Genomic DNA, 255,233 nt, shown 5'->3' on the forward strand with positions numbered 1-255,233 from the left:
TATTTTAAATTGGAGTATAGCTGATTAATAATATCGTGATAGTTTCAGGTAGACAGCCACGGGACTCAGCCATACATACACGTGTCCATTCTTCCCCAAACTCCCCTCCCATCCAGGCTGTCACATTGAGACAGAGTTCCCGTACTATACGGTAGGTCCTTGTTGGTTATCCATTTTAATTATACCAGTGTATACATGTCCATCCCAAACTCCGTAACTATCCTTCCCTGCGCTTTCCCTCCCGGTAAACGTTAAGTTCAAGTTCATTCTCTAAGTCCGTGAGTCTGTTTCTGTTTCATAGATTCATTTGTTTCATTTCTTTTGATTCCACATATAAGGGATATCATATGATATTGCTTTCTCTGTCTGACTGACTTCACTCGGTATGACATCTCTAGGTCCATCCGCGTTGCTGCGGACGGCGTTACTCATTCTTCATTGGCTGAGGGATACTTCGCTGTGTGTATGCACCACATCCTCTTTACCCACTCCCCTGCTGATGGACAGTTAGGGTGTGTTCCCGTCTCGGCTACTGTAAACAGTGAGCAGGCGGTCTTTCAGATGCTACCATTCGGGGATGGGTGTTTGCAGACGAGTTTGAGGAAACGGGGCTAATGCCCTGCCTTCACACTCACACACACCGGTCTCGTAACAGATTCTGTTGTTTCTGTTTCAGCAAAGGAAACAGGGATTTCAAAACTGTTATTAATCGAGTCGCCCCAAAGCTATGATGCTGGGGTCCCCTCTTATCATCCCCACAATGTTAGAAAGGTCCCACAATGTTAGAAAACCTGGAAATGTAGTATCTAATAAACATGAAAAAGATGCTAGTTCCCTGAGGCACGTGTTCAAAGCACTTAAGTAAAGTTGTGAAAAGAAATCAGACTTAAACTCTCTACTACTTGGTCATAGAAATGAACCTTTGGGGTGGAGGAGAGAGAAGGAATAAGAATTAGGCTAAGAGAGAACTAAGGTCATCTACCATTTTGTAGATTGTGGCATTAAAAGCCCTGGCCAGTCTCGTTTATGTTAGGAATAGGAAAAACAAAAAACGAATGTACCTGAAGGCCTGGTTTGGGGGTGACTTCCCCTGGACATGGGCAGGGTGCTGGGCCTGCTCCTCCCGGGGCTCCTTGTGGACGAGGGGCCCACGGCCTGCACTCTTTGTCCCCTGAGCCCTGATCAGATACTCAAACAACTGTGGGAAATCTACAGGTGTCACTGAGTGAAAATCACTCAGTCGTGTCCAACTCTCTGTGACCCCATGGGATTCTCTAGGTCAGAATACTGAAGTGGGTTGCCATTCCCTTCTCCAGGGGATCTTCCCAACCCAGGGATTGAACTGGGGTCTCCTGCCTTGCAGGTGGATTCTTTACCAACTGAGCTATGGGTGTCACTGAATCAAAGCTTATTAAGGAAGAAAAAGTAGGATGAGACCCTGTGGCCATTGGTGGCACCTGGACCTGCATTTTGTCACCTGGAAAACAGGGCTTCCTCCCTGTCCCAGCCCTGGCCACCCGGTGCAGTGGGGTGGAGCAGCAGGCCGGGGCTGCCTGAGTGCCCATGGAGAAGAACCCCCACCTTGAAGGCTGTCTGAGCTCCGAGAAGACACCCCTAGAAAACGGCTGGGTCCCCGGGGGCCTTGCTCAGCCTGGCTGGAGCGCCCCCCCACTCACGTCGCAGGGCTGAGTACCTGGAGGAGACAGCGACTCTGCCCCAAGGACAAGCGTGAAGGTCAGGCTCTCCTGGCGCTCTGAGGACTCCTCCCAGGTATCTTACGGGGGAAAGCCAGGCCTGCTGCCTGAAACACGGGAGCTTTCATCAATGTTGCTGACCCACGAGTTAACAGTTCCCACGGCCTCTCAACAGGTGGCAGGAACACACCCAACCAGGCTGCTCTCCACCTCAGAACCCTTGGCACCTGAGCCTGGCAAAATGCAGACTGGAAACGCTTTTCTGTGAAACACTGCCTTTGTTTGAGCTGCTGGTAGTTAGGGGTAGACACCCGAACTAAGACAGCACAGTGTCCATGACAGCACTGGCGTTCTGAGCTGGGCTCTGACGTGAGCTGTGCTGTGCTTAATCGCTCAGTCGTGTCTTGACTCTTTGCAACCCCGTGGACTGTAGCCCGCCAGGCTCCTGTGTTCATGGGATTCTCCAGGCAAGGATACGGGAGTGGGTGGCCATTTCCGCATCCAGGAGATCTTTCCAACTCAGGGATGGAACTCGCGTCTCTGATGTCTCCTGCATTGGCTGGCGGGTTCTCTACTACTGGGCTTCCCTCATAGCTCAGTTGGTAAAGAATCTGCCTGCAATGCAAGAGATCCCGGTTCAATTCCTGGGTCAGGAAAATGCCCCGGAGAAGGAATAGGCTACCCACTCCAGTATTCTGGCCTAGAGAATTTCATAGACTGTATAGTCCACGGGGTCGCAAAGAGTCAGACACAACTGAGCGACTTTCACTTTCTTGCCACTAGCACCACCTGGGAAGCCCAAATGTGTGTGTATATGTATGTGTGTGTGTGTGTGTGTATATATGTGTGTGTGTATATATATATGTATGGACTCACCACAGGTACAGCTGAGTTGTAAGAGCATTAGGAGACTAAATAAACCTGGGAGTTGGCACAGAAATGAGTGTGAGCATCTGGGTTCACTTTCCCAACCCCACAGTCAGGCTGAGGCCATGAACATGGGTTTCTCTGCAGTTTTATCGTGTTTCTATAGGAAATACCGATGGTGGCATTTGTGTTTAAAGCACTGGCCACCACTCCATTTTTCCTTCTGAAGTTCATTTGCTGCAAGGTGGTGGAACTCTGCAGGTGCTCTCCTGGGGGTCCCTGGGCTCCAGCCCAGTCCAGGAGCCTCCTGTGGGGTTCACCAGGGAGGGATGGGGCTCAGCGTCCTGTGCCCTCACCCAGCCGGGCACTGCCCTGCCCCCCGGGGAAGCCCTGAATGTCCAGGTCCCACTTCCAGCGCTGCTTTTCCCCGAGTTCCCAAGTGCACAGAGCACCCCCTTCTCGTGAAGCACGGCGAGCTCTGCCCGGGCTGATGGTTGTTTGTTCAAATGGCTGCCCTGCCACCTTGGGGGTAGCCCGGGCTTCTTAGGAATCCGAGTTACACAGAAACTGGTGTCGCCCCAGGAGCACGACCGCTGCCCTGCCTGGCTCTGAAGTTCCTGTCTCAGTTGGACAGATGCGAGCAGCCTGCCTGCAGAGCAGGGACCCGTGTGCTCCCCCACCCCCTGGGCACCCCCACCTCTAGTCCCACGAACACTTCCTGCCTCCTGGGAGCAGCTCAGACTGAGAAAATAGTAATAACTCACATCTACTGAATGCTTAGCACGCAGCCGACACTGTGCCAGAAGCTTCTATACCCATTACCTCATCCAGTCTTCCCTGTCCCCTCGGGAGGGAGGAAGCACAAGACACCCTAAAGGCAAGTACAGAAACGCGCAGGGACTGTCCGCAGGGCCCAGGAGAGCAGCCTGGGACCGTGGGCCCCAGAATCTGCACTCTCAGGCAGCACGGACCGCCTGTACCGTGATGAGTAAAATCAAAGTGCCCCCAGCACTTACAACACGCTCTCCCCAGCAGGCACCCCTTCCGGTCGGCGGGGATCTGCCTCCCTGACCACTGGCCAGGGTTGTGCCCAGAGTCCCATCCCTTCTCCCAGGGAGGCTCCTCAAACACCCAGGGCCAGCGGCGCAGCTTCACTAAATAACACATTCGACAGTGCATCTGAATGCAATCTGAGTTCCTCAAATTCCACTTACACACAATCTTAGGTTTACACTATACAAGGTGCCACTGATTTAAAAAAACAGTAGGGGGACCCTTAATGAGGTGACTGGCTTCTACTCTACAGTTACCTGAAATTGACATTTAAATAAAAGTGAGCCCAATTCTTCGGTCAGGTGATAGGCTATAGCCTGTTAATAAACATGTTCATTTTGCCAGATCGATGATAATGGGAACGTGGCACAATGTATCACAGAAAAAGCCTCTCACTGTAGCCATGGTTACAGCCAACGCTTCACGATCTGGATTTTCTGAAACTCACCCCCTAAACCAACCCCCAGTAACCATGATTCCTGATTTTCTTTACAGACACTGCTATTTTAGTTCTGAACCCAAGTTGTAGGTACTTTCTCTGGTTTTTTTTTTTTCTTTCACTCCAACATTTATGCATTAACCACCAAAAATATAGTCGTGATGATTTACAGAAAATGAATTCCCTCATTTTTAAGTGAAAGTTTGACTTAGCACAACCCTGTATGTTGGGAACCTCGGAATATTATATTTTTAATGTCTTACCCCATCTCTCAGAAAAATTAAACACATCTTTTAGTGAGCCTATTCTAGAAACTATTGGGGGAAATCACCCATCGATTGCCAGCTTGTGTGGAAAAACGGGGTGATTTTTCTAGGGCTGGTGAAATCTAATTGCTAACTGTTTACACAAATAACACACAGAGCTAACGAAACAGAAGCAGAAGCTGGCGTTTTTCCAATGACTAGCCTGAGCAGCCTCTTATCCAACAGCATTAAGAAGAAAGTAAACTTTAAAATGATTTGAGAGAAAGGTCTATTTCCATGACAGATGGCAGTGAGGGTTCTTCAGTGCCAATTTAATCACTTTCCTCAGTTTTCGAATGCTTCAGCTGTGAATCCAAGTGTCTGTGCAGTAGTGCTGCCTGCCTCTTGGGCACAGGGGGCTGGTGACATGCAGTGGTCTTGCTGACCCGGCCAGGGCCCTGCCAGGGCAATTCTCCTCGACCTAGGAAATCACGTTGTTCAACACATCGTCTTCTGACATTGAAAGCATACTATGATCACCATTTTTGTCAGAGAGTCTCCTCCACTGGAGCCGAACCTCTCTCTTTCTGGTCCAATAACCTTAACAGACCCTGGTGGAATTAGTGGACAGAGCAGTCTCCCAATTTTTAAGCAGGGACTGCTGATAATGTAGTGCCATTCTCTCATCTCCCAAGTAAATTAAGGGGCTGAACTCTGAGCGTGGGATCCCCCCACACACACTCCATTGGTGCCTGAGGACCAGGGCGTATCCCTACCCCAGTCCAGCTCCACCTCAACTGGAATCTTCTCCAGGGAGTATTTTGAAACCATCCCATCTCATGAAGCCAGTCTGTCTGAACCGGACATGCACCTTTCAAAGGACACACTTCACATTAGACTTGAAAGTTGTTATCCAATGAGAAACTCGTCTACAATCAGTCATGAGCATTCCTGTCTCTGGGGCTTCTGTTGCAGACAGAAAACTCCCTGAATACCACTGTGCTTTTGCCTTTTGGAAGTCAGCCACGTACGTCTCCCAGACACTTTGGTAAAGGAGTTCGGTAAAGGGCTGATGGGAGAGGTGGTGTCATAGGCAGCCTATTAGGACGAAGTTGAAACTGTGATCGCATGAACCAACGCAGGACGTTAAAGGGTGCCGACCTCATGGAAAGATGAAGCCTGCCACGAGTGTCCAATGCGCGGGTACACTTGATGCGCCAAGCTTGGGGAGGCAGGGTGTCCTCAGTAGAGAATGAAGCAAGCGGTTGACAGAGCTGTGTCTTCTCCAAGGATAAACCCTGAGAACGTCCTGGAGACATCTGTGTGCAGTGATGCTACTGAGACCGTCGGGCAAAGAGTTCACTTGGCATTTTTAAAAATAAGTGATGTATTTAATACGGCTTTGGAGACATGAAAATATCAACACGAAGTTGAGGATGACTGGCCATGAGCAACTTGAAGGCTGGTGGCTTTCTGGGGATGGACCCTACTCCACCCCCAGTCACCACCCTAAGCCTCTACCTCCCCCAACACTAAGAACCCCTTTCCAGTGTTCCTGGGGCTGCCGGGCCTCCCCGAGCTCCCCCTGCAGGCAGGGGAGGGTGCTGAACACAGGCTTCTCACCTATCTTGAGTCTCCAGGGGAAGCAAACACACCCAGCAGAGGTCAGGTTCACAACCTGCCCCATGGAGAGCAGCAGGGTTTACATAAAAGCTCCCCTGGTGGCTCAGAAGGTAAAGAATCCACCTGCAATGCAGGAGACCTGGGTTGGATCCCTGGGCCCAGAAGATCCCCTGGAGAAGGGAATGGCTACCCACTCCAGTATTCTTGCCTGGGAAATCCCACGGGCAGAGGAGCCTGGCAGGCTACAGTCCCTGGGGTCACAAAGAGCAGGACACGACTGAGCAACTGACACTTTCACTTTCGACTCAAGAGGCCTGTCACACTCCAAAGAAAAGGAATAGACAAAAATATTAATCACGTTTTCCTTTTAATAAGGCTTTTTACTCAAAAGTGTAGCTTTGAAAATCTCTAGCTTGTTGTGACAACCAGAGAAGCTGGGAGCGGCCTCGCCTGAACTCGGCCGTGGTGCTCTCCTCACCGGGGTGGAGGGGGAGCGCACCGCTTCACAATCAGAGCCAACGCAGAAGTTTAGGAGCAGGATATGCATATCCTACTTTGATTCCAGGAGAAAGGACACGTTCTTAACACAGTAAAACAAAACACAAAGTAAACAAATCTTAAGAAATCACTAGGGGTGTGTGTGTGTGTGTGTCCGCATGTTTATATCATTAGGATTATCATCAACATTTTAAACTATTAAAAATAAGGTTGCCACCTTTCCTTTTCTTTCGGTACTGGGGCATTTTTTTTTTTTTTTTAGAAAAAAAAAAAAAAGAAAGGATTTCATCTTTTTTGCCCAGACTCCCAGGTTTCCTAACCTCGAGCCCGTTTTCCGCTGGGCACCCCCGGAGCGCCCTCGTCAGGCAGGAGGCGGGGTGGGCCTGCCCCCTGGCTGTGGAGAGGCGAGGCCCACAGCAGCACCGCGGACGGGGAGCTGCATTCTTTCCCAGGCAGAAAAGGTGTCTGCCCGCAGAGGGCCTGCAGAACCTTCCGAGGCGCCTCTTCCCTCTGTGTTCTGCTTGGTCAACTGGTTGGTTTGGCCTAGAAGCAAGATGGCAATCATAATCAGAAAGGGAAGCTAGATTTTTTAAATAACTTAAAAAAATCATTTTTATATAAAGCAGCAAAAACATATTTTTCTCTCAGCAGAAAGAAAACCGTGAACAGGGAAACAGCGATGTAAACGGGCCCGTTCATAAACCTCGGCCGAAGCCGGGGCTACTGTGCAACGTCCTCGGCGCTGTCGGAAGAAGGTTCTTTGGTGTCTCCAGTCGCTCTTTTACTTTCCTCTTGAGTTAAAGTTTCCTTCTCTGACCTGGTCCCGTTGGGGATAGCGCTTTCACCGTTGACGAGCCCGTGCTCGGCGGCCTGGGCCCTGCGGACGGCCTCGCTGAGGGTCAAGGTCTCCTGCGCGCCCGCCTCCCCCTCCAGGCTCCTCAGCACCAGCGGCAGCCTCGAGTCCGCCACGCCCTCCAGCAGCCCGGCGCCGCCCTCCTCGTACTTGGGCAGCGGCGCCTGCTCCTCCATCTGCCGCCGGTAGAACTCCCGGTTCGCGGCCGCGCTCTTGACCGCTCTCTCCAGGATCTCCTTCTCACCTAAGCGCAGCTTGATGGCCATGGTGGCACGGGCGGAAAGGTCGTGGTTTTTCAAGAAGGACTTATCTTCCTGGAAAAGAAACAGCAAACTCAACCATCTCAAGTCTCTAAACTGGTAAACTATAGCAACAGAAGGCAGATCAGTGATTGCCGGGGACGAGGGCACAAGGGAAATTGGGGGTGGGGAGGGGAGAAGGTTCCAGAACTTGATTGTGGGGGTGGCTGCATGACTGTATACTTACACCCAAGCGTACACTTTAGAAGTATGAGTTTTACTCTATGTAAATTATATCTAAATAAATGATGGTCAAACCAAAAAGAGGAGCCTAAATCACACAGTGCTTGGACGCTGGATGAATGATGGGTATTTGAAGTCAAGGGACCCAGGAGGAAACTTTGAAAGCACAAATAAAAACTTACATTTACTTGTATCATATGAAATACAAATTATAAAAAAGCATTAACTAATTTAAAGATTTATCTTCTAATCAATAACGCCTCTTGACTCTCTTGGTAAGGGTAAATGTGTTAAATAGAAAAATATTAGTTAGTTAAATTTGGTTGTTGCTGTTTAGTCGCTGTCGTGTCCAGCTCTTCTGCAACCCCGCGGGCTGTAGCCCACCAGGCTCCTCTGCCCATGGGATTTCCCAGGCAAGAATCCTGGAGTGGGTTGCCATTTCCTTCTCCAAATAAGTTGAATGAAAAATGTCAAATACTCAATGATTTTGCTAAAGAATTACAGTAATTTACATTTAAGAATCTCTCATGAGAAAAGATGCTCAACATCACTCATTATCAGAGAAATGCAAATCAAAACCACAGTGAGGTACCATCTGACGCTGGTCAGAATGGCCGCTATCAAAAAATCTACAAACAATGAATGCTGGAGAGGATGCAGAGAAACGGGAACCCTCTTACACTGTTGGTGAGAATGCAAGCTAGTACAGCTACTATGGAGAACAGTGTGGAGATTCCTTAAAAAACTGGAAATAGAACTGCCATACAATCCAGCAATCCCACTGCTGGGCATACACACTGAGGAAACCAGAACTGAAAAAGACACGTGTACCCCAGTGTCCATCGCAGCACTGTTGACAATAGCCAGGACATGAAAGCAACCTAGATGCCCACTGGCAGACCAACGGATAAGAAAGCTATGGTACTTATACACAATGGAGTATTACTCAGCCATTAAGAAGAAAGCATTTGAATCAGCTCTAATGAGGTGAATGAAACTGAAGCCTATTATATGAGTGAAGTAAGTCAGAAAGAAAAACACCAATACAGTATATTAACGCTGCTGCTACTGCTAAGTCACTTCAGTCGTGTTCGACTCTGTGCAACCCCACAGATGGCAGCCCACCAGGCTCCCCTGTCCCTGGGATTCTCCAGGCAAGAACACTGGAGTGGGTTGCCATTTCCTTCTCCAATTAATGAAAGTGAAAAGTGAAAGGGAAGTTGCTCAGTCATGTCTGACTCTTAGCGACCCCATGGACTACAGCCTACCAGGCTCCTCCATCCATGGGATTTTCCAGGCAAGAGTACTGGAGTGGGGTGCCATTGCCTTCTCCATATTAACACATATATATGGAATTTAGAAAGATGGTAACAATGACTCTATATACAAGACAGCAAAAGAGACACAGATGTAAAGAACAGACTTTTAGACTCTGGGAGAAGGTGAGGGTGGGATGATTTGAGAGAATAGCATGTATATTATCATACGTGAAATAGACTGCCAGTCCAGGTTCAATGCATGAGACAGGGTGCTCAGGGCTGGTGCACTGGGATGACCCTGAGGGATGGGATGGGGAGGGAGGTGGAGGGATATTCAGGATGGGGGACACATGTACACCCATGGCTGATTCATGTCAATGTGTGGCAAAAACCACTACAATATTGTAAAGTAATTAAAATAAATAAATTAATTTTTAAATAAATAAAAAAGAATCTCTCATGAAACATCTTTTAAAACATGACAAAGCACAAATCCTTGCTTGATCAACCAAATCACCTCGATGGTTGTCTTGTATGTTTTTAGAAGAAGCGAGGCTCGGTCTTCAAGAAACGCCCACAGCCTGACCTCGTTGTCCCAGCTGACAGGGTACTCAGAGTTCCCCAAGGTGAAGATTCTGTCAATGGCACTGTCTCCCAGCAAGTGTTCTTTCAGCTCCTCTACAGGAAACACAAATAGTCGTCTGTTAGGGGAAACAGCACCACTTTCATACTAACCAGCGGCCACCTCACCAAACAGCCTCCCCACAGCATCCCCGTCCGCGGTGAAGTGCTCCCTTCTCGCCGGTCAGTCAGAGCAGGGTCAGAGCCTGACCTGTCTCAGGGAAGGAAAAAGCGGGAGGTCTTCTTGATCGGCATCTAGATCAAGCCTTGCTTGGCCAGCACTCCGCGTCTCATTGTTTTTAAGAGGGGTCCTGAGAGCCTTTAGATGGTTTCAGAAGATGCTTCTTAAAGACCATCTGGAGAGACACACCCCTTCCTCTGAGAACACCCTTCCTGCAAACCGTGAGCCCAGTCACACCAGTTGGGTAGAAGAGACATCCAGGTGAGCAATGCAATCAGGAAAGACAACAGCACAAGAGCCCAGTGACCCTTCTAGATTGAAATCTGAATTTACCACTTCCAGTAGCTGACCTGACAAAGCTATCTGTCTCATCTTGTAACAAGTAAACCACAAAGTGAAACAAGAAAATGGACTAGAAAAATCTTAGTTAATGAAAAAAGTGTGCCTATACCCCTCACTTGTCAGGCATTTAAATAGGAATTACAAATAAACACAAGTGCACATCTCAATTACCTTCAAATACATGTAAGAAGAGGAAAGAATTCAGCAACTGCTCTGAGCACTTTATCTCCTGGCACATTATCTTCAAAAGACCAAAACGTGCCGATCCTATTCACGCTCAAGAAGCATACCCGTGCTTCTTATGTAATTATGAGACAGTGTCTCTTTCAGAGCAAAATGCCCCACAGCTGTCACTATTTACAATTCAAATGGAAGAACTTCTGCTGCCAGCAAACCAAACTTTTATTAGTATTAGTGAGAATGATTCAAAGAACGCATCAATTGTCTTGACATGACAAACTGTCTATGACTACAGAGAAACTAAAGAGAATCAACGAACCTAAAATGATTCAAAAGCAGGGTTTCTTTTTTTTGATAAAATAGAAGTTAATCTAATATTCAAAAACAGAAATTTATTAAGTTGCATTTGTTAGCAAAAGATCATGAAAAAATTGAGGATTTTAACATTTTGAGCCTATAGTTTTATTCTTTGTATAAAGAAGATAAACTTCTTGGGTGGAAGAAGTATCTTTTTGGAAGTCCCCAATACTAAGGTTCCTATCTTTTTTTCTTCCTCAAGCTACCCGAGTTTCACCCTTTAATGAATGTTGGGAAGCCAAGAAGCTGAAGCAGAGCTTTCTTTCTGCTGCTTTTCAGTGAAATCAGTCTGACTTCATACACCTGGAGAGATGAAACCTAGGAAAGGCCATCCACCTGCCTGCGACACTTGGGAAATGAACACAGCCTCCGGGAGCAGGCTTCTTTCCCCTCTTCCCTGACTCACAGACCCTTCCTGGATTCCTTGCACTCACAGGGCTCCTCACCAGCCCCCTTTTCCCCCCACCCCAGCCACCATGAGAGCATGGTTTGGTGGCCCCCAGCCTGGCTCCGTGTCAAAGACCCTGCAGTGCTAGGATCTCTTCCATGGACTGCAATTCCTGCAAACCAGCAGGAGCCACAAGGGGGCCCGCGGCACAGACTCTGAGTTGGCTGAGCTGGTCCCAAGTCAGGGTCACTGCCTGTAAGCTCAGTGGCACATTCCTCTCCTCATGGCACAGGAGTTTCTATGTCAGTCAAGTGGGAAGCCCTGCCTCCCTCCCACAAGGCGGCTGAGAATGAACAGCCTGTGCCACAGTCCTCTACAAATGCAGACTCTGACACGGTTAGATAATCCAAGATTATCTGTAAGTTCTCTCCCAATGCAGTAGAGAATTATTACAAGAGCCCCGCACAGAGTGGGGCTCCCAGATTCCAGGGGTCGTCATCGTCATCACTGCTCTTAGTTATAAGCTTCTTCAGGCCATGAACTGGGACATGTGACACTCAACTCTGTAACCCTACCTTATATGCAAGAAAAGCCCACAGTTAACCGTAAACTCGTGTCCACTAAACTGGAGTGATGGCTCACCACCACACACAGAAGCATAAGCTCTCACTCAAGTGACAGGGAGTCCAGAGCAGTGTGGCTGTGAACGAGGGATGTGTCTCTGGGCTCTGCAGTTGGGGTCCAAGTGGCCTCTCTGTGCTTCGGGACTCAGATTCTCCCACCTCCATCCTGATGACCAGCCAGATCCCGGCAGCACTTCTCTGGCTGCGGACATGAAGACAGGGAGCTGGGCGGCAGAGCCCAGCAGGCTCCCTCCAGGGGCTGGCATTTCTGCTCCGGCCCAGCTGCCCTCGCTCCAACGCTCGGACAGCCTCACATTTGTCTGTTCAATCAGGGGGCACTCGCTCGCTTGCTCACTCTTTCCCACCCAATCTGTTGTGCACAGGATCCAAGGTGCTTTACAACAAGAGCAAACTCACACACAATTAACAATGGAATCTCAGGACCAGGGGATTTGGAGGAGTGTATTTTCCGATGAAGAATGAAACATGACTGCAACAGGTCACATCTCAGTACTAGAAACCCCGAATGGCTTACTTACAGAAACATACAATCGATGCTCAATACTATATATATATGAAACTCTTTTTGTGCCTGAAGTAAGAGGCTGTTGACAAGAATATTTTGCAATTTAAACAGGTTCTGTTTGCAGTGTTATGTACTCCAACTGGATGCCTGGCATTAAAAGGCCTGCTGGCAATTTTGGATCCAAACCACAGAGCTGGTTAACAGATGAAGGCCTCTGGCCCACACAGGCCCCAGCCAACCCCACAATTTCAGTGCCCCCTCACTCGTCCAGATGAATTAGAGACATCAGACCCCTTGAGTACACTGAGGCTCTGTTGTCCCAGGTAAATAAACACATCAAAAACTTCCGTCTACAAATGTAGAATCTGATACAGTTAGATAGTCCAAGATGTTATACGTTTTTTTCCTAATGCAGTAGAGAATTATTTGTTTATTACAAGTGAATATTGACAACACATCGAGGATTTAATAAAAAAAACTTGCAGGATGAAACATCATTTTCTTCTTTTTCCAATATTACCGTCTTACCTCCTCCCCCAAAGTGCTTTAATTTTAAGCAGTTTTATCTTTAATCTGAATCCCTCTGCCTCACACTTCATGAATTAAAAAAAAAAAAAGAAAAACATTTTTTTTTCCCTGAGATGATTTACCTTCGGTCATGCAGAAAACTCGGAGAAAAGCCAGCAGCTGGGCAGAGATGGGCGGCTCGGTGAAATGCAGGGCAAAGACGCTGGAGCTGACAAGAGAAGAGGCTGCATCAGTCCCAGGAGCCCACTCCTGCCCACCCGCGCTGCAGGGAGATCTCTAAGCCTGCCCTCGGGGTGGTGACCCTCAGGGAGCGCCAGGCCAGCCAGAGGCCCCCCTGCTTCTCCCCCGAACTCTAAATACACAGCGTTCAGTCCTGGCAAGATGCAGTAGGGCTGGGGTGGCCCAGGAGGACAGCGGGGACCGCCACTGCCAGCGGTCGCCGGTCTAAGAGCCTTCACCTCAGGGGCACACGACACACTACAGAACCGAGCACACCCACGCTTCCTAACAAGAGGCTAACGATAATTTACGCTGAGGTCACATTTTAGTCATTAATCAAATATTGACATGTTCAATAAAAAAAAAGGTCTAGATAATCCATTTTCATTAAGAATGGTTCCTCCATTCCCTGGAGAACCAATAAATCATAATTCTTGTCTTTTTCATTTTGCACCTCAAATGCAAGAAAATCTTAAAAAATTTAACCAGAAATTCTTGAAATCACTGAGGATTGTGACTTCATTACAGAAACTAATGGTGGCAAAGAATTAAATGAAACAAATTGATCCAGGTCATTAACCTTTTCAAGGTGAAAGGCATTAATGACATGGAGGCACTGATTTAACTGAAGGAGGATTTCAGGCCACATACCCTGGAACTGACTGTGGATGCTTTCAACGACACGACTATGTTGATCTGAAAACGCTGGTAAATCACCATACATCTAACGGTTTAAATTCGCAGTATAATAGGGATAAAGGGATTAAGACAAACTACAGCGGAGGAGTTGCATTAGCTCGCCAATTAAACACTCTGCAACTGGAAGTATTTCAAGGACCACAGGAGAGAGCTGACAGGCTGTGTCTACGTACGTTGGGATGCCAGCGCGAGCCAGGACCTCGGCCTTCATGGCGTAGAGCCGGTCACTTTTACTCACTCCAAGCTTTATTTTCACTCTGTCGTGTGAATTATTGTCAAAGAAAAAACCACTGTGGATCACAAACTCTGCATTTGACCGAGTGCCATAAAAAATGTAAATCTGAGATGCAGTAAAGAAAAAATAAAGGGATATAAAAGAAACTTAACATCCATTCTCAGTACAAAGCAGGGCAAAGGGTCAGTTCTCATACATTTACCGGGACTTTACACTAAGAGGACGGACAGCCCTGAAGGAACCACACCCTGTTCTGAAGGCCCGGTGCAGCCAGGTTGGGCCTGCCGGGTGAGGAGCGCGCCCCCCCAGGCCTCCCAGCACACAGAAGAGCCAGACCCTGTCCCGGCCTCTCTCATAACCCCGCCCTGCCCAGGCACAGCGATACTGTCCCTTTACAACTGCACGTTACAGTTCACCATGTTCTCCCCTCCTCTGACCACCAGAGTGTCTGGCGGAAACCCGTTTTTAGAGGCTGCGGCAATTCTGCACGCAGCAGAGGGGTGATGAACTTTCCTCCGACACTTGGTTAGACTGACACTTTTCACTCTGTCTCCGCAAGAATGTCAGTGGCCTGTGTCAGTTCCTGCTCATGGCTGACAGAGTACAGGTGTTCTTACCTGCATATCTGCAAGCGGACTGAGAGGCTGAGCCCCCCCCCACCCTCACCCCAATTATTACTGAAAACAGATTCAAGAGAAAGTATAAGAAGACAGCTCTTGTGGGTCCCGATTCCCTTATGGTTTTGCCACTTAAATACACAGCCTCCATATAAAGAAGGTTCTAATCCACAGAGAAAGATATGAAAACGACGCAGTTTATATAATGGAAAAAATCTGTTCTACTGTTGTAACACAGGACAGTGTTACACACAGTCGGGCAGCTGTGCACATCTTTCTCCCTGGAGGGCCCAAAGGTCCCATGCAGAGCATGATGTGTTTATCCTGGCTTTGGGTCCTAGAACATACTCCTTAAACAAGCCTTAAATACAAATCTCACACAGTGTGAGCTGAGGGTCTCGGGCGGAACCCACCTGCTCTCCGGCCCGGAAGTCCTGCAGGGCCACACACTCGCAGCGGTCGTCCTCCAGGTTGTAGCCAGTGGTGATCTGAAGACGGGAGGGAGCGGGATAGGATAGCGTGAGTGCTCTGGCTCAGAAGGGCCTTTTTTTTTTTCCAGCCATTAGAGGATAAGAAACACCCAAAGCTACTTAAAAGGGTGCATTCAGCCCTGCTTCATCAAACTGAGCAGAGTTATTTTCATTAATTCTGTTCACACCAGACATCCTCTTGGAAGACCCCAAACCTGCAATGAGGGACATACTCTTCGGAAAATGTACACATTATCCCTTGCTGGTCTCAACCAAATACAATTATTCATTACATAGTTACCGCCTTTGAGCCCATCCACCCCCAACCCCACAACACAGGACAAATGCTCCCCAAGGATGAAGCAGGATCCTAGAATTGTGAAACTGAAGTCACTCAGTCATGTTCAACTCTTTGCAACCCCACGGACTGTAGCCCACCACACTCCTCCGTCCATGGGATTTTCCAGGCAAGGATATGGAGTGGGTTGCCATTTCCTTTTCCAGGGCATCTTGCCGACCCAGGGATCAAATCCGGGTCTCCAGCATTGCAGGCACAGGCTTTACCGTCTGAGCCGCCAGGGAAGCCTGGAACGGACTTGCAAATGGCATCTTTTCCTCCTATCTGGCCACTAAGAACCCAACGCAAGTCTTCTGCTGGATCAAGAATCAGGGGAAAGAAAAATTCTGTTTCCAAATTATATACATGTTTTACTCTAAAACTAGAGAAATTCAAACTTTCAGACAAGCAAAAGAAAAACAGAACAAGTTAGGTGCATCCTATCCACTTGCTTTATGCTGAAAGCTATACTGTGAGTTTCTAAACCCCTCAATCACTGACTACACGGAAATCCTGCATCTCTCATCGCTCCTGTCCTGGGGGCGGGGGTGGGGGAGGCAACATTGTAGGCCCGGCACTTACACCCCCACTTAATTCCCTGGGCCTCAGCTGGTCAGCATGTCACCTTCCAGGTCGCCCTTTGAATTCCATCTGTCCAGTCATCCCCCTGCTTGTTCGTGCCTGGCTTATCATGTGCAAAACCCTCCCAACTGGTCTCAAATTCCTGCACCATCCCTCCTGCATCCCTGGGGATATATACATTGTTGACGTCTTGTTTACAACCTTTCAGTGGTGCTCTTCTTTGCCTTCATAAAAAGATCCAAATTTTAGAGCAAGGCCAGTTTTCAAGGAGCCTTGTGCCTCCTTACAGCCTCTGGACCTGCCACTCTGGCCACTGTCCCCACTCCCTCGTGCTTGCAGCTACCTTCAGCCCCTGTTCAGCCTGAGCCCTGGCCTCTCTGGAGGCCTCCCGTCATCCCACCTTCCCTCCATGCCCCCCAAAACCCCTCCCATCCCACAGCAGGGCATTTATCTGTGTACCTGCCCCTGCCAGCCAGACCTGCAGCCAAACCCTTCTCACCTCTGGGCCTGCAGCTTGGCTCACGGTGCCCAACATCCGACACTGCCCCTGCCCTTCACAACATCTGCCTGACAAAGCAACCTCCAGCGGGGGAAGAATACGGCCCCTCAGGGCAGCCCCCCATATCTTAAATGGTCTGTGCGTGTAAACTCAGTCACTTCAGTCGTGTCCAACTCTCTGTGGCCCCATGACTGTAGCCCGCCAGGTTCCTCTGTCCATGGGATTTCCCAGGCAATAATACTGGAGTGGGCTGCCATTTCCTTCTGCAGGGGATCTTCCCAACCCAGGGATCGTACCTGCATCTGCTGCATTGGCAGGTGGACTCTTTACCCTCTAAGCCACCAGGGAAGCCCTAGAGTGTCTCTAAATGCTCATTAATAAGTCTGATCTCCCCATTCTATCCCAGGGAATCAGAATTCAAGACAGCTTCACGTGCTATTTCCTAATAAAGGTGTCAACAGCTCAAAAGATTACTTCTGAGTCTAGGGAAAGGAAGGCCAGACAACACTACTCTCTAAACCCAGCATCCCCAGAACCAATGGCTGAGTAGACACACACCGAGAAATCTGAACACTTGTGATCTGCAAAGAGCAGTGAGAAACAGGAAAGCGATGGGCACGTCATGAAGCCAGCTGTCCCAGCTCATTCCACTCACAGACCAGCTTAACCCTGGATAAAGGGAGTCATGGCCTGAGTAGGCAGCAGGGCAGTCAGTGCAGAGGCCCCGCGGTGGGCGTGTGGGGGGACAGTCAGTGCAGAGGCCCCACAGTGGGCGTGTGGGGGTTCCAGGGTCACAGGCCAAGCAGGCACTTTTCTGCCACTGCAAACACCTGGGCTTCCACCTTGAGACTGAAGCCTGATGCGCACCTAAATGTTTCAGACTTTTCAACACTCAAGCGAAAGGCCTTGGGGAAGAACCTCCCTAGGTTCTGCCTGAACCTCCCAAAGCCCTCTCATCCTGACTGTCAGAGGCACAACTCAAACCCAAGGGCTGATCGTCCAACATGCTCCACCTGTGGGCACCAGTACAGGGGCCCCGGACAGCTGGGAAGCGGCCTTCTCTGTATAAACGGACCGACCTCAGGGAAGGGCGGGCAGCCCGGCGCCCCCCGGTTCTGACCCAGGCACGCAGAATTCAGATACAGCTCAACACGACGCCTGGAGCCTTGTCTGTGTGCTTCTCCCAGTGGATGGGAGTGGTTCCCTGCGCCAGGCTCCGGCCAGCCCCTTCCTTCCTCACAACCTTCCTCGCTGCTGCCGGCTTGGAATCACTGTCACAGAACCTGACTCTCCCATTCCCTCCCCCGTACCCAGGTGCAGGCACGCTGTCAGAAGCGCACGGCGTTGCCCGGTTACTGATTTCTGTCTCCTCCCTCAGTGGCAATCAGATCAGACAGACAACGGCTGTCAGGACAGACGCACACAGAGAAGAAATCTACTGTCTGAAAAGCTGAGCCTTAATTTAAAATACCTCACTTTAAAAAAGAGATTAACTGTTCAGATGTATGACATGCAACTTCACAGTGTTAAAACAGATTCTGAAATCCTCCCAGACAGAATTTCCCATGAAGTCTTACAATTATGATGGCCAACAGTTCAACAAAGGTGCAGCAGAAAGAATTAAGTATGTGGAGAAAGTAACCACTGGAAGGAAAAGTACTAACATCTCACATGAGCCTTCTCAAGGTCAGCAGTGTTCCTGCCCGGGCTGCGGTGGCTTAAAGATTTGTCGAATAGTGTAGAAAAAGACAGCATGAGCAGTCATCATCAATTCAGTAATTTTATTACGAGATAAACTTTTTTTTTAACTTTTAGGGGGAAAATATGAGTAGTGTACATGAAAGCAACATAAAACCAGTCTGTGTGTGAGCGTGTGAAGAGGCGAAGGCATGGAGAGATTCTCAGGAAGCCAGCGGCCGGCTGCCCAGGAGCCACCGAGTGGAGCAGACCACGGGGCCTGGGACCGCCGGGGACCCTGAGTCTCACCTTGCAGAGGCTTCTGCTCTGTTTCACAGGTTTTGTTTACAATAAATGTGTGCTTCTTACATTTTAGAAAGAAAAGAATAAACCCCAACAATCAATCAAGTCTAGGAACCAACGTCTTAATCCAAAAGAAGAAAAACAAAAATGCTACAGCCAAAGATTAAAAGCTATTTGAAAATTCTTAAAACTTCAACATGATAATCAGTTCAAACAGCTCCGAAAGAGCAAAACTTAAAATTTTATTTATTAATGAAAATAAATGATAAAATATGCTAAGAACACCTCAAAACGGCTAATTAAGCATATCTAAATTAAGGCGAAAGTACAATTTAAAAAGTCTCGTTATTTCTTCTCTACAGTTTAAGAGTGTACTGGTTGCTAGACCTTCCCAGATTAGCACTAGGGTGTTCTATCTTAAGTGTTTGGCAAACGTTACATGTGTTCTGGCCATTTTGTGGAATTACATGTAAAATACTCATTTGCAGCATTTTTCTAATCTATTTATAATACTGCTAATAATAACAAAGAAAGCTGACAGTGAGAAAAGATGAACAAAAAACTAATCAAACCAGTATATGATTATAACATACAAGTTCAAAACATCCTGAAGTTGACTATCTTTCCAACACTGATTTCAGGAAACCTCTCTCGGACGCCATCTCTGCACAGAGCAGCACTCTCTTCTGTGGCTCACGGCTGAAAGCACGCTGAGCCACAGAGGCAGGCTCCTCTGTGCGTCCTGACTAACCATCATCGCGGCATCTCCCTGTCTCCTTAGCGTCCTCTGAGGCCAAGTGCACCTCCCCCACCCCATCGCCAGGGGCACCAGGACAATTAACACCAGGTTAATCGAGGGGGCCAAGGACATGTCCACCCATCAGCTGAAGGAGTGGGCCAGGGGACAGAAAAGAATCAGAGACGCTTAAACAACTGGAAATCAGTCAGCAAGGACAGAAAACCAGCAACACAGAAGCAAACAGCAGGAAGAAGATAGGTTTCTTTTTTTTTTTTTTTTCAATAAATCAGTATTTTGAAAAGAATCAGGAAAAAGAAACTTTGGTTTAGCCTGTGGTCCTTAGATAAGAAAATGTATGTCTAGGCTTAGCACATAAATGCTGTTCATTGTGGCTTCTGAAACTGACATAAGACTCCCGTTTTCAGGATTAAGTAATAAACACAGGGAGAAAACCCCTAGCCTCTACTCAAGGGGGGCAGGGCAGGTGGCAGGTTTGGTTCCGTTTGCTCCTCTGGGAGGGGAGGTCTGGGAGGGGAGGTCGAGGAGAGTGACCTGAGGCAGCCTGCCCTGTTCCAACCACACACGACCCGGGTAGTGGGTGCTCACCAGGCCGCTGGTGTGGTTGCACATGTCCCACAGGGGGATAAGCGCGAGGGTCACCCGGGAGCCGTCCTCCGTGGGAATCTGGTTTTGTCGAGTCATAACGGAAGAGACCGCCCACCTGCAATAATCCGAAGAAAAGAGGCTGATTAGGGCCGGCACATCAGAGAGCCCAGGGCAGTCACAGGTACCTGACTTCTCAAAATCCTTTCCTAAGCTGCAAAGGTGACAAGTGGCCACCTTCGTCGTCATTTACAATTTACTTTTAGAGTTGGGGGGTGGGGTACGGGTATGGAAGGAAAGGAAGCCAAGGGCAATTAAGGAGTCAGTGGTTAAGGGTGGGGGGTGTTTCTGGGGGAGAAAGTGGCCTGGAAGGAGGGCTAGCTGAGACCAAGGCTGGCCAGTCCCCTGCAGGTCGCAAGCTGGGCGGCCAGGGGGACCCCAGGCCTCTTTCACACAAACGCTGACTCTGTTCCTACTTGGAGCCTCAGTGAAAAGCAAGCAGTATAACTCCTTTCTGATCAGAAATCCTCTAAGAATGCTTCAAAATGTGGAATGCTATTTTTTACTATGCTGTGCACTACACTGAATCTGTTTAAAAAAAAAAAAAAAAGCCCCTACTTCAAAGCACTAAAATAGTCTACTTAGAAAGAAAAAAGATCCCCAGGACCTCCCCACACTAATGTTAATCTCAGGCAGCGCTTGGCTACAACAACTAATACCCACCAATACAGGTTAGTGGAAATTTCCACATGGCTATGAAAATGCGGCTACTTACCCCAGCTGTCCGGGATAACTTGGGAAAGACTTCTTTTTTTAAAAGGCTTTAAATGGTCATGCAAACCACTTCTTATCAAAGCTCTTTGCACTTCTGAGACCCCAAATTCACTCAGGAACCACCCTCCAGCACAGGCCTCATCCACATACACCCCCCCCCCCCATCACCCTCCCACACACCAACCTGTAGTCCTCGTAAGTGAAGGAGTCCTTCAAGGGCAGTTTGTGGGCATGAGGATGGGTCTGGGAATGAGGAAGTTTTAGAAAGCAGAAGTGAAAAGAGAAAAAGGGAAGACAGAAATCAGTCAGCAGAATTTCATTATTTAGCTGCCTAACAGATCCTAACAAGAGCCAAATGAAGCAGGAGGCGTCCAGCCGCGCTACTGAGGGCTCATCGTGCTATTATGCGCTCATACATCACTGTCAACTTAATTTGTTGTGCCCAGCAGCCGCCATAAATCTGCCGCTTGTATTCTGATACCAGGGCCCACAGACAAGGCACACAAATAAAATTTAAGGTGGACTGAGTTTACAAAAGGTAGGCACACCCACACGGTGAGTATCTGATCAACACAGAAACCCAGAGCCCAAGTCAGGTCCCACCTGCCTCCACATCCTGTCCCATACTGTGCTGGACAGCCCTTATGAAGAGTCCAAAGCTCTTCTTACCTCAGTAAAAGGAGCAAATAAAGGTACTCGAATAAACTGAAACTTCTCTCATTAATCTCTGACTTCAAATCATTTAGAAGGAAATCAACTTGTTATGTGCAAATGAATCACACACATGGCAGATGCAGCTCAAATACAGAAAATCAAGAAAAAGGACAGTTCTGTAAATTATGAATTAAATGTTACAAACAAATATAATGAAGATAAAATTGAGACTGGCACATTTAAACTTCACTACTTTTTTTTTTCCTCTAGACAAAAGATGATTTGATAAAAATATCCCAAATTTCACACATTGGAGAAAATTTAAAACATCTCAGGTTCTCGCTCCATAATACTCTCCCCACACACACCTTAGACCTTTCGAGCACTTAAAAAACTTTGTCTCGATTAAGAAATTAAAAGCTGTAACGGTATAATTTTAATCTTCGGTTTCCATTACAGGCTGATAGACAGATTGCAGTAAGTGATCAAATGAGCAAATGGTGATTTCTGAGGCACCCGTGCAATCGGCTGCACCGTCTCTGCACCGCTGTTAATGCATGGAGCCCCATGTAGCATGCAGTTTTTACTCAACACACTAGCATCGCAAGTGCACAGCAATTTATCATCGCTCACTGTAATGTACTCGCTGGCACCGGCACGCAGGACAGTGGGGGATGAGGCAAAAGTGGCTCAAACCGTAAATCAATTAGAAAACAAAAGCTGGTGCTCCCCGCGCAATTTTAGGCAAATTATATATTACAAGAGGCTGCCAATTGGGTGCTAGCTCCCAGGTGCCTGCTTCTCCCCTCTAACCCTCAACCCAGTTTTAACCCTTTGGAAGAAAAGTCAACATAAGGAAATACAGTCACACAATATTGTGATGTTGTGACAATAATAAAAATGAAATTAAAGAAGATGCAATTTAACATAAAAATAACCTATTGCCCAGGGGCATTCTCTTGCTGCATTTTCTAACTAGGAAGATGAGGCAATCCTGTCTCTGGTTCAAGCACAGCAAAGATGGGAGGAGAAGCTTCTCATTACCTCTTCTTTGAATAGATGAAATGTAAGGCTGTGCTCCAAGACTCCTAAAGATGCTTTCCATTTAAATATGGAACTTGACCACAACGGTGCTCGTGTTTTTTTCTCATAAAAGTACAAATTCAGCAGACAGGAACTTCCCTACACCCCAAACTGTAATAAGTATCATAGAAAAGCTTCCAAATTTTAAAGAAAGAGAATTCTATTGCTAGAATTTCCTTTCACTTATAATGAAATGAAGTTTCTCATAGACTGACACACTAGAAATGTGGCACAGCCCATCTCTCCTCAAACTCTAGGAGGTGGGAAAGCATTGCTGCTTTTGTTATTTTAAAATATTTTAAGTTCATTTAAACTGTGTAACGCACTACATTCAAAGTTGGTAAATTCCAACGCTAAAACCATAAGTATTAAAAATTTCACCCCTCTCCCTCAAAAAGTTTGACTTATTGGAGAAAGATGAGTTTTCAAAATTAGAACGCTGAATGTCACAATGACTTGAGGAAGAATGCTCCAGACACTCAAACATCTTTAAATAGCTTTGGACTCTACAAAAACTCTTCAAACAAGGGCCACCTCCCTAAGGGCCAAAAAGATGGAAAATTAACTCTCAAAAATGTCTCCCTTCCTACTATTTATATACATTTCTTACCAAAAATACAAGTTCATGTTCACTGTCCTGATGGTCATAAAGTAAAAACTCAAGGAAAAAAAAATGTGCAAATGCTTTCTGCAGATTAATTTTGAAGATTATTTTTGCTGTAGAGTTATGTAATATTTGCAGAATCTCTTAGAAACAGTTGTTCTTATGTGCTTAAAAAATAAGGTGTGCCCACTGTACGTAATTCTGGTTTAAAAAAATATTTATATTCTGCCAAACACATTCACTTAACAGACCGAAGTGGAATTTGAGGCTATAGAAAAAGGCAAGTAACTGCCACTTCAATGGGGCTCTCACTACTGTGACACCAGCGCCACCTACTGGCATCATAGTGAAATACATTAGAGCTGCAGGATTCTTGAATTAACAGTACTTCTCAGGGTGTGAGGCCTTCAGAGCAACTTATCCTAAACCCAAACTGGGTTTATCCAGAGTGGTTACTAGCTCAGCTTCACTCAAGAGAAATTTGGTTTGTTAAAAATAAAAAATCTAACCTGCCCCTTTAGATTATTATATAATAGTTTTACAAGAATCTTAAAACATTCAAATATTGAAATGATTTGCATGGGTGAAAAGCATTTAACTTTAAATATTTTCACACATCTTGAAAAAATAAACAGGAATAAGACATTCCAGATACTGTTTAAACTCTGGACAGATTTTTTTTTAACACATTAAGTCTCAAGGTTCAAAAATACATCTTCCAAAAATTACAATAATAATCTGAAGTTACTTGCAAGTTCCTAAAAATGTTCTTGGATGAAACCTACTACACTTATACTCTATGGGGAGGATACCTGAACATTTCGCACTTTATAGAGCAAAATCCTATAACGGTTTTGCTTATCTCCAGTAGAAGACAGTCCTAACATGTACCTTAAAAATAGAAATCTAAATGAAAGCAGAAAATGTGGCTAATTGATTTAAGTTGAGATAGCTCTTTCCAGGATGTAACTACCTACACACTGGATGGTGAGGGGCTGTCAGGCTTGGACAACAGTGGCCCCATAAACACAGTTTAGAAACCAGCCATAGATTTTCTGCAGACTTTTAAAGTGATTGATACTTTCACTTTCTTATGCATTATAAATATTCGAAGTTGAGATATGAACAGTTGCTGAAGCTCATGGTGAGACCTGAAGCCCTACAGAGCTCACTTTTAAAAGAGGATTCTTATTTGCTTATGTCAAGCCCGGCAGCCCAGGGAAGCCCTCCCCAGTCCCTCTTCTAGCGGAGGAGGCGTTCCAGATGAGACACAATAATACTGTACCTAGTACAAAATAATCACAGTGTTTGGGAAAGATTAATATCTAAAATCGTTTGTTTGGCTTCAATAAAAAGAAGTAATATTGCTAAATATGTAAGTATGACATTTTGAAGAATTTACCATATTGCATGGGTCTGGTAGCTATGCTTAAGGAAATTAAAAACCACTACAGTCAGCATATTTCATCCTTATTAAAGTTCTGTCTTGAACTATCACTCAGATAAAACAAAAATAAACCAAGAAGAAATTTAAATAAAAAACCTATGGATTACAAGAGTTTGAATATGAAAAAAATGAACAATATTCTGGCTTAAAAAAATTGATTTAGCATACAGCTTCTCTTTATAGTCCCTTGATAAAAATGAAATCTCCCTAACAAACACTTAATAAAACCTGTCAATATCTCTAGAAAGAAAAATGACACAAATGCATTAAGTATTAAATACCCTTGGAAAAAGTCACATATTCCATGAATTTTTGATGTACTATCTTGACATTAATGTAAAACCTTGATATTTATAATTGACAGATATTTAATAAAGTATAAAAGAAGATGGCTGCTGTGTAGCATGCAAATTCCTCAGGTTGATCAGAAATGAAAGATAGTCATGTACTTAAAACTAAATAAACAGTTAATATGTGCTGCACGAATCAGCTGCAGTCTTATTTTAAGCTCACACAACAAACCTTCGCAGAGAAGCAAAATAAGCAGAATTCATTATTATGTGAATTCCTAATTCAAAAGCATCTCGTATGTGAAACGGTTCTGAAACAGCTCTGCACATGAAACAAAATACCTTCGAGTTAAAGTTGGTTTTTGTTTTTAACATTTGACAGTAAACATTTCAAAACTAAAGATAAGCACTTTCAGAACTACATGGAGAGGTATTTCCTAAAACAATTCTTTAAAAAAACACACACACACATTTATCTGGAAGAAAGATTCAACATCCTCTAAGGAAATTTTAAAAAAAAATTAAAGGATTAAAACACACAAATGGTCTCTAGGACATAAAACACTTCTCAAACCTAGATCTTTACTTTTCTAAAAAATACTCATCTCTAACCTTAACCAGTTTTTATATGGAAACTGAGTTGAATACATTTAATAATCACCTTCCATGAGGCATTGAAATATATTTAAAAGTAGCACAGTTCAAAAAAAAGACTCCTAAGAACTGTATTTTTAAAAATTTATAGCCTGCTATAATATATTATCAGTTGTTAATTTGAAAAATATATACAGTAGTTCAGCGACTTATTAACAGTTCTATAGTACCAAGAATGACCAAATACTATTTAGAAATTATACCTAGTTTGCTCTGATTAAAAACCATAGCAGCACGCAATTAGAACTTTCCAACTATAATACGTCACAGGTTGTATTTGGCACACATACTAAAAGGCAGGGGACAGGGAGGAGGAGAAGGAAAATTTACACTTAGAACACTGAGGTTCCCCTTCTGGCTCCAAAAGCAGGCTAATTAGAAGCAGCGCGTTAGGCAGCGATTTCTAGTAGGTCCGTCAACCCTCCTGCTCATATTCCATTTTCTAAGTGGATATAACACAGTTTAACAGAATGACAAATTGCAAAATACCTATTGAATCTAGAATTTAGCTTTGATGACCATAAATCAGAATCAAAGCACGCTTGGTTCATATATTTGGCTCTTGAGGGAAAAAAATCAATTTTTAAGACTTTTATTTTGAAACACACATTACATCCAACTCTTAAGGAAATTTTTCATCATAAAGTTCTCTGAACTCACTCAATATGATCAAATAAATACATCAATACACATTAAATTTAAACTGCTTGCTTTTTGCTTATATATATGTATTTAATTTCTATGGCAAATATGTATTACCTTAAAATAAAAAATTTTATTTAATTAAGAAAATGAGATGAGTGGAGAAACATCAACACCGTTCCATAAATTTATAAAATTACTTTACAATGAAAGAATTTTTTTTATTGAAACACTGAAATCTATAACCTACATCCAGTTTAGATTAAACTGAAATCTACAAAACACTGCAAAAAATATGCCTGTTTAAAAACTTTATTGGTTACCATTTGTATTCCCTGAAGAGGGGCAATCGGCCATGAATCAAATTTAGTCATAATCAATCTATACTTTGTCAATCATTTGTTCACTCAACAAATATTCATTGACTCCAAAAAGAGACGAACAGGTTAGGGCTAGAAATTCAACACACATTGTCTTTACTGTCTGCCTTGAGGTGCACAGCACTCTGAGAGGTGCATGCTGTCACCACTCTCAGGGGGGCTTGCCTGGCAGCAGTCAGATAAGCGGCTTTAAAAGAAGGGTGAAGCCAGGGGTTACAGCCCAGACACCCTCCCTCCACCCTCAGGCTTCCCCGCTGTGTCGGCCCAGCCCTGTGCCCTTCTCCCACCGTGTGTCACACACACACATACGTGCACATTTGGTTTATGTTTCTTGGCCCAAGGAGGCGTGGGGGGCAGGGGCCGTGTCTTGTCTGACCACTTGGGGATCCCCAGTGTCTTGCGGGCGCCTCACTGCCTGCCCACCCCAGTGAGAGGCAAACACTCCACCTGCCCTTTGCCCTGGGCAGTCGGGGGAGCTGTCATGGCACTTACAGGATTTCTTCTGCATGAACCCACTGTGGCCTCCATGACAGGCGAGCAGACGAGAGGCAGCACCAGGGTTGCCAGGCAAGTCGGCTGTGACCAGATTACAGCCCTGGGTTATCTGGTCTCTACGTTCCTCTTCAGAGGGCCGTGCCCCATGGGCACCCCTGCCACCCAGAGAAACCACCCACACGCTTCCAGAGAAGCAGGTCTGGGTTTCCTTGCTTCTGTATTCCATCTCTTATGAATGGAATATTTTTCTAGAATAGGGCCAAAGGATCTTCTCTGTTTTTTGTTTCCCCCAAATCTATCTTCAAACACATTTACTCGAGAAAGCTCTACTTTAAGAATCTGTGGAATCTAAAAAAATGGCTCAGATGAACTTACTTGCAGGGCAGGAACAGAGGCACAGATGTAGAGAATGGCCGTGATGATACGGGAGGGGTGCAAAGGGGATCAGGATGAACTGGGAGGCCGGGACGCACATATACACGCTCCCATGTGTGAAGCAGATTGCTAGAGGGAAGCTGCTGTGTAGCACAGGGAGCCCAGCTAGGTGGGAGGGAGGCTCAAAACGGAGGAGATGCATGTATACATATAACTGATTCACTTTGCTCTACAACAGAAACCAACACAACATTATAAAGCAACTATACTCCAATTAAAACAAGAACCCACTGAGGAGCAAAATGGCCCAAGCCCAGCTGCTCCCTGTTCCAGATGGTCAGCAAATGTCCCTCCAGCACACTCCAAAGCACCCCAGCAGAGGAACATCTTTAAACAGCACTGTCCTTCCTGGCCACCTCAAAGGACCTGACCCCGAGCCTGTGAATCTGAAAAGGGGGCCAGACAAGAGACCTCTATCTTCTAAGCTCTTAAATCTTTTGGCTTCTTTGCCTTTGACACTCCTCTCCCCCAAATACCTCAATCTACAGATCAACTTAACGACTCTAAACCATGATCGTACCTCTTTTCTGGTCTGCAAAAAGATAACAACTCCAAAGCAATATTTGCAACTTCTCAACTTATCACCAAAGAAACCAGAAAAAAATAGAATGGTAAAAAGCAGCTATCATTTTAGATGAATATGCCTGCATCAAAAAAGCAGGCTAGAATTATTTATCATCAGCTTCACAGTATTCTACTTTTTATTTCAGCTACTTTAGATTTTAACAATTCAGGATAGAGTCTGTGGACTCTAAGTAAATCAAGCTAGCATGATCGGAGCCACCAGGCATTCATAAGAGGAGAGAATTTTGACCACCACGATGAAGCCCACCTTCTGGACTGACATTCAGAGATGGAAACCGACCTTGTCCCAGAAAAGGTCAGAGTCAGAGGAACTGAAAAGGAAGGAGGGAGGGACTGTTGTCCAGTCGCTAGGTCGTCTCTGGCTCTTTGCAACTCCAGACTGCAGCACGCCAGGCTCCTCTGTCCTCCTCTGTCCACTAGTTCTCAGAATTTGCTCCAATTCATATCCATTTAGTTGGTGATGCTATTAACCACCACAATTTGCTAAGCATTCAGTGCAAGGAACTCTTGTGAACTTGCCATGTATTATATAATTTAATCATCTTGCTTCCTAGGAAATAGGCACTATTATTGGGCCCACTCTATTGCTGCAAAAACTGAGGGACAGAGAAATCAACAGTGTGTCCAAGGTTATTACCCAGTTAATAAATGACAGGGACGGGATAACAGCCAGGCAATAGTTTTCTGGAGTTTACTGAAAGGCATAGAATAATCAGCTGTCACACTTTAATAAATTAAGTTCTGATACAGTAAATACACTTTTTCTTGTTGAAATGCTATAAATCCTTGGTAAATATTGCTCTCATTTAAAATGCAGCACAGAGGGCTTCCCTGGTGGCTTGGTGGTAAAGAATCACCTGCCAAAATTCAGGAGACACAGGTTCGATCCCTGATCCAGGAAGATCCCACCTGCCATGGAGCAAGCCCAGACACCACAAGCACTGAACCTCTGCTCTAGAGCCCGGGAGCCCGAGCTAGTGAAGCCGGTGTGCCTAGAGCCAGCCTGCGCTCCGCAGCGAGAGAAGGCACTGCCATGAGAAGCTTGTGCACCGCAACTGGAGAGCAGCCCCCGCCAGCCACAACTAGAGAAAGCCCACGCAGGGACAAAGACCCAGCACAGCCAGACGAGGAAACGATTAATACAGTTTAAAAAGGTTCAGCACAAGCACAGAGGTGTTTTAAGGACATTACAAAGCTTGCTGCTGCTAAATCGCTTCAGTCGTGTCCGATTCTGTGCGACCCCATAGATGGCAGCCCACCAGGCTCCCCTGTCCATGGGATTCTCCAGGCAAGAACACTGGAGTGGGTTGCCATTTCCTTCTCCAGTGCATGAAAGTGAAAAGTGAAAGTGAAGTCACTCAGTCGTGTCCAACTCTTAGCGACCCCATAGACTGCAGCCTACCAGGCTCCTCCGTCCATGGGATTCCCCAGGCAAGAGTGCTGGAGTGGGGTGCCACTGCCTTCTCCGTTACAAAGCTTAGAGGCAGGCAATATTAGCAAAACTAAGACTGAATCTATTATTTCCAAATTACCAGAAAGGAAACCATATTTAAAGTCATTATCTACAGTCATGAATTCTCAGACCCAGCTTGACTTGGAGATCATCTAGCCCAATTCCCTGGTCATTCTGGACGTGAAGAACCCTGGTTCCAGAAAACACACATGTACCAAATACATGTAGAGATGTATACTCTTTTCCTTCAATACATTTTAAAACATAGGGGTCATATTTGGAATTCACTGTCTGGTATTTTTTTGTTCATTAAAATTATGCCACATCGGTGTCCTGACAACTTCCAATGCCACATTATCTGGAACCCCTATGATTTCATGATAACTCTGAACAGCCTCTAAGACACCCCACAGCTTTAATCAATCATTAAACCAGTATTATCTCCAAGTTCTTACATAGGCACTATCTCTTTGGGCTACTTTCAATTCTCCTAGTTGTCATGGTGTTAGAAATGAACTTTGGTCCCTTAAATTTTCTGTCTTTAAGCCTAAAGGAAGTTGAAGAAGTCACAAGCAGCTAGTGAGAAATGAACCCCAGAGGTGTGCCACGGAATCTGAGAACTCACATATTTCAGACTTGGGATTCTGCTAAAGATGGGCCAACTTCTGATGCAATACATCGGTCCGAAGGATTCAGGAGGGTCCTGCACACCCTGAGGCACGTCGCAGGAGCCCACACATCACATATGCTCTTTGTCACCAGCTGCTGTGAGTTTGCTTTGGTAAGCCCCAGTGATAACGGAATCCAGGGTAAAGGTCCCTGCAGCACACAGCCCACAGCCAGCTGCTGGTCACAAGGGAGGTGGTGAGGGTGCGAGGCTGAGATCACAGCGCCGGGATCAGGGCGTCTCCACCACCCGACAGCACTGGGGTGTGAGAGAGAGAACACGGCCGCTGGTGAGGGTGCTGGCCCTGCTCCATCGCAGGACCCTCCCATCCCTTCCTTTCCGACACTTAACACTGTGCTCAAGAGGGGCCCGTCAGAGAGAAAATCCCCAGTGCTGTCTCTCTGCGTCCCTGTCAGTAGAGCAAAATTACAACCAACAGGAGAAGCACGGAGGCCACAGAACATGAGGTGAGCACACGCCTCTTGTCCCACGGCCCGGCACACAGGACAGCTCCCCACACCTCCAGGAGAGAGGGACAGACAGACAGACCGAGAGAGAAGGGAGGAAGAGGCAGAGGTGAACAACACAATGTCACTGGCAGAGAACTACTGCTGAGAAAAGTGCGGGAACCTTTCTATGTCCCCGGAAAAGGGAACTTGCAAACACAGCGCTCTGAGATTTGACCAAGAAAACAAATATTTTAACATTTTTTGGTAAAAAAATAATACCCCCCATTAAAATTGCAATAAACTGAATTATAGGCTTTAATTTATTAGAGTCACACTAGAATGTTATTACAGTTTAAGTCAAGACAACTCACTTGACTAACCAAATATAATTTAAAATGCCCATGCCTTTGGGAAAACTAGCTGAGAGCTTTCTTTTTGATTAAGCAAAATTATTTTACATTCCACTTCAGTTGATAAAAAAAAAAAAAAAATTCACTCTCGTTTCAAGAGTCCGTAACTCTTTCAAGCACTGTTCTATCAAAAAATAAAAATTAAGAAAGTGGCACTAAGATGCCATTGGTATTTATTAGCTATTTCTCCACCGGCATTAAAATGTCTAAAGGAAAAGAAGTCATAAGAAAAATTCTTCTGTAGAATTAGAGTCTATCTTGAAACAAGACCGGGAATGAAGCTGAGAAGGTTAAGGGCTGGTCAAGCTGTGCAAGGCTGTCTGCACCAGACTCCGCCTGGCCCCCACCTCTGAGAACCAGCCAAGTGAGAGCCCAGCAGGAAAGGCAAGAAAATGCAAATCTACTTCTTTTCCCACCAAAAAAAAAAAATTCTTTGCCTTATATTTCCATAATTAAATGCTTTACTGATCAATAGTTATGAGATGGATTTCATTCTCGTTTTTTATCAGAGAAAATGCTGTCTCACTTTCTGAGAGTAACGCCATTAAACACCATTTTGTTGGAGCAGTCAATATCTGAAAATGGATTTCCAGTGAGAGAATAGTTTAACCAGTGCACAGCTTTTAATCACTACCTATAAAACAGGCAATTATCAAATTGTTCACTTGGAGCCAAAAGCAAGGAATCGAATATATTAGCTTAAGTCACCTTTTGACGTAAGATGACTTCTGATTATAGTCCGAGATGAGAGAATATTTTAGAACTGGGTTTTGAAAACCAGGGCTAAGCCCTAACCCAGAGTCCCGAAAGTTGGGGAGCACCCCTGCCCAGGGGCAGGAATGGCAGTGAGAGAAGCGTGGGGAAGAGAGCCTGACGGGTCTGCAGGAGCTCAGGGAGGCCACGGAGGCAGGGCGGCAGGAGGGCCCAGGCAGGAGGCCAGGTGAACGGGACCCACCAGGGCGCGCTGCCGGCGGCGGGAGCACCCAGACCCAGGAGCCTGAAGATCTCTCAAGCGTGGAATATTCTTGGCAGACGCCGTAAGTGAAGACAGAAGGGACAGGACGTTATCTCAGAGGCACAGGGACGTTGTGTAAACCCAGTGGCTACAGCCGGGAAGGAAGGAAAGATGGGGATGGAGAGACTGCACCCAGAGCAACATCACAAGCCCTGGGCACGGGCCACTGGGCTCGACTTAACTGCTGGCCAGGACTCCTCAGAGAGACCAAGAGAGGCGAAGACACAAAGAAATTAAGAGGGAGACAGCAAGGAACAGGAGGAATGCCTGCCACCAAGTCTGAGCTCTCTCTTAGTAAAGCAGCAACGGGGGAGCCTGGGGGCAGCTCAGGGCTGTGGAGACTCTGAACCACCACCTCGGGGATGAGACGGTCAGCAAGGCGCGACGAGGCATCTCTCTGGCCAGACGGGGGTTGGCCTGTCTCGGAGCTGACGGTCACCTGGACACTCCTGGTGATGCTCTTGGGCCTGGGAGCAGAGGCTGAGAGAGGCTGGCATGGAGGCCCGGGGTCTGCTATAAAGGGCAATACATACGCCTCCTTCCTAACAGATGCGAGACGACAAGGGTTCAGATTTAGTCTCAAGCTACTCAGGCTGGGGAAGGCGGTGCTGAGAGAACTTCTTTCTAAACACTTAATGAATCTGCTGCAGAAAGAAAAAAACCTGTTTTCCCATCTGCACTTGCAGACGCCTATAATAAAGTGACATTTTCCAACATAGGTTTTTCTAGATCATTAGCTTTGTCAATTAAGACTCCATGCTCGGCAAAATGACCATTGTTTTTTTAGTCATCTTCTAATTTCTAAAAAAAAAAAGAAAAAAAGAAAAAAAAAGCTGCAAAACTTGGAAGTAATCTTATATATTCCTGAAAAAAAAATGTGATGTGGTAAAGAGTTTCCCCAATTTTCACAACTAGTGTTTGGTATTACTTTCCAGAGTAGAATGATTTGTCTCCCGTCCAGTGATTCACTTTGCCAACCCTAAGACAGTTTAAGATTCCTCTTATTCAAATCGTTAGATGACCTCCAGTGACCTGTGCTTTTCTAACACAGAAGTCTGCAAAATACCACCCAGCATTTGACTTCATACCATATTAAACTGCTCTTGAGTTGCTCCATTCATTCATTTAGTCACTCTCTTCTTCAGCAAATACTACCGAGTGCCTGCTCTGGAGTGAAGTGCTGTACCAGATGGGGAACAAGTGAACAGGATGTCTTGGCCTTCTACCCTCCTGGAGCTTCCTGTCTGCTGGGTAAGACAAGGTCACAGGCTGAGAGGAGGAAGGCAGAGCAGAGGGGTGATCCAGCCAGGCAGGTGGCAGGGGGTGCAGGGATGGAGGAGGGGCAGGCAGAGGCAGCCCTGGGCTCCCCTGCTGAACCCGTCACATACGAGGAGCTGACCAACACAGACTGACCCCGGTTCACTGTTCCCACGTCCTGTTCCCACTAGGGGTCAAACCCCAAGGGGGACAATCAGTAAGACGGGTTCCCCACACTCAGGGGCAATGACATCATGGCAGGTAGGCCGTCCGGATGGGCAAATCACGATGTGTCATGGCAGACCACATGCCGTGTGCTGGAATCACACAGAAGGGGTTGCAGACATTGTTGGGAACAAGATCAGGCAGTGACTCACGGAGGAGGGGACACATGAATCCGGTCTCTGAGCAGGAAGGTAGGAAGCGTCCTGGGCAGAGCGGATCGGCAGGTCGGTTCACAAGGAGGGGCCGAGGTGTGCTGGGTGGAAAAGCACGCGCAGAGCAGCAGCAGGTGGGGGGGCGAGGGCCCTGCAGGGGAGGGTCAGGGCCCAGGACACTGGCTCTGCAGCAGCCTCCACCATCGCTCAGCGGCCTCACCCACGACAGGAAGACAGTGCCCACACCCCTAGGTTTGCTGGTACTTGAGGAGGCATCAGTAAGTTAGTATCCTTCCAGGGAGAGGGACTTCATTTTAGTAGACGTTGGTAAATTAACAGAAATGATGAAGGTCTTCTTGGAGCTGCTTTTTAATATTTTTTTAATATTTCGGCCACACCACACAGTGCCCCAACCAGGGACTGAACCAGACCGCAGCAGTGACACTGCTGAATTCTAACCAGTGGGCCACCAGGAACTCAAAGAAGGTCTTCTTCAGGGAAAGTAATTTACCAAAGGATGAATCAAAACGGAGCCAAGGAAATAGAGAGTATGGGGAAGGCGCTGGTAGTTTGTGAATCTGATCAAAACCATAGGTCCAAGGTGGGAAGACCTCAGCCACCAGCAGTAAGAACTGTGTCCCCGAGGAGCAAAGACCTGCCACCAATAGGGGGCTGGGACACGGATCCCACCCCAGTCTCCCTCAGAAGAGAGCATGCTGGCTGCAGACCGAGAGACGCCTGGGATGGAGGACCCAGAGAGCCCATGCCTGGATGCCCACACCAACCATGAGGGGACAAATGTGCACTCTTTTAAGCCTTTAAGAAACACACAAACAAAAAAATATGGGCCTGGGAGAGCTTCTCAAGGAAGTTCACACAAGCACATCCATGCCTTTTGAGTCAGGATGGGCTGGGAGCTGCTGTAGTAACAAGCGTCTTCAGTAAATGCTCACACCTTTCTGCCTTTTAGGAAAGAGGAAGTGACCATATTTACCAGGAAAAAGGAAGATGTACCGAAAAGGGAGTAAGTGACAAGGACAGGGGCATCCGGCTGCCGAGAGCACAGGCAGGAGGGCGGTCTGGACGAGGAGCGAAAGGAAGAGAAAGGAGAGGTGAAGCTATGGGGGCTCTGAGGAGAACAGGGAGGGGCCGCAGAAACGAAAGGCGGCCAGAACACCCCAACTCACCTCAGACTGGAGGCCGGAGGCTTCGCTCAGAACGAGGGGCATCTGGTCAGCTTATGACCATAATGAGTGTGGCTTCCGGTCCCTTCTGCCCCATCTGAGCTCAGCGTTCACTCAGTCACCTGAAAACTAATACTCTATTTCAATCCTAAACTTACAGCTTTTGCAGACATCTAAGCTCTTTGAAACATATGCTATGTACTCTGAACAAAGACACTGGCTAGTTAAGATGTGATAAACAGTTGCTTCTACACTGGCAGCCTCAAACAGAATCAAGTCCAATATAGAAACCCATCTGAGTCTCTTTAATTTCCAAAGTTCCTCATGAAAATCAGGCATTCTGAAGGCCTCCATAAGGCCCATCTTATATGCTTATGGATTTATTTTGGTCTCTTCAATTCCATACACCTGTTTTGTTCTGTAAAACAGATGAAAACTGTGACACATAAAGAGGACTGTAAGATACTCTGGACAGGCTCCAACAGCAGGCTCTCTGCTATTCCAGAGTCCTACAGTCCAGGGTGCTGCTCTCCGGGCACAACATCCAGGCCTCAGCCCAGACCCACCTACCCCGAGAGCGGGGTGCAGGAAGCACTGTTTTTAACAAGTTTGCAGGTGACTTACGCTCACTCAAGTTGGATCCAGGAACTGGGTATATTGCCAGCTGCCACCAAGGAGGAGACAGTGAGGATCTCTGCTATCTGATTAAGCCCTCCCCACGCCTCGCATGTACATATGTGCACACAGATGAACGGAGGCAGAATGCAGTCTGGGAGAAGCTACATTTCACACTAAGGTTTCTGGCCCCATCTGTGTCCAGATCTGCCCACTTGAGGCTCCAGGTCATTGAAACTCTGCCAAATAGAACATATAAAACCTTAACCTTCCCCCTAAAGCTGCTGTGTATTCTTTTATTATATGTATGTATGGTTTCCAATTTTAAAAATAATTCCACTTTAAAAAAAAGAAAAAAAAAGTCAAAAAGGCCTCTCTGACACCAAGGCCAAAGACTCAGCTACATTACTTTTTCCTCTAAAGCAATCTTAAGGATCTCTAACATGACTCTTTTGGCCACATGACTTTTTCTCGGGATTCCTAATAATAATCGATCATCAAAATGTACTCAACATACATTTTTATCAGGTGCCAAACATCAGGCTAGGAGCAGTGGAAACAAAATCGAACAAAGTCGTTCTCATCCCTTCCGATGTTGAAAATGACCCCATTAAAGAAACTAGTGAAATTAAACAGGTGAGTCATTAATGAACAATTAAACTCTTGAATCTGCTGAGCAGTGAAGACAGGGGTAAATGCGGTGCAGCCTGGCTCACACGTCTTGTTCTTTCCCGCAGCAGGCCCTCCGTGCCGATCATCCCCCGCCTAGCTTCACAGAGCGGAGGACTACAAGCCCTGCATCGGGGACTCAGCACACCAGCTTTCAGAGGCCCGGTCAGCCCGTGCAGAAAAGGGTCTGACTGAGGCAGACATTGAATTTCATTATTATCCAAATCAACTCCACAGTAATAATAAAATAACGTTCACTGAGTATCTACTATGTGCCAAGCACGTAAAATATCCTAGGCATTTTACAGCTTAACAAACTTAAACCTCGCAGGTTTAAGGTTGGTACCTGTAAGGTTGGTACCACCATCACCCCCAATTTACAGACAAGGAACGACGCCCCAGGTCACCTGGCAAGGAAGGGGAGGTCCTTCCAAATCCACTCACCTAATTTCACGTGCTGCCTCAGTATAAACACAACACAGATCACAAACAAGTGGTGGACCCACAAGCAAATGGGTGTGTGTTAGCTGCTCAGTCATGTCTGACTCTTTTTGACCCCATGGACTGTCCTGGATTTCTCCAGGCAAGAATACTGAAGTGGGTTGCCACGCCCTCCTCCAGGGAATCTTCCCAACCCCGGGATCCAACCAGGGTCTCCTACACTGCCAGCAGATTCCTTACTATCTGAGCCACCAGGGAAGCCCTTGACAAATAGGGGGCCCTCCCATTTCTGTGACGATCTGCACTTCCCAAAGAGCTCTTCAATCCTCAGTCAGTCCTCCAGGACCCACATGGGACAGCGGCCAGTGCCTCCCCTACCAGAGTGGGAAGCTGAGCCACCCCTGGGTCACTTACAGGCAGAGCCATGACTCAGACCCAGGTGTTGATTCCAAACTGGCACCTCTCTGGCGCACACTAGCCACACATACGGAGAAAAGGGGGAACCAGTGTTGCCCTAAAAGAGCAACATTATAGTATTTTTAAGGATTTTAAAGCAAGATCTAAGTATCTAACCCTAAAACCCCTAGATCCCCTTGCCAAGGTCAGTTTCAACAGCAAGCAGTTACCCATCCACAACATATGCTATATAAAGTGATTTCTTTTCCCAATCTGACTGTTCAACGGCCACAAATTCTTATATATAATTAGATTTTAAAGAATATCATGAATGTACTGGACACGAGTGTTAAACACAGGGGAACACTCTCACAACAACCTTTTTGTCCTTGCCGTCCTCCTGAACAGCTGTCCACATGGGTTAAGGGCACCACTTGCAAAGTTAGGTTCTCCTCCTAGCAATCCTAAAATGTCACAGCCTATTTTACTAGGATCTGAATATTTAAGTGGTCAGTTATGTGGAAGACCTGACAAGTAGAAATCCCACTGAACTACAATGGAAAAACTAAACAATTCCCCGTCTGGCAAATTATAATCATGACGCTTATCTGCAGGTCAGTGAAAATCGCTAAGGCATGTCCAGCTCTTTGCAACCCCATGGCCTATACAGTCCACAGAATACTCCAGGCCAGAATACTGGAGTGGGTAGCCTTCTCTTCTCCAGGGGATCTTCCCAACCTAGGGATCAAACTCAGGTCTCCCGCCTTGCAATCAGATTCTTTACAGTTGAGCCACCAGGGAAGCCCCTCAAAGAATCTGGTAACAGTGTAGTAAAAACAGCACACTTGAGAGTCAGTTTATTTTGTGAGTTGCCTCTTTTGTGTGGGTATTTTCATTACAGTTGTAACCTAGAAGTTAAAAAACCACAGAAACAAAAACTCTATCAAGTCCTTAATAATCGAGTTGGAAAAGGAAAAAACCCTTCAGTTTCTCCACGTGCCAGACATGCACTTCGTGCTCTAAACACTGGCCTTTAGACCACCAAACAACGAGACTTCAGTTCTGTACGTGAAAATGTTCCATGTACGGTTCCTGACAATGAGCTGAATTTTGTTTTAAATAAAAGGCTGGGGGCCCAGATGCGGAAGAATCAAGATCTCTCTCAATTTCTTCTCATCCCATACACCTAGGTTACAGAGAGATGGATCACAGACTTAACTGCTAAAGGTAAGGTGGGAAAACTTCCAGAAGCGAATGTACAAGAACACCCTGATGGTCCTGGCCAGGCCAGGCTCTCCCCAGCTCAGCACTCCCGATGCTATGGGCCAGATGAGTCTTTGTTGGGAATGTCCCGTGTGCCAAATGCTTGGCCGCCTCCCAGGCCCTGTTGTGGGAGTCAAAAAGGTCTCTCTCCCCAAGGGAAGGCTGCTCTTGGTGGAGAGCCCCTAGGCTTGGCAAGGAACTCGTTACAAGGACACGAAGAATACCACCTTAAAAATAAGATGAGGCTGATAAATCAGGCTTCATTAAAATTAAGAACTTCTATTCATCCAGTGATATCATTAGGAAGGCGACTAGGCGAGCCACAGACTGGGAAGAGATAGTCAAAACATGTCTTGTAAAAGGCACATATCCAGAAGAAATGGAGAAGGAAATGGCAAGAGTCTTGCCTGGAGAATTCCAGTGGGCTCCAGTGGGCTATAGCCCATGGGGTGGCAAGAGTCAGACACAATGGAGCAACTAAAATCATCAACATACAGAAGAAAACGCCAGATTAGTAACATAAACAACGGGAGGGGGCGGGGCAGGGAATTACTGCTTAACATTTACAGAGTTTCTGTTCATGAGGAGGAAAAGATTTTGACAGAGGTGACGGCTGCACGTTAGGAATGTAATTACTGCCACTGAATTGTATGCTTAAAAATGGTCAAACTGACAAATTTTATGATACATATATTTTGCCATAATTTGAAAGCTTAGTAACATAATATAGTACTCCGCTCACAAAATACACCCTGGATTTTGATGATTCATTATAAAAAATGTAAAATATACCATAAGTCACTTACACTGATTATATTTTTTAAAGATAATCTTTTGGCTATATTGGGTTAAATAAAATATATTACTATAATTTTAAGTGAGTAAGATTGCTAAGGGCACTTCCCTAAAGAAGGTGTCCAACTCATTAATAAGCAGATGAGACCACACTCAGCACCACTGGTCACTGGTGACGGAAGCCGGGACCACGAGGAGACAGACACACGTGCACGGGACTCCCCAAGGCCCCGGGCTGGGAGGGAGCTGAGCAACCAGGACGCTCACACACCGTTCCCGCCACCAGCTGGGTTCAGCTGCTTCAGAAAATGGTCTGTCGGTGTCTACTGAGGCTGGGTGGTCACATACACCGGGCCACACCCGTTAAGTCTTCTTCCAAGAACACCCAGAAGAAAGGAATGTGTATGTCCACAAGGAGACGCATACAGGATCATGTATAGCAGCTTCGTTTACAACAGCCAAACAGCAGGAACAACCGAAATGCCATCCATGAGAGAGCGGAGAAACGCACGCGGTGTATTCACACGCCGGAGAGCGGTGCCGCAGCAACAGAACACTGACCCACTGCCACACCCAGCGACTCGCCAGTGCTCACGGGCGCCGCCCCCGCACAGGAAGGCGGGGTGGTGGGGGGGGGGAGCCCCACTGCACGAGCCTCGCGACAGGAGGCTGGTGAGCAGGCAAGAGGAGCCCTCGGCGACAGACTCCAGCAGGGCCACCTGTGGACAAGGGGCGGGGGGCACAAAGGAGGCTGGGAGCTTCCCGGGATGGAAGAGATGCTCCGTATCTTGATTTCGGTTCAGGTAACAAGCGTAATGACGAATCTGCACCTACTACCTGTGTGCTTGGTGTGTGTAAATTAAATCTCAATTTAAACAGTCAGCAGAACATTTCCCAAACTGTTCATCTTTATCACATGATGCGTGTTACTCACATGAGTAACTAGAGGGCTGTTTCCTTTATTTTTTCTACTATATATTTATTCTATTAATATTGACCACTTTAAATAACTCACATTCAAAAGCCTGTTCATTATATATGAAATAATTCATCAACAGATAAACGCATCATTTTTGCCTTTTTCGATCACTTGCCATGTATAATGTCTGGGGAGACTAAAGATAATCTTACTTTAAAAACAGTTTATAATGTTCAATGTTTGGGAGCGATTACTGACCTTTACTGACTTTACAGTACAGCCATATTTTTATGTGATACACTCTTAAACCACTCAAATCTTCCCTGCCTCTAAGTTTTTGTCTAGAATTTTGGTAACCGACCCTGAACCAACCAGCGGACGCGTCCATGGCCATAACCTGTCACCTGCGTGCCCTGCTGCTGTTCAGCTTCTCCTCACTTGTCTCACTTCCCCCAGGAGACTTAGGAGAGAACAGCGAGGCCCCTGCACCCATCAGGCCGTGACAGGAGCGGCCACTCCACGCTCCTCTGAACCAGGAGGAACCAGGGCTGGCCACGCAGCTCACTTCACACCTCATCTGAGATCCGCTTCTTTAGAACCCCCAAGGGGCAGTGACAGGCAGCTCCTCCTTTAGAAACAGGCATTTGTAACATGCTCTATTACCTAAGAACAGCTTCCCTTCACTCCTCACCTGGCCTTACCCTCCTGTGGGTGGCACAGGGCAGGATCCCCTTCTCAGCAAGAGAGACTGAGGCAGCATGAGGGACAGGTCCCTGCCCACGACAACTGCGAGCTACTGCTGGAAACAGGGCTCTGAGGTCCGCTCACCAGTCCTCCCAGCATGCCCTCTGCCCTCCCAGTGATTCCGGTTCAGTCCCACCCTTCTAGTGTGGCCGATAGCTTCGTGAATCAAGAGAGGCTTAGTCTACACAGGGAGTCTCCTTGGCTATTCATCACCCAGAAATGGGACCGGCATGCCTCCCAGGTCCACAGTCCCAACAGGTGTGTGGGCGGGACAGGCCCAGGAAGGCAGCCTGACGCCACTCGTCACCTCTCCGACCACATCCAAGGCACTCCTCTGTGCGACACCAGGGTGAGTGAGTGCCTTGCTGAGATGAAGCATCTTCTTAAAAATAAAAAGCAGAACAGTCAGTGAAGCCGTCTTGGGACGACTCTTTCTCAGGGCAGGTCTAACTTGGCCCACGGCTATGTTGTCATGTGCTTTTCATTCCCAGAGCAGCCTGTCCAGGAAGCTGGTGCCCCCCACACACTAAAGGAAACACAGAATGGCATCCAAACGTGCCGACCCTGCAGGCGGTCCCCACCTCCTCTCAGCCTCACCCAGGAGCTCTCTCTCTTCCCCGGGAACCGGGCCCCAGGCTCTTGCTGCACACCAGCACTCTGCTCTGAGTGCCCGACGGACACTGGCCAAGCCCTGCCTCTGAGGGGCTTGCACTTCCAGAGGACTCGGGGCACAAATGCACTCCAGAAGCATTTCTACTGCTTGTGGTGAGATGCAAACCAGATGGCTGGGCTGTGAGCACCCGCACGTGTCGATGGAGTGAGTGACCAGCTCCCTAGGTTACAAGGTGAGGTCAGCAAGGCACCAGAGACGGAGAAGGGAGCTCAGATTCAGGCGGGAATCTAAGGCCTCGTGTACCAATCTCCAGGGGCAAGTTTAAGTCCTGAAACAGATGGACCAGCAAAGAGGCCTCTGTTTCCTCATCTGTCAAATGGGAGCAGCAGCCAGAAAGAGCACGGCGGTGCTGAGGGCTCAGCGTGCACCCCGCAAGAGCCGCTGCCTGGCTACCCCGCCCGCCAGCCTGCCTCCCCACCCCTCCCTCCACCCCTGCCCCACACACCAGGCCAGCCCGGCCCCTCCCCTCCTCAGCAAACCTGCAACCCGCCCCCTCTCTGAAGCCTCTCCAGACCCCCAGGCCTGCTGCTGCTGCTGCCCTCACCTCTGGGCAGTGCCCCCCCCAGCCCTGCTCTCCTCTCCGGGGACGGGCTTGACCCTCTGTTAGAGGGAGCGCCCTGAGACCAGAGACCACATCTGCAGCCAAGCACCTGCCAGGGCCCCTCTCACATCAGTGGTGCTGGGCAGTGGGGGAAAGGCCTGGATGCACTGGGACCTCTGCGTGACCGTGTGACGTGTGATGTATGTGTGTGTGGTGTGTGTGTGGTGTGGGTGGGTGGGGGTGGGTGTGTGTGTGTGTTGGCGCGGCAGCGTGCAGACACAGCAGCCGTGTCTAGGCAGTCCCCCCAGCTAGCCTACTGGCCTGCTAATGGGGAGCTGCTGTCCTTCTGGTTTGAGAAACCATGGCTACTAACTCCCATTAGACTGATGAGAAGACCACACAAGAGCCAGGACCTCTAAGCCGATGGTAACAGTTGATGTCAACACCATCAAAAAAAAAAAAAAAAAATGGGCTTGTTAATTTTAAAGGACTTCACACCATTTAAGGGAAAAAATGAGCCTGACACAAAGATTTTAGAACTCATTAGAGACAGCCTTGAAATCACTGATATATTTAAATTGAAAGCTGCCCATCTGACAGCCCTTCGTTCAGACGAGCCACTGTGCACCTGTCACTGCGGTTAAGGCTGAGTGAGCACTTCCATTAAAACCTTCACCTTCGCATGCTTATCATTTCACAATAAAGATTTGCTCCAGGCTTGACTTTTGCATACAAAAGATTTCTGCTTGAAACATATATCCCAAAGTATAAAACAAACCTGTCTGGACTGAAAACTCAGATATAAGGATTACTTTCAGTGTCTTGGGTTTAAATAAGTTAAAATAAGCTAGAAATTTAGGATCAAAAGTTTCCTTTCTAAATCATAAAGATTAGAAATACAGGAAGGGTGGGGAAATCAGTTTAGGAACAAGGGGAACATAATAAACTTAAAACCATTTTATTCCAGAAACTGCAAGGCCATCCTACACTCTCTCTCTCAAACTCTTCTCAGCCAGTTTGTCACCAGATACTGTCAATTAGACCTTTAAATACTTCTCAAATTCCTCAGGCTAACTGGTCTTCTGACCTCCTTGCTGCGAGGTTATCTGTAAGCAAGCAAACAAACCCAGGCAATGTGACCACTCTGCTGCCCGGGGCTCCCTATGACACGAAAGGCACAGTCCCCAGGGCCTGCTCAAGGCCTCTGTGGTCTCCCTCCCTCCCAGCTCCTGGCAACAGGCCTTCTGCCTGTTTATGTCCACTCCTGGAGCCTTCTTTTTTGATATCACTGAAACATGCTCAAATCTGGCTTCTGGTGAATTATGTTAACAGGAGGCTATGTTTTAAAACCACATTTTATCCCCTGATGCCAGCTGTGAGACAGGGTTGGATGGGACTGTGGAAACTGAGGCGCCTGAGCAGGTGTCATAAAACGCAATTGTGGAGGCTACAGCTATTCCATCCCACACTGGCCTGAGCCACAGAGGCTGCAGGTGTTCCAGGGAGGCGCCCAGACCCGCCCTCGGGGAGCTGGTCCCTACGGCACACCCCTGCACGACCTCCCTCAACTCCGCGGCCGCGGCCTCAGCAGGCCACGCTGCCTCCCATCCTCAGAACATGTCCTGCCGCCCCTGACACCACTCCATGGCTGACGGCATTTCCCTCCCTCGGCCAGACCACTCTGCCCTTCAAGCCCCAACTCAGGTACCACCTGACTGCCCCCAGGAGCTCGGACAGCAGTTACGGCCTCAGTTTACCATTTTTGCTCTTCAGCGTTTCCTGCTGGTGTCTTCCTCCTCTCTCTCTTTCAACTCCCACCAGGCAAGGGCCTCAGAGGACTTTTCTATCTCCCCAGAGCACCCAGCACTGACTGGGAGAAGAAGCCAGCATTCAGCAAAACACCACCATTATTAGAAGATATTTTAAATAGGTAGTTATTTGACTTTCAAAAAATTATAATGAATACTATTGTAATTTTTTCCTGATGAGGCTGAATGTAAATAAAAATACAGTATCCATCTATGTTTTCAACGACTAATATTTTTTTCTCTTAAGCTGAAAGAATAAAATTAATTCATGAAACGACAAAATAACTCAAGTCGTAACACGTGACAAAGCTTAAGGACTAAAGAACACAGGTGGGCTTAAAAGTAACAGCTCTCCAAGAATATAATTCAGGCTCAAACTGTCGATAATCGCAGGGCGTTTTGCCACAGCTGTATGAGGTGGAGACACCCGGTAATTTTCAGGAGGAAACAGCCGGGAAGAGGGTCAGGAGGGATCCCCGCGGTCTCAGACGGCCACACAGCAGCACGCAGAGGCGGGGCGGCTCACTGGAGCCACATGAGGAGGGGACCCAGGCCCCGCGCAGTTAGGGAGCCCTGGCTGGAGCGGACGGGACACCGCAGCAGGAGGAGAGCTGGTGGGAAGTGAAGAACGGCCCCCAGCACCCCTGCAGGGAACGCTGACTCGGAGCCACAGAGCCTGGTCGTGGGCACCGGGTGAGAATGAAAGGACAGAAGCCGACAGTGCAGTGAAGTACATTTCACATCACCTCATCTTTTAGAAAATACAGACTATCTTTTTTAACAGAGGAAAATACAGTTGCCCAAGAGCGTATGCATCAGTCATGTGGACAGCGGTGAAAGCAAGCCTGCTAAAAGCAGAGGACCTGATAAATCCCCCCCTCACTGCGTGGCTCGTGTCTTGGAAGACAGACCCAGGCACACACGTCCAGGGCCGCTGCGTGCACAGCGAGGCCTTGCTCTTAGACTCAGGCAGCCCTCATCAATGTTGCTCCTCTGAGGGCCCATCAGGCTTAGCATCCTGACACAGACCTCTGCATAAACTGGAAATGGCTGCCTGCAGCTCTGCGGGGACACAGCTTGGGAAGTGGGAGACGGGCTGGATTTTGGCCACTCACCTCCCATAAGGCCCTGGCCACGTGAGAGTCATGTGGAAAACTTGCGGGTGATCGGTTCCCCCACAGAACAAACTCTGCCCAAGCTGTGCGGGTCCCACAGTGTCATTCTGGGCCTGGAGAGCAAGGACCCTCCAGAGAAGGATACAGACAGCAGACTAATACATCAATCTTACAAAAGCCTGCTGTGAAGGTGGATTTTGTGTGTCAATTTGGCTGAGCCACACGCCCAAATGTTTAGTCAAGCATGATTCTGATGTTCCTGTGAAGCTGCTCTTTGAGGTACTTACCATCTAAGCTGGTGGACTCTGAGTAAAGCAGACTGGCTGCCCTAGTGTGGAGGCCTGGTGGCGGGGTGGGGGGTGCAGCTAGTCAACTGAAGGCCTGAACGGAACAAAAGCCTGACCTCACTCAAGCAAGAGTGAAGTCTGCAGCAGACGGCCTTTGCATTTGAACTGAAACAACAGTTCTTTCCTGGGTCTTCAGCCTGCTGGCCTATCCTGTGAATTTTGGACTTGCCAGCCTCCATAATCATGAAAGCCAATTCCTTAAAATAAACTCCTTCTATATAAACAGCTATGGTTTTTCCAGTAGTCGTGTGTGGATGTGAGAGTTGGACCATAAAGAAGGCTGAGCGCCAAAGATTTGATGCTTTTGGAGAAGACTCTTGAGAGTCCCTTGGACTGCAAGGAGATTAAACCACTCAATCCTAAAGGAAATCAATCGTGAATATCCATTGGAAGGACTGATGCTGAAACTCCAAACTTTGACCACCTGATGCTAAGAACCAACTCATTAGAGAAGACCCTGATGCTGGGAAAGACTGAAGGCAGGAGAAGGGGAGGACAGAGGGCAAGATGGTTGGATGGCATCACCGACTCAGTGGACATGAGTCTGAGTAGGCTCCCGGAGTTGGTAAAAGACAGGGAAGCCTGGCATGCTACGGTCCATGGGGTTACAGAGTCGGATGCGGCTGAGCAACTGAACGATAAACATACACACAGCCTATTGGTTCTGTTTCTCTGAAGAGTCCTACCTAACACACTAACACAGTAGGTAAGGAAGATCTACTTGAGAGAAAGGAAAGCCACACTCGAACTGCAAATGTTGCAGCTGAAACCAGAAGGCTGAGAAGGAAGCAGTCACTCAAAGACCAGGGCGGAGCCCCCGCAGAGAAGCAGATGGCAAAGCCCTTTCGGCTACTGGCCAGAGAGGCTGGGCAACACCGGGGAACTGATCACAGCCAGAGGGGGCAGACAGCAGTGATGGGGAGGAGGGGACCCAAGAATGCACCTGAAGTGGGCGGGAGCGGCCACCTCGGCAGCCCTGCCCTTTGGGCTTTCCCAAGTATAATGGTACCAGTGGCATGTCACAATTCAGGTTATGAAAAGATCTCACTGGTTCTACTCAGACCTAGACACAAGAGGTCAAAAGTGCAGAAACCCCCTGGAAGGGAGGACGGTGTCTGTCATCACTAGAAGGAAAATGAATTCCTAAGAAAGAAAAAATGACAGCAATAAAGCCCCCAGCCATTTTAACAAGTCCAAACTGTTCCAGATTGAAAATAAAAACAAACAAGAAAATAACCGACTTGAACACTGAAAGAACCTGGAAATGTGACCACAAAGTCATTGCTGGTGATCTCTTACAAACCACGGACAATTTTAGAAAGCGGTCTAAACACAAAAAACAAGCAAAGCTCCCTATAAAAAAGAAGAGAAGTAAGCCAGGGAACACAGAAGTCTGCTCCTGATACCTTGCAGGTTCCTGCTGCTGCTGCTGCTAAGTCGCTTCAGTCGTGTCCAACTCTGTGCAACCCCACAGACGGCAGCCCACCAGGCTCCGCCATCCCTGGGATTCTCCAGGCAAGAACACTGGAGTGGGTTGCCATTTCCTTCTCCAATGCATGAAGGTGAAAAGTGAAAGTGAAGTCGCTCAGTCGTGTCCGACCCTCAGCGATCCCATGGACTGCAGCCTACCAGGCTCCTCTGTCCATGGGATTTTCCAGGCAAGAGTACTGGAGTGGGGTGCCACTGCCTTCTCCGTGCAGGTTCCTGAGGAGCCAAGAAATAGACAACCGAGCAACAGGTGGCCCGAGTTCTGGGACTCTTGAGTTGGGCGGGGAGGGCGGTAGCGTGCGGAGAGCAGGGCCTCTGGGGTCTGAGCCGAGCCGAGAACCAGCCTGGCTACCGCCCACCCGAGAGGCCTGGCAGGCCTGTCCTTCAGGAGTAAAGCAGAACTGCGCCTCTCACTGGCTGTGACAGAGGAAACAAACAAAGGCAGTGTCTGACCAGCTCTGCTCAATGCCGTTGCCTGTGGTTTCGGCTACTGGCTGGTGGCTTTACTCAATCAATAAACTGAGCCCCAGTGATGTGTTAAGTGCCTTTCAGCTAAAGATGAAACAGCACATGCCTGCAGTACGCTGACATTGTGGTTGGGCAGACAGACAGATGAATGGAGAAATACACACAACACTGTCAGGTTCTGACACGTGCTGGGAGGAAAAGTCGGCAAAGGTGAGGGCAGAAAGCAGTGGGGGTCTCTCTCTGACGTCACCTTCTCCAACCACCACTGCTCCCTGTTTAAAGCGACAAAAAACAAAAAGTCCTCCTCAACCTCTCAGCTGAATGGACTCTTCCTTCTCTGAACTTCCATGTTTATTTTTTCAATCTATGCCCCTAAAGATCATTTTAAGACCTTTTTTTGATGTGGCCCATTTTTAAAGTCTTTATTGAATTTTGTTACAATATTGCATCCATGTGCTTTCTGTTTGTGTTTTTTGGTGTTTTGGCCACTAGCTGTGTGGGATCTGAGCTCCCTGACCAGAGATCCACCCTGCAGCCCCTGCAGTGGAAGGGGAAGCCTCAACCACCAGACCACTAGGGAGGCCCAAATATCACTCTCTACTGGACTGATTACAGAGGGCCAGCAAGGAAGCTCCTGACTAACTCTGTAAGCCACTGGCTCCAAGCAGGTGCACCTTTCAGAGAGGTGTTTGAAGGCCTCCGCCGGAGGGCAGCGGGGGAAGATGGGGAGAGGAGGAGTCATGGCAGAAGGCGAAATCTTTCACTCTAAAAGTCAGGAAACGGCTCTGAACGATGGTTCTAGGGAGGCAGATTTTGCCTCTGTACTAGGACTGGCCTTCTAAGTGGTCCTCATGCTGCAAAGGGCTACCTTGTAGGCTTGAACCCTGAGTGGCCCAACAAAGATCAGAGGGTGGCCTTGGGGCGGGCAGGGACCAGCAGAGTGTGCCTGTGAGCTGGCTCCTGGGTGCTGGGCCTGCAGGGTGCCTTCTTCTCTGTTCTATATGGCTTGGCCAGCAGATGCCGGTATTTCCTTTCTACAGATACGGGATGCAGACTCCAACCTAACCTGCGCAGATGCACCCAGCAGGTGACACGCTCAGACTGCAAGCGACTGTTCCTTCCTGTACAGGACACTGACTTCTCTGAAAAGTGGCAAGCTGGGTGCAGAAGGCACAGCTCATGTAGAAGCTGCTATTAACAAGACTATTTGAAAATTATTACATCACATGGGCCAATCTTCTGGATAATAATTGTAGCAGTGGAAACATGCTGCTGAAGAGTTTCCGTGATGGTAAAAGATGTGGTCCGCCTGGTCTAACCCACCAGGGCTAGAACGACACACCGAATACTCGCACAGACTGTCTGCCAGCATCAGTCCTAGGCAGAGTCAGTGTGGAGAGCAAAAGCAAGAAGCACGCAACCCCAACGGCACCAACAGCGAAGCCCCACCCACAGCCCAGCTCTCAGATCCAGGGAGGCCAGGCAGCCTGGACTCTGCACGTGTCTAACCCATGGCAGGCACCTCACGGAATAAGGGCAACAGAACACGGGCCCCTCTGACCGCTCTCTGAAGGTCACTATCCTGTTTTCTCAGAGTGATCGTCCTCGCCACCTCACTCCATGCAGGTCTGTAAGTTCACTCAAGCTCACTCTTCCACTGGGTATTAAAGCACAGCGGAGGTGGACAGTCCCAGCTGTGCTCACACATTCAGCTGCTGAGAGGCCCCAGGCTCAACTCGGGTAATAATGACATATTAATAACACAAAAACTGGTGTTACCACGGTTCCTCTGTTGTCTCCTTCCTTCTCCTAACTCCACTCTAAATGTTCCTCTCCCTGAGAGAAGGTGAGGACAATACACAGAGCGGCCATGGGATGCGGGCAGCCTGAGCCTTAATTTCCTGGGTTATGTGCAGTTACAAAAGCGGAGCGGTTCTGCAGGGAAGGAAAGGAATGGGGACATCAACATCAACCAGCACGAGTGGCTGCAGATCTGCTGCTAGCATGGAAGACTGCTCCTATAAGGGTGCTTGTCAGAGGTCTCAAAACTAGAAGCAGGTTCCTGCTTTATCAACACACTCAAGACAAAAAATAAAACTCCAAAATCCTATCCCAGAGGATAGGGAATGTAATCATCAGATACAGATCTCAGGGGGCTTAAGAAGCAGGTTTCAAGAAAGATTTTTTTGGCGCTTTTGTTTTTAAACTCTTATTTTCCAGAAAGTTCTACTGATCAGACTTGTGGGAAAGACCCGGGACCAGTAAAGCGTGGGCCAGAGGAGGAGACAGGAATTGTAAAGAGACCAGATCTGTGGAGGCGAGGGAAGTTGGGAAAAACAGCCTCCAGGGTCAGGCGGATCTGGGTTTCAAACCTGCTCAGCCCATCTCACCTGCAAAAGGGGGTGGTACCCAGCTCTGGGGTAATGAAGCAAACTACCAACGACCTGGGGCTGGGCCTGGGGGTTTCTGCTGAATCTAATTTGATTCTGTCTCAGATTCTTATGGGAATGCAGTAGTTCCCGGAATAAAAGGGAAGAAAGCTCTCCCAGTGCTAGACACACAGCCAGCTTTGCCAAGCATGATTACCCTCGTGATGGCTCTGCTGGACTTCCATTCCTAACTCTGATCAGCAAAGCTGGAAGCTCTTCTCAAGGGGCCCAGGTGACGAGTACGGGGAGGAAGGCTGCGGTTCACGGAAGGATGGCCAGAGGGAAGCGCCAGCAGGCCAGGCAAGGGCTAGAGACAGCCACACAGCAGCCCGGAGACCCCAGAGCCTTACCTGGAAAACTCCTACAGGAGAACCCAGAGTGTGGGGCTGCCCAGCGTCTCCCCTTGTACAGACACCACAAACCAGTACCCTCCCTTCACTGCCAGGACGGAATACATGCCACCAACTGCACACAGGCATGGCTTCTCCCACTCAGAACCAAGAACACAGAGAAAAGGCATTGCACTTCCTGAGGCTACAGAAACAAAAACTGGAAGAAACAACACGATTCCCAGAAGGTGAAGTCTGTATCTCTCTGAATTGTTATAATTTTATACAAAACAAGTAAACAACTAAAAACACATATTAGGATTTTTTTAAATTTCTTTATCTGCAGCCTGAGTTTATAAAAATGGTGAAAATTAGACATGTTTAGGACGAACAATCTACAAAGTGAGAAACCTTAAATGAGGGCATGGTAAGGACAACACTCATTCATTTAATACAGATTAACACTGCTCAAGGCCAGCTATCAGGAGCAAGCAAGGACATGGGCCACAGCATCTCAGCGAGATAGCCAGAGGCTCTGACAAGATCACAGAGGCCCTGGAAACCCTCCAGAGGACACACAAGCCTGGAGTGATTCTCCTAAGTTCCAGTGTTTCCACAATTTTTCTAACATTAAAAGCCAAGCTGGTAAGGATAAGGGGGGAAAAAAGGAGAATGAGAGAGAAGACCACCACTAGCCCCAGCGAGGGGAGAGCTGGCTGCCTGTGACCCTCTCCTACCGCTGCAAACGGTGGGGCTGAGGCAGGAAAGGGCTCCTCCAGGAATGGAAGGAACTCCAGCAGGCGCCTGTGCAGGTCCAAGGGACAGCCCAGCTTTCTGAAAAATGAGAGCCCCAAAGGGAGACGAAATAAGACTGCTCTGCCCTTAAACTCTGAGAAGGCACTGGCACCCCACTCCAGTACTCTTGCTTGGAAAATCCCACGGATGCAGAAGCCTGGTAGGCTGCAGTCCATGGGGTCGCTAAGAGTCGGACATGACTGAGCGACTTCACTTTCACTCTTCACTTTCATGCATTGGAGAAGGAAATGGCAACCCACTCCAGTGTTCTTGCCTGGAGAATTCCAGGGACGGGGGAGCCTGGTGGGCTGCTGTCTATGGGGTTGCACAGAGTCAAACACAACTGAAGCAACTTAGCAGCAGCCCTTAAACTGGACCACTTCTTTGTCCCCAAAGTGAAGACCAGGAAGGGCCACGGAGGCAGACTGTGTCCCACCGGCCCCGGTTTGGGAGGGGTGGGGTCCAGCCGCACCCCACCTGCCACTGCTCATTTGCAAAGGGGACCTGCCGCTCCCTGGCAGGGTGACTGTCAGGACCAAAGCCCTAAGGAGGGGCCCAGGGAGGGTCACCCTAGCAGGTGGCTCTGTCCCCATGAAGCATCTTCAGTAGTGACCTCAGGTCCCTGCAGCGTGCTCGGGAGCCACTCCCACCCCAGGAATGGCCAGGGCCCTGGGGCACCAGGCACAGAGCACCACTCCCAGTTCGGGAAGAGGCCCCGCTGCCTCTGGGTGCAGCTTGAGACTGGAGGGCGTCATGTTCTCCCCTACATCCTGCGCCTCCACCGAGGCCATGACCAGAGAACCTGGGTTCACCTCGATACACCGAGCCCCTGAAGCGCCTACTCTCACCCCTGCCATCGCCCCTGCCTCACCTCTGAGGCGCTCCACACCCCCGCCCTCCGTCAGAAGTCACGACGCTGTCAGGAAGTAGGCTGAGAACCAGAGCCCCGCATAAAGAAGGCACTGGCTTCAAGGAGGAAACCCAAGTAGACCCCAGGGCAGGAGCGGGGTGTCGAGGAGGCGGTGCCCACGGCCAGGTTTTCAACTTTGTATTATGTTTGCAACTTTTTTGTAAGCCAAGAAAATCATTTCAAAATAAAAAGTTCCAGAAAAGTCTTTGTACTCCCAGGGACATTCATCCCTGTTCCCCAGGTGAGGTGCCTCACACTGGAGACCTCAATAAACAGCAGATGAATGACTCAACAACCAGGAGGATATAATGGGTGAAAACAGAAAGAAAGGGGCATGAACCCAAGGGCAGGAGGAGAGGGCAGGCGGGTTTGCCCGGGAGGGAGGACCCGGACACAGGCTTCCAGGTGGAGAGGAGAGGCCGACACAGGGGGAAGCTGGCTACAGAGACCCCCCAAGTGCTACTGACCCGCAGCCTCAGGGACGACCCGGAATAAACCCACGCATAAACCAGGGGGGTGCCTGCCACCACCTCAGCCACCAGGAGAGATCAAGTTCTGTGAAACGTACGCATGTCCTCCCCTGTGGTACTGCTCGGGCACACACATTCACACGTGTGTGCCAAACAGCACTCGACACTCACGCACATCACCCGCAGGAGTCAAGATGTTGGACCTTTCAAGTCTGTGGAGGCCCAGGGGCTTGACTCAAGGCCACTGCTCAGTCCTGAAGGCCTCGGCACAATCAGATTTCTCTATGCAGACGTGAGCCTCACAGACACAGGGGCAAACCCGCCTCCGGTAATGCACATCTGCGCATCCGCGCATCCCACATGGCTCTGCCAGGGCGAGGACAGCGGTGAGGGGAAGGGCTGCGCCCGGGGCTCAGCCACGTTCCCCAGGCTGCAGAGACTGCAGGGCCACTGGCCACGGGCTCTGGGGCAGCCTCTCTTCCACAGGCGGGGAGGCTGGCTGCCTGGGTCCCTCGCCACCATGGGCCTGCGGCAGGGAAGCTGCCTGTCCAGGACGACGACCACCATCACACAGCCTCCCCGTATCCCGCAGCATGAGGCCGGTAAGGAGGAAGCCCACTGCCACAGACACACACTGTGAAACATTAAAATTCACAGCACTCGGCACACAAGTGAGCTTCCCCTCAACACCCCTCCCCTTGCATCTCTCAGATTCAACTAGCGCAAAGAAGGAAACCCAAGGAAGGTGGACAAATCACGCATGTGATGAGATCAACCGGAAACAGTACTGTTATAGATACACCTCTATGCTGTGAAATCCCGAACGTGAACTTACTTAAAACAGCATCCAGTTCCAAGTCAACAGCATGGGAAAAGGTGCACGTTCCAAGGCGCACTCTCAACCTTGGGACAGGCTGGCGGGCCACAGCCAGGGCCTGGCCCACCATGCAGGATCTAGTCATTTCTTTTTCACTGACATGGGCAAGACATATTTGGACTATTATTCATCTATGTTGAGTCAAGATAAGATTTTCTTCCCTTTCTCACGATCATACTGCTTCAAAATTGGGTTTAAACTAAATCCTGCTTTTTATTCCCACTGATTTCTGTCACAAAACTACTCATATATGTCCATGCAAAAGTCCCAACTTGGAGCCGAACTTTGGAATGCCCTGGCCCGTCAGGTTATTTTTACTGGTTAAAGCTCTGCCGTTTCAAAGGCCAAGTTCTGCCTCCACCACTGATCCTCTCTTCTTCCCTGGCCCCTCCTTCACAGACAGACAGAAATCCTGCCACCACGCAGGTTCTCAATCCCCACGAGCCTTTTCCAGCACTTGGCTGAGCCACAATTTCTAACTTTAGCTTCCTGAGTTTGGGTGTGGACATATCTCAGCCATGAAGTTGCAGTATAATGTTTCACCAGCAGGTGTTAGATCTTAACACAGGTATGCAAGAGAAAGTCCCTGAGTTTGAGGCCTTGGTTACATACTATCACCTTTGAGCCCCTAAAAGACACCTTGTACACTGCACATCTCAAGAAAAATACGATGTAGGTATAATGTAAAAACCCTGAAAAACTGTAAAGCCCAAGCCCTACTGCACAGGTGAGGCCCAACAGAGGCCTGGAAAGGCTTTTGAACCAACTCTGGGAAGCAAGCTAAAGACAGAAAGTAACCTGAACCTGCAAACAGCCACACTGAAAAACCCTTGACCAAAGAGAGACGCTGGGAGGCAAGAACACAGGAAATTATCTCCCTAGGTCTGAGGCAATAACAAGCAGGGAGAGAGAGACATAAAAACAAAGAATGCAGAGCAGCAGAGAACTGTAGCAGAGGAATTTGTGCTTGCTAGACATTACGCTAGTGCTAGCTTTCTTTCAGAGCAAACAAGCTGAAAGCTGAAGCGAGAGGGCTACGGACACTTCTCCGGACTCCTCTCCAGGGAGCTCGGATCGCCACCAGACACGCTAACCCGGCGTGCCTGCGTCACACCGCTGGCGCCCCAGGAGGCCGCGGCCGGCACACCCTCCAGCCAGAGGTCAGCTCAGAAGACAAAGAATGGGCTTTAGTTCAGATGCAGAGCTTAGGACAGGTCCTAGAAAATGACTTTAAATTGCAAGTCATAACAGAAAACTGTTTTGGAATTTCAGTCCCCAAATGGTAGGCCAGGGTTTGTCATTACAGCACACAGGCATGTTTCTCCGGGAACAGAGTGCCCGAGACCCTGAAAGGGGTTTACAGGGCAGGTCACTACACTGAAAATGTTAACTGCAGGCTGCTGTAATCCTGCCCTTACCCCTGGGGGATAATTCATCGCTGAAGTAATCTGTGTGCGAATAACCAGGGGCCAAAACCCAATATCCAAGCCTGGAAAAGCATACGGTGAGAACACACGAGTAACAGCAGCACCGAGTTAACAGTCCTGTTCACTCTTAATGATTACTGAAGACTTCTATAAGCACCGAGAACATCCTGAAACTAGACAAACAGCGAGACTCCAAAGATGATTTTTAAAAAGATAACTGTTGCTTACACCTGTTTTTGTCATGAATTTTTATGCAAAAACCCTCTTCGCCACAGCCCAGACCCTCTGGTTGTTTCAGCAATACATCTCATTCTGGGCTGCCTGGAGCTTTCATTGCAATGGACACAGAAATTAAATAACTGATTAAGAAATTTTCTGTGAGACTCAGAAAACAAACTTATGGTTGCCAGAGGGAAGGGACAGTTATGGCATTTGGGACAGACGTGTGCCCACTGCTACATAAATGGATAACCCACAAGGCCCTACTGCACAGCACGGGGTGCTCTGCTCAGTGTTGTGCGGCAGCCCGGGTGGGAGGGGGGTTTGGGGAGAATGGATACATGCACATGTATGGCTGAGTCCCTCTGCCATTCACCTGAAACTACCAAAACACTGCTATTCAGCTGTACCCCAATACAAAATAAAAAGTGTACAGTGTGGGGAAAAAAAGAAATTTGCTATGAAAGTTCATTCTGATGTATTTCAATCTGTGATCATCTCTTCTGCTGCCTATTTTTACTAATTTCAAGTGACTGTCACATTTGCTTTTCCTGAAAAAGAACCACCCTTAGACTGACCACATCGAGGGACTCAGGGTGTTCACTCCACGTAAAGCCGAGCTCCTCCTGCTGGATCCTGGGGGCGCAGCGGCGTGCAGGGTCATGGGAGGACAGTGCTGGTTCCTACAATGCTAATCTACCTTGACAGAAAGTCACCTCACACGATTTTCAAACTGCAGCAAACAAACAACTGCATGAATTTTTAATATTTAAGGGGCTTCCCTGGTAGCTCAGATAGTAAAGAATCTGCCTGCAATGTGGGAGGCCCAAGTTCAATTCCTGGGTCAGGACGATCCCCTGAAGAAGGTAATGACTACCCACTTCAGTGCTCTTGCCTGGACAGAAGAGCCTGGCGGGCTACAGTTCTTGGGGTCACAAAGAGTCAGACACGACTGAGTGACTAACATTTAATATTTTTAACATGAGATTAAAAAAAACCCAACAATAACAACAAAAGCATGAGGTATGGAAGCAATTTCAAGTTGGTAAAGAGTCACTTGGGAGAACTTCCCTGGTAGTCCAGTGGTTAAGAATCTGCCTTGCCAATTCAGGGGCCATGGGTCTGAGCTCTGCTCTGGGAAGATCCCTCACGCCGCAGGGCAATGAAACCCATGCGCCCCAGTGCCCATGCTTCCCAACAAGAGGAGCCACCACAATGAGAAGCCTACAACACCGTAACCAGAGAGAAGCCCTTGCTCACCACAACTAGAGGAAGTCTACACACAGTAACAAACACCCAGCACAGCCATACATTAACTAATTAAATTTTTTTTAAAGTCACTTGGCTCTAGGCCTAATTCCTGTAAGGACGCGCTTTATTATCCACACCCAGTAGGGATTTTAGCAGGAAAGTTAAACACTAACATGAGGTACTATAAGACGAAGGAGGTGCAACTTAAACAATAAAACACAAAACAGGAATGGACGAGTGCTTCCATGACAAGTACTGCCGGATGGAGTGCCTCACACAGGTTAACTCTCTTTGCCCACCCAGCCACTGGGAGACAGATGCTGTATTAGCCCATTTTACAGAAAAGCAATCAGAAGCTCCGAGACTTGCCCAGAATAAAGCTTTGGGGATTGGAGCCCTGGCAGGCCAGCTCCAGAGGCCACCCTCTCCATTACCCGGCAGGGGTGGCATCAACCGCCATCTCCATCGTGTTTCAAACCCATAGGCACCACGGCCCTGGACTCTGCTGAGGGCTTTGCTGAACAACCCAACCTGTGCTGACAACAGTTATACTGCAAAGTGGTCTTCTACTTTCCCAGATTAGGGGGCAAACACAGAGGGGCAGGCTAAAGCAACTAATGCCGAACCACGTTTAATTTAGCTAATGAATATATTTATTAGGATTTCTCTGCTCTTCCCCAGTAGCATACTGTATACCTACCAACCGTGGCGGGGGCGGGGCGGGGGGGGCGGGTTGCTCATCTTCCACTGTCTTATCTTTTTCCCTTTTCCTACTGTTCAGATGTGAGAGTTGGACCACAAAGAAGGCAGACCACCAAAGAGTTGATGCTTCCGAACTGTGGTGCTGGAGAAGACTCTTGAGAATCCACTGGACAGCAAAAAGATCAAACCAGTCAATCCTAAAGGAAATCAACCCTGACTATTCACTGGAAGGACTGAAGCTGAAGCTCCAATACTTTGGCTACCTGATAAAAGCCAACTCACTGGAAAAGACCCTGATGCTGGGAAAGATCAAAGGCAAAAGGAGAAGGGGGTGACAGAGGATGAGACTGTTGGATGGCATCACCGAGTCAATAGACATAAGTTTGAGCCAACTCTGAGAGACAGAGAAGGACAGGAAAGCCTGGTGTGCTGCAGTCCATGGGGTTACAAGGAGTCGGATGCGACTGAGCAACTAAACAACAGAAGTCTGGACTTCAATTCAGGTCTGTCACCACAGAGCTTGAGTTTTTTCTGTGCCACCTCTCTCGCGGCCAGATCATCTCACGGCTTCTTCGACCCTTCCTGAGACCACCCTAGTGAGGGCAGCCCCATCTGGGGCACAAGGTCCTTCCCGTCTGTCGGTCCACTGCCCTCTTGCTGACTGAACTCTCACAGCTCGTGCGGAGCAGTGATGGCAGTCCACCAGACAGAGTTCACTTTCAAAATGCAATTACAAGGGTCTCATCTTGACTCCCTAACAACTCAAACATCTCCAAACCTAGTTATAGACTTGTAAATGTTTAAAAAGAAGTGATGTTTGTTAAGTGACAGCAACAGAAAAGCACTTCAAACATACTCCCCCAGCCACAGCCAGCAGCTAATGCCGGGGGGCTGGGGGGCAGGGCTGGCAGTGGCGCAGGAAGACTTTCCGGCCTACCAGCCACCCACGCCAGTCAGGCCCTTCCAATCACTAGGGATTCTGGAATCACACTGGTGTCTGAGGTGCTGTGCTCACTGCAGAAACACAAAACAGGGTTCTCCACCTCCGCACTACTGACATCTGTATGGGACGATCCCTCGTTCGGGGCTGCCCTGTACATCGCAGGGCTCCCCACCCCCACACTCCACCCCGCCAAACCTAACAACCAAAATCATCACCACACACTCTCTCAAGGACAAATGCCCTTTGACCGCCCAGCTGAGAAGCACTGGTGTAGAACAGAGGAACCTGTTATATGGGCACAAATACCCTTTGCTCTCTCTTCAGTTTGATACTTTTGACAGCCAAGAAAAACACGGTTTTATCTCACCCTAAATATTTTTAAACTTTATAATTCTGTAATGTTTTTTCTTTTTACCTTTTGACCCCCTTCGTCCTTTTCAAAATCATGACCATTATTTTTCAAATACTCAAGACTGACTTAATTATGCAAAAAAGCCAACATTTGTCTGATGATTATAATTTCACATTTGATATATCCTGGTTCATGATTATTAGCTAAATTTTTCAATAAAAAGGAATAATAAATAAAGGAAATCCCATGGACAGAGGAGCCTGGCGGGCTACAGTCCTGGGGGTCGCAAAAGAGTCAGACACAACTTGGCGACTAAACAACAATGACAATAAGGAATAGTGATAAATAGATCCATTAATGCTTTAAGATTGTGGGTTTTCTTTTTAAGGATATTTGGATTCATTATAATTTATACAAACTGTTCTTGTTAGTTATGTGAGAATTTTATTATTCTTAGAAAAACCTCTGAATTAAAGTTTATTTCTAGAATGTTCTCTACTTCCTAAGATATTCACAATAAATACAACTTACTACCTAGACTGCGGTATAATTCAGTCACCTCAGCATCACCTAAAGGGGTTTATTTCAGAGGGTTGTTAAGAGAGTATTTTAGTGACTCAGTCTTTAAAAATCTCATTGCCTAAGCAAAACTGCACTACTTCATTAAGACTGAAATCAACAGACCGGTGAGCGCAATGAGAACCCAGGGATCATTCTGCCAAGCCAGCTGTCAGGAGACCCGGCATAGTTCCAGAATTCCTGACCTGACCGCGGAGGCGCTACCTTCCTTCCCTCTCAGGGCAAGCCGCTGGCACTTGCCATCTAACTGCCCCGACATGAGAAACACATTCATGGAAAGAGCTAGTTTCCAGGTTGCTGCCTAATGATAAGACATGACAGAGGCTTAGACCTGCCAGGGTCAGCTTCACATTTAATCACTAAGACACACGAATAAGAACTAGGAACAAAAGCACAACCCTTTCAGGTCATGAAGAACCACATCAAACTTCAGACTGCAGGATGGTAGGTGCAAAGTAACTGAATAACCAAAATTTTGATTGGGCTCCATCAGTATTTTTTCAAGTCAAGCACACTTGAAGTAAACAATGTATAGATACTGTATGATAATTCTTAACAACTTCCTGAAGTTTAAAGTTTAGAAAAGCAGAGATTTCTACTTGAAGGTAAGAGTCATACAGTTTTTTAATATATCTGAAGTATCTGACCCACTGAAGGATGTAACTTTTGAGTGCAATGTTCCTGTGCAGTAAGCATGCTGAATAGACAAACATTTGTTTCCTGTCGCAATGAAATGAGATCACACTTTCTTGCAGATGAAACACAGCAGAGACAGACCAGCTACAGGAACAACCATATCAAGCGTAATTCAGGTTATCAAATTGCCCAAAGGAAAGAACAGGGAGCAGCTCATCTTTCACTGGCCACTCATGAGGCACAGAAGCCCAGGAGCTGATTTGTGGGCAAATGAGAAACAGGGAGCATCGGGAAGCAGAGCCCCGCCCCTTCTCAGCTCCAAGGGAGCCGGGACGCTGGCCCCTCATCTGAGTGCTGATCAACTTGAACAGAAAGCAGACGCTGGGATGCTGGCTGAACCGCTGCAACACAGTAAGGAGCAGAGAGGCGAAAGCAAATGCTCAACACCGCGCAGAGACTTCTGCGTGACACTTCCACTCAGAACTACTTCCAATTAATACAACACAGCGCACATTTGGAAAAACATAAAGAAATCAACTGTCAGTACTTTACTACTAATGTATATATGAAGAATCCATAAAGGGACTTTCATTTTCTTGGAAGATTTAGAGTTGGAGCATCTTCTTGTATCAGACAGACTTGAGCGACTTCTAACATTCCAAGGTTATCTTCTGTCTCCAGAACGTCATGACTTTCATGAGATGGGAGTAACCGCTGCTTGTTTTCACAGTGGGCACCGAGGCAATCAGATGTATTCCAACCACATTTCCGTGACATGCGGTAAAAACAGAAACATGCCCTCCATGCCTCTTCCCTTAGAAAGCAAAACTCTTCAGGGCAGCACTCAAGCACTCAGTTCCCCTCCTCCCCTGCGCTGCCAGCACCTGCTCACCTGGATGACCTTGTAGAAGTAGGCGTACTGCCGCGCCGTGTTCTTGTACTGGCTAAAGACGTCGTGTATGGCCTGTGTGGACTGCAGGTAGCGAACCTCATCCTCCTCGAAGTAGAGGGGGGTGTCGTACTCGCTGGGGAGGGTCTGAATGTAGGGCTGCCAGAACGAGTTAGGGTCGGCCCGCTCACACAGCAGATGGAAGGCCAGTGTGATGTTTCCCATGGCTTGAAGAATCCGGTCTTGAGAATACAAGGGTCCTGAATTAACCCAGATGTTAACAGGATTAGTGCCGCAAACTGCTTTACAAAGTGTTCATTTCAAAAGATACATTAAAGTTACAGAAGCAACCCGAGAGCCTCATAACATTTAGAGTTTAAGTGCCCCATTCTTTTGCCATTCTTCAACTAAGTCAAATTACGAGCGTGGAAAACACTTCATGGGGACTGTGGGAAATATCTCACTAGTTGAGAAAACAACCAAAGATGGTCCTTAGCCCTACAAAATGAAATTTTATATATTTTTATCATTTTTGCTCTCCTTTCAATGAACAGAAATTATTCTCACCCAACACTGAATTTTTAGCAGATTCAACGGTCATTAGTAATTTTCGTGGAACCCATAAAAATAATTCTTCTGCCTAGGAGGAAAAAATAAGAAGACTAGAATTACCAAAACATGTTACAATTGTCAATCCAACCACATCCATGGTCAGAAATCCAGTCACAAGGAAACACAACTTAAAAGTTGCCAATTGGCATTTCATTTCTAATTATCAAACATACTTCTAAATATAAATATTTGTATTATAGTTTAATGAGTATAGGCATGATCTTGAATCCTGTATCCAAAGAAATGGAGAAGAAAATGGCAACCCACTCTGATATTCTTGCCTGGAGAATCCCATGGACAGAGCAGCCTGGAAGGCTACAATCCATGGGGTCACAAAGGGTCAGACACGACTGAGCAACTAAACACCACCCCCCAAAGAAAAACTAAAGATACTGAGAAAAAAATGAAAACAGCGGCTTTCAGCTTGCCTGTGAAGCAAACAGAACAATGTGGGCTAGAGCACAGGATGCTCATTTACTCTTCTGTTTAACAGACTCATCTGTTTCTGGCTGTGCTGGGTCTTCGTTGCTGTGTGGCTTCTCCCTAGCTGCGGTGCACGGCTTCCCACCGCTGCGGAGCGCAGGCCCTGGGGCGGCAGGCCTCAGGAGCTGCCGCACAGCTGGGCTCAGGAGTGGTGATGTGCAGCCTCTAGAGAGCTGGCTCAGTGGTTGCGGCACGTGGGCTTAGCTGCTTTGCGGCATGTGGGATCTTCCTGGACCAGGGGTTGAACCAGTGTCCCTTACATTGAAAGGAGGATTCTTAACCACCCTGTTTATTCACTCTGCTATACTTACATTAATTCTAAAAACAAAACAAAATCCTACCTCCCACAAAAAGCCTAACCTGCCAGTGTGAATCACTACTGAGTTTTTGAAGCCAGAGTAACCTTCCCCTACATGCTTGCTCTCAAAGCACAGTTAGCACAGTTACCAGTGAGAGCACACGCCCATAAGACATGTTTTGGTTACTGATTTTTTCCAACAGCATTACCTCACTGTCTTGGCAACATGAAGGCTTGGGTTCAGGCAGTCCTGCGTGCATGTCTATACTGCCTAAAGCGGGTTCAGGCAGTCCTGCGTGCGTGTCTATACTGCCTAAAGCGGGTTCAGGCAGTCCTGCGTGCGTGTCTATACTGCCTAAAGCATGGACACTGTCGTGGTGCCCGACAGAGGTGATGGCGCCACACAGGAGCATGCCTATGTCCAAGCTCATCGAGATGTGTTCATCAAAGATGTGCAGTTTTATGTATCAATTATGCTTCAGTAAAGCTTAAAAAATAAAACTCATGCACACCATGAAGACACCAGCACCAAGACATTGCAGGCAGCATCCATACCCCCAGGGCTGCTCTCCTGAGACATCTGTCTGCTCGGACCTCTCACCAGCATCTCCTGTTCCCTTTCACGTGTGTCTGGTCCCTTACTATACATTATAAGCAGCATGAAGGGAAAAAGCCTGGTGTTTAGGGAAGCATGGTATGATGATAAACAAGGGACTATTCACATACTAGCTATTCAACAGGTATCTAATAAAACAGCGTATGGCTTATCAATGTATCATTGAAAAGTAAACTACAACTTGACCAAAAACGTTGTTGGGAGTTTGAGGGGACCCAAATAAATAACATCCATTTCCTCCACCTAAATTCTGAACAGACTGAGAGAGACACAAGAATACAACAGATGGTCACACAAAATGTCACCTACGGAATCCCAGAATTAGACTGACTCCCCCACCTAGTTACAGGCAGGACTGGAGCCCCACAGGCCTCCCCTGTAAACTCCCAGGGTGGGAGGTGGACACACATGGCAACCAGCTCCATGGAGAAAAAGGCCAGTTCCTTTTTCCAGAACCATCAAGACTGCTGTGCCTCCTCTCTAGGAGAGGCAGGAGTGAGCGCCAGAGGGGGGCCTGGAGCTGGTCAGGGAGGCTACTGCTCCCTTAGCTGCTGGGAGGCTGCTGTCAGGGAGGCCGCTGTCAGGGAGGCCACTGGTCCCTTAGCTGGAAGGAAGGATTGAGGCTGGAGAAGAGCACGTGTCCCTTCTTTCCCGTCGCCTCTGCAGCTGCCATCTTAGTAAGTGCTACCTCCAGGCACTAATTATCCATCCAGAAAACAGGTCTCCACCCTCAACACTGCCGATCCTCCACCCCACCCTGCATCCAATCCACCACAAGGTCACTGGTTAACAGTACAGTTCCAGGGATGACTCGGAAGGGGCTGCCTTGAACCCCGAGTCGAGGCTCCTCCGGACCCATGAGACCAGCTAGGAGACTGCAGGGCAGGGAGGGGGCTGTGGACTGTACCGCCGAGGTGCCCACAGGCTGGGAACTCAGCCCAAGGCATCTGTCCCCAGGTCCTGGGCCCTCCACACCACACACCATCCAAACACTGAGCTCCCCGCCCACCCAGACCCACAGCTTACCTACAAACTCACCTTGATATCTCTTGTTGCTCTCAAACCGAAGCCCTCTTCTTTGAAGTTCACCATTTCAAAACCCTCAACAGAGGCTCCATTTTCAGAGGCCCATTTCATTAGATCAGGAAAGTAATCTTCTCTTTTTCCATCAAAAGTAACAGACAGACCTATACTCATCCAGGTGTCAGAAAACAAGAGCTACTTTTAGGACATGCATCAGTCACACTGCCACAGAAAATAAAAAATAGACTATTGGAACTAACTACCTGGAAATAGTAATAAGACTTCAATCTCAAAAAAAAATAGAAACTGATCACCAGACAGTCACAGTGCATACCTTAACTAGTGACAGGAAAGGCAAGTTAAAACACTAACTGCCCCTGCTGGTTACAGAGAAATAGCTGCAGATCCCAGGTAACATGAACACTGGCTGTTAGGTTCTATCAGGTGCTATCAAGGGATGGTATCATGGGAAGCCTTCTGACCATGCAGGTTTCCAGAGCAACCTGCCCTCTCTCATATGCACACTCAAAACTCCCACAGACACCAAGATCAGCAATGCACACATGTGCACGAGGAGACGTGTGGAAGGCGAGCCCTAGACCCCGAATAAGAGCACAACTGAGCTCTGTATTCCGCCCAGCATCTAAAATGAGCAGGACCCATATGTATCACTGTGACTAAAACAAAACCTCACAATGTTTCTTTTTTTTTTGAAGATGCAATAGTATGACACCATTTAAGTAAACTGTTAAAATACCAATTAGTACCATCTATTTGTATGGGGTTAGAAATGAAGCAGAAACACATTCACCGGAAAGACAAACCCCCTGGGCCAGGGGGGTAGGGGGGTGGCGGGAATGGGTGGAAATGTGTGGCTTCAGCTGTTCCTGAGACACCTCCTTTCTTAAAAACAAACGTAAGCACCAATCAAAGCACAGAGGGAGGGGAAGAGATGGGACCAGCAGGTGAGAAGGAAGGAAAGAAGAGCCTGACCCGACAAGACTCGGGCCCGTGTCCAGATGACACAGTGGGTGCTTAGGGGCAATCTCCTGGGCCTTGGAGCACGTTTGAAATATCAAAAAAGGTGAAAAGCCATGCATAGGAAAAATCATCATTTTTTTGAGGAATAAGGAGAGAACAGGAACTTTAACCACATGAGATGCTGGGCTTGGCACCCAGCCCAGGGCCTGTGGCCATGTCCCCAGGACACAATTCACGGTTAACTGGATCCCAGGGCTATGCCAGGAGAGATCTGCTAACTGGAGAAAACTGAGTTTGTGAGGGAAACTCTAAGATAAAATGTACTCTTCCCTTACTGAGAACAAATGAGTGCTCTAACTTCAGTGCCAGCGGTAGTAAACGATCTCTACTCAGGACAGACAAGAACTTTTTGGCAATCAACGTGGTGAGCCAGGATGAGCACAGTGTACAAATTAGCGCAAACAAACACATTCTAGAAGAGCCGGTCCCCACGGAGGGTCTGAGACCATCCCACCTGCAGCCTGCATGTGTGCAGATACTACGGGAGAGCACCAACACTCAGCAGCTACCAGCGCAAGGGGAAAACCAGCCTCCTTCCCACTTCCATGGCAATAAATAAAAAGGGAGCCGAGTTCTTTCATCCTTTTAAATGCAGGCTCCTTACTGTGTTTTCTCCTTCCACTTTCCCTGTGGCCTGCATACAAATCTATTTTTTGTGCTTTACAGCACAAAAACAATAGGTATATTGAAGCAGCTTTTCCAAATTGACACTTGACCCTGTTGCCAGCCTGGCTTAGAATCATTAAGATGCCTACTGAATACACCCTGGAAAAACACAGCTTGAGAAATATAACTAACCCTCTCATTCAATCAAGACAGATTTGAGTTCATCATAAATCTTATTTAACAAGACACTAATCAATCTGGATATATTTGTGTGGTGACCATACAACATCATGTACTGACCTGAAACCCTGAAGGAAACACAGGATACCAAAACAGATTTAAAAACCTATTTCATAAAATAAAGATCAGTGAAAGTTGTACCATTTTAGTCCCCAGACACAGTCCCCCCAGCTGAAGCTTAACGTTTTTATTCCTTCCAAAGCAGTCATAGCACCTCAGAAATGGGAAAAACCCTGACGGTTTTCTGATGCAGATCCCCTCCAACCTAGAAGCCCTTCCACAGACACCCTCCAGACAGGCATGGGGGCCTGAGGTTTCATGTGGAGACCTTCTTTCTCAAAACCGCACTGCCTTGCCTGGGCCAGGTCTCCACAGGATATTATTAGAATAAGATCACTCGAAGACATTTACCTTTTTGCTTTTTTCGTATTTTCTCAACTAGAGACCGGATCTGCACATACTCTTCCCATTCTTTTCCAGGACCAGGGGCAGGGCTACTGCATTCTGTAACACAGAATCCATGGCATGTGAACAGTTTTCTTTCACCTTAACCTGTTAGCCTTCAGAAGAAAGAGAATCTGGGTTTTGTCATCGCTGTTGGTTTATTTTTAGAGGACAAAGATACTATAGCTGTGATGACCAAAGTGAGAAGTACAAACCAGGTATGCTTCTTTAAAGCACGTAAATCCTCTGAAATCGGCTTCCCTGGTGGCTCAGTGATAAAGAATCTGCCTGCCAATGCAGGAGATGGGGGTTTGATCCCTAGGTCGGGAAGATCCCCTAGAGGAGGAAACTGCAACCCATTCCAGTATGCTTGCCTGGAGGATCCCATGGACAGAGGAGCCTGCCGTGTTACAGTCCATGGGGTCGCAAAGAGTCAGACATGACTGAATACTCACACAGAACCTCTGAAACCACTCAGACCGAGTGTTACACGGTGCCCACAGGACACAGATGTGAGCACCTAACCTGCCTTCATCTCATTCTCGCTCCTCTGATCAAACTTCTTCAGAATACGCTCATAAACAGGAAAATGTTAAAAGCTAAGCTAAAATGCGAAATATTTTCCTGAAAACTCTTGTGGATGGTAAGAAGAAGGTACATTAAAAGTCAACATTTATTTCGAGTTAAACCCCACAACAATGACTCCCTGAGAGAACCAGATAAATTGGACATAAGGACAATTAGTCAACAAACGATTCACATCCAAGTGTAAGGCTCTATAATAAGCGCTCTGGGGGAGTTACAAAAAGAGATGGCACAGTGGCTGCTAAGACAGCAGCGAGGATTCTATTCCTGGGCCAGAACAGGCGCTATGGAGGGCCGCACACCAGCCGCCCTGCCTGCCAGGGCCCTTCCCTCTTTAAACAGCTGCATCCGTTTATAGAGAGACCCCGCCCCATGTTCCTGCTAGACCTCCAGGCCCCCTGTTCCCCAAGGAGAAGACTAGATGTGGTAAACAACGAACAGTAACTGGTTACGTGTTGGTGCCTAACTGTCAGGTTAGCCAGTCTTACTCCACCCTTCCATCAGCACTGACTGAGGCCCTGGAATACGGGAGTCTGTCCTTAGGCCATCCACAGTCTATCTGAGGAGACGTGTGGGAAGGAGCAGGTGGGGGAATGTGTCTGTGGGGGCCCAAGCTGATCTGCAGGGGGGACCCCACAGGGGAGGATGGGAGCACTCGGGGAGGGACAGTTACAGCCAGTACCGTACCTGTTAGGTAACGGTTACCTGTTGGTACCGTTTCTCCATTTTTATAGGTGGGGAGACTGCGGGCTGGGGAAGATGGGTAATGTGCCAGGTCCCATGGCTAACCAGCTGGGATCTGAAAACAGTCTGTTCACCTCCTGCTGCCCAGACCAGGAACCCCTCCCCACGAGGACGGATGCACATGCCCCCACCAGCTGGGCAGCCGAGTCAGGACTTACTCTGCAAAAGCTCGCTGGTCAGGTTCAAGGTTTCCTTTGGGGACACGCTTGCTGCAGCACCAGTGCCTGATTTCTGCGTTTTCACTCGGCTCTTCTTACCCATTTTCTGACTATAGAGAGAAAGAAAAGACAAAGAGAAAGGCCCTACATTTCCAAAGAACAAAATCGAGTAACAAAACAGGGCACAGCAGTGGCTCAGCCTGGAGACATTAAGATCTTACCTTACAGGAGCCATATTCCTGAAGTTTCCTTCCAGAAAAAGCAACGTGTAACAAACACTAGTGTTTGGAGGCACTCAAATGGGGGGAGGGAAATGCTGCTTTGTAGTCTCTGGAAGAAAAGTTCACTCCTGTTCACCTATAAAAACTATAGTGGAAGCAAGGTTTACTCTAGAATTTTTTTTAATTACATACACTTTACTGTATATCCTACTATGTTTATTCTGACACTATATTCATGTATCACAAACTCACATGGCCGCAAAAATCTAGTCTCTCCTCACTTTGCTTTAAAAGAATAATTTCCTATGAAGAGTATCTATTTCATAAGCAACCAATCAGACTCTCTGGACAAACGGTGAAGGCACTTTGGAGATCAAGGAAACTTCAGGGAGCTAATCCAATTCCTCAATCTCGTTTCAAGGAAAATCCACAGTGCCTTGCCCAGGGTCTCACAGAAGTGGCTGGCAGACCCGAGCCTCAAAAGAGGCTCAGTGATGCCTCCCCGTCTGGCACTGCAGCCACCCTGCAGGCCTCAGTGGTCTAACAGGTAAATGGCCACGAGCAGGCAAGGCGGTGGGACAGGCAGGTGCCAAGGGCAAGGCGGAGATGCTGTAACATGTGTGAGAAAACAGTTGAGGGCAGTGAGTCAGGAGGCGTGTCCTGAAGAAAGCAAGGGACTGGGACATGTGAAGAAAGAGCAGGCAACTCAAAGTTGGCCAAGAATGAGGGGGGCACCTGGGGGCCCAGTGGGGCGAGCGTGCCTGCCTGGAGAGGAGAGAAGACCCCAGTTGCAGGAGGGGTGCCACTGCTGCCTGAGGACTCTGACCCAAGGGTTCCTCCTAAGTCAGAAGTGCCTGAGAACAACTCAGGAAGATGGGGAGTAGCAGGTGAGCAGCGACTGGAGCCCCCTGCACACTACCAATCAGCGACCGCCATGGTGACGCTCCACGGAACCCTCGCCAGCAAGTTTCCCTTCATCTCAAGGGCGAGCCAGAAAGCCAACTCTGACCTACTTGGTTTTTTACAAAGGGCAACAAGTACTGAAGTGGGGAGAGCTGTGAGGGGAAAAAGCGTTAAAATGCATGCTCTCCCACAGTCTAGCTGTTCACTTACTCCACTATCAGTTCAGTTCAGTTCAGTTCAGTCGCTCAGTCATGTCCGACTGTTTACGATCCCATGAATCGCAGCACACCAGGCCTCCCTGTCCGTCACCAACTCCCGGAGTTCACTCAGACTCACGTTCATGGCGTCAGTGATGCCATCCAGCCATCTCATCCTCTGTCCTCCCCTTCTACTAAAACAACAGGAAACTCCTTCTCTTAAAGGACTGCCTATGTAGCTTCTCTGTCTCTGATGCAACTTTGTAACTTATGTATCGACTAAGCCTTCTAACACAGGGGGAAGAACACACAGTATCTGGAGTCCTGGAACCAAAGGAAACAAGTAACAACCTAAAACTTGTGCAGCAAAGAGAGTGAGTTATTTTGAGATCAAAAGCAGGGGAAAAAATATTAAGCGTGGAGCAGGGTGGCAGGCAGAGAAAGTTTGAGCACCTTTTCCTAAATTCAAGGACTAAAGAGAAGGAAGCTGCCGTGTTCGCTGGCTCTCAGCCTGGACAGAGCGCCTGCCACTCTTCTCTGCAGCAGGCCCTCTCCACACCTACAGAGGGCATCTTTGCAGAGGACCACTGAACTTGACCTGAAAACAACCAAGACTGGCGCTAAGTCTGCAAAGAAGGGCTTCTATCACACTTCCAAATGTAGCGGGAGCAGTTGGAGACGGGCTTGCTGGCCTCTCCCTACAGCCCTGCTGTCATGACCTTCTTCTGTGTGTTAGAAGCCAAGCAACTTGAAAACATCACTCCAAAAGGAGCTCGAAGACCCTGCCCCATTCTTAGCAGGCCTGGGGCACAATAAGGCCAAGCCAGCCAGACCCCCCCCCACCCCCATGGTGGCTGCCTCAGGGCAAGGACTCAAGGGCTACAAAACAGGCTTCTCCACTCTGCCTGCAGCCCTTGTGCCCACCCCGCATGTCTTCCCTCAGGAATCCCCCTCCAACTCCCACCCCCCACCCCCCCAGCATCTAGATACCTGCCCTGAGATGAAGTGAAGTGAAGTGAAGTGGCTCAGTCGTGTCCAACTCTTTGCAACCCCATGGACTGTAGCCTATGAGGCTCCTCCGTCCATGGGATTTTCCAGGCTAGAGTGCTAGAGTGGATTGCCATTTCCTTCTCCAAAGGCTCCTTAATTAAAACAACAGCAGCGACTGTGTGTGCAATCCTTAACCTTTGCCACACACAGCTAAGATGTGTTTGATCTTCCCAGACACTCTCATCAATAGACATTAACCTCTTCTAGACGCCATTCTCAAAAAGATGCAGTCCTCAAAAAGGTGCAGCGAGGACTCTAAAGCCTGGGCTTGGCCACCGCCCCGCGGCTCCTCAGTGAAACGCAGAGGAAAGCACAGCGTTCTGCAGGGAGCAGGAGGGCGGACCTGACCCCGACAGCTCCTGGACAAGGGGCCACCCCTGAGAACCTTAGGCGACCTGCCCCTCTGGAATCCGCCTCCTGCTCAGACCGCAACAGTGTGCTGCGTTCTCCCTGCACACCCCCGCACACACACACCCCCACCGCTTAAGTCAGCCCCACTGAGTAACAGGGCAGAAAGGCAACACTGGTGGAACTTCAAAACACATCAGGAAATGACCACCTGGGAGAGCAGCTGTTCTTAAACTTCACGCAAGTAGGATTACACAACACACAGGCTTCTTTTGCTCAAGGCAAGGTCTTTCCACAGCTCTAAGGTGACACCCACTCTCCCAGGCACAGCCCTCAGGGACCTTCACCCCGTCACCCTACTCTACCTGCCCCGCTTTCTTCTTCCCATCACCCATTACATAGCACAGCGTCAGGATCTGCTCATGTTCTCCCCCCTTTCCAGAAGAAAGCTACCTTAAGGCTACCCCTGCCTCCTCCAGACAACAATTTTTCACATACCCAGGTCAAAATGTCCCCAGTGGCCTTGAGGAAATTCTGGGTCCTCCATGCAGATTTCACTCCCATGGAAATCAGTAAGACTGGGTCAAGTTCAACGTGATCAGCAAACGCTAAATGTTGCACTCTTGCCTGGAAAATCCCATGGACGGAGGAGCCTGGTGGGCTGCAGTCCACGGGGTCACTAAGAGTCAGACAAGACTTGGTAACTTCACTTTCACTTTTCACTTTCATGGATTGGAGAAGGAAATGGCAACCCACTCCAGTGTTCTTGCCTGGAGAACCCCAGGGACAGCGGAGCCTGGTGGGCTGCCATCTATGGGGTTGCACAGAGTCGGACACGACTGAAGCGACTTAGCAGCAGGCTTACCTTGAGATTTGTTGTTGTTGAGTTGCTCAGTCATGTCAGACTTCTTTGCAACCCCATAGACTGTAGTCCCCAAGCTCCTCTGTCCACACAATTTCCCAGGCAAGAATACTGGAGTGGGTTGCCATTTCCTTCTCCAGGGGATCTTCCCGACCCACAGATCAAACCCACAACTCCTACACGGGCAGGTGGATTCTTTCCTACTGAGCCCCCAGGGAAGCTACCGTTGAGATCAGTCTTTCGGAATTCTCTTTGGACTGTTTCCCTCCCACAGGGATACAGGCCCAAAAGACATAAAGTAGCTTGCCCAGGTTGTTGTTCAGTTGCTAAGTCATGTCTGACTATTTGTGACCCCATAGACTGCAGAATGCCAGGCTTCCCTATCCTTCACCATCTTCTGGAGCTTGCTCAAACTCATGTCTATTGAGTCAGTGATACCATCCAACCATCTCGTCCTCTGTCGTCCCCTTCTCCTCCTGCCTTCATTCTTTTCCAACAACAGGGTCTTTTCCAGTGAGTTAGCTCTTCACATCAGGGGGCCAAAGTATTGGAGCTTCAGCATCAGTCCTTCCAATGAATATTCAGGATTGATTTCCTTTAGGATTCACTGGTCCGATCTGCTTGCAGTCCAAGGGACTCTCAAGAGGCTTCTCCAACACCACAGTTCAAAAGCATCAATCTTTCAGCAGTCAGCTTTCTTTATGGTCCAACTCTCACATCCATACATGACTCCTGGAAAAATCAAGCTTTGACTAGACGGACCTTTGTTGGCAAAGTAATGCCTCTGCTTTTTAATATGCTGTCCAGGTTGGTCACAGCTTTTCTTCCAAGGATCAAGTGTCTTTTAAAATTTCATGGCTGCAGTCACCACCTGAAGTGATTTTGGAGCCCAAGAACATAAAGTCTCTCACTGTTGCCATTGTTTTTTCATCTATTTGCCATGAAGTGATGGGACCAGATGCCATGATCTTTGTTTTTTGAATGCTGAGTTTTAAGCCAGCTTTTTCACTCTCCTCTTTCACTTTCATCAAGAAGCTCTTTAGTTCCTCTTTGCTTTCTGCCATAACAGTGGTGTCATCTGCATATCTGAGGTTATTGATATTTCTCTCAGCAACCTTGATTCTGGCTTGTGCTTCATCCAGCCCGGCATTTTGCATGATATACTCTGCATAAAAGTTAAATAAGCAGGTGACAATATACAGCTTAGACGTACTCCTTTCCCAATTTGTAACCAATCCATTGTTCCACGTAAGGTTCTAACTCTTGCTTCTTGACCTGCATACAGATTTCTCAGAAGGCAGGTAAGGTAGTCTGGTATTTCCATCTCTTTAAGATTTTTCCACAGTTTGTTGTGATCACACAGTCAAAGGCTGAAGCAGAAGTAGATGTTTTTCTGGAATTCTCTTGCTTTTTGATGATCCAACAGATGTTGGCAATTTGATCTCTGGTTCTGCTGCCTTTTCTAAATCCAGCTTGAACATCTGGAAGTTCTTGGTTTACATACTGTTGAAGTCTAGCCTGGAGAATTTTGAACATCACTTTGCTAGGGTGTGTGATGAGTGCAACTGTGTGGTAGTGTGAACATTCTTCGGCACTGCCTGTCTTTGGGATTGGAGTGAAAACTGACCTTTTCCAGTCCTGGGAAAATGCTGAGTTTTCCAAATTTGCTGGCATACTGAATGCAGCACTTTTACAGCATCATCTTTTAGGATTTGAAAGAGCTCAGCTGGAATTCCATCACCTCCACTAGCTTTGTTCATAGTGATGCTTCCTAAGGCCCACTTGACTTCGCATTCCAGGATGTCTGGCTCTAGGTGAGTGATCACACCATCATGGTTATCTGGGTCATGAAGATCTCTTTTGTATAGTTCTTTGGTGTATTCTTGCCACCTCTTCTTAATTACTTTCTGCTTCTGTTAGGTCGATACTGTTTCTGTCCTTTATTCTGTCCATCTTTGCGTGAAATGTTACCTTGGTATCTCTAATTTTCTTGGAACAATCTCTAGTCTTTCCCATTCTATTGTTTTCCTCTATTTCTTTGCACTGATGGCTGAGGAAGGCTTTCGTATCTCTCCTTGTTCTTCTTTGGAACTCTGCATTCAGTTGGGTATATCTTTCTTTTTCTCCTTTCCCCTTCACTTCTCTCTTCTCAGCTATTTGTAAGGCTTTCTCAAACAACCATTTTGCCTTTTCGCATTTCTTTTTCTTGGGGATGGTCTTGATGACTGTCTTCTGTACAATGTTACAAACCTCCGTCCATAGTTCTTCAGGCACTGTCTATCAGACCTAATTCCTTGAAACTAATCTGTCACTTCCACTGTGTAATCATATGGGATTTGATTTAGGTCATACCAGAATGGTCTAGTAGTTTTCCATACTTTCTTCAACTTAAGTCTGAATTTGGCAATAAGGCGTTCATGGTCTGTGCCACAGTCAGCTCCCGGTCTTGTTACTGCTGACTGTATAGAGCTTCTCCATCTTTGGCAGCAAGGACTATAAACAGTCTGATTTCAGTATTGCCCATCTGGTGATGTCCGTGTGGAGAGTTGTCTCTTGTGTTGGTGGAAGAGGGTGTCTGCTATGATCAGTGTGTTTTCTTGGCAAAATTGCTGGCCTCTGCCCTGCTACATTTTGTACTCCAAGGCCAAGCTTGTGTTACTCCAGGGATCTCTTGACTTCCTACTTCTGCATCCAGTCCCCCATGAGGAAAAGGACATCTTTTTTTGGTGCTAGTTCTAGAAAGTCTTATAGGTCTTCACAGAACCATTCAACTTCTGCTTCTTCGGCATTAGCGGTTGGAGCAGAGATTTAGATTACTGTGATACTGAATGGTTTGCCTTGGAAACGAATGGAGATCATTCTGTCATTTTTGAGATGGCACCCAAGTACTGCATTTCAGACTCTCTTGTTGATTTTGAGGACTACTCCATCTCTTCTAAGGGATTCTTGCCCACAGTAGTAGATATAATGGTCATCTGAATTAAACTCACCCCTTCCAGTCCATTTTAGTTCACTGATTCCTAAAATGTCAATGTTCACTCTTGCCACCTCATCTTCGACCACTTCCAATTTACCTTGATTCATGGACCTAACAATCCAAGTTCTTATGCAATGCTGTTCTTTACAGCATCGGACCTTACTTTCACCCCCCAGACATATCCACAACTGGCCATTGTTTCCACTTTGGCTCAGCCGCTTCATTCCTTCTGGGGCCTTTTTTTTTTTTTTTTTTTTGTTCTTCTCTAGTAGCATATTGGGCACCTACTGACCTGGGAAGCTCATCTTTCAGTGTCATATCTTTTTGCTCTTTCATACTGTTCATGGGGTTCTCAAGGCAAGAATGCTGAAATGGTTTGCCATTCCCTTCTCCAGTGGACCACATTTTGTCAGAACTCTCTGCCATGACCTGTCTGTCTTAGGTGGCCCTACACGGCATGGCTCATACTTTCATTGAGTTAGACAAGGCTGTGGTCCGTGTGATCCATGTTTGGTTAGTTTTCTGTGACTGTGGTTTTCATTCTGTCTGGTCTCTGCTGTAAGGATAAGAGGCTTATGGAAGCTTCCTGATAAGAGCTCCTGACTATGGGGCAAACTGGATCTTGCTCTGATGAGCAGGATGCTAAGTAAATCTTTAAACCAATTTTCTGCTGATGGGTTAGACAGTAGGAATCTTCCAGGTAGGCACTGTCAACTCACTCTTCATTAAGGAGGGTGTAGGGAGGTGCCTGTCCTTGTCCCTGAGGTACAAGAGCCTAGGTCTAGACCAGCTCTTAACCTGTGCTACCCAGAAGCCAGGGTGTCAGTGACCTTGTCCAGGAAAGTCCTCCAGTCACCTGGCCCACTCTGTCAGGAGCCCCTCACCACTTAGCCCCCCTGCACACTGACTCAGGGGCATTCTCAAGCCTTAAGGGTACCTGAAGAACTCACGCTTCAGGAGGGTGGTGGGTCTCTGTACCAACTCCTATGGCCCAGTTCAGCAGTTCCTCTGAACTCTGCAGCCATCAATGTCTGGAAGATTCATTTGCCTCTGGATTCGATGTGGTTCGGCACCAAACCTTCTAGTATTTGTGTACAGACACCTGACTAGAAGCACCTCAGAGGCAAATGCACATTTCTTTTCACCCTAGAAAGTACCAGGCCTTCCTGCCACTATAACCCCCTTTGGCCCGGCACCACCTGCTGATCTATTAGAGACTTTGGTGAAGATGCTGAAGTCTCAGCTCCAACCCCACCTACCAACAGCTCCCTCCCCACTCTGCACCCAGAGCCCCAGCCCTGAGCCTCTGCAGCCTCACCCGCTGAGGTCGACTTCATTTACGGGCTATCTCATCCACTGGAGTGGGCTTCCATGTTATAGCAAAAAAAACCCCAACCTTCCATTTCGAAATGATTTGTAGGGTCTAGGATGGTGTGACAGACACAGTTGAGGGTCAAATATTTGTTGAATGAAGGAAAATCTAATTTTAACGCACTAGTGTTACTTGTACACTTCCCAGGTGGCGTTAGTCGTAAAGCTCTGCCTGCCAGTGCAGGAGTTCAACCCCTGGGTTGGGAAGATCCCCTGGAAGAGGTGATGGCAAACCACTCCAGTATTCTTGCCTAGAAAACCCCATGGATAGAGGTGCCTGGCGTGTGACAGAATATGAGGGTAGCAAAAAGTCGGACACAACTAAGCGACTGAGCACGCACAATCTTACTTGTGAGTGATTTATTTCCCATCACTATAGTAAGACTATACAGCAACGAACGATTTTGATATATTCCCCCGCCACTGACAGGACAGGAGCCAAAATGAGACATTTACTTAACTACTACCTCTAGAAAACTAGGGTGACTCTTCAATCAAAATACAACTTTATACACATAAAGAGATATAAAATTCACATTTAAAAGATGGCTTCCTTTGGGAATCCAGTTTCTTGTCAGAAAAGTTTTAAGAAATTAAATTTCATAAAAGAATCTCTCTGCTTTCTAGAAAGCAACCAAGCAGAAAGAAGTTCATTTCCAACAGAAATGGAAAAGCTGCAACTCGCGCATGACTTTGCGCTCTGGGGACACTTGTATGGGGGTGTAAGCATCAGCACAGCACTGTCCCGGGCACACTGTCCCCACCACAGCCCGCTGAGGCCGGCAGTGACCACTGTCATGTCAGGGGACTCACACACGACTATGACTTGGCCAAGAGCCCATCGCCATCAAGCAATGGACCCACAGCTTCAACCTGAAGTCCTGTGTTAGGCCCAGCACATGTGCAATGAGACAAGCTCGCCGGCATCCCCATGCCAGGACCACCCCGGTCACGGCAGAAGATGAACAAGTGAGGGACAGTCAGGCCTGCGGCCTCAAGGATGAGGAGGTGGGCATCCAGGATACAGCCTGGATAACTCCTCGAATGTGTGAGAAAAGTTACGAAACAAAGAGGGGCAGGGAATAAAGTGCAGTTGAAGAAGAACGACTGGATGCTAAGATTCAGCTGGAGAAAAGTGTTAGAATCCAGTCTGGGTGGCCGCCTAAATTCAACCCCCTTCTGCCTTTCTTAGCTAACGAAGATGTCCCCAACACCAAGAATTTAAAATAACTACCTACCCTGTTTATTTATGATTCAAAAACTTGTTACACACCATGAATAATTTTCATTGTGAGTTCAGCTAAATTTGGGGCAGGATTCCAAGTTTTAGCAAATGAAAGAGCCAAATAGGTATCCTGAATATTCTTAATGTTCTCAGTGGAAAAAAACTACTGCTTAGTTTAACTCATCAACTTCCTACAAAGATTCAATATTTATCTTCAATATTTATTTCAAATATGCTAATTAGAAAAAATATGTGCTAAATTAGATCTGTGTATACATACATAACGGAAAGGCAATGGCAAACCACTCTTGTACACTTGCCTGGAAAATCCCATGGACGGAGGAGCCTGGTGGGCTGCAGTCCATGGGGTCACCAAGAGTCAGGCACAACCAAGCGACTTCACTTTCACTTTTCACTTTCATGCATTGGAGAAGGAAATGGCAACCCAGTCCAGTGTTCTTGCCTGGAGAATCCCAGGGACGGGGGAGCCTGGTGGGCTGCCATCTCTGGGGTCGCACAGAGTCGGACATGACTGAAGCGACTTAGCAGCAGCAGCATACATACATAAAGTTAAATTCCAAATTCCAGTCAAAAGGTACCATACTAAATAAAAGATCTGTTTCCTTAAAGTTTAGATCAAAATCTGGTATAAACTATGAATTCCTATTGAATTATCTTAGGGGAAACAAATATATGTTTTAAAAAAAAGAACTTAATACTTAAAGACAAAAGAAAATGCTATGTAGAAAAGCAATACTGAATTGACAAGCAAATGGAGTCTACAATAAACAGTTACTATAGTGACAGTCCTTCAAAGGAAGGGCCATCAATAAAAAAAACAGCAAGCTAAGAGTTTTATACATATCTATATTTCTCCACCATCAAGATTTTTAAAAAGCTACAGAATCTTCAAAATCTGGCTTTTTGTAACACCATAAACTATTTTGCAAGTCTATCAACAACCTCTCCACTTAAAAGATAGAACAGACTTAGAAAACAGTAAAATAGATGGCATATCCAATTATTATTTAAATTGCTAATATGCAAGTGGCATCTGTAATCAACAACCACTTCTGATCAACGAAGTGATTCTTTTACATCTCAACCGCACAGGTGGGGAGAAACATGAACACAGAGCATGCAGGGAGCTTGGCTGAGGGGACGGTGGGAGCGGTAAGGGAGGGTGCTGGAGACTTAACCCATTTTTACAAAACCTAGTTCACACTTACTGAACAGACTGAATTCAGCTGTGTGGGCTTTTTTTCTGTCCCCCAAATATTCTACATGGAAAGACTGTAAATGTGCATTACTCTTGAATTGTTTTCCACTAATTACAACTAGAATAAACATTTCTGATTACACTACTTGGTAATTGACCCAGAAAACTTCTGTTCAAGCCCAGCATCTGCTTTTCAACACATCCTGCATCCTTCCTCTCAACTCTGCAGCTGGATCAACTAAGGGAGAGACTGGCCCTCAGGCTTTCTCCTACCTTGGGCTCCCAGCTGTAAAGGCGTTTGAAGGGAGTGCAAAGCCTGCCTGATCTCTGGAGGAAGAAAAGAACCTCACTGAAATCCCTTGCAGGCCATTAGGATCAGAGGATGACATTCTGAATTAAATACACAAATTAAAGGATGGCGGCCTAGGCAAATAAAAGCGCTCCCAAATTGAAAAGTATTTAAGTTCTCTCTGCTACAAAAACTGATTAGGTGTACATAGTCCTTGCATTGGCACCATGTTAACTGAAATGTCAGGAACATCCCTCTTTGCACGGTGGCAGGATCTAGTAACATGGTCAAGTCATACTAACTTATCCCACTTCAAGAGGCTAAGGAGAACCCACCATTCCAACTTCTATCAAAGGAGGCGTGTGTGTCACAACTCACAGCCACCAAGAAGTCAAGGCAGGCAGACAGGCAAGACAGTGGAATTAATTTCAACTCAGTAGCTACACACATAGCAAGATGAAGCTAGACCTATAAGCTGTAAGTAAGTAAAATTTCAATTTTTATACAGAACATGTTGGGCTGTCAGATAGATACACAAACACACAAACTTGAGATCTTTTTTTAAAAGATACAGATATTTCTTGCTTTCTACAATGTTTTTACCATATTTCCACTAATATACATGATAATTTTAGAGATGTTTAAACTATCTTTGATTGACTTTTCAATACATAATAGGTGTACTTTTAAACTGCTGTTGAATTAAGTTATAAACACCATTAAATTAAAATGAGGCTTCTATTTAAAGAAAGTTGCTCCCAAAAAAAAACCCTCTTTATAAAGCAAAGAATCACTCAGTATCATAAATAATCATTTCCTATTGTATCTTTCTTAAAGAAAAATGCTAACGGGTGAAGAAACAGCTAGCTGTAATCTGTCAAGAAGTTACTTACAAACCACCCACACTCCTCCCATAAGGATACTAGATTCTCAAACTGTGGAATGTCAGGTTTGGAAGAGACTTCTGGGTTTATTATCTGTGTTCTCAGCACGAACATCTTTAAAACAATGACATCTAATGTTAGGTAGCAGGTATGGTTGTCAAAGTGCTTTGTGAACCAGAGCCAAATTCAACTCAAGGATATTTTACTAACACGGATGGTCCCCAACTTAAGATCGTTCTGCTTAGACTATTTTGACTTTAATACAGATGGTGCAAAAGCCATAGGCATCCAGGGGAATCCCTGCATTCTGACCTTTCCCAGGCTAGTGACATGCAGTGCAATGCCCACTGGGGTGCTGAGCAGCGAGTCTCAGCCGCCAGCCAGCCAACAGAGCGCGAGGGCAAGCAACCAGCACACTGGCCACCATTCTGAACCTAGACCACCGTTTGGCTTTTCACTTTCAGGATAGCAGTCAACAAATAAGAGACAGTCAGCACATTGGAGAAGGCAATGGCAACCCACTCCAGTATTCTTGACGGAGGAGCCTGGTAGGCTGCAGTCCATGGGGTCGCTAGGAGTCGGACACAACATTGGAGAAGGAAATGGCAACCCACTCCAGTGTTTTTGCCTGGAGAATCCCAGGGACGGCAGAGCCTGGTAGGCTGCCGTCTACGGGGTCGCACAGAATCGGACACGACTGAAGCGACTTAGCAGCAGCAGCAGCAGCAGCAGCAGTCAGCACATTATTATGAAACAGGCTTGTGTTAGACGACTTCGCCCAACTGTAGGCTAATGTCAGTGTTCTGAGCATGTTTAAGGTTGGCCAGGCTAAGAAGTTTGGTATGTTAGGTGCACTAACTGCATTTTCAACAATGATATTTTCAAATGCTATCAGGATATAACCTCATCATAAGTTGAGGAAGATCAGTATAGCCAAAACAGCCTTACTTTTCCACCAGCCAAGTGAACAAGTGAATTCACACTTGGATTCAGAGCATATTTCTTGAGTAATCTGCAAAGGCAAGATAATTTAAAACAGCCTTTAGGATAAGGTGATAACCAACTAAACCCTTGGTTACATAAAATGACCTTCAGCTAGATCCGTGTGCTTTATTAAACAATAAATCCAAATGCAGTTTTACTCCAAATGCAATTATTCATGCTAACTGTCATTTTGTTTGTTTCCAGGCTAACTGTCATTTTGTTTGTTTCCAGGCTGTTGAAAGCGTGTGCGCCCTGGGGCAGGTTCCCACATGACCGCCTTCGTCCTAACTGCACCATTCAGGCATTCTCTGTATCAGGAACTGAGGTAAGCATTTTACACAGTAGATAAAGAAAGATACTATGCCCACTTCACAGATGAGAAAGTTTAGCGACGTTAATCAATTTATGCAATTTAGTCAAGTTTAGCGAGGTTAATCAATTTATGCAATGTGATAGACAGCTGGTAGCAGAGCCTCATCAGCACAGCTTGGTGTCCAACTTCACCGATGCCCAATAGTATTAACATGTGAGAGGCTAAAATTTTACTCTGGCTTGGTAATCAGTACCACTTTACCTCTCAAAATCTTAACTTCAGAATTAGATTTCGTCTTCCATTGCAAGCCAAGTCTTTGGGCTTATCTTGATTATTTAATTAACTTCTAATACTACTTGGAAAGGACTTGAATAAGAAAAAAATTTTTCAAAGCCTCAACTTTGGAATTTGAATTTTATAATCATTTGGAATCGTTTTTCTTCCATTCAAATTTATTTCAGCTGAAAATTGTCAATAGCTGTGTTTGTACTTCCGGTTTTACAATCTGTTTACTTCTAAACCTAGAAGAAACTCCCAAAAGGAAAAGGAGTCTACAGAGCTAATCTCTGGCCTGAGTTACTGAAGGAATTTAACAACAGAAAGAATTGCTAATCTTGCCAATTCTGTTAACTGACTTTTTTCCCCATAAGACTACTAAGTGACTTAGAAAAAAGAAGTCTCAATTCCTTCGTAATTAAAAAAAATTATATTACTATTTTGTTAGAAATTTACTTTGAGAATAAACATCATGTAAATTTCCTGGTGGCTTAGAGGGTAAAGGGTCTGCCTGCAATGCGGGAGACCCAGGTTCATCCCTGAGTCGGGAAGATTCCCTGGAGAAGCAAATGGCAACCCACTCCAGTACTCTTGCCTGGAAAATCCCACGGACAGAGGAGCCTGGAAGGCTGCAGTCCATGGGGTCCCGAAGAGTCGGACATGACTGAGCAACTTCACTTGATGGGTAAATTATATTTGCAGATAAAAATATTTTACAATTTCCAATATTATGAGTTGGAAAGTGAGATGACATAAGGAAATCCAGGATACAGAAGTCAATTTTGCCAAGTAAGGTACACTTGTACAGGCAATAAAAGTGAAGATCAGGAAAATTCAAAAGCAAGGAATCCTTAAACTAATACCTGTAAGCAGTTAAATATGATTCAGAATGAACTGATAGCCAAGATAAAACACTTCTTCAATTGTATAAAGAAAAAAGGAAATAGGCTTTCCTTTTCAGGAAATCAAAATATTATTTCTGATAAATCAATGGGCCCAAATATATTACTTTTTAATTGAGAAAACCAGTTTCTAAAGATAAAAAACCTCCCAGTGACAGATATTCATCAAACTGCATCAAGAAAGATACAGTATCACTAAGTTACATTTCTAAAAACTACTGCAGATTAGTGATTAAAAAAAAAAGAGAGAGACTATGTAGTTCAAACATTTTAAGAGACTTGGAATATCTCAAACTAGATTGACATCTTGCAAAAATAAAAGAGAAACCCTGAGCCAGGGGTTTAGATTTTTACTCATATATTTACTAAAATTCCACAAGCCACAAACTAGGTACCTGGTTCCCACTGAACTCAATGACCACCTACTAGATATTCACTGCGAGGAGCCTCGGCCATACTGCAGACAGCCTCTTCCAGCCACCCCCGTCTTTGTCATCTTTTTCAAGATCATGAGAGCACCAAGTTCTAAGGAAAGGTTGTGACCAGTTATCAGAGCTCTTAGAATAGAACAGTTTTCTAGGGGCTGAACTTTAGAATGGAAAACTTTCAGTACAACCTTCACAGCTCTTTCATTTTCCAATGGCTTCTAAAGCAAAGGTTTAATCATCATTCAAAATGTGGCCTAAATGTTCACCACACAGAAGAGCAGCTTAGTGTTAGTGTCTTCCTGACAATCTTATTGCACTACTATTGACTGATGAACAGAAGTTTTCATGTCTACAGACATGCAGGCATAAATGTTTCATCTTCGAGTCCAACATCATTACTATTCCAGGGATCACTAGAGAAGAGACCAGAAGCAGCAACTATTTAACTCAGACTAGAGTTTCACTGAACACATTAACTTACAATTTTGAAAAAAAAAATATATATATATATGACAAAGAACAGGGTAGCAGAAGGAAAACTGAGGTTGTTGAGGGTGCAATTAAAGTTGTTCTGTAGCTGTTTGAGAACTTGGCTTTGCACATTACTTCCCTGGGCCAGAGGAAAACTCCTCCTCAAAATGCTGGAACCTTTCCAAACTATCAATCACAACAGCCCCAGGGACTAATCTGGTAAAATGAGACTGCAGGCATAGTAGCCCGAGTAGACACACTATATCATGGCTCAAGTAAGTCTTTTCAAATTTTAATGGTGGAGAAAAGCTGCTTTTATTTTGCTATACTCTCAAGTTAAATGCATTCACTTCAAATAGTTCAAAAAAAAAAGCTTCTCCTAAATAATTACTGGTTTCTTCAGTTTGGAAATAGCAGTGGGGTCATTTTGGCGAGGAAAAATGGGCAAGAGGTATCATTTGCACATGATAAAATCCACCCTTTTGCCAGTTTTGACAAACCCATACACCGCAAGCAAGTTATGTTCGGATCCGTCGCTAAAGGGTTAACGCCGCAGAGGATGTTAAAAGCAAAAGTCACCTGTCAACGTACTTTAAAAGCACTTTTGCTTCTGAAACATCACCTCCTGTATTTGGAAATGGAACACAATACACTCCAAGTGATCCTAAACCTGTCAACACACAGCGAGGGTAAGCACTCCGCCCCGCCCCCCCCCACGCGCCTCTGTTTCCCCGCAGCAAGCGGCGCCCGACACACTAATCGGCTCCCTTCTGCACCCGCACCCCCTCACGCCCCCACCCCGGAGTAGAAACAGAGGAGAGAGGGGTTGCAGACTTGCATCACCAGGCTGGAGTCACGAGGAAGAAGAGTTTGATACCCCGGAATGATAAACTCCAAAGCACTGAATTCTTCTTCCTAGTAGGGCACGGAGCGTGGGGAAGATGGCCAAGGGGCGCGTGGGAAGAGAGATGACCTATTTTCAACGACCGTTTTTATAACTGGAAAGTGAGGGAGAGAAGCGGGGCGAGGGAGGGGCTAGTCCCCGGCACCCCCGCGGGCGCCTGAGGTGTGGAGAGAGGAACACGAAAGCCACACAGCCCTGGCCCAGGCGGCGGGGTGACGACGGGAAGGAGGGAGGAGAGAGGAAGGAAGCGGGTGCGCGAGCCGGCGGCACGCAGGGCCGAGCCCACGGGCGCGAGAGGGACGGACCCCGGCCCCACCCGGTGGGCGCCGAGGGACCGGGCATTCCTGCACCTGCTGCCGCCGTCTCGGGGCGGGCGGAGCGGGGACCAGGAGGCGTTGGGCGCCGGGAGGGGATGAACGCGCCCCACCCCCCCCGCCCCAGCCCCGGGCAAGGCCGGAGGGCAGAAGGGCCGTGCGGCGCACGCCGACCTCGCCGGACTCCCGGCGCCCAAGGCCCGACCCGCCGGGCCCCCAGGGAGCACACCGCCTTCCGCACTCTGGGCCCAGAGGGGCCAGCGGGGCGCGGGCCTGACTACGGCCGAGGGCCGCCGGCCCGGGCGTGGGGCGGCCGCGCAGCGCTCCGGGGCTGGCTAGCTGGCGGTGGCGGAGGGCAGCGCGAGTCGGCTCTGAGGGCCGCGCGCTGAGGAGGAGCCGCCGCCGGCACTCACCTGCCCACTTTTGCCCCGTCGCGCGGCGGCGGCGGCGCCACACTCCGCCGGGACCCACAAGCCACCAACCAAGCCCCAGGCAGCGGCGGCGGTGTCGGCGGCGGCCGGACGGGAGGGGGCGGGACGGCTGCCTCAGACAGCCCCGCCGCCGCGGCCCAACCCCGCTCCGCCCGCCCCCGGGCCCCGCCCTCGAGCCGCCGCCGCCGCCGCCGCCCATTGGCCCGCGATTCAGACGCAGGGGGCGCGGCCCCGCCCCATCGCCCCCTGACCGTTCCGCGCCGGTTCCTCCCCAGCCATTGGACGGGCGAACTCCTCGGTCCGGAGCAGCCAGCTCGGCCCGCCAGCTTCCGGGCCATAATTGGCTAGGCAGAGCCCAGGCCCGAGCGTTGATTGGAGGACCGGCACTCCCCGCCCCCGCCCGGGGCCCGCCTCTCGCGCCTCAGTTCCGTTAGCAGGTTCGGTTGCTCCAGAATTCCCTCTCCCCCCACCACCCCCCACCCCCCAGGGGGCGGGACCGACGGGTTAGGCCCTCTAGCGGGCCCCTCCTCCCTCACGCCGCGACCTCCGACTCGAGAGGAGGGACCCGGAGGAGACTGGCGGCTCTTTCCTCGTTTGAGGGCGCTACGTCCTTCTCATTGGCTGACCGGCGTTCCTCCGGTCGCTCATTTTTTCCGTCATAGACGCAGTGCGATGACGTAGCACCCCCGACATTCCACGTCCAAGATGGCCGCAGTCGGCAAGGAGAGACGTCGTTAAGGGGCTTACCTCAGGCGAGGGGTGAGTGAGCGAGGGACTTCGGGCAGCGCCACTTAAGTCCTGCGTACCTGGAGGCCGGGTTAGGGTATGGCCACCAGCCTCCAACCTCTGGTGGAGTCTCTCTTCCTGGATTCCGCTTCCCTCCGCTACGCCCCGGTGCGAATCAGCGTTAGCGGGCGATGGCGGGGCTGCGGCTTCCGAGACGCGCTCGGGGAAGAGGGTCTCAGGCGCAGGAGCGGGTCAGGGAACCTGGCTCGGACTCTAGAGCAGGTAGCAACCCACGAAGTGAAAGGCGGTTATGGTTCCGGGTCTTTCTGGAAAGTGAGGAGAAAGGGCAGGGGGTCTTATGCACTCTCACATACTCAGCGACATAACCGCAGACTCTCCACATCGTTCCAGTCATTTCGCAGTGTGTTGGTCCCAGCCTTGGTAAAGCTTGAGTCTTTGCGTATTGTTCCACAGCTAGGATGCTCTGACTTCGGAGTTTTAAGACCGGTGCAAAGAAGGTGGGACTGGGAATGAGAAAAACGCACTTCCGCGATTATTAGCAGTTACGTTCTTCCGTTCATGTCGCGCTTACAGACCCTCTCCAGGGTTGTTTGGTTTGTTACTGGAGGGATTGTTCTTTAAAAGTTGAGGTGTTAAGTCCAGAGGCGTATCTCAGAGCTCTCAGATTATCCGCACAAAACATGGTGGTTAACGCTCCCGAAGTTTGGCCTGCCAGTTAAAACGGAGCTTTCGCTAAATTTTCTAACATTAGGAACGACTGCTCAGAGCACTTAGTTGAAAGTGGCCTTTTTGTGTTTTTAACGTAAACTTGATGATGCTTGGGTAGCTCTAATTCGCTCGTTAAAGATACCTAGCACAATGCCTTGCAATCTTAGCGCTGATTACGGTTTGTATGAGTGATGTTGCTCGAGTGAGAGCTGCACAAAGCTTTCTATCCTCAGCACCTAAAATACTGCTAGGATACTAATCTCTCCGTATTGCTTAATGAATGCATGAAGTGTAAGTCGTTCAGTCGTGTCCGACTCTTTGCGACCCCCCAGACTATGCAGTCCGTGGAATTCTCCAGGCCAGGATACTGGAGTGGGTAGCCTTTCCCTTCTCCAGGGGATCTTCCCAACCCAAGGATCGAACCCAGGTCTCCAACATCGCAGGTGGATTCTTCACCAGCTGAGCCAGAGGGAAGCCCAAGAATATTGGAGTGGGTAGCCTATCCCTTCTCCAGCGGATCTTCCCGACCCAGGAATCGTACCGGGGTCTCCTGCATTGCAGACAGATTCTTTACCAACTGAGCTATCATGGAATTTAAGCATGGATGATGATGATAGTGGCGATATTCATAGACATTTGAATGGTTAAGAATCTTAGTGTTCTTAGATGCCTGCCTGTTGACTATGAATATAATAGTTATCCAAGATTCTTTTGGTTTGTTTGAAATGACTACCATTGGTGTGTAATTTTAGTGGGTTTTTTTTTTAACTGTTTCACTTCGATTACCTTGTGATGCATTGTTGAAAAATATTAGTTGATTCTTGCATAAAAGCATGTTAAACATTTGTTCCATTTTATGGAACTTACTTTGCACCAACAGGCAATAAAGAAACATTCTAATTGTTAATGAGATTGTTACATCTTAGGCGTCATTTCTAAAATTGAATGTCACAAAGGAAAAATAGTCATGGTTTGGCCTACAAAATAAATTGCTCATTTCAGGAGATTATATTTGAAGGCAATGGGTCTGCTAAGAATACAGAAGAAAAAATGTTTTCTGTTTTCTTTAAAACTAGGTCAAGACAAAACGGGGAAGGATTAAGGTCAAGGGAGTAGAGATTATAAGGAATACTTAATTGGATTAAATGTGATTCATATTTTCAGGGCCAAATAAACAATATACCAAAATACTTACAGATAAGATTGTGACGTCATTGATCATAACACTTGAGGAATCTTAAAAGTGCAGTTAATGATAAAGACTGGAGTCCAGTAAATGTGTCAGTTTTTGCAGAGAACAGTTGAATGGCTCTGGGTGATAGAGCCAGTTGCTGTTCAGTGCCTCAGTCATGTCAGACTCTTCCACACCTTGGACTGCAGCACGCCAGGCTTCCCTGTCCTTCACCGTCTTCTGCAGCCTGCTCCAACTCACGTCCGCTGAGCCGGTGACGCCATCCAGCCAGCTCACCCTCCGTCGTCCCCTTCTCTTCTGACCTTCAATCTTCCCAGCATCGGGGTGTTTTCCAGTGAGTCGGCTCTTCACATGAGATGACCGAAGTGTCAGGGCTTCGGCTTCAGCATCAGTCCTTCCAGTGAATATTGAGGACTGATTTCCAACTGACTGGTTGGATCTCCTTGCAGTCCAAGGGACTGTCAGAAGTCTTCTTTAGCACCACAGTTCAAAAGCTTCAGTTCTTCAACATTCAGCCTTCTTTATAGTCCAACATTCACATCCTTATATGACTACTGGAAAAAGCATAGCTTTGACTGTATGGACCTTTCCCGGCAAAGTAATGTTTCTGTTTTTTAATACACCATCTAGGTTTGTCATAGCTTTTCTTCTAAGGAGTGTCGTTTAATTTCATGGCTAAGGTCACCATCTACACTGATTTTGGAGCCCAAGAAATTAAAAGTCTGTCACTGTTTCCATTGTTTCCCCATCTATTTGTCATGAAGTGATGGGACCAAATGCCACGATCTTTGTTTTTTAAATGCTGAGTTTTAAGCCAGTTTAATGTACTCCTTTCCCAATTTGGAACCAGCTTGTTGTTCCATGTAAGGTTCTAACTGTTGCCTCTTGCCCTGCATACAGATTTCTCAGGAGGCAGGCAAGGTGGTCTGGTATTTCCATCACTTTAAGAATTTTCATGGGGTCTCAAAGCATCGGGCACGACTGAGCGACTGAACTGAACTGAACTGAAGACTTTTCCACATTTTGTTGTGATCCACTCAGTCAAAGGCTTTAGTGAAGTCAGTAAAGCAGAAGTAGATGTTTTTCTGGAACTCTCTTGCTTTTTCTATGGTTCAGCAGATGTTGGCAATTTGATCTCGTTCCTCTGCCTTTTCTAAATCCAGCTTGAACATCTGGAAGTTCTCGGTTCACATACTGTTGAAGTCTAGCTTGAAGGATTTTGAGCATTACTTTACTAGCAGGTGAAATGAGTGCAATTGGGTGGTGGTTTGAACATTCTTCGGCATTGCCTGTCTTTGGGATTGGAATGAAAACTGACCTTTTCCAGTCCTGGGAAACTGCTGAGTTTTCCAAATTTGCTGGCATATTGAATGCAGCACTTTCACAGCATCATCTTTTAGGATTTGAAAGAGCCCGGCTAGAATTCCATCACCTCCACTAGCTTTGTTCATAGTGATCCTTTCTAAGGCCCACTTGATTTCGCATTCCAGGTTGTCTGGCTCTAGGTGAGTGATCACACCATTGTGGTTACCTGGGTCATGAAGATCTCTTTTGTATAGTTCTGTGCATTCTTGCCACCTCTTCTTAATTACGTTCTGCTTCTGTTTGGTCCATACCGTTTCTGTCCTTTATTCTGTCCATCTTTGCATGAAATGTTCCCTTGGTATCTCTGATTTTCTTGGAGAGATCTCTAGTCTTTCCCATTCTATTGCTTTCCACTATGTCTTTGCATTGATCATTTAGGAAGGCTTTCTTAACTCTCCTTGTTCTTTGGAACTCTGCATTCAGATGGGTGTATCTTTCCTTTTCTCCTTTGCCCTAAGTTTCTCTTCTTTTCTCAGCTATTTGTAAGGCCTCCTCAGATGACCATTTTGCCTTTTTGCATTTCTTTTTCTTGGGGATGGTTTTGATCACTGCCTCCTGTACAGTGTTACGAACCTCCATCCATAGTTCTTCAGGCACTGTCTATCACATCTAATCCCTTGAATTTATTTGTTGCTTCCACTGTGTAACCATATGGGATTTGATTTAGGTCATACCAGAATGGTCTGGTGGTTTTCACTACTTTCTTCAATTTCAGTCTGAATTTGGCAATAAGGAGTTCATGAGCTGAGTGACAGTCAGCTCCCGGTCTTGTTACTGCTGACTGTATAGAGCTTCTCCACCTTCAGCTGCAAAGAATATAATCAATCTGATCTCAGTATTGACCATCTGGTGATGTCCATGTGTAGAGTCTTGTTGTTGGAAGACGGTGTTCACTATGACCAGTGCGTTTTCTTGGCAAAACTGTTAGCCTTTGCCCTACTTCATTTTGTACTCCAAGGCCAAACTTGCCTGTTACTCCAGATGTCTCTTGACTTCCTGCTTTTGCATTCTGGTCCCCTGTGATGAAAAGGATATCTTTTTTTGGTGTTAGTTGTAGAAGGTCTTGTAGGTCTTCATTGAACTGTTCAAATTCTGCTTCTTTGGCATTAGTGGTTGGGGCATAAACTTGGATTACTGTGATACTGAGTGGTTTACCTTGGAAACGAACAGAGATCATTCTGTCATTTTTGAGATGGCACCCAAGTACTGCATTTCAGACTCTCTTGTTGACTGTGATGGCTTACTCCATTTCTTCTAAGGGATTCTTGCCCACAGTAGTCCATATATGGTCATCTGAATTAAATTCACCCATTCCGGTCCATTTTAGTTCACTGACTCCTAAAATGTCGACGTTTACTCTTGCCATCTCCTGTTTGACCGCTTCCAATCTACCTTGATTCATGGTCCTGACATTCCAGGCTCCTGCGCACTATTGTTCTTTACAGCATCAGACTTTACTTTCATCACCAGTCACACCCACAGCTGGTGGTTGTTTCCACTTTGGCTCAGCCTCTTCATTCCTTCTGGAGCTATTTCTTTGCTCTTCTCTAGTAGCATATTGGACACGTACTGACCTGAAGAATTCATCTTTTACCTTTTCATACTGTTCATGTGGTTCTCAAGGCAAGAATGCTGAAGTGGTTTGCCATTTCCCTTCTCCAGTGGACCACATTTTGTCAGAACTCTCTGCCATGACCCATCTGTCTTGGGTGGCCCTGCAAGGCATGGTCCTGCATGGGACATGCTCAGTATATCTTGAATCCAGTTTTCTGCTGATGGATGTGGCTGTGTTCCCTCCCTGTAGTTTGGCCTGAGGTCAAACTGTGGTAGCAGTAATTGCTTTAATGGAAACCTCCTTCAAAAGGACTTAGGCCAGCACCCTGCAGTTCCCAGGACTGTTGTATTCAGTGCCCCTGACTGTCAACCCACGCGTCCGCCAGGGAGTCCTGGGCACTCACAGGCAAGTCTGGCTCAGTCCCTTGTGGGGCCACTGCTCCTTTCTCCTGGGTCCTGGTGCACACAAGGTTTTGTTTGTGCCCTCCAAGAGACTGTTTCCCCAGTCCTGTGGATGTTCTGTATTCAAATCCCACTGGCCTTCAAAGTCAAATTCCCTGGGGGTTCTCAGTCCCTTTGCCAGATCCCCAAGTTGGGAAATCTGCTGGGCCCTAGAACTTTCGCAACAGTGCAAGAACTTCTTTGGTATAACTGTTTTCCAGTTTGTGGGTCATCTGCTCAGCAGCTCTGTGGTGGGGCTAATGGCAACCTCCTCCAAGAGGACTTAGGCTACACACTGCTCCTCCCAAGTCTGCTGCAGCCGGAGCCCCTGTCCCACGGCGGCCCCTGCTAATCCACACCTTGCAGGAGACACACACACTCAAAGGCAGGTCTGGCTCAGTCTCTTGTGCAGCCCCTGGGTCCTGGTGCACACAAGGGTTTTGTTTGTGCCCTCTCAGTGTCTCTGCCGAGTATGAGGTTTGATTTCAAACATGATTTTGCCCCTCTACCGTCTTGTTGGGGCTTCTCCTTTGCCCTTGATGTGGAGTATCTTTTTTTGGTGTGACATTCTCTTGTCAGTGGTTGTTCAGCAGCTAGTTGCAAATTTTGGTGTTCTTGCAGGAGAAGCTGAGCACACGTCCTTCTAATCCACCATTGAAGTCATACTCCAGAGCTTATTACTAATCTATATTAGGATCTTTAGGATGAGCAAAAAGAGTTTCTAAGTATTTGGAAAAGCAGGCTCATAGCCTCAAACTGGCGGAGCTTCCATTAAAAGAAAGCTAGTGGCACAAATCATATTTCATTTTGTCACAAGTTTACTAGACTGATGGGGGATAATTTCCTAAGGACACTGACCATAATCCCACTTCATGTAATAGATACCAGAGTAAATGTACACTGAATAAGTTCTGGTCAGATGGATTTATAGCCCTTCAGATTGCCAAATCCCAAATGTTGATCAGTAGGTTGACGTCAAGTCAACCTGAAAAGCGTTCTTTGGAGATAAAGCTACAGGGCTCTGGTCTTGCTTTCACTCTGGTTAGCACTTTTTTTTTTTATTACCCACTTTAAATATATGAGGCATGCTTCTCAAATTAATAAATATACTCAAAATCTGTAGTAATAGTTAGCAAGTTTGTTAGATGACACTTAGATTCAAAGCATTCTTATAGGCTGAAATTATAAACCAAAATTAACAAGATACAGATTTGCCAAGAATTACTGAATTCACAAAAATTTAGTTGTGTGTGTGTTTGAGATGAAGAAGACCTGACTTGGGGGTGGAAAAAAAAGGTTGTATGATGTAATGTTCCATTTACAGAAGCGAACTGTAAAGTTTTCCCCAAATAGGGGAAGGGTGGTGTTTCACTCTAATGACAAATTGTGTTTCTCCCATTTACTGACTGTGGAGTGAGGCAAGTTGCTTCATGTCTCTTTGGCTCCATTTTCTCAGGGATAAATTGTGAGGATAAGAAAACATAGCTTGCGGGCATGCTGCAACTCAGCGGACACACAGTGGGCATGTTGGTGAATATTAGTATATTCACTCATACTAGGCAGATTATATGAAGAATATTGTTTTCCACAGTTGATTGCTAATGTTTAGGGAGGCTCTTGAAATACTAAAAGCCACATTGAGAAAACAGAGCTGTTTCTTTACCCAAAAGAGAAAGGAAAAGAAAAATTGTCTTCACATATTTCAAAGTCAATCAGTAAATAAGGGAAAGGTATTTTCAAGGCTTAGAGGGCTAGGTGGGAGCTACAAAGTTGTTGAAAGGTAGATTTCTTTCATTCATTATTCTGCGCCATCTATGTACCAGATCCCGGGGATGAATTGAACAGATAAAAATCAATATAATGTTAATGCAAAAGTAATGTAAAAACCAGTTATTGATACCTAGCAATACCATAGGCCACTTTGTCAACTATTAAGGTCCCAGTGGAAGTGGCCAATTGAAAGTGAATGACCAAGTGTTACTGTTTAGAGGCAGTCTGTGTACCAGATGAGAAAATTAAGTAGTGACCTTTACTGTTGATTCCAGTTTGTAAGTATCCATAATTCTAAATGTTGAAAATGCATTTAATCTTTTCTCAGTTAAAGTGATACATTTAAAGCACATTCCTGAAGGATGTTGTTAAAATGCCTTGACATGCCGCTTCTTTACGGAGAGATTTTTACTTTGTGGAGCTCATAAATCTCTCCATCATTTTCACAGTAGTCATGAACTGCTAATGAGAAAATTTATAACTCTAGAGTCTTGTGAAAAAAAAAAAATTGAAGAGTAATAGGGAACAGGGTTCTAGAACCGAGGTTAGAACTGTTTCGGGGGGTGACTGATTTAGAGGACTCTATTTACATGACTTATTTTCACTGTGTTGCGCCTCTTGTTCATCCTGTCCTGGAGTCTAACAGCACACAGGGTAGGTTATTAGCATGGGTTTTGGTGATGACAGCAAGGTAAAATGGATTTGAATTCTTTTCTGTCCCTATTTAATCCCTACTGGACTGTTTCTGATCCTTTTCTCCACTCTGTCCCTCTCTTCTCAGCAGAGGTCTTGGCACTTTCCAAAGAGAATGGAGATGCTCTCTTATGATTTATTTTCGCCCCCTTAAATGATTTTTTTAAATATCTTTCTCACACTCTTCCTTCCCTCTGTCTCAGAGAAAAAGCAAGCTCTTTTTTATTATCCCTAGGCTTCTTATTGTCTCTGGGCCCCTTAACCGCGCAGTGGCTTGCTCAGCCTCTTCTAGTGACTGCTTCTGGCTACCAGCATCCTTCATGCTCCTCTGTGCTGAAGAAACAATAACCTGTTTCATAGCCTGTTCGTTCTTTATCACCCATACAGTTTCCTTCTGCCCTACTGCACCTCCAGAAAATCTCTTCTGTTTACACATGTGTACATGTCTGCTTTATTGAGATAACAGTTCACGTATCATACAAATCACCCATTTAAAAATGTACAAGTCAGTGAGTTGTGCACCCACCACTACACTGAATTTTTAATGTTTTATAACTAGTCACCAGTCCTAGTAACCTTTTCTTAATTCCTGTCCTTTGATTTTTCTTTAGCATTTGTTGCTGTTGGCTAGTGCCTCTTAATTAAAGCTGGTATTCCCTTGATTTCTTATGTAATTAAGGGTGGAAATTTCCATACCTTTTGACCATTCCTTCCCTTTCTGTCCTTCCTGCTTCCTAAAGTTCTTCAGAGTTGTGTCCCTGTCTTCACTCTGCATCTTTCTGTCTATGAACATGACGTTATCTGTCACTTTTATATAGGTGAATCCCAAGTAGATGAATCCTTTCTAGAGTTCAGTAGCCCTGTTTATGAGTCTGGTGGTTATTTCTGCACAAGTATCTAGTAATTATAGAACCACATTCTTTCCCTCCTCTATCGAAACCAACTTTTTTTTCACACTTAAAACATAGTTAATTAACTGTGAAAGTCAAAGTCGCTCAATCATGTCCAACTCTTTGCGACCCCATGGACTGTGATTCTCCAGGCCAGAATACTGGAGTGGATAGCCTTTCCCGTCTCCAGGGGATCTTCCCAACCCAGGGATCGAACCGAGGTCTCCCGCATGTCAGGCGGATTCTTTATTAGCTGAGCCACAAGGAAAGCCCAAATTAACTTCACTCTCAGAGAAGGTAATATTGAAGAGAAAAATGGGGAAGAGAAAGAGTTTTGTTAACTATACTTCAATTTAAAAAACAAAACTCTTTCTCTTCCCCATTTTTCTCTTCAATATTACCTTCTCTGAGAGTGAAGCAAACTTGAATCATCTCTTGCTGTTCTTTGCCTCGTGGCCAATTGTGATGCCTCTCTTTCTCCCAAGGCCATTTGTGGGGCCCAGGCCTTGTTAGGCATAGTTTCAGCAGCTGTTACAGTCTTCTGACTGGTCGTCTTCAGCATGTCTCTAAACTGCCCCCAAGGCATCACGTCCCGCAACTTACATGCTTTCTTGTTTTCCTTGACACTGGGACTCCCTGATAGACTCTGGCATATCTGTTTCTCTTTGTGTCTGCCTAGAATATAAGCATCTGGTGGGGTTGAGAGCGTGCCTCTCCTGTTTCCTGTCATGTCATTGAGGCCTGGCTCATAGTAAATGTGCAGAAAACACTTGAATAAATATAGAGAGATATATTTGAATGAATATGGGGAAAATATTTGAATGAACATGGAGAACTGTTATTTTAATATGTTTTAAAGACTCCCAATTAGTGTACTGTGAATAAATTACAGATATGCTGAGATGTCTATTCCCTCAGGCAACTGGCCAGTTTCCCTCTGCTCTACAAGAACGCACACGAATATTTATTACTATTATTAATAATTGAAAACCAGACACATCTCAAGTGTTCATCCACAATCAGTTCAGTTCAGTCGCTCAGTTGTGTCCGACTCTTTGCGACCCCATGAATCCCAGCACGCCAGGCCTCCCTGTCCATCACCAACTCCCGGAGTTCACTCAGACTCATGTCCATCGAGTCAGTGATGCCATCCAGCCATCTCATCCTCTGTCGTCCCCTTCTCCTCCTGCCCCCAATCCCTCCCAGCATCTGAGTCTTTTCCAGTCAGTCAACTCTTCGCATGAGGTGGCCAAAGTATTGGAGTTTCAGCTTTAGCATCCTTCCAAAGGACACCCAAGACTGATCTCTTTTAGGATGGACTTCTTGGATCTCCTTGCAGTCCAGGGGACTCTCAAGAGTCTTCTCCAACACCACAGTTCAAGAGCATCAATTCTTTGGCGCTCAGCTTTCTTCACAGTCCAACTCTCACATCCATACATGACCACTGGAAAAATCATAGCCTTGACTAGACGGGCCTTTGTTGGCAAAGTAATGTCTGTGCTTTTCAATGTGCTATCTAGGTTAGTCATAACTTTTCTTCCAAGGAGTAAGCGTCTTTTAATTTCATGGCTACAATCACCATCTGCAGTGATTTTGGAGCCCTAAAAAATAAAGTCTGACAGTGTTTCCACTGTTTCCCCATCTATTTCCCATGAAGTGATGGGACCGGATGCCATGATCTTCGTTTTCTGAATGTTGAACTTTAAGCCAACTCTTTCACTCTCCTCTTTCACTTTCATCAAGAGGCTTTTTTAGCTCCTCTTCACTTTCTGCCATAAAGGTGGTGTCATCTGCATATCTGAGGTTATTGATATTTCTCCTGGCAATCTTGATTCTAGTTTGTGCTTCCTCCAGCCCAGCATTTCTCATGATGTATTATGCATATAAGTTAAATAAGCAGGGTGACAATATGCAGCCTTGACGTACTCCTTTTCCTATTTGGAACCAGTCTGTTGTTCCATGTCCAGTTCTAACTGTTGCTTCCTGACCTGCATACAGATTTCTCAAGAGGCAGGTCAGGTGGTCTGGTATTCCCATCTCTTTCAGAATTTTCCACAGTTGATTGTGATCCACACAGTCAAAGGCTTTGGCACAGTCAATAAAGCAGAAATAGATGTTTTTCTGGAACTCTCTTGCTTTTTCCATGATCCAGCGGATGTTGGCAATTTGATCTCTGGTTCCTCTGCCTTTTCTAAAACCAGCTTGAACATCTGGAAGTTCACAGTTCACGTATTGCTGAAGTCTGGCTTGGAGAATTTTGAGCGTTACTTTACTAGCATGTGAGGTGCAGTTGTGCGGTAGTTTGAGCATTCTTTGGCATTGCCTTTCTTTGGGATTGGAATGAAAACTGACCTTTTCGCAGCAGAATGTCTCAGCTTCAGCGCAGTTAATCCCTTGTTGTGAGAGATTCTTCCGTTCATTAAAAAAAATGCTCAGCTATATTCATGACCTCTAGCCACTGGATGCCAGCAGCAGCCCCCCAGTTAGGACCACCAAAATATTCCCACATGCACATGCCAAAACACGTGCCCTGGGGGGCGAATTCACCCCAGGCTGAAAACCCCTGCTGTATAATAATGAGAATGCAACAAGGACGAGCCTCGCAAACATAATATTGAGCAAGAAGCCAGTTGTGAGAGAGTGATAGTATCTCATTCCACATCCTCTAGAAACAGGAAAGACTGTCGGATGGAAATAGGAGTCAGGATGGTGGTTATCTTTCCGGAAGTGGTGATTAGGAGAGGAACGAGAACTGCTGGGGTTTTGGTGGTATTGTACTCACCGACTGGATGGTGCTACACAGACATGTTCATGTTGTGAAAATTCATAAGCTATACACTGAAAATGGGTTTACTTTTCTTTTTGTATGCTATAATGCCCTTGAGGCTGGCTTCTGAGTCCTTTTGTAACTTTGACTTTAGGACTCAGGAGCTAGCCTGAAAGAGCTGTTTTCCAGTGGCTGTAAACTGGACCAGTGGGAGCGGCAAATAATGGTAGTGGTGGGATTATAACTCAAAGAATAAGATAAGTATTGATGAGCCCATCCTTGTTTAAATAAATGATCCAATAAATAAATGAGGGAGAAGGAACAAATCTTTCTTATAAAAGAACTCCAAGTGATGTTGAAGGAAGGAAAGAAATAGAAAATCGCCACTAGAACTCCACAGTAATGGTTGCAGGCAAGATCCTCAGAGGAATGCTAAAATTAATAGCTGATACTTCTAGGAGAAACAGGTACTTTGCATACTGTTTTGCATTGCAAAATACTACCCCCACCCCGCCCCCCACCCGAAGACGTAGCCGTTCATACTGACAAGCCCTCAGGCAGCGGCGCTTGATTCCGGTGTTTCCCTTACCCTAGAGTGTGGCCTGGACCTTGGGGCTCCCTTTTAAAGAACAGAAGATAGAAAGTGAGAAATAGTGACTTACAGTGAGAAACTGGCAGCCGCCGTCGTCAGCAGATGAGCGCAGTGAAGCAACAGAAAAGCAAGCCATCCTGCAGTCACTGTCGCCTCCCGTGGTGCGATGAGAGGGGCGCTGTAGGACATTCTTCCTCAGAGCTCCAGTCTGTTAATAGGCAAGTGTCAGACCTAAACCAAGACAGGTATTATCTTCTAGTACTCTTCAAAACTAGGAGGGTCAAGATAAACACGGAAAGAGAAACATATAAAAAGATACTAAGGAAATGTGAGCCCCCGAATGCAGTGTAGCATCCTGGATTCGATCCTGGAACGGAAAAGAGGTTTTTGGAAAAATTCAAAATCCAAATCAAGGCTATATAGTGTAGTTAGTAAGTTTCCAAAATTGATTTTTTTTAAGGGAAGCTGGTTTAGGATATACGAAAATCCGTCTTTACAGCTGTCTTTACAACTCTTCTATAAATGTAAAATTATTTTTAAATAAAAAGTTGTTGTTTTTAAGTGAAAGCCATATAAAAGGATGTACTCAGAGAAATCTCATTCCCATCCCAGTTCTTTACATTCTGTTCTCCCATTCCTTATTGGTAACCAGTTTTTTTATTAGTTTTTTTCTTTTTTTAGGTAAAGATATCTATTTTTACTTTCCCTCTTTTCTTACATCGATACATACTAATGTTTGTAACCATGTATGCTGATCCTGGAAATTTCTCCACACCCATAGTTAAAGGTCTTTCTCAGTCATAACAGCTGCATGGCACGCCGTTTGTGTTAATGGGCCATCTTACTCAGCTGCTGCCTTAGTGACGGGCATTCGCACTGTCTACAGTTTTTCTGTTATGAACAGTACTTTGAATGACCTTGTGCACCTTTGTCTCCAGTCTGTGATGATTTTGTCCCAGTAGATACTTGGAAGTGGAACTGCTAAATCCAAGAGCAAATGCTGCTGCAATTTTGTTACATATCGCCAGATTCCCCTCTGTGAGAGTTGTTCCATTCTGTACCCCCACCAGCAGCATATGAGATTACTTGCGTTCCTCTGGCCTCGCCAGCAGAATATATTGTCAAACTTTTGGGCTTTTTTGCCAATCTGATGGGTGAGAAATGATATCTCAGTACGACATCCGATATATAGCATTTTCTGGGTATATTATAAGATAAAGCAAATATATAAATGGTACAACTGAAGATCAAGTTTTTCAGTGCAAAGGAAACATATAGATAGATACACACACATACATAAATGAGATCAAAGATTAAGAAAAAACCAGCTCTTGATTTTTGCTAAGCATCTGATTATGAGCTCTTCATATATACTGAGGCTTTAGTAAACCAGTCTCCCCCGGCTCCCATCCATTGCCCAGTTCAGTCACACAGAGCGTAAATTAGTTCAAGAAGATTACTTGTCTCCAGGTAGTACTTCATTCTTCCTGTTGAAGGAAGACCACATTCTCTTTAGAGCTCGCAGGTGCAAGGAGCCGGTCCGCCCCTTGTCGCTTTTCCGACCGGAAGTTAGGTTTCCAGATTAACTGAAGCCCCTGGCCCAGAACCTGGCTACCCGGATGCTATTTTCTTGCTGAACCAGACCAATCTGGTTCTAGCTGCCTCCTTAGAACCTTTTCTCTGCCCTGTATGAAAATTCCTGTTTTCTGATCCAATTTACAAATAATTTATATATTACAATAATCTCTAGGTGAGAATCCTTATTTATTATTTTCTTTTCTCAGCTTAGAGGTTTTAGAGAATTTCTTCATTCTGAATGAAAGAGAAGAGGATGAGAAAGCAAGAAAACTTTAAAGGCACTTCTCTCCCTTGTAGACCACCTCCCTTCACCCTCTCACCCCAGATCGCTACACCGCTTTGATCCACATTGCTCTGTTCAGTGGCGTGTTCAGATGTTAATTCATCCAGTATGGTGGCTTTTCCAAGTGGAAGTACCTACATGGAATCAAGTAAACTAAAAAAGGGAAATTTTGATTGGATGCTAGATGGAAGAAATGGATAATTTTGGAGCATAAGTCTTTTGGGTTAGGACAGACCTGGGTTTTACCGAAGAACAGAATGTAGACCAGCATGAGGGAGCTAGGTCTAATGAAGAAAGGCAGAAAGAAATGAGACAAGTGCTCTTCCGTTTAAGCTGTGAAATACGGGATTTATCATACTACGGGTCACTTAAGTGTTAAACTGTGTTTGGAGATGAGCCTGGTCTTCTAAATGCCAATCAGTAGTGTGTCTTCTATTGGAAATTTTTTTATCAAGTACAGATCTATAATTGTAGATTATTCATAATGATGGAGATTGTTTAATGTGAGGTATCCCTTTCCAACATTACTACTTCTCTTTTTCTCAGGATTCTAACGTTTTTCCGAAAGTCTTTTGGAAAGAACAAGTCTACTTCAATAAATGAAGGAGAATAAAGAAAATTCAAGCCCTTCAGTAACCTCAGCAAACCTGGACCACACAAAACCATGTTGGTACTGGGATAAAAAAGACTTGGCTCATACACCGTCACAGCTAGAAGGACTTGATCCGGCCACTGAGGCCCGGTACCGCCGAGAAGGGGCGCGGTTCATCTTTGATGTGGGCACACGTTTGGGACTGTATCCTGTTCCTGGAATCTACAACAGATGGGGTCCCCACCACCACCACCAAGAATTAAATCAGGCATTATAGATGAAAGAGTAGCATCCCTGACCAAAACAGCTTTTAAATATCTTTCTTACTTAAATGCTGCTTCAGATTTGCCTGGCTCCTTTGGGGTTTTCTACTTTTTACCACTTAAGTGTGTAGACTTAGCCACTGAGCTTGTGACCACCAGGATGGAAAGTAGCACCCACTGATCACAGATTAAGTATATCTAAGGATAGTGAAGCCCTGCCTTATTAAAGCTTCCTAGGTGGCTCAGTGGTAAAGAATCCACCTGCCCATGCGGAAGATGCAGGGCCAGTCCCTGGGTCGGGAAGGTCCCCTGGAGGAGGGCATGGCAACCCACTCCGGTATTCTTGCCTGGAAAATCCCATGGACAGAGAAACCTCGCAGTCCATGGGGTCGCAAAGCGTCGGACACAGCAGCACACAGCACACACACCTTATTAAAGTGCAGACTGCAGCTTGCACCAGAATCCTGACACCTTGAGACACCCATTCACCTGCTTTGTCACTGATGATATTTGCTTTCCCACTTCTCTTGTTGTTGTTTGCTTTTATTGTTTTTCTGCATTTAATGAAGACATAACTCTTGGCCAAAGTCCTTAACCAGAACAACAGACACTATGACACCCTGGCAACTGGAATAATTTATTTTCATCGGTTCTATATGTTCCATTCCTTCAAGCAGTTTCCAAGATATGTAAGTATTTTAATTATATCATAATTCTGTATCATGTTATTATTTCTACATAGTTCAGTGGACAGATTGTAGCCTCTCTTTTTATTATATTTTCCAGGAAGTATTCATTTTTGTATGGTACGTACTATATATAAACAAAATCAAGTTCAAACTTTGTTTTTTCCCAATTAACGGTATTAAAATATTTTTTGACCGTTTTATTTAGGTCAATATGAACCGTAATTGTGTTGCACTTAGTGTACTTTACTTCCTTGTTACTTTTCCCAAGATAAGATTGGCCTTACGGCTGAGACCCAGCAAAGGCCAAGATGGCATAGGAGTTCTTTGTTCCATGTCGGTGAGTCTTCAGTGACTTTTTAAACCTGTCCTGTGGGAGATTCCACCTCCAGTAGTTTCTGGTCCAGGACAGCTGGTCTGATGAACACAAAGCACACGTAGAGAGCAATGCTGTGGGAGAGGCATAGGAGAAGGCTAGTGCTCTGAGGGGTGGGGTGGGGGAGGTGGTTAACTGCACCATGGAGGAATGGGGGGAAATGCCAGGGAGGAGAGGCCAGCCTGAGGTAAGCCTTGGCAGTTAGTGGGACCTTGCTGTGCTGAGATAGAGCAGTCATCCACCAGAAACCAGCCTGAGCCAAGCTCTGGGGGAGGCGTGCAGCCAGCCAGGAGTCCCGTGGGCAGGAAGGGCATGGTGGGACTCTGGGTGGGAAAGTAGTCTGAGCTAGACTACCGTGGGCCTTGAATTCCAGACCAGGGAACTGATGCGATGGGAGGGTTTTATGAAGAAGACGGAATTAGACATAGCAGGAAGTTAGTCTGCTGGGGCTTCTTCCTTTTGCTGAGATTTCCTCAGTTTTGCACGCATCTCTTCCTCACTAGTTTGTGGTATTCTCAGAGGAGAGACCGTGTCAGGATCCGCTCTGTACTCCAGCACGGTGCCTGACTGCCGTGTAACATGTGGTCAGGATTCTGTGAATGGAGGGGCACACAGAAGAGCAAGCAGGCAGAGGGAAGCTGGAGACAGAGCAGTGAGGAGGCCGCCGTGACAGAGGAGCTGGCCCGGAGTCAGGCAGCAGGAGGGAGGAAGGAGAGCGCGGGCCGTGGCACGGGGTGGACGCTCTCTGAAGCAAGGCTACTGGGCAGGGAGGCGGTGTCTCTAAGAGCACAGCATCAAAAGAAAGCTTGTTTCTGGGACTTTTTCTGTCTACATGATGTACTTGGCATTTTATTCAGAAAACTATATTTAAAATAATTTGTGAAGCCGAATTAGAGGTCACAGTGTGGAATGTTTGTATGTGGAGTTTGCTTCAAGCTTTTAGAGTGCCCTAGTGTTTATGAATAAGAAGAGCAAGACAGGAAGGGAGGTGCCCCGGTTGTTGTGAAGGCCCCAAATCTTTCTGTTTCTGGGTGAGCCCTGATAGTGAGATCAAGAGCTTTTGTCTTCCTTTTAGGTAACAGGAGCTTGTTGTCTCTTTCTGGCTGGGAAAGTAGAAGAAACACCAAAAAAATGTAAAGATATCATCAAAACAGCACGGAGTTTATTAAACGATGTGCAGTTTGGCCAGTTTGGAGATGACCCAAAGGTAAGAATCATAGCTTCCTGTGCTCAGGTCTTGATTCCTCAGGGCAGCATTGTGGCAGAGTTCCTTGTGTTGGCAGTGGCTGTGGCCCCAGTGTCTGCCAGTCCCTGGAATCCCTAAGAGGCCTTTATACAGAGGATGTTCTTCCTTGCTTCCATGAGTAAGGAGTGGGGATAATGTGCTTTGTCGGCTTCTGAGCCCTTCGGCGGCGGCAGCACATAGAGCCAGTAGGAGCAAAGTTCTCTCGTGGCCGTTGGCGCTCTTAGGCCCAGAAGCAATTTGGCTTCTTGGGTTCATCTCTAGCCGGCTTCTGGGCCGACAGAAGTGCAGGTGCTGTATGTGCGTGCTCTGTGTCTTTTGCTTCCTAAGAATGGTGGAAGGCACGAACACTTGCAGACATCCAGGTTAACAGACTATCCATCTTGTCCCTTCCCCACAACACCTGCTGCTGTCAGGAAATGGTGGCAAAATAATTGTACACATCCTTTTATTCTGTTCTAAAAAGAGCACTTTCAGGGGTCGGTAGCAGCTTTCCCTCTTCTGTTCATGCCAGGGTCTCCCGTTAACGGTCCTGAGGGCTCTGATGGGAGTTATCCTCTATGACATTTGCCACAGCCCATAATGACATAGACTTTCTAACCAGGTCATCATGCAGAGAGTCTTCCTTTTCTCAGCTGTAGTCTGTGAGAGCTCAGACCCTGTCTGTTCTGCCTGGTGCCTAGTGTTCCCTCCTGGCTGGACAGAGTAGACGTTCAACAGATACTTGACTAAATGACAGACTGAGATTTTGGGAAGAAACTGAGAATCACAAAGATGCAAAGCTGACCAGACAGAGATGTTCGGCGCACCCACGGCCGTGTTTCTCCTAGTCAGCTGGTGTTGCTTCCCGTGGCAGTCACCCTCCTTCCGCCCCACAGAATCTGTGTGTGTGTATAAAACACGTGTCTGTTAGTTTTCCTTCTCGCTTCAAGGAGGTGACAGAGGCCAGAATGCTTTTGCACATTCTGTGGTTACGATAAATGGTGGTCCTTTGTAAGTATTGGCAGTGTGGGTAACCCTGTCCCTTGAACTTATTTATAAATCCGTTCACCTGTTTATAAAAATGGGTACCTATGAGAAATTCATAACTAACAAGGGTCAAAAATGTATTTTATGAAAGCAGTGTAGCCCTGGATATTTCTGATGCCATAGGTTTTTGATTTTCACGGAGCACAGAGACTTCTGTAGAAATGGATTGTGCTTTAGTCAGGTCTGGTCACAGGGGCAGAAGGACCCTGTGGCTAACGACCTGTGGTTACTCAGGAGGAGTCAGAAAGATCTGGAAGCTGCAGCCGCGGGTGTGTGTTGTCCAAGGTGCCTTTGGAGGAGTCCTCTTCTCCTTTCAACCTTAACCCCCTGTACCAACACATCAGGAACCTGAGACCCTGACCAGGAGCAGCGAGGCTCAGTACCCAGAAGCCAGCAAGTGGAGCCGTGGCCGTGCTCATCAAGCTTTTAAGGCAGGCCAGCTTGACCTACGGGGGTAGAGGGGCTTTGTAGCCCACACTGCTTTCTCACATGTAGTCTCCCTACGCCTGACTGGGTGTCAGGGCCAAAGGAAAGAACCTGGGTCTGGGAGCGGTGGGGACACGGTGACAGGCGCCGTCTCGATGGAGAGGAGAGGAGAGGAGGGCGGATTGGAGGGAGGCCGTGTGAGCACGTAAGAAAAACAAGGTCCTGAATCGTGTCCCAGTAAACTTTGCCCAAACTATGTGATTTCTCCCTGTTACGTTAATATCTCACGTACTCAACAAATACTTGTTCCAGGCTCTGTGTTAATCATTAGACATAGGTAGCAGTAGGGCTTCCCTCATAGCTCCATCAGTAAAGAATCTGCCTGCAGTGCAGGAGACCTGGGTTCGATCCCTGGGTCAGGAAGATCCCCCGGAGAAGGAAATGGCAACCCACTCCATATCCTTGCCTGGAAAATCCCATGGACAGAGTAGCCTGGTGGGCTTCAGTCAGTGGGGTCACAGAGTCGGTCATGACTGAGCGACTAACACTCACAGGCAGCAAAACAGGCGTGGCCTTTGCTCGCATGGATTTTACAGTCGAGTGGTGGGATAGATTTTATAGTCAAATATTCAGATAGCCAGTGACCTGCTTATGAGTTGTGATAAATGGTATGAAAGGTTATTAAAAGGTGTGGTGAGGCCTTTCCATCTGGGAACCTAGGCAGGTGCTCCAGACAAGTAGTATGGGGCCAAGGGAAAGTTCCCCGAGGGATGATGTTGGCACCCAGACCTGTAATTATCCCTTTAATTGAGTATCTGAAACACAAAGGGAGGCCAGGCCTTGAGCTGTCTCGTAACACTATACTGTATGGGCTACAGTCTGGACACTTGTTAAAGAGGGTTCCCAAATTTAGAAGACACTGTGACGCTTCTGGGAAACGTGTTGGCAAAAATACTGAGGGGTTGGGGTGGAGGAGACAGTGACGGTGGGATTTTTTTTTTTTTTTTTTTTGTACTGTATAAAAGTGTTAAGACTTGAAAAAACTTTCCTGAGAGAACACTTGGGAAACTTGGGTGGAAGCACATTCACCCTGCCTGCCCTGCCATCTGGAATAACTCGTAATAGAATCCTCTGCATCCTGTGAACTGATACCATACTTGAACCTAAAACCAGTTATCTACATGGCTTCTCTTCCCAGAGTTAACAGATTTATGTAACTGTTAACGATGAGATTGTCAGTCTCTCGAAAACCCCCTCTTCTTCAGCTCAAACAAGTGATTCTGACTGTTCTTGCCACACAGAGCATATTGATAGTATTTTACAATCACGTGAAACTGTCTTAATGTAAGTGCTCGGTCAGGCTGTACAGCAGTTGAATTCAAGAAGTTCTTGTCTAATAACTAGTTAGGAAGTATAATCAAAAGAGATCCCATTTACAATAATAGCAGTAAAATAATATATCCAGGAATAAACCTTTAAAGAAATTTATGGAAACCATGTTGGGGCTGGGAGACTTTAGAACTATGAAAGGACTAGAAAGAAGATTTTCATTAACAAATTTTTGATAGGAAGATACAGTGTAATTAAAAGGTCCATTCTATAAATCAGTGAGTTCCCACTCAGAACATAGTGGCCTTCATTTTTTCTAGAACAGTACCAAATAAAATGATATTAAAATGCAGGTGTTAGGGGGAACATGCAAAAACAAGAAACGTTTTTTAAAAGAGAAGTAATAATTGAACTGTCCCTTCCAAATGTTTAATCTCTTTGGTCCTGGTACAGAAATAGACAAACAGATCAGTGAACAAAAAAAAAGATTGTATGTGCGCACACATGTGTATATGTATAGGTAGCTTAGGATGTAGTTTGATAAGAGAAAATGATGATTTATTCAATAAATGACATTGGGAAAGCCTGTTTCAAGAAGGTGAAAGATTAAAACACAGTAATGATGTGCCTCATTCACACACACACTTTTAGCTGGTACAATTCACTGTCCAGGTATCCATGAAGCTGCCACTGTTATAATCTTTCTTGCTTAAAATTTTCAGTGTAAATGCCTGAAAGATTGCATCTTTTAATGGAGGTTTGGAAGGAAACCAAGTTTTATTAATGTATCTAGAAAGTAAAGATCTGTTTTGTAAAGAGGGCTCATGTGTATTGAAAGTAATAACATTTCTGAGAATGTTTGTTTCCAGTAGTTTTGAAAATTAACTCTGATTGTTTTGTTTTCCTACTTGTAGTTCTTTTGAGAATTATATCATCTCCTGAGCGTGTTAAAGGCCTGAGTGGGAGAGAGGAGAAAGGGAATGAAAAATAGTTTCTAAAATAGAACTTGGGCGAGAGAATAAAAGGAAAGCCCACTTTTTTAATGCTGTTTCAGACCTGTGATTGAAATTACTACCCCAGCATTTGTTATTTCATTTTTAGGAAGAAGTAATGGTTCTGGAGAGAATCTTACTGCAGACCATAAAGTTTGATTTACAGGTCGAACATCCGTACCAATTCCTACTCAAGTATGCAAAACAACTCAAAGGTGAGAAGAAAAAACATTATGAAGAGAACCTCTTCATTCTGAAATCATCTGTATAATAATTTGATGACACTCAAGATTACACTTCTCAAGAGAGAAAAGCAGAAAGTTCAGTGTGTGAAGTACCCATGCCAGACAATTCATATTATAGCTGCTAATGCTATTTCCTTTTATGTATAAACAGACTCTGTCATCCAGTTGCCAAGTGATTTGAGGCAGGAAAATGAGTCAGAATATTTTAAATAGCCTAATAAAATCAGCCTCAGATCAGGTTTCCCATAAATGGTGGTTCAGTGTGGGCCATGCGGAAGGAGCACAGAGGTGGGCCCTGGGCCCGCTCGTCTGTCCTCGGCTCCCCTGCCCTTGGCTCCCCTGCAGCTGCGCTTTGCTGCATGTTAGCACTGCTGCTGAGCGCATGGTAGACTCTAAATAAGTACTCGTTGCCTCTTGTTTATTGTTTTTTCTTTCTATTGCTACTAATTTGCCTTCTCTTTCCCATCTCTAGGTGACAAAAACAAAATCCAAAAATTGGTTCAAATGGCATGGACATTCGTCAATGACAGGTACACATGTTCATGGTGTTTTCAAACAGGCAGGGACTTCGTGTGTCATCTAACCTGAACCCCTTATTTTGTAGTGGGGAAACTGACTTGCCCCAGCTTTAGGGCCCAGTACACAGCAGAGCTGGCGTTAAATAAAATCCAGGTCATCTGCTTCCCAGCAGAGGGGTAACCTGTTAAATCATGGTGGTACAGGATGCTGAAGCCTTAGCACCAGCTTGAAACAGAAGTCCAACACAATATACCAGAGAATTTTGACAAGTAAATACTTAAATCCACTTGATTTTGCAAAAGTTGCAGAGTATGTATCTGTAGTTTTATACTTCTTGCGATGGTTCTAGAGCCTTGATGTTCTTGTAGCCCAGAGATCTAATGAGGTACTGTATGGGGAACAAAATGCCCACAAGTAGCATTGCCTCACGTGAGGAGAAGGGTCAGCACCAGGATTCCAGCCACTTAAGAACTTAAGCAATTTCACCTGTATTTTACGGCATAGCAGTTTCTGAATGTGCTGGAATTCTTCTGCCTCTTTAAGGAACAGACAGGTTAGTAGCTGTAGTTAAGTAGCTCATTTCAGTACATTTAGAAGGCTAAAAACTTGCTTATTGATAATACTGTATTTGATCATGTATAGGGGATTATAAGCAAACAGACATTTGGATACAGCGTAAGAGTTTGCTCATCCAAGTCAAGTCACCTCTTTTTCTTGTTGAACTAGTCTCTGCACGACCTTGTCACTACAGTGGGAACCAGAGATCATAGCAGTGGCAGTGATGTATCTTGCGGGACGTTTATGCAAATTTGAAATACAGGAATGGACCTCCAAACCCATGTACAGGAGATGGTGGGAGCAGTTCGTGCAAGACGTCCCTGTGGATGTTTTGGAAGGTATGGGGCTTGCTGAGCTTTCTGCAGGCTGATCATTCTTCCCTGGGAGCCTTGAGTCCCAAGAATGGATTTTCCCCAGTAGGTACACACAAACTATTCTTTAATTAAATTCTCTAATACAGAGTGTTCATTCCATCCAAGCACATTGTTTTGGTGAACTGAAAATGCACACCAGTGCTGCACACACCAGAGATGGGTGATTTATTAATACATATACGACCCGGCATAATGGTCCTTGTAGGGAGGGGCATCACAGCTGCAAGGGACATGAGGGGATTTTAAAACCTTGTGAGGAACGCAGTTGTTGCCTCTCGTTTAGACATCTGCCACCAAATCCTGGATCTGTACTCACAAGGGAAACAACAGATGCCTCATCACACCCCCCACCAGCTGCAGCAGCCCCCATCTCTCCAGCCTACACCGCAAGTGCCACCAGTGCCACCGCCACAGCCGCCTCCAGGCCCCGAGCCACCCCAGCCCCCGCAGAAGGACTCACAGCAGCCGGCCCAGCAGCCGCCGCCGCCGCCCGCCCAGCCACCCAAGAAACCATCCCCGCAGCCTAGTCCCCCCCGGCAGGCGAAGCGAGCCGTGGTGAGTGCGCCGGCTCAGCGTGGGGCGGCCAGCTCCCCACGCAACCCCCCCACCACCTCCACCACCCCCGCAACACACACACACACTGCACATATTCCCCTTGCTGAGGGATTGCCCGGAACTGCAACCTCACCATTTGCATGTCCGTGGGCAGCTGGACCGCTGGTGTGGTGGGAAGGGGGGCCTCTGGGAGCCAGGGCAGCTCTGTCTTCCAGCTACTGCTATTGCTGTGCCAGGGCCCCAGAACCTGCCAGGGGTCATTTGCGCATCGGCACACTGCTGGGGTAGGCGTCTCCCCGGTCTGTCAGTGACGCGGGGTATCTTTAAAGGTCCCTCCCCACGGTAGGGGGAAGACCTGCAGGACAGTGGCAGGGCAGCAGGCCCCGCTCACCACGGTGCTGACAGCTCAAGGAGGACTCAGGGCTGCGCAGAAAAGCTAGTCTTTCTGTCCAATTTGAAAGGGAAAGAGGAGGGAGGCATAAAGGATCTGTCAGGTGCCTTGGTTTGCTCTGCAGGTTCAATCCAAAGTTAATTTTGGTCTGAGGCCGTGTTCTGCCTGTGATTCTGCAGTGCCTGAATAATCGGGTTTTCTGATGATTACTTTTCAGAGTCTTGGTTAACCACTGTGTATTTTCTTTTGTAACAGGTTGTTTCTCCCAAAGAAGAGAACAAAGCAGCAGGTAATTTGCTGTTCTTGTGTTTCCTGTTTTAGTTTTGTGTTGTTTATCAAAACTAGATTCTTAATCAAAAAATCGTTTCCTTTCAGATTTAGATTGACCTTAAAATTTAATGTTGGAGCCCATCAGAAACTTTACCCTACCTGCTTTGTCCTCTCTGTGTATTCCCTGACTGTGTGTTTTTGGATTGTACTCTAACAGAAAGTGTCAGTACAAAGAAAAACACGAGCGGCAGTGAAAATGTGCTCAGCAACATACAGTCATTCCTTGGTATCAGCGGCAGGGGGCGGCCTCTGGGACCCGCCTTGGATACCAGACTCCCAGATGCTCGAGTTTCATAGTCCGCCCTCCCTGTCTGCAGATGCGAGGGGCCGACTGTATATCAAAATAGGAATGTAGGCGAACTGCTGCAGCAGCATTTATTTTTGAAGGTTAGTTAAGCCCACTGCAGTCAGCAGAGTGAAGGCCCCTGGCCGAGCAACGAGCAGCAGCGTGCAGGTAGAAAGAGGGGAGCCACGAGCCAGGGTGCCGCCTGCTGCTTACGGGGCCAGGCTTCTTTGCAACACCTATATGGCCCATATTTGTAGAGCCCAGAGTTGGTTAACTTCTTTGTGTGCTGGAAACCACAGGGTGAGGGAAGCCTGGATGATCACCGAGGAGAAGACGAGAGGCGCTTTGCCTCCGACTCAGCCGGCCGGGTGGTGCTGACCCCCGTGCAGGCGCAGACCGGGTGTATTTCTGATTCTCTGTTTTCTCTGTTGCTTGGTTCCAGGGTAAGAACCCCGGGAATTATTTATTGAACTGTTGTGAGACCTTCACGTTACAGTAAAGCTACATTTTTCTCAGGATCTTTGGGGAAATGATGAATTCAGTACAGGGGAGATTTTTTTTAGCTCCAGATGGGTAGGCAGCAAGTGTGAGACACAGAAGAGGGGGCTGTGCTCTGTTTCACATGGGTGTACAATCCGCTGAGCCGGTGCCACCCCGTGAGAGGCAGAGACCAGCCCGGTGGGCCTCGGAGGAGGACTGATGCCAGTCAGCTGGGGCTGACAAGGTGGAGTCTTTAGGTGGATGAAAAGTGATCAGTGGGAATTGAGAATTTAGGAGAAAACTAGAGAAAGGAGTGTTACTGGACTGTGGGTTAAAAGGGAGTAGCTTTTGCTAGACTGAAGGTGGGATGGAAGCAGGGACTGTGCCCACCTGGTGGAGGGTGGGGGTACTGCAGACGCTGGGCGCTGCTGGAGGTGTGTGAGCAGGAGATGGCATGGTCTGAGTTCATTCGGTTCAGAAAGTTTCCTGGCAGCGCTCACAGCACGGAGACAGGGGAATGGGGTCGGGGGGATCTCTCAGGAAGAGGGTAAAGAGGGTCCGTCCTGGACCTTGAAGTCAGCCTGTGTCTGAGATGGAGGAAGCCAGGAGTGTTGAGCAACTCCAGAGCAGAGCGGTGTACAAGCTAGAATAGAGCAAGTTTCAGGAAGAAAGAACCAAAAATACAAACAAGAAGATGGGGTGCTCTTTTGGTTGTATACATACACTCTCCTCATGACCAGGAGATACTGGACGCAGTGCAGCCTGTCTTGGCCACTTAGCCGAGTGGTCACTGGGGGAGTCAGTTCCATGCAGCTGCCCCACCCTGAAGGGTGGGCCGTGTGCCCTGCCCCAAGTGGTCCCGACCGCTTTGCTGTTACGTCTGCTCGCGTCCAGCCTCCAGTTAATGTGCTGATAACTGGGAGTAAGTATTTTTGAGAGAAAATAAACTCGGATGTGCCTGAGCAAGAATTACACAGCGAGAGTTGCTCCTGTGCACACTCGGGGCCTTTCTTTGTGTTCTCTGTGTTAGGGTGGACCCCGATGGATACCACTTGGCACCTGAGATTCACTCCACTTCTCTCAGGTCATTGGAGGGCTTGTCTTAGGTGGTCAGGAGAAAACTGGGCAGATTCGGAAAACGGGCTGGCCATGTTTGTTTTGGGCGGGGAGGTGGTGAGAAGTGTGGGGCGTTGGAGGGGCGGAGGCGGGGGGGGACAGGGGGATGTGTTTGTTTGATTTCCTTTTTGTTCCTTTAAAAGGATGGTTTAGCCAGTCTGTCCTTAGCTTCCCTTAAAGCCTTCATATCTGCCTTTTCCAAAAAAAATTCCTTAATGGTACATTTTTCTCTTCCTTCTCTCTCTCTCTCTCTCTGTGACATGTTTATTCTACGTGAAGAATAGCTTTTTAAAATCTATTTTTTCTTTTTAGAACCACCACCACCTAAAATTCCCAAAATCGAGCCCACTCACCCTCCATTGCCTCCAGCCCATCCACCTCCAGGTAAGTGCTGCTAGTCTCTGGGAAGACCAGCTTTTCTCTCTGCCTTTTTGAAGGACAGATTTTGGAAGTCTTGGGGAACATTTCTAGAACTTCAGAAATTTAAAAAGACATTAATGACCTAAATTTGGATACTCACTCAGTGTTGTCCGACTTTTTGTGACTCTGTGGTGCCAAGCTCCTCCGTCCATGGAACTCTCCAGGCAGGAATACTGGAGTGGGTTGCCATCTCCTTCTCCAGGGGATCTTCCTGACCCAGGGGATTGATCCAGAGTCTCCTGCATTGCAGGCAGATTTTACTGTCTGTGCCACCAGGGAAGCCCCTGGAACACAAAGGGGGTCGAGGCGGGTGGGAGTTGGGGAGGGTGCAGACTGACCGGGAGAGATGTGTTCTGATGACCCACGGGGCCTCCCAGTCAGTCTGCACCCTCTCCAGCTCCCAGGCCCCCTCCCCTAACCTCATTCTCCCACTCTTACCCTGACTCCACACCATGCAGCCCCCTCCCCACTTTCCCCCCTCTGGATATGTTCTTGTTGCAGCCAGATACACTTTTCACAGTGGAAACAACTTCCCCTCTGAAAAATTCACAGATTTACACCAAGGGCAGTCCCAATCCTCAGGCCTAAAAAATAGTGGAAGTCTTCTGTCCTGTCTCGTTTTTGAGGGTCTGTGCCCTGGAGCCTCCCATCAGACCCCAAGCTAAAATCAGAGGGCCCCCGCGGGGAGGCGTCTGAGATGGAGCTCCTGTCGTGGACAGTGCTAGTGGTGGGGATGTGGGCGGGGGCGGTGTGGGTGCGTCCGGAAAGGAGGCTAAGGGGCATGAGGCAGGGGGCTGGACCGGAAGGGGTTCGGGTGAGTCTGCACTCCAGCTTCAACATCCCAGAGAAGTAGCCCATGGCTGTTTCCACTGACCTGGAATCTCCCTCTGCCCGTCAGAGGTGTCATTTTTCTGGCCTACATGTGATTCCAAAAAGCTGCATGATGTCTACATCCAGGGCTTCTGCCCCTCCACGTCCGTGTCCGTCGTCCCCCACCCATCTTCCTCCTCCTGTGGCTTCAGAAGCAGCAGCCCTGCTGGCAGTGGCCCCTGCTGCCTCCTCATCACCTGTTCCTCCTGCCCCAGCCCTGCTGGCAGTGACCCCATTGGCCCCTCTGCGACCGGCACCCAGGCAGGCTGCAGCTCCTCTCAGAAAATTGTTTTTATAGCCAGATAAGTGAGGATGTTGTGAATTCTAAGCATATCTGAATATTCTCTGATCTCTTGCATCCAGAGATGGTAAACTACCCAGGAGAAATGAATTTAAAATTAGATTTAGGAAAACAACAGTCCTGCCAAGTTAGGAACATTGTCCCTATCTGGGCAGGAGTGCAGTAGACCTCAGGCTCCGGCTCTGGCGTCTGCTTTCTGTTGGCAGCGTCTCTTCTCAGTATACTTTGAAGAGGAAGCAGTTGTATGTGGAGTCATGTGGAGAAGAAAGAATGAAAAGTGTTTCACAGGCACCCAGTCAACTAGGGTGCTTCCGCAACATCCCTAGAGATAGAGGCGGAAAGTTGTAAAGAACTTCCCGTCTTTACCTGTGGCATCATTTTGGAAGGCGAAGTGTTTCGCTAGAGAAGGCGGAAATTGGTGTGTGTTTGCTGAAGGGTGAGAGGTGCTCCAGAGACCTCTGAGCCTCTGGGGGCCCAGGGAGCTGGGACAGGGCACCGGTCAGACCTGTCGCGGTGGGGAGTGGGGGGCGGCGGTCAGAGACTGGCCCACGTTTTGTTAACGCCCAGTCTCCAGCGTGACCATCTCTCAGCAGACAGTGGTGTGGTCTGGTCCCAACCTGGGCTCGCCTTTCTCTGGGGTCAGAGATGGGCAGAAAGAAGGGGCCCAGCATGTGTTTGTGCTAGATGGGGGGCTGGGGTGGAAGGGGCTTCCTGCCCAGGGGCGCCCGTGTCGTGCGCTCGGGACCAAGGGAGGCGAGGTGGAGAGCCTGTGGTGGAAAACGAGCCGACAGCGTCAGGACGCCATGCTGTCCGGCCGCAGAGGCTGCGTGCTGCTCCTTGGGAAGGTGGCCCACGGCGCTGCGACAGGGCCCAGAGCCCCAGGGGTGACTGGGCTGCGTGTGGAGCCCTGAGGGGGCGGTGTCCCCCACCTCCACACCCCACCCTGCTGGGGAGGCAGCGGCCTGGGCCGGCCTGTAACTCGTCTCCCCTCCACAGATCGGAAGCCACCCCTCGCAGCCGCCTTGAGTGAGGCCGAGCCACCAGGCCCCGTGGAAGCCAGTGACCTCCCCAAGGTCCAGATCCCTCCTCCAGCCCACCCGGCACCCGTGCACCAGCCACCGCCGCTACCACACCGGCCGCCGCCACCGCCGCCCTCCAGCTACATGACGGGGATGTCCACCAGCAGCTCCTACATGTCCGGGGAGGGCTACCAGAGCCTGCAGTCCATGATGAAGACCGAGGGCCCCTCCTACGGGGCGCTGCCCCCCGCCTACGGCCCGCCAGCCCACTTGCCCTACCACCCCCATGTCTACCCACCCAACCCGCCCCCGCCGCCTGTGCCCCCGCCCCCCACCTCCTTCCCGCCACCTGCCATCCCTCCCCCAACTCCGGGCTACCCCCCGCCCCCGCCCACCTACAACCCCAACTTCCCACCCCCGCCCCCTCGCCTGCCCCCCACCCACGCGGTCCCGCCGCACCCGCCCCCAGGCCTGGGCCTGCCACCGGCCAGCTACCCGCCCCCGGCAGTGCCCCCGGGGGGACAGCCCCCTGTGCCCCCGCCCATCCCCCCACCCGGCATGCCTCCTGTCGGGGGGCTGGGGCGGGCAGCCTGGATGAGATAACCTTTGACGCCTCTCTTTTCCTTTGTTGTTTTTTTAAAAGTTTTTCTAATCGACTTGAAAAGTAGTTTAAGTGGGTAAGCAGCAGGGTACCTCGAATAATCTGGACAGTTGCAGTATGGGAAGAAGTGGATAGGACCCCGGAGATGAAATCAGAGTGCTCCTGCGCACCTGGAGAGTGGACACAGCGGCCCTCGGGGGGGCCCAGGCCGCCGGCTGTGACGCCACCCCCTCTCTGGTCTCAGCCGCGTCCTCGGGCCCTGCACTGGGTTGCTTCACACTGGAGAGAATGTTCACCAGCCATGCTGGTCCAACGCGCAGCTTCAGTGAGGAGCGCGTTTCCTTCTGGAAACCAGTGCCTGTTTTTCCTGGAAACTCAGTTCTCAGTAGTCCAGTTCCCTCTGAAGTCAAGCTCTTGTCATTGCCGTCATTCACGGTGTTCCCGCCGTGGCTCCCAGGCAGATGAACGGCTGTTTCATTTAGAGAGGACCCACACCCTTTGTGTTGAAGTTACTCGGAAGGGGTTGCCTTGCTTGGATGGCTCTATTCTTTTTCCTCCAGGGAAGAAAGGGAGAGATGTTCTTGGAAGTAATGTATGTTTACATCAATTTGCAAATTCCTATACATAGAGATATATTTTTTAAGTGTGAATGTAACAACATACTGTGAATTCCATCTTGGTTACAAACGAGACTCCTTCAGTCAGTTACCCAAATAAAATCAGTTCTGAAATGGCCCCTTTCGTTTGTTATGGGCAGAAGGGGCGGGGCGGGGGGGGCGGGCGGTTCCTGGGGTTTGCAGCCCAGAAGTGGGTCTTCCTGGGGGTACAGGAGCAGGGCATGAAGGAATGGCCCCCAGCAGATGGCCCAGGAGGGCCTTCGGGGGCCCGCCTCCCACATCAGGCACCGGCACGGGCTTTTTCTTGGGAGGAAGTAGTTGAATGTGATGCTGGTTTGGGCCTGTCTGTCTCCCTCCATAGACAGGTCCCTGGGTCAGACCCGGGTTTAGATCAGAAACCCTTTCCCCCCCGGTCTGTGACTGGAGGCCCTGGAGCAGCAGGCATCAGCCCCACCATCCACCTCCGCCACGAGGGGCCCCATCGCCAGAGACAAATGAGCACTGTGCACGGAGGCTTGCAACGAGCCTTTATTTATCTAGCGCAAAGTATACACTATCACAATCTTCTCTGTTAACTCCTTTTACTAAAATAGTTCAAATCAATGTTTTTACCACACTATCAAAAAGTTCTATTTCTTTTTCTCTCCCCAAATCAGTGGTTCAACAGAAGGTAGAAACGGGCACAGGAGTCCAGGGCTACCGGCGCTGCCCGGAGCTGGGGTGGGGTCGGCCCATGCTCCAGCCATCACGTCCCACGGAAGACAGAGCGTGGCTGCTGGCCTGGGGACAGGAGCCAGGCACGCGCCCGTTCCCAGAGAGCAGCACAGATACTTCCCCCACGTTATGAAAAATATACACCTCTACCGCTCTGCAGTCATGCATTTCCTTTGTTTCTTGAAAAAAAAAAAAAAAAGTCAGTAGTATGCATGGTTTCCTCTCAAGTTTTCAAGAAAGAAAAAAAAAAATGAAAGGTCACTTTTCTCTTTCAAACACTGATGTGTGGCTAATAACTTTTGGATAAAAATGTGCTCAGTGGATTCTGATTCCAGGATGGGCCTGGCCACCTGGGATGAGGCTGGAAGGGTGACATCCATCACAGTGGGGATGAAAGCCACAGCACAGGGGTCCCATGGGGCTCCGGCAGCAAAGAGTACCTGAAACAGGGACCTTCAAGAAAGGACACCAGGTTCAGCAACACCCCCACCCTCGAGCTTCAGAGCTAAGGCTCCGCACGGGAGGAGGGGCACCATGGTCGCCCTGCGCACACTCCCTGCTTAGCAGCAGAGCTGGAACTCCCCTGACCTGGCCCCCGGGATCCTCCCAGCAGTGGGTTCCTGCTGCAGCCACAGTCCCCGGCCTGGCACAGACCGGGCAGAGGCGCTGCAGGCTTTCCAACAGCTTCTGTGAATGAGATGGTATCCCAGGTACAGCTGTGTTCTGGAAAACCGTTCCCAGGCAGCGCTGGCTCCGGACACAGGCAGGCGGCAGGAGGGAGGCCTCGGCACCAGCTGGAAACGCCTGCCCCGCCCCCTGGACGCCATCGCAGCATTAGGGGGCAGGGCCACCTCCCTCCACCGGGGAAAGGTCCCTTTGAGGCCCATTCCCCAGGTCAGTTTGCAGGAGACCAGTGGGTACCAGGACCCCTGACTTATTGCTTATTTTCATTGGTGGCCAAGCCAACCTGACCCAAACGTGACACACGGGGTCCTCAGCTGTTACTCCCACCCAGGAGACCCAGGACCCGGGGAGCGGGGGGAGCCTCTGCCCTCCAGCTGGCTGCCCACCTGGGTAGGAATCACCCAGCTCCAAGTGCACACCCCTAGAGACTGGGAGCTCGCCACTTGGCCTAAGGCCCAGCTCCTCCCAGGGCGCCCACAGCTTTCTGTATGACCCGGGGCATCAGGACCACGCCTGACGCCATCAGCAGCGCTCACTCGGCACTCCCCGGACGCAGGCCTCTCCCCGGGGACTGTCCACCCAAGGGTGCCGACGGCAGACAGGCAGGGGGTACAGCTCTGAGTCCGTTCCCAGGGGGGAAGACCCAGGGCAGCCTTGCCCATCCCTTCACCTGGTCCCCGCCCCTCACGTGAGCCTGGACAAGGCCAAGACAGCCTCTCCGACCACCCGAGCTCTTGGTACCGCCGAGGCACAGGGGTCAGCAGTGCTGGAGGAACTGGAAACCGAGGCCTCTGGGCCTCACTCCCCTCCCACATAAATTTTAACATTTACATGTCTCATTTTACAGTTTTATACATGGCCATTTTACACCAAAGGTCTTATTTGATCCCCAGAGCCCTGCAAGGAGGGCTTTAGGCTGCGGCCTCAACAGGAGAGGACACTGAAGCTCAGAAGTGGAGGTGGCCACCCACTGAGGGGGGCAAGGCAGCAGGACTCCCTCGCAACACCCCCCCCCCGCCCCACCAGCCACCCCTCCAGCAGGAGGGTCCCCACTGGCCCCTGCGCTGTGCCTGAGCTGCTGGCCCTGATCCTCTGCGTCCTTTTCTCCCCACCAGGGGCCCAGAGATGCTGAGTGACTTGCTGAAGGTCACACAGGAAAATGAAAGCCAGAGCCCAGGGGGGCCCCTCACAAGGAGAGCAGAACCCCTTCACCTGAAGCCATGCAGCTCCGCGCACAGTCACCCAGGAGGGGGCCGGGCGCGGGGTCACCATTCCTGAGCAGAGGCCCAGCCGCGGCCCGGTGCCACCCGTGCAGAGACAGGCCCGGCCCGTCGTGTGGAGCACAGACCCGGAAGTGCCTCGCGCCCCTGGGCATGAGGGACCCAGAAAGATGGGGCACCACCTGGCACAAGGTGAGGGAACACGGCAGAGGGTGTGTGGCCAAGGGTGGGGGTATGGAATCTAAAAACAAGCAGTGGCTGGCATCAGGGAGGCGCCAGGCCTGGGAGCCCGAGGAGGGGCCACGGCAGAGCGCCCCTCATCTGAGAGCCAGGGACTCTGCTCGGGGAGCCGGTGTTCAGGCCCCGGCCGGCGGCTCAGAAGCGGAGCCCCACGGGGCAGTCTAGCAGCCGGCAGCCACTGTCCCAGGTAGGCGGCAGCCAGGGGTGCCCCTCTGCTGGGGCTGGGCGTCTCAGCACTCCTCAGCCTCTCGCCAGTGGAGCCCACCGCCGGGCCCCGGAGCAGGAAGGAAGCTGTCCAGGCCGCTCTGCTGGGGAACCGTCTCCCCGCTGTGCTGGTGTCTGAGAGGCGGGAGGGGGCCGCGACAGGCAGCGTCCTATGTACAGTTCACCACGGAGAGAGGAGCCGGCGGCTCGGCACCAGGGCCAAGTCCACGTCCGCAGGGGAGCGGCCCTACAAAGGCCCTTTGAACTGGTTCCCAGAGAGATGCTGCCGGATGGAGGGCTTGGAGCTGGCGGCATCTCCTAGCTTCCTCCAGACCACCTGTGGGGGCGGGGCGGGGAGGGGGGTGCGCCGTGAGGGGAAGGCCCACCCCAAGCCTCCCCGGGGGCCTGTGGGCACAGACTGCCCTGTGGCTCAAGATCACCTGTGTACCTCAGAGCCCTGGGGCCAGAGTGGGGTCACGGAGGAGACCCTCAGACTCGGTCTGTGCATGCCCACCCTCACCACTACGCTCCCCACCCCAGCGCAGGTCACATCTGGGTGGGGACCTGGCCTCACGGTGGTCCAGTGGGGTCTACTGACCCAGGGCGGGGGTGGGGGTGGGGGCGCGGGCAAAGGAGGGGAACTCAGGACACGCCACCCCGAGTGGGGCCTGGGCGCAGCCCCTGTGATCCCCCTTCCCTCCTGGTTCCCTCAAGGTCCACAGGACAGCCGCATCGACCAGGCAGACGGGAGGAGGACACTCTGCCTCCCTGAAGCCCCAGAGGGGCCCAGCTTCCCAAAGCCAAGGCAGCCCCGGGCTGGCGAGTCTCGCAGAGCAGAGGGTCCCACGGGCACCCACAGTCTGAGCACCACCTGTGCGCCACCAGCAGCCAGACCGACACTGGGGGACAGGGGTCAGGGGTCAAGGGTCAGGACGTGCGGGGCAAACCAGACCAGGATCAGGGAGGGGAAGTGGGGAAGAAGAAAGATGGGGCAGGGAAGGTGGGGAGGGGAGGAGGAGGGAGGAGGGGGACGGGGCCCCTCGCCCCTCCAGCGGGACCTGGCCGGCAACCCCCCCGCCCCCGGCCCCGGGAACTCACGTTGCACATCTCGCGGACGATGGCCTTCTCCTTCTCACTGAGGTCCTCCTCACAGCTGTCCTGCAGGGGCCGGTCGAGGTTTTCATGCACCTCCAGGACCTGAAAGGGGCAGTCCCCGGATGACCACGAAGGCCCTGGGCAATGCCCACCGCCCCCACCCTACTTCCCCCAGGCCTCAGCGCCCCTGGCTGCCACCGGGCACTCCCAAACCCCTCCCCCACAGTGTTCCAGGCAGCCACGGGCCCCCGCCGCCCGCCTCCCTGCCCTGCTGCTCAGCGGCCCCAAGAGGGCAAATGTGGGTCCAAGGTCACAGAGTCCGGAAGAGGGGCAGGGACCGAGGTGGGGGGCCCTCCCAAGGGAGCGGGAGCCATCAGAGCCGGGTCCTCACCTTCATCGCATGCACCACGGCCTCGGGCTTCTGCCCCGCGGAGCTGTAGCCACTGGAGGGGGGCGAAGGCAGCTCGGGAGCCGGGCAGGCTGGGCCCTGCGGGAATGGACTGCGTCTGAGCTCAGAGCTCGCCCTGGCTGGCTCCTGGGGGCAGCCACGGGGCGACCAGTGGCTGGCAGAGGGCCTTGCATCTGGACCAGGGCCCGGGTGGGAGGAAACGGGGGCTGAGGTGATGGGGGAGAGGAGGCTGGGAGGGAGGGCTGCGCCGGGGCAAAGGAGCAGCATCGAGAAACCTAAGCCCTCCCCGAGAAACCTCCCCACTTCCCAAATCCCCCCAGTTCAGTCACTCAGTCGTGTCTAACTCTTTGTGACACCATGGACTGCAGCAGGCCAGGCCTCCCTGTCCATCACCAACTCCCAGAGTTTACTCAAACTCATGTCCATGGAGTCGCTGATGCCATCCAACCGTCTCATCCTCTGCGTGCCCTTCCCATAGGCCCCTGTAAACAGCCCATGGGAAAGGCCTATTGTTCTGTTTGGCAGGTCACCTAGGAAGATGCGGAAGGGCTTGGGCCCCAGCCCCCACGCAGCCTGACTCCTAAGGCCCCTCTCCCGGCCCAATTTCCAACCTCTAGGGCCATCGTGGGGCTTCTAGCTGTGAGTCGGGCCTCCCAGTCCTGACCCTCCCAGCCCTGTCCGAGAATGGCCACCACATTCGGCAAACACTCTACCTGGCAACTAGAAGCCGGGCTCCCACAACAGCCTGTGAGGCCAAGAGATGAGGCCGGGAGAGGAACGGATCCAGCCTCCGGTCCCCTGCCTGCCCTGCCTGCCTGTGTCAGAGGTCGAGCACCTGCCCAGCTTCTCCCAGACAAGGGGCGCTGGCCAGGCGGCCATGGGGCAGGAGGCAGGCCTTCGGGCTGCAGTGGGGACCCCAGGCCCCAGAGCAAGATCAGGAAGGACTCAAGGCTGCACAGAAGGAGCTCACACTCAGAGACAGCTGGAGCCCTGGGGCCAGCAGGAGCCAGGTCAGGAGACGCTGCGCAGGGCCTGAAATAAAGCAGCAGGTGCTGGAAGCCAGAGAGAAAATACTGAGAATGCCCCAGGGAGTGCGTGAGCGGAGATAAGACCCTGGGATCTTGGGCGTCCCTCCCGTCTCTGAGTCTTGGTTTTCTTCTCCATCAACTGCCCGACGACCCCTCCAGAGACCAGGCCGACTCAGTGAGCTCAGCCAATGAGGCCATGACCCCAGGATCCTGACCAGCCAGGCCGCGCTGTGCAGCGACCCTCGGGGGTCTGGAACATTCCACCAGCAGCAGCCAACCTCTGCACTCGCCCCACCTGCCAGCATGGCCTGGACCTGCTCCCAGGGGAGCCTGGCAGGCTTGCCCTGCTCCTGGTTCCACGCAGAGGCCAAGACCCCCCAGCCCTGGGGTCTGGGAAAGCTGGGCGTGGGCATGGTTCTCCAGGGAGGCCCGGCCCATTCTGTATCTCGGTCTCTGCCTCTCAGCCAGGGTCTCTGTGTGTCCCAAGGCGTGTGCAGAGCCCTGGGACGCTGTTTCCTAACTCTGGCCCATGCTGCCTGGTCTCTGGTGTCATGTGGGGGAACCAAACGGGACAGGAGGGGGTGTGGGCCACACCCAAGTCTGCACCTGGGACAGAAGGCAGCCCTCCCCGCACCGGCCAGCAGGGGGCGACGGTCACACACTCAGAGCCCCAGAAGGCGCCTGGCCCTTGGCAAGCTCTGGGCCCAGGTTCCCTCTGCACCTGGGGCTCCCAGAACCACCTGCTCCGCAAGGGGACAGGTTCCTGGAACAAAAGTCAGGAGTGGCTGGGGGAGGCTGTGCAATCCAGCCCTTTCCTGGGCCTCCTCACTGGGCCAATAGCAGGTGCTAATGGGGCTTCCCTGGTGGCTCAGATGCTAAAACGTCTGCCTGCAATGCAAGAGACCCAGGTTCAATCCCTGGGTTGGGAAGATCCCCTGTAGAAGGAAATGGCAAACCACTCCAGTATTCTTGCCTGGAAAATTCCATGGACAGAGGAGCCTGGTAGGCTACAGTCCATGGGGTTGTAAAGAGTGGGACACAACGGAGCGACCTCACTCACTTACTGAGTGTGCGGAGAAGACTGTGAGCGAAGCCACTGCCAGACACTGGTCAGGACTGTAAACTTGAGGGCATTTCCCAAACCAGCTCACCCCACCAGACCCCGCCCCACCCCGATCACAGCCTGGAAGGCCCAAGGATGCCTCCCCAGCTCCCTATGTGCCCACTCGGAGCAGGGCAGCCCACCCAGGGCTGACTGCAACCCTCTGCGCTGAAGCCGTCTTTTCTATGCACCCATTTTACAGATGAGGAAGGGAAGGCTGCAAGACTTGCCTGAGGCCAAACAGCTAGTAAACCAGGGGGCCCAAGCCTCCAGCCCGGGGCTGTGGGACGCCAGGACCAGAGCCCAAAGTGGAGAGAAGAGTGTACATCCCAGAGAACTGAACAGATGTCCACACAAGTGCCCCGTCCGCAGGTGTTCAGAGAAGCACAATCAAAGGAGGCAAAAATGGAAACAGAGCCATGCACAGCGCCTGACGAACGGCTAAACAAAACGTGGGTACCCACACGGTGGGGTGCTGCTTGATAAGAAAAAGGCACGAAGCTCTGACACCTGCTACAGGGTGGATGCACTCGAGAAACCCAGTGCTCAGAAGCCAGGGACAAAGAGTGACACGTGTTACGCTTCCATTTATAAGAAATATCCAGAAAAGGCAAACGCAGAGGCAGAAAGCAGATTAGTGATTGTCAGGGGCTGGCAGGAGGGGGTGGGGAGGGATTGCTAATGAGCACAGGCTTGCTTTCTAGGGTGAGGGAGACATTTTGCTGTGATGATTGCACAGATCTGTGAAGATACTAAAATCCACTGAAATGGACACTTAAAATAGCCTCACAGAAGGTGTGCCCACACCCAGGTACAGAAGAGACAGCACCCCTGGCAGCATCAGAGGGTCCTCCCCACACAAGCCTCCTCTCCTGGTGCATCCGTACGCAGGACACGGGGCTTAGCACTCAGCCGCTCCAGAGAGGCTCCGTGCTCCATAAACAGCCTGAAAGGCCTGGACCACAAGCCTCCACCCAAGCTCGGGCCCCTCTGCGGCGGCCTCCCACAAGACACTTCGACCCTCCCCCTCTGCCCCAGGAACCTGCCCCCCAGCCTCAGTGGAACTGTGGGCTGGCCCCTGGCCCGCAGGCCCAGCTTGGCCTGGATTCTGGCATGGACTAGCCATGTGACCCTGGCAATCCACCCCACCTCTCCTCGGTGGGCCTCAGCTGCCTTCCCTCTGAAGCGGGGTGACAACCCCTGGCCATGCAGGGCAGCCTAAGGGAGGCCCACGGAGCCCCTCTTAAAGCCTCCTCCAGGAAGCCTTCCAGAAGCCTCCACCCCTCCGACAGCCCAAGCAGCACTATCAAGGCTTCAGGGGCTCAGCCTGGAGGAGCGAGCTCCCTCTGCTTACATCCCACAGTCCTGGCTCACCACCAGAGCCAGCTGGGCTTGCACAGCACTTTACAGTTTGCACAGCACTTTACAGTTTGCAGCCTGCCGAGGCTTCAGCCTACAGTACTATCAGTGGTGAGGATTCCCACAGCCCAGGGAGAGGGTACGAAGGTCTGGAGAGCCGCCCCCTGTGGGGGCGATGCTGGGCTTTCCAGAGCCCTTCATCAGGAAGCAACTGGAGCCTCATTGAGCCACGGGGCTCCTGGGTAAATATTTGGATTATCTGTCGTCAGCAGGCTTTGCCGCCTCTGCAGCGTCAGCAGCTACATTCCTGGAGAAGGTGCGAGGCCTCGGACAGAAACTGCAGAGGGTTCCGCCGGCAGCCAGCAGCGGTGCCAGCCCACTCGCGCCAGCTCAGAGTCCCAGGAGGCGCCCCAGGCTCGACCTCACTGGCCAGTGTGGAGGGGGGCAACAAGGCCAGGACCCTGGGGGAGAGTCAGGCCCACCGTGACCTCAGGCCGGCTCGGTTTCCTATCTGTTCTGCGGGGACAGTGAGGTCCCCACTCTGTGATGAGGCTTCTGGGCACGGGGAGAGCCCAGCACGGCCCTCCACGTAACAGATGCTCAGTAAATATCACTCGGCTCGCCCGAGCGTGTGCTTCTGGGGGAGGTGGTTTTGCACGTTCACCGATTTGTGCAGTCACCCAACAGAACACTTTCATCACTTCCTCCCGCTCCCCTGAGCCCCTGGCAACCACTCCCGCACTCTCTGCCTCTATAGATCCCTGCCTTCTGCACACACAGAGTCATCGGGGATGACGCGCATTCACACACAGGGAGCAGTCCTGAGCTGACCATGCACATCCCCGGGAGTGAGCCCCCTGCCACCCTCCCAGGGCAGGTCAGGGCCCAGGCGAGAACCCAGGACAACCGCGGGGGCCCTGGCAAAAACTGAAGCACACAAGCATACACCTGAGCTCAAGCCTGGGGTGGTGACCCCCGCACAGACTCGGGCCAGCCCCATCCCAGCCAGGCAGCCTCTCCCTGCTGCGTCCAAGGAGGGACACATGCCCACGAGAGACACAGAGAGACAGCAGCTGGGCCTCGTGGCCACTACACCAGCCTGAAATGCCAGGGACGGCATCTGAAACAGGGCCTCCACCTCCCGCCAGCACACTGGGAGCCTTACAAGGCTCCAAGGGTCGAGGGCAGAGGCTAAGGGTCAGGAGCCCAAGCCCTGCCCTGGAAGAGCTAGGGCAGAAGCTAAGGGTCCCCAACCTAGCTCAGCTGTGACTGCCCACGTGGCCCTGGGCAGGTTACAAGGGAGCACGGTCTGAGCTGCACCCCTCCAATTCCCCAGGGGGGTGCGGAGTCCTCCTGGGCATGGTGGGGACCCTTGCGGGGGGGGCACTTACGTTCCCTTGCAGGGAGTCCTGGTAGGAGGGCGGCAGGCTCGAGAGCTGGGACTCTGAGTGGTATGGGGAGAAGCCTTTCCGCAGCATCCTGAACTCCCCGGGGCCTGCCTGCTGCAAGAGAGAGAGAGAGAGAGAGAGAAGGGGGCGGGGTTGGATGTGGGGTGGGGGCCACAACGAGGGGGCTGAGGACTGCTGGCCTCTCTGCTGGACGAGACGCCCCGGCCTGGTCCTCGGGGCACCTGCCAGGGGGCCCCCACCTGTGCCCTCTCCCTTCTCTGCCCCCTCTTTATCCATCCTCATCGCCACGACCATCAGAAGCCCTTGACATCCCTCTCCCGACTCAAGCGTCAGAGCCACAAGGCCAGGGGCTTTGATTCACTCCCTGCTGCGTGCTTTATAAACATCTGCTGAGTGGCCAAATAAACAGGTGAGTGAGCCGGTGGCTCTCCCCACTCCTTTCCACTCTCGCCCCTCTGCGCCAGCATCCTGGCCTTGGGGTCCCCCGCAAGGCCTGGGAAACAGCCTCTCCAGCCCTGGAGCTCAAGTCCTGGGTAGGGGGAAGTCTGCCCACCACCATGAGGCTGGGGGCTGCCCATGGGGTGAGCCTGCACGGCGCTCTGACACTTGCAAACGAGCCTCTGCCATCGGACAAGGAGCTCCCAAATGCGAGCCCCGGGCCTCGCCCTCTGTGTCCACAGGAACCAGTGCTGCTGGGCTCATTACTAAAGCCCAAGGTGAGCTTAGAAGGAGTGGGAAAGGGAGGAGAGAGTGAGCGAATGAATGAATGAAGATTAGATTTGGCCTTAAGTGGTTCACTTGGGCAAAGCAACACACGGCCCCCCCTACAGAAGCTGGGGCTGGACCCAGACAGGGGGAGGACCCAGGGGTCACACTCAAACCAGCACAGCCCCCGGTCCAGCCGAGCAGAAGCCTTGGTCTGCGGGCCCTCTGAGTCCCTTCAACCCTGGGATGGTGTTTCTGACCCCAACACCCTCTTCTACTTCAAAGGAACTTCGGGAACACTGCTGGGCAGATAAAATGCAGTAGAACATCCTATAAATCAGCAGGCTGTTGAGTTGCCCAAACAAACCCTCCCTTCGAGGGGAGGAGGCCAGGGCTGGGGTGAGAAATACAGGCAGCAGCCTCGCTGGAGCAGGCGGGGGGCCAGGGTGGGGGGACCTCCTCCTTCTCATCAGGGCCCCCGGCCTCCGCCTCACCCAGAGGCGTTTGCACACACCCTGCCGCCCTCTTGCCGGCCACTGGATCCAGCTCTCCGTTTCCCACGGGACCTTCACCCTCATCGAGTCCCTGGGCTCTGCTCTCCTGCCCCCCCGTCACGCCCAGGGCCAACCCCCCAGGCCTCACAGTCTCTATCGCCCTGTGTCTGCAGGCCAGGAGTGGAGGCGACCAGGACAGGGGACAGGCGGCCACTCCCTGATTAATCCCTCCCACCCCCACCCCCGGCGGCCGAACAGACACCAGCCGCCCAGCTAAGCATGGTTCCCATGGCCTGGGGGGTCCCAGAGTAGGGAGAAGCGGGAAGGGTCTCACCAGGGGACCTCAGGCACAACCCTCTGTCTGAAACTGGGACAGTCACACCCCATCACAGCCTGTCTAGGTCAACCTGCGGCATTAGCGCCCCAGACACAGTGACCCTCCCTGGCCCGGCCAGGGGTCTGAGTGGAGGAGCTTCTACCAACAGCCTGCAAAAGAAAGAGGCCCCGTGCCTGTCCCCACCATTGGGAGTTCTCTCCTCCAGGGCGCCCCTGCCTACCTGGGGCGAGGGGGTGGGGTGGGGGGATTCTCATCCTCAGCTTTACTTAAAAGCGAAACTCCCAAACCAAATTATTTTCTTGGGTAGATCTCCGTTGACAGCTGCAAAATCTCCTCCAACTAAGAGTGTGTTCTAAACCCAACACACGGAATGTCCACACCTGGGGCCACAGGCGTCTCACCCAGGCCCTGGGGCCATTCTGCAGGCACGCCCCTGCCTGCCTGGCGAGAGAAAGCCAAGGGACCAGGCATAAGGCCCAGCTGGCCCAACACACACACGTGTGGATGTGGATGTGGCCACAGGGCCAGGCACTGGAGCCCCAGCGCTCCCGCGGGCCCCAGGAACCAGGAGGCGGATGCCTCCCTGTCCCTGCCCGCACGCGGTCCAGATGCTGCCCTGGGCTGCAGCTCCCCTCATCCACAGCGTCTCTGATCCTGGACCCAATGGGATCACAAACAGCCCACGTGCTGCTTCTGAAAACACTGGTTCGTACGTCTCCTCCCTCCCCCAGATGATTTCCTGGGGAGGAGGTGTATATGTGTGTGCAAGGGGGCAGGGAGATTTTAATTAGCAGCGTGCAGTTCCCACCCCTGCCTTCAGTGATGGGTGTTGTGCATCAATATTTGCGAGCCCACAGTGCTCGAGGAGCAAGCCACAAAGCTGGCGGGGAGAACGCACCAGCTTTCATGAGGGGCAACGCGCCTAATGACGCATCGAAATGAAGAAATGTAATTGCACTTAAATCCAAATTAAAAATCCTGCTATTTGCCCGCCGGTGCCCTCGAGGGTTTCACTGCTGAGGGGGTGCAGTCTTCTAGGGTGACTGGGCGGGCAAGGGATGGGGCTTATTGCCGCTCCCCAGGAGAAGACCAGCCTGCCCCCCTAGGCTCCCAAATGGGGTCCCTCAGGACATGGAGGGGTGGATCGGACACACAGAGCAGGAGCTGGAACCGGGTTGCACGAATCCTTAAAAGAGAAGGTAATGATCCCAGTGCTGAAATCCCCTTCTACCCGGTCCCGCCCCCGCCAAGGGCAGCATGATGGTTCTGGATGGAGTTTGGGGGGCCAGGCCGGGTTGAGGGGGGCCGCCCAAGAGGCTGCAGAGGCCTCTGTCCAGGGCCCTCAGCTCAGAGCTGGCCGTGGCGGGCAGCATGAACTCAGGCTGCCCAGCCTCTCTGGGCCTCTGCGGAGCTGCAAGGAGGTTCCAGCAGCAGCCAACAGCGGTCATCACCTTCCCAGGGAATCCTGCTTGCAAAGCTGGGTCGGTGGGGGGCGGCAGGCGGCACCCCCGGATCCTCCTGGGGAGAACCGTCAGGGGAGGTGCTGAAGACAAAGGGAACTCAGAGAAAAGGGGGACATGTACCCACCCCCGCCCCTCCACTCGGGCTCCTTTCCGGGCTCAAAGGCATCTGCTCACCCCGCCCTCCTGCTCCAAAGTGCTGGAGGCCCCTTGGGTGGGCCCCACACTACCCCCAGATCTGGCAATAAGCACCTACTGTGTACACACCTGAGCAGCGGGGGGCACCCAACAGGTGAGGTAAGGCCTGTGGCTCTGGGGATGGGAGGTGAGAACTGACACGGAGGCGCCCAGGGTCCCCACCAGGCAGCCTGCCCACAGGTGACCACTCAGATTCAGGGCCCCCGGGCCAACCTGCACGCAGCGACCAAGGACAGGGCCCCCTCGGAGGGAGCCATCCCTCGGGCTGCCGGCCCTCATGGGGCAGGGCGGTGTCAGCGTCTCATCACAGGAACAAGGCTCTGATCCCAGGTGACACCAGCCCTGCTTTCCAGAATGGTAACCGAGGGCGGTAATGCCTGCTTCCCAGGGGCAGTAGGGCTGTCCTGCTCAGTGGGCTGGGAGCCTATCGATGGGCGCCGGCCGGCTCTTCTAACCACCAGGCACCCCTGGAGACCTCACCCGAGGACCCAGGCCAGCCAGGAGCCAGCACTAACTCCTGGGGCCTTGGCCAGCCAGCTCCTCGCCCCACCAGGCACTGCGGGTTCTCCTGCAAAGTGTGGATCATGACCTGTCCTCCTGCCGTCCCCCCCGCCGCCCCCCCACCCCCCACCCCCACCACAACCTCACATGCAGATCGGATGAGAGGTGGGTGAGGGGCCTGGGCAGAGTGTCACAGCAGGCTGCTGCCTTGTAACTCTTGGCTGTTGTTTTGTAAAGCTGGGAATTAACACCAGCTCAGAGAGGAGGCAAAGCCTAAGAATCTAAATGCCAGGCCCTGGGTGGTGGTCAGCTCCCCGGGGAAGGAACAAAAAGGCCATCACACAGCACAGCAAGCCGCCCCCACCCCACACGCCACTGCACACCAGCCCCCCGGGCAGGGCTACCTGAAGCCAGCGTCGGGGGCGGCCGTAGGGGCGGGGCAGCTGGAAGGGAAGAGAGCACATGTCACCCGGCAAACGCCTCCCACCACCCTCACCTCTGCCCTTCCCCCGCCTCGGAGACTCCCGCTGCCCTAAAGCCGCCAGGAGCTCAGCTGGGCTGGAGTGGGAGGCGGTCCCAGGTCCAGGTGGGGTCCCCAAGGTGCCTCATCAGAGTCCCACATTTTCAGAAACTCCAGATTCCACAAGGATGTGACCCAGCACATGGCCAGCCCCAGACTCCACGAGGCTGACACCAGAACCCAGAACACAGCTGCCCTCCTGAGAGGCACCCCAAGACCCCAGCCAGCCCTGGGGAGGCCAGGGATCAGCCTCTGCTGTGTCCTCAGGGAGAAGGTCCCTCACAGGAACCTACATGTCCTGCCAGCCAGATTTCCTTCCTTTTTTCCCCTTGTATTTTATAAGAACTCATATGCAAGCCATTGAACAAAGGGCTGCAGGGTGACCTGGGCCCAGAGGGTTTCTCCGATCCGTGCTCAGATGAGGCACGTGGCGTCCACGTGTGGTTAACGAATGGCTGGTATTTCGCATCCACAGCTGGCAATGCCCTCCTCCCCACGCAGCGCTGGCTCTCAACCTGGGATGTGAGTACAGCCCAGGAGCGTCCTGTGACCGACAGGTGCCACAAGACCAGGTCTCGGCCACAATGACCACTGTCTGTTCCTGTGTCCTCTGGCACAATGAGGTGACTGAGGGGCAGGCCATGTGACCTCCGCAGGGGGAAGACGGGGGCGTCGCTCAGCCGCATCTGACTCTTGGCGACCCTGTGGACTGTAGCCCTCCAGGCTCCTCTGTCCATGGGATTCTCCAGGCAAGAACACTGGAGTGGGTTGCCCTTTTCTCCTCCAGGCGATCTCCTCCACCTAGGGATTGAACCCACAACTCCCAGGTCTCCTGCATTGCAGATGGATTCTTTACCGCCGAGTGCCCTGGGAAGCCACTGGAGGGCACTGCTGCTGCTGCTGCTAAGTCGCTCCAGTTGTGTCTGACTCTGTGTGACCCCATAGACGGCCTCCCACCAGGCTCCCCGTCCCTGGGATTCTCCAGGCAAGAACACTGGAGTGGGGTGCCAGTTACTGCTGCTGCTGCTAAGTCGCTCCAGTCGTGTCTGACTCTGTGCGACCCCATAGACGGCCTCCCACCAGGCTCCCCCGTCCCTGGGACTCTCCAGGCAACACTGGAGTGGGTTGCCATTTCCTTCTCCAATGCATGAAAGTGAAAAGTGAAAGCAAAGTCTCTCACAGACGTTGCTAAATCCAAATCCCATCACAGGTGACGGATCTGAGCAGCTCCCCTGCCTCCTGGCCTCTTGCATGTCAAATGGGGTCCAGAAGACACTCAGAGGCTGAGTGACCCCCAGGCAAGGTCACAGTCGCTGACCCACGACCCTTACCACCATCCAGGCCTGGCCCTCACTGCCTCCCGTGATTCGCCCTTCAGTCCTGGGCAGGCACCGTCAGTGTCCTCCTTTTATATTTGGGAAACGGAAGCACAAAGAGGTTAAGCCACTGGCCCAGGGCCACCCAGTCAGTAAGTGGCGCTTTAGGGATTTGAACCAGGCCCTCTGGTTCTAAAGTCCTGGGGTTGCCCTCTAGCCAGGCTGAGGGCTATTGTCCATTGTCTCACAATGGACACAGGTTAAGCCTCAGGTACAGAGGTGAATTCTTCGCCTCTCCTCCTGCCCACGGCGCTAGACGGACCATCCATCTGATGATAGAAAGAGGGGGTGTCCTCCCTGGCTGAGAAAGAGGCTGGACTGGGTCTAAGGTTCTGCTAAGGAACCAGTTTAAGCCCTTCAGAGACCATGTCACCCATGACAGAGGGGACAGGGAAGTGATGACCAACCGCAGACATCAAACAAGGGAAGAGGGGATGGTCCAGAGCCTGGCAAGGGAGCGGCATGTCACAGAGGATGCTGGCGAGCAGACACACTATGAGGCCAGGACCTCCAGAGGGCTTGGGTGAGGGAAGCACCAAACAGAACAAGCCCCGCCGCCAGGGAGGCAGGTAACAGAAGGAGGTGTCAGCCATGGGCTTGGACAGCAGAGGCCCGTTTCTCAGTCCCAAGGCCTGGATGTTTCAAAACTCAAAGTACAAAACGGAGCAAGCCGTTCATCAGGGAGCAAGCCGTTCATCAGGCATCAAGCCCAGCTGAATGGGCGCAGTCTGCCAGACCCTGAAAAAATCCCAGGCTCGCAAGACCAGGAAAAGGAGGGAAGGGCAGATACTTGCCCAGGGCGCCCCAGGTTCCAGCCAGCGCTGCAATGGGCACCTCGTCATCCCTGGGTTACAGGAGAAGAAACCGAGGCGCCGGGACACAAGTCACCCCGCTTAAAGCCACACACAGAGAGGCCGAGAGCTGGAGCAGGCATCATCTGAGCCCAGATTCCTCCGGGGCCCAAACCCGCTTTTTCTCAAACCATCAGGCCGACAGCCGTATGGCGGCAGGTTGAACTGTGTCTCAATCAGATTTATACGTGGCCCTGTTGACCCCACGCCCCCCAGAGTTATGAGACAATACATTCAGTGCATTTCAGTTGCTTAAGCCCCTTCTCCACCCTCCTACCCCCACCAAGTATATGGCTCTTTTCTTGGGCAGCCCCAGCAAACCAACTCAATCACCCATCCCGGGAAATCCTCCTCCACCCAGGCCTCAGTTTCCCCATCCCAGTTCGGTGTAAATCCGGAGGTCACTTTCAACCTGAGTGTTCAGCGACTTCTTGCGGCATAGCAGGACAGAACATGCAGGCCCTGGGGCCAGGAGGCGCGGCCACCTGGAGCCTGTCCCAGGCGCCAGCCTGGACCACTGTCTCTGCGCCCCCGGAGGGCTGCCCGCTCCAGCCCAACAAGCTTCTTGCTCTTTTGTGAAGCTGGCTTCTGAACGCACGTAGAGCCTTGACTGCTGATCAGCCCCGCAGGGAAGTGAACGGAGGGAACCACGGCAGCGTCAATGACAGCCGCCCCCAGCCCAGCCCTGCCAGGCAAGGAATCCACGGGGAGAATCATACCACGGACCTGGCTCCAGATGAATCATCGCAGGGGGAGCAGCTGCGATGATGAAATTTTAAAGCCAACACGAGAAAGAAAATACGAACTGCAATACACTAATTTAGCCTGTGGACACTCCAGTGCATTTTTAATTAAAGCTATTCTGGAGCTAAATAGAGGCAGTAGGGGGGAGGGGGGAGGGGGATGGGTGGGCAGTGGGAAAGGGAACCCACGGAGGCCCTCTGCCCCTTCCCCCAAACCCCAAAGCCACATTATCTGAAGATAGTTAAAAGAATAATATTGCTCTCTGCTGATTTTCACCAAAAGGCAGATTTTTCTGCTTTGCACAGGCCTGGAGTTTCCTGGGCAATTTTTATTTCACTGAGAAGACTTAGGTGCCAGAATCATAAAATCTCACAAGCCAGAGCCCATGAGGCTGTGTCCAGATTCCCACCCATGGCAGCAGTCTCCTTCCTAAACCTGGTCATCCATCCTCCCATACTCCCACCCATCCACCCTTGATTATCTCCAAAGATGATACACTTACTACCTTATGAAGCTGCTCTTCCTGGGTTAAGCAAATCTTCCTCACTCTGGACAAGAACCAATCTCCCCTCTGACCCAGAAGACTAGGTGGGATACAGTCAGGGCTCCCCAGATGCATCCACCAAGTCCAGCTGGGCACTGAGGATGTGACCGCTGAGGTCCTGCAGCCCAGTCCGTGAGGAGCTGACACTCCAGCACAGGTGCGGGCCGAACTCCCCAAGGGAGGATCCCAAAACCCCTTCAGCAAGAGCAGCCTGCGGTGCGAGGAGAGCTTGGAGCAAGTGCTCACTGGCTAGTCTCTGAGTTCCCAGCACTTCTCCTGCACTAGCAAGAAGCTGAGCAAAAGGATGCTCTTATTCCCTAAAGCCCAATCTGACTGCCTGCAGCCAGCAAGCCTGCGCCCAGGTGAGAGGCCACTCCCCCACCTGAGGGATGGAAGTCTGTGCCCGGAGAGCCTGGCCCGAGCGTGGGCACAAGCTGGGGACAGAACCCCACTGCTGCTGCCTCCAGGGCAAGGCCCCCAGGGAGCAGGTCAGAGCAGCCTTGGGGAGGGGAGGGCCCAGACAGAGACACCCCCTGCCCAGGCGGTGGCCATACCCCAATGCTTCAGACACAGGGCCCCTGTCAACCTTCACCTCTGCCCATGTGGGCGGGGGGCAAGTGGACACAGCCATGGCGGGGTGTTCCTTGTGAGATCAAGGGGTGCCCACAGGGAGGAGGAAGAGGAAGGGCTGCCACCCTGGGAACTGAGCGTGTGTAGGTTTTGAACAAGTCAAAGACCCCAGTGGCTCAGTGGTAAAGAGTCCGCCTATGATGCAGGAGATGCAGGTTCGATCCCTGGTCGGGAAGATCCCCTGGAGGAGGAAATGGTAACCCACTCCAGTATTCTTGCCTGGGGAAGCCCATGGACAGAGGAGCCGGGCGGGCTGCAGTCCCTGGGGTCACAAAACAGTCAGACATGACTGAGCGACTAAATGGCAAGCAACAAGGCCAAGTCAACCACGTGCAAGTGGGTGCATGTTCTCGATGGGACAGCGCAGCCTAGGAGAGCAGGGGCCACAGGGACACATCCACCCTGGTCCTTGGAAACAGGATCACAAGCCACGGCCGGGCTGGACCGTGGAACAACACTCAAATGGCATCTGGAATTTGGGGTCCACGCTCTCAACCTACTTCTCCCCAGAAACAGTGCCATTCTCCCCTACTTGCTGGGCAGGAACCAGCTCCAGAGCCAAGGCCCCTAAGTCCTGATGCTACGCCCCCATCACCTCTGCCTACAGTCCCCACAACCCCCCACCACACACCCTCCTTCGCAACCAGGACCAGCCCCCAGGGAGTGTTTGGGTGTAGGGAGCCCCAGCTCACCGCCAGGGGAGCCCCCAACCTCCCTGCCCTCACCAGGCCTGAGGAGCCTGCACATGTGGGGCCGAGGAGTCGACACCTGACACCCGAAAACGGGCCTTGCAATCCGATGCCCGGCTGCACACCTGACACGGCGGCCATGGAGAAGCGAGGCCAGAGTGCGTGGACCACGTACTCCGCGGAGTCCTGTGGACCTAAGGGAACCTTCCAGCCGCCCATGCAAGGGCGAGAGGTGGGACGGCAGCCGTGGGGCTGCCCTCGGGGCTGTGAGCATCCCAGCAGCTGCCCAGTGGGCAGCGGCACTGATCACCTAGCAACCGGGCACAGGCGCTGAGCCCTCCCTGGGGTCGGTTCCCGGAAACACGCTCTAGGATCCAGGCCGGCCGCTTATGAGCCAGCAAGCGTGGCTGGGGAGATGCGGCTGCTAAGATGGAGTTAGGGCTGAGGACAAGTGGGAGAGAGGTTGGAGGGTCCACCCAGCCAGCCCACCCCCCAATCCAGGTGCCCCGATTGACCAAGCTGACCACAGCAGGCTCCCAGCCGCACCCCGCCTGCAGCGGGGAGGGCCCCTCATCCTCATCCAGGCAGTCAGGCCCCCTCCATGCTCCAGCCGCCCGCAGTCACCTGGCTCAGTCTCCTCCCGCACCAACCTCATCACCCATCTCTGACCTGTTGTCCCCGTGCTGGGGACGGGCCGGGGTCAGGCCTGGCCTCAGCTGTCAGGCCAGGCAGGAGGGCGGAGGGCAGACCCCAGCCCATAAAGAAACCAGCGCAGCAGGACCAGGGAAGGTTCCCTGCGAGTCTGAGCGAGGGCGAGCCTGTCTGCCTCTTGGGCCTTGATGCACCCGGCAGAGGGGCAAAGCAGCCCACTTCCTCAGCAAGCGTGGGCTCCACAGCATCTCCGGGCCCCCAAGGAGCTCGCAGGACACCGAGGGTACAGACGGGACGGCCGGGATGGAAGGACGCCCAGAGGCTGTGGGTCCCCGAGCAGGTGTCCCTGGAGGTGACTGAGCGGGAGTGGAGGGCAAATGGGATGTTGGGGGCATGAAGCGGGAAGGGACCGGAGGCCACCTGGGGCTGGGGGTGGTGCCTGGAGCGGTGGGTGGTGGCAGGGCACCGTGGTCCTCGGGGTGTAGCCAGCCTACCTGCGCCAGGAGCTTGTCACCCTCCAGCAGCTTCACCTTGGTCTCCAGTTGCCGCATGTAGGTGGACGAGGGATCTGAAAGACACAAGAGTCGCGTCAGCCATCGGCAGACTGTCTCCAGCAGGAGGGCCCTCCCCTGTGTGCCCCCCAGGTGGGCCCTGGGGCCTGGCTTCCCCCATCCACCTGCAGAAACGGGGTGAAGGGTTCTCTCACCAGCTGGTCCTGGGCTGACGCCTTCAGCCTCCGCAGGGCTTCAGGTCCAAAAGGAGGTCCCTAATGGCCCCCTCAACCCGGGGCAGCCCACCCCAGGGCCCGTGGCACAGGGAGGCCCTTCCCCACGCAGTGGGGGCTTCTGGGCTTCCCCTACTCCGTCCCATCTTAACTTCTACAAACGACTGTAGGCATAACCCAGCACCTTTCCTGAGGTCAGGGGCCAGGCCAGAGACACCCCAACCACATGCCCCCAGTTTCTGAACGCACCAGGGGGGTGAAACCCACCCTCCCTCGACTCACTGAGCCTGCTGCATCAGAAGCAGGAGAAAGCCCACCACCTCAGCTACCCACAGCCCTGGTCCTCCCTCCCCACGGGGCTGGAAATGGGCTCAGAAGAGAAAAGTCCCTCCAGGCCAGGACAAGGGAGCTGGCTTGGATGGAGGCCAGGAGAGGGGCCAGGCAGAAGGAGGCAGGATGCGGGGCAGGGGAGGTCACAGCAGGGGCAGAGGGAGGAGGCTGGGCGACGCCTCGGTGACAGTGCGGCCACCTCCCCAGGTCTGCAGGCACCTGGGAGGGGCCTGCCGCGCACCTCTGAAGTCCCACGGGCTCCTGGCTCAGGAGCCAGCCAGGACCCTGCCCACCCCTGGGCCAGCCTGCTGCTCCTGCCTTGCCCCGCCCCCGCAGCCCATGACAGGACTCAGGGTCTTCCTAGCTCACACTGTGACCCTTCATCTCAGAAGGCACCAGACCTTCAACGCAAGCCAGCTCCCTAAGCCACCCACAACACCGCCCCCCACGGGGCTTTCCACCTTCTCGGGGGAGGGGCGGGGGGCAAAGGGGGCTTGGCTGCTGCCAGAGGACGAGCTGGGACCGTCATGCCACCAAGGCAGCAGAGTCAGCACCACCCCAGAGGAGCCCCAGCCCTGCGGGGCCCCGTGTGTGACATGGACATCACGCCCCTTCCCCACAGAGCCTGCGGGCCGATGAGGAGCCCACTGGTGCCCTGTGAGGACGGGGCAGTGGGTGCCCCCTCCCCAGGGGCCATGACCCCTCCCCTGCACTGGAGCTCGGCCCAGGCTCCATGTGAGGACGGGGCAGAGGGTGACCACCCCCCTGCACTGGAGCTCGGCCCCGGCTCCACCAGCCTCTGCCCATCAGCAGCTCTGCCCTCTGAGATGCCCGGGAGACACTTCCCCCTGCAGGTGCCCGGCTGCCCCTTGACCTGCCTGCTGGGGTTCACTCTGTGCCCCGAGCGCCTCAGAAGGACCTGGGGAGGCTTGTGTGCCCAGGAGACTGCGGCCCAGCCCTAGGCAGGAATGGGGGCGGCCCACCCCACCCCAGTTACACAGCCGACTCCTCCCCTTGCTGTCCGCCAGTCACCTCTCAGGAATGTGGAGGCTTCTAGAGAGGAAGAAGGCCACTTGCCCGCCAGCCTCCCACCCCTAGCCCTACGGGGGACCCCGGCAGCCACAGGGTAGCTCTGTCTCCGAGAGGTCAAAGGGCTTCTTCATACACACGCGGGGCAGTGGCGGAGCAGGGCTGGACCTGGGGGGTGACTCCAAAGGCCGCCCACTAGGACACGGCACCCAGGTCAGGGCTGGGTAGATCTGCCCTGCCTGGGCAGGGGGCCCTCAGCGGTCACTGCAGTCCATGCCCTGTGCCATCCCCCACCCATCTGCCCAAACTGCCCAGCAGCTCCCACATCCCGTCCACACCCACCCACACGCACCCACAGCCGTCCACACCTATCCACACAAACAGGCCTGATGGGAAGGGCCTTAGTGTTTGTGGTTTTCTGGGTCCTCTGAGCACCAAGACGGAGGTGGGGTGCAGCCTGGGCTCCCCAACACTTTGTATCCTTCACGGGCTGCTGGCAGGAGGGTTCCCTGGAACACCACCTGGGAAAAAGACCCTCCCAGCTCCATGCAGATGGTGTTACAGTGGCCAAAACTGAAACTGCTTGTTCAACAACAGGAGACAGTTCACACCTCGTCATCATTCAAATGACGTTTGGGAGAGCGTCTCTCCTCAACAATACAGGAAAAAAACAAAAAACACTTCAACGCCAGTGAAAAGAACTGGACGCAAAAGCACATATATAATTGCTGTTGTGTTTAAAAATATCTGTGTATTGAAATAAATCCAGGAAGGAGGCACACGGAAATACTGATTGCAGTGTTGCTCACGAGGGGACGGGTGATCTTTTATTTATTCACACCACTGCCTGTTAGTTTTCCAATAATCTGCTTTTAGAATAGGGAGAGATCTTTCTTTATGAAAAAGGAGGAGGGATTAAATGATTCCCCTTCACATCACAAGGCCCCCTGTTGATGTCAAGGGGGACCCAGATCATGGCCTGGAAAGTGGACCCCATCACCCACCCTCTGCCCACATCCCCCAGTTCTGGCTTGGGGGCCTTTCCTGAGCCCCAGGCCCAGCCCTGAGCCTGCCCAACCCTGCTCGGTTTAACAGCCATGAGGCTGCCTCCTCAAAGTCCCAGATAAACCTGCCCTGCCCCGCGGGACCCCTCCCCACTGTCTCTACCCTCAACTCCCCAAACCAGCCTATGCATGCTGCCTGGGGCCAGGGAGCCGGACATCTGGTCACCCAGGGGTCAGAGCAGGTGCCCTGCAGTGGGGAAGAATGAGAGCCAGGTGGATCCTCAAGTGGGGGAGGGGTGGGAGGAGGGGACGGCAGAAAGGGCCTGGCTCTCTCATCCTCCCCAGCAGCCTTGGGCAACTGGGATCCCATGGGGCGCCTCCATGCCCCAGCCTCTAGGAGACAAGCATGTAATTAAATTAATCCCAGGGTTTGCAGTAATGAGTGGAACCAGCAGGGAGGGAAGCGTCATTTCCTGGCCTGATGGCTGGGCGGAGGGGAGTGGGGGTAGGAGTGGGGTGTAAGGGGGGCGGTTGATTGCAGAAGGGATCCCCAAGCTGGGCTGGCCAAGGTATCCATCCCCTCAGACTTCCCCTGACCCATGCAGGACCCACTGGTCCAATTCTGGGGAACTCATGATTCACCTTCCATCCGGGGAGACAGGGAACGCCCCCACAATGGTCTCACTCCCAGGAGCCTGAGCACCAGGCCTCCCTACACCCCTCCTCAAGGATCCTTGTTTCCGGGGTATGGCCCATGGGGCGGGGGGAGTCATGGAGCTGCAGGTCTCCAAGCCCCTGCTGGCCTTGACCGTCAGGCCACCCTGTCCTCCTGGAAGCCACCAGGTCAAATCTCCCCTCCTGGCCCAGCTCCCCCGCCTGGCTAGGCAATGTCACTCCAGCCTCAGCATCAGTCCAAACTGCAAGAATTTGGGGGCCAGAGGCCATGTCCAATCACCCCTGTCACCCCCTCCCCACCTAGCTCATAGAGTTTAACAGGCTATGGGGCCGCCTCCTCTAAGTCTTTGATAATCCTTACTGCTGGGTGCCCAGAAGGTCCTGGGAGACCTAAGGACCTAAGGAGAATTCATCCCTCCGGGTGGGTCGAATTGGTTTCCCCAGAGGAGTCGACCTTCTCAATCCTGTGAGCTCCCCCCAGCAGCAGCGACAATGTCAGTCAGAAGCACCCAGCCTGTGACCGTGACATGGCACCCCCAGGCCACCCAGGGCAGAACAAGGCCAGTGGCCAAGGGCCAGTGCTCCCCGAACCTCAGCCTGCAGCACTCACACTGTCTCACCACGAACTTACGTCTTAGTTTGGATGAGCCACGGATGTGTGGGCAAGCGGTTAGGTGGGAGGCGGGCCTGGGAAGCCCAGGTGGGAGGTGTGGGGAGGTGAGGGGGGACCAGAAGGAGCCGAGGACAGGGAGTGTCAACCCTCTGGGGACCTCTGGGGGCCTCAGAGTCACTCGCTGACCCAGGGGCTTGCTGACGGAAGCTGCTCCCGGCAGACGAAGGGTGTGCGTGCCCCAGGACTGGCCACCCGGACGGGGGACGGGACAAGCCCCCATGCAGAGCTGCAGGTGCTGGCAGGCGAAGCGGGCGGTGGGCTAGGCAGCATTAAGTGCCAAGGGGACCTGGGAGGCGCCAACAGTGCCCGCCACGGTCAGGAGAAAGTATGATTCTCCTTCTCTGCAGGGGAGGAAGGGGATGGAGGCCGGGGGGCGGGCGCCGTGAAACTCAGCGACACGGGTGACTCTGCAGCTGCCGCCTCTCCCAGGGTCCCCACCGGCCCTGATCCCTGCCAGCCCCCTCTCCCTGAGCAGGGGCCCCATCAGGGGCTGGGGACAGGCAGGCTTTGTGGCTGGTCACTAGCAGGAGATGCAGCCATGCCATGCCCTGGGGCCCTCCGTGGGGGCTCACGCCCAGACGCCCTGCCCGGAGACGGCTGACGTTTCCACGTCTGATTCAATCCCTTTCTCCTCCCGCTTCATTAAGAAGGGGTCGCTTGCGGCATCAGGGCTTGGGGCTCCATCAGGCCTGAAAGGTCTCATTAAGCCTGAAAGGTCTCATTAAGCCGAGGCCCCCTCACTGCTCCAGGTTCCCTCCCCGCTCTGCCCCAGGGAATAAGAGCAGCTCCTAAAAGCATCTCTGCCTTCCCGGGAGCCATTCTGGGCTTCTCTCCTTTCTCCCCCATCTCAGGACTCACCTCCAAGGGGGCAAGTGAGCACTACCCACACCTGCAGCCATGGAAATCGGAACCAAGTGAGGCGGGCCCGGAAGACGCCCCCGCTCTGAGCCACGAGGCTCAGTCTCCACACGCACCTCCCACCTGCCCAGGTGGTGGAGCTGTCGCCTCTGACAGGTGACCCCATGGGAGGTATCCCCCGCCCCCAAGGCAAGAAACAAGGCCACAGCGACGCACCGAGCCACACAGTCAAGGGCCACCAGGAGCACCACCCCCGGGGGCTCTGACCAGCTGCAGGAGCAGGGGCTACGCTCTGAATGCTTGTGTCTGCCCCCACTGCAAAATCCACATGCTGAAGCCTAATGCCCAGCGAGACAGTGCTAGGAAGCAGGGCCTTTGGGAGGTGATTAGGTCATGAGGGTGGAGCCCCCACGAGTGCAATTGGTGCCCTAATAAAAGAGACCCCAGAGAGCTCCTGTGCCCCCTGCCTTGTGACAACACAGCAGGAGAAGGCCACCTGTGAACCAGGAAGCAGCCCTCCCCAGACACTGAATCTGCCGGCACTTTGACCTTGGGCTCCCAGCCTCCAGACAGAGAAACTCCGGTTGGTTATAAGCCACGCAGAGAAGCTGGAGCAGACTAAGAGACACAGAGCAAGGCGCACTTGCCTGCAGAGCGGGCTTGCAGGCCCTCGGATGACGTTCCCGCTGCCTTCACCTCTAACGAAAGAGCCGTGCAGGTCCACCCCCCACCCCTCTAAACCACCCCCCCACCACCACCACAAGGACACTAATCCAGCTGAGCCCGGGGACCATCCTGTGTCCTGAAAGGACTTAAAGGGCGTTCCAATCCCAGACCCACCTACTCCCGACCCTGGGCAATCCCAAAGGTCACCAGAGCACTGCGTTCTCACAGAGCAGACGGTCCCCAAATCCAGGACCAGAAAGGCGAGTCACTAACTTCATGACAGTCCAGGCTGCCAGCGGGGAGTGAGCTCCCCACTGTGAACGGGAAGCAAGCAGAGCCTGAAGGCTGGACAGAAGCTGCGGTAACACTGAGGTTTCCCCGTGAAGCTGGGAGGAGGGCATGGGGAGCACTCACTCTGCTCCCTTCTAGTCCCCCCCAGAGACCCCACCAGGTGGGCAGCAGAAAGCCCAACCTACAGAGAAGGAAAAAAACACTCAGCGAAGGTCACAGGGCCAGGTACCGGCAGAACCAGCAGTCAGCATGCTTGTCCCAGAGCATGGTCCCCTTCTGCGAGGGGCTCCCCGCCTAAGGAAGGAGCTGCAGGAATAACCACGTCTGCTGAAGGGCAAAGGGTAGAGTGCCCTGGGATGACAGGGCACAGAGAGAGCAAGGATGCGCTGACAAGGAGAAGTCAGGGACTCCTGCCTGAAGGAGGCGGCATCTGAGCTGAGCACTGAAGAACAAGCAGGACACTGACCCGCAGGCAAGTGGGACAGGGATGGGAGGCAAGTCCCAGCTGAGGGTGCAGGGCGAGCAAAGGCAGGGAGGTGGGTCAGGCAGGTTCGGGAGCACCTGGGCCCGGTGCCCACTGGCATCTGTCTGCTGGCACCCATCATTGCCCCAGGAGGTGCGGGCTGAATGTGAGACAGGCATTATTTATGGATGAAGGCGAGAGGGCTGCGGCAGGTATATCAGAGGAACATCAGGTTCCTGTGAGGACACCGCTTCGCAGGGGCAGTGCTGAGCAGAGCAGGTTGCCTCGGCACCTCCCTCCTCCCGTCAGGCCGGCCCATCTGAGTTGCCCACAGTGGGTCCGCAGGGCGTGCGGGCCAAGGCAGCCAACTTCCAGAGCCTCAGGCGTGAGAAAGACTTCTCCCGTCCACACAGAACAAACGAGAACGCAAATTTTACTGAGCACCGACTGTATGCCTGGAGTAGGGAAGTGGAAACCCACTGCAGTATTCTTGCCTAGGAAGTCCCAAGGACAGGGGAGCCTGGTGGGCTACAGTCCACAGGGTCGCAAAGAGTCGGACAGGACGGAGCATGCACACTACTGTCCGTCAGCAGGCGCTGAGAAAAGCCCAATCCTTCCGGCACCCCCGTGACCCTCGCACACCGTCCCTGTTTACTGCAGAGGGACTGAGACTCAGAGAGGCGAGGCAGCAAGTCCAGAGTCACAGGGCAAAAACACAGCAGGATTAGGATGTGAACCCAGCTTTGTCTAGAGCCAAGGCTCTTTCCGCCCTTCCTCAAAGGCCCCCCGGCAGCCCTGGGGCCACACGATCACCCTGGGCCCCTCAGAACATCACGGCCATGGGGACTGGCGCTGCTCAATCACAGCCCTGACCTGGTCAGGGGAACAGCGATTCTCACCCACTCCCCAGATGGAGAAACCAAGATTCGGAGGGTGCCAGGAATCGGTCCCATCACAGAGCTCATGAAAGCAGGGCCGCAAGTTGAGATGTGCGTGTGTGAGTGTGTGTGAGTGTGAGTGTGTGTCCATCCCCAAACCTGGTGCTCTTCCAGGCCACCCATCAAGGCACACAGGGCAAGGCCTGGGAAGGCCCATGGCTCCCCTCACCTCCCCCCCCCGCTCTCTCCCTGAGCACACATTCTCACCGAGGGGCAGCTCTGAAAACTCTCCACCTCCAAGGCAGGGCCCAGGCCCCAGGGAGCTCTGCCCTGACCAGCGTGCTCCTGGCCCTCTCTCCCCTTGAGCTCCCCTCCTCCAAGGGTACCTGCCAGCCCCCAGGCCCTGGACCTCACGGGGTCACAAGGCTCTGAAAGGCTGGCACCCAGCCCCTCCCCGGCTCCCTCATCCATGCCCTGAGACAGTGGGCCCTGGAAACCTCAGATCCCACCTCTCCAGCTCAAACGAGACAGCTGTGCCCCACCTTCCTCATCTGGATCCTGCAGAGGCAAGAAAATCAATGGGCACAGAGAGAAATGAATACTTCACTGATGAAAACTGAGAGCTCCCCATGCCAGCCGCTCACCCTGTCCCAACGAGGCACATGGCTGCCCCTGGTGCCCCCTGCCCCTCCGTGTGCCACACGCACGGCTCCGGGGACCCACAGGTTGGTGCTCTGCCCTCCTGGGGCTGCCCAGCGTTTAATTCAACCCTCGCTGAAATCTGGAGGGACCAGCCCAGCACACTTAGAACCTGCCCTGGTCTGGATCCACCTGCAGCTGCGGGTGTTCTCAAGCCGAAAACTCAAACTCATTCTCCCCATCTACTGCTTAGGAAGCCTGACAAGCCAGACTGAAACCAGGGGAAAAGAGGGAAAAAGAGACTTCTTTCCCCATACCTTCAGTTTCCCCTGCTGGCTCAAAGGGTAAAGCGTCTGCAATGTGGGAGACCCGGGTTCAATCCCTGGGTTGGGAAGATCCCCTGGAGAAGGAAATGGCAACCTACTCCAGTACTATTGCCTGGAGAATCTCATGGATGGAGGAGCCTGGTAAGCCACACCCCATGGGGTCGCAAAGAGTCGCACACGACTGAGCGACTTCACTTCAGTTTGCAGGCCCAGAAATTAACCTGTGTGCTCAGGCGCCAATGCAGCTGTCGGCCCTGTTAATGTCTCCTCCCCAACCAACCCCAATTTTACTCTGAATGATTCAGAATAAGTGACAGAGGCTGAACAGACCACCGAGAGGCCCCACAGAAGGGGGAACACACAGAGGCCGGGTCACACTTGGCCTGTGTCTCAGCCATGGCACCTGGCTCCCCTCCCCGGGGACCTTTTAACATTTGATCTCTTCTCCCCTGAAACCCACTAAACTGGACTCCAGCGAAGGGGCCTGGATGTCCACATACAATTCAGACGTCCTCCAGGTGATTCTAACGTGCACATGGGCTGGGGACCCCTGATCTATGCTGAGCAATGACTGTTCAAATGGTCCCCTTCTTGGGCTCCTTCCCCGAGGGACTCCATGCCGCCTGGCCCTGACTATTCCTTGGGGCTAAACTCCTGCAAACACAGCTGTACTACAGGGACCCCGATGAGACCAGAACATGAGGATGTCTAAAAGTGGTGGGAGGAGGGGGAAATTCATGGACCCCAGAATGTATTAACCAAACCGTCTGGCAGCCACAGTGGAGACCTTGCAGGTTTGAGCAGGAAAGAGTTTGCTTTCCTGGCTAGATATCAGGTACGTCTCTACCAAGCAGGCTCCTTGGAAGAAAAGCTATGACCAACCTAGACAGCATATTAAAAAGCAGAGGCATTACTTTACCAACAAAGGTCTGTCTAGTCAAGGCTATGGCTTTTCTAGTGGTCATGTATAGATGTGAGAGTTGAACTATAAAAAAAGCAGGATGCTGAATAATTGATGCTTTTGAACTGTGGTGTTGGAGAAGACTCTTGAGAGTCCCTTGGACTGCAAGGAGATCAAACCAGTCAATCTTAAAGGAAATCAATCTTGAGTATTCATTGGAAGGACTGATGCTAAAGCTGAAGCTCCAATACTTTGGCCACCTGATACAAAGAACTGACTCCTTGGAAAAGACCCTGATGCTGGAAAGATTGAAGGAGAGAGGAGAAGAGGACGACAGAGGATGAGATGGTTGGATGGCATCACTGACATGATGGACGTGAGTTTGAGCAAGCTCCGGGAGTTGGTGATGGACATGGGTGCTGCAGTCCATGGGGTCGCAAAGAGCTGGACACAACTGAGAGACTGAACTGAACTGAACCAAGCATGAAATGTTGGTGGGGCCGGAATGGGGCCAACTGGCCAGCAGAGGTCACTGGAGGGAGGGGGCAGGACACCAGGGCACATTCCAGCCGTGGGCCAGGGCAGGAGATGTGGGGAGAGGCGTGGCAGGTGAAGCAGGGAAAATCTGGGTGTGGCTGGCTCCTCAGACCCAGGGACCCCCATTCCAGATACAGGGGAGCGCCTGGAGGTACAGCCAGAAGCTCTGATGTCTGACACCTCAGCAGTAACCCTGACCAGTGGGTGAGCTGCAGTGCTGGGCTCAAGGCCTTGGGAGCAAGAGAAAGGGGGGGGCTCCAGGCAGCGAGCTCTGGAGGTAGAATCGCATCTGGACAGAGTCTTGCAGATTCTGTAAAAACATGAATGAGTCAGGCTCCCCTGGTGGCTCAGATGGTAAATAATCTGCCTGCCAATGCAGGGGACCTGGGTTTGATCCCTGGGTCCGGAAGATCCCCTGGAGGAGGGCATGGCAACCCACTCCAGCATTCTTGCCTGGAGAATCCCATGGACCGAGGAGCCTGGTGAGCAACCATCCAGGGGGTCGCAAAGAGTCAGACACAACTTAACGACTAAACAAAAACAACAGCTTTGGAAAACCTCACAAACACCCACAGCAGAGGGCCTCCTTTGCTGCCACCCCCAACCCTTGGGAGCAACCCAGTGGTGGCAGGTCAGAGCTTACAGGGAAAGGAGGGTCCACCAGGATGGGAGGCTGACAGCAGAGGGAAGCCATCCTCCTGCAGGCAGTTCAGGGATAAGGGTGTGTCCCCTCTCTGCCCCCCACCACTCTGTGACCTTGAACAAGCCCCTTCCCCTGTCCAGGCCCAGAGAGATGTGGGTAGGAGGCCCAGGTGACCCAGAGGGCTGAGGGCAGGACCGAGAGGTGATTCAGAGCCCCTGCAGGGCAGCACCCCTGCAATTAGGCAGAGCAGCGAGGACCCGCCCGTTAAAATGACACAGACGCAGCGCGGGGACAGCAAACCACCCTTCCCACTTGATAGGACACCCACAGCAGGTGGCTGGTGACCGAAGGACCATGGAGAAGCCTGACTTCTGCGTGTCTCCCCTGAGGCCCTAGGGAGGGCACACCCTTCTAGCCGGTGAAGGACCAACTCCTTTTGTGGACAGCGTACGTCGCAAGAGGAACAAACCAGTGAAAGAGCCCAGCTCTAGCAGCACCCTCGAGCCTCCGTCTCCCCAAGCGACATGATAAAGATACCAGCCTGCACTTACGAACTGGACTTGGCAGACTGCTGTCCACCCAAAACTACCCACTCTCAAGTCCTGGAATCTGAATACGTGACCTTACACAGCCAAAGAGACTTTGCCGACGTGATTAAAGTCACAGCAGTCAAGAGCGGGGACTAGCCTGGATGATGCAGGGGAGCCCAATCTAGGCTCATGAGAGTGTGAAAAACAGAGAGCCATTCCCGGATGTGGTCAGAGGGACGTGTGAAGCGAAGAAGGGTCAGAAATGAGCACTACTGCTGGCCCTGAAGACAGGGATGGGCCACGAGCCAAGGAAAGCGGGTGGCATCCAGAAGTTGGAACAGGCAGAAGGTTTCCCCGTCAGGCCTGCTGACGCCTGGACTTTAGCACTGCTGACCCCCAGAGCTATAAGATGACCCATCTGTGTGTACGCCACTCCAAGGCTGTCATCTGTGATGGCAGCCGTGGGAATAAAAGCTGTGGCTGGGTGACTTCGGGTGACATGCCCAGCCACTCTAGTCTCAGCTTCATTTTAAAATGAGATGAGAGAGACCAGCCTTGGGAGGCTGCCACAAGGACTGAGCAAGCTGAGAAAGGTAGCAAGCGGCTCCAGAAGCCCCTGGCTCAGTGCCTGGTATACTTACTAGATGCTCAGTTAAAACCCAGCCCCATCCTCTCCACTGCCCACATCCCAGTGGCATGACCTTGATGGGAAGGAGTGGTGAGCAGAGGCTTCCATGCCGCCAGCCAAGGGGACCCTGCCTCTGAGCTGCGCCGCCAGCACCAAGTCACCATGGAGACGGTGGCATCCGGCCACAGACACCTCCCCTGCATGACTGCCCACCTGGGGCCTGGCCCACCCGAGCCCCCTGCATCTGCCTCGCTTCCACATTTGGCGAAGCTGATGCATCACCACCAGCTTGTAAAAGTGGGGTACAAAACCAATTTAGGACCGTCACACCCAGAGATTATTTGAAGCAACGGTGGTACTATTTGTTCATAAAACAAATGCCCCCTTCTCTATTTTAAGTTGAGATTCTTGTAGAGCGTGGAGTGTATGGACCACTGAGCTGGCTGTGATGGAGAAACAAACCGCGGCTGATTCCATAGACTGTGGGGAACACCTCCCCGCTGTAAACAGAGTCCCAGCACAGGTGAGGGTCCTATGTGCATGGACCCCTGGGGCTGCACAGACCCCAGCGCCCAGCCCCGTGTTCACAGATGCATAGCAGGTGGCCTACAGGGAGCGGGGAAGGAATGAGCGAGCACGTGAGCCTGAGTCCAGGCTCAGCCCCCTACTTCCTAGCAAACTGGCCCCCCACCCTAGTTCAATGCCCCAGGAAACAGGATTCAAGAGGCAGCCCAAGCCAAACCCAGGCAGAAAGGTGGGTCCAGAAAGAAGAAAGGAACGTGGCAAGAGAAGAAATGACCCAAGCCGACACTCACCAGACCCCAGGCCCCCGTGGCAACAACAGCCAGGCTGAGCAAGGCCAGGGAGAAGGTGCTTACAGGTCACCTGGAGGTCTGATTCGAAGGATGCAAGGATGGGGTCAAACCCCGAAGCTGAGGGTCCAGGCATGAGGTTCAGGGATAGGAAGGACGAAGCTCCTCCCGGGCAGAGAAGCCTGTACCCCAGACGGCCCCATGCTATGTGGATAGAGGGGTCTCCTGCGGCACCTGGGGGGACAGGCAGGAGCCAGTTACCACCTGGCGGGGCTATGATTTCGCTGCATGACCCAGCTCCTCTAAGGAAGTTCACACACCTGCACGTCTACCCTGGGTCATGGGGGCCTTCACGGGGCATGGAGTGCCCCAGGCAGGCCCTGGTCTACACCTGGCACGGAGGAGGCACACACAGCCGCATCCCTGCCACGCTGCGAGGAGCGCCTGGGCGTGGGGTCTGGGCTGGCTGCATTTGCTGGCCAAGCCATCCCCGCCCATCCCTCAATGCATACCATGGAGACAGACCAGGCTCCCAGGGGCCCCCAAAAGGCCGCACAAGACCCTGGCAGGAGAGGGGCTACAACCCTGCAGGTGCTGGTGCTGACAGTGGCGCCCCAGGTGGTGGGGATTCACCTGGCCCCACCAGCCTCCCCAGGTGCTTCCCCAGGTGCCATCAGCTCTCTGAACAACCCTCTGGCCCAGGCTGCCTTTCACTCAAGTCAACGGACCTGGAATTGCCCTTTGGACCCTCTGCTCTCCCCACGAGGGAGGGGGTACACGAGCTTCCAGGATTCAAAGGTCACCCGCTCACCTTGGGCAGGGCCCAGAAAACCCTTCCCTTCCCACCGCAACCTCAGTGGGTTGGCGCCTCTAGTCAAGGCTCAGCTGCCAGGGAGACCCCAGCGCCTGCCCATTCCAGCAGGGGAAGTCCTTCCCCCAGGGCGCCTCTGACTGGAGTGCGCCGGCCCTCTGCACGTTTCTGGGTAGAGAAGGTGGCTAACCCTCACATCCCGTATGCTACACAGAGCAGGAACCATCAGCCCTCTCCCCGGCATCAAACACCCACCCTGGGCTGAGAGGGGACCGGTGAGGCTCGTCACGACAAAGGGTCACCAGCAGCGAGGGAGAAGAGTCCAGGCACCAGGGCCCGGGGCCCGCCACCACTCGCTGTGTGACCCTGGGCAGGTCGCCTGCCTTCTCTGGGCCCCATAACACCTTCTCTGTACTACGAGAAAGTTGAAGGCCTCCAGGGGCCCTTCTGGCACTGTGGGCACAGGTGGGCACAGCAAGGGTGGGCCCGTCACTGCAAGCAGCACCCCTGCCCACGCGGCTGTTTCTTTAAGAAAGAGATGAACGCGGACAGACCCGAAGGTCAGGAGAGCCGGTGCCAGGATGAGGTCAGCGTTTGGTTACCAACAGAACAAACAGGCCGGAGAGGCCGCGGGGGAGCGGGAGGTGGGCGGGGCCAAGGCGCCACCCTCCACGTCGTCACGCCCACAGGTGACAGGTGACAGCTGGCTGCCAGGAGCTGCCCCACAGCCAGTGCTCAGTCTCAGCAGGGAGCCAACACAAGGCCTGGAAAGGGGATCCCCAAGGGAGCAGAAGGGCCTTGCAGGTCAGCCTTTCCCAGCCCCTCTTCCTAACATCAGGGCTTACCGGGGGACCCCAAGATACTCCCCAGCTTGCCCAAGGTCGTGGTCCCCACCGTGGACACACACGCATCAAGGCCCAACTCCCACCTTCTCCTCCCTGGCATCTAGCCAGCTGTTTGTCCCGGGCAAGGTGACAATGACAATAACAGAGAAAGCCAGGGATCGCAATCACGTTGGATAAATCAAGGATCCACACCAGTAAAAACACATCCACACACACAGGCTGCTGAGCGAGAAGGGGAAGCCCTCCCTCCCTCCCTCCCACCCCCGCCCCCGCCCCGCCCCCAGCAGAATTCCAGTCCCCGAGTGCAGGTGCACGGAGGAAGTTATGAAAAGTCGCCGCCACCGCGGCCAGTGGATGCCAGACTCTCGAGGGTGAGCATCAAGACACCAGTGTGTCCTCAAAGTGCTTCCCACGGGTGGTTTATTAATCACAGAACTCCATGTACTGACCGCCCAGTGGGCTGACCGTGGGAAACCTCCTGACCCCATAGAGGGAAGTCTGCTCCCAAGACGGGCCACACCAGGTGGCCCCTGCAGGACGGGCTGACGACACGGCATCCCCTTGGGGCCATTCCTGCCCCAGACACAGAGCCTGGAATCCGATCGTGAGCCAAGCACGCGGCTGCTCCCTTGCTCTTCAAAACAACCGTGAACCATCAAAGGAAGATGGAGGAAAGGTTCCCAAGGAAGGACGACCAAGGGGAGGGTATGACCCTGCACAGGGCCCCCAGTCAGAAAGCGGTTGCTCTAGAAACTCGCCTGGTGGCCCAGTGGTTACGAATCAGTGGAGGGGAGACACGACCAATCCCTGGTTGGGGAACCAAGATCTCACGTGCCTTGGAGCTCCTGAGCCCAGGAGCTCTGGAGACCATGTGCCACGCCTAGAGACCCCATCACAATTAAGACCTGTGATAGCCAAATAAGTAAATACTTTTTAAAGAAAGAAAGCAGCTGCTCTAAAGCACCATGCCGGGTGCACAGAGGGCTGGCTTCTATCCCCAGGCCCTGTCACCATACAGTCATCACCGAAGGGAAAGTCCTTGTTCCCAGGAGACATGGGCTGAAGGCGTGTGTTAACCCCGACTCCTCTCAAACAGTTCAGGGGGGAATAAACAGCTCACGTGCAGAGAAGGAATGAGCAAGGGATGGACAGCCCTGGGAAATGAACGCACCTGCTCTTAGGGATGTTTAAGGGCAAGAATGGGAAAAGCCAAGGAATTCCAGCCACATAGCGTCACCTCCCATGAGAGCCATCCTGAGTGCCACCTTGCCATGCTGCCTGGAGTATCACCATGAGGGGACCTAGAGTCCCGCCACAGCCCCTAAATCAACACCCCTCCTCCCAGGCCAGGCTTCCTTGTCCTTCACCGTCTCCTGGAGCTCGCTCAAACGCATGTCCATTGAGTCAGCAGAGGCCGACCGCTAACCTAAAGCAGCCCCCATTCAGGAAACAATCTGTGTTTCTCCAACAACAGAGCAACAGTCATGTAAATTCTGGTTAACTCACTTGAAGGGACGTCGTACAGACACTAACAAGGTTTAGGAAGCCTGAGAGGAAGAGAGCGTCTGGTGCAACGTTGAGTGAAAAAAGCCAGATTCCACATTAAACCCCCAGCAAGATAACCAGCCACCAAAACACGCCTGCTCCAGGGAGAAAGTAAACACTGATGTTTTTATGAACAAAACAGGCTTATGTCAATGGCGCATTGCAGGGCAGAAGGACCCTTCAGAGCAGGGTCGGGGTGGGAGGGGGTACTGCGCTAAATGTGTTTTGATTTTCTTTCTACTTTTCCAGATCGTCCTGTTCTCTGAGAAATACGTATCCCCTTAGAAATAAAATCAATCAAATCTGTGCCTGGGCCTCACGGCCCTCCCCAGCACGCAGCCCTGGAATTCCTCTTGTCGCAGGAATCAGCTCACACCAGCTGCCTCCCCAGGCAGACGTGTGCTGGACCCCAAGGATGAGACCCAGGAACTCTCAGGCCAGGCTGCTTCTGAGTAGTGGCCTCCCAAGGCTGCCCACTTAATCCCGGCAAAGAGAGGGGTCTTCAGGCCAGCGCAGGGGCAGGCAGAGGGTCTGGACTGGGCGATCCTGGGGTGAGCCCTCTGAGCCTCCCAGCTGGGACATGGTGACAATCACACATGAGGTGAGATCACCGGACGGCAGCAGTGCTGGCAAGAACGCCTTGCACAGAAGCACAGGCGTGCCCGGGGAATGACAAAACCCCTGTGCTGCAATTCTAGAGCCCTCCAGCCCTCCGGCGCCAGGCTCTCTTTGGAGAGGCGGAGGAGGAGGCCTGGCGATGTCCAGTGGGCCCAGCCCTTCCCCCGTGGGCATTCCAATGCCACGGCGTGAGGGTGCCAAGGACAGGCTCGCTCTCAGAGGGCCCCGGAGAGAGGAAGCTATGCACGCGCTGCCCCGCCACCCCGGCCCCACCCCCAGAACCAGGCCCCAAGTGCAGAAACACTCCGGAGCTGAGAGTCACTGTGCAGGTTGCACACCTCCCCAGGGGTGCAGTCTGGTTCATCAACAGCCACCGCCCAGCTCTGCCCTGATTCCAGAGCCCCTGGGAACGTGAGAAATCCCTTCTATGGGGAACCCGGATCCAGAGCGGGGTCCAGGGAGTTTCAGAACCAGGAAGAGAAGCCACCCACCCCCCCACCACCAAGTCCGGGGGGGACGCCAGGACTCCAGCTGCACTGGCAGTACTGGCTTGTAGCCACAGGTCAGGGCCCTCCGTCCAGCCAGGACAGCTGGCTCACGTGCACACACCACCAGCTGGCGCTGCCCCTGGAGGGCAGCACGTGGGGGCAGCTGTGGCCACTCTGTGCCAGACCCGGCGGAGCCATGGCTTCATGGCATGGCCTCAGCCTGTCCAGTGGGCTGTACCTGAAGACCTCTGACCTGGTCTCGCAAGTTCCTCCTACCCTGAGGCCCAAACACAGCTTGTGCCCGAGCTCACTGAGCCACAGGAGAGATGCCTCAGGCAGCCCGGCCCTTCTCCCAGGGACAAGGGGCACGAGGGGAAGGAGTGAGGCTTATTTCACAGCCTTGGGTGCCGTGCAATCTCTTGGATCTTCAGGAGCATCTTCAGTGTCCAGGACCCAAAATTCAGGGATGACGCAGATGGCAAGCAGGGGAGAGATGGGACAGGCGGCAGCAGGTCCTCAGAGAACCCCAGCACAGAGGGGCCCTGCCAGCGCCCACCCCACACCCTAATATCCCTCCTGGGCCCACAGTGCCTCTCTTCTGCCCCCAGGAGGCAGGACCCCAGGCCACGGCTCTCAGGGGGCAGCTTCAGGAGGCTGTGCCTGTCCCGCAGGAAGCACCCACACCCAAGGGTGACCTTCCCATGGCTGCCCTTGCTGCGATAGGCAAAAGTAAGCTTCAGCATGTCTGGATCTGAGCCCTGGGCTGCCATGAGCCTGGGCAAGTCCCTCTGGCAACGGAACCACCCTGGCAACCACCCATCCATCTACCCAGCTGGAAAAGACACTCGCTAGCCCAAGACAGGGGCGTCGGGGAGCCTGGAGCCTCCCAGATCAGCAGGGTCGGGAAGGAGGGGCTTCGAACCACAGATCCAGGCCCAGATCACACTCAGAGGGTGCCTCCTCCGTGCCCAGCCCCGGAGGCAGACTCTGAGGACCAAGGCCTGCCTCGGGAGCTCACAGCAGCGAAGGGGAGGGGGGCCAGGGCGAGGCACCCACAGACAGGGTGGCACACACCCTCCAAGGGCCAGGCTGTGCCAGGGCCTGCCTCTGCCTGGGAGCCTGGTCGGCCCAGCCACGTTCTGCATCCCTCGGCCTCAGTGTGCTTCCCCCTCCATGCGTCGTCACAGCGGGCACGGCCGGGCACAGCAAAGGCCAGAAGCAGCCTCAGACACCCCAGGCTCCAGAAAGAACCACCGAGGCCCATAATGGTGGAGGCACCTGCTGGCCACATAGCACTCCTGGGGACCCCCAGGGCTGCAAGCTCAACATCAGGCTCTGGGCCACGAGATGGCAAGGGAGCTGGCCTGGCAACCCACAAGCTCCCGACACTGTGCCCACCCACCACGCTGGGGCCTAGGACACCTCAGTGAAGGACAGACCGAGTATGGAGGGCCAGGAGGGAGGTGGTTTCACGCCGACCCTGCCGTGTGGCTTTTGGCTCTGAGTTATCACTCTCCCAGCTGTGAAAGAAGCACCTTCACTGCAGAGCTGTGCTGTGCTAAGTCGCTTCCACTGTGTCTGACTTTGTATGACCTGTGGACCATAGCCCGCCAGGCTCCTCTGTCCATGGGATTCTCCAGGCAAGAATACTGCAGTGGGTTGCCAGGCCCTCCTCCAGGGGATCTTCCCGACCCAGTGACCAAACACGTGTCTCCTATGTCTCCTGCATTGGCAGGAGGGTTCTTTACCACCAGCGCCACTTGGGAAGCCCAGGGGAAGTTCAGTTAAACTCGATTCTGCAGGACACAGGGAGCTCAGTACCGGGCCTGACCCCCCAACATGTGTACATTCCCCTCCTTCCTCTCCCCTTCTCCTGGGTCACTCACGTGAGGACCTCAAGGCGGAACTGCCCACCGGGTCCCTTGCTTCCTTCACTGGGCCATTCTCCACCCAGAAACGCCTGGCAGGCAGCCCGCCCGGGGGCAACACCATAGAGGTGCCACTGTGTGACACCCACATCTTTAGGGGAAGGTGATTCCCCCACAAAACAAAAGCACAGTCTAGGGCAGAAGACAATGGCCACCCCCAGCAGGCTGGCCTGAGCCCCTCCGGGCGTGGACAGCCCCCAGCAGGTGGCAGGTGTCTGGACGGACAGATGCTCCAACCAGCCAGGAGCGGGATCCCTCCCAGGACTGAGTCCCACTCCCTGCGGTGTTTCCGCTGCCCGTGACCTTGTGCCCACCTCCTCTGCTCACGCGGGCCTCAAGGACAGCGGTGGCCCCCAGCCGGTGCCCACGCAGAGCTGGCGATCACCGCCTCCCCATCAGTGAAGGAGGGCTGGCATGTCCCTGGGTGCCCTGCATGCCTACCACAGGAGGCGGGTGCTATCACCTCGCCGTATGAGAACCGCAACCGAGCCTCCCCGGGGGCAGCGTGGCCACAGCCACAGGGCACTAGAGCTGGCCAAGTCAGGGGTGCTCCACAGTGGTGGGAAATGACGCCCGGCATCCGCCCTGCGTCAGCCTGGCCTTGAAGGGGGAAAGGGAGGTGTTTCCGAGTGACACGCGCTCCCTGAGGGCCGTCCTGGAAACCAGAGATCCTGAGGGCACTGCCACCTCCTCCTCCCCTGCACACTTCACACTCACACACAGGAGCTCACACTCATGCACACATGCACACGCACACCCACGTAAGCGCGCATGCACACATGTACACACACACCCACAAGCGTATGCCCCATCCCTCTCCAGGGTCTCAACACTGAGAAAAGAGTATTGAGTCAGGAAGCAGTCAAGGGGTCATTTATTTTAATTATTAAAACAGCAGCCACTTACTCTCGAGCTGTCCGTAATGCCACTTAATTACCTACTACATAAAACTGCCTTTGCATCTTAGCAGGGCAATAAATCAGCTCGGAATCAGAGTTGTTTAAAGCATTCTAGCCGAAGATTCTGGGGGTGGGGGGGTGAGGAGCTGCCCCCTCGGCGCCCCAGGAAGTGATAAACCAGGTCTCTGAAGCCGCGGCCACAGATGGAAGAAACGGGCCGGCTCCCGCCATCCGGGTGCGGTCTGGCAGGCCGGGATCCTCTCCCAGTTCCTCTGTCCACCACGCGGCCGGCCTCTGCCCTGCCGCGCTCCATCCTTTGTGCGGCCCACAATAGCCCCGCCAGATGGCATGGCGTGGCCAGCGGCCCCTTCAAGCCAATCGCTCATCCTGTCGAGACCCAGCAGGGGCTGTGGGCAGGACACCTGGGAACTGGCCCAAGGCATGTCTTGCTCACCCCTGCTCTGACCACCTCCCAGTCCCCGGCCCACGGACACAGGCAGCGTGGGGTCCAGCTGGCCCATCACGAGGACCTCAGGGGTGTATCCCCCTGCCCAGGGGCGGAGGCCGAACTGCCTGGTGATTAAGGGGTCACTCGGAATCTGCAAGACCATCAGGGCGAGATGGGGAGGGCGGCGGAGCAGGCAGGGAGACGCCAGGCGCCACGCTCCCCCAGGGCTGGCAGAAGGCGCAGAGCTTGCCAGCAGGCAGGCATAAATCACCCCTCCCGGGGGCCGCCTGGGGCCTCCATGTGCCAGCAGCCCCTGCGCGCCTCTCCTCGGGCAAGGAGTCCTGTGAACGGCCCATGAGGGAGCAGGTGGGCCGGGCCGCTCCTGGGCACGAGCCAGGCGGGGCTGGATGAGTCCCGCCTTCCCTCTGAGCTGGGCTCCCAGGGCACCAGGGTGGGTGGCAGGCACGGGTCCTCGGCAGGGGACCCCGGGGCTGTCTCCAAACTCAGCCATCACGAGCTCGGCCGCAGAGAGGGCTGGGGCAGGCCCCATCTGCACGCCTGATAAGGACCGACGCCTGGTACAGGGACTGCTGGGCCAAAGAGGCCATGCCTCTGCGATTTTCTAAAAGTCACCAGATTGCCTTCCAGAGGGACTGGCCCCATCACACTGCCATTAGCAGGTGTGAGAGCATCCATCTCCCGTTAGCATGGATGAGGAATGTTCTCTGGCTTGCCCTTCATTTTCCAAAGAGAAGGAGTTAGCCAGTTGGACACCCTGTAGCTCCACACGCGGCCTCCTCGCCACTTCCTGGCCCTCTCACCTGGAAAGTACCTCCCCTGGTGCGTGTTGCCACCCCCGACCATCCACGCCCGGAGTGGCTGGGAAAGAGGAACAGGACCTAGGTGACCCCGAGACATGTCCACCTGCCTGGGCCGCCCTGCAGCTGCAGACCAGGGTCAAGCTTGTCAGGAAACAGGCAGCACCTCTCCGACATCCCCTCGCCCACACGGGCTTCTAGAATTGCAACCCACTCCAGTATTCTTCCCTCGTAGCAGGCTTCCCTCCTAGCTCAGTGGGTAAAGAATCTGCCTTGCAGGAGACCTGGGTTCCATCCCCAGGTCAGGAAGATCCCCTGGAGAAGGAAAGCCACCCACTCCAGGATTCTTGCCTGGAGAATCCCATGGACAGAGGAGCCTGGCGGGCTACGGTCCACAGCGGGGGCGGGGGGCCCAAAAAATAGGTCACAGCGGAGCACCCACACACACTTGCCCTCTGCACCGGCCCTTCAAGCTCTCTGTGATTCTTGTCTCACTGTATCACCATTTCCCTGAAATCAGCCTCCACCATCTGACTGTGTGCTTCTCCCAGATCCGATGTGTCCCCTCCCGGGTGGTGCCTGACACAGGCCCTTGTGGGGAGTGTCTGGTTAAGGCCATCACAAAGCTGGGGTGGGCAGGCTGGATACTGGGTCATCCAGGCTCATCTCACGACACCAGCCAACAATGTCCAGCCTGTCACGGGTTCTCAGGGACAGCCCAAATTAAACTGTCTTTACAGAAAAAGAAGGGCATTCAGCCAATCTGAGACCTTCTGGACAGACTGTGCTGGCTTGGGGTGGGGAGGGGGGTGCGGGCGGCGACACGATGGGGGTGGGGAGCAGCTGGGGGCAGAAAGGAGCAAACAGGCCGTGAGGAACGTGTGCTTGTCCAGGGAACACTCAGGAACTCTGAGGAATCTGGGCGGGAGCAGCGGCCACTGGGGACAACCAGCCGCAGCGAAAGGACACGGAGCCTCCCCGGGTGGCCCCGGGCCCCTGAGCATGCAGCCAAGTGGCTGTACTCAGAGCTTAGTCATGGCCCACTGGGCCCACTGTCCCCCTCCGCTGGTTTGGCCAGGGACGGTCAGCTCAGGCTACAGCACAGCCCCAAGGGGATCCCTGTTCCCGGGTCCCTGGTCCCCAAGCGCTGCAGTAAGTCCTGCTACCCCTGCCCTCCACCCAGCCAGGCCCCCCAGGTACTTCTCACAGCCACAGGGCAGAGAGGCTGCGCGCCCATCCGGTGGGCAAGGAACTGGCTCCCAGGGCCCCACGATGCAACGGTTGGCAGTCACAGGACCCAGCTGGTCAGGTCCCGGGGGGGGGGCTCTGAGCAGGAGGGAACAAGGTCACCCAGGAGAGCTGACCCGTGTGATCCTCAGCTGACCTTTCAGAGACCCCTGCCTCCCGAAGCCTCAATCCAGAACCCAGGGTGGAAAGATGGGCAGGGGGAAAGGGGAGGCTGTGGAGGGGGTTGGGGGTCCTAAGACAAGGGGTGCCACCCCCACCCTGGACCTCATCCGGGGCTGCAGCACCCAAGGCTCCTGCCCCTGGCAGCTCACCATCTTAGGGTACACAGCGTTCATGCCTGCTGATGACATGAAGCTGGGACGCCTGTCCTGCAGCTCTTTAAAGCTTGAAGGTTTCTTTACAGACACAAAGCTCATTTGCCCCATCATGCTGTCTGAGCCTCACCACAACCTCACCAAGCGGCCCACATTAAGTTCTCCCATCTAACTCACAAAGACGCTGAGGGTACAGAGAGAGTCCACTGCTGAACAAGTTTCCTGTGCCACTGAGGCAGCAGGAAGTGTGCCCAGATCGCCCACCTGCCCAGACACAGCTCCACGCCCCACCAACGGCATCCGTCCATGGTACTGACACCTGCCTGCCCGTCAAGGCAAACAAGACGGCAAAGGGGGAGGGGGCTGTGGGAACACCACAAGCCTGCGTAAACACAGCAGAGCACGGCTTCAGAGCACTGCTCTGGCCCTGTGCAAGCCCAGGGGTTAAGGCCCAGGGGGGGTCACGAGAAAACTCCAGTCCCAGAGTCCGGGGTCTCTGAACATGGGGACAGAAGGGCCTGGGTGTGGGGAGGAAATTGAGGGGAAGAAGGTGGCTGAGTCCCACCGCCAGGCAGCCCCTCGGCATTCCTCAGGCCAGCAGGGGAGCAGGCGGTGGGGGGTCTGGAAACATCAGCTGGGAAGGACCATGCCAGGCACCACAGGCCTCTGTGAGCCCCAGCAGGAGGCCCAAGCCACAATCAGCCCCTCCCACCTCTGCCAACAGCTTAAGGCCGCTGCTCCTGTGCGGGGCATTTCCATGTGGTGCTAGCCCCTTCCTTAGAGACCATCCTCCACTGTGGTCCTCCACGGGACTCGGGGAGCAGGTCCACGGCAGAGGAGAGCCAACTCCGGTGGGGGGGCGCCGGGCCAGGCACCCCTCTGGCACACAATGTGCTATACTGAGAGGGGGCAATTTCAGCCTCTCTGGTAGAAGCTGGGCCATCGAGAACACTCTCTCCCAGAGATGATCCAACCTGAGTGGCAGTAATCTGGCTCCAGCGCATGAAGACCAAAAGTCAGACGGGTAACAAGCCCCACCCGGGGGCCTGTGAGTGTCCCCATGACTTACGTGGCCCCGGAGAGCGAGAGGCAGGTGCGTGGCCAGGCTGCCACTGTGATGATGTGGAGCCCAGCAGGACGCCAGGGCCACCCCCACCCCGCCAGCCCCAGTTGCTCCATAACCATTGCCTGCTGGTCCACTACAAGAGGAGTCCGTGCCAGGCAGCCTGACCCGAGCAGAACACACACACTGGAATGGCCACAAACACACACGGGCCCCCGCGGGCCGGGTCAGGGCAGGCGCACCCCCTAGAAGAGACATCACGGTGCAGGAGGGGCACGTGGGCGGCCCCCACCCCAGGGCAAGCGAAGGCAGCTGGGGGCCCAGCCGAGCAGACGGACGGACACAACCCACCAGTGGCAGGGACACGTCACAGAGGGTCCCCGGAGACCAGGGAGGGGGCGGCGAGGACCCCACATCCTCCGGGCTTAAACCGTGTGGTCCTTCCCGAGCACTGACTGTGGGGAAGGCTCGTTCACCCCATCAGAGCCACTGACCAAGTCCGCGCGGCACGTGCTGCACGCCAGGCGTCCTGCCAAACACACCATGTGAGTTACTCAGGCCGACGAGGGATGTGCTGTCATTGCTCCATTTTACAGATGGGAAAAGTGAGGCTCCTGAGGGTGGTGTCAAGTGCCTGCACCACCCAGAACGGTCCTGGGTGGGTCTAGGACTTTGCATTCAGGACTGATCTACTCAGAGCTGGACTCTTCATCACTAACCTACAGCCTCCCGACTCTCCCTTTCCCGCCCCACTGCCCGCCCCCCACCCTCTCCTCCAGCCATCCAGGGAGGTGGGGTGCCCTGTCCACACCCTCCTGGAGAGTGAGTAAAGTGCCAAGGCCTCCTCAGCTCCCTGAGACAAAAATGCACACACCCTCGCCTGACCCTGTGACCTCTGCACCCGTTTACAGCAGGGGAGCCTTGCAGTGCCGGTGTCTGGGCAGGAGGTGCCCGCCTCCTGCCAGGTGTTTGCTGCCCTGAAAAGGGCTTGAGCAAAGCCGGCTCCACGCCCATCGACCCCCTGAGACCCAGACATGTTCCTCCGGGCTGGGGGCCTGCCTCCTGCTGGCAGCGGTGGACTCGTGGCTGCTTCGCTGTCCCTCACCCTCTGCTGACAGCAAGGGGCCCAGGGGCTCCCATCTCGGAAGCCCAGAGGAGCTGGAACTTCCATGAGACCCGCCACGCCCAGGGCCGGCCACAGTCAGGGCACTGCTATGCTGCCACGCCTGCCACGCCCAGACGTCACGGGGCAGGCGAGGCCTGAGGATGCCAACCCCTGCCGTTACCCCACACCGAGAGCTCCCCCGAGTCCTCGAGCAGCCATCACGGCCAGGGTCAGGACCTCTGCTGGGGCCCGCGTCTCAGGGACGGGGAAGGCAGCCCCCATCCCTGGTCTGGCTTGACAAGGGGATGGTGTGGCAGGAGCAGTCCCAGGGCCCCCGGAAAGGTCTGCTCCGACCCAGGCAGCAGCACACACAGCCTGGTGGCTGATGAGACGGGGCAGCACTGGGACCCACGGGAACCGAGGCAGGGGCACAGCAGGGTCAGGAATCCTCCAGGTGGACCAGGCGGGGTGGTGACCAGCAGAGGACCCCCTCTGCTAAGGCCTCCATTAGGACCCCTGGACTTTTGTAAAGAGCTCCATGGGGTGGGACGTCCCCCGCAGTCCAGTGGCTAAGGCTCCTCCCTCCCCATGCAGGGAGGGGCTCCCGGTTCAATCCCCGGTCAGGGAACTAGATCCCACATGCCACAACTAAGTTGGCAAGCCACAAAACTAAGGATTCCGTAAAGATCCTGCGTGCCACAATTAAGATCCGACGCAGGCAAACAAATAAAAATAAAATACTAAAAGAAATAAAGACAGAAAAGCTCCATCAGAGCCCTCGTTCTCAGAGCAGAAGGGACTCCAGCCCAGGGCACAGCAGATGCAGGCTTGTTTACGATGGGATGGGTGTCTTCGGGGGCCTGTGTCTATGACGTTTCCCCACTTTCCATGAATTAGCTCCCCAACTCTGGCCTCCCTGGACCAGACCCACCCAAACCGGGGCCCTGGGCCAGTCTCTGTGCCCTGCTGTCTCTGCCTAGGGGGCCGGGGTCCCAGAGTGCCCACCTTTGCCACCTTGTGCCCATCTTCCGCTGGGAGTAGAGGGCCAGTCTTATGTATTAGGGGGTATCCACAGCTGTTCAGCAGAGCGCCAGGGGAAGGTCTCTTTGCTGTGCAACCCAGGACTGTAGCCCCAGGACGGAGGTGCTAGTAGCCAAGTGTGTGAATTTCAGAGGGCCCCTGGACCCCTCAGAATCTTCTCCAGCCTCCTCTGCCCCTCCATGTCCTGGTACCTTTGCCCCCAGGAGTCTGAAGGCACATCCCCCCTGCCCAGCTTCCTTGCAGGGGCAGGGAGAGCCTCAGAGACCTCCTCTGTGGACCCCTGGACACACATGCCAACACTCAGAAGACAGCGCCTTCCTGATGGGCCAACACTCAGAAGACAGCGCCTTCCTGATGGGCCGATGGACAGAAGTGGCCGTGGGACTCTGTGTCGGCAGCAAGGGGGACGCAGACCAGCTGACAACCATGCGGGGCCCTCGGGGAGGAGGAAACTGAGCCTTCCTGGGACTGCGGGACAGGGTGGACCAGCCCACAGATCCCGCAAACGTAAGGATTAGTGAGTTGTGTGATTACTAGGGGTTTGGCCAGAAGCCAGACACAGGCTCAGAGAAAAGGGCAGATGAAACGTGACTTCAGTCAGGCTGTCAACAAAGGAAAGGATTACCTCGTCAGAGACAGAGCTAGAAATGAGGGGGGCATGGGGGCATTGCCGGGGGGCTCCTCTGGGGCCCCCGCCCCAGGCTCCACCTCGAATGTGGTCCCAGGAGCAGGCAGGGCCCTCTCTCCTGGGGTGGCCGGTGCCTGGCACAGCAGCAAGAGCGAGCCTCAGAAACACAGGTGGGCTGACCGGGGGTCCTGGGGATCGGGAGGGGGAGCTGCAGAGACAGACCGCCCTGGGAAAGGTCAGACCCCAACTCTTGGCCTGACTGTCCAGCACCTCCCTGCTCCCAAGCCCGGCCACACCACAGCCAACTCCAACAAAAGACCCATGTGACCTTACGCCCTATCCACAAAGCAAGATCCAAATTCCCAGGGGTGGCTCCGTGTCAAGGAAGCGAAACCCAGGAACCCGGAAGCCGGCAGCCACACGACACAGGGCGCTAGTTGCTGAAGCACTGAGCTCCCCCAGCAAACAGGCCACTGGCCAGCGCGGTGCTTGCTCAGCAGCACCAGGCAGGATTCCAAAACGGTGAGTATGGCTGGCGGTGGTCACCACCGCCCAGGGCTCTCAGCAGTGATGGCTGGCGGGGTCCCTTGGTGCCAAGACAAAACTCGAAGCCACAAAAGTCCAAGCCTCTTATCCAGACAGGCTCAAAGAAGGCAAGAGACAGGGACTCAGCTGCTGCCTGAGGCCACAATGCCAGAACACTCCGGAACCAACACCTGAGCCAAGGGCTCAGATCGGGATCCCGCAACGCTCCAGGAGGCCCCTTGAAAGCCCGAGACCTCCATTCAGTTCTCCCGCCGCCAAGGGACCGCACACGGGGGGCTCCCGGGAGCACACAGAGCTGCGGTGAGCACCTCTCTCCAGGTTACTGCCCCAGACACAGGCTCGTGCGCGACATTTGCTGATGCTGGGCTGGTGGGAAGGATCCGGAGCTGAGGGTCAGCCTCAACTGGGCGGCTCACGGTCAGAAGAGGGGACCTCGGCAGGCAAGGCTGGCTCCAAAGAAGGAGCCCTCGATGTGGGGCTGGAAATACACTTCCTGAGGCCAAGTGCCACCCGCCGGGAGTGACGTCCATGTGCAGCCATCACGGCCTGGCTCCTGGCATGCCTGAGCACCGTACCCATGTCATCCCAGCCGGCGCTCGCCACGCACTGCAATAAGGAAGTCCCAGCCGGTGCTCGCCACGCACTGCAATAAGGAAGGTTTGAGCATCCCCCCGCTTGACCCATGAGGAGAGAGGCACAGAGGGGTTAACCGGCCAGCTCAAGGTAACGCAGCAGCCAATCTGGGGTGTGCGGAGAACCCTGAATGGGGCCCACACCCAGCCTCCTCCCACTGCACTCAGGGTGGAGGAACGTGGGGGTGGCCTGCGTGCCTAGCCCCCTACTGCACACACGCCCTGTGACGCGGGTCCCTCATCAACCCCACTGTACAGATGAGCGACCACAGCAAGGACCACAAGTGGCCCAGACAGAGGTTTCTAAGGTGGTTAACAGGCCAGCAGGGGAGGGTCAGAGGGGAGCATGGGGCTACACTCTGACAGGTCAGGCCAGAGAAATGAAAAGGCGTTCCTAGACCTCGAGACATGCCCTGGGGTCCCCTGGGAATGGTGGGTCCTCCCAGAGCCAGACACACCTCATCAAGATGTCAACCTCCTTGGCCACTGACAACACAAAACACAAGAGCTTACAGGCACGTGCGGTTTTGGAGAGGAGCAGAAAGACCCAAGCCCTGGTACAAACTGAAGGGTGAAGTCAAAAGGGAGAAGCTGGCCAAGGCCATGCTGGAGGGGGGCATGCTGGGGCCAGGGGTGGGGGCCCAAGCAGTGGGGGAGGGTGGGGTCCCAGGCCCCCTCCAGCCTCCCCGACCCTAAGCAGCAAGGCCAGCCGGTGGGTTCCCACCACCCACTCACTGTCCACCCAGACCCACAGTCCCCACCTTTGCCAGGGCCTCACTCTCCAGAAAACCACCCAAGAGAGAGGGCAACACACAGGAAAGAGGCCTGAGGCAGAGAAAGCCCCGCCATGCAGACACCAGGGCTTCCCATCCTGGGGAGGTCTGCCTGCCGGGGCTGCCACAACAGCCACAATCACATAGGTGTCTGCCTGTGTGTTCAGTCGCTCAGGCGTGTCCAACTCTTTGTGACCCCATGGACTGTGGCCCGCCAGGCTCCTCTGTCCATGGGATTCTCCAGGCAAGAAGACTGGAGTGGGTTGCCATTTCCTCCTCCAGGGGATCTTCCTTCTCCAGGGACTGAACCCACGTCTCCTGCATTGACAGGCAGATTCTTTACTACTGAGCCCCCTGGGAAGCCAACAATAATAATAACAGTCACCAATTCATGAGAACACCCAGCTCTGGCTGCCACGACGACCAAGCTCCCGCTGTACACCTGGGGAGCTGAACCCACACTCCAGCCCCAAGTGACGGGTGGTGAGCAGCAGCTCAGAGAAGAAAAGCACAGGCCCATGGCCGCGGTTACAGGGCGTCCCTGGGCGGGCTGCTGGAGACAGGAGCCGGCCGGGTCCTCCACCACCTGGAAGGTCAGACGCGGCCATGGATGTGAGAGTGCTCCGTACCACCTCGGATTCCTTTCCTGCCCTCTGTTTGCAGCAAGATTTATGATGCCAGGAACTCCTTGGAGAGAAAGGTGGGTGGGAAGCTGAATCACAGGCACGGGGTAATCTGTGGCCTGACGGATGCACATATTTCAGGCAGGCAGATAAGAGTTCCAGGCCCCTACGGCTGGTTTCCTGAGTCAGGCCCCATCAGGCTGATTAGAAATCAAATCACTCTCGTCCCCGAAATCAAGTCTCTCTGACCCCTTCCCTCCTGACCCCTGACATGCAGGAGGGAAGGACCGTCACACCTGCCGGCTTCCTGGCCCTTCATCTTAGCCCAGAGTCACAGGGAGGGGGGCTGAAGGGACAGGGCGAGAGGGCAAAGGAGCTAGAAACTACTCACTGTGGGCCCCCTACCCCAACCAGGGCATCTGCACAAACCTGAGGCCCAGAAGGTCCCCACACGGGGTCCTGTAACCCCACCCCTGGCTCTGGAAGCCTCTGGAAATCAGTGGGAGGGCTGAGATACCCTAGACACTCTCCCAAGTCCATGGGCTCCCCTCCACAGGGTGGTGGTCCGAGAGAGTGGACTTCTGCATCCCTGGCCACGGGTGTGGCGGGGAGGGGAGGTGGGATGTTTGTGAATGGCCAAGGCACAGCCCTCCCTCCTTCGAAATTCCTCCATCCCCAGGGAAAGAGCCACGCCTCCCTCAAAAATGAATTGTTTTCGTTTTTTTAATGAATTATTTTTCTCTAAGAAATATCACGTAAGTCCCAACACCAGAAAAGCTGGGGTGTCATCTCCTCCCCGCCTAGTCTTCAGCAAGGAGACTGAAGGCCTCTGTGGCCTTCAGTGCGCCTGTGGCCTCTGTCACCAGGACACAGCAGGGGCTTCCAACCAGGGGCCCCCGCCCCACCCCCAGCCCACCCTCCACCAGGCAACCCAGACCCTTCAGAGAAGTGTGAGTGAGACGGTCACCTCTGCCTGACTTAGATAAAATCCTAACTCCAAGCGCCCCACCCACTCTGCCCCCTCGGTCACCAGGCTCCAGCCACTGTGGCCTGCATCCTGTCCTGGAAAGCACCAGGCTTGTTCCCACCCGCCTCCGCATCCTCCCTGGGCTGGAAGACCTCCAGGGACAGCTCCTGCTCATCCCGGCTGCGGTCCAGGCGGCCCCCTCCTCCCTGACGGCAGCCACCGCCTCCTGTCTGTTCTTCCCGGCGCTCACCAGCACCCCTCCTCCCTGACGGGTGCTCTTCCCGGCGCTCACCAGCACACACGCCTCTCTTGTTCACTGTTTGCTAGTTTGTCTCCCCCTGCTTATTTAACTTTGATGCAGAGTTCATCATGCGCAATGCCAGGCTGGATGAATCACAAGCTGGAATCAAGATTGCCGGGAATAATATCAACAACCTCAGATATGCAGATGATACCAAACTAACTGGCAGGAAGTGAAAAGGAACTAAGAGCCTATTGACAAGGGTGAAAGAGCAGAGTAAAAAAGCTGGCTTAAAGCTCAACATTCAGAAAAGGAAGATCAAGGCATCCACTCCCATCACTTCATGGCAGATAGCTGGGGAAAAAGTGGAAACGGTGATAGACTTTATTTTCTTGGGCTCCAAAATCACTGCAGACAGTGACTGCAGTCATGAAATTAAAAGACACTTGCTCCTTGGAGAAAGCTATGACAAACCTAGACAGTATATTCAAAAGCATCACTTTCCCAACAAAGGTCCACATAGTCAAAGCTATAGTTTTTCCAGTAGTCATGCACGGATGTGAGAGTTGGGCCATAAAGAGGGCTGAGCGTCGAAGAATTGATGCTTTCAAATTGTGGTGTTGGAGAAGACTCTTGAGAGTCCCTTGGAAAGCAAGGAGATCAAACAGGTTCATCCTAAAGGAAATCAATCCTGAGTATTCATTGGAAGGACTGATGCTGAAGCTGAAGCTCCAATCCTTTGGCCACTGATGCGAAGAGCCGACTCACTGGAAAAGACCCTGATGTTGGGAAAGATCGAGGGTAGGAGGAGAAGGGGATGACAGAGGATGAGATGGTTGGATGGCATCACCACCTCAATGGACGTGAGTTTGAGCAAGCTCTGGAACATTGTGAAGGACAGAGGAGCCTGGGGTGCTGCAGTCCACAGGGTCACAAGAGTCGAACATGACTTAGCGATTGTACAACAAACTCCCCAATGAGATTTGTCTGTGTTGCTCCGGGGACTATCCAAAGAGCATGGAAATGGGGCCCCGACATGAAACAGGTGCTCAGTAAACAGCTGACAGAGAGCTCCCACCTGGAGTACCACAGAGGGTTAAAGGGCAGGAGGCCTGGTCTCCCACCCCCTCCCTGGTGGCATCAGGACCACCCTGGGCAGGCTCCTGGACCTCTGAGCTCCATCCACCATCCCCGTGCATAAGACGGGATGATGAAAACCTCAGAACGTCATGGTAACCACGGGAGACGCCAAGTGACAGAGCCTGATGCTGAAGGGGACAAGCAAGGCTGCCGCTATTTCTGGGGACACCAGAAACCAGGCAGAGACGGCCGCCCCACCACCCACACACCACTCAGCGTCTCCTGGAGACCCTGGCGTCTCTGCCAATGCTGCTGCTGCCACTGTTCAACGCTCCCACTGCTGGGCCAACCACCCAGAGTGAACGCCAGCCCCCCGGGGGGCCTCCCTGCAGAGGAAGGAGCTGGGGGTGGCGGAGACTCTGACCAGCGCCCCCCGGGGGGGCTGGCCCTGCCTGGTGTAGGGGTTGTTATGGTCTGAAAGTCTGTGTGCCTCCAAAGTTCCTACTGCAGTCCTGACCCCCACAGCTGATGCTGTTGGGGGCGGGGCCCTTGGGAGGGGCTGAAGCCAGGAAGGTGGCACTCCAAAAGGGGATGAGTGCCTCACGAGGGGCTCCAGAGAACCCCCCACCTCCCCCTGCCACCGGTGAGGCCACAGGGAGGAGGCAGCAGCTAGGAACCGGTGCCTTGATCGTGGACCAACAGCCTTCAGAAACGGGAGCAACACACTTCTGTTTTCCCGATAACACCCCCAGGCAGGGGTATTCCGTGATAGTCACCCAAAGGGACAAAGGAAGGGGGCTGCCCCGGCGGCCCGCACTGCCCGCTGCAGGGGGCAAGCTTCTGTGTCCACATCATTGAGGGTCATCTGGCGTCTCTTAGAGCACAGACCCTCAGCCAGCACCCAAGCAGAGGCACTGGCTGACGTCGTGCCTTCAAGGTCACCACTGCCCTCCCTACTCCGGGCCTCGATTCCCGTTTGAGGGGCAGGCTGCTCGCGGCCTTGCTGGTCATGATGAGGCCCTTGAGGTCCGGCTGCTCTGACTCCAAGGACAAAGGGCACCCCCCAACCCCTACCCTCCACCCCCAGGCAGGGCCCTGGGCAGCATCACTGGGCTCCAACCTCACTGTCTCTAAACAGCCCCGGGCAGCACCCATTATACACGGTTCCCTGTCCTCCAGCAAGGCTGGCAGGGGTGTGCTGCTGCTGGGGGCGGGGACGGGGAGAGACAGCCTTCCAAGAGGACTTCCTTCTGACGGCAGCACTGCCCCCAAATGCACTCCTCCCCACAACCCCACCAAGACCCTCAATGCCCTCTGCCCCTCCTCCACCCAAGGGTGAGGGTGGGGACAGAGGAGCCTGGGTCAGGCCCAGGCAGCTGCTGGGTGACCCTGAGCAAGTCCCTCCGCATCTCTGAGCCTCGGATTTCTGGGCGTGTTAACACCGGCCCCCAATCTGCAAAAGGCCTCTGATCTCCACAAGCGTGCTGCAGCCCCTCCACAAATGAGCCTACCTCCCCGAGGAAGGGGCCTGATCCCGCCTCGCTGGAGTCCTCGGGCCCGCCATCCTGGGGTGTGAAGGACACACACAGAGGGCTGTGTTTGGCAGCAGCCACCTGGAACCCAGGGTCTTGGCCATGTATCCTGGCTGACAGCGGGGGCACCCACCTGCCAGCTTTAAAAGTGAAAGTCGCTCAGGCATGTCCAACTCTGTGACCCCATGGACTATACAGTCCATGAAATTCTTCAGGCCGAAACACTGGAGTGGGTAGCCTTTCCCTTCTCCAGGGGCTCTTCTCAACTCAGGGGTCAAACCCAGGTCTCCCGCATTGCAGGTGGATTTTTTACCAGCTGAGCCCGAAGAGAAGCCCAAGAATCCCAGAGTGGGTGGCCTATCCCTTCTCCAGTGGATCTTCCTGACCCAGGAATCAAACTGGGGTGTCCTGCATTGCTGGCAGATTCTTTACCAACTGAGCTATCAGGACTTTGGGTCAGAGTTAAATTCTGCGACACCTGCTCTTTCCTCTCTGCCATCCCATCAGTCCACAGCCGAGGACTGGGGAGCCCTCCTCATGGGGGGCGTGCGGAGCTGGGGACAAGCAGCTCAATGGAGAAGTGAAAACGTCCGGGGATTTTCCGTGTGTTCACAGGAGAAGCAGCTAGATCTCAGCTGGAGTCGTCCCTGGCCCAGGGGAGCCAGAGATGGCCCGCTGGACACCATCCCAACCACAGCGGGCTCTCCCCTCAACTCAGGGCTGACACACGCCCAGCACACCCCTCCCCCAGGGCGAGGCACAGAGAATCCAGCAAGTTCAACCCAGACCCGGGGCTCTGTGGGCATAAAGATGACCTAGGAGGCTCGGCCGGGCAGGTGATGCGGGGCACCCAGGAGGTAGGAGGCAGGCGAGCCTGGAATTCAGGGAATGTACGGAGATAAGGGGAGAAGGGCAGGGAGGCAGGCAGTGCTGAAGGCTCAGCACTGGCCTGGGAAACGAACATTCCTAAACCTGTTCCCACCTGTGTAGGGCGAGACCACAGGAGGGCCCGCCACAGGGCATTCTGGAGGTTAACGAGGTCATGCGTTGGGTCCTCACGCAGGCCCGGCTGTGAATGAGCCATCAGTGGGTCATCCCACATATATGCCCAGGGTTCCTGAGACGCAAGGGACTGCCAAGGTCAACAAGCAAATGGCTTTGACCAGCAACGAGGAAGAAAGCCTTCCTGGAGGCGGGGACTGCGGCCAGAGCACAGCCTTTAGGATCGCATCCCGGCCTCCTCCTTCCTGTTTAACAGGCACCACCCCCAGGATCCAGCCGAGTTCCCTGACACAGGAGCCCCGGGTAGGGACCGCTTCCTGACCCTGGGCCCAGCATGGGAATTAGGACACTCAGCAGGCACGCGTGTGACCGCACGAGGGAGGCGGCAAGGGCCCCGGGAGACGCGGAGGCCCCGTGACTCGCAGATGGTGCTGGGTCCTCTGCCCACTGCTCACCCCACAGGGCTCGGAGGACATCGGCACCCAGGGACCATTCCATGAGCCTGGTCCCGTTCTGTGGCTGGCAAGCCCCCGCACAAGGCTGCCGTGAGGACCCAGCAAAAGACGGAGGAGACTCCCTGGGGCTCACAGCAGCCCACCCTGGAGGAGATCATTCACAAACGTCTGTGCAAAGCTGCACACCCTCACCTGATCCAGGCCGTCTCCGGGCCGAGATCTGTACAGAGAATATTTGCACTCCAGGCCCTGCACGGAGACGAGCCCACTCCAGGCTCCCAGCTCCTCACAGGGACAGTCACAGGCATGAGACAGAAAGCAAAGCAGCTTCCAGGCCAAGGAGCCCGCCCTGGGGCACCCAGGGGAGAAGGCTGGCACGCTGCCCCCAGGCAGATCCTCACAGATGGCCTGCGTTTCACAGCTGCAGAGACAAGATGGACATTGAGAATCTGAATTGCCTGTGGGCCGGCGAGCCCTTCCATTCCCGTCCAGAACTCAAGTCACCATAGGAAACCCTAGGGAAAGCCAGCCACGTCCCCTGCCCACCCCACAAATCTCCCCTGTGTGGGCAGCTCTGATGGGCATGGCCTGAATGACGATCACATCTCCCCCATCTTCAAAGAGGAACCCCAACCCCACAAGCGGGGCCCAGGGCACATCCCAGGGGTTGACAGATAACCAAGACAAGCTGTGATATTTGGTGGGGAATATCAGACCCCTTAGTAAAATAAAAATCAGAGAGCGGCTGCTAACTTTTCCCACTGACCACATCTAACACCCAGGGCCAGAGGCCTCCAGACTGAGCGTGGTCCTGTGGGTCACTGCAAATGGGCTGAGCCGGCCGGACAGCGCATGGCACTCCTTCCGGTTCCAATGCACAGGACCAGGTTGGCCCAGGAGGAGGAGCCCCCAGGAGGCTCACCCCTGCCTCTGCCTGGCATCGTGCTGTCCCCAGGACAGAACAGTGTCGCCCACTGTTCACGTGCCATGAACCTCACCGGTGGGACCTGCCTCTCTGGGGAGGCGGCCTCACCTCCAAGAACAGGAGATCTAGGAGGTAATTGAGGAGCCGAGTCCCACATCCACACTGGAGTGCTGGGCGCCTGTGGGGTGCAGGTGGCTGCAGAACTCCCCCGGAGTCCACACTCACCCCGAGCCACCAGGTCTGGTGGCAGCAGGGCCCTGCTGAGGGCTTGCACGGCCTCTTCCCGGTTTACCGTCCTCTCACCCCACAGCACCCTCGGGGGACTCAGGGCTGGGCGGGAGTCAGCAGGAAACCAGGGCTCAGAGAGGGCAAGACTACACTCCCAAGGTAGCACAGAGAGTCAGCACGGTTTCCACACCACCCTGCCCGCCCCATCAGCCTGCATGCCCGCGTCAGAAGCCCTTCCCTCACCCACCGATGAGCTGTCCCTCCCCACCCAGGGGGCCTGGGCGCATGGTGGGCACCAGTGACCAGATGCCCCAGGGACCCCACCCCTCATCCGCTCACTGTGCAGCCGGCAGAGGCCTGGAGTCAGAGCAGACATCGGCGGGGGATGCGAGCGCACCTGTGCCGAGCTGGAGTGCTTCCAACCCAAGAAACAACACTCCCAGCCTGCTTCCTCGCTGCTTTCCAGCCTGCGCCTTGCCCATCACCGGTGCTCGGGGCACTTAACACACACACGGTGGATGAACAAAGGCTTCTCTCCCATTGACAGCCTGCTGTGTGCCAGGCGTAGAACTGCCTCTGTCCCTGAGCCCACTGAACGGAGGAGGAGACAAAGGCTAGGTGAGGGGGACAACTTGCCCAGCAAGTGGGTGGCGAGTCACATGCGGCCCCAGACCCCGGCAGGCCCTGGGGCTCCTCCTCCTCCATTGGCCCCTGGGTTCCAGGGTGTGCCAGGGGGGCACGCTGAGGACACTACCCCTCCACAGCTCTGTCCTGTTGCTCTGGCATCTCCCAGGGGCACTTCAGGGCTCAGGGCCGCCTGGGTCTCAGCGAGCCAGCTCCCTCCACGTTCCAGGCCCTGGCTTCCTCACCTGCCTGGAGGCTTGAGACTCAGCAGAAAGAAGGATCAATGTTCCCAGAGCCTCTGACCCCTGCCAGCACCAGGGGGGCGTGGGTCAGCAACTGCCTCCCTCCACACAACCCAGATGTGTGGATGGTGGGAGGGTGTCATGAGCCTGTAAACATCAATACAGATACAGACAGCATCCACTGTCACCTAGAACCTTCCGTAGGTCCAGTCACACAGCCTGGCAGATCATCAAATCCTCACCCTGGGAAAAAGCTTGCAGAAGTCAGCTCTACTCTTGCAAGGGGTTGGGGGTGGGGGGGTCGGGGTGGGGAGGAGCATGGGGGCCCAAAGCAACAAACGGTCCTCTCTTCCAATTACATGTCATAAACCAACGGCCCAGCATTGTGAGCATTTAACTAAAGGTCGAAAGCAAAAATAGAAGCTGTGGGGAGAGATGCTTTCAGGCCATTGAACATGACTGAGGGGAGTGGGGACAGGCTGTGTGGGCGGGGTGGTGACTCACACACTCTCATTCATACACACACACACACTCACACAGACACAAGCATGGAGGCACTCACAGACACACATGGACATGCACCTTCTGATTCACACTCCAGCACTCACACACACACACACTCCCTCCCATATACATACAAACACACACCTTCCGTCCTTCCCACCCCGGGTCTTCCCTAAGCCAATTCCCTAGTGCATGCTAAGTCGCTTCAGTCGTGTCTGACTCTTTGCGACCCCATGGACTGTAGCCCACCTGGCTCATCTGTCCATGGGTTTCTCCAGGCAAGAATACTGGAGTGGGTTGCCGTGCCCTCCTCCAGGGGATCTTCCCGACCCAGGGATCGAACCCACATCTCTTATATCTCCTGCACCGGCGGGCAAGTTCTTTACCACTAGCATCGTCTGGGAAGCCCCCAGTCCCCTAGGGAACCTTCTCCCCGCTCTTGCCCGACACCAAGCACTGGGCCCAGGGCAGCTGAGGGAGAACGCAGGCGCTATTCTCAGGAGCCTGGTCAACGGACGCTGAGAAAGGCCACGGTCCCTCAGCGCCCTGTGTCATCACTGCAGCTTGGTTAATCCGAGAAGCTGGTGGATGACTCCACAGTCAGGAGACTAGGAGCTCAGGGGCCAGCAGGGTGGGCGGTGGGGTGGGCCCCCACCCCACACCCCACACCCCACACCCTAGCCTCCTCCAGCTCACGCTACAGGACCCCAGGGCACCTGTGATGCGTCCCTGGTGCTCCAGATGACCCCTGGCAGCCGGGAGGCCATTGATCAGCTCAGTCCACCCTGCTCTGAGGCTGCCTGGAACCCAGTCCAAAGAGCCCAGGCAAGAATTAGGAGGACCAGGCAGAGCCCAAAACGCCATAACAGGGTCAGGACTGCCGAGGACAGAGGGGGTGCCCACATGACCCGGGGGGGCTGCCTGGGGACGCTCAGGGCCCTGGCCACCCCCACCTGCTGCGAGGCTGTGACAGCCTCTGGGGGAGGGGCCCACACACCATGTGCCCACTGTCACCCCTCCTGACCCTCACCATCCACATCTTACTAACAAGGACATCAAGGACAGAGGGGGTCAGGCTGCCTGCCTGCGGGTGGCCGGAGACAGCCCCTGTCCACCCCCACCTGGCTGGGTCCCACAACTCCGGGGTCAGCCTGGGGGTGGGGCACACAGTGAGCCCAGAACCCGGTCACCTAGGCGGACGGAGCCCCCGGGGGCAGGAAGCAGGGGGCCTGGCCACCAAGGCCCAGAGGGAGGAGGAGGAGCCGGGCACTCGGCTCGGCCCTCGGTGTCGGGCAGGGGAGACACGGGCCACCACAGGGCGCTCCTCACTCAGGCAGTGGGTACCGGACCAGTGACGGTCAGGATGCAGGGCCATCCTGGGAGTTCAGGCAGGAGGCTGACGAGGAAACAGCCACGGCCCAGGCAGAATGAAACCCGACTCAAGAGAGATCCACCCCGAGTGCTGGGGGAAGGGGTGGCCGGAAACGTGGAAAGAGGGGGCAGCATCTCAGCCACAGCTTGCAAACAGGCAGGATCTTCCAAACGAGTGGCGGGAGGTGAGGCGACGGGAAGGGGACTGGAGGTAGAGAAGGCGGTCAAGGCAAAGGCAGGGGGGTACACAGATGCCTGGATGGCACTCGGGAACTGCTACTGTCCTGGGGTCACGGAAGCTTCTGGAAGGGATGAGAGAGGCGTGTGGAAAAGGAGTCAGAGTGCCTCCAACTTTGTCCCCAGGAAGCTAAACTTGATTTTGAGCTGAGGGTCCCTGTGGGTTGGGGGCAAGGTAGGGACTGTTGTTTCCAAAAGAACATTCTGGAAAGCCAGAGTGAGGCCTGGAGGTGGAGACCCTGGAGGCAGGGAGGCCACCTGAGAGGCTGGCTCCAGGAACACTGGAGCAGAGGTGGGCCTGGGGGTTGAAGTCCCAGCACCGAGGGATCGGGGTGGGAGCACCCACGCCTGGAGACTGCAGACCCATGCCCACGGAGGCACTGGTCCACCATAAACTACGAGCTTGTCGAGGTAAAGACGGGACAGAGCAGGGGGATGGAGCCCCAAGAGCAGCCACAGACCACGCCATGCCAAGCCGGGTAGACCCTCTGGGGTTCTGGACGTCTTGCAAAGCACACAGCCCCGAAGTTAAACCTCTGCGCTCTACAGGACGCAGTGTGGCACCCGGGGGCCTGGGGGCCGGCCTGACTCGCCCGTCCTTCGGGGCCCCCGCCCAGCAGGCAGAAATCCAGTGACCTGCCCAACGGTCGATGGTCGGCCCGCCCCGGCGCGGGGCACCCACTGACCCTGCTGACAACCGCCTTTTGTCTCGCGGTCCCATTGTCCGCGATTCTCTCGCCTGCCTGCACCAGGGTCAAAGGAGGGTTTCCAGAGGATTTCTCAGCAGGCTTGGGGAGAAACATCCTGTTGGCGGGACCTGCTGCTCCCAGCCAGGCCGGGAGAGGCCACAGAGTGGGTGGCGGTCAGTGACCCTTCAGAAGTGGCCCCAGATTGAGCGGCTACTCTAAGCCAAGCAATGGTTGGGTTGCAAGGTCATACACAGGTGGTGGGACCTCCCCCCTCCAGGATCATGGGGCCCTGGAGGGCAGAGCCAGCCCCAAGCTCCTGAACCCCACACCACTTCACTGCCACATTCTGCCCTCTTATATAACCTTGTCCAGTCTGGGGGACCCAGGGGTGCTCTGGTAGAGGTCCGTGTGCCCCCAAAGCTGCCCTGCCTCAGGAGAAAGGGGTGCCTGGTCTGCTCCTTGGACCCCCTCATTGGGGTCGGGGGGCAGGCTGGACGCTGACATGAGCAAAGGAGCCCAGAGGGCCTGCAGTGACCCTTCTGAAGGTCCCGGTGGGGCTGGCCACAAGATGGGACAAGCGGAGGGCCACTCAAAGTGACTAAGAGAAATGCCCAGCATGCTTTGCTGAGATACTCGCAACGCAACCTGGTCAATCAGGAGTACTTTAGTAAATTGAGAGAAATTCTCAACAAGCTCCCAGGAAAAACACGTGGGATTACCAACTGAAAAAAAAAAAAAGGTGGGATTACCTTTTACCAACTGAAAAAAAAAATGGTGGGATTACCACCTGGAGGATGTCCATGACTTCCCTGGTGGCCCACTGGCTAAGACTCCAAGCTCTCAATGCAGGTGGCCCAGGGTTCAATCCCTGGTCAAGGAACTAGGTCCCATAGGCCTCAACTAAGAGTTCACATGCCACAGCTAAAGATCCCACAGGCTGAAACGAAGATCCCACATGTCCAACTAAGACCAGTGCAGTCAAATAGACAAATATTAAAAAAAAAAAAAAGCATGTCTTAGATAGCATCCTGAACAGAAATAGAAAGCTAAGATCCGGAAGTGCAGACTCTAGTTAACACACACGTATCGGTACCAGCTCAGGAACCGTAACCAGTGCACCAGCACCGTCAGAACCAGCAGGCAACAAGAGAACAGGCCCAGGGTCCGTGGGCAGCTCTGCTATCTTCTCAGTGACCCTGTAAATCTGAAAACGGTTCTAAACAGCAACATTTCTTTTAAAAAGTGTGTCTAACAACTCTATCCATGTGGCAAGAGCTCATAAAACTCTCCACACACACAGGAATGAGAGCACTGGAAAGACGGAGGGAGGGTCTGAGGTCCGATCACTGCGTGGTGTCATCATCGTTGCTATGGTTTCAATAATGCCCATCCTCATGAAGATGTCCGGGGGGGGGGGGGGGAGGGGGGGGCGGGGCGTGGTGAGGAAGGGCACGAGGGAGCCCTCTGCACTCCAGTTGCAACTTCTGGTGAGTCGACAATTATTTCAGAATAAAAAGCTAACAGAGTTTGTCTTCTGTATGTGAGTCTCTTTCTGTTTTATACATAAGTTCTTTTGAATGGATTTTTTTTTTTTTTTAGATTTCACATATAAGTGATATATGTTATTTGTCTTTCTCTGTCTGGCTTATTTCACTTAGTATGATCCTAAGTCCGTCCAATGGCATTATTTGCAGACTCACATAGAAAACAAACTTACGGTTACCAAAGAGGAAGTTGGGGAGGAGGGATAAATTTGGAATTAACAGATATACACTACTATATGTAAAATAAACAACATGGACCTACTGTGTAGCACAGTGAACTATATTCAATATCTCGCTGCTTTTTTAAGTTAACAAAAGGTGTGCACAAACCTCCCTCTCGAGCCAGCGTCTATTTCCTCCTCTAAGAAACCAACAAAATGTTAAGGCCTGTTCTCTCCAGAGGGCAGGACTACAGGCGATTTTCAAATCTCAGCCACTGAATCTCTCAGTACCTTCCAAGTCTCCCCTGACGGGCACACAATAAGCAAAGGATGATTCAGGTGTGAGCAATACTCTGTATCCCCACCAGGATAAGCCAGGGGGGTGAGTTGGGGGGATGGGGTCTGCGGCATGAAAGGACCAGGTGAGGCACAGCACCTGGAGGGGTGTCCCCCAGCCCCCAGCTGGACACATTTGTGGGGAATGATGTCCAGAGCTTCTCACCACCACCCCCGCCCAACTCCTTTCAGGGGATCTCAGGATAAATTAGGAAGGCTGAGCTCAGGCTTGCAACAGGGGGCTGTGCATCCCAGATTGAGGGTGGGGTGGGGGGACCAAGGGGAGGGGGCAGTGACGCCCTGGGAAGACTCTGTAATGTAGGACATGCTGCAAAAAAGTAAACCCTGCGGGGCTTTGGAGCCAAGAAATTCCAGGATAAGTGTTCCAGTGACATATATGTTTCAAGGAGGGGAGAAACATCACCTCAAACTGGAGTGTTCCCGATTATCTCCTTAACTCGCCCATTCCCATGGCCAGTGCCCCCAGGGAAAGTGGGAAAACGCACCCATGACTTTCAGGCCATATCACTCTGGTTCACGGAGACCATCTGGGTGCTGAGCCCACGGTGATTATTTTTCTAAATTTTCTATAATAAACAGGCACTGTCATTTATGTATTTATTTTTGGCCACGCCGCGTGGCTTGTGGGATGTTAGTTCCCCAACCAGGGCATCCAGGCCTAACCACTGGACCTCTGGGGAATTCTCAACAGGCACTTATTTCAGAAGAAGAAAGCGCATTGATTGTGTACTGCATCTTGTGTGCAGAGAGGCAGTGCAGGGTCCCGGTGCGAGATGCGGGCCCCGGAGCCAGGCCCCGTTCTTCCCCTCTCCCCCCGGATCTGGGCTGCTCAGCCTCTCCCGGTCTCCGCTTCCTCTTCCCGTCCACGCAGGAAAACTGAAGTGCCTGTGCCTTCCGAAGGTTAAACACATGGATACACAGACAGCACGGAGCACCCACTTCCTACCAGGCTGCTCTTGCTGTTACTACGCACACATCGTGATCCATTCTCAACAGCCCTAAGATGAACAAGACAAGGTCACTCCATCAGAGACAGAAAGGCGAGGCATTCGAGCTTGTGTGACCTGCCTGGGTTCACACAGGTGGACCCACAACCAGAGCTCAGGATCCTCCATCTGGACCCTGTCAGGTGGCACCCAGTGCCCACCAGGAAACTGAATCACAGCCCCAGCTGAAACCCACCCAGCAAGCTGGCCCTGACCAAGTTCCACAGTGGCAAGGATGAGATGCCAAAGCCCCCTCCTCCCTCGGACCTCAGGTCAGAGGCTGGGTGGTGGTCAAGCTCAGGATACAGGGACAAGGGCCAGGCGGGCCACCTGGGGGCCTCCCTCCTCCTCCCTGCAGCAAGGACTGTCCCATTCTGGGCAGGACTTTCTTTCCCTGTGGCCCCTGCCTGCCTTGGGTGGTGCTCAGACCCCGTGGTAATGATGACCCAACATGTCATTGCTGGGTCAACATGTCATTGGTAATGATGACCCAACATGTTACTGGGGCCTCATTGTTGTTGTCCAGTTACTCAGTCGTGTCTGACTCTGCAACCCCGTGGCCTGAAGCAAGCCTGTCCTCAAACTCATGTCCATTGATTGGATAATGCTACTATCCAACCTTCTCATCTTCTGTTATCCCCTCCTCTTCCTGCCTTTAATCTCTCCCAGCAACAGGGTCTTTTCCAATGAGTCAGCTCTTTGCATCAGCTGGCCAAAGTATTGGAGCTTCAGCTTCAGAATCAGTCCTTCCAATGGATATTCAGGGTTGATTTCCTTTAGGATTGACAGGTTGGATCTCCTTGCAGTCCAAGGGGTTCTCAAGAGTCTTCTCCAGCACCACAGTTGGACCTTTGTCGGCAAAGTGATGTCTGTGTTTTTTAATGGGGGAGCTCCCCTGAGCCTTCTCCACAGCTCCCAGAGAAAACTGTCCCCCTCCCACACATACACAGGTGCGAATTCAGACATCAAACTCCATCCGTCTTCTGAGCGGGAACCAGAGGCCTGCAGGGACGGATGCAGGGGTCAGCAGCACTGGGGCCCGGGGCCCGTCCACCACTGCCACCCTGCATCGCTGGTGGCACTCTGCTGGAGAGAGCACGGAGCGGAGAAGACCACCAACAACCTCACCCTCCCCCCAGGACAGAGGCAGGGACTGGGGCTCAGGGACGGACTAGGGGGAACCTGTGAAATCCTACGGGCCTGAGGTCTGCGTTCCCCGCTCTGTGCCGTGGGGCCAGGCTGGGCCAGCTCCCCTGCCCATATCCAGGCCCCAATCTGGGCCACAGCAACCCGGAGGACTCCTCCTCCTGAAGGCCCTTCATGATAAATGCGTGCGTTTTTAGGAAGCATGCTCTGTAATGAGGCGTCATTTCCAGATGCCAGCTCATCACTCTTTTTTGCCCGCAAGCACCTCCTTGTCTGAGCCTCTCTGGACATGGAGAGGAACGGTGATGTGTCAGCGAGGCACCCCCCTCCCCCGACCCCCGGGACCCCCAACTGCCTCTTCTCCCACCCCTGCTGCTGCCGATCCAGGACCCCAAGTCACCCCAGGCGGCCTCAGGGCTGGCAAGCCACGGCTAAGCCCTGTGGCCACAAGCACACCTCCCCAGAGCTCGCGAGGGTTCCTGCCTTTCTGACCCAGGGTCCCGCTTGCCCCTGTGGGGCCAGGCCAGCTCCCCTTTGCCCCCAGCAGGGCAGTCGCCCACCGGGACCTCCTGCTTCCCCACAAACTCCCCTCCTGGGGACAGGTGTGGAAGGCGTCCCTTCGCTGGACACCTCATGCCCCCCGGGGTATTAAAAGGATAAACTCTAAGGACAGCCGTCGGGACGTGAGGGCACGTTATTTGAGGCAGCTTCGTGCTCTGGGGGCGGCCCAGAGCCCAGCGCAGACTCAGCCCTGACACCCCCACCCCCCGTCACTGCCCGGGGTCACTCTCCCTTCTAGGACCACCCCCTCCTCATCATCTTCTACGAAGGCGACCAAAAACAGCCTCGGTGCCTGATGAGAGTGGTCAGAACTGAGTCTTACTTAAGACCTCTGAGGGAGGTTGTGGATATTGGTTTTCTAATTTATTAGAAAGAAAAAAAAAAACATTGAGGGGTGTAGGTGGATTTATTCCCACTCTCTGCAGAGTGGCCCTTCCAGACCCCTAACCCAAGGGTCTGCATCACCAGTGATAAAGCAGAGCTGCCCGGGGGAGGGAGAAGGGATGGTGGGGGAGGGGAAAGGAGGGAGGAGGAAGGGAAGGGAGGGAGCAGAAGGGGAGCTCACCGCTCCCCTGCCTGAGCCCCCCCCCCCCCCGCCCTCCGCCCCGCCTAACAGGACCAGCCAAGGACAGACACAGGTCCGAGGGCTGGGCGCCGGGTGTACCGGTGAGGCGGTCACGACAGCGCAGGTGCCCCCAGGCTCTCCCTGCCCATCCCCACCAGCCCAGCCTGCACCGGGCCGACCCCTCCTCCCGCAGCCTCATTCCCAGGTGCGGAAATAGGACACTGGAGCAGGTGGTCACTCCCGCCCCGAGGCCCGCACCACGGGCAGCCCTAGAAACGTCTGCCACATCAGTGACAAAGCCACGCCACCCTCCCCATCCCCATGGGGAACATGGCAAGCACAGTCCCGCGTCCCTTTCATCTGCCCTCGGCCACCCCTTACCTGCAGCCCCGCACACACCCCCATGAGGCCTCTAAGACCCCATTCTCCCCTTTGCGAGTGTCCTTCCCGCTTCTTCTAGGCACCCATCAGCAGGCCACGGAGGGGCCAGTGGGGATGACGCGGGGAGACAAGGCCTCTCAGCTGGGCACAGGGCTCCCTCGAACCCACAAAACCTCCCCGGAAGGCTGAAAACCCCAGCCGGCACACAAGCGCATTAGCACCTTTCAGAGCCAAAGTCACAAGCTGGGCACTGGCCCAGCAGTCCAGACTCAGAGCCGCCTTCTCGCCCCTAGGCCTCCCCTGATGCCCTAAGCCTGCCGTTTTCATGAAGGCGAAGGAGGCACTAATGCATATATTTTCAGCCAGAGAACGGCAGCCCACAGACCGATTCAAAAGTCACCAGAGGCCCGGTCTACAGGAAGAGGGAGGTTGCAATTCAAAAGAAGGAAATTAGGAGACTTTCCCATGTTCATTCTGCTCCCGCTGGTGATGGCTGCTGCGCCCACAGCCTCGGGGAGCTGGCACGTGCACCTCTGGTTTCGGGGGGCGGGGGGCGCAGCTTGGAAAGCTAAGCCTTCGTAGGGGGGTAGGGGGTGGGGGATGGCAGGAAGCCAACCCTCCTGGGCACTGCTTTCTGACTCTCGGTCAGGGCAACCCCAACCTGGGCAGGCACTAGGAAGGCAAAGGCCTGAGGTTGGAAACTGAGCCACCGTGGATCCTGGAAGCCCCACAGACAACAACGTCACAGAGAAGAAAAGCCCCGGGTTCAGCACGGGAGAAGGGGCCAGGCTGGGGACGCCCACCGGGGCAACACTGAGGCCCAGAAGGGACCCCGCCTCCAGAACCTGCCCCAGCTTCCTCTGCGGTCTCTGAGCCCCTGTGGACCTGGTCCAGCTGCCTCATTTCCCAGCTGGTAAACTGAGGCCCCGCGAAAACAAGGCAGAAGGGAAGCAACACAGAGAGAGAGAGTCAGGAAGCAGAGACGTGCCTGGAAACATCTACCTAAGCCTGAATCCTGAACTGCAAGAGAGGACCAGGGGCGTCCCTGGGGGCTCAGTGGCAGAGAATCCACCTGCCAAGGCAGGAGCCACAGGCTCGATCCCCGGTCTGGGAGGACCCCACACGCCGCACAGCACTTAAGGCCGTGCGCCCCAGCTCCCGAGTCTGTGCCCCAGAGCCCGAGAGCCACAGCTACTGACGTCCGCGCGCCCCGCAGCCTGTGCTCCGCAACGAGAGGCCCCGCAATGAGAAGTCCACGCACCGCAACTAGAAGGCGGCCCCGCTCTCTGCAACCCAAGAACATCAGTGCAGCAGCAAACACCCAGCACAGCCTAAAGTAAATACACAAACAAATAAAATTACATTTTAAAAAAGAGGGAGGAGCAGAGGTATGACTTTCTGAAGATGGTCGAGGGTGGGGGATGAACCAGAACTTGACCTCCAAACCCGCTAGACCGCAGGCTCAATCCAAGATGATCGGTGTCCAGGATGCCTGGTCAGCAAAGGGAGAGGCCATTCGATTCCACTCCCTGCGTCCTGCATGGAGCCTCTCGGCTAGGCGTGCGTTAAGCTCATTCATTCTTATTTTTCAAAGGCTTCAGGGAGAAGCAACCTAATGTCCATCGATAAGGGAATGGCTAAAGGTGTAGTACAATATATATTGGGCTTCCCTTACAGCTCAGCTGGTAAAGAATCCGCCTGCAATGCGGGAGACCTGGGTTTGAACCCTGGGTTGGGAAGATCCCATGGAGAAGGGAAATACTGATACATATACAATGGAATATTACTCAGCCATAAAAAGAATGAAACAACGCCAATGGCAGCAACATGGCAAGAACCAGAGATGATCGTACCAAGTGAAATACGCCACAGAAAATTTTCATATTATATCTCTTACATGCGCAATCTTAAAAAAAGACACAAACTCATTTACAAAACAGAAAGAGCCTCACAGACAAATAACAAAGTTATGGTTACCAAAGGCAAAGGTGATGAGGATAAATTAGGAGTTTGGAATGAAAATATATACACTGCTGCTGCTGCTAAGTCGCTTCAGTCGTGTCCGACTCTGTGCGACCCCATAGACGGCAGCCCACCAGGCTCCCCCAGCCCTGGGATTCTCCAGGCAGGAACACAGGAGCGGGTTACTATCTGCACTACTACACATAAACTGTGTCACCAACAGAGACCCACTGTATAGCACAGAGAACTGCACTCAGTATCCTGCAATACCCTACAATGGAAGAGAATATTAGAAGATGTATATATCTATATACACATGCACAACTGAATCGGTTTGCTATATACCCGAAACTAAAACCACACTGCAAATCAACTATGTCAATAAAAACTTTAAAAAAGAAACTAAACAAATTACATATATATATATATGTATATACACACATTTTTTTTTTAATTGTTTTAAAACCTTCAGGGAGGGATTTTACTGTCCCTCCCAATGTGGTCTTTCTGGGTCTTTCCTGGGCCCCGACCACGCCCCACCTCTTAGAAACAGCACGAGAGCAGTCATGTTGGAGACCCAAGTTTCCCCAAAGCCTGTCATGCCCAAGTTAAGAAGACCACTGCACGTGTGTCCACCGAAGGTCAGCACAGGGCGGGGCACAGCTGACCTTGCCCAGAGGAGGCTGAGGGGCCCTGGCTGTCTCCCTCCTATCACAACCCCAAAATGAAAGCCCCAGGCCAGGAAGCTCCAGGGATCCCACCTGCGGCACCATTCTGGAGAGCAGGAGGACAGGCTGGCCTCCCCACACCACCCCCACCCCACACTCACCCCAGCCCAGCGGCCCGCCGGCCACTCTCCTGCCCAGCTTGAGAGTTTGAATTGCACCAGAAACAAGGGGTCTTTTCATCCAGCACTGCCCACAAGGACCCAGCCACACACACTGGGGAGCAGATCACATTGCCCACAGGCAGGCCAGTGCTCACGGGAACCAGGTCTCAACTTGGGGGGATGACGGGGATTAAAGACCCTGCAGGGAGAGGCGTGAGATGAAATTAAACCGCACTGGGGACCACCCTCCAAGGGCAGGGATCACCCTTGAGGATGAGGACCACCTTCCAGGGCCAGGACCTCGGAGGGAGGGCAGGAAGCATCCACCGGACCTCCTGACCACACTCAAGAGTGGCCCCCGGGCAGCAGGAGGGGTTCCCACGACTGGGGGCTGCAGGCTGGGGCAGGGCAGGGCTCGTAGGAAACCCACGGCCGCAGACCAGGGAGAGGAGGGGCAGCGGCGGCAGGAGAAGGGGTCAGTGGACCCCCAGGGAGCTGACACCAAGGATCCCGCCCACCAAGGACTCCACCACCATCAGCTGCATTTCCAGAGGAAGATGAGAAGATGACTTAGGAAGGGGCTCTCCTTGGACCCTTCTGGCCCCCAAGGTCGGGAAGGCTGGAATATTAGCTCATCTTCCTGAGGCCAAGCCAGTACCCCAGGAGGCCCTCAAAGGGGGAGGGGGAGGGGGCATGGGGGGGCACCATCCAGCTGTGATCTCATTGGTCCCTCTGCCCTCCCCTGCCAAAACTCAAGACTGGGCTTTCAAGGAGGGGCAACAATCAGCGAGGCCGAGCCCAGGACTGGACCCCAGGTGTGGTGCGTAATGGCTTCATCTGCCAGGGAGACCAGCTGGCATAACAACCCACGGCTGGACTCCGGCAGCTCATTTAACCCTGAAACGGTACGCCTGCCCGCTGCCCGTCACAGCCATGGAGGGCGGCAGGGGAACCCTGCTGGGGGCTGGCGACTGGCCAGGATGCTGCTGGCATGGACGGTAGGGAGGAGACAGCGGAGGCCCTGGGTCCCCTCCCCTGCACCCCTCCCCTCACCTTACCCCGCCGTTTCAAAAGCCGTTTCTGTTTTCTGATCCTGCAGGCTTCTTGGTCTCATTTTGAGGCTGGGAGCAGGGGGCTGGGCTCTGAGGGGGTGGCCTCCGCAGCCTCTGGGAGCCCTGCCTGTGGCCTCTTTGGTTTGGGTTTCCTACCCAGATCTATGGAACACCAGCAGGAGCAGCATCCACGGCTGCAGGGCACCCGGCGAGAGGCTCCTGCGGACACCAGGGGATGAGAGGATGCGGACTGCTGCTCACTCAGCCGGCCACCTCGAAGGGCAGACCTAGGCCTTGAGGGAAGAGCGGGATCCCCGTGGGGGCAGGCGGCAGGAGAGGGGGTTCCTGCCAACAGAAGCCCTCAGGGCCTGCTGTGCACCTGCGAGGCAGGCGGACCTTGGGGAGGTGCGTGGAGCCTGGCAGGGAGGGGCAGAGTCCCTGACACCTGCTTCCTTCTGTGCACAAGAGCAAGCGCAAGGCCCGGCCAGGCGCTGTCCAGATTGGCGCTGCCCACAGAACTCTCTGAAACCACGTAGAGCTTCCTTTCCTGAGTTGACAACAAGCTGTGAAGCGCTTGCGAGGGGCCTGAGTGCAGCTCAGAAACCAAACCGCTCTTGTTACTTAATCTGAATTAACTCGGATCAAAACAGCCTCCAGTGGCTAGTGGGCAGCTCAGGGCCAGAGCCAGGAAACCCTGGGGCAGGGTCACCACCCATCAGGAGGAGGGCACAGGGGTGTCAGTGAGACACAGGGGTCCCGACTCAGGAGGCACCATCAGCGGGATGGTGACCGGGACACTGGGCAGCTGGACATCCAGGCCAGGAGAGAGAAGTAGAGAAAGTCCAGGGGCTCATTCCTGGAGGGAGGCTGCCCGGCAAAGGTGGGAGGCAGCTGGACACCCAAACGCTGCAGCCAGGGAGGTCGGGACTGAGCGGCCCACAGCCTTGTTCTAGCAAACGAGCCCATGGTGGGCATCAAACACCACCGGGAGGTCAGGATGAGGAGAAGCCAATGGGCCAACCCGGAGCTGCCTTTCCTGGGACCCAGGGCTGCCAGGGGCCAAGAAGCGGTGGGTGGGAAGGTGGGCTGGGCCTCGGATGCTCCCGGGAGAAGTGAGCAGCGGAAGGAGGGAGCGGGGCAGGGAACAGAAGAGGGAAGATCTTGTTTATTGTTTTGGACCGGGAAACATGAGCCTGTTTGCAGGGGAAAGGAGCCAGGAGAGACCCAGAAACAAGAGGAGGGGGACACTGGTGGAGGGAGGTCCCACGGGAGGGGCTGGGAACCTGGCCCCTCCTAGGCTGGAAGGTGCAGAGAAAGAGAGAAACCTGCGGTTTGATTTTCTGTCCCATACAGAAGTGGGGTGTGTGTGCATTCCCCAAAAATACAGAAAACAGAGAAAAAGGCAAAAGGACAGGGCGGGAGGCTCCTATTGTCCACCCCTGGAGCTCCGGGAGATGTGAATCGAGTCTTCTGGGAGCCCCTGGCACAGGCAGCGTGGCCGGAACCCGCCACAAAGGGCCACTCCCAGAGCGGGCTCATTAGGACAGGAGCCGGTGCGCTCGGGGCGGGGCAGGCCCATTCAGGGGCGCCACACAATCGGGCCCTTGTGGGGGGCAGTGGCGGGGGGTTGGCGGGCGGCTCCGGAGCCTCTGATTCCAAGACAAGAGCGCACCTGCTTCTTGCCTTACAGCCCAGAGCCGACAGAAAGACAGATCGGGGAAGACAAAGAGATGCTTCCCTGACAGTGCACGGGTTATTTCTGGAAATGGGTCGGCTCTCTTGCCGTCTGGGTGCTGTCAGCCCTGCCCACCTCTGTCCCCTTGACCGCAGCCCTAAGCAGGCCCCCAGCCCCTCGGGCGGCCCAGCCTCCCCGCCCCCACCACCCACCGCCAGCTCCACGGGGATGACAAAGGCAGTCAGTGCCTCACAGCCTGATGCCTGGCAGTCTGCTCTGGCTCCCAGGGGGCGGTGGGGGGCAGGAGGGTGGGGGGACCACCGGGCCGAGCCATGACCAGGGCCGGGGTGGGTGTTCAGCAAACGCAAGGCCAGCTTCAGACCCAGCTTTCCACTGTCCTCCGGGCAGACCAAAGCCAGCTCCCTGAGCATCCAGGCGGCAAATGCGGGCAAGCGACCATCCAAACAGGCCTGTCTCACGCTCACGGCTAACGTGAGCCGACACCAGCCTCCAGGCCCGCAGGCCAGGCTCTGTGATGCCCCAGTGTGGGGCGGTGTCCTTGCCGCCAGCAGACCTGCAGACAGGCCACCTCCAGCTCAGGTGGCCCACAGACCCCACAGCTTGTCCCCCAGAGCTTCCCACCGGGGAGGAGCCCCCAGGGAGTGTCTCCAACACCCCCGACCCATTGGGCCCATCTCTGAGAACTGGTCCAGGCACTGGCATTTCTTCAAGTTCCCAAACGTGACATCTAATATGCAGCCAAGGTTGAGAACCACTGATAAAAGCAAAGATGTACTTCTAAGGAGTTGTTAAAAGGCAACAGGGAAGCTGGTGGGGGGCGGGGTGGGGGGGCAGTGGGAAGCACAAGTCACCACCCTGGGGGTTGGGGAAGTGATATAGTTTTTATTTTTTTAAAGTAGTTGAAGGCCATTTGACGCCAAATGGCACAAATGGAAAAAAAAAAAGAAAGAAAGAAAGGCAGGTGGCCAAAGCGGATGGACCACCGTTGGGTTTAAAACCAGAGGGAGAACTCATCCAACGCCTCTGGGTTGCTCATTTCTCATCCCACCATTTACTGAGCGCTTACCACATGCCAGGAAGACTGGACCCTGCCCTGGGGAAGGTTACGGGCTTGGGGACAGACAGGGCAGCAAATGGCGTACATCCACAATAGATGGTCTTGTCCCGGGCAACCCACACCAGGGGACCAGAGCCCAGCGCTCTCCTCTAACAGCACCCAGGCCTGCAGAAGGCGATCAGATGGCAGGGGCAGGTAATTCCACCGGGGCCCTCACCACGGCCCCTCACGAGGACAAGCTGGCCAGCCACTGGCTTTGGCCTCAGTGCTGGACAGAGCGGTGCCCGCCTGTCATCACAGCAGCCACAGCCCCGCCACCACCCAGACCTGTCCCTGCAAGAGACCTAACCACAAAGTTGACGGCCAGAGGCAGGATGGGCAGGGCAGGTGGGCCCGTTCCTCATGGCTCTGCCAGTTCTAGGAACGCTGAGTCAAGGGGCCAGAGGATGCGAGGGTCTCTGGCACCCTGGGTGTGGCCCACCCAAGCTTCCCATTTTACAGAGGGGCAAAACAAGGGCCCAGAGAGAAGACGGGGCTTGCGTGAGGTCAGTTCACGAGTGGGCTGCGGCCGTTGGTTCTGCGTTGTTCAATCCACACAAAGACCCCTGACCCGGGGGGTGGGAGGGGGCACAATCATGCCCCTGAAGCCGCCCCAGACTTGGGGACTGTATCAGCTGGTGGGGGCCCCGTGTGTGTTCAGCAGAGTGCAACGGGAAGGGAGCAAACGGACTATGGAAAGTGGCAGTCTCTGAGTACGCCCAGGACAGCTGACTGCAGAAAAACTCTCCAAGAAGGTCACGGCTGGAACTGCTCACAGCTGGAAGAGCCCAGCCCAGGGACGCAGTGAGGGCAGTGCCACCTGCCCCAGCATCGCGCAGTCAGCACCACCCCTCCAAGCCAGATGTGCCAGGGCTCCAGCTGTTCCTCCCTCCACGCCTGGCCTCTCCCCTGCTCTTCTCTGCTTGCACGGACCTGCTCCGTCTCAGCTCCCAGCTCCAGCCACCCACCTCCACTGAGCTCCGGGCACCCCCGAAGAGGCTGAGAGCCAAACCAGGGCACTTCTGAGAGCAGCGAAGAGGGCATGATGAAGTCACACGGCGGTGGCGGGGGTACAGGCTGCAGCTTCCCATGGACGGCGCCCTCCCCACCCCCACGTGACCTGATGTGACTTGCCTCTCTGCCCTGAGCCCCTTCCTCAGCAGAAACGGGGACCCCTACCACCCCACCCCACCCCCGCCCGGGTGTGTCTCAGCACTGGTGTGGCCAGGCCTGGGGCGGGTCCCCTTCCCTTCCCAGTCTCCTCCGAGAGCCTCTAGGGCTCCAGGCAGTTTGCTCCCAGGTTTCCGGCTTTCCCAGGCATGGCATTTCCTCCTCTCTAAGATACCATCAGTCACAGATGCCCAATATTCCAGAGCGAGGGAGGGGAAGACCCTGCAGTAAACACACACGCTGATTCTAAGACGCAACCCCGCACTGCAACAGAGGAGGGGAAAGCCCACGTTCGACTTCAGGAAATAACAAATGACCAGGGCCTCTGGCCAATGGGGAAGCAGGAAGGAGGAAAGGGAAACAGACCCTCACCTACTCCCCAGGGCCCCTGGCCTCTGCTCTGGTTAAATGATGCTCCACACCTCTGCTTAAACATCATACACAGGGTGATCCCAAGAACATTTACCAACGAATCAATACAACTCCTGATCTTTCTGCCCTGCTCCCCGGGCAGTGGAGACCAACAGTGAGTTGCTCAAGAAGAGGCAGGCATCTAGCACCAGGGAACTGACCCAGCTCCAGACCTGCCCTCCACCCTCCTGCCCCTGCCTGCCTGCGGCAGCAGAGGACAGCAAAAGGGGACAGATGACAGTGACCAGCTTCAGTGCCTGGAAGCTGAGGGTGTGGGGCCCCTTCCTGCCTGTTCACGATCAAAAGAGCCTCAGGTCCATTTCGCAGACCAACTTGTTCCTCTATCGCCAGGCTTCAGGGAAGCCACTGGGGTCCCGTCATTACCTCGCTCCAGGGAGATAAGTGCTGCCTCCTTCCCAGCTCTGAAATCCTAGGGCACTCCCTGCAGGGACCACCCCCCCCCCCGCCACGCCCTCCCCGGCACCCAGGTTGTAGGCGTGGGCAAAGCCACCATGGGCCTAAGTATTCCGTGGGCAGGCACAGTGAGTCTGCAGAGAGAGAGGGCATGTCGCCACAGGTGCCGCTCTGCCTGAGCACCCCAGTAGCTCAGGGTGGAGCCCCTGACCCCAGACGTCAGGAGTCACAAGGAGGCAGGCAGGACTTTGGGGCAGACATGCCTGGTCCGAGGACCTGCAGAGAAGGTTCTCTCCTGTGACCACAGTCCCCGTGACGACCACCCCGGAGGCCCCCAACCCAGCCCACAACACGACGGACTCCAGATGGACGCTCCCAAGCTGCCACTCCCCAAGCCCAGCTACATGAATCACCGCGCGTGGCACTCTCAGACTGAGTAACCGCTCAAACGTCTGCTCTTGTTTTCCTTCCTGCTGGAAGGGCGAATTCTCTCAACAACCTGCCCCACCCACCCGCCTCCCGACTATTCTCTGCTCTGTTCTGGACTCGCACAACCAGCTGCCCAGATGTCTTGAGTGCTTCACTGCAGTGGGTTCGGGAATGCCCTGGACTTGCATGCCTCTCCTGATGGGGAGCTCCCCACCTCCAGAGGCAACCAGGTCTACCTGGACCACGCTTGTTTGCAGGAGCTGAAGTCCGAATTGCTGGAACTTTGGGGGTCTGCACAGAGCACTAACCCCCCTGGGCTGACACCCCGTCTAGTGGCAGCTCACCAACTCCAAAGCCCTTCATCTCCTGGCTCAACATGCTGGCTCTTGCTGTTCCCAAGAGGCTTCTAAGCCCCCTGTCTCCCTGCAGGTTGTGAGAGCACCTTGCAGGCCCTGGGCTCTCGGCACCCCTGGTCCAGATCCACCTGCAGACCTGCTTCTGCTGCTGGAATGCCACCCCTTTCCATTCAACTGGACAAGGACTCCTGTGGCTGCAACAGGGGGTAGGCACAAGGACCCCTTCACAAGCATGTGATGGGGGTCCCGCAGCCCCACCCCGAGGAGGCAAGTCTGCAGGAATCCAAGTGACAGTAGAGAGTCCCTGAGCCCATCCTTTGAGGCTCAGTTCTCGGGGCACAGATGAGGAAATCGAGGCTTCCAAGTGCAATAAGCTGCCTCTTCTTACACGCTGCTCGCTACCTACGCTCCCTCCTTCCCCAACCAGAAGGCAGGTCACAGCTTCCCACTTTGCGGATGAGGAAACAGAGGTCCCAGAGCTCAAGCAGAGTCCAGGCCTCTGATGCTTTGTGCCAATGAGGAGGATAAGCAGAGCGTAGGAAACCCCCCGCAGGTGCAAAACACAGACCGTGAGCAGCGGAGGGCTTCCGGGCTAATCGTGCCACACCAGGGGCAGCACAAAACCCAGGCTGTGTCCTAGGAACTCAGAGGCCAGGCCCTCAGTGAGGGGCCTGATGGGGCTGCGGCAGCAGAGGGAAGCTGTCTGGCAGGGAAGCCAGGGAATGAAAACAAAAGGAGGGACCTGGATGCATGGAAGCTGGCACTTTCCCATCCACAGACCTCTGGAGCTGTGAACTTCAGGCCAGGAAAACAGGACAGCAAGACTGAGGCTCTGGGTCTGGCCGGAGAAGGGGAGCCACACCTTAGCTACACAGGCCCCACCCTGCCTGGGTCCATCTACAGGTCACAGGGGCCCTGCCCAGGATTAAGCTCCGAGTAGCCTTCCACTGCTGGTGGGGCCTCCTGGGGTGGGAGGTGGGGGGGGTGTGTCTCAGACCGTCCTAGCCCAGAGGGGCAGTAGGCCCAGGCTCTGACACCTGAGGCTAACAGATCCCCTGGACTGATCCAGCCACCCCTCTCTGCCCGACAGCCCACAGGACTGGGAGCTAGTCACCACACCTCTCCAGACCTCAGTTTCTCCATCTGCGATATGGGACCACTTGGGAGCTCTGAACACAATGGAGTCGGGACTGGGATGCTCTGTGGTAGGTATAAACTGTGAGGCGCAGGGCACCTGCCCTGGGCTACCAGCCAGCGAGCTCCTGGCCCTGGGGGCACGGTACCCCAAGGCCAGTGACAGGGGGTGGGGTTAGGATGGGGAGGGAAAGGGAAAGGTTTATTCAACCCCGCCTCCTTGTCTTCAGTGACCTCTGCCCCCAGGCCTGGCCAGGTTTAGGAAAAGCTGCCCATTCGAGTCGTGCCCCAGGGCTGCTGAGCTGGGATCCCCTCATAAAGACCTATTCAAGGCCAGAGGCTCCGTCTAAGACCCAGACCACCCTCACTCTATCCTCCCTTTAAACCAACAAAACCAACAAGCAGGAGAACAAGCACATCTTATTCTGAGAAGCTCGAACTCTCCACGCAAACTTTTAAAGGTATACACGGGGCCTATACAAAGGGCTGCTGGAGGCCCTCGTTCCTGGGGTTAGCGGAAGGGGGGTGGGCCATGGGATGTGATAGGAGGACTGGGATGGAGGTGAATGGGCACTCGGTGCATGGCTGGAAGAAGAAAGGAGGCGGGACACACACGACAGGAAGGGGAATGGAAGAACTGTTGAAAGTAACTTTTGTTTGAAAACTGCATTAGTTCAAAATGCAAACCTGACTACCTGATGTTTGGGGTTTGCCTGTCCCAGTCTGCCCCCGCCCCCTACTAAATTAAAGCAAAGAGCATCCCAGTCCAGACTAATCAGCTCAGCCCAGACCTCTATCAAAAAAAAAAAAAAAAAAAGACCAAGAAAATGGCCTATTTGAATTCCTATTCACAGGCCGGTCAGGCCCAGGTCCAGCCTGGGAGGACCTAGAATACAGATGGGCCGCCACCCACCACAGCTTCTTAGCGCCCCGAGGGCGCCAGCAGGGCTGCAGGTACCCTGCAGCTTCGAGACAGGACTACAGGGCCACTGCGCTCCAGGAGGTGCAACCAGACACCAGCTCAGCTGCAAACATCGGGAGAGCTATCTGTCTAAACAGCAAACAGAGTTTCAAAGAGAACGGCCGATGTCTATTTGGCAAACCCCCAACGGGTCTCTCTCTTTCTCATGAGGATCCTTTGGAGAAACATCCATGACAAGGTCCTGCCAACTGTTGAGGCACACTGCCTGCAGGGATAGAGGAGGACCCCCCTCTACAGAAGAGGAGCAGAGAGAGGCTCGCGAAAGTGAAGTCCCTGGCCGGAGGGAAGAGGGAAAAGATTCAAACAGGAGATTGTCTGAGCCCTCCGGGCACGGGGGGTTATCAACCATCTGCTCAGGGGTCACCGATAAGGAAGTGACATTTGCTGGGACAGGAGAAGCAGGGCAAACGTGAGCCGGAATCGAGAACGGGGAGTCAGCAGTGCCTGTTGATGAATATTATCAGTCAAAATGACCACAGGCCGGAAATGTGAGCCAACCCCGGGGCCTGAGCAGTACACGACCCCCGGAGCACCACCCAGGCAACTGACAACTGACACTGCAATCTCAGGAATTGCTCAGAACGTCTCTGAGCCTCTACTTGCTTGACTGTAAAATGGGGGTAATACTGCCTCGCAGGGTTCCTGTGAGGATAAGCTGAGAGGGCAAAGGATCTGAGGCACCAGTCTGTTATCTGATTCCACTTTCACCATCGCCCAGACTGGGGCCTGTTATCTGCCTCATGTCCAGCTTGCTCTCCACCCAAAACTACAGGTCCAAAGGCAGAAGAGTGGCTTTGAAGAGAAGGGCCTTTCCTTATTTCCAGACATCCCACTCACACTGTTGAGAGAACGTCTCAAGGCTACGCTCAACTTTGAGACAAAACTAAATTGACAACAATCCCACTGATGAGTGAAATTTGTGATCATAACTCTGAGTGCTTATTTTCCCCGACCCAAAGCTGTGTCATCCCAGAATCTGTGGCAGTCCTGTTCCCTGTGTGTACGGGTCTTGCGGGAGCATGGATTCTACAGGAAAACCTACAGCTCCAACCCACCCTGCCCCTCAGTGGGCTGGGAAACCACAGGTGGGATCCAGTCCTTCACACCTGCTCTGCTGACAGCAGCAGCAACCGAAGACAGGGTCTGCATCTCCTCGTCCAAAATATGCCAGAGCTTCTCCGCCAAAATGCCCTGACACTTGAGTGCCCTGCAGAGAAACACCCTAGCCAAGTGTCACTGATGACGCAGCTGAAAACCAGAAACATTTCGCTTCCTAGCCACAGACTGCCGCAGTCCTCCACTTCCTACAGCACTTGGGGAAACCGAGGCCCAGAACTCTGACCCTCCCAAGCGCCACCCCAGAAAACAAGACCAGAGAGGCTGAGACTGGGACTCCTCATTCCCCAAACAGTGCGAACCACCTAACTCTGAGCTACTCCCACTGGCTTTAAGGCGCTTGCTGGTGGAAGGTGGGGTGGATACAAAGTCACTGGAGAGAAACCCAAGTTGTAGCCTTAGATTGCTAATCAGTAACAAAATACGCCTCTACACCTAGCCCTGCCCCAACTCACAGGCTAGGGAGGTAAATAAAAACTGCAACGGGCTAGTGCCCCACCTCCCCAGGGGCCACTCCCCACCCCAGCCCCCACCCCAAGGCACCTGCAGAGGCCACTTGGCCACCAAAGCAAAAGAGCGCAGCCTGTCCCCACCCGGCTCCCAGGCTGTCACTCGGGGGAAGAACAGTCATTTAAGGCCTAGATACATTTTCTCTGAACTAGGAAAGCCTTCAAAGAGAACCAGAAAGGGCTGTTTAATCTCCACCTTCAGGCAAATAGTTCAGGCAGCAGGAAGAGCCACCAGAAGCAGGAGCCAAGCCACCAAAAATGTGGAAAGACAGGGAGGGGGGAGAGGAGAGAGGCAGGAGGGACAGCCACTGATCAGAGGGCTGGGGATGAGGAGAGCAACCGGCTTCCCCACTCAGACAGAGCCCTCTGTCCGGGGGCCCAACAGTCACATGGGCTGGAATACAGTAGCTGGGCTTTCCCGAGGCCAAAGGTCCTCCCACCCACACCCCAGCCGCTGCTGCCAACCTCGGCACTTCCTGGAAAGTGAGCAGCAGTTTACAGACCCCTTCAGAGGCTTCTATCTCTGCCTCAAATCCGGGAGGTAGGTAGGGATTACCGGCTCCATTCTACAGATAAGGAAACTGAGGCCCGAGGAGATAGAATGCCAGGATCCAGTCCAAGCCTATATTCCTCTAGGAAATCTTAAGAGCCTCAGTCGAGAAAAATCCCCCCGGGGGGTAGGTTGCGGAGTTGGGGGGGGCGGGAGGCGGGGAGCGCTGAGAAAGGCAGGAGTAATAGCAAACTAGGAAGGTTCTCCGACCGCAGTACTCTGGGCCCAGCTGTCTGTGACCCTTCCCTGGGGCAGACAGCAGGGAGAAGCCCAGGTGGAATGCCAGCTCCGCCCCGGCACACGGGTGATCGTTGCTTGGGGGCTGCCTGTTGTTCCAAGAAGAGGGAAATTTTCACTTTCGCTCAAAGGGCCTATCACTTTTTTTTCCCCCATCATTAAAAACTTCCCGGTCCCGGGCCAGGGTTTCCAGGCAGAGCTGCGGCACCTCGAGCCAGCCCTACGGTCCCAGATTGGAGAAACTTCTGAGGAGTCTGGGGGTCCCGGACCGGCTGCGGATTCAGCGTGGCAGGGACACGCCTCCATCGCTTAACTGGAAAACAGCACCAAAAAAAAAAAAAAGCCCCACCACGGGCGGGATGGCGATCTCCCCGACGCCAGCCGGAGGAGGGGTCCGGAGTGGCGGCCGCCCGCGGGGGAAAGGTCTCTGGGCCCGAGACGCGCCCTGCCCGGCGGACGCCGTCCTTACCGTGTAGGCCGTTGGGGATGCTTCGGTGGTGCGGCGGCGGCGCCGAAAGGTCGTCCAGGGACCTGCGCGTGGCGACCGCCTTGCCGTCGGGGGCCTTGGGCGGCCCGGGAGGCAGCAGCGGCGGCGGGACGTGGTGGTGATGGTCGGGGCTGCCACCGCTGCCCGCGCTCGACGTGCTGCTGCCGTCGCCCACGTCCCGGGTACCCGCGCCCGCCGCGCCGCCGGGCAGCGGCCCGCTCAGGCTGGCCTGGCTGTCGATGGAGCTGCGGGAGCCGGCGCCGCCGGCGCCGCCGCCGCCCGCGCCGCCCGCGCCCCCCGCCAGCGCCGCGCGCTCCTCGTCCAGCAGCAGCACCAGTTCCTTGAGCTCCAGGTTCTCGCGCAGCAGGGCCTCCTGGCGCGCCTCGAGCTCGCGCAGCTTCTGCTGCGAGCGGGCCACCTCGTGCCACACGGCGCCGGCCGCGTGGCGCCCGAAGCGCTGCCACTCGCGCGCCAGCTTGCGCCCCTTCTGCCGGTCGTCGTCGAGGAAGCAGCACAGCTCGCGCAGCTCCTGGTTGTCGTCCTGCAGCCGCTGGTTCACGTCCTTGAGGCCGCGGATCTCCAGCAAGTGCTGCTGCAGCCTCCGGTTCACGTCGCGCATCAGGCCGCCGTGCTCCAGCATGAGGCCCACCTTCTCGCCCTCCGCGCGCCGCAGTCTCCGCGCCAGCTCCTCCTTGCTCCAGCGCAGCAGCTCCTCGTCCGGCACCTGGCTCAGCTCCTCCGACGCCGCCGCCGCTGCCGCTGCCGCCGGGGGCTTCGCCATGGCGGGGCCGTCACCGCGGCATCGCCCGCGCCCTCGCCCGGCCGGCGCTCCCCGTGCCGGGGCTGCGCTGGGCCGGTCCGCGCGCGGGCGGCAGAGTGGGGTGGGGGTGGTGGAGGCGGCCGGGGGGCGCGTGCGGCCCGCCCCGCGCTGCCTCGCGCGTCCTCACGCAGCGCCTGCCCGCCGCCCGGGCCGCCCCGGGGAATCGGTGCGTCTCGAGACTCGGCGAGCTGGGAGCGCTGCTGCGTCGGCGGTCACGGTGCCGGGCTCTCTCCCGGCTCCGGCTAAGCAGGCGGAGGCCCGCCCCCGGCCCAGCTCGGGAGCCCCAGCCGCCCCGCCTACTCAGGGGCGGGGCTCACGCGGCCCTGGCCCCGCCTCCGGGGGGGAGCGAGCGGGCGGGCGGGCCGAGGCGCGGCGGGTCCCCTCGTCTCCCCCGCGCTGTGCGCCCGCCCGTCCGGCGCCCAGCCAGAGGCGCGCTCGAGCCGTGGTCCCACCCCCGCGCCCGTCCGATTGGGCCTTCCCGGGGGTGTGTGGGGGGGCGGGGCGCATTCGGGGGACGCCGCGAGAGATGGTACAATCCACCCTCCGGGCTGCCCACCCGCCCCCCCCTCCGCGGTTCAAGTTTCTGCGGCCGGAGGACGCGGCCTCCGCCAATCCCAGGGCTACAGAGCGCTTTTAAAATGCAGGTACGACTGCGGGGAGGGGGGAGGACGGTGGGAAAGGTAGGGCAGGGCTTCCCTTAAAGGAGACGCGTGGAAAAGGGCGCCCAGCCCCTTCCTGGGCCCGCGCGCCCCGCCCGTCGTCCCCCTCCCCGAATAAACAAATACCCACGGTCGGAAGGACAGCTCCCCTTCTCCCTGCCGAGGGCACCAGAGTCCAGCTTAGTCTGAGATACGGCGGACAATAGGACTCAGGCCCGGGGGGTCGCTCTCCCCGGCGGAGAGCTGCTCTTTGTCCGCTTCCCGGCCCCCGGCTCCTCCTCCACCCCGGTCTCCACCGTGGTCCCCAGCCCGGAGCGCGCCGAGGTTGCAGCGTTTTCCACTCCAGCCGGGGACTGCGGCGCCGGCGTCTGTGCCCCAGGAGGGCCAGGGGGCCCCAGCCGCCGTCCCGGATCGGGGTCCCGTATCCTCCTCCCTGCCCCGAGAGGCCGAGGGCACCGTTCCCCCGCCAACCCGACCGCTCGTCCCGGAATGCGGGAGGGAATCTGTGACTCGCGACGTGGAGACCACTGGGGAGGGGAAGGTCTTTCACTGGGGTCTTAACTCGGGGCTGGGGCGCCGATTCCGCCGCAAAAAGAAAACAAACCCTCCCCCCCCCCCCCGGCCACCTCGCCTGGCACCCGGGTCTCCCCCCACCGGCTTGTGCGAATCCATCTCGTTATCCTCGCGTCCCTGAAGTGCATTTACGGCGAGTCTGCTGCCAGGCGGGCGGAGGGGGGCGTCCCTCCCCCCGGGACCCGCTTGGAGATAAAACCCGCGCCCTCGACAGAGAGCGCCACGGCCCGGCGCGCGCTCGCGCGGCAGCGGCTGTCCCGGCTTACAGCGACCCAGCCATTCATTGGGCAATCGTGTATAGCGCCTCCTCTAAGCCAGGCTTCTTCTGGACCACTGGGGGATTTTTCTAGGGGACCGGCGGCCACTGCCCGCTGGGGGGAATTTGCACTCTGCGGGGAGGAAGGGCGAGAAGAAAACCAACAAACTGGAGAACTGTGAGGCTGTAATAAGTGCTGTGCAGGGGACTAAGACCAGCTGCTGTCGCAGAAAGTGACTATCAGTTACTTTAGATCCCGTGGTCAGGAAGGACCTCTGAGGAGGTGCGGTCTAAGCTGCTGTCTGGGTGACGGAGGACAAAGATAAGGGGGAGGGCACTCCAGGTAAAGGGAACAGCTAGTGCAGAGGCCCTAGGGTTGGCTTTTAGTGGCCTGTTCAAGGAAGAGGTGTGAGAGATGAGGTCAGAGAGGCCAGACCATCCGTGATTCTAAGGCAGCTGGGAAAGCCGTGGGGAGAATTAGCAGGACACAACACGACCCGATTTGCCTTTTAAGAGTTTCCCTCTGATGGCTCAGACAGTAAAGAACCTGTCTATAGTGTAGGAGACCTGGGTTTGATCCCTGGGTCAGGAAGACCCCTGGAGAAGGAAATGGCAAACCCACTCCAATATTCTTGCCTGGGAAATCCCCCAGAAAGGGGAGCCTGCGTGGGCTAGAGTCCATGGGGCTGCACAGAGTCGGACAGGACTGATTAACTAAAACTTTCTTTTCCTTTTCTGGCCCATATGTGGAAAAGAGGTGGGGGTGTGGGGTCGCAGGACAGTACGGATTCACTACTCCGTTCCCCGCCCTTCCGCCCCTCTCTCCATATAGATAGATGTTTAGGAAAGGGTAGTGAGGAAAGGAACCCACTCCAGTATTCTTGCCTGGAGAATCCCAGGGACGGGGGAGCCTGGTGGGCTGCCGTCTATGGGGTCGCACAGAGTCGGACACAACTGAAGTGACTTAGCAGCAGTGAGGAAAGGATGAGCTGGGGCAGGGAGGGGAGCGGAGCGTAGCTTTGAGGGTCAAACCCCAGGGTAGCCAAGGGTCCCCCAGGCAGGTAAACCAGTCCCTGGGTCCTGCGGGTGGTAGGGGGGTGTCACCCTCCCCACCGGGGCACTGTGCTTCGAGGACCCAGCCCAGGGCATCTAAGTTTGAGTTTGAGGAGGAGAGTTCCAGCTCTCACCTGAGAAGGCTAAGGTCTTTCTTACCTAAAAGGTCAATCAGAATGAATAGCTCCCTGGAGGCTGTCCCCAGAACAAAGCCTGGACCGAGAGATGCTCCTGGGTGAGTGAGGGTGAGCACTAGGGAAGTCGCTCAGATGTTGGCACTGTTTGTGGGAACTCCCTCCCCTCAATTTGAGCATGGCCCCAGGTTGTTCCTGTGCATCTCAGTCCTCTGATCCTCCAGGGCTGGCAGCTTCAGCTGAACTTTCCAAGAGAAAAATGAAGCCTCCATCTCGGTGGGGTTTACTTGCATCAACTACAGGGTGTGGGACCCAGAGTCCACCTTGCCAAAACTCACAAGAGCGTCCCTAACGTCCCTCTGATGCAGCAAAGACAAGGGGCTAGAGATGAGGCTACTGGGTAGGTGGTCTCAGGGACGGTCTTTGCTCTCCCCACTGTGGCTGGACAGGCCAGGGCACAACAAGACTGACAGCAGGAGGGTGAGAGAGCCCGGACTTGAAACAGGGTCCTGAAGCACGGGGAACCATCCAAGCCAGAGCCCCCTCCCTAAGGGTCCAGCAAGTGCCAAGCCCCCCTAGAACACTCACGGTCCAACAGACCCTATACCCAAGCCAGGATCCCAAAAATGTCAAGTGTCTTTGGCTTTTTAGCTATGTGATCGTAACAAGATCTGCTTTGTCATGAAACCTATGAAACTGAACCATGGATCTCGAATACAGTAACTCTGACAGCCCCATGTACTCTAGCCTGCCAGGCTCCTTTGTCCATGGGCTTTTCCAGGCAATACTTGGAGCAAGTTGCCATTTCCTCCTCCAGGGGATCTTCCTGACCCAGGGATCAAACTCAGGTCTATTGCATTGCAGGCAGTCCCCTGCATTGCAGGTCGATCCTTTACCAACTGAGCCACCAGGGAAGCCCCTAATAATTCTCTAGATGGCCAGTACAAGTAGCTACGGGTCTTGGAAAAAAATAAAGATGCACCACCACCACTCCTCAACCTTTTTTTTCTTCTGAATCTCCAGGGCTTTAAATCTCCATTTAAAGCCACACAAATGTTTTTGAGAGCCAGCTTGGGTGGCAGCCAGTACAGTAATACTTAGTAGACGAAATGATTCCTGATCTCAGGGTCTGTGAACCTGCAAAATGGTAAGAGCACACTAGGGGTAAATAGATTGTCTCCACACTGGGAGGGAAAGGGGTTTCTTATGCCTCTGTGGCTGGGCCCTGAGCATAGGCCTCCCAGCAGCCACTCTTGGCTGTTTGCTGAGTAAATGCGTGATCAGTTGAGTCTGAGTCCCACATTTTGATGATGAAGAAACTGAGCCCCAGCAGGGAAATGACTTGCCTAAGGTCACTTTCATTCACTGATTTCCTAAACACACAAAAATAATTAGTTGAGTGTTTATGCATAAATGCATATGTATATGCAATCAGATATGCATTGGAAATACAGTGTGGTAAGTACCACAGAAGAGAGGAGCAGAGCACATCATTGTGGGAGGATCCTGAGGCCATGGAGGAGGTGACCCCCCCACCCCCACCCGAAGGGAATCTTGTTTAATCAGATTGTAGATGGGGAAGGAGAGGGTTGAGATAATCCAGGTGGAGGCAACAGCAAAGCCAAGGCCCAGAGGTGAGCAATGGTGAGGGGTAGAAAGAGGCAGAGGACAGCAGGGAATTGTTCCAGGGGAAGTGTGGCCCCTTCCTGGGGCTCTGACGGCTAAGAGCAGCAGCAGCAATAATAACCATCACCTCTTACCACGCACCCAGTGGGTGCCAGGGGTCCTAAACCAGCCCTCACGTGACGATCAGAATGACAACGTCATTAACGCTTTGGAGGATTTAACATGGATTCCTATTGGCTGTGTTGTTTTTCTCCACAAAGCTCAGATCACTGAGTGCAAACTTATGGGCAGTATTCAGAGGGTGGTGGATGTCCAAGGACTCTGGTGTGGCCTATGGAGGTTTGTGTGGTAGCTGAGGATTTCTGCAGGTCAGCGAGGCGATGGCAGCTGACAGGTCCTGGGCCGGGCTCTGGGGTTTCTTCTCTGCACCCCACCCTGCACTCCTGAATGGGGGAAGTCACCATGCACAGCTGAGAGGCCACAGTGAAATCAGGGCCCATGGAAAAGCAACTGGAATTGTTATCAATAAAGGGCAGTGTTTGCAGAGCACTTGCTATGTATCTACCCAGCCCTGGGCAAGGCTTCACAGGGATTGTCTCACCGAGTCCTCAATGCAGTCCTCAGTTAAGAGCCTCAATCCCCGTTTTACAGAGGGGCAAACCAAGGCTCACAGGCTAGGTCACTTGTCCCAGGTCACAAGGCCAGCAAGTGAATGAGCTGAGATTCAAACCCACGACCTTGTGAGCCCATAGACTGCAGCATCCTGCTCGCCACTGCTGGGCAACACCCTTTTCACTGTGACTCTGGGTCTACGATGGAGAGGCCTGTGCTTTGCCCGCACCACGCCCATCACCCAGCTTCCTCCTGCTTCCACCTTCCCCATTGTCCCCAAGCCAGAGGGACTCCCTGCGCCTCTGGAGGGACCACTGGGTAGAGCTTCCCAGCTCTCCCTGCTGACAGATCAATCACTGCGTGTTGTCAGCTCTGTCTCACAGCTCTTCTCTCACCCGCTTGCTGGGTGACCTTAGGCCAGCCCCTTACCATCTCTGAGCCAGTTTTCTCCCCAGAGCCTTCCCTCACAGGGCCAGTGTCAAAGCCTGGAGAAGTGTGCCTCTCCTCCCTGCTCATTCTCCCCACCCTCTGGATCAGGACAATCTTCCCACAAGGACATTTGCACCCATTTTCCAGATGCAAACCCTGAGGTACATTGAAACAAGGGCTGTCCAGGAAGCCTAGTGTTTGCCCCTGGCAAACAGGGCTACAAAGGATGCTGGCTATGGCCTTGGGCTGCCACTGACTTCCTTCTGGGATGGGTGCAGCACAGAATATGAGGTTTAGTGATGAAGGGTCTCAATTCTCACATTTTTAAGTGGGGAAACTGCAGTGATGCTGGGCCACTAGCAGGCAAGTTTACTGGGATATCAGCCCCTGGAGCACAGCACTGGAAGATCTAGGGGGAGGGTGGGCTCACTCACTCACATCCTTACCCAGCTGCCAGGCCCCTGGGTGCTGGAAATCAGGAAGTCGGTGATGCACTGCACAGCTTCCGGAACCGCCGATGTCACAGGCAAAAGCCTCAACGTTAACCTAAGGATGCTAGTGGAAAGAACCCACCTGCCAATGCAGGAGATATGAGACACAGGGGTTCAATCCCTGCATCGAGAAGATCCCCTGGAGAAGGAAATGGCTACCCACTCCAGTATTCTTGCCTGGAGAATCCCATAGATACAGAGGAGCCTGGCGGGCTACAGTCCCTGGGGTCGCACAGAGTTGACACGACTGAAGCATGTGAGCACGAGCACGCACTCCACCTAAGGGCAGTGGGAGCCACGGAAGAATACAGAGCAGAAGAGAGGCCTGGCAGATTCTGTTTGATAAAGACCGAGTGACTGGCGCTGCGAGGGGAAGAATGGATCAGAGAGAGTCAGCTGAGGCTGAGACACAGTCAAAAGACTGCAAAGCCAGGCTGGCCAGAGGCCAGAGCGGAGGTGGGAGAAAGTTGCCTTTAGGGATCAATTAAGCGGTGGGGGATCCAGACCCGCATCCCTCCCTGCCTCTCCCTTCCCCTCTGGAACCAATGAAATACCCTCCTCCCCCTGCAGCTGCTGGCACCGGCTCAGACCATTGCCCCCAGGAGCAAAGCACTGGTGGAGGGGGGAGGGGAAGGGGGAGGGGAGGAACCCTCAGGGGAAACCTAGTGAGGAGAACTCTTTGAAGGACCAGCTCCCAGCTCTGCACACTTCAAAAGACTAGTCTTCTCATTACGAGTGATTTCCTACCGCAGCAAACTGCAGTGCAGGTACCTGGAACCCTACTGCCCAGCTTAAGGAATCACCGATGTCACTGGCCCCTGGAGCCCCTCCCAGGTCACCTGGCCAGCCCACCTGACCCCAGGGTGAGCACGATCCTAAATGCTGCATTGCTTGTTCCTGTATCTCATAGTGCTGTGTTCCCCCCTTGTAATATACTGCTTAATCTTGCATGCTTTTGAACTTCACATTCAAATGGTACTATACTTCATGTGTTCTCTGGCAGCAAGCTTTTAAGTCATGCATTATTGTGCTGAAATATGTCGCTGGGGTTCATTTATTTGCACCGCTGGCTGTATAGCGAGGTTTCCCAGCCTCAGCACCGTTGGCAGTTTGGACTGGAGAAGTCTTTGTTGTGGGTGGCGGGGAGGGGAGGGGGCATCTTCCACAGTGTAAGATGCTTACCAGCTTCTCTGGCCTCCACCCATTAGATGGAAGTGACGCCCCTGCCCCTGCTACTGTGAAAACCAAAGATGTCTCCAACCTAACAAAGTGACACAAATGCACTTATTTGCAAAATAGAAACAGACACTCAGAAAACAAATTCACGGTTACCAGAGGCAGGAAGTGGCAGGGAGGGATAAATTAGGAGTTTGGAATTAACAGATACACTTCAATGGTGTCTGACTCTTTGAGACCCTATGGACTATAGCCCACCAGGCTCCTCTGCCCATGGGATTCTCCAGGCAAGAATACTGGAGTGGGTTGCCATGCCCTCCTCCAGAGGATCTCCCCAACCCAGGGAACAGATACAAGCTACAATATATAAAAGAAATAATCAACAAGGGCCTACTGCACAGCACAGGAAACTCTATTCAGTATTCCATACTGACCTAAATGGAAATAGAATAGACAATATAACCGAATCGCTTTGCTGTATACCTGAAACTAACACAACATTGTAAATCAACTATGCTCCAGTATAAAATAAAAATTAAAAACCAAGAACAAAAATGTCTCCAGACCTTGCCAAATGGCCGCTGAGAGCGAAATCTCTCCAGCTGAGAGCTCCGCCATCTAATTTCCGTTGCATGAATACGTTGCCTTCACTTCTCTTCTCCTGTTGAAGGACATTTGTTTCTAGTTTTCGGCTGTAACTAGCAGTGCTGCCGTCTGTGTCCTCATGCTCACAAGCAAGAGCTTCTCTTGGGTCTGTACCCTCGTGGCTCTCAGAGCACAAGAGAAAGCCTGGCTAAATTTCATACTAGAGGTGCCCAGTATATTGGGCGGGTAGGAGGGAAAGAAACACTCTAGCAGGTTTGCCCACTATGACTTCTTTGAAATGTTTATCAAACTGACACTGAAAGTGTGCAGAGATACCAGTGAGACATGACTCATGCTAACTTGTCAGATATACCGGATTTACTCCAGGTGATAAGTTCCAGACCCCAGATGCATGGTCTTTGAGGCCAGCAGTGCTTCTCTGTGACCGTCATCACTGTGCTGGGAAGGGGGACGCCCAGGCGAGCAGTCCCACCTGTGATGGGGTTTCCATCTGCCCACCTGCAGCTGTACCCTCCTCCAGGACAAAGTCCCACCCTTCTCTGGGACCCTCCCAGCCGTGTTCCGTGGGGGTCTGCGGCTGCACCATCTGCATGAGATAGCTCTGGGCCATGCTCCCAGAGACCCTCACTCCCACCCCCAGGTCCCACCTCAGCCTCTAGATGCCCTGCCCACCAGGCCTGGGCAGCTCCCCTTCCGGCCCTATCCTCTGCGGAGATCAGAGACCAGCCTTCTCCGCTGCTGAATATTTCATGTTCTGATGGTGGAAATGAAGTCGGTGAAGACCTTAATTGTTAATGTGGCTGCTGCCACTTCCAAGACCAGCCTTTCCCACTCTCTCCAGCCTGCCCCATCCTGTTTGATGCAACAACAGCAGTAATAGTAATTCCTCCTGTGACCTGATCTGGGTGAGGCTGGGCTGTCGTGAAGTTGCCCCCCCGCCTCCAGCCCCCAGGCGAGCCTGCAGTTGGGCAGAAGCTGTGACATGAGGAACTTTACCAACCAAACCTTCAGTTGGGTCCACCTCTTTGTCCACCGCCGTTTGAACTGTGGTGTTGAAGACTCTTGAGAGTCCCTGGCCCAGCAAGGAGATCAAACCAGTCAATCCTTAAGGAAATCATCCCTGACTATTCATTAGAAGGCCTGTGACTGAAGCTGAACTTCCAATACTTTGGCCACCTGATGCGAAGAGCTGATCATTATGAAAGACACTGATGCTGGGAAACATGGAGGGCAGAAGGAGAAGGGGGTGACAGAGGATAGGATGGTTGGATGGCATCACCAACTCAGTGGACATGAGTCTGAGCAAACTCCAGGAGACAGTGAAGGACAGGGAAGCCTGGTGTGCTGCAGTCCATGGGGTCTCAAAGAGTCAGACACGACTGAGAGACGGAACAGCAGGACATTCCCCAGTGTCCTCCCAGCAGAGAGCTGGGGACTAAGAGAGTGTTTGTGGAATGAATGAATGATATAGGAGGGAGCTGGTTAAGTAGGAAAGCCCCGGAGTTAGAACCTGTGTCTCTAACCTGATACTCCACCTCTGGGGTCCTGCCCCTCCCTGAGGCTCTGGACTTTAGGAGGAAATGGAATCATTCCCTCCTCCTGCTGGGATGGAGAGATACTTAAATGCACGAGAAAAGGCAGACTCAAACCCTGAGCCACACAGTGAGACAGGTGGGGTGCTGGTCTGCTAGGGAAAGGCTTGGGAATCCCCCAGAGCCCAGCCAGAGACTCTGAGACTCTAGAAGAAGGTCTGATTCTTCTTTCCAGCACAGCCTCAGCTCCACCAAGACCCAATTCCGGGACACAACTTTGCAATGGAGAGTCACATCTTAGCATCCCAAACTGTCAGGGCCCCTGTAAATGAGTCAGGGTCCTAATGAAGCTGAGCAAGGCCCTGTGGGGCTCCCAGGCCTTTCTGTCCCCCATTTCTTATAGGCAAGACTCGAGCCGTCATGACCTTCTCTGAGTTCCAAAGCATGGATTTGAACAGTTGCTAAGCGAGGGAGTTGCTAACCGTATCTCCTGTGTCTCCTGCGCCGCAGGTGGTTCTTTTCCCGCTGAGCCATCGAGAAGAATCAGACACGACTGAGTGACAGTACACAGAGCACACAAGGGAACGGCTGACTCTGAGCAAGGCCAGGGGTCAGGTCAGTGGTTGTCAGCTCTGGGCACTGACTGCTTAGGCTCACCTGTGTGCGTGCTAAGTCGCTTCAGTCGTACCCCATTCTGCGACCCCAAGGACTGTAGCCCCCCAGGCTCTTCTGTCCCTGGAATTCTCTAGGCAAGAATACCGGAGTGGGTTGCCAGGCCCTCCTCCATGGGATCTTCCCGGCCCAGGGATCAAAACCGCGTCTCCTACGTCTCCTGCATTGGCAGGCAGATTCTTTACCACTAGCACCAGCTGGGAAGCCTCTCATAAGCTGGTAAAATGCAGATGCCCAGGCCCCACCCTAGACCCATTCCATCTGGAAGAGGGGGATCTATCAGGCAAGGCTGAGAAGGACTGGGTTAGATGAAGTCCTGGTTCATTGGCACCAGGCTACCCAAGAAGCCACCACCATTTCTGGGGGCACTCCTTTCTCCAAGTGTCTGGATTTAGAGATTTTTCTCTAGGTTCTCCAAATACCCCAGATAATCTTCAGATATACTGCTGAGGTTAAGGAAGGGGCTGAGGGATTCTGGCATTCACTCTAGAGTTCACTTAATGCCCGCCCCCCCCCCCTTTTTTTTTTTGCCCCATATCTAATGGGACAAAATGAAGGGAAGGAAAATATTGGTGATATAACACACAAAAATTATCTGGGACTGATGGATACAAAGTACCAGCACAGAAGTAGAGAAATCGTCATAGTGGGCACATCCTTGTAAAATCTGAAAAGATTAGGGTGGAGGAGATCCTAAAAGTCTCCAGAAAGAAAGAGAGAGAGAATGGGAGAGAGAGAGAGAGATCACACACAAAGGATCAGGAATCAGAAACCCTGACGTTCTCAACAGTAACTCCAAAAGCTAGAGGATCTTGGAGCAACACGTTCAAGATTCTGAAGGAAAATGATTCCGGTGTCTGGCCTGCTAAGTATGAGGGTAAAATTTGACATGCTCAGATTTCTAAATGTATTGATTTGTCTTGGCTGCGCTGGGTCTCCATTGCTGTGCACGGGCTTTCTCTAGATGCGGTGAGCGGGACCACTCTCTGCTCCAGCGCCCCGGCTTCTCGTTGGTGGCTGATCTTGTCATGGAGCACAGGCTCCAGGCGCTTGGGCTTCAGTACCAGCAGCAGACAGGCTCAGTAGTTGTAGCGCACAGGCTTAGTTGCTCTGAGGCATGTGGAATCTGAGGCATGTGGAATCTTCCCACACCAGGGCTCAAATCTGTGTCCCCTGCATTGGCAGGCGGGTTCTTATCCACTGCGCCTCCAAGGAAGTCCGAAAAGTCCCCAGATTTTTTAAAAAAGTACCTCTCACGCATTCTTTCTCTAAAAATTGGGAACTAAACAAAGACACAAGAAGATCCAAAATTCAGGAAGTGGGGAATTCCAACGTGGGGATATGTATCGTGAAGCACGAAGAAGCCTGGCGCGCTGCAGTTCCTGGGGTCGCAAAGAGTCGGCACAACTTAGCGCCTGAACAAAGGTGATGGCATAGGGAAGTCGGACAGCGAGGGCTTCGGGACTAGAAGCAATCAGTGCACATTGGAACGGGCTGGGAAGGGGCTCCAGGAGGAGCTGGCCAAGAAAGAGAACACAACTCATGGATTGCCGGGGGCCTCGGCTACCTAGAGAGGAGCATTAGAGCCTGTCAGAAAGCCTGGTGGTGAGTGAGTGACACCACGAAGAAAACCAAGCAAGTCAAGACAAGGAGGCAACTACCAGTCCCCAGGGAAACCCAGAAGTCCTGCTAGGAAGGAAATACAGTCATGGGGTGTACTGTGGCTCTGCTGACCATAGCGTTTAAAGAGTATCACATGTAAGCATTGATTTAACCGAAGAAAATTGCGGCACCGTTTCACTAGGAGGATGGGGGAAGAAGGGGTGGCGCGTGTGGGGGTGGTTTATCAGTGGAGTAAACCTTCCTGGTCCCTAAGAGAAAGGCAGTGATAATACCTAAACTGAAAAGTCAAAGAAGAGCCCTGTAAGTGTGTTGTTTTCAACTGTGGACAAAAGAAGAATCGAAAGCAGTTGCCTCTGGGATGGAGGATCAGGATCGGGGTGGAGCCATGAGGCAGGGGTTTTTTGTTTTTCTTAGGCTTTATTTGATTTTTGAAACTCTGTACACGTGTATTTAAATTAATACATTTTTAACAAGCTGGCATTGGACTTCTGGAGGGCTAGAAGATCACAAGAGTCATCAGTCGCCTTAAAAGTCTAAGGGAAAAGGATTTCCTGCCTGGATTCTGTGCCCATAGAGAGCATCAGCCAAATATGAGACTGGAATATAAACATTGTCAGAAATGCAAGGTCTCCAAAAAGAGGAAAAATGGACTGCCGTGCACCTCTCAGGAAGCTTTTGAAGCACAGGCTCCCCTAGGAGCTGAGAGAGGACAGGACGGTTCCCCAGGGCGGCCGGTCCTTGGGGCAGGTGGGGGGGGGGAGGGGGGAAGGGGGGGAGGGGGAGGGGGAGGGGGGGAGGGGGAGGGGGAGGGGGAGGGGGAGGGGGAGGGGGGAGGGGGAGGGGGAGGGGAGGGGAGGGGAGGGGGGAGGGGAGGGGGGAGGGGGGAAGGGGGGAGAAGGGGGAGGGGCCGGCCCAGGGCCCTGAGCAGAGGGGAGAGGGCTCAGCTTGGAAGAGCCAGGTGGGAGGGGCGAGATAAGACATCCAAATGCCTGACCATTTGACCATCCCGCCACTAGGTTAGAGCGGAGCAGATGGAAAAAGATACATCTTACAAGTTTGTGAGTTTTTTTTTTTAAACGTATTAACTCCAGGGCACAGATAAACAAACTCCACCAAAAAAGAAACCATTCCTTGACTTTCGTAGGCAACGTTTATAGAATCATAATGAAACCCGGGACCACTGGTCACCTAAGCACTGAGTTGAGCCCTCAAGAAGAAGCTGACGGAGATGTGAGTGGGAGGATTTAAGAGAGTTGAAGTCTTATCCATCGTGGCCGGAAGGAATTCTAGAAAAGTCTAGAACCGAGAAATCGAGAAAGAGCCACGGACAGAAACATCTTACCGAGAAATGCGGAGAACAAACCGGAAGGATAGAAACAGATTGTTCCGGTGGGTGGGGGAGGGGAGGAAAGGCGAGGGAAATAAATCCTTCTGAACCTTTTACTGTTATTGGGTTTGTTTTTAACCAAACTGCATGCATTGTTTGGTTTACAGTATAAATAATAAATATAACTATATGTAATTAATATATTATAATTTATACAAACATATTTATATTATAGTTTGTATAAAATATAATGTGTAATTTATATAAAATATATAGAATTTACTATATATAACTAATCTAAATAATAAAAACTACCTCTGGGTCTGTGAAACAGAAGGACCAGAGATGCTCCCTGAGACATACCCCTGGACCTGATGCTCAGCAGTGCAGGCCCCAGAGCCTCCACAGCTGCAGGCCCACCCAGCCCAATCCGCCCTCACATTCTTCAAGGCCATTTCCAGTTTATGAAGCATTCTCTGGGGAGCATGCTCCTCCCATCTTCCCTGTAAAGCCTGCAAGGTGAACAGGAATTATCATGTCCATTTATGGCCACAGAAGCTGAGATTCAGTGTGCATTTAGGGGGTTGAAACGGGTCCCCGCCATGGCCAGTCGGTGGAGGACACAGTCAAGAGCCAGGGAGAGGCACGGACCTCACCAGTGGTCCAGTGGTTAAGAACCCACCTGCCAGTGCGGGGGACACGGGTTTGATCCCTGGTCCAGGAAGATCTCACATGCCCCAGGGCAGCTAAGCCCAGGCACCGCCAGGCTCCCCTGTCCTTCTCGATCTCCCAGACTTTGCTCAAACTCATGTCCATTAAGTCAGTGATGCCATCCAACCATCTCATCCTCTGTCACCTCCTCCTCCTGCCCCCAATCTCTCCCAGTATCAGGGTCTTTTCCAATGAATTGGCTCTTCGCATCAAGTGGCCAAAGTATTGGAGCTTCAGCATCAGTCCTTCTAATGAATATTCAGGGTTGATCTCCTTTAGGAGTGGCTGGTTTGATCTCTTGCTTTCCAAGGGACTCTCAAGAGCCTTCTCTAGCACCATAGTTTGAAAGCAGAAATTCTTTGGCGCTCCTCAGTGGTCTTTATGGTCCAGCTCTCACATCCGTACATAACTGTTGGAAAAACCATAGCTCTGACTATATGAACCTCTGTCTGCAAAGCGATGTCTCTGCTTTTTAATAAAATGCACAGGTGTAACTTCCCCCAGTGGTGATGGGACAGGGCTTGGGAGAGGAAGGGGGAGACGTAGCCTGTGAACGTGGTGACAGCGGCTCCCAGAGCCCCGCGTCCTGTGGAGTCATCCTGTCCAGAATCTCACCAACCTTCCCAGCATCCCAGGGACAGGCCTGGGGCTAGGCCCACTTCACAGATGCAAAAACCAAGATTTAACAAGGTTGAAATCAAAGCATGGCTGAAGTTGCAATCTTAGCGGTGAGCAGGGTTTCTCAGCCAGCCTGATGATAGGAATCACGCAGACCCTTGTCAGTCAGAACGTTTCCCTGGAGATTCTGATCCACCGCCTCTGGGTGCAGCCTGGAGTGGGTCTGTTTGATCAGTGCGGGGGTGGGGATGGGGGCGTCGGGAACCACAGGGTGATCCATCCGCAGGGTGATTCATCCGCCTGCCAGGGACCCCTCCCCCACCCCACCCCCACCCCCGCCCCGCCCCGCCATTCACCTAATTTCACGACCGTGTGCTATTTAGGCAGCCGGGGTGCTTGGCTGCCCCTTCACCGCAGGACACGAGGGTGATTTCCGGGGCTGAACTATTATAAATACTTCCCGCGGGGCCGTGTTTGTGCACAGCTTGGTTTTCCTGTCCGATTGTTTCCTCGGGACGAGTTCCCAGAAGTGGGATTCCTGAGCGGAAGGATGGATGTTCTCTCGCCCCTGGTCCCCATCCCTAATCCAGGCTAGCCCCAGGAGGAGGATCCGGCCTTTCTCTGGCTTCAGGGAGGGGCGGCCGGCAAGTCGCCCTCGGCACTTCCGGAGGAAAATGACAGGTCAGGTCCTTCCTGTAAGAGCTAATGACCAGCTTGACGCGTTCATGGCTGGCAGAGCCCTGAGGGCCCGGGTGACTCAGTACCATCTTTCCAGGGCCGGCCGGGATGGCTCCACCAGCAGGTGATGGATTTTCTCTGTGAGGTCACAGGAAGCAGAAAGCCATCCACATCTGTCAGCAGCTTTGGGGAAGGCCCAGAGAGAAGGCCTGAGACCCAGTGAGCTGATGGTTCCTCGTCTTTTCAGGCAACAAATGGCCTCTGGCCTCTCTGACCCCCCTGAGGTGGGGGCTGCCCCTCCAGGGCCCATCTATGGGACACTCAGGCCCTTCTCCCACTGAAAGTGAAAGTGTTAGCCGCCCAGTTGTGTCTGGCCCTTTGCTACCCCATGGACTGTAGCCTGCCAGGTTCCTGTGTCCATGGGATTCTCCAGGCAAGAATACTGGAGTGGGTTGCCAATTCCTTCTCCAGCAGATCTTCCCAACCCAGGAATCGAACCTGGATCTCTCATTGCAGGCAGACTCTATGCTTCTGATAGGAGCAGGGGGAGTTGACCCCGTGAGGCCAGCCTCTTAGTGCCCAGACAGTCTCACAGAGCACTAGTGGGTTCCCCCTCCCTATTAAGAATCCTCTGAAGGCAGGCCGGTGTCTGCCCTGTTTCAGACTCCAGAAGTGAGCTCTCTGTCCTTGGAGGTGGACAATCCAGAGCAGCATGACCATTTCTCAGAGGCCTGCAAGTTGTACTGGCTGGGTAGAAGGGTCTTCCTGGGCTGTGTGCCCACCCTGTGCCACTGTTTGCCCAATATTTACTTGGCTCTGGACATTACACCCACTTTACAGCTGTATAAACTGAGGCAGAGCGGCTCAACTGGCTTGCCCGGCAACCTGAAGACTCATTCACGACTCATCGTGCTTACTGAGCACCTGCTGTGTGCCAGACTGCTTGGCCTCCCGAGTCTCCCCTTGACCAGTTTTCCCAGCCATTGTCCCCATTTCATCACAGGCACAAGGAGCGGCCAGGCGTCCACTCCCGCAGGAAGGGCATTACCCCTGTTGCCCTGCCCCAAAGCTGACGCTCAGCTAGCCGTGGTTCTCTTTGGTCTTGGGGCAGCATGAGAGCTGTTCCTGGGTAGGACTGGGGGCTTAATGTGGGTTCGGCCAACTCCAGCTGTTGTTGTGGGGGAGGGAGCCTTACAAGCACGGCCACCGGCTGCCTCCTCTGAAGGATTCTCCCAGGCTCAAGACACATAATAGGGAGGGGGACCCACTAGTGCCAGGCTCTGAGAGATGGTCTGGGCACTAAGAGCCTGGCCTCACAGGGTCGACTCCCCCTGCTCCTATTAGAAGCATAGAATCTGCCTGCAATGAGAGTTCCAGGTTCAATTCCTGAGTTGGGAAGATCCCCTGGAGAAGATCCTCCTGGACGATACAGGGGCATTCACCGGGGGGCCCACTGACCACAAAAAGTTGATACAGAACCTTCTGTGGGCGACCCCAGGAAAACAGATCTTCCATCTTGCCTCAAGAGATGCTCATTTAAAAGACAATTTGGGGGAACAGGCTGTGCATTCGACCTTCGACCTTGGGCGCATGAAGACAGGTTATTCCGGCTCTCCTTGTTCAATTCCATTCTGTTGGTCTCAGTCCACCGTTTCACCTGCTGAGGTTCCTGGAAATGCTGTGTTCTCACGGGGGTGTTGCCACTGGCACACCTGATAAGCAAGCTTCCCAAGGCTCCACGCAGATGCTTGTTTGAAGTGAGCAGAGCAGAAGGCAGAACCCTACGGCCCAGCTTTAGAGACCCTCTCACATCAGACCACACTGATTTACAGGCGCGCTTTGCCCCCAGTCACTGTGTCCGGGGAGTTATGGCTGCCCTCCTCTCCAGCCTGCGTTCACTGAAAAGACAGTGTGAAGAGCTTGCCTCCTAGACCCACCCTTACCTGTCACACCTCCACGCCTTGGGCCACAGTGTTCCCTGTGCCTCCCTCTTCCTCACCTGGCTGACTCCCACACTGCCTGGACACAGGTTGGTAAAGTCCTTCTCCACTCCAGCTCCCAACCCATCAGGCTCCCACAAGGCCCTGGGGTTCCCCGTTCATGCCCCCCGCTACCCCATGCCCAGCGCTGTGGCCCTGTCTCCTGGCCCCTCACTTACATCCTGGGATCTCAGGGTTCTCGGAGCCCAGGCAGGACCAGACCCCTGCAGAGGCAGTTCTGTGCTGCTGAAAGGGCCCGGGCTCAGGGCCAGCTGGGTTTAGACCAATGGTTGAACCTCTCTGAGCCTCACTTTCCTCGCTTCTCCAATAAGGATGCTCTCCAGGTCAAGGGTTAGTGAGGATCACAGACCCCCATGTGCAAAATGCTGGGCTGGGGCGGGCTCTCTGTGCTCACCGGGTGAATGAATGAGCCAGGAGCCACGATCCCTGTCCTCAAGTTCAGTAGAGAAGGGGACAGAGTCTTGCGACCGTGATTGACGAGAAGCGAGGAAATCTTTATGGCAGAGGAGATTCGTACACTGCAGGGGGACTCCTGAGTTCTGTAGGCAGCGGAGCTGGGGGAAAACATTCTAGCCTTCCTGGGTGTGCTGTTTCCTACAGGGTTGTCAGCACTGGGTTTTATCATTTTAATGATGAGCATGTGTGTGTGTGTCTATGTGATTTAATAAGGATGAATAGTGTTGGAACAGCCTTATTCTGCATGTCTTTGAATGCCTCTTTCCCTTTAAGGCTGGCTCTGAGAACCACACATCTCAAAAGTATGTATGAGTCCAGGGAAGTCCTTCTCTATTAGCTCAAGTTGTGAAACGAGCTCAGCGCTGGAGCGCTTGGGTGGTTTTTCGAAGTGGTGCGTTTCAGATGATGAGAACCCCGCTTGGCAGGGAAGAAGGGCAGGACCCTGGCACGCCCCGGGCGGCATCAGCCTCCCTGGGGCTGCCTCTCACTGTGATCTGAGAAACACAAAGAGTCTTCCCTAGCTGCCTCCTGGCCTGACACGACCTGCCGCCGCCTCGAATTCCACCATCCCTCACCTTCCTTCTTAAGGCAAGCGTTTCTCCTAGAATGTAAATATTTTGTCTGGGAGAGAATACTTGGCTTTTTCATCAAGAGAGTGGAAGATGGAAAGTTACTTTTATCGAGCACCTACTATGTGCTTTATTATCAAGGGAAAGGAAGCTGGAAACTTAACTGGTGTTGAGCACTCAACACGTGAGCAAGGCGGGGGAGTTACCCAGGACTGCTGGTGAGGGGATGGGCTCTCAGAAGGGCCAGGGGGCTGCCAAGGGCCCGGTGGAGCCAGGGATTGGAGCCCAGAGCTGACTCTCCACCTTGCTCTGCTCACAACACCCAGCTGCTCCTCCTTCTTGGCAGATGGCTCCCTGGAACGTGAGCTGAGACGGTACTAGAGTCCCAGGGCTCCCTGACCCGGGTTCCAGTGCAGCCCTGCCTCCACCTGCTGTGTGGCCAGAACCATCACTTCATCTCATCTGTGGATGGGACAGCAATAATGCCTGCCCCGCAGGGCTATGGTGGAGACAGGAGACATGCGAAGGTGGAGACAAGGTCTGAACAAGGGCTCAATCTGGGGCAAGTCTGGTTTTCTTATCAACTCACACAAGATAAAGCATGTACAGCCCCGGCTCCCCCCGGGGACACACTGCCCCTTCTCTGACTCTGGTGGACGCAGAAGTGGGAACTGCCTTCTCCTCCGCCCATGTCCCCATCCTGGAATCTGAGGAGATAGGGCAGGTGGCAGCTGGAGCAGCCAGCCTATAAGTACAAGTTGTTCACAGGACTGGTGACCTATGTCAGCCACCCGACTCCCTTCCTACCCCTTTCACACAACCATGAACTGGGCCACCTTTTCTTATCCCTAGGAGCCTAGTTCACTATGCAGAGGGGGCCAGATTCAGAATCCCACACTGGCCTTGGGCCCCCCCCCCACCATGGCCCGAAGCAAGCCCCTAGCCTCCCTGTGCCTCAGTCTTCCTATCTCTGAAATGGGTGTGTGTGCTAAGTCGCTTCAGTCACATCCAGCTCTTTGTGACTCTAAGGACTGTAGCCCTCCAGGCTCCTCTGTCCATGGGAATTCTCCAGGCAAGAATACTGGAGTGGGTTGCCATGTCCTCCTTCAGGGGATCTTCCTAACCCTGGGGTCAAACCTGCATCTCCAGCATTGCAGGCAGATTCTTTACAGCTGAGCCACCAAGGAAGCCCCTAAAATGGGCAGCCCATCTCATCCACGTCTCCGTAGCAGAGGGAAGTCTGGAGAAATGCCCAGTCCCTGACTTAGTGAGAACTGCCTTAAGGTTGGAGTGCTAGAACTGCCAGCCGAGGGGTCTGCCCCCAGCAGGCAGGTGCTGTAGCCCAGGGAACTTAGAACTGATGGTGCCCTGGAAGCCCAGTGGGCTCAGGCTCCCCCACGTGGCAGCGTCCCAGGGCCTCCTTCCCTGTGGCCACAGCTTGGTCCCCGCCAGCCTGGCCAGGACTCCACTCTGAGCAGCTCCACCCTGGGGGGCAGCCCACGGGAACTGACCCCCCTCAACAACCTCATCCGTTTTTGCAGAGGAGAAAACTGAGGTCAGGGAGGGCGTGTCACTGGCCAAAGGTCTTGAGGCAAAGGTGTGCCAGTATTCCTGACACAGAGTCTGGTCTCTTGGCCATGACGCCAAAATTGCTTCCACAGTTATTATCATCATTATAATAGAATATTCATAATAGCTGTAATTACTGCTATGGAGGGCAGTGCCCTCGGCAGACAGGTCTGGGTGGCGTGTCACTGGGGCCAGGTGCCTGGCTGGTGTCCAGAATTCGGCAGGGTCCTGTCCCAGTTGCCCCAGGACCATACTGAAGATGTGAGGCTCCACCGTGCGACCCAAGTCTGCAGGCTGGGTCAACAGCGTGGGGCCTCACGCACCCTCCAGCAGATCTGGACTCCGGCAGCCACTCGATGCCCATCTGCTCCTGGAAGCACTTGGTGATGGAGCCAGCAGAGCTTCACGGCTGGAAACACTGAAAATTCCACCAGAAGTGCTCACTGTTTTGATAAAGCACGGTCTCCCCACACCTGCCCAGGCAAGCTAAGTAGCCCTGCTCCAAAAGGCAGTGCATCCTGCTGGTTAGTGCATGGTTGCTGCTGTTCAGACGCTCAGTCGTGTCCGACTCTTTGTGACCCCACGGACTGCAGCACACCAGGCTTCCCTGTCCTTCACTATCTCCTGGAGCTTGCTCAAACTCATGTCCATCGAGTCAGTGATGCCATCCAACCATCTCATCCTCTGTTGTCCCTTTCTCCTCCTGCCTTCAATCTTTCCCAGCACTGGGGTCTTTTCTAATGAGTCAGCTCTTCGCATCAGGTGGCCAAAGTATGAGAGCTTCAGCCCCAGTATCAGTCCCTCCAATGAATATTCAGGGTTGATTTCCTTTAGGATTGACTGGTGTGATCTCCTTGCAGTCCAAGGGACTCTCAAGAGTCTTCTTTAGCACCAATATTCAAAAGCATCAAAAGCGCTCAGCTTCCTTTATGGTCCTCACGTTTGTGCCTGACTCCTGGGAAAATCATAGCTTTGACTATACGAACAAGTGACTTCACCTGCTGCTCTTTTTCCCCATCTGCACAGCAGGGCAAAGCTCAAGGTCATTGTGAGGACTGCAAGCTGGAACCATGCCTGGCCCATGCCCATGCTCCATAACGTTGCACCATTATCCCTGCAGGTGGGGACAGTGGAGAAGGGGCTGCCCTGATGCTGGAGAAGAGACAGACTTGATGGTGATGAGTCCTCGTGGCGTGGCGGCAGCTCCTACGTATGGCTGGGACAGCCCTGTGGCCCCAGCGCACATCGGCTCTGGGCTGGGGAAGCCAGAGGGCTTGCTGCTCCAGGGGTCCAGGACCATGTGCTTGAACCCCTCAGGCCCCCCTGGTTCCCTTGGAGCTGAGAGGCCCTGGAGAAGCCTGCCTAACAGGTTCCTGCTCCCCGCTTCCAGCCAGGATTCCAGCTCCATCTTCTTGTGCTCTGTCCTGCCCCTGGGACCAAGGGGAAAGAGGTAGAAATCTGAAGACCTAATTCCAGCCTCTGGGACACAGCCCACCCAGCTGCCCAGGTCTGAGCACAGAGACCGAGTCTGCAGCCTCAGGACGGGGAGTCCAGCACCAGTGTCAGCCCACAGCCGGCCCTGCAGGCTCCCCGTGAGATGGGTGCTTGGCCTGGAGCCTGTCCACAGGGCTGGCTTGCTGGCACATCATTGAGAAAGTCTAGGGCACCCAGAGGGAGACACCAGCACAAGCAAAGGGGAGGGCAGGGTGGATTTTCAGGTGCTTGCAGAAAATGGGCTTCCGTGGTCGTCAGACGGTAAAGAGTCTGCCCACGATGCTGAAGACCTGGCTTCCATCCCTGGGTCGGGGAGATCCCCTGGAGAAGGGAATGGCTACCCACTCCAGATTGTTGTCTGGAAAATTCCATGGACAGGGGAGCCTGGCTGGCTACAGTCCATGGGGTCGCAAAGAGTTGGACAGGACTGAGTGACTGAGACTTTCACCCTTTCACGTCAGTCAATAGGCAGCATGAAGGCGAGGAGGTCCCACAGGGGCCAGGAATCTCGGGGAGCGTTGCGAAGGCAGAGGGGCATCCCAGTGGCCAGAAGCCAAGGGCCGGGGGGGCTAAGGGGATCCTATGGAGGCGGGGCAGGCGGGCCGTGGCTGTGCGTGGGGTAGCATCTTGCTCTCTGTCTTCTCTGAATGAAAACAACGCCCAAAAAGATGGCTTAAAATCTGTTGTCCTTTTCTTTTCGGGAGAGGTGACTGGGGTCACAGGTGGCCACTGAGTCTTGCCCTTGCATTCCTGGACAAGGACGGTGGCAGGATGAGGAAGAGGCAGTGCTCCTGGAAGCTCAGGATGCTCAGTCCCAGCGCAGGTTTGCCTGCTTGCCTCTGCGGAGTCTCCGCTGGCCTGTGAGTCCCCTCGGGGCATGATGTGGCCACCAGCAGGACTGGGCAGCTCCATGGGGCCCCCTAGTGGTCTGAGGAGTTGCTGCAGCCACACAGACGGGTAAGCTCACTGGGACTCCCCTGATACAGGACCTTTCTGGGGAAAGGTCATCTCCCAACAGTCCTGTGAAGTGGACCCCCATCCTACACATGTGGACATCTTGAGGGGACTGTCCCAAGTCATTAGGCTGCCACCAAAAATCCATTGTTAGAGAAACAGACAAGAGACAGAACAGAAATAAAAATAACGTAAACATGTACTTACTTGAAAAATGATGAGCAAGTGTGCTCTGGAGGGTGGCCCAGAACCTGGTATCACCCTGCGCTTCCAGGAGGGGAGCTGGGGCCTGGGCGCAGGTGGGAGAGGATCCTTTCTCACTGGTTTAATTTTGTGCTTTCCGGTTTTTGAACCCTGTAGAAATATTGCCTGTACTTAAAAATACATGAAAGCTCTAAGTATTCAGAGACTCAGGGACAGAAAGGAACATGGAAGTAACCAGATTTTCCCCAGGTCACAAAAGCACTGATAGGAAGCTGCTTGACAATTACTTGTATGCCTACAGCAATGGGGAGCTTACTCCTTAATGAGTCAACTCCCAATCTGGAAAGACTCTCTATGGGCTGAACCATATCTCTCTGGTTTAAACTCCCTCTCCTGGGATGACCTTTGGTTATCGGTAGGATTCCAGTACTGGCTGAGCGTCCCCTGGAGCCTTGGGTCCTGGTTTCAGCCCCTAACAAGCTCAGAGGCCAGTTTCTGCAAGCCCAGCAATAGACGGGATTCTGAGGCCATTGGATATAAGATTTCAGCCAATATAGGACTTTATCACCATACAGGGCTGGCAGCTGTTTGTAACAACATCCATTCATGGCACCCATAAATTCTTGTTGCATCCTCTTGTTCCACTTCCTCCCATCCAGTGTTTACAGATATGCCCTTGTATTGCAGTGTCTGATGGGTGTATCTGATTGGTCTTGCAGTATCAATGTCCTGAGCCTCAGTTTCCTCATCTGTAAAATGGGGTTAATAATAATGTTCATCCTAGAAGGTTGCTGTGAGGTGCCTGCCAATCTGCTGGTCTCTTTTCCAAATATCTGTGTTTGATTTTAAACTTAAAAAAAAAAAAAAAAAAAAACAGAAGAAACTGGGCATGACGCAGCTTTGTGATGCCTCTTTGACCTCACACCAGCATGACTGCATGCGTGAGCTGTCTGGCACCAGGTCCCTGTCATCAGGTCCCCGGGGGCCCCGTGAATCAGGGTGCTGCCCCCCCCTACCCCGTGCCTGCAGGATCCTCAGGTCTCCTCAAGTACCCTGAGTCCCTGGGGGTCAGGTGTGAACTCAGGGGCATGCTTGCTGGTGCCTTCCAGCCCCTGAGACCTTCTCCCGCTGCCTTCCTGCACCAGCCGGTGTCGCCACTGATGTCCTGGTCACAAGCAGATGGAGACCCTCAGGCACAGGGTGCTGAAGGAATCACAGTGCGGTCAGGAAATGGGGGGACTGGGGTTTGAACCCCGGGCTCAGCGTCAGGACACTTCACTGAGGCCCTGAAGGTGGCTTCCTGAGCCCCCGGGACCTGACATTTTGAAAAGAGACCAGCAGATCGGCAGGCCAGCAGGTCTCCAGGGACAGGCTGAGCTGCCTTTTGGTGACTGGCAAGGCGGACAGAAGGTAGCCCTAAGCACACGATGCGGCCTGGACAGGAGTTCAGTGAGCAAGCTCCCATGTCCACACGGTTGAATCTCCAACACTGGTTGAGGGGACAGAAGCCAGTCACAGGAGTGACAGTACACAGCCCAGTTCAGTTGTTCAAAGTTGGAGAAGGCGTTATATGATGTTCTGAGTTCTCTGTGGTACCTGCATGCACCGCCTTCAAGAAAGACTTCCCCCAGGAGCAGAGGAAAAGGCCGTGAGGTCACCGTGAGGCGCAGAAGGTGGGAGCCAGCCAGGTCTGTATCAAGCACATGCTATGTGCCAGGCCTCACCTGCCAGCCCATTTAACAGATGAGTAAACTGAGGTACAGAAGGGTTAAGCGGGCTGTCCAAGGTCACAGTAAGTGGTAGAGCCCACGCTCTAGATTACTAACCCTCCTGGCCTCTCACACTGTCCCTCACACTTCCTCTTGTTTTGAAATAACACTTGCGACATCTGAAGCAAATGTGGTCAAATATTAATGTGGGTAAAGTCTGGTGGTGTGTCCTTGGGCATTCTTTCTCCCGAGCTGTATGATTTCTCGTAGGTGTGAGGTGTTTACAGAAGCCTCTGCTGGCCCCAGGCCCTTTGCCCAGCTGTGATCCACATCACGCAGGTAGTCCAGCTGCCAGGGTGACTGAGCAGGGACCAGCCCAGCCCCCAGCTCCCACATTCTGTGCTGGGATGCCTAGCACAATCTCCTGCTGTAGCTGATTGGCCTGGGTCCTGGGGAGAAAGGATTAGCTGATACGGGCTGCCCCCTGGAGATGGGGAGGGCAAGTGGCCCCCTGCACAGACAGGCGGGTAGGGGGCCTTTTCCGTCACTCTGGAGAAGGAACTAATGGCTGTGTAATTAGCAGGCGTCTGCTCTGCAGGAGCTGATGCATGGCTGGCGGCCCACACTGACCCAGTCTGGCTAGAGTAGGCTTTGGGTGTTCCTCTGGTCTGTGTGTCCCGGTTCTGGCAGCAGACAGTGCCCTCGGGGCTCCTGGAAATGTGGGCAATACTCCTGCAACCTCAGACAATCCTCAGACCCACTGGGCTGGGATCCAGAGTGGCCAGCTGTGGCCTGGCCTCACCTCCTCCGCACCCCCAACTCAAGAGGTAGGGAAATCGGGGCTGAGGGTGGGGAAGGTCGCTCACAGGGACACCAAGGCTGTCGACGGCAGAATTGCGTGTCCGTCTCATTCCAGGTGGGACCCAGATGGGCAAGAAGGCAGCCTTTGGGCCCGGAAGCAACTGCTGAAAGTACCCACGAAGCCAATGTTTGGGGAGAAAGTCCGGAGGTTTCCTTAGCCACAGGCCTGGCTTCCGCCGCTGTTTCCCTCACATGGAGCTCGAGGGCACATCGGCTCAAAGGACCAGCTTTGTTCCTGCTGCCCAGGCAGTGTCCCCAATCCCTCAAATATCCCTGGGCCCCAGACGGCATTTGGTGAAAACGTTCAGGCCATCTAGTCCCTGGCCACCGGCTCAGCCCTCAGGGGCTGTGACATTCACCAATGTTTCTTAGCCTGTCCCCTTAGGTAAGATAGGCAGGTTAGAGGTTAGGTTGGAGAGGGCTGGAGCTGGGGAAATGCCTTGCGAGGGGTGTTGAGAGGTGATGTGGATGGGGCTCTGCTAAAGTCTCTCTCTCTTTTTGATATGCCTATGCTGATTAGTATTCTTTTTTTTTTTAAGTTATTTATTTACCTGGGTGCATCAGGCCTTAGTCGCGGCCCCTGGGACCTTCGTTGCGTCCTGCGGGTTCCTTCACTGTGGCACGCAGCCTTTCTAGCTGTGTTGCGCAGACTCCAAAGCACATGGATCTTGGTTTCCTGACCAGGGATCGAACCCACCGCCCCTACATTGTAAGGTGGATTCTTAACCACTGCACCACCAGGGACGTGCCTCTGGTACAGTTCTTAATCCTGGAGAGTGGGTTTTGTTATGGAGACGGTTGTGAGAGTATTTTGCGGTGGGTAGGGAGAGGACCACAGGCCTTCCCTTCCCCCTGCAAGAGCTGTGGGGGTCTTTGGCGAGGTTCCCTGGCGATAAAGTCCCTCTTCCTTTAGACTGTGACCGCTGGGCCCCACAGGAGTTCCTTAGCCTCATGCTATTTGGCACTAAGCCTCCTACAATTCATCAACATGACCTCTGAGGCCATCTGACAGGTTCTGGATCCAGTACCTTCTGCCCCAAGTGAGCCGATCATCCCTGGGACTCTGGACTCGCTTGTCTCTTCAAATTTAGGGGTGGCGGTTGACCCTCAAACCTCAGTTCTCAGATGGGTCCAGCAAAATCACTGATCCAGTTTTCAGCCTGTTCATCCTTTTCCTTTCTTTCTTTTTTTAAAAAGATTTGTTTATTTGTGGCTATTCTGGGTCATCGTGGCTGCCTACGGGCTTTCTCCGGGTGCATCGAGCGGGGGCTACTCTTTGTTGCCATTCTGTGCGCAGCCTTCTCATTGCAGTGGCTTCTCTTGTTACCCAGCACCGTCTTTAGACTGCAGGCTCAGGAGTCGTGGTGCCCAGGTTCGGGGGCTCCGTGGCATGTGGGATCTTCCTGGGCCAGGGATCGAACCCTTGTGTCCTGCATTGCCAGTTGGATTCTTAACCACGAGACCAGCGGAGAAGCCCTGCCCTTAGTCTTACTGGTGAGATAGGAGTAAGAACTTCCAAGCTCTGGTGTGCCGGAGAGGAACCGGAGACCCTGGCTCCGCAATGCCAGCTTGCTGTGTGCTGCAGCCCGTGTTTCCTCCTCTGCACAAAGACTCTGCATCCACACTGCCGAGACCCGTAAAGAGTGTCGGGGACCCTAGCAAGCGTGTGCCCATGATAGGGGCACCAGTCAGAGGAGTCCCAGCCCCCAGGCCCCCCTCCTCGGGACCCCAGACAGCAGGTCTTCTCTGAGGTCAGACAGCCCAGCATGCCAGAAAACAGCCAGGTGGGGACGGGGGCCTTGAGCCAAGTGCCCTGTGGCTGCTTAATGAACATTTGTCAAATGAACTAACAAACACAGCTCTAAAAGTTATTTCACCCAGGTGGGGATGGGGGCTGAGCAGGACGCCGTGGCCTCAGACTCTGCCTGAGTGGCTGGGGGTGTCCAGGTGTGAATGTTGGGGGGCAGGTGTCTGCCTGGCCATCTCCAGAAACTCCTGTGGCAATGACATTGGGCCCTGGTGAGGCTGTCCCCGAAGCTCAAGGCTATGGCCCAGGCTCTGTGTTCCCCCATCCTCGCCCTCCTAGCCCTTCACACACTGCAGGAGCCAGTGTTAATGTGCTCCTATTACGATCTGAATGTGAGTCCCTGCAGGACTCCCCTGGGGACTCAGCGGTAAAGAATCTGCCTGCCAATGCAGGAGACGTGGTTTCAATCCCCGATCTGGGAAGATCTCACACACCGCTGGGCAACTAAGCCTGTGCGTCACAACTACTAAGCCAGCGCTCGAGAGCCCAGGAGCCGCAGCTACTGAAGCCTGCATGCCCAGAGCCTGTGCTCCACCACGAGAGAAGCCAGCGCAGTGAGCAGCCCACACACCCCAACTAGAGTGTAGCCCCTGCTCGTGCAATAGAGAAAAGTCCACGAGGCAACGGAGACCCAGGAGAGCCAAAAATAAATAAAGGAATTAAATAATACATTTAAAACACCTTATTTGAATGTTCATGCTCCTCCAAACACAAATCCTAATCCCTAAGACAATGGTATTAGAAGGTGGTGCCTTCGGGAGGTCATTAAGTCATGTGAGTGGAGCCCCCATGAGCCAGATTAGTGCCCTTGGAAAAAAACACGAGCTTCCTCTCTCTCTCTCTCTCTGCAACATGAAGACACAACGAGAAAATAGATGCCTGCAATGCAGAAGAGAGCCAGCACCAGAACCCAGGGTGCTGTCACCCTGATCTTGAACTTCCAGCCTCTGGAACTGTGAGAAATAAATCTCTGCTGCTTACAAGCCACTCCGTCTGAGACAGGGACCATCACCCTGGGTGGCTCCAGGCTGGGAGGAAGAGGCCACTGCACAAGCCCTCCGCAGCTCCCATCTGACCCTGCCCTTGCCCCCATGGCCTGTGGGAGGGCCCAGGGGTCGAACTTCCCAGGTTGCAGCCCCAGCCTCCCCTGCAAGGTAGGCCAGTGAGAGGAGCCAGAAGGCCAGAGGAAGGGAGAAGCCGGGGGATTTCTCTCCCTCTGAAACAGGCAGAGTCTCCAACGGGGACTGTCTCCAGTTCCACCAGACATGCCCGCTGGCCACCCAGCTCTGGCCAGGTGACCTAGCCCCCTTGGTTGTAGTGACGTTCCCCACTGTTCCTCCACTCAGGTACTTGTAGAATCTTCCTGCTAGTCTCAAGGCTGCCTCACTGTTTCCTGTACAGCTTCTTGGGCATCAATTCTCTACATTAAATTCCCCATTTTATTGTATTTCTTTATTTATTTTTTTATAAGGCATGTCGGCCATGGTAGAGATTTTATTTTTATTTAATTAATTTATTTGGCTATGACATGAGGTACGTGGGATCTTAGTTCCCTGACCAGGGATTGAACCTGTGCCCCCCGCCCCTGCAGTGGAAATGGGGAGTCTTAACCACTGGACTACCAGGGAAGTCCACCCCCACCACAGTGTAAGGACTTAGAGATGTTTGACCTGCTGTGGACACCCTGGCTCACACATGGTACCTGTTCAGGCCTAAACCACAGACCTCAGGGAGCTTAGAGTCCCAAAGAATCAAGTTTACCCTCAGTCCTGCCATGAGGGCTGGCACAAAGACACAGATCCTGTCCCCCAGGGCAGCCCAAAGAGACCTGCCCAGAATGGGTGTGTGAGTTGGGGCCATGAAGGCTGAGTAGGAGTTTGCCGGGCTGAGAAGATGGAGAAGAGCATTCTTGGGAGAAGCAAGTGCTTCTTCTTCCAGGCCCACCTGGAAAAGTATACCCTGGGGGGATTTGTTGCTCTGAAATTCTGGCAGTGGGGGCCAGTGTGTGTGTGTGGACGGGGGGTGTAGGGGGGTCTGGGGTCTGGGCAGTGGGAGCCGCAGGTGAACTCCATCCTACCCTGTGTGTTGTATACCAGGGTAGCTCAAAGAGTAATTCCAGAATTTCTTGCATTAGAGTTCTACAGGGGGGCCATCAGAATCTCTGGGCCTCAGAAGCTGCATTTCAGGGGGGCTGGCTTGCTCAAGAGAGTTTGCAAACCCCTTCCCTGGGCTCTGAGAGGCCTCAGGCCTGGTCAGCAGGGCAAGGACCCCCATGGTATTTGCCTTTCTGAAAAACCTCTGGGGCTCTGTGGAGTGGAGCTGATGAGGAGGGGGTAGAGGAACGGCTGCTGCGACTGCCCATCCCGTCGCCCAGGTGGTGATGCTGGTTCCGTCACCCGGGTGGTGATGCTGGTTCCGTCACCCGGGTGGTGATGTTCAGCAGAAGCTGGAGGGTAGACAGCTGGAGGTTCACCCAGGCAGGAGCCGGAGGGAGAGGCCCTACAGTGCCAGGCTGTCTGGAGTCTGCTGCCCAGGAGGGGAGAAGACGAAGAAGCCTGGAGCGGGCATCCACAGTGGACTCTGGAGGCGGCCCCAACCTCCCTCCCCACCTTGTGAGTCCCAGGGCAGCGCCACCACCCCTTTACATGACTGTGCTCCCATTTTAAGTGATTTTGTGAGAATTTCCACCATGGGCCCCATGGTGTCCCTCCCCTGGCCCAGTCAGAGTCTCCCGCACCTCCTGGGCTAAAAACCCCGGGGGGAGACAGCTGCATCCCAGATTGAAACGGGAAACACAGTCCGCACCCGGCCCCTGGAGGCCAGGTCACCGCCACGGTAATCGGAAAGACTCCCGATCCAGGAGGTTGCGCCGAGTTGTGCACCGCGCCCCTCTGCGCTCAGTCCAGGGCCAGAGGTGACCTCCTAGGACGGGAGGTCTCCAGGTCTCCCAGCCCGAGGCTCTGCGGGGCGGGCGTCCCTGGAGGCTGCCGGCGGGGCGGGAGGCGGGCGCTCAGGGCGAGGCCGGCGGCTACTCGCGGGCCGCACTGGGCCGGGGGTGCCTCCCTCCGCCTCTTCCTCCGCCGGCCGGGCCGGGGCGGAGCGGGGCGGCGGCATGGCGGGCCGGCGGGCCGGGGCCGGGGCCGGGGCCGGGGCGCTGATGGCGCTGCTGGCGCTTCGGGCGCTCGGGGCCGCGGCGCACCCGCAGTGCCTGGACTTCAGGCCGCCCTTCCGGCCGCCGCAGCCGCTGCGCTTCTGCTCCCAGTACTCGGCCTTCGGCTGCTGCACTCCCGAGCAGGACGCGGCGCTGGCCCGGCGCTTCGGGGCCGTGGCGGCGCGCGTGGACGCCGCGATGTGGGCCGAGTGCGCCGGCTACGCGCTCGACCTGCTGTGCCAGGTGAGCGGGCACGCGGGCCGTGCGGGGCGCGCGGCGGGAGGGCGCGCGCGCGGGGCCTCGGTCCCAGATGCGAGGGTGGCGGCGGTGGCCAACTCTACTGGGCGAGAAGGATCGAGACTGGGCATCGGGCTTCGGAACCAGAGGCCCCCGGGCGGGGGTCATTTGGCAGGGGGCGGGGAGTCGGGCATCCTCGGATGGCTGTGGGCTTTGCCATCACTAACTTTGTGACTTAGGTTTTCTCTGGGTCTCGGTTTCTCCTCCTGATGAAATCATTGCTCCCTCCGAGTCTGGGGGGCTCTTCTGCCCTGGCACCGCCTAGAGATGCCCCCAGAGCTCCAGCCCCGGAGAGCCCTACCCTTGTCCAAGCTCCAGGATGGGAAGCTTTTGTCCTGCTCCAAGCTGCCTTTAGTTGCCCTTGGAAGGAGGTGGGCGCCCACTGACCCCTGCAGAGGGCATGATCATCGCGCTGGGCTTGGGTTTGTCGAGGGGTTTGGGGAAACCTGCTCCCAATGAGGGGTTTTCCCTCCAACCTGAAGGAGTGCTCTGAGGGCCCCTCCGGACTGCGGGACCCTGACACCCACTGGGGCTCCTACCCTGGGTGACGCTGGTAGTGAGATGTGCCAGGCGGTTCCAGACCCCCTAGGTTCGTGCTGTGCCCTCTCCCTGGGATGGCGCTCCCACCCAGCGTGGGCTCTCTCATCCTCGGAGACCACCCAAGACGTCCCTGTGGTGAAGCCTCTTGGCCCCTGTCCCTCCTCTGAGAGCTGTACCCCGGCTTCTCTTCACACCAGATTGGGCCTCGGTTGTTCATTGTCCTGACTGCAGAGTGCCTGATGACCCCAACCCCTGGCGGGTATTGGGTCAAGGCTGAGAAGTCTAAAGGCTGGCCCAGGCCCAGCCCCGGGAGAGTGGGAGGACCCATGGGTGGAGGGATCCTGTCTGCACAGCAGAGTCCTAGCCCTCTGCCATCAGAGGCAGGTGCTGGTGGGAGGGGTGGGGCCAACCGAGGCTGGCTTGGATTCAGACGTACTAGGGTCTGATCCTGGCTCTGCCACTTCCTGGCCTTGCAGCCCCGGACAGGTCATCCCTCCACTTCAGTTGCATCATGTTTACATTGGGGGAGGTCTAAAGTTTCCCCACCCTCCTCCCCCCACCCCCGCTTGCCATGAAGACTGAATGACACACACTCAGAGCTCAGTGAGCCATTCTGCCTGGATTTCTCTAGTGCCTCCTTGGTCCCCAGTGGCTGCCCAGCCCCAAGCAGGGACTGAGTGGGGCCCAGAGGCTGATTCAGGGAAGGCCTGGAGAGGCAGGAACTGGCCTGGTGATTATACGACCCGGAAGTGGCCACGGTGACACTCGGGCCACACTCATTGCCCATGTGACTGAGCCATCGTCTGAGCAAGAAATAAGAGGGGCTGCGAGGCCTCTCTCTTTTGGTGGACCCCCCGGAACCCCCACGCTGTGCATCTCAGGGGAGCAAGAATGATGCAGTCAAGTGTCCACCTCCCTCACCAATCTGGGGGCCCCGGAGGACCAGATTCTGTAGTCTTACCATGTCAGTCACATAGAACAGTTCATGCGTCCATTCCGTGTTTTTCTGCCTTTTTGTTTTAATTGAGCATTTACTATGTGCCAGGCTCAGCAGGGCACTGAAGGTAGGCAGGTCTGTGGAGGAAGAAGGGAAGGGCCAGTCTCACTACCCTCCCCCTGGCAGGAGGCTCCCCTCTGTCCTTGGGAACCATCCCAGCATGGCCTGGCCTTGAGCAAGCTGTGGTAGAATGGCTGCTAGCATCTCACCCCAAGCATCTTGGGAGTGACCTCATGTCTGGAGCGAGCTTGGAGAGTGCAGCGGAGGCTGGATCATGGTTTCCCTGGAGGGCCTCGTGGGAGGGAGGGAGAGCGCTGGACCAGGGACAGTGTTCCCAGCAAGCCAAGGCCGTGTCTGGACTCAGCACCTCCTGATTTCCACCAGGGGAGGGGGCCGAGGTGCCTTGTTTACAAGTTTCAGTCAGTGATGGAATTCAGGCACTCGCATCTGCCTGGACTCCCGATGGCGAAAGAGACCATAAAACCATGGCTGCGCCCACAGTCCCCCCAGAACATGCGCCCATCTGACACCCAAGACTCCTCCAGATGCCCATGATGGCTACCTAGCCTGAGGGCAGTAGTCCCTCCTGGCCCCTTCAGACTCTTTCCTGAGGCTTTGCCCTGGTCCATCTGATGTCGTAGGAAGGAGAAGAGAGAGCTTGTGATATGTGGTAACTCAGGTCCCAGGTTGATGAGAGCCAGTCTATGCCACAAACTTCCATGTGACTGTGATGGCCTCTAAGTGCCCCAGGCCATCAAAGCCTGGTTTCTGATAGAAGTCTGTGCACAACACGCTCTGCAGGCTCAGCCGCTGGGCAGACAGTGCTTCGGAGCCTGTCAGGAGTTAGCCCTGTGCTGGGTGCTGGGCCTAGGGGCGGTTGGCCAGTCACAAACCCAGTTCTCAAAAGTCTCCTTGTTCAATTCAGGAGACACAGAGACACTTATCAGAATGGGCCAAAGGCTCCCCAAGGGTCACCATGGAGGCAGAGCTCACCCTGAAAAGGTCAGGGAAGCCTTCCTGGAGGAGGGAACACTGAGTTGCCTCTTGATAGTCAGTATTGTTTGAGCACTTACTCAGAAAACACATGTATCGCTTCTGTGTATTTTTCCCAATAGCTCTATGCTTCAGTTTATTTCTCGTGGGAATTTCTTCCCTTTTGTAGACGGGGACATAGGCACAGACAGGTTAAGGGACTTGCCCAGGGTCACTCGGGGAATGGTAGATCGGTCTCCTGTGTGCTCTGACTCCAGAACCCCTCTCTTAATCATTTGGCCATGTTGCCAGCCTTCTTGAAGCCTCACCATGTGCTGGGCCCTGGAATCCCTGCCCTGAAGGATCCCACAGCCTAGCGGGTGGACAGACACACAGAGATAACCAAGTCCTAGTCACGCAGACCACCTGAACCATGGGGAGGTGACAGCAGAGACAGAGCTCACGCCGCAAGCTACAGAATTACATCTAGGTGAACATTGTGTCTGAGACGTGGGCAGAGAACTGTAGGAGCCTCCACAAGGGAGTCAGGGAACAGAGGTGTAAGAGAAGGCTATTGAGTCGGGCTTTGCGGCGTGCATAGGAGTTTGCCAGATGCCGAAGTGGGCAAGGAGGGAATGTCCTACAAGTGAATATTGTGTACAAAGACTCAGTCTTCCTGGGGAACTCCCTGGTGGTCCAGTGGTTAGGGCTCTGTGATTTCACTGCTGAGAGTTTGATTCCTGGTCAAGGAACTAGCCACGTGGCACAACCGAAAAAAAAAAAAGACTCAGTCTTCCTAAAGAGTAGATGATGGACATAAGAAGCCTTCGGGACTCTGGGCTGAGGGCCATGAGTGTCAGCAACCACACAGAGGCAATCCTGGGCAGTAACGTGGGCAGGCTGGTTGTCTCTGTGCTGAAAGGCACAGACAGCTGAGCAATGGGACACTGGGCTGGTTTTCCATGGGTTTTCTGCTGCCTCCCCCCACTGACCACTGTGAGGCTAGTTGCTCTTTATTTATTTATTTTTTTGCTATTTATTTATTCGGCTGTGCCAGGTCTTAACTGTGGCACACAGGAGTTTTAGTTGTGGCATGAGAACTCAGCTGTCGCATGTGGGATGTAGTTTCCTGACCAGGGATGGAACCTGGGCCCCCTGCATTGGGAGTGTGGAGTCTTAGCCGCTGGACCACCAGGGAAGTCCCGTGGGTTGGGTTCTGATGCGTGAAGGGCACTCAGATTGGCTTGCAGAGGTCTGTTTTGCTGCCCACTGTCTCTGGAGCTGAGGACAGTGCCTGGCTTGGAGTCTGAATGCAGTAAGCACTTGTTGAATGAAATTCCAGTGAGTAATCTGAAAAGAGCCCTGGTCTAGGTGTCATGAGACCCGGGTCTGAGCCGTGGCTTGGCCACTTCTTGGCATGCGGCCTTCTTGGAGCCTCAGCTTCTCATATCTAGTAGGAATCACCATGACCCTACCTCGCAAAGCAGAAATGAGCTGTGTGTGCGCACAGACCCTCCCTGATCCATCCACGGCTGCTGGCGGGACTCACGGGGCCTCCGGGGGAAGCGTGAGAGAAGGGGCACGGCACAGAGGCCAGAGCCGGGCCGTCTGGAACACATGGAACACAGCCTCCCTGTCTGGGCCCAGGACGGTGCTCACCAGACCACAAGCACGTCACTAAGTGGCCCGCAGCCCCACGGTAGCAGGAGACAGGCCAGGAGGACTGGCCAACGGTGTGACCAAAAGCCACAGCCGTGTTAAAGGAGGGTGTGGCCTCTGGCCAGGAGCCTGAGGACCCAGCCAAGAGGGCAGCCTGCCACCCACAGCCCCTGGGGACCTCTGGTGGGAGCCCAGCTGGGCCCTTCCTGGGAGCCGGCCGCGTGGGCCTGTCTGTGCCTCCCCTACTGGGGGACGAGCATCCCTGGAGGCCCCCAGGGGCCCGGGGCTGACTCAGACTCGCAGGCCCTGGCCTGGTGAGCTCACGGTGAGGGCGAGGGATGGGGGCTGTGGGCTCGGTCAGAGGTTCTAGCTGAGGGACGTCCTTAGCGAGCCTGGGATGCTGAGACCTTTGCTCTGGGGGGCAGGGGGTTGGGGGGGCTTTCAGCTCTCAGATGGTGGGTTCCGGATCTGGGAGAGGCCTGGTCACCACGTGGGTTCTCAGAAAGCAGAACCTGGGCCAGAGTTCATGGGTTTTTTTCCCTTCTTACGGTGAGCGAACCCTGCCAGCAGGAGTGACAATCTATCCATCAGCTTCCTCTCCCAGGGGCCTAAGGTTTGCCACATCAGGCCTTAACTCCCCTGCCTTCCAGATCCTGCCCAAGCAGGCGCTGAGTGGGATCCCAAGTGTCTCATCAGTGGGGAAGCCCCTGGGGGGAGGTAGAGGAGGGAGCCATAGCTGTTGGGTTTTGCCCCGTGGAGTCACAGACCAGCAGACCCGGGAAAGGGGCCAGTGAGGTCAGGAGGATCTGAAGAGGTCCTGGAGGGGAAGGGGAGCAGGGGAGGAGCGGGTCTGATTCATCTCACGGAGAATCCGGTCTGGCCGCAGGGGACAGGCTCAGGGCCCTGCCTGGAGGGGCCAAACCCAAGGTCAGAGGGAAGGAGGAGGCAGGTCCTGGTGGCCAGGGGGACAGAGGAAGTGGGGGCAGGAGTGTAATCAAGGTACTCATATGTGTACGTGCATCACTTCCCCGGTGCTGGGGGATGGGGTCCACCTGAGACCAAACCCACATCCTCCATGCTCACCGAATGGTGCTGAGTGACACTGGGGGGCCCACACCTTGGTCTCCCCATGTGCAGGAGGGAGCCCCCTCCCCCCGTTGTGGGCTCTTGTGGGGATTAAACGATGGCTGACCAGGGTGAGTCAGTGTCCAGCATGGTGCCTAGGTATTCACCGTGGGCCTCCTGTATGCCAGACACCATCTCAGGCTCTGGGATACGACAGGGACCAACGCAGGCAAAATTCTTGCCCTCGTGGAATTTAGGTTCCGCGGAAGGCAGACAATAAACAAGTAAACCCATTGATTTTTATTGCATTATCAGGGAATGTTACAGTGTTTGCTTTTTTTTGTTTTCTGTTTTAAGCCAAAACAGAGGTCAGGAGGAAATGGGGGTGATGGATGGGTGGTCAGTGAAGACCTTCCTGGAGGTGCCCCTTGAGTAGGGATCTAGAAAAAAGTGGAGTGAATCATGGAGGTATAAGGTGGAGGCAGCATATTAAGACAGAAAGTGGAACTTCCCTGGTGGTCCAGTAGCTAAGTCTCTGCACGCCCAATGCAGAAGGCCACGGGTTTGATCCCTGGTCAGGGAAGTGGATCCCACATGCTGCAAAAGTTCACATGTATTAATCACTCAGTTGTGTCCAACTCTTTGGGACCTCATGGTCTATAACCCGCCAGGCTCTTCTGTCCATGGAATTCTCCAGGCAATAGTACTGGAGTGGGTAGCCATTTCCTTCTCCAGGGGATCTTCCTGACCCAGAGATCAAACCCTGGTCTCCTGCAGGCAGATTCTCTACCATCTGAGCCACCAGGGAAGCTCTGTCACCTACTACAGCTGAAGATCTCGACCGCTGAAACTAAGACCTGGGGCAGCCAAACACATACATATTTTTTAAAAATAAATAAATAAAAGAAAAAAATGTATTAAAATGCCTCAGATCCTTTCTGGCAGACAGTAGGTGCTTAAGAATAACTCCTGATGTTGTTAGTAGCAGGAGTAGTCATAGTGTGGTTATTCTAACAGAAGCATCAAGGCAAGAGAAAGGAGGAAGGTGAGGAGATGCAGGCCCCCTGGAGCTGTAGTTGAGACAGTGGGTGGAACGGACAGATGGCGTCTTCCCATTTTACAGATCAGCAGACTGAGGCTCTAGGAGATGGGGTGAACCGCCCGCGGTCACACAGCTGGTAAACCCACCCCAGAGCATCCCTGCGCGTGCCTGTCTCTGCAGGAATGCTCACCCTACGCCGCCCACCTTTACGACGCAGAGGACCCGTCCACGCCCCTGCGGACGGTGCCCGGGCTCTGCGAGGACTACTGCCTGGACATGTGGCAGACGTGCCGGGGCCTCTTCCGGCACCTGTCTCCGGACCGCGAGCTCTGGGCGCTGGAGGGCAACCGCGCCAAGCTCTGCCGCTCTCTGTCCCTGGACGACACCGACTACTGCTTCCCGCGCCTGCTGGTCAACGAGAACCTCAACTCCAACCTGGGCCGCGTGGTGGCTGACGCCGAGGGCTGCCTGCAGCTGTGCCTGGAGGAGGTGGCCAACGGGCTGCGCAACCCGGTGGCCATGGTCCACGCCCGGGACGGCACCCACCGCTTCTTCGTGGCCGAGCAGCTGGGGCTGGTGTGGGTCTACCTGCCCGACCGCTCGCGGCTGGAGAAGCCCTTCCTGAACATCAGCCGCGCGGTGCTCACCTCGCCCTGGGAGGGCGACGAGCGGGGTTTCCTGGGCCTGGCCTTCCACCCCAGCTTCCGGCACAACGGCAAGCTCTACGTCTACTACTCGGCGGGCGTCGGCTTTGACGAGTGGATCCGCATCAGCGAGTTCAGGGTCTCGGAGGATGACGTCAACGCTGTGGACCACGACTCTGAGAGGTGGTTCCCCCGGGAGCCCAGGCCGGGAGGGGGCGGGGCTGAGATCTGGCAAGGCTGCGCACCACCAATGGTCCGTCGGATCTGCGCTGCGCCCCGAGAGGTGTGAAATATTTTGACTGTCACACCCAGTAAGGGGGCTGAGTCCCCTAGGAGTTCAGGGGAGAGGCAGTTGCCAAACAGACGTCACGGGGACTTGAGTCCAGCTCCCGGATCAGGTACTCTAGATGGTTCGTTTCATTTGGTTTTCATACAGCCCCATTTTACAGATGAGGAAGTGGCGGCTCAGAGAGGTGAAGGGACTGCTAGGTCACCCAGCTAGGAAGTGTCGGAGCTGGAACTCTGATCTGTCTGCTTCCCTCCCAGGCCCAATCCACTGCTCCCACCTGCCCAGCTCTGGCCGCAAGGGACCATTCTCACCTGGCTGGCTCCCACCTCCTACTTGTCACCTCCACACTCCACCCCCAGGCAAATTGCTCCTTCCCACCCTCCCAACTGCATGTTTATCCGTTCTTTGCCTCCAGGCTTCTTCTCCTCCCAATACCCAGCCTGCTTTTTGGGTATTAGTTATGCTCCAGCTGTTTTGAAAACAGGTGTGACAGGGTTTCCCTGGCGGCTCAGAGCATAAAAAATCTGCCATCCTGCCATGCAGGAGACCCTAGTTTGATGCCTGGGTCGGGGAAGATCCCCTGGAGAAGTATTTTTGTCTGGAAGAATTCCATGGACAAAAGGAGCCTGGTGGGGCTGCAGTCCACCGGGTCACAGAGTTAGACACGACTGAGCGAGGAACAATTTTTGACCTGGCCTGGTGTGAAGGGCATACATAATCTGTCTCCAGTAGGAAAATAAGTCCTGTGCCAGGTAATCCAAATAGGCAGAATTTGATACTGGGAATTAGTTCCTCAGGTGTTGGAAATGATGAATGAGAAATGGGGGGGGGGAGATAGGGGGAGAAGGGAGGCAACCCTGAGTTCAGCAACTGAAGGGAGATGACTTCACCTCTTGGACTGTGAGAGGCAGGGTTCCTGGGGCCCCTGAGCTGGGGCCGCTGGGTAGAAGCTGGAACCATGGTGGGTCTGGGTGGGGGCAGCTGGAGCCAGGGAAGAGGTGCAGCTACTGCCAAGACACTGCCTGAAGCAGAGAGAGAGGGAGAAATACCCCTGAATCTCCCCCCACCCCCATCTCATCTCCTGACAGTGCTTTCCTTGGCTGAACCTAGCTGGAGGTCAGTTAGCTGAGGAGCATGGGAAATGTAGTTTGTAGGAGCTGGTAAAGTATCTGCCTGCAATTCAGGAGACCAGGGTTCCCATCCCTGGGTTGGGAAGATCCGTGGAGAAGGGAATGGCACCCTACTCCACTATTCTTGCCTGGAGAATCCCACGAACAGGAACCTGGCCAGCTACAGTCCATGGAGTCGCAAGGAGTCACACGTGACTGAGCGACTAACACTTTCACTTTCTCCCCACAACTCCAGTCTCCTGCCAATGCTTCCCTTGGCTAAACCTAGCTGGAGGCCAGTTAGCTGAGGAGCATGAGAAATGTAGTTTGCAGGAGCTGGCCTTCTGAAGTAGAGAGCAGGTAAGAGGAGGACCGGGGCTCATCTGAGGACAAATAAGCAAATAACAGGACATCGTGCATTTGATAAAATTATAAACTCTAGACATTGAAAGTACAAAAAGAAGGAATCAAACTGACTAATGTGAGAATCTCATGTATTAATAGATTTTGCCTGTGAGCTTCCTGGAAGCCAGGGCAAAAAGAGAAAGCATAATTCTGATTATCTTATATGAGGCCACATAACTGATTCTCCAAGAGAGGCCAAGTTTGTCATGTGACTCTCACAGAGGGGAGACAGAGATAGGATGAATGTGTCTTCAATGATGACTTCAAAAAATGGATTCCTGATGAAGACTGAAGGTGGAACACAAGATATACAGACGAACATATTTCAGAATTGGGGTTCAGCAAGGATCTCTCTGGGGACCTCACAGTACCAGCCTAGAACCTGACTCTTGCAGGGGAAGAGTAGGCATGGCTGGCTCAGGGCGGAGCCAGCAATGAATGGTCATCCTTGCCTGAGTCAGCGGTCAGTCTCTTTTCTCAGGGCTGGATGTCCAACAGTCTGGGCTGTCCTTTCCGTGGGGGACCTGGTTTAGGGATTGTGTGTGGCTCCCCATGTCATGTATGTTGATCTCACAATAGAAAGGCCTCTGGTCTTGGTTCTGACGGTCGAAAGTCCTGGGTTCAAGGTACCTGACATTTCTGTGTCTCAGGTTTCTTATCTGCATTACTAAAGGATTGGCCAGTCAGCCGCCAATCCCGGAAAACCTAAACTAGCCTAAGCATTTTGGTCAAAGGGAATTTAATACAGGGAGCTGGCTAATATTGGGAGGGCTGGAGAAGGAAAAGGAGAGGGTCAAGGTCCCTAGAGACGAGTTCTTTTTAGAAGCGAGGGGAACAGAAGGCAAAGAGGTCTTGGTGCTGCTGGGTTTTGCCGCTCCTGGTACCCAGATGTCCGGGCAGAAAGCCAGGGGTCCACATTCACCAGCCGCTGTCGCCTTCCCTGCAACCATTGCTTCCGGAGGCAGTGCCAGAGACCAGGGCCATGGGGCTCCTCCCTTCCCCTTGCCTGCCACCCTCTCCTGGCAAGCCCTAACTGGAGGCTAGCTGACTGGCAGTGAGGTGGATAATTCCCGCCCTGGCAGTAAAGGAGGTCACTGAGAAGTGAGTGTGGAGCTGAGCACAGTCCACACCCTGCAGCCCGCCTCCCTAGAAGTCACAACCATAACAAATGAGAGACTGTGTCACAAGTGCTCAGCTTAAGTGGCTGGTGTGTGGGTAGCTATGATGATGGAGAAACCAGTCGTGCCACTGACTGGGTCAACGGTTTCACTTGATCATAACAGGGAAGCAGTGGAAAAAGCACTTGACCAGAACCAGAAGTCCCGAGTTCCTGACCCAGCTCTGCCGTCTATGGGCTGTGTGACCTTGGGCAAGTTGCTCAACCTCTCTGAGCCTCTTGGATCTCACTGGCACCGTGATGTGAATTATCCCTTCCTAGCCTGCCAGATCCTTATAAAAATCACCTCCTATAAAGGATATGGAAAGTCTTTCCAACTACGAAATGGCATCTAAGAGAGAGGAGGCTTTATTGCTGTGATCTTGTTTTGTGTTTCTGGCTGAGATTTGTTTGTTTGTTTGCTTTTGTCGGGGGTGGCTTATCTGCTTTTAGGATAATCCTGGAAATCGAAGAACCAGCCTCGAACCATAATGGAGGCCAGCTGCTCTTTGGGGATGATGGGTACCTCTACATCTTTACCGGAGATGGCGGGATGGCTGGAGACCCCTTTGGGAAGTTTGGAAACGCCCAAAACAAGTATGTTCTGATTTGGTGGGTGGGTGGATTGGTTTATGTACTCTCCTGGAGGGCGAATGACTTCCTCAGCCTTGAAACTAGGGCAATAGAAATGGCTTTGGGTCCCAGCTCAGCCTGCAGCTAGCCAGCTGGGGAACCCAGTGCCTTCCTCTTATCAGTTAGAAAGGAATAGGGATCATCTCCGTGGGGAGGCTTGTTATGAGGAATAAAGATGATGCGTACCTGAAAGGTAGCATCACACAGCCTCTGGGAAGATGAGATTTTTCTCTGAAGTCCGCCCAGCCCTGCTGGAGCCAGAGGAAGGAAAAGGGTGCTTCCCAGACCAAATAGGGAGTGTGAGCTGGCTGGAGCAGGGCTGTATGGATGAGCACGTGGGTTTTCTACCCCAAGGGTCACCCGAGATGACCCCGAAATTGAAGCAGAGTCTTGCTCTCAGTTCCTCAATTCTGGGCTTGAGAAGATGGCCTGCCACCATTCCCTTCCTTTACACAGACGCACACACAGACACAGTCTCAAGAGTATAGACGAGGATACCCAGGAGTCTCAGGGCAGCCTCCTCCATTCTCTCAGCCCAAATCACAAAACCTTCCTCAGCCCAAAGAGTAAAAATAGCGCATATGATGCTGATTACAGTAATTAAAGTGTTCCCAGTTTGTGACTTGTGCTTTCATATGTGACAGCGTAAGAATCACTGCAGTTTTCTCCTGTTTGGGATGTATTTAGAGATGAAGTTGAGAAAATAGAAATTAAGGATTTGTGGATAATTGGACAAGACTTAAAACATTATTTTGCTGCTATGAGTTTTGCCCACTTACATATCAAAGCCTGGAGCGTGGTGTGTGGGCTCTGGGGAGTAATCCGAAGCTTGGTGCAGAGTAGGCTGGAGAGTGTGAGAGGAACCCACTGGAGCAGAACCTAGAAGTCCACAATAGGGGATTAACTGCGGGGCAGCTACTGGGGCGGGGGGGAGCGTTTTATCGTGAAAGAGGACACTTGTGTGGTGTCTTTAGTGATGACAGAAATGCTTGGGTGCTGATGCTCTGTGAGGATGTGGGGTACACGGTTGCATCAAATGGGCAGAGCAGCCAGTCCTGCCTTAAGAAGCAGCCCAAAGGGAGTGTACCCAAATGCTAGGGGAAAACCTTGTAGTAAGTGCATCAAAAACTCACAGATGAAGGGGCTTCCCTGGTGGTCCAGCGGTTAAGACTCTGCCCCCAGTGCAGCTCAATCCCTGGTCAAGGAATTAGATCCCACATGCCAAAACCAGGAGTTCCCATGCCCAAACTAAAGATCTCACACACCTCACCTAAGACCCGACACGGCCAAAGAAATAAATAAATACTGTAAGAAAAAGCCACAGATGAAGAGGGTGTGTTCCCCTCTGGACATCTTTAAGCACGTCACAGATTCCATCGTGTGTGACTTTTGTCCTGCAATGAATGAGCCCCAGAAGCTGCTCACCCCAGTGGCTGCGTGGAGGTCCAGGCTGCAGCTGCGCCCTGTTCCGCGTGGCTCTGGAGGCAACCTGCTGAGGTCTTGCTCCCAGGCTTCAGAAGCCGATGTTGCCAGGCACCCTGAAGGGACCTCACTTCCCAGTCCAGAGCTGCCTGGGAGACTGGCAAGTTGTTCCCCTCTCAGAGCCTGAGTTCAGGATGGTGTGTGTGGAGTGTGGGGTGAGCTGAACTGCTTGGGAGGCGTGTTTGGCCCTCTGACCTGCTGCGATGACCTTGGGCGCGTGTGTGAGAGAGAAGGCAAGAACCCCACCTCCCACTTCCTGCTAACATCTGCCACGTTCTCTCCCGTCTCCCTGCCCTCCCTTGTACTCTTAAATGGTGCACTTGACTTTGATTACAGTTATTCATTCATTCACTCACCAAACACTTAATGAGCACCTACTGCATGCCTGTTGTTGTGCTAGGTGCTGAAAGTAAGCTGTAAATAGGCATTATTTTTCTAGTATCATTTTCACCCTGTAGCACAGTCCTGCAAAGAAAGAGAGGGACCATCTAACATTACAGCAGAGAACCCCAAGGCCTGGGGAGGTCAGAAAGTGCGGTGAAGAGCTTGGGTTTCTGCAGCCAGGCTACCTAGGCTGGATCTCAGCCCTACAGTCTATGAGGGGTGAGGCAAGCAGGCAGGGGTGCTCCATGGCCTCTCTGAGCTCAGCTGCCCCGTCTGTGAAATAAATGGCACAACAGCACCCACTTACCTACAAGACTGGGGCTTCCCTGGTGGCTCAGTGGGTAAAGAACCCGCCTACCAGTGCAGGAGACTGGGTTCGATCCCTGGGTTGGGAAGATCCCCTGGAGAAGGAAATGGCAACCCACTCCAGTATTCTTGCCTGGGAAATCCCATGGACAGAGGAGCCTGGTGGGCTACAGTCCAGAGAGTTGGAAGAGCTGGGCATGACTTAGTGACTAAAGGACAACATAACCTAAAACATTTGCTGTGAAGATGAAACAAAGCAACAGATGGTAGGTAAGTCAAATGCTTAGCATGGAGCCTGGCACATGGTAAGGTGTCTGATAACGTCAAATTGAATGATTGGGGTTACCCAGCCGGTGCATGGCTGCTGAGGACTTGAACTTGGGGTCTCTGGCCCCAGAGCCAACTTGCCTTGCACAGGGCGGCCTTGGGCTCCGGGCCCCGCTACCCCCAGCCCCAGCCCCGCCCCAGTCAGTGCTTTCTCCCGCAGATCGGCGCTCCTGGGCAAGGTGCTGCGCATCGACGTGGACGGCAACGAGCGCGGCCCGCTCTACCGCATCCCGCCCGACAACCCATTCGTGGGCGACCCCGCCGCGCGGCCGGAGGTCTACGCCTTCGGGGTACGCAACATGTGGCGCTGCTCCTTCGACCGCGGCGACCCGGCGACGGGCGCGGGCCGCGGGCGCCTCTTCTGCGGCGACGTGGGCCAGAACAAGTTCGAGGAGGTGGATCTGGTGGAGCGCGGCCGCAACTATGGCTGGCGCGCCCGCGAGGGCTACGAGTGCTATGACCGCAAGCTGTGCGCCAACGCCTCCCTCGGTGACCGCCCCACCCCACCCCGCTCCGCGCCCCCGGGGACCCCTCTCCCCAGATCTACCACCCCTCACTCCACGGCTGTGCGCCCACGCCTCCCTCGGTGGCCCCCTAACCTCACCTACCGCCCGCGCCACTGGGGACCCCCAATCCTGGTACAACATCCGCCCCCCCATCGGGATGCGCGCTGTAGCCAGCCGCGCACCCACCAGGGACTTCCGTCGCTTGCTCTTCCCTCCGGAACGGCTCCCCCGCCGCCCTCCCCAAATCTTCCTGCCCGGCAAATCCTTGCCCTCTCCGTACCATACAAACTTTAAGCATCACCCTTTCTCGTTGACTCTCTGGGGCCCTCCTAGGGACCTCCCACCCTTTGGCCGGGCAGGACTCAGGACCACCCGCGGAGCCTCCGGGGGGGGGGGGCGCCCCTGCAGGCTCACCCAGCCTCTCCTCACTCTGCAGATGACGTGCTGCCGATTTTCGCCTACCCGCACAAACTGGGCAAGTCGGTGACTGGGGGCTACGTGTACCGGGGCTGCGAGTACCCCAACCTGAACGGCCTCTACATTTTTGGAGACTTCATGAGCGGGTAAGTGACCCGACAGCAGTTCTGAGGGTCAGGGACCGCAGAGGTGAAAGGTCGGGGAACACGAATACCACCTTTGACCGCTCTAGGTCATCCGTCTCCTAGAAGCCAGGACCTGTGCCACCTGGCCAGAGAGGTCACCGTGCTGGAGAGAGGGGACCTGGGGATCCAGCTGAGGTCAGCCCACTGGGCCCCATGGAGCCTTCCTGCCTCCACCCACTGAGCCCCCAGAGAGGGGTTGCTGTGTTGGGGGAAAAGAGGGGTGTGGTAAATCACATCCCAAACAGGTTTCAGAGAGGGTTCAAGACCATACCTGCCAAGTCTGACGTGGGTCAGACTCTTTCCCCGGGGGAGCTTACCTCATGACCACCTGTTTCTCCCATTGTACAGAGGGGAAAACTGAGGCCCAAAGAGGCCCAGGGAAGCCACACACCTGGCATGATGTTTTAAAATGTAGCTGAGATGACCTGTGTCCCACCTGGTGCGCTTATTAGCTGTGTGACCTTGAGCCAGCTGCTTCACTTCTCTGAGCTTTAATGTCCTCATTTGCAAAATGATAATAGTACCTGCTTACTAAGCTTATTTGAGTCCTGTTCACACATATATGGGGAAGTTCCCTGGTAGCTCAGACAGTAAAGCGTCCACCTACAATGTGGAAGACCTGGGTTCAATCCCTGGGTCAGGAAGATCCTCTGGAGAAGGAAATGGCAACCCACTCCAGTATTCTTGCCTGGAAAATCCCATGGATGGAGGAGCCTGGTGGGCTACAGTCCATGGGGTCACAGAGTCGGACATGACTGAGTGACTTCACTTTCACTTTTCACTTTCATACACATACAGCACTTAGAATCTAGAATGCCCAATTTCTGGTTGATTTGTTGTTGTTTTGTTTTATTAATAAAATGGAAGGATCTGTTAGTGACCTCAGGACCTTCCCAGCCCCCTGTGAAATGAATTTTTTTTTTTTTTTTTTGGTTGCACCATGCAGCTTGAGGTCTTTCCTGGTGGCGCAGAGGATAAAGCGTCTGCCTGCAACGCAGGAGACCCAGGTTCCATCCCTGGGTTGGGAAGATCCTCTGGAGAAGGAAATGGCAACCCACTCCAGTATTCTTGCCTGGAGAATCCCATGGACAGAGGAGCCTGGTGGGCTACAGTCCATGAGGTTGCAAAGAGTTGGACACGACTGAGCGAGACACTTCCCTCTCACTCCCATGCAGCTTGAAGAATCTTATTTCCCCAACCAGGGATCAAAACCAGGTCTCCTGTAGTGGAAGTGTGGAATCCTAACCACCAGATCACCAGTTCTTAATTATTCGCACCCTAGCCTCTCCACATAAGGGCAATTGAACAGGGTCTCTGTTCAGAGAGGAGGTAAGGAAGCCTGAGGCTGGCAGAATTCTTACCTCTTGCAGGCTTCTGAACTGGGGTGGGTTTGTGGCCATTTGTCTATAGCTGGAGCTGACAGAGAACCTTGACCTGGGCCTCTGGTTGCTAGGTCCTTCTCCCAGCTTGGAGAATCTCCCTCTGGACTCAGTTATCCCATCTGGAAAATGGGTCTAGATGAAACCTCTCTTTTTACCCCGATTCTCCTTTTACTCTTCTGCTACGCCCCCCACCCCCACCCCAGAAATGTCCAAGTCACCTGAACATAGAAATTCAGTGAATTTTGCTGGCACTTGCCAAGCTCCTCTGCTGGGTCAAGCTTCATGCCAAGGCTAGAGCAACAAAGTTGAAGAACACCTTACACCCAAGTCAGGTGTGAGTCTCACATGCTTTCTGGGGAAGCCCAGCACAGGAGCAGTCAGGAGGGCTTCTAGGAGGAGGGGCAACCAAGCAGGGCCTGAAAGTATCCATAGGCGACTAACAAGCGTAGAAGGAAGTAGGGACAAAATCAGCATATTCTGGAGATGCCAAATTCTCCACTTTGGGAATTCCCTGGTAGTCCAGTGGTGAAGACTTTGCCTTCCACTCCGGGGCCATGGATTCATCCCTGGTGGGGAGCTGAGATCCCATGTGCCTTGCGGCCCCGAAACACCAAAACATAAACAACAGAAGCAATATCACAACAAATCCAATGACTGCTTTTAAAATGGTCCACATCAATAACAAAAAACAAAAAAAACCCAGATTCTCCATTTAATGCTCCCAAGTGGAGGCAGCTCCCAAGTCTACGCAGCCTTGGAGGCTTCTGAACTGGAAGTTGGCTCCTGACTGCCTCCTGCTGGTCAGTGATTGGAACTGAACGGAGGAGGCTGAAACCAAGTTGGTCTTGTTCACCCATGTGCTTCTCCTGGGCTTCCCTGATGGCTCAGGTGGTAAAGAATCTGCCTGCAATGTGGGACAGCTGGGTTGGATCTCTGGGTTGGGAAGATCCCATGGAGGAGGGCATGACAACCCACTCCAGTATTCTTGCCTGGAGAATCCCATGGACAGAGGAGCCTGGCGGCCTACAGTCCGTGGGGTCACAGAGTCGGACACATGCTTCTCCTGCCGTGTACTGGGTTAGCCAAACAGTTTGCTCGGGCTTTTCCGTACATCTAACAGAAACACCCAAACAAACTTTTCGGCTGATCCAACAGCCGGTGCTCAGTAAAGACTGCACACAGGGCGCTTGCACAGATGTGCTCAGAAGGGCCCATGCTCAGTTTAACGATCTGCCCTCACTGTCTTGAAACTTGTTTTGAACAAGGGTCCTTGCACGCTCATTTGGCACTGGACCCTGTATATTATGTGCAGTCCTGGTTGCATGGCTAACAGATGAGTGGATGGGTGGGTTGGTGGGTGGGCTTCCCCCAGGGACCCTGCCAGGCAGGACCCCTCAGCCCATCCTCCTTTGCAGGCGTCTGATGTCCCTTCGGGAGAACCCAGAGACAGGTCAGTGGCGGTACAGCGAGATCTGCATGGGCCGAGGCCAGACCTGCGCGTTCCCAGGCCTCATCAACAACTACTACCCACACATCATCTCCTTCGCCGAGGATGAGGCTGGTGAGCGCTCCTGAGGCCCTTCCATCCGGGCTGCCCCTGCCTGGCACTGACCCCTCACGCCTGGGTGCTTCTGGCCTGGGATTCCCGGGATGGCGTCTCAGGCCTGAGTCACCTTCAGGCTGGAGGGTGACATGTTCAGAGGTCTTGAGCCTTGCCTGGGTGTCAGTTCTCACCTGTCTGAGCTTCCATTTCCTCATCTGGAAAATGGGAGCGGTGGTCCCCCACTCCCACCACGGGCAGAGTTACTGGGAGGGATCACGGGACCCCACAGGAGGTTATGGGGCCAGGAACGGGTGTGATGGTGGAAAGGCAGGCAAGTGGCGGGAGAGTGCCTCCCTGGGGACCCCCAGCACCCTGGATTCCTGATGGGAAATGCACTGGGGCCTATGAGTGAAGCCGCATTGTCCTTGGAGAGTGGTAGGCACTGCTTTCTTGCCTGTTAGTGGGTCCCCTGTTCAGGCGCTTGTGTTTTCAATGCCAGGAGCAGAGGGGGAGGGGAGAGGAAGAAGGACCCTGGGGGCTGGATCCCGCCTTTGTCCTTGGCCCCGGATTGTCCCTGGACAAAAGCCGAGGGGCCCCCAGTGGGGCTCAGTGGATGCTTGGCCAGGTTACTAGGCAACACCCTCCCGAGGGCCTTTCGAGAGGTGTGCCCCCGCAGGGCCCAGTGCCCAGAGCCCCCGGGCCTGAGTCTGGGAAACCTTTGTTGAACCGACACTCGTCAGAATCTAAGTTTTCACAGGGCAGCCCCAGCCCCCACCGCCCTCCCCAAGCCCACTGGGCCCTTGAAAGCCTTTTCTTTTGGTCAGTAGGGGGTTAACATGTTTTGGAAGGGGGGGGTGCCCTTTCCCGGTGCACCTCCCACAGAGCCCAGACCCAGAGGCAGGCCCGGGGGGCCCTTCTGAGTGACACCGAGGGCCAGGAGGAGGCCCCTCAAAGACAGACAGGCTGAGGGACAGCCTGCCGGTGAGCGCAGGCAGGCGGCCCCTGAAGTCATAGAGACCCGGGGAGCTGAGGCCTGCAAACTGCCCCAGCTCCCTGCAGCCTCTGCCTCTCGGCTTGCTCTTCTGATGCTTGTTAATTGCACAACAAGGACCTCTGCTGGCCCAGTGTCCTCCAGGGACAGTCCAAACTGCAGAGACCAGGGGGACGGCGTGGCCCTGGGCAGAGCTTAGCAGTGCCATCAGGGATCCCTGGCTGCGCATGGGGTTGGGGGGCCATGGCTTCCCACAGATTAGGCTGGATGGGGCCTTAGAGTGGGCCCAGTCCAGTGCTACCACTTTACAGATGGGGGAACTGAGGCTGGCTTTTCCCGCCCAGCCTTGGGATGGGGAGGTGGGGCACTGGACACAGCCTGGCCCCCCCGAGGCCTCCCAGAGCAGGGTCTCAAGCTGGAGCTCTGTCAGGCAAAGGCAGTCGATGGAGAAGTGCATCCAGGCCAAGGGGGCAGCATGTGCGGGGACCCCAAGTTCCTCCAGGGCCTGGAGTGTAGGTTCAAGGAGGGCTGCCCAGCCAGGGAGGAGCCAGGCCGCTCCCAAGGCCTCTCTCCAGAAAGGCGCCCAGAGACCGGAAGTGATGGCTCAAGTTCACGGCTGTGCCTGTGGACTCTCCAGCAGGGACCAGCTTGCTGGAACCCTGCTCCCTCCCACAGGGTGCATCCACCTCGTGGGCCTATTCCACCCCACCACCCCCACCACGGTAGGGCTGGGGCTCCTGGAGGGAGAAGTCAGAGGGCATTGACTGCTAAGCGTCCTGCCCTCCCCAGCCCCCAGTTCCCCGATAGCTGGCTCTACCCTAGTTACACAGGTCATCTCTCAAGCGTCTTCCCCTTCAAGAATTCTTCAGGTTTCCTGGGTCGTGATTCTCAGACACCACTATCATGTAACCCTCCATGACTGCACCAGTCACCAGGGTCATGCTTTCCTCCAAGCTCCCATCTCACTGCCTGTCCTAGCCTCTCTTTGGGGAATCCACCCCTGCCCTGATCCTTGGGAGAGCTCTTCGCTGCCTCTTATAAGGATGGGAGGTATTAGCACGGCTGAACCATCACACTGAGCCACATGTGGCTTATGTCTAGGCCTCCCAGCCACCATATGTCCTATATCAGCGTGGGCTTGGGGGCAGGAGATGTTTCTGAGTTCAGGGCCTGCTTAACCATTCACCGGCTGTGTGACTTTGGGCAAGTCACTTGACCTCTCTGAGCCTCTATTTTCTCATCTGTACATTGAGAATAATGAAACCTACTTTTTGGACATTTGTACCTGTGGCTGCAAGGGCCAGGGGTTGGGAAACGGGTGAGGAGAGAGCAGAGAACTCAATTCCCCTGAGAGCATCCATGGTCCAGGTGCTCGTAAGTCCACTTCTACAAACTGAGGCTGGAGGGCCTGTCCCAGAGCCGCGGGAGCTCACGTGGGGCCAAGTGCCAGGGCCGGGATTCACACCGGAGACTCCCCAGGCTTGTGCTCTTCTGGCCCTGCTACCGGTCTGGGAGGTGCCTGCTGCTCCATGGAGAGAAGGGGGTCCCTGTCCCCAGGGGCCAGGCAGGGCCCGGGCCCCGGGTGCCCGTGACAATAACAACAACGGCAGTAATAGTTCTCACTGATGGAGCAGGTACCGCACGCTCTTGTTATCCTCACAACAGCCCTATGAGGCAAGCCTGTGGGGGAATGCGGAAGCTGGTCAGCAGTAAGCAGTCGATGGGGAGCTGGGCTATGGTCCCCCGCTGGTGCTCAGAGGTGTGTGTGCTGGGCATGAGACTAGGCAGGGACCAGGAGTGGGGTCCCTGGGGTCACCAGGAAGGAGGCATGAGCAGAGGTCAGAGCCGGGGTGGGTGCAGGCAGAGTGGCCAGCACCCCCGGAGGCTGTGCTGCAGAGACCCCAGGGTGCATCTGGATGCCTTTCTCAGCCTCATTTCCCCGTTCTGGGGACTGGAGAGGTACACTGACCTGGAGCATCTCCCCTCCTGGCTCACTGAGGTTGGGGTGTGCCCCAGAGCCTGAGGTGGGGGCTTGGGGCTGGCCCAGATGGTGTTCCAGGCAACAGTCTCACCCTTTGCTTTGCGTCTTGTTCCAGGGGAGCTGTACTTCATGTCAACAGGCATGCCAAGTGCCACTGTGGCACGTGGGGTGGTCTACAAGATGATCGACCCTTCCAGGTGAGTACCCACCTCCCGCCCATCCCACCCCCAGAGGGCCTGAGCCCCTTCTGTCTGCCAGGAGCACTCCCCTCCGTTACCGCACTTCCCCTCTCTACCGCATCCTCAGGTGGGTGTGATTGACACCCCCATTTTTCAGAAGAGAAAACTGAGGCCCAGAGAGGGGAAGTGACTAGCTAAGCTCATACTGCTGGTAAGGGCAGATCTAAGATTCAGAACCTCTCTGCCAGCCTTGAAGTCCTGCTGTATTCATAGGTGGTGCTATTGGTAAAAAAAAAAAAAAAAAAAAACACACACACCTGCCAACGCAGGAGACGCCAGAGATGCAGGTTCAATCCCTGGATCAGGAAGATCCCCTGAAGGAGGGCATGGCAACCCACTCCAGTATTCTGGCCTGAAAAATTCCATGGACAGAGGAGCCTGGCAGGCTACAGTCCCTGGGGCTGCAAACAGTCAGACACAACTGAAACAACTTAGCACGCATACTTCCATCCTTAGAAAGGTGCCAAAGATACCAACGGGGGCTGAAAACCATGGACCCCACCATCACATTTTTAAAAATTCTTTAAAAAATTTTAACAGTTTTGTTTTACAGATAAGTTGCCATGATAGCACAGTTTCCCGTATAGCCACCAGTCAGTATTCCCTGTTATCATGGTACATTTGTCAGGATTAAGGACTTCCCTTGTGGCTCAGATGGTAAAGAATCTTCCTGCAATGAAGGAGAACCAGGTTCCATTCCCTGGTCAGGAAGATCTCCTAGAGAAGGGACTGGCAACCCACTCCAGTATTCTTGCCTGGAGAATTCTGTGGACAGAGCACCCTGGTGGGTTACAATCGATGGGGTCCGAAGGAGTCAGACACAACTGAGCAACGGACACTATCACAGTTAATGAACCGATACTGGTACTTTACTATTCACTAAATGCCACGCTTTTTAAAAAGTCAGGTACCTCCATACTTTAAAAAGAAGGATTCCTCTGGTTTTTCCCTCATGTCCTTTGCTTTGGAATTCCACCCAGAACTCCACGTTGTATTTAGTTACTGTGTCTTGTTAGCTTTCTCTGGTCTATGACCGTCTCTCAGACATTCCTCGTTTACCACACTGTTTTGTTGAAAGCACAGAGCTCTTCATTATTGACATAACTATCAAGAAAAACATAAGTGCTTGCTTCTTTCCCTCCTCTGAGGTCTTGGCCCCGTTTGGATTGCTGTCGTTGTGGAGGAACACGGGCAGACTTTGCATTTTTCTTTGTCGGTCTGTCCTTATTTTGCTTAAACATTTCCAGTTTGCAACATCACCCTCAGAAGGCTCGTTTTTGATGGCTGCATAATTTTCTGTTGAGTCACTGTGCCGTGACTGCCTTATCCATCCCTTGGACATTTAGGTTATTTCCAATTTGGAGGGGAAAAACGCTTCTCTAAGGAAATATCACCTAATTCATGCCAGATGCTGCCTGAGACCCACCAACTCCTTTAGTCTGTACAGCGTCCTTCTGCGCTTACGCATGCAAGATTAGTCTTTTCAGTCGTGTCTGAGTCTTTGTGACCCCATGGACTGTAGCCCGCCAGGCTCCTCTGTCCATGGGATTTTTCAGGCAAGAACACTGGAGTGGGTTGCCATTATCTTCCTGACCCAGGGACCAAATCTGCGTCTCTTGCATCTCCTGCATTGGCAGGAGGATTCTTTACCACTAGCGCCACCTGGGAAGGGTAGCTATTCCCTCCTCCAGGGGATCTTCCCAACCCAGGGATCGACCCCGCGTCCCTTGCAGCTCTCTGGGCTCATGACCCGCTTACAACAGAGGGACCTGAGGCTTAGGGATCTCTGCTCAAGGTCTCATGGGTCAGAGGAGCAGGCAAGAGGCTAGACACCCCTTTCCCGCACCGTCTCTGACCCTTCTCATCCCTTGCACTTTTCTCTTTTGGAATCCACGTTAAGTTTTTGCACCCACAACATACGGCACAGGGGCCGCATTCCAGAACATTTGGAAAATGAAAAAATGGGAAGTGGAGGGGGTAGGGTGGGGGTCCTCTGCCCAAACATAGCCACTGTGGGATTTTACTGGGTGTATCTCCTACCCTTTGGCAAAACAAAATTTTTTTTACGTAATTTCCTTAAGGAACAAAACTCAGCTGGGTCGGTCTGACGCGTGTGGCTATTATCTGGAGCTCAGAGCAGCCGGAAAAACCACCCTTTCTGCAGCTTGGAGAAGGATGTGAACCAGGCTGTGTTTCAGCCTCGGGGGGTGGGGGGGAACGGCCCACGTCCCGCATCCTCCCTCGCTTTCTCCCTTCTGCCGGGGCTGTTTGAAAGCCACCGGGGTCACGTGGCTGCTTCAGCCTTTGGGCTTTCCCCTCGTGCTCCTGGAACCCATTGAAGTCTTGGACCCACGTGGGCTGGTCCCAGAATAGGGTCGGTCCCATTCAAAGACTCACAGATCAACGGCCAGAAGCTCATTAAAATGGGATTCCATTCCTTCCTTGTGCCCCTCCAAGATGTCCAAGGAGACCCAATTCAGAGCCCTGGCAACCCTTCTCAGGCTCTTTTCTCTCCCAGCGCTCTCCAACCTGGCACTCCAAGGCCCCCAGTTCCCTCAGCTCTGCTGCCAGCCCCGAGGCTCTCCCGCTCTCCCCGCTTTATTCTTCAGATCGACTTAACCTTTCCCTTTGATTCTGTATCACCAGAAATCTCAGAACCAGAGGGACAGAGAGAGACCCTCCTCAAAGGCTGTGGGGGATGGGGGCCAGGATAAGATGTAGGGATGGGGCTACTGTGGCAGCTACAGGAGTCAGACCTGGCAGGCTGGGGAGGAGGAGTGGGGCGCTTGATCTCATCCCAAGCACGCTTCATGCCCTGAGTTAGCAGTGGCCGCTGGGGCCCTCGTGCACTTCAGGCAGAGGCTTGAGTGGGTGTTCAGCAGGCTGTTCAGGGGTGTTCCTGTCCTGGAGTTGGGCTCTTGGGGTCTGGGAGGTGTGTGCAGCAGGAGTGTGCTGTTGGGTCCGACTCTCGTAGCCCACCAGGCTCCTCCGTCCAGGGCTTCTCCAGTCAAGAATACTAGAGTGGGTTGCCATTTCCTTCTCCAGGGAATCTTCCCGACCCAGGGATCGAACCTCTGTCTCTGGAGTCTCCTGCAGTGGCAGGCAGATTCTTTACCACTGAGCTGCCTGGGCGAAAGTGAAAGTGAAAGTCGCTCAGCCGTGTCTGACTCTTTGCGACCCCCTGGACTATACGGTCCATGGAATTCTCTAGGCCAGAATACTGGAGTGGGTAGCCTTTCCCTTCTCCAGGGGATCTTTCCAACCCAGGGATCGAACCCAGGTCTCCTGCACTGCAGGCGGATTCTTTGCCACTGAGCCACCTGGGTGCTGCTCCATGAATGGCCACCCTTGTTACCGTCCACACCGGCCCAGGCCTGAACGCATACCTGCCCTTCCCCTTCATGCACGGCTGCAGGGGGTGCGTGATACCGGAAGGACACACTCAGGGTGAGCTCCCGGGGGGTGGGGTGACTCATGACGGGACGTCCTGTGTGTTGGCAGACGGGCACCACCAGGCAAGTGTCAGATCCAGCCCTCCCGGGTGAAGGTCAGGAGCCGCCTCATCCACTTCGTGCCCAAAGAAAGTAAGTGCCTGCCAGCGGGAGACACAGAGGGGGTTTCCGCAGCCCACACTTGCCCCTCCCACCCCCTAGATGTGCATGCTCCTAGCTGGGTCTGGATGCCCTTCCTCGGCTCCCTCACTGGGCCCAGCACAGTGCCCGGTGCACAGCAGACACTCAGAGGGCGTGGAACTCCTGAAACTCCCTTCCCCTGGTGTGCGTCAGTCCCAGGCCACGGAAGGCGGCTCAGAGGGGCTGCAAGTGTCAGAACCCATGTGGCGAAATAGTGGGTCCCAGGCAAGGCTCACTCAGAGTTCTAGGGAGAGGCAGAGAACGGAGGCCGATCTATATGTGAGCGAGAGTGGGAAGAGTTATTCTCAGCACAAGGGCACCTAGGGGAGGGGACGTCTGGGCCAGGTCTGCCATAAGCTGGTTCTGTTTTTGACAAGCTTTGTGGGGAAGAAAGGGGTGCCAGTCCTCCGGAGGGGCCAGGCAAGGCCACAATGACCGCCCGTGGGATCTAGGGCCCTCTGAAGAGGATATGCCCTGAGGAGGGGCTGTTCCCGTGGGCTCAAGCTAGGTGGGAACGGACCCTGTGTTGTCAGATCTTCCAGTTCTTGAAACAATCAGGATATGCATGCTTGCATCCATCCCGCACATGTATGTGCTTCAATCTGGGGCTTTAACGCTGAGCAAGCAGATATGGTCCTTGCCTTCTTGGGTTGTTATTATACAATCTCCTGATTTGGAAAATATTGGCAACTAGTTCACAATTTTAAAAACCACCCTGTGGGCCAAAGGAAATATTTTAGTGGGCTGAGTGTGCCCAGAAGGTCTCCAGCTGGCACAACCAGGAGGTGGGGGTGGGGCAGGAAGAGGGGGACTAGGCAGCAGGGCAGTGGGGGTGCCTGGCCCTGAAGAAGGAGAAGGAGTTTGGGGGAAGGGGTGAGCTGGGTGTTCCGGGGTGGGAGGTAATTCTAGCCCCAGTTGGTTTCAAACCTTGGCCCTTTCCCACTCACTCATGCAGTAGTTTCTGCTCTTATGCGAGGTCCTGGCTCTGTGCTGGATGCCGAGGCTACAGGAGAAGTCAGACCAGGCCGTGTCCCGGCTGGGGCAGACAGAGAAGTCATTTAGTGTCCCAGGACCCATGGGAGAAGTTGTGCGGGGCGCCTCCAGGACCCAGAGCCAGGAGGAGCTGGAGGGGGTGGGGGTGGGGGCGGGCCGGGAAGGGCCCGGAGCTGATGCGGGTTGAGCCCGGGTGGGGAGGACGGTGCGGTCCAGAGGTGGGGAAGGGCGGGCTGGGCAGTGAGGGCAGCAGCAGGGCTTTGCAGAATGACCCGAGAAGCGCCTAGCCCCAGCTCCAGGTTGGCATCTGTGGGGTCAGGGTGACCCCAGAAGCGCTGTTGGGGACCTCATTCTCAGGGTCTGAGCAGAGGGAAGAACCAGGACACCTTTCCCTGGGGTCTGCCTTCCAGGGTGGAGGACTGGGGTGGGCTGGGGCGGCTGGGGTCCCTCTGACCGCAGGCTCTTCCTCTGTGCAGAGTTCATCCGGAGGACAGAGCGCATCCCACGGCCCACCAAGGCTCCCCGCCGCAGCCGCCCTACGGCCGCTCCGCCAGCACCCACCCCGCGGCCCTCACGGCCCACCCCGCGGCCCGGGCGCCGTCGGGGCAGCGGGCGGCGGCGGGGACGGCCCGGCACAGCCGATCCCGAGCCCTCAAACGGCGCAGTGCGCCTGGTGCGGCCGGCGGGCCTCAGCCCGGGCCGCGGGCGCGTGGAGGTGTTCGCGGGGGGACGCTGGGGCACCGTGTGCGATGACGCCTGGGACACCAAGGCGGCGGCCGTCGTGTGCCGCCAGCTAGGCTTCCTGTACGCTGCGCGGGCCGCCAAGCGCGCCGAATTCGGCGAGGGCCGCGGCCTGCCCATCCTGCTGGACGACGTGCGCTGCACGGGCAGCGAGCGCAACCTGCTGGAGTGTGCGCACGCCGGCCTGGGCTCGCACAACTGCGGCCACCAGGAGGATGCCGGCGTCGTGTGCAGCCGCGAGGACCCCGATCTGTAGGCGAGCATTGTCCGGCCGGAGCCGGGGAGGCCCCTCCACCCAGGGCGCGCGCCTAGTGCATGCGCCGGGGTCCGAGGGTGGAGCGGAACGTGGGGCGGGTGCCTGGGGTGACCCATCTGCAATGCTGTCGGGTGGATGCGTGGGAGGCGTGTGCTGTGCGCACGTGTTCTCTGTGTTTCTGCCCCTGCGTCTACCCGGAAGCGGCAGAGTGTGTGGTGGGGGGTCGGTATGGTCCCTGTGGGCGCCGTGGTTCTGGGTAGAAGTATTCTTCCTTCCAAGCATCTCAAGCAGCAGGCCAGGAGCACAGCCCTGAGCACCGAGGACAGCTGCCCTTCAAGGGTGGACCTGGCCACTGGCAGCATTAACAGAGGTCCGCCGGTGGAAGGAGGGAGGGGACCAGGACTGCCCTGCTCAGCTGGGGAGTGGAAGACCTGCCAGCCAGCTGGATCATGGCCTGAGAAATGCGACCCGAAGGATGTGGACCGGTGGCCTGGCAGTCAGAGTTGTGCAGGAGAGCCTGAAGGCATCTAGTGGGACCAGGGAAGGCATCAGAGGGGTGGGTCTGGGGTGACCCGTGGGTGACGGGAGTCAGGCTGCCCTGGGGAGGGCAGGCAGGGGGCACTAGGTGACTGCAGGGAGAAGCCTCCCAGGCCCAGCCAGTCCAGGCATCATGGTCGCTGGTGAGGCTTCAGGTCTCTCTGCTGTCAGGCCTGTGCCAGGACCACCTCTCTCATCTGCATCCCCACCCCAGCCCCTCAGTGAAATCCCAGGGAACCTTCTGCTTCCTCTGGTCCCGCTCCAGGGGCTGGCCAGGCTATGGGCCCAGCGAGACTACTGATGCTCTGTCACCCAGGGCTGTGCCAACAGCGTGACTGTTTACAAACCCTCCTTCCCGCCTCTTTTCTCTGACTGGAAGCTGGGGGTGGGAGAAGGGGCCCCGGGCCTGCAGTTGCCCTCCTGCTCACAGCTGGAAGTTCTTTGCCTGCAGATGGCCCCAGCCTGGGCTCATGCTAGGCCTGTCCAGCGGCATCAGTGTGGCTGGGTTCAGGCTCTGATCGGGGGCAGGGAGGAGAAGCAGAGGGGTGATCACTGGGCAGTGAGGATGGATATGGCCCATGTCTGGGAGGCGGTTGCCAGATGGGGCATCCCAACCCAACCTGGGTGTTGTCCTGAGAGTGCAGCTAGCACTGGGTGGCATGCCTGGCAGAGAAAATGGTGCAGGCAGAAGCCTGTCAGGGTCTCCCAGCTGCTCGATGAAGCTCATTGTGGAGTATGAGGCTGCAGAGAAAAGCTTCAGGGGTTCTTTCCCGGAGAATCCTATGGCCAGAGGAGCCTGGCAGGCTACACAGTCCATGGGGTCGAAATAGTCGGACATGACTTAGAGGCTAAACCACAACCACCACCACCCTCTCCAACTCCCCCTACCTCTGCCCTAAGTGGGGCTGGCGAGGGCCCCAGACCCTTGCGGCTCGTCTAACCCTGTTGAGCCCCACCTGGAAACCACAATCAATCCCCCACGGGGTGTGGCTTCATCATAAGAACATGCAGCCCGCCTGAACTCATTCAATCCTCAAAACAGCCCTCGTCCTCCCCTTTTACAGATGGGGAAACTAAGGGTCACAGAACTTCAGTATCTTAGTTGAGATATCACCCCGCCAGGGAGAGGGAGGCCAGATTTGAACATGAGCTGACTAGCCCTAATACCTGCCAGCACCCAAACCACTGAAGCCCCAGGCTATACCCGCAGAAAGTCTCAGCTTGGCCCAGGGTCCCCCTGCCCCCTACCGCGGGCGCCAGCCTCTCCGGGAAATAACTGATGGAGACCCCCGTGGGTCTCCACGGGCAAGCAGGTGGCCCATAGGGACCATCCAAGCCGAACTCCTCACTTGGCAGCTGGGGCAGTGAACCTGGGAGGCTGAGTGTCCCAGGCCTTTGCTCAGATGGGGCTGACCTAAGACTAGAGTCCAGGGGAAGCAGGGTGGCCCCAAGACCCTCCGAGAAGGCGGCGCCATGGCCCTGCCGGGCGAGAGGCCAGACCTGTTGGTCCCTCTGGCCTGAAGCCAGGGGATGGGTTGCAGCATTCTGTGCCTCCTAGTCCAGGGGCTCCTCCGTGCTCTTCCCTGACCCTCCCCACCCGACAGAGCTCCCCTCTAAGTTCACGGCCTGGAGGACATGAGCCTACAAGGCGGAGCCTGGGAGGTGGGCACCTCCCACTGACCTCAGCACCCACACCCTGGGCCTGGCACCTCCTCCAAGTGGTGAGCTGGAGTGGCCCAGCCCCCTGCTAGGCCCTGAGTGACGCTGCTATTTGTGGGGGTAAGCGGGGGAGGTCCCAGGCCCCATCGCTCCTCTGGGCAGTGCTGGCCTTGGCCATCAGTCCTCCAGGCAGAGTGCTCCTCCTCCCCAATCTGAAGACCCATCACCCCCTCAGGCTCTGGATGAGGCTGAGGCTGCAGCCTGACTCCTGAGAAGGAGGCTTACAGACTCACTGCTCTTTCATTAGTAACAAGGGCAGGTAGCTAACACTGGCTGAACACTTACTGCACCAGGTGCTGTCCTAAAGGTTTTACATATTAGTCACTCTTCAATCCCCTTATTAACCCTAGGAGGTAGGTGCTGTGATCACCTTCCCACCCATTTTACCGATGTGGAAGCTGAGGCCCTGGGGCCTGAGTTACTTGCCCAATGTCACACAGCCGATATTAGAAACCAGGCTTTGGGCCTGGTCATGTGTAGTTGGGGTCACAGCCCCAGGGAGGGGCAGAGTTGGACACGGACTCCCTGTCCAGTGCTCCTCTCATTCTGCCGCCAGCCTCAGCAAGTGGAGGGAGCAATCACAAGTGACCCTGTCCCCCAGGGACTTGGCTCCTGACCTCCGAGTCTTCCAAGGTCTCTGGGGATGCAGACGGGTCTGGGCCAATGCTCCCCCGGCTCCCTAGAGGCCTCTTCCCTCATCCCCTCTAAGCTGGGCTCCGGTCAGCAACTAGAGTGACCTCTCAGAATCTGCCCAGAGAGGGCCTGCTTGCACCCACCTTCACACAGCTCAGTCTGGAGCCCTCGGAGTCACTGCTGCAGGGATGTCCCAGGTGTGGCCCAGAGCCGAAGACTGCATCCTGGGTGTCAGCCTAAGGTAACAATACGCCAGGTCCCCAGCTGGGCTCATTCATTCCCTGTTTACCTGCATCCCTCCAGCAAGCCCCCTCCGAGCAGGGTCCTGATGACCATCCTTTCTCCCCTGGGTGCCGGACAGCTAGAATCAGTGGCTGGAGGCCACCCAGATACAGGGCAATTTCCATCTCTGTAATTTCCATCTCCTGACATTCCTGTGTTTCCACCTTGCAAATGCTAGGCTTGGAGACAACGCCTGAGATTCTAGACAGCAGGGTTCCAGCCTCGACTGTGTGACCTTAGGAAGGTCACTTAGCCTCTCTGAGTCTCATTGGAAAGCAGAAATAATCAGCAGGATTGTTGGAAGAGAAAAATGAGACAATCTTTACAAACATGCCCAGGCTGTTCCATGTTGCTTTCTCAATGGAAAGCTCAGTAGCGGGTTGGTGATGTTCACACCTACTACTTGTCAGCTGCACAAGACAGGGTGGGGAAGGGCCAGTCACATGGAGAGACCAGCGGGAGAATGATCCAGCAGCGAATCTTTAACATGAGGGGAAGATGAGCCCCTTCAGCTCACATGGAGAACCCACATCTTCCTGTGGGGAGCATCTGTCCCCTCCTGCCCTGCTGAGGACTAGCCTCAGGTGTGCAGGATCATTTAATCCTCACATTTACTCCATGTGGTACCCCTGACACTTGGAAGAAAAAAATGTTGCCTACCATTCCAGGTAAACAAGGAATGTTGCCCGCCATCAAGCCATCAGCCCCTGCAGCCACTCCCTACAGTGTGACTTGAGGGATTTTCAAGCTGGAGAAAAGCTGGACACTGGCCTTATATAGTTAAGATGTGTCTGCTGCCATTCAGTCGCTAAGCTGTGTTCAACTCTTTCCAGGCCCATGGGCTGCAGCCTGCCAGGATCCCTGTTCCTCACTATCTCCTAGAGTTTGCCCAAGTTCATGGGCAAGGTTGTTCAAGATGCCTATCTGAGGAATAATTTCAGTGAGCCCAGACTCTGGCGTGTCCAGCACTAAAGTCATTAACTTGAGATGTCTGTTTGTTATGGTTAGCAGTCATCTTTTGATGTTTGACTACACGTTTTTTATTTTTGCAAAAACACACATATATATTAATATATGGTGATAGTGGTTGCTTTTGCCAAGTCATGTCCGACCCCTGTGACCCCGTGGACTATAGCCCACTAGGCTCCTCTGTCCATGGATTTCCCAGGCAAGAATACCGGAGTGGGTAGCCATTTCCTTCTCCAGAGGATCGCCTCAACCCAGGGACTGAGCTTACCTCTATGTTTACGGGGTTTCCCAGGTGGCGCTAGTGTTAAAGAACCTGCCTGCCAATGTAGGAGACATTATATATTTATATATAGTAGCAGTGCTTAGTCACTCAGTCGTGTCCGACTCTTTGTGACCCCATGGACTGTAGCCCACCAGGCTCCTCTGTTCATGGGGATTCTCCAGGCAGGAATATTGGAGTGGGTTGCCATGCCCTCCTCCAGGGGATCTTCCCAATCCAGGGATTGAACCTGGGTCTCCCACATCGCAGGCGGATTCTTTACCAGCTGAGCCACCAGGGAATATATCTTTCTCCTCCCTTACTTCTTTGGAACTGTTCCTCAGGGCTATCTGAGAGGTAATCTCAGGCTTTAGTCCTCAGTAATGTCCCCAAATAAAACGTAACTCCCAGCTTTTAGGTTGTACATTTATCTCACGGTCAGCCATTCCTAACCAGGTGATCTCCAGGGTAGCTGTGTAACTGGGTCCCAGTTCAGAGAGGAAGTGAACTTTGAGCCAAGGAGCCTGCTCTTTCTTGTTCCCTGGGCTACCGCTGGACCTGTGCCCTGCCAGACCACTCAAGTGGAAGCAGCCACTTCAGAGCCATTTCTTCTGCCTGCACCTCCCTCAGTGATTCCTGCTGGGAAACCACTTCCGGTATGGAAGCCACATGGCCAGTGTCCACCACAGTGGACAGCATTTGTCCAGACCTTCCCAGAGAAGGGCCGGGGGGTTGGCCACGTGCTTCCAGGCGGTGCCCTCTGCTGGGGACTCCCAGGCAAAGGGCCTCCCACCCGAGCCTTAGTGTTTGGTCCCAACACTCTCTACTGCTCCCAGGAGAGCTGGGAGGATCAGAGGAGATGGCGAAGGGACAGAGCCAGAGGTCACTGGTGTTGACTTCTCCACTTGCACCCACTTCTCTTCCTTCCTTAGTTGGACAGGTTCGCACTCACAAATGTACCCTGAGGCTGTTCCATGGCGGCCCTGCACTGTGGCCAGAGCAGGTTAAGATCTGACCCTGGCTTCCCAGGTGGCGCTAGTGGTAAAGAATCTGCCTGCCACTGCAGGAGATGAAAGAGAGATGGGTTCAATCCCTGGGTTTTGAAGATCCCTTGGAGAAGGAAATGGCAACCTGCTCCAATATTCTTGTCTGGAAAATTCCATGGACAGGGAAGTCTGGTGGACTATAGTCCAGGGGGTCGAAAAGAGTCACACACAGCTGAACACACACACTGCCCTCAAGGTACAATCGTTTGGCGTCCTGCCTTCAAATGGCCCCGACCCCTGGAAGTTTCACAACCTAGAAGGGTCTGTCTGCTCTCCCTGGCTGCCTCTCCCCTGCCCCACAGGGCCGGCCAGTGTGTGCCTGTGGCTGCTTCTCACTACCTCCCAGCCCTAGGGAGAGGCTGGTGCAGTCTCTGAGCTGGGATAGACGTCCAGCTTGCAGTGGGTGTGTGTGGCGGTCTCCCCTATGCTTGACCCAGCTCTTAAACCTTGGCTCTCTGGCACCCTGTATCCCACACACCGTGAACACTCATGCTTGTGGTGGGGACTGTCCCCGGCTGTACCTGGAAAGGAGGTGTACAGGCTTTCTCTATTTTTCCCAAATCTCTCAGGATTCTGGCCCACTAGTGGGGCCGGGGAGTGTCCTTTTCTCAGAAACCCAGCAACTTTAAACTCTTTGGACGCCTGCTCTCTGCACTGGAGGATCTTTATCTGGATGAGAACCGGGGCGGGGGCGGGGGGTGGGGAGGCATACCTGGCCCTTTCCATCTACTCCTTTCATACTGGGTCGCTCCTGAGTATAAAGGTTGGGAGCTAAAAAGCCCCAGAAGGAAGAGATGGGCTTTTCTTGGATCATACCTGGATCGGTAAGAGGAAACAGGTTATAAAAAGGAAGGAGGTCTTGGTTATTAGTTCAAAGATACCCTTTGGCCACCCTGGGCACACTTCCCATTTTCCGCTTGACCGGAACTTTTCGCACACAGATTTTCAACCACTCCAACTCTAGCTCCTTCGGACCTGGATCAACGCCTAGGACATTGCACCCGCCGTCCCCCACTGGGGCTTCCCCTTGGTCTGAGTGGCAGCCTCGGGTCCAGCCGTGTGCTCTTCACTCGCAGACACAGGCCTCCCTGTGTACCCAGGGTCCTTTTCACCTGCCCCGTGAAGGGAGACACCCGTTTTGGAGGTTGGGGCTTCCAGAGAGAAGTCTGGGAACAGTCGGCGTAATACAGAAATTTAGAGGCTGGGATGGGGTTTCCAGGAAGGTTTAGAGAGAAAAGAAGGGGCCTGGGACTGCACGCGGAAGAAGGCCATTATTCGCCAAGGAGGGCGGACAACACAGCAGGATTTAGCGCCGCCGCCAGGACAGTAAGAGCGGAGGAATTAAGGTTGCCAGGGACAACGCGTTCTGGGCGGAGCTGCTGTTGGGGTGGAGCTTGAGGCGGTGTGGGCGGAGCCTGGGGAGGCGGGGAGAGGGCGGGGCTGAGGGGGTCTGGGCCAGAAGCCTAATTGTGATTGGTGGAGATCACGTGCTCTGGGCGTGGCCTAGAAACTGGGCGGAGCACTATTGCTGTTGGGGCGGAGCTTAAGCGTGGGCGGGGCAAATCTGGGGCC

General features: G+C 53.4%; 4 protein-coding genes across 9 annotated transcripts; 2 read left to right on the forward strand and 2 right to left on the reverse strand.

The window, feature by feature from the left end:
* Window positions 1–6,310: 6,310 nt before the first annotated feature.
* SETD3 (SET domain containing 3, actin N3(tau)-histidine methyltransferase) lies at window positions 6,311–83,166 on the reverse strand. 6 transcript variants are annotated; one of them, XM_068990823.1, is made up of 14 exons: window positions 83,086–83,109; window positions 66,756–66,900; window positions 66,535–66,644; window positions 65,015–65,107; window positions 62,732–62,880; window positions 60,252–60,324; window positions 59,688–59,926; window positions 20,698–20,756; window positions 19,743–19,857; window positions 14,943–15,017; window positions 13,851–14,017; window positions 12,882–12,967; window positions 9,531–9,691; window positions 6,311–7,586 (listed from the first exon to the last, which is right to left on the reverse strand). In XM_068990823.1, the coding sequence occupies exons 2-14, from the start codon at window positions 66,767–66,769 to the stop codon at window positions 7,140–7,142; spliced, it is 1,788 nt and encodes a 595-aa protein (XP_068846924.1). In that variant the 5' UTR covers window positions 66,770–66,900; window positions 83,086–83,109; the 3' UTR covers window positions 6,311–7,139. The 6 variants fall into 6 exon arrangements, 5 of the variants coding, with proteins under 5 accessions (XP_068846924.1, XP_068846923.1, XP_068846925.1 ...); XM_068990822.1 differs by having other exon boundaries at window positions 59,688–59,944; XM_068990824.1 differs by lacking the exon at window positions 66,756–66,900 and having other exon boundaries at window positions 59,688–59,944; window positions 83,086–83,166.
* Window positions 83,167–83,803: 637 nt separating this feature from the next.
* On the forward strand, window positions 83,804–113,317 carry CCNK (cyclin K). The gene is made up of 11 exons (XM_068991252.1): window positions 83,804–83,862; window positions 98,230–98,479; window positions 99,146–99,227; window positions 100,676–100,807; window positions 104,729–104,834; window positions 105,337–105,394; window positions 106,110–106,279; window positions 106,599–106,870; window positions 107,517–107,550; window positions 109,786–109,857; window positions 112,061–113,317. The coding sequence occupies exons 2-11, from the start codon at window positions 98,283–98,285 to the stop codon at window positions 112,684–112,686; spliced, it is 1,749 nt and encodes a 582-aa protein (XP_068847353.1). The 5' UTR covers window positions 83,804–83,862; window positions 98,230–98,282; the 3' UTR covers window positions 112,687–113,317.
* A 573-nt stretch (window positions 113,318–113,890) lies between these two features.
* Window positions 113,891–192,454, reverse strand: CCDC85C (coiled-coil domain containing 85C). Its single transcript, XM_068991134.1, has 6 exons — window positions 191,656–192,454; window positions 132,960–133,033; window positions 122,748–122,858; window positions 117,850–117,945; window positions 117,462–117,560; window positions 113,891–116,700 (listed from the first exon to the last, which is right to left on the reverse strand). The coding sequence occupies exons 1-6, from the start codon at window positions 192,452–192,454 to the stop codon at window positions 116,611–116,613; spliced, it is 1,269 nt and encodes a 422-aa protein (XP_068847235.1). The 3' UTR covers window positions 113,891–116,610.
* Window positions 192,455–222,004: 29,550 nt separating this feature from the next.
* Window positions 222,005–249,081, forward strand: HHIPL1 (HHIP like 1). Its single transcript, XM_068991133.1, has 9 exons — window positions 222,005–222,286; window positions 228,796–229,442; window positions 232,672–232,815; window positions 235,511–235,839; window positions 236,293–236,419; window positions 239,256–239,401; window positions 242,471–242,552; window positions 246,096–246,178; window positions 247,696–249,081. The coding sequence occupies exons 1-9, from the start codon at window positions 222,005–222,007 to the stop codon at window positions 248,214–248,216; spliced, it is 2,361 nt and encodes a 786-aa protein (XP_068847234.1). The 3' UTR covers window positions 248,217–249,081.
* Window positions 249,082–255,233: the final 6,152 nt, after the last annotated feature.

Source organism: Capricornis sumatraensis, chromosome 19, assembly GCF_032405125.1.
Source record: "Capricornis sumatraensis isolate serow.1 chromosome 19, serow.2, whole genome shotgun sequence".
Taxonomy (NCBI): Eukaryota; Metazoa; Chordata; class Mammalia; order Artiodactyla; family Bovidae; genus Capricornis; species Capricornis sumatraensis.

Coding starts and splice junctions, on each gene's coding strand:
- SETD3 (XM_068990822.1), bottom strand. Junction 60,325..62,731: donor GAGCAACAAGAGATATCAAG/GTGAGTTTGTAG, acceptor TTTTCCTCCTAG/GCAGAAGAATTATTTTTATG. Junction 12,968..13,850: donor GCTCGCGCTGGCATCCCAAC/GTACGTAGACAC, acceptor TTCTCTTGTCAG/CTCCAGCGTCTTTGCCCTGC.
- CCNK (XM_068991252.1), top strand. CDS start 98,283: ATGAAGGAGAATAAAGAAAATTCAAGCCCTTCAGTAACCTCAGCAAAC. Junction 106,280..106,598: donor CCCTGTGGATGTTTTGGAAG/GTATGGGGCTTG, acceptor CCTCTCGTTTAG/ACATCTGCCACCAAATCCTG. Junction 106,871..107,516: donor GGCAGGCGAAGCGAGCCGTG/GTGAGTGCGCCG, acceptor CTTTTGTAACAG/GTTGTTTCTCCCAAAGAAGA.
- CCDC85C (XM_068991134.1), bottom strand. CDS start 192,454: ATGGCGAAGCCCCCGGCGGCAGCGGCAGCGGCGGCGGCGTCGGAGGAG. Junction 122,859..132,959: donor GTGACAAGCTCCTGGCGCAG/GTAGGCTGGCTA, acceptor TCTCTCTTGCAG/CAGGCAGGCCCCGGGGAGTT. Junction 117,561..117,849: donor CCGTGGTGCATGCGATGAAG/GTGAGGACCCGG, acceptor TGCCCCTTTCAG/GTCCTGGAGGTGCATGAAAA.
- HHIPL1 (XM_068991133.1), top strand. CDS start 222,005: ATGGCGGGCCGGCGGGCCGGGGCCGGGGCCGGGGCCGGGGCGCTGATG. Junction 232,816..235,510: donor TTTGGAAACGCCCAAAACAA/GTATGTTCTGAT, acceptor TTTCTCCCGCAG/ATCGGCGCTCCTGGGCAAGG. Junction 235,840..236,292: donor GTGCGCCAACGCCTCCCTCG/GTGACCGCCCCA, acceptor CTCACTCTGCAG/ATGACGTGCTGCCGATTTTC.